Here is a 288,358-nt window from a genome sequence, read left to right as displayed (position 1 = left end):
TAATATTCTCCTGATCTGTACTTTTAATGTAGTAGTGAAGAGTGTGTGACAACTCATTTTTCTCTGGTGGGTCAACAATGGATAGAGAGGCCAATAAACAATACCAGTGTGTCCCTTGTGTGACAGCTGCCCAAAAGTTGACCCACTTTCTTCAGCTCATTAGAGCTGTCATGAGCGGTTATGCTCAGCTTCCAGCTTCACAGCAGATTGTATTCATTTTTACTAATTGCTTCTGATGGTTCATGTATTCGCTATTGTTATGCTGTCAAATCTGTACTAACAAAGGATTGAGACTAGTGTACTTTAACTTGTCTACCAATCATGTGATTATTTGGGGGTTAATCTTTCTGAAAATAATCAGCTATTATTTGCCAACAGATAAAGTTAGCTGTGGATGAAATGTTGAAATACTGTATATTTCACATATATTTACCAAAAGTATAAAGTATAGCTACTGACATAAATATAATGAATTAATTACTGATCAAATACTTTGCAGCATTCATGTATATACAGTGTCGAGATAGGTTCCATTCACACATCTGATTTCATGTATATATCATATCCATTATTTTTTTTAACACATTATAGTCTATGACTGATTTTACATGTCAGTTTGGTCTGATTTGGTAAGGAAAAAAATGGGAAGCACATAAATACCATCAAAATTGCATCCGTCTGCTGTATTTTTCTTATCAAATAGTAAATAGAAGCTTGAAAAATCTCCACCATATTTTTTCATACAAGACAAATGGACATCAAAAACGGAAGAAAATCGGATCCAGCACATTGAAGAAAATCAGTAAATTTTTCATATATAAGAGAAAAAAAATTAATTCTGCCATATTCATTATATCATTTATTTGTTTGCCTGTCCTCTCACAATGTAGGTTCTTGGCCAGGGTCATACAGCAGATTAGATATAAAGCACAGTAAAAATGAATGTGAATGGGGTTCAAGGATTTAATACATTGGCTATGAAAGATTTCAATTATTTTTATTCCATGGATAAAATCCATAGCAAAATCTGCATTTTTTTATTATTTTGGAGCCAAAACAGCAAATCCATAGCAAAATCTGCATTTACTTATTTTGGAGCCAAAACACCTCCTATTCAGAGGGAGGCTGCACTCAATCAGCAATTAAAACCTATGATATTTTCATGGCACTGCCATAATCCTGATTATTGCAGATATCTTCTAATGTACGTCATGTAACAACCATAATTTTAAAAATTGAAAGGCAGGTTACGAAACAAATTGACACATGTACAGCAAGCTTTAGGCTGTGTGCACACGTTCCAGATTTTTTGGTTTTTTTTCCGTGTTTTTTTCGCTATAAAAATGCGATAAAAATGCTTAAAATATGCATACATATGCATCCCATCATTTATAATGCATTCTGCAATTTTTGTGCATATGAACATGCTGCGTTTTTTTCCACGATGCATTTTTTTTTAGGAAAAAAACGCATCGCGGAAAAAAATGCAGCATGTTCATTAATTTTGCGGATTTTTTGCGGATTTCCCACTATATTATTGCATCCCAGAACCTCAGGAAAAAATGCAAAAGATCTGCAAAAAAAAGCGCAAAAAATGCGAGACATAGGCGAAAAAAACGCAAAAAATCCGCATGCGGATTTCTTGCAGAAAATGTCCAGTTTTGTTCAGGAAATTTCTGCAAGAAATCCTGACGTGTGCACATAGCCTAAAGGTACCTTCACACTAAACAACTTTGCAACGATAACGATAGCGATCTGTGACGTTGCAGCGTCCTGGATAGCGATATCGTTGTGTTTGACACGCAGCAGCGATCTGGATCCTGCTGTGATATCGCTGGTCATTGCTGAAAGTCCAGAACTTTATTTGGTCGTCAGATCGGCGTGTATTGTCGTGTTTGACAGCAAAAGCAACGATGCCAGCAATGTTTTACAATGGTAACCAGGGTAAATATCGGGTTACAAAGCGCAGGGCCGCGCTTAGTAACCCGATGTTTACCCTGGTTACCATTGTAAATGTAAAAAAAAAAAAACAGTACATACTCACCTTCTGATGTCCGTCAGGTCCCTGGCCGTCTGCTTCCCGCACTGACTGTGAGCGCTCACGGCCAGGGACCTGACGGACATCAGAAGGTGAGTATGTACTGTTTTTTTTTTTTACATTTACAATGGTAACCAGGGTAAACATCGCGTTACTAAGCGCGGCCCTGCGCTTAGTAACCCGATGTTTACCATGGTTACCCGGGGACTTCGGCATCGTTGGTCGCTGGAGAGCTGTCTGTGTGACAGCACTCCAGCGACCACACAGCGACGCTGCAGCGATCGGCATTGTTGTCGATATCGCTGCAGCGTCGCTTAATGTGACGGTACCTTAAGGATAAGTTCCCAAGATTTTCCTCATAGACTTGAATGAGATAAGGAGAATCTGTAGGTAAAAAACGCTTATGTGTTGTTATTGCGCCTCCGCAGCCATAATGCTCTAAAAATGCATGTAATATGCATATCTTTATTAATAACGTTTTATCAAAGCTAGGTAACATGAAGGAGAAAAAAACAAAGCAGTTTTCATTTAAAACATGACCTGCCAAAGAGGCGAAAACTGCAGTTGAACGCACTCAAAAACGCAATGAAAAATCACAAGTAACCTAATTTTGGTTTTGAAATCCTTTTTTTACCATGAGATTAAAGCAAGCTGTTTGGCTTTGCTGATCATCCTGTTAATAGGTTCTTATTTGTTTGTACTAATAAATAACTCATAAGTATAAAATAGTATGTATAAAGTGGAGAAAACAAGTATTTGATACACTGCCAATTTTGCAAGTTTTCCCACCTATAAACTATGTAGAGGTCTGTTTTTTCATAAGTGCACTTCACTTGTGAGACACAGAATCTAAAAATAAGAAACAAACAGAAAATCACATTCTATGATTTTTACATATTTAATTTGCATTTATTGCACCAAATAAGTATTTGAACGCCTACAAACCAGCAAGAATTCTGGCTCTCACAACTGTTAGTTTTTCTTCAAGAAGCCCTCCTACTCTGCACTCATTACCTGTATTAATTGCACCTGTTTGAACTCGTAACCTGTATAGAAGACACCTGTCCACGCACAATCAATCATACTCCAACCTGTCACGGGGTTACCACGACAGTGTGGAGCCAGAAGACCGCAGCATCTGATTGCTCCCACTCCGGCGCTGAGAAGAAGCACTTCTTCATTTTAAATGTGCTTATTCCTTCTGGCAGAACAGGGGTTAACCGCTCATGTTGGAAATCCCTATGCTCACAGCTGAGCTCGGTTAGCCACTCCTTTCCCATTTATAATCTGGGCTCTGATGCAAATCCACGTCAGAGCTAGCATTTTCTGCATGGCTAACGATGGGAGAGGAGTACATATGAGAAGGAGAGTTGGAGGAGTTATCTGTGACTGCTGTTTGGTTTGTATATGTGGTAATTCCTTATCCTTCTCTATTTTGGTTTATTCCCCTACATCCACTCCCCGATGTATTCCTCTGTTATATGTGAGTGAATATTTTGTATGCCTGGAGTTTTCTTGTTTGTGTTGCCTTGTTTGTCGGGTTGGTGTACTACAGCGCACAGTAACGCCCCTCTTCCCTGGGTGGGGGAAGAGAACAGACGGAGGGCTGCCTCAGGAGATAAGGCAAGGATGGAGGTATCTTCACCTTCAGAAGTATCCCGTGAAATAGGGCGAGATAGGGCACCCTAGTGTTAAGGACTGGGAAGGAGCCCCTGTTCCCGGGTCACCCGACATCTGTGTTGTTGTGACACAACCTCTCCACCACGGCCAAGACCAAAGAGCTGTCTAAGACACCAGGAAACAATTGTAGATCTGCACAAGGCTGAGATGTGCTACAGGAGAATAGGCAACCAGCCTGGTGAGAAGGCAACAACTGTGCAGTTATTAGAAAATGGAAGAAACACAAGATGACTGTCAATCTTCCTCGGTCTGGGGCTCCATGCTGGATATCGCCTTGTGGGTAAAGGATGATTCTGAGAAGGGTCAGGTATCATTTTTTTTTCTATTAACATTATTTTAACCCCTTCCCGACCTGTGACACAGAGTATGCGTCATGAAAGTCGGTGCCTTCCCGACCTGTGACGCATATGCTGTGTCACAGAATGATCGCGTCCCTGCAGATCGGGTGAAGGGGTTAACTCCGATTTCACCCGATCTGCAGAGACAGGGGGAGTGGTGCTTCAGCCCAGGGGGGGTGGCTTCACCCCCCCGTGGCTACGATCGCTCTGATTGGCTGTTGAAAGTGAAACTGCCAATCAGAGCGATTTGTAATATTTCACCCAAAAAAACGGTGAAATATTACAATCCAGCCATGGCCGATGCTGCAATATCATCGGCCATGGCTGGAAAACCTAATCTGCCCCCACCCCACCCCACCGATCGCCCCCCCAGTGCTCCGGTGCGCGGTCCGCCCCCCTAATAAGTTCTGTCCGCTCCTCCGTCCTCCTGTACGCTCCCCCCGTGCTCCGGTGCCCCCTCCCTGTGCTCCGGTCCCCCCCCCCTGTGCTCCGGTCCCCCCCCCGTGATCCGATCACCCCCCCTTCATACTTACCGGGCCTCCCGATGTCCGTCCGGCTTCTCCATGGGCGCCGCCATCCTCCAATATGGCGGGCGCCTGCGCACTGCGCCCGCAGAGTCTGCCGGCTGGCAGATTCATTTCAGAAGTATTTTGATCACTGCGATATAGCCTATCGCAGTGATCAAAATGAAAAAAAAGTAAATGACCCCCCTTTATCACCCCCATAGGGACAATAATAAAAATAAATAAAATATATATATTTTTTTTCTGCTAGGGTTAGGGTTAGAATTAGGGTTAGAATTAGGGGTAGGGTTAGGGTTAGGGGTAGGGTTAGGGCATGTGCACACAGTGCGGATTTGGCTGCGAATCCGCAGCGGATTGCCGCGGATCCGCAGCGGATCGGCCGCGGATCCGCAGCGGATCGGCCGCGGATCCGCAGCGGATTGGCCGCGGATCCGCAGCGGATTGGCCGCTGAGAATTCGTAGCAGTTTTCCATCAGGTTTACAGTACCATGTACACCTATGGAAAACCAAATCTGCTGTGCCCATGGTGCGGAAAATACCGTGCGGAAACGCTATGTATTTTCAGCAGCATGTCAATTTTGTGTGGATTCCGCAGCGTTTTACACCTGTTCCTCAATAGGAATCCGCAGGTGAAATCCGCACAAAAAAACACTGGAAATCCGCTGTAAATCCGTAGGTAAAACGCAGTGCCTTTTACCTGCGGATTTTTCAAAAATGGTGCGGAAAAATCTCACACGAATCCGCAAAGTGGGCACATAGCCTTAGGGTTAGGGTTGGAATTAGAGTTAGGGTACCGTCTCACAGTGGCACTTTGATCGCTACGACGGTACGATCTGTGACGTTCCAGGGATATCCATACGATATCGCTGTGTCTGACACGCAGCAGCGATCAGGGACCCTGCTGAGAATCGTACGTCGTAGCAGATCGTTTGGAACTTTCTTTCGTCGCTGGATCTCCCGCTGTCATCGCTGGATCGTTGTGTGTGACAGCTATCCAGCGATGCGTTCACTTGTAACCAGGGTAAACATCGGGTTACTAAGCGCAGGGCCGCGCTTAGTAACTCGATGTTTACCGTGGTTACCAGCATAAAAGTAAAAAAAAAAAAAAAACGTACATACTCACATTTCGGTGTCCTTCAGGTCCCTTGCCGTCTGCTTCCCGCTCTGACTGTCTGCCGGCCGGAAAGTGAGAGCACAGCACAGCAGTGACGTCACCGCTGCGCTCTGCTCTCACTGTACGGCGGCACTCAGTCAGAGTGGGAAGCAGACGGCAAGGGACCTGAAGGACACCAAAATGTGAGTATGTACGTTTTTTTTTTTACTTTTACGCTGGTAACCACGGTAAACATCGGGTTACTAAGCGCGGCCCTGCGCTTAGTAACCCGATGTTTACCCTGGTTACCCGGGACCTTGGCATCGTTGGTCGCTGGAGAGCGGTCTGTGTGACAGCTCCCCAGCGACCACACAATGACTTTCCAACGATCACGGCCAGGTCGTATCGCTGGTCGTGATCGTTGGTAAATCGTTATGTGAGACGGTACCTGTCATGATTCTCAATGGCGAGAGAACATAGCCCAGCATATATGAGAACTAGCTCTTGGAAGATGGAAACTATACTGACCATGAACTAAACCTGCCGCACAACTAGAAGTGGCCGGGTAGCATGCCTACGTTTTTTTATCCCTAGATGCCCAGCGCCAGCCGGAGAACTACCTAATCCTAGCAGAGGAAAAGACAGTCCTGGCTCACCTCTAGAGAAATTTTCCCAAAAGGCAGACAGAGGCCCCCACATATATTGGCGGTGATTTTAGATGAAATGACAAACGTAGTATGAAAATAGGTTTAGCAAAAATCGAGGTCCGCTTACTAGATAGAAAGAAGACAGAAAGGGCACTTTCATGGTCAGCAGAAAACCCTATCAAAACACCATCCAGAAATTACTTTAAGACTCTAGCATTAACTCATAACACCAGAGTGGCAATTTCCGCTCACAAGAGCTTTCCAGACACAGTAACGAAACAGCAGCTGTGAACAGGAACAAAATGCAAAAACACACAAGGACAAAAGTCCAACTTAGCTGGGAGTTGTCTAGTAGCAGGAACATGCACAGAAAGGCTTCTGATTACATTGTTGACCGGCATGAAACTGACAGAGGAGCAAGGTTATATAGCGACTCCCAATTCCTGATAGGAGCAGGTGAACAGAGGGGATGATGCACACAAGTACAATTCCACAAGTGGCCACCGGGGGAGCCCAGAATCCAATTTCACAACAGTACCCCCCCCTCAAGGAGGGGGCACCGAACCCTCACCAGAACCACCAGGGCGATCAGGATGAGCCCTATGAAAGGCACGGACAAGATCGGAGGCATGAACATCAGAGGCAGTGACCCAAGAATTATCCTCCTGACCGTATCCCTTCCATTTGACCAGATACTGGAGTTTCCGTCTGGAAACACGAGAGTCCAAGATCTTTTCCACAACGTACTCCAACTCACCCGCAACCAACACCGGAGCAGGAGGCTCAACGGAAGGCACAGCCGGTACCTCATACCTGCGCAACAATGACCGATGAAAAACATTATGAATCGAAAAGGATGCAGGGAGGTCCAAACGGAAGGACACAGGGTTAAGAATCTCCAATATCTTGTACGGGCCGATGAACCGAGGCTTAAACTTAGGAGAAGAAACCCTCATAGGGACAAAACGAGAAGACAACCACACCAAGTCCCCAACACAAAGCCGAGGACCAACACGACGACGGCGGTTGGCAAAAAGCTGAGTCTTCTCCTGGGACAACTTCAAATTGTCCACCACCTGCCCCCAAATCTGATGCAACCTCTCCACCACATCATCCACTCCAGGACAATCCGAAGATTCCACTTGACCGGAGGAAAATCGAGGATGAAACCCCGAATTACAGAAAAACGGGGACACCAAGGTGGCAGAGCTGGCCCGATTATTGAGGGCGAACTCCGCCAAAGGCAAAAAAGCAACCCAATCATCCTGATCCGCAGACACAAAACACCTCAAATATGTCTCCAAGGTCTGATTAGTCCGCTCGGTCTGGCCATTAGTCTGAGGATGGAAAGCAGACGAAAAAGACAAATCTATGCCCATCCTAGCACAGAATGCCCGCCAAAATCTAGACACGAATTGGGTCCCTCTGTCAGAAACGATATTCTCCGGAATACCATGCAAACGAACAACATTTTGAAAAAACAGAGGAACCAACTCGGAAGAAGAAGGCAACTTAGGCAAGGGAACCAGATGGACCATCTTAGAGAAACGGTCACACACCACCCAGATGACAGACATCTTATGAGAAACAGGCAGATCCGAAATAAAATCCATCGAGATGTGCGTCCAAGGCCTCTTCGGGATAGGCAAGGGCAACAACAATCCACTAGCCCGAGAACAACAAGGCTTGGCCCGAGCACAAACGTCACAAGACTGCACAAAGCCTCGCACATCTCGTGACAGGGAAGGCCACCAGAAGGACCTTGCCACCAAATCCCTGGTACCAAAGATTCCAGGATGACCTGCCAACGCAGAAGAATGAACCTCAGAGATGACTCTACTGGTCCAATCATCAGGAACAAACAGTCTACCAGGTGGGCAACGATCAGGTCTATCCGCCTGAAACTCCTGCAAGGCCCGCCGCAGGTCTGGAGAAACGGCAGACAATATCACTCCATCTTTAAGGATACCTGTGGGCTCAGAATTACCAGGGGAGTCAGGCTCAAAACTCCTAGAAAGGGCATCCGCCTTAACATTCTTAGAACCCGGTAGGTAAGACACCACAAAATTAAACCGAGAGAAAAACAACGACCAGCGCGCCTGTCTAGGATTCAGGCGCCTGGCAGACTCAAGGTAAATTAAATTTTTGTGGTCAGTCAATACCACCACCTGATGTCTGGCCCCCTCAAGCCAGTGACGCCACTCCTCAAAAGCCCACTTCATGGCCAAAAGCTCCCGATTCCCAATATCATAATTCCGCTCGGCGGGCGAAAATTTACGGGAAAAAAAAGCACAAGGTCTCATCACGGAGCAGTCGGAACTTCTCTGCGACAACACCGCCCCAGCTCCGATTTCAGAAGCGTCGACCTCAACCTGAAAAGGAAGAGCAACATCAGGCTGACGCAACACTGGGGCGGAAGAAAAGCGGCGCTTGAGCTCCCGAAAGGCCTCCACAGCATCAGGGGACCAATCAGCAACATCAGCACCCTTCTTAGTCAAATCAGTCAATGGTTTTACAACATCAGAAAAACCAGCAATAAATCGACGATAAAAGTTAGCAAAGCCCAAAAATTTCTGAAGACTCTTAAGAGAAGAGGGTTGCATCCAATCACCAATAGCCTGAACCTTGACAGGATCCATCTCGATGGAAGAGGGGGAAAAAATGTATCCCAAGAAGGAAATCTTTTGAACCCCAAAAACACACTTAGAACCCTTCACACACAAGGAATTAGACCGCAAAACCTGAAAAACCCTCCTGACCTGCTGGACATGAGAGTCCCAGTCATCCGAAAAAATCAGAATATCATCCAGATACACAATCATAAATTTGTCCAAATAATCGCGGAAAATGTCATGCATAAAGGACTGGAAGACTGAAGGGGCATTTGAAAGACCAAAAGGCATCACCAAATACTCAAAATGGCCCTCGGGCGTATTAAATGCGGTTTTCCACTCATCCCCCTGCTTGATTCGCACCAAATTATACGCCCCACGGAGATCAATCTTAGAGAACCACTTGGCCCCCTTTATACGAGCAAACAAATCAGTAAGCAATGGTAACGGATATTGATATTTAACCGTGATTTTATTCAAAAGTCGATAATCAATACACGGCCTCAAAGAGCCGTCTTTCTTAGACACAAAGAAAAAACCGGCTCCTAAGGGAGATGACGAAGGACGAATATGTCCCCTTTCCAAGGACTCCTTTATATATTCTCGCATAGCCGCGTGTTCAGGCACAGACAGATTAAATAAACGACCCTTAGGGTATTTACTACCCGGGATCAAGTCTATGGCACAATCGCACTCCCGGTGCGGAGGTAGTGAACCAACCTTGGGTTCTTCAAAAACGTCACGAAAGTCAGACAAGAATTCAGGAATCTCAGAGGGAATAGATGATGAAATGGAAACCAAAGGTACGTCCCCATGAGTTCCTTTACATCCCCAGCTTAACACAGACATAGCTCTCCAGTCGAGGACTGGGTTATGAGATTGCAGCCATGGCAATCCCAGCACCAAAACATCATGTAGATTATACAGCACCAGAAAGCGAATAACCTCCTGGTGATCCGGATTAACACGCATAGTCACTTGTGTCCAGTATTGTGGTTTATTACTAGCCAATGGGGTGGAGTCAATCCCTTTCAGAGGTATCGGAGCCTCCAATGGCTCCAAATCATACCCACAGCGTTTGGCAAAGGACCAATCCATAAGACTCAAAGCAGCGCCAGAGTCGACATAGGCGTCCGCGGTAATAGATGACAAAGAACAAATCAGGGTCACAGATAGAATAAACTTAGACTGTAAAGTGCTAATTGAAACAGACTTGTCAGGCTTCTTAGTACGCTTAAAGCATGCTGATATAACATGAGTTGAATCACCACAATAGAAGCACAACCCATTTTTTCGTCTAAAATTCTGCCGCTCGCTTCTGGACAGAATTCTATCACATTGCATATTTTCTGGCGTTTTCTCAGTAGACACCGCCAAATGGTGCACAGGTTTGCGCTCCCGCAAACGCCTATCGATCTGAATAGCCATCGTCATGGACTCATTCAGACTCGCAGGCACAGGGAACCCCACCATAACATCCTTAATGGCATCAGAGAGACCTTCTCTGAAAATCGCCGCCAGGGCGCACTCATTCCACTGAGTAAGCACAGACCATTTGCGGAATTTTTGGCAGTATATTTCAGCTTCATCTTGCCCCTGAGACAAGGACATCAAGGCCTTTTCCGCCTGAAGCTCTAAATGAGGTTCCTCATAAAGCAACCCCAAGGCCAGAAAAAACGCATCCACATTGAGCAACGCAGGATCCCCTGGTGCCAATGCAAAAACCCAGTCTTGAGGGTCGCCCCGGAGCAAGGAAATTACAATCCTGACCTGCTGTGCAGGGTCTCCGGCAGAGCGAGACTTCAGGGACAAAAACAATTTGCAATTATTTTTAAAATTTTGAAAGTGAGATCTATTCCCCGAGAAGAATTCAGGCAAAGGAATTCTAGGCTCAGACATAGGTGCATGAACAACGAAATCTTGCAAATTTTGTACCTTTGTGGCGAGATTATTCAAACCTGTAGCTACACTCTGAAGATCCATTTGAAACAGGTGAACACAGAGCCATTCAAGGATAAGAAGGAGAGAAAGAGAGGAAGGCTGCAGTATAGGCAGACTAGCAAGAGATTCAATTAAGAGCACACTCAGAACTAGAGGAAAAAAAAAAAAAAAAAAAATTGTAGCAGACTTCTTTTTTCTCTCCTTTCTCAGCCAGTAATTTAACCCTTTTTTTTGGTCCGGTCAAACTGTCATGATTCTCAATGGCGAGAGAACATAGCCCAGCATATATGAGAACTAGCTCTTGGAAGATGGAAACTATACTGACCATGAACTAAACCTGCCGCACAACTAGAAGTGGCCGGGTAGCATGCCTACGTTTTTTTATCCCTAGATGCCCAGCGCCAGCCGGAGAACTACCTAATCCTAGCAGAGGAAAAGACAGTCCTGGCTCACCTCTAGAGAAATTTTCCCAAAAGGCAGACAGAGGCCCCCACATATATTGGCGGTGATTTTAGATGAAATGACAAACGTAGTATGAAAATAGGTTTAGCAAAAATCGAGGTCCGCTTACTAGATAGAAAGAAGACAGAAAGGGCACTTTCATGGTCAGCAGAAAACCCTATCAAAACACCATCCAGAAATTACTTTAAGACTCTAGCATTAACTCATAACACCAGAGTGGCAATTTCCGCTCACAAGAGCTTTCCAGACACAGTAACGAAACAGCAGCTGTGAACAGGAACAAAATGCAAAAACACACAAGGACAAAAGTCCAACTTAGCTGGGAGTTGTCTAGTAGCAGGAACATGCACAGAAAGGCTTCTGATTACATTGTTGACCGGCATGAAACTGACAGAGGAGCAAGGTTATATAGCGACTCCCAATTCCTGATAGGAGCAGGTGAACAGAGGGGATGATGCACACAAGTACAATTCCACAAGTGGCCACCGGGGGAGCCCAGAATCCAATTTCACAACAGGTACCCTTAGGGTTGGAATTAGGGCTAGGGTTGGAAATAGGGTTAAGATTAGGCTTGTGGTTAGGGTTAAGGATAGGGTTAGGGTTGTGTTGGGGTTACAGTTGTGGGTAGGGTTGGGATTAGGGTTAGGATTAGGGTTGGATTTAGGGTTACGGGTGTGTTGGGGTTAGGGTTGTGGTTAGGGGTGTGTTGGGGTTAGGGTTGTGATTAGGGTTATGGCTACAGTTGGGATTAGGGTTAGGGGTGTGTTGGGGTTAGTGTTGAAGTTAGAATTGAGGGGTTTCCACTGTTTAGGCACATCAGGGGTCTCCAAACGCAACATGGCGCCACCAATGATTCCAGCCAATCTTGCGTTCAAAAAGTCAAATGGTGCGCCCTCCCTTCCAAGCCCCGACGTGCGCCCAAACAGTGGTTTACCCCCACATATGGGATACCAGCGTACTCAGGACAAACTGGGCAACAACTATTGGGGTCCAATTTCTCCTGTTACCCTTGCAAAAATTAAAAAATACTTGCTAAAACATAATTTTGAGGAAAGAACAATTATTTTTTATTTTCACGGCTCTACGTTATAAACTTATGTGAAACACTTGGGGGTTGAAAGTGCTCACCACACATCTAGATAAGATCCTTTTGGCGTCTAGTTTCCAAAATGGGGTCACTTGTGGGGTGTTTCTACTGTTTAGGCACATCAGGGGCTCTGCAAATGCAACGTGACGCCCGCAGACCATTCCATCAAAGTCTGCATTTCAAATGTCACTACTTCCCTTCCGAGCCCTGACGTGCGCCCAAACAGTGGTTTACCCCCACATATGGGGTACCAGCGTACTCACAACAAACTGGGCAACAAATATTGGGGTCCAATTTCTCCTGTTACCCTTGTGAAAATAAACAATTGCTTGCTAAAACATCTTTTTTGAGGAAAGAAAAATGATTTTTTATTTTCACGGCTCTGCGTTGTAAACTTCTGTGAAGCACTTGGGGGTTGAACGTGCTCACCACACATCTAGATAAGTTCCTTGGGGGGTCTAGTTTCCAAAATGGGGTCACTTGTGGGGGGTTTCTACTGTTTAGGCACATCAGGGGCTCTGCAAACATAACATGATTCCCGCAGACCATTCCATCAAAGTCTGCATTCCAAACCGTCACTACTTCCCTTCCGAGCCCCGCCATGTGCCCAAACAGTGGTTTACCCCCACATATGGGGTATCAGCGTACTCAGGAGAAACTGGACAACAACTTTTGGGGTCAAATTTTTCCTGTTACCCTTGGGAAAATTAAAAAATTCTGGGCTAAAAAAATATGTTTGAGGAAAGAAAACACATTTTTTATTTTCACGTCTCTGCGTTATAAACTTCTGTGAAGCACTTGGGGGTTCAAAGTGCTCACCACACATCTAGATAAGTTCCCTTGGGGGTCTAGTTTCCAAAGTGGGGTCAATTGTGGGGAGTTCCTACTGTTTAGGCACATCAGGGGCTCTGCAAACGCAACGTGACGCCCGCAGAGCATTCCATTAAAGTCTGCATTTCAAAACGTCACTACTTCCCTTCCGCTCCCCGATGTGTGCCAAAACAGTGGTTTACCCCCACATATGGGGTATCAGCGTACTCAGGAGAAACTGCACAACAACTTTTGGGGTCCAATTTCTCCTGTTACCCTTGGGAAAATAAAAAATTGTGGGTTAAAAAATCACTTTTGAGGAAAGAAAAATAATTTTATATTTTCATGGCTCTGCGTTATAAACTTCTGTGAAGCACTTGAGGGTTCAAAGTGCTCACCACACATCTAGATTAGTTCCTTGGGAGGTCTAGTTTCCAAAATGGGGTCACTTGTGTGGGAGCTCCAATGTTTAGGCACACAGGGGCTCTCCAAACGCGACATGGTGTCCGCTAATGATTGGAGCTAATTTTCCATTCAAAAAGCCAAATGGCGTGCCTTCCCTTCCGAGCCCTGCCGTGCGCCCAAACAGTGGTTTACCCCCACATATGGGGTATCATCGTACTCAGGACAAACTGGACAACAACATTTGGGGTCCAATTTCTCCTATTATCCTTGGAAAAATAAAAAACTCCGGGCTAAAAATCATTTTTGAGGAAAGAAAAATATTTTTTTATTTTCATGGCTCTGCGTTATAAACTTCTGTGAAGCACCTGGGGGTTTTAAGTGCTCACTATACATCTAGATTAGTTCCTTGGGGGGTCTAGTTTCCAAAATGGGGTCACTTGTAGGGGAGCTCTAATGTTTAGGCACACAGGGGCTCTCCGAACGCAACATGGTGTCCACTAACGATTGGAGCTAATTTTCCATTGAAAAAGTCAAATGGCGCGCCTTCCCTTCCAAGCCTTGCCGTGCACCCAAACAGTGGTTTACCCCCACATATGAGGTATCGGCGTACTCAAGAGAAATTGCCCAACAAATTTTAGGATCCATTTTATCCTGTTGCCCATGTGAAAATGAAAAAATTGAGGCTAAAAAATTTTTTTTGTGAAAAAAAAGTACTTTTTCATTTTTTACGGATCAATTTGTGAAGCACCTGAGAGTTTAAAGTGCTCACTATGCATCTAGATAAGTTCCTTGGGGGGTCTAGTTTCCAAAATGGGGTCACATGTGGGGGAGCTTCAATGTTTAGGCACACAGGGTCTCTCCAAACGCGACATGGTGTCCGCTAACGATGGAGATAATTTTTCATTCAAAAAGTCAAATGGCGCGCCTTCCCTTCCGAGCCTTGCCGTGCACCCAAACAGTGGTTTACCCCCACATGTGAGGTATCAGTGTACACAGGAGAAATTGCCCAATACATTTTAGGATCCATTTTATCCTGCTGCCCATGTGGAAATGAACAAATTGAGGCTAAAAGAAATTTTTTGTGAAAAAAAAGTACTTTTTCATTTTTACGGATCAATTTGTGAAGCACCTGGGGGATTAAAGTGCTCACTATGCATCTAGATAAGTTCCTTGGGGCGTCTAGTTTCCAAAATGGGGTCACTTGTGGGGGAGCTCCAATGTTTAGGCACACGGGGGGCTCTCCAAACGCGACATGGTGTCCGCTAAAGATTGGAGCCAATTTTTCATTGAAAAAGTCAAATGGCGCTCCTTCGCTTCCGAGCCCTGCCGTGCCCACAAACAGTGGTTTACCCCCACATATGAGGTATCAACGTACTCAGGACAAATTGGACAACAACTTTTTTGGTCCAGTTTCTCCTTTTACCCTTGGGAAAATAAAAAAATTGTTGCTAAAAGATCATTTTTGTGACTAAAAAGTTAAATGTTCACTTTTTCCTTCCATGTTGCTTCTGCTGTTGTGAAACACCTGAAGGGTTAATAAACTTCTTGAATGTGGTTTTGAGCACCTTGAGGGGTAGAGTTTTTAGAATGGTGTCACTTTTGGGTATTTTCAGCCATATAGAACCCTCAAACTGACTTCAAATGTGAGGTGGTCCCTAAAAAAAATGGTTTTGTAAATTTTGTTGTAAAAATGAGAAATCACTGGTCAAATTTTAACCCTTATAACTTCCTAGCAAAAAAAAAATTTCTTTCCAAAATTGTGCTGATGTAAAGTAGACATGTGGGAAATGTTATTTATTAACTATTTTGTGTCACATAACTCTCTGGTTTAACAGAATAAAAATTCAAAATGTGAAAATTGCGAAATTTTCAAAATTTTTGCCAAATTTCCGTTTTTTTCACAAATAAACTCAGAAATTATCGACCTAAATTTACCACTAACATGAAGCCCAATATGTCACGAAAAAACAATCTCAGAACCGCAAGGATCCGTTGAAGCGTTCCTGAGTTATTACCTCATAAAGGGACACTGGTCAGAATTGCAAAAAACGGCAAGGTCATTAAGGCCAAAATAGGCTGGGTCATGAAGGGGTTAATGTACGAATATCCCCTATTTTAAAAATATTTAATTCACTGTCAAATCCAACTGGAGTAATATATAATATATAACTTTTAATATTTATATATATTAAAACCAAAATACAAACAAACACTTACATATACCTATTTTCTCACAGGGCCAGTTAAGTATATACTACAGCAACCCTTATTTTTGATAATAATCCATATTAGCAACTATTTGTAACTGATTTAAATAATGCGTATTGACAAATTGCTAAAATTCAGCAACTGTTGTTGCTGGAAGTCCGTCACAGCAATTAAATTATTGCTAATTCAATAATATTTGGTTGATGGATTATTAAGTAACACCACTAATTAGGTATAATCATATTGAATACTGTTGGTGACCACTAAGTTTCGTGGTCACCTAAAGGTGTCACTAAATATTTCTCAAATCCTAGCACTTTACAAGATCCTGAGCATGGCCACCAATTTCAGTGGACACAAAACTCTCTACCTAAATGACCACTAGTTGTGGTGGACACTCCTCATGTTAAGATTTATTATAGAGAATTAAACATCAGCACCTTAGAGAACAAGCCCTACCCGTTTCCTCAACTATCTATCACTGTTTTGAGTCATCAGGGGCTAGCAGTAAATAAAGTGAACTCAGTGCAATCAATATCATGATGTGATATTGGTAATGTGTCAGCCTAGTTACTGGCTGCATTCGTCTGCCAAACCTCCATCTTTAAATAGGCTGGGACTCCCTGCATCAGCGAATTCCCATACACACCCCTTAACCAATCGTACAGAGGGGCCTTAAACACATCTGACCTGCCCCACGAATAAACTATTGAAATGTGCAGAGGGTCTGTTCGCATGACCCAATCAGACCCCTCTGCATCAGAACTATGTATTATAAGTGTCAAAGCCAAGTCACAGATAACTAGGCCAATCAAACGCTATCAAGTCTCAGCATCATCATGACGGGCATATCCAACCAATCAAATGACGGGAGTCCTCCACATCATCCCAATAGGCAGCGTAACCCTGATTATTCACCAATAAACAATTAAAACGTATAGAGGGTCTGTCCGCTTGATCCAATCAGACCCCTCTGTGCAGAGATGTATCAAGGTTTTCTGGCACCCGGGGCAAGAATTCAGTTTGGCACTCCACCACCCCACCAAGCACATATGGGATCTGTACACTTAGTCACGTGCCGACGAGCTGCTCTTCCTAGTTTTCTCAATGTTCAGTGAAAAACAGAGAAGCAGGAAAGGAAGCTTGTTGTCACATGACCAAATATGAAAATCTCATATGCGTAAAGTGACCATGAGATGACTGCTGGAACCAGCAATTAGAGCTGAATTCTGACAGTGAAGATATTACACTCTGTTAGGATTGGAATGCTACAATGCTTCACTTTATAATTAAAGGGTGCGTCCAGGTTTGAGATGAAAATTTGCAGTCATTTGCATGCACTGCACACTTTTAGGATTCTCCCTTGCACAAGTATAGGGGGAAAATGGGGGTGCATTTTATAATGCAGATATACCTTACCGGCTGCGGTGGAGCAGGGTCCCAGGGTCACAGCTGGAGGAGGAAAGAGTGGAAACGTTGCTGAAGGCAGCAGGGGGTGTTCGGATGTGCGGTGCCGCTGGCTGCTGCTGGTGTCTGGTGCTGCGAGTGGTCTCCAGTGCTGTGGGAGCTCTGATGACATTTTGTGAAAGGCCAGAGGCCCCACAGTTCCATGGTTTCCTATGAGGTGGACTCCGGGAAAATGGCTGCCGGAGGCGGTGCATATGCAGATGGAGATCTCCCGAGATCTTGATGCCGAAATCTCCATCTGCGCATGCGCCACCCCTGGCAGCCATTTTCCCGGAGTCCACCACATAGGAAACAATCGAACTGCGGGGGGGCTCTGGCCTTTCACAAAATGTTGTTAAAAAGCCCCCCCGCAGCACCTGACACCACCCGCAGCACCTGACACCACCTGCAGCACCGGACACCACCTGCAGCACTGGACAACCACAGTGGCGCACCGCGAATCTGAACACTCCCTCATCCCAGCCTGCGGCCTGCAGCAATGCTCCACTCTTGCCTCCTCCAGCAGCGACCCTTGGACCCCACTTTACCGCCTTCACCACCCCCGGTAAGCAATAAGATGCAAGGATTATAAGAAGCACCACTATTTTATTAAAAAAAGTTTTTTTTGCTCCTCAAAATTTGGGATGCGTCTTATAATCCGAAGCGTTTTATAATCCTAAAAATATGAGAATTAGGCAGGATCACAAAAAAACATTTACATCAAGGTTCCTTATAGATGACGTTGTCTCTGGAGTCGTTCTCTTTCTTTTCTTCTTCATCTTGTCCAGACGCCATGATGACGTTTCTCATCCACAGCTCGTCTCCTCACACATCTCCACATGATGCCCTTAAAGTGTCAGTGTCATTATAATACTCCTGATTAAAAATATCTGAATCCCTGAATAATTAATTGCCTCTCGCTATATTCCCTACACCAAATATGACCCTCCACACTGCCCTGTCCTTTCCATACTTCACGCTGTCCTCCCTATACTGGCCAGTCTCTATTCTATGCCCCCTCACCACGGTCTCGTTCCTTGGCTTACTTTCCCTTACACTGTTCCCCCATGCTACCCCCCAACCCCACACTCTTTATTCTGTGCACACTCACACTTTTCTCACCTTCACTATCTTTGCACAATTCCGCTCAATAGTCTCCTCATGCATTTACCTTATTTATTTTATTCACTTATTTAGCGCTATTAATTCCTCACACCTTACATACATTATCAGCACGGTCCCCATTGTGGCTCACAATCTACATTCCCTATCAGTATGTGTTTGGAGTGTGAGAAGAACCAGAGTACCCAGAGGAAACCCATGCAAACACGAGGAATACATACAAAGTCCTTGCAGATGTTGTCCTTGGTGGGATTTGAGGTGGGATTTGAACCCAGGACTCCAGCGCTGCAAGGGTAACCACTGAGCCACCGTGCTGCCACAGACGTGTATAAGGCAACATGTGGGTGTCCTCAAAATTATATCTGGAAAACCAATAAGGAGATTTGGAGGCGGATTCTTAAACATATTGGTTATATCAGAAGAAAAGAGGACACCACATCGTCACGACATACTGTATGTTGGAGTGGCACTCAACCAATCCCTTTGATCTTCAGTTTCAAGTTCTAGAAGTAATGTGTCCACCAATCAGGGGTGGATATTTGGGACAAAATACTGTTATGGCTCATACTCATTTATGAGGAAAACGGGTGAGTGCAATCCAATAAAAAAAATCAGATTGCACTCTGACCAATGTTAATTCATCATTCCTTGCTCATCTGCATTTTTGTTTTCTCAGCTGAAATCGGACTGAGAATAAAGTCTGTCCTCGTATCTTGGACGAGAGTCGCCAATGCATGTCACTGGGTGCAAAAAAAAAAATCACACTGCACTCGGACCATGTAAGTGCCTTCCTATCTTTACGCACCCAGATTCGCCTGTAGAATTTTCTGCACAGAATCTGCACCTCTTGGCAGAAAACACAGGTAAAAATCAGCGCATTTTTTATGCATTTTTGATGCGCATTTGATGCGTTTTTTTCATGCAGATTTGTATGAGTTTTTGTAACCTAAATAAAGATCTATTAATTAAAAAAAAAGAATTGTGATGTAATTTCTTTGTCCAACCTCTTATTTTACATACTCCATGGAAGAATAGTGTTTACACACAGACAGACAGATAGATAGATAGATAGATAGACAAATATAGATAGATAGACAGATATAGATAATAGATAAAATGGTACATAAATAGTTAAAGACACACACAAAATGTGCACGCAACATCTTTAATTTAAAAAAATTTTCTGCTCTAGAAAGGGAAAGCCGATGGCCGGGGGCCAATATTTCTAGCCTGGGAAGGGGTTAATACACATGGAGCTTCCCAGGCTATGAATATCAGCCTGCAGCTGTATAATTAGACTTTACTGGCTATTAAAATAGGGGGACCCTCCAAAAAATGACGTGGGGTCCCCCTATGATTAACCCCTTTCTGACCTTGGACGGTATAGTACGTCCAAGGTCAGAACCTCTGCTTTGATGCTCTGGCAATGAGTCCGCATCAAAGTCGGGACATGTCAGCTGTTTTGTACAGCTATAAACATAAGGGTGAATGACCTTGGGGAGATCAAAACATCCAACACCGCGGAGACACAATCACGTGTTTCTCAACGCAGTGATCCAGAACACGGTCCCCATCCCTAAAGGGAAATAAGCAAATGCATGTAGAAAAGCCGCGGAGACACCATCACGTGTTTCTCAATGCAAGCAATGAATAGCCAGGTCTTTCACCGGGAAGGAACAACCATGGGAAGGGCAGCATCCAATAAAGGAAAACCACCTATGCCAAAACATGGTATCCATCCACAGACAGCTGTTTTGGGGTATTTGCCCCTCATCAGTGTGGAGTAGGAAACTGGCTATTAGGAGCAGTGCCTGGTGAAAAGACTATAAACATAAGGGTGAATGACCTTGGGGAGATCAAAACATCCAACACCGCGGAGACACCATCACGTGTTTCTCAAAGCAGTGATACAGAACACTGCCCCCATCCCTAAAGGGAAATATGCAAATGCATGTAGAAAAGTCGCGGAGACACCATCACGTGTTTCTCAATGCAAGCAATGAATAGCCAGGTCTTTCACCGGGAAGGAACAACCATGGGAAGGGCAGCATCCAATAAAGGAAAACCACCTATGCCAAAACATGGTCATATAAGGTCATTCACCCTTATGTTTATAGTCTTTTCACCAGGCACTGCTCCTAATAGCCAGTTTCCTACTCCACACTGATGAGGGGCAAATACCCCGAAACAGCTGTCTGTGGATGGATACCATGTTTTGGCATAGGTAGTTTTCCTTTATTGGATGCTGCCCTTCCCGTGGTTGTTCCTTCCCGGTGAAAGACCTGGCTATTCATTGCTTGCGTTGAGAAACACGTGATGGTGTCTCCGCAGCTTTTCTACATGCATTTGCATATTTCCCATAAGGGATGGGGGCAGTGTTCTGGATCACTGCGTTGAGAAACACGTGATGGTGTCTCCGCGGTGTTGGATGTTTTGATCTCCCCGAGGTCATTCGTCCCTATGTTTATAGTCTTTTCACCAGGCACTGCTCCTAATAGCCAGTTTCCTACTCCACACTGATGAGGGGCAAATACACCGAAACAGCTGTCTGTGGATGGATACCATGTTTTGGCATAGGTGGTTTTCCTTTATTGGATGCTGCCCTTCCTGTGGTTGTTCCTTCCTGGTGAAAGACCTGGCTATTCATTGCTTGCGTTGGGAAACACGTGATGGCGTCTCTGCGGCTTTTCTACAAGTTTTGTACAGCTGACATGTGCCCGCAATAGCGGCGGGTGGAATCGCGATCCACCTGACGATATTAACTAGTTAAATGCTGTTGTCAAACGCTGACAGCGGCATTTATCTAGCGCTTCTGGCCATCGGGACAGAAATGAGCGCATGTAAGTCATGTGATCCGGGGTCAGCGATGCTTCGGCATGACAACCAGAGGTCTATTGAAGACCTCTATGGTTGTTGATGCCGGATTGCTGTGAGCGCCACCTGTTATGGTTTCCAATGGCAAGGAAACATCAGAAGCATAGAATAAACGGACAAGCTCTCGGGTGATGGAAACTAGAGCTGACCGCGATGCTAAACCTACACACCACACTAGAAGTAGCCAGGGGGCATTCCTGCGTTGTCTCTAGATGCCGCGCGCCAGCCGGAGAACTAACTACCCCTGGTAGAAGAAAACACAGTCCTGGCTTGCCTCCAGAGAATGTCCCCACAGGAGATAGCAGCCCCCCACATATAATAACGGTGAGAGCAGATGAAAAGACACACGTAGTATGAAAGCAGATTTAGCACAGAGAGGCCCGCTAACTAAATAGCAGAAAGATACAACAGAGGACTTCGCGGTCAGCTGCAAAACCCTTCAAAACACCATCCTGAAATTACCTTAACTCATGTGACAACTCATGCCACTGGAGTGGTAATTTCAGCCCAACAAGAGCTTCCAGCTGCAGAGATTCACATAAGTGCAAACTGGACAAAACATACAAAAATAGACTTAAGGACTAAAGTGTCCAACTTAGCTGAGCAGAAAACTGGGAGCAGGAACATGCAACAGAATCACTCTGGATACATTGATGGCCAGCATTAGAATGACTGAGGAGCAAGGTTAAATAGGATACTCCCACATCCTGATAGGAACAGGTGAACTGAGAAGGCAAAGCTTGCAGGACACCAGTACCACAAGAGACCACCGGGGGAGCCCACGAACCGAATCACAACAGTACCCCCCCCTTAAGGAGGGGGCACCGAACCCTCACAAGAACCACCAGGGCGATCTGGATGAGCCCTATGAAAGGCACGGACCAAATCAGAAGCATGAACATCAGAAGCTGTAACCCAAGAATTATCCTCTTGACCGTAGCCCTTCCATTTCACCAGATATTGAAGTCTCCGTCTGGAAACACGGGAGTCCAAGATTTTCTCCACCACGTACTCCAATTCACCCTCAACCAGCACAGGAGCAGGAGGCTCAACAGAAGGCACAAGTGGTACCTCATACCTCCGCAATAATGACCGATGGAAGACATTATGGATAGCAAAGGATGCTGGGAGGTCCAAACGAAAAGACACAGGGTTAAGAATTTCCAAAATCTTATAAGGACCGATGAACCGAGGCTTAAACTTAGGAGAAGAGACCCTCATAGGGACAAAACGGGAGGACAACCACACCAAGTCCCCAACACGAAGACGAGGACCAACACGACGATGGCGATTAGCAAAACGTTGAGTCCTCTCCTGGGACAACTCCAAATTGTCCACCACCTGCCCCCAAATACGATGCAACCTATCCACCATGGTATCCACTCCAGGACAATCCGAAGACTCCACCTGACCAGATGAAAAACGAGGATGGAACCCTGAATTGCAAAAGAAAGGGGAGACCAAAGTGGCAGAACTGGCCCGATTATTAAGGGCAAACTCAGCCAACGGCAAAAAGGAGACCCAGTCATCCTGATCAGCAGACACGAAACACCTCAAATAAGTCTCCAAGGTCTGATTAGTACGTTCCGTCTGGCCATTTGTCTGGGGATGAAATGCAGACGAAAAAGACAAATCAATGCCCATCCTGGCACAAAACGCCCGCCAAAATCTGGACACAAACTGGGATCCCCTGTCGGAAACGATATTCTCCGGAATACCATGCAGCCGAACCACATTCTGAAAAAACAGGGGCACCAACTCAGATGAGGAAGGCAGCTTGGGCAAGGGCACCAAATGAACCATCTTAGAAAAGCGGTCACACACCACCCAAATGACGGACATCTTCTGAGAAACAGGGAGATCAGAAATAAAATCCATAGAGATGTGTGTCCAAGGCCTCTTAGGAACAGGCAAGGGCAACAACAACCCACTAGCCCGAGAACAACAAGGCTTGGCCCGAGCACAAACATCGCAAGACTGCACAAAAGTACGCACGTCCCGAGACAGGGAAGGCCACCAGAAGGACCTAGCCACCAAATCTCTGGTACCAAAAATTCCCGGATGACCTGCCAACGCAGAAGAATGAACCTCCGAGATGACTCTATTGGTCCACTCATCCGGCACAAACAATCTACCAGGCGGACAACGATCAGGCCGATCCGCCTGAAACTCTTGTAAAGCACGTCGCAGGTCTGGGAAGACAGCAGACAATATCACCCCATCCTTAAGTATACCCGTAGGTTTAGAATCACCAGGGGAATCAGGTTCAAAACTCCTAGAAAGGGCATCCGCCTTCACATTCTTAGTACCTGGCAGATACGAAACCACAAAATTAAACCGGGAGAAAAACAACGACCAGCGCGCCTGTCTAGGATTCAGACGTCTGGCCGACTCAAGATAAATCAAATTTTTGTGATCAGTCAAGACCACCACCTGATGTTTAGCACCCTCAAGCCAATGACGCCACTCCTCGAATGCCCACTTCATCGCCAAAAGCTCCCGATTACCGACGTCATAATTTCGCTCGGCGGGCGAAAATTTTCGAGAAAAGAACGCACAAGGTCTCATCACTGAACAATCTGAACTTTTCTGCGACAAAACCGCCCCCGCTCCGATCTCGGAAGCATCAACTTCCACCTGAAAAGGAAGAGAAACATCAGGCTGGCACAACACCGGAGCAGAAGAAAAACGGCGCTTAAGCTCCCGAAAGGCCTCCACAGCAGCAGGAGACCAATCTGCAACATCAGCACCCTTTTTTTGTCAAATCAGTCAAAGGCCTGACAACGCTAGAAAAACCAGTTATGAATCGACGATAAAAGTTAGCAAAGCCCAAAAATTTCTGAAGACCCTTAAGAGAAGTCGGCTGCGTCCAGTCACAAATAGCCCGAACCTTCACAGGATCCATCTCAATAGAAGAGGGGGAAAAAATGTACCCCAAAAAAGAAATCTTCTGAACCCCAAAAACACACTTTGAACCTTTAACAAACAGAGAATTGGTCCGCAAAACCTGAAAAACCCTCCTAACTTGTTGAACATGAGATTCCCAGTCATCCGAAAAAATCAAGATATCGTCCAAATACACAATCATAAATTTATCCAGATATTCACGGAAAATATTGTGCATAAAAGACTGAAAGACCGAAGGGGCATTTGACAGACCAAAAGGCATCACCAAATACTCAAAATGGCCCTCGGGCGTATTAAATGCGGTTTTCCACTCATCCCCCTGCTTAATTCGCACCAAATTATACGCACCGCGAAGATCAATCTTAGAGAACCACTTCGCCCCCTCAATGCGAGCAAATAAATCTGTCAGCAATGGCAAAGGATACTGATACTTGACTGTGATCTTATTCAAGAGTCTATAATCAATACAAGGTCTCAAAGAACCATCGCTTTTAGCTACGAAAAAGAACCCCGCTCCAAGAGGAGACGAAGAAGGACGAATATGTCCCTTTTCCAAGGACTCCCTAATATACTCTCGCATGGCAGCATGTTCAGGTACAGACAGATTGAATAGACGACCCTTAGGAAATTTACTGCCAGGGATCAAATCTATGGCGCAATCGCAATCTCTGTGAGGAGGAAGAGAATTAAGAGTAGATTCCTCAAAAACCTCACGATAATCAGACAAAAACTCAGGAATTTCAGAGGGAATAGATGAAGCAATGGAGACCAAAGATGTGTCCCCATGATTTCCCTGACATCCCCAGCTTAGTACAGACATTGTTTTCCAGTCAAGGACTGGGTTATGAGTTTGCAACCATGGCAATCCCAGCACCAACACATCATGTAGATTATACAGTACAAGGAAGCGAATCACCTCTTGATGGTCTGGAGTCATACGCATAGTCACTTGTGTCCAGTATTGTGGTTTATTACTAGCCAATGGTGTAGAATCAATACCCTTTAAAGGTATAGGAATTTCCAGAGGCTCTAGATCAAACCCACAGCGCCTGGCAAAGGACCAATCCATAAGACTCAAAGCGGCGCCAGAATCCACATACGCAACAATAGAAGATAACGAACAAATTAGAGTTACAGACAAAATAAACTTGGACTGCAAAGTGCCAATAGCAGAGGATTTATCAACTTTCTTTGTTCGTTTAGAGCATGCTGATATAACATGAGTAGAATTTCCACAATAGAAGCACAAATGATTTTTGCGCCTATAAATCTGTCGTTCGCTTCTGGACAGAAAGCTATCACATTGCATACTCTGTGGTGCCTCTTCAGAAGATACCGCCAACTGGTGCACAGGTTTGCGTTCCCGTAAACGCCGATCAATCTGAATTGCCATTGTCATGGACTCATTCAGACCAGTAGGCGCCGGAAACCCCACCATGACGTCTTTTACAGCATCAGAGAGACCTTCTCTGAAAATTGCCGCCAGAGCGCACTCATTCCACTGAGTAAGCACAGACCATTTTCGAAATTTTTGGCAATATATTTCGGCTTCATCTTGCCCCTGAGAGAGGGCTATTAGGGCTTTCTCAGCCTGAATCTCCAAATTTGGTTCCTCATAAAGCAACCCCAAAGCCAGAAAAAACGCATCCACATTGAGCAACGCAGGATCCCCTGGTGCCAATGAAAATGCCCAATTTTGGGGGTCACCCCGCAGTAAAGAAATAACAATTTTTACTTGCTGGGCAGGATCTCCAGCAGAATGAGATCTCATTGAAAGAAACAATTTACAATTGTATTTAAAATTTAGAAAACAAGATCGATCTCCAGAAAAAAACTCCGGTATAGGAATTTTAGGTTCAGACCGAGGAGCATGTAACAAAAAATCTTGTATATTCTGAACTTTAGAGGCAAGATTATTCAAATTGGTAGCCAGACTCTGGGGATCCATATTTCAACAGATAAAGTCTGAGCCATTCAGGGGTTAAGAGGAGAGGAAAACAGGAGACTGCAATTAGAGCTGGAGTGCAACTTCAGAGGAAGGAAAAAAAAAAAAAAAAAAAAAAAAAAAAGGTTTCACACAGTTCCATTCCTCTCCTGCTTCAGCCTATAGATTAAACATTTGGGCTGGCCATACTGTTATGGTTTCCAATGGCAAGGAAACATCAGAAGCATAGAAGCATAAAATAAACGGACAAGCTCTCGGGTGATGGAAACTAGAGCTGACCGCGATGCTAAACCTACACACCACACTAGAAGTAGCCAGGGGGCATTCCTGCGTTGTCTCTAGATGCCGCGCGCCAGCCGGAGAACTAACTACCCCTGGTAGAAGAAAACACAGTCCTGGCTTGCCTCCAGAGAATGTCCCCACAGGAGATAGCAGCCCCCCACATATAATAACGGTGAGAGCAGATGAAAAGACACACGTAGTATGAAAGCAGATTTAGCACAGAGAGGCCCGCTAACTAAATAGCAGAAAGATACAACAGAGGACTTCGCGGTCAGCTGCAAAACCCTTCAAAACACCATCCTGAAATTACCTTAACTCATGTGACAACTCATGCCACTGGAGTGGTAATTTCAGCCCAACAAGAGCTTCCAGCTGCAGAGATTCACATAAGTGCAAACTGGACAAAACATACAAAAATAGACTTAAGGACTAAAGTGTCCAACTTAGCTGAGCAGAAAACTGGGAGCAGGAACATGCAACAGAATCACTCTGGATACATTGATGGCCAGCATTAGAATGACTGAGGAGCAAGGTTAAATAGGATACTCCCACATCCTGATAGGAACAGGTGAACTGAGAAGGCAAAGCTTGCAGGACACCAGTACCACAAGAGACCACCGGGGGAGCCCATGAACCGAATCACAACAGCCACCCTGTGGTCAGCGCTCATGGCAATGCTGTAATTCAGCTATATAGGAGCAATCTGAGCATCGCTCCTATGTAGCAGAGCCGATCAAGTTGTGCCAGCTTCTAGCCTCCCATGGAGGCTATTGAAGCATGGCAAAAGTAAAAAAAATGTTTTCAAAAATATGAAAAAAATCAAAAATATATAAAAGTTTAAATCACCCCCTTTCGCCCCATTCAAAATAAAACAATGAAAAATCAAATATACACATATTTGGTATCGCCAGGTTCAGAATCGCCCAATCTATCAATAAAAAAGGATTAACCTGATCGCTAAACGGCGTAGCAAGAATAAAATTCGAAACGCCAGAATTACGTTTTTATGGTCGCTGTGACATTGCATTAAAATGCAATAACGAGCGATCAAAAGAACGTATCTGCACCAAAATGGTATCATTAAAAACGTGAGCTCGGCACGCAAAAAATAAGCCCTCATCCATCTCCAGATCACAAAAAATTGAGATGCTACGGGTATCAGAAAATTGCGCATTTTTTTTTTTTTTTAGCAAAATTTTTAATTTTTTTCACCACTTAGATAAAATGGAACCTAGACATGTTTGGTGTCTATGAACTCGTAATTACCTGGAGAATCATAGTGGTTGGTCAACTTTAGCATTTAGTGAACCTAGCAAAAAAGGCAAACAAAAAAGAAGTGCGGGATTGCACTTATTTTGCAATTTCATCGCACTTGGATTTTTTTTTTCTAATACATGACATGCAAAAACCAATGATGTTGTTCAAAAGTACAATTTGTCCTGCAAAAAATAAGCCCTCACATGGGCATATTGACGGGAATAAAAAAGTTATGGCTCTGGGAAGGAGGGGAGTAAAAAAACGAAAAAAAAAAAAAGCTGGGATCATGAAGGGGTTAATAGCCAGAAAGGCTATGCAGACAGCTGTGGGCTGATATTCATAGCCTAGAGAGGGGCCATGGATATTGGCCACCCACAGCTAAAAATACCAGCAACCAGCCACCCCAGAATTGGCGCATCTCTATGATGCGCCAATTCTGGCACTTAGCCTCTCTCTTCCCACTGCCCTGTAGCGATGGCATATGGGGTAATAAGGGGTTAATGTCCCCGTTGATTGTAAGGTGACATTAAGCCTGGTTATTAATGGAGAGTCAATAAGATGCCTATCCATTATTAATCCTATAGTTATAAATGGGTTAAAAAAAAGACAGCCAGAAAAAGTATTTTAATGAAATAAAACACTACACATTTTTTCATAATTTTTATTCCATGCCTAATCCAATCGAAGCCATCGATCGCCTGCAAAAAATAAAAAAACAAGCAGACACAACTACTCCCTGTTCCGACACAGTCCCTCTTTAATAACGAGTGTCCCACGACGATCTCCCCTATAGAGTGGTCACATCAGCAGACGTGACCGCTCTATAGGGCCTCCGATGACAAACTGACCGGAGATAACTCTCCCGCAGTGTATCATCGGAGTTCACTTTACAGCACTACAGCTGTGAGAAAATTCTCACGCTTTAGTGCCGCAAGTGACATGTGAACTCAGGTGACCTGTCGGCGGCAGAGTGATACAGTGTGGAGGATTATCTCTGTCATTGTATTACCGGAGCCCCTGGAGAGCGGTCGCATCTGCTGATGTGACAGCTCTCCATGGGAGATCGTTGTGGGACAATCGTTATTAATTGGATTATGTCGGACATAGGGAGTATATTATTTGTTTATTATTTTATTTGCAGACGATCAATGGCTTCGGGGATTAGGTGTACATGGTAAGTATGTACTATATGTGTACTGTATGTGTATATGTGTACTGTATGTGTTTTTTTTGAACATTCAACACATTAGCCGGATGATGGGCTACTTTCCTTTCACTGGCTAATGGTGTCACTGTAGCAGGCATAGCCAGATGGGAGCAGTAGTCCCATCGGACGATGCCTGCCTACACACAGACACACACAGCCCCGCACACACCTGCACACAGACACAGATTCACGCAGACACCGGCACACACACATAGACGCACATAGCTCCGCCCACACTCCACCCTCACACTTCCCTCCTCCCAATCTGCAGCATTTCTAGCACAAAGAAAATGCGCAGATCTTTTTTACGTCTGCGGTTTTGCTGCAGATTTGCCTGTCTCAATGGAAGTCAATGGGAGCAGAAACGCTGCAGATCCGCAAAAGAATTGACATGCTGTGAAAAAAAACGCTGCGTTTCTGTGCGGATTTTTCCACAGCACTGCGGATTTGATGCGGATCCGTGTCACCAAAAAAGCTGCGGATCCGCATCTAAATCTGCAACGTGTGCACATAGCCTTCACCTGTCGCGTACAGTAAAATCACAGCAAGACCTGAGAGAATAGAACAGATAGGATACATATATATACTCATAGAATAGATAGATAGAAAGATGTCAGTGACATATATAATTTTGGGAAGGGTGTAATACCCATATAGCTTTCCAGGCTATTAATATCAGCTCATCAACTTGCTAAAATGGGGGATCCCCCTAAAAAATTACATAGGGTCCCCTTATAATTAATAACCAGCAAAGGCTATGCAGACAGCTGCAGGCTGATATTAATAGCCAAGGAAGGGGCCATTGATATTGGCCCTGTCCCAGAAACATCAGCTATCAGCTTCCCCAAAAATGGCACAGCCACAAGATGCGCCAAATCTGGTACTTAGCCTCTATCTTCCCACTTGCCCTGGTGCAGTGGCATGTGTGGTTATACTATTTGGGTTGATGTCACATTTGTATTGTCAGGTGACATCAAGCCCAGGTTTTAGTAATGGAGAGGCATCTATAAGACACCCCCACTACTAACCCCATTGTCAAGTCATGAAAAAAATAACATCCAGAATAAAATTCTTTATTTGAACAAATGACACAGACTCTTTTATTGACTCTAAATTAACCAAAAACAGTTATCCACTGAAGCCGATAAGAAGATAATAATCTAAATGTCCAGCAACATGTCTAGCTCTGCTACATCTAGATGGCAGGCTGCATTGCTGCATGATGTTTTTAATCTGGAATGGGGTCAATATCCATGGCCCCTTCCTAGGCTATTATTATCAGCCTGCAGCTGTCTGCCTAGCCTTTGATGGTTATTAATTATAGGGGACCCTATGTAATTTTTTGGAGGGGTCCTCCATTTTATTAACTAGTAAAGGATTAGTATACAGCTGTGAGCTGATATTAATAGCCTGGGAAGTTACATGGGTATTACCCCCTTTCCATGCTATAAACATCAGCCCAAGCTGTCCGCTTTCACTCTGGTGGTTAATAAAATTTTCGAGGACCACACATAAATTTTTTTTTTCAGAAAATAATTTATTTATTAATAAAATACATGTACAGTAAGCTACACAGGCAACACACTCAATATATACCTCACTCACATATCTGTATCTATCTGTATATCTATATACAGTATATGAATAAAAACAAAGGTATGAACTGGGATATAAACTGGTGTGCATGCAGTATGTAAGCGCATGTTCACATTAGCCAATGAGCAGATAAAAACAAAGACAAAGACATAATGATTAAATACCCTGCAGTAAATAAACAGCATAGTGCATGAAAATAATATACGATACTTAGTAACATGTTTTTTGATTTAAAAAAATGTGAAAACCATCCTGCCTCGTCACGGCGACCATAATTGGGACAGTCCTAACGCTAATATTGAAAAATTTTAATGTTTGTCAAGTAACATGCATGTGGATAAGGGCTGAGAAGGACTGGGCCCAACTAGTGGGCACACAGCCATTATCCACATGCATGTCACTTGACAAATGGTAAGGTTTTTAATATTAGAGCTAGGTCTGTCTCAATTACAGTCACTGTGGAGTGGTAGGTTGACTTGTTAAGCAACAAAGGTATTGAAGATTAAGTATTATTGTATTTTCACGCTGTTATTGTGGGTATTAATTCCTGTCCAGATGCTGAGCCTATTGAATAATGGGTATTGCCCATGTTATTTTAGATGTGTACATCTGCCCCCGTATGTTAATGATTGAGGTTATCCCCTTTTTTTGGGGATGAAGTCCACGTATATGTCTATCATCGGGGTTACCCAGCCTACTGGCATGACAGAGGAATTCCGTTGTGTGATTTGTTCGATATGCCTGTCATGATGATATTGACGCATGGTATCGTCTGACGGACCCGGTTATCTGTGACGTGATTGTAAAGCTGATATCTTCAATTGGTAAACACATTCCAGACGTAGAAGGGTCTGATTTGGTCAAGCGGACAGGCCCTCTACACATTTTAATTGTTTATTGGTGAATGATCAAGGTTACCCTGCCTATTGGGATGACATGGAGGACTACAGTCGTTTGCTTGGCTGGATATGCTCGTTATGATGGTGCTGAGACTTGGTAGCGTTTGATTGGCCCAGTTATCTGTGATGTGGCTTTGACACTTATAATTTTGATTGGCCAACATAGTTCTGATGTAGAGGGGTCTGATTGGGTAAATGGAACAGGCCCTCTGCACATTTGAATGGTTTATTGGTGGGGTGGGTCGAATGTGATCGAGCCCCCACTGTAAGATTGGCTAAGGGGTGTGTATGGGAATTGGGTGAGGCGGGGAGTCCCGGCCTATTTAAAGATGGTGGTTTGGCCGCCGAATGCGACCAGCAACTATGCTGACACATTACCAATATTACATCATGATATTGATTGCACTGAGTTCACTTTATTTACTGCTAGCCCCTGATGACTCAAAGCAGTGATAGAGAGTTGATGAAATGGGTAGGGCTTGTTCTCTAAGGTGCTGATGTTTAATTCTCTATAATAAATCTTAGCGCTAGGAGTATCCACCACAACTAGTGAGTGGTCACTAAGGCTACTTTCACACTAGCGTCGTGCACTGCACGTTGCTATGCGTCGTTTTGTAGAAAAAACGCATCCTGCAAAAGTGCTTGCAGGATGCGTTTTTCTCAATTGACTTGCATTAGCTACGCAGTGCGACGCATTGCCACACGTCGCAACCGTCGTGCGACGGTTGCGTCGTGTTGCATCGGACCGTCGCCACCAAAAAACGTTGCTTGTAACGTTTTTTGGTGCGTCGTGCCCATCTTTTCCGACCGCGCATGCGCAGCCGGAACTCCGCCCCCGCCTCCCAGCACCTCACAATGGGGCTGCGGATGCGTTGAAAAACAGCATCCGCTGCCCCCGTTGTGCGGCGCTTCCATAGTATGAATCGGTGTGCCGCAACGTCGCATTGCGACGTGCAGTGCACGACGCTAATGTGAAAGTAGCCTAAGGTAGAGAGAATTGTGACCACTGAAATTGGTCGCCATGCTCAGGATCTGAGCTTGTTTTTTAAGGTGCTGATTTCTAATAATTCTTAACACCATTAGTGCCCACTACAATTAGAGGTCACTTCAGTAGAGAGCTTTGTGACTACTGAAATTGGTGGCTTCTGCTCAGGATCTTGTAGAGTGCTATCATTTAAGAATTATTTAGTGACACCTTTAGGTGCCCACGAAACCTAGTGGTCACCACCAGTATTCAATATGATTATACCTAATTTGTGGTGTTACATAATAATCCGTCAACCAGATATTTTTGAATTCGTAGTAATTTTGTTGCTGTGACGGACTTTTAGCAATCTGTCAGTAGGCATTGTTTCAAACAATTATAAATAGTTGCTAATACAGATTATTATCAAAAATAAGGGTTGCTGTAGTACACTACCGTTCAAAAGCTTAGGGTCACTTAGAAATTTCCTTATTTTTGGAAGAAAAACACAGTTTTTACCAATGAAGCTAACACTAAATGATTCAGAAATACACTCTATACATTGTTAATGTGGTAAATGACTATTTTAGCTGCAAACGTCTGATTTGTAATGCAATATCTTCATAGGTGTATAGAGGCCCATTTCCAACAACCATCACTCCAGTGTTCTTATGGTACTTTGTGTTTGCTAACTGTGTAAGAAAGCTAATGAAAACCCTTGTGCAAGTATGTTAGCACAGCTGAAAACAGTTTGGCTGATTAGAGAACCTATAAACCTGACCTTCCTTTGAGCTAGTTGAGAATCTGGAGCATTACATTGGTTGGTTCCATTAAACTCTCAAAATGGCCAGAAAAAAAGAACTTTCATGTGAAACTCGACAGTCTATTCTTGTTCTTAGAAATTAAGGCTATTCCATGCCAGAAATTGTCAAGAAACTGAAGATTTGGCTCTGACCAGAGTAGAAAGAGAAGCGGGAGGCCCCGCTGCACAACTGAGCAACAAAGTACATTAGAGTCTGTAGTTTGAGAAATCGACGCCTCACAGGTCCTCAACTGGCAGCTTCATTAAATAGTACACGCAAAACGCCAGTGTCAACGTCTACAGTGAAGAGGCGACTCCGGGATGCTGTCTTTCAGGGCAGAGTGGCAAAGAAAAAGCCATATCTGAAACTGGCTAATAAAAGGAAAAGATTAATATCAGCAAAAGAACACAGACATTGGACAGAGGAAGATTGGAAAAAAGTGTTATGGATAGACGAATCCAAGTTTGAGGTGTTTGGATCACACAGAAGAACACTTGTGAGATGCAACACAACTAAAAAGATGCTGGAATAGTGTCTAACGCCATCTGTCAAGCATGGTGGAGGTAATGTGATGGTCTGGGATTGCTTTGGTGCTGGTAAAGAGGGAGATTTGTACAAGGTAAAAGGGATATTGAATAAGGAAGGCTATCACTCCATTTTGCAGCGCCATGCCATACCCTGTGGACAGCGCTTGATTGGAGCCAATTTCATCCTACAACAGGACAATGACCCAAAGCACACCTCCAAATTATGCAAGAACTATTTACGAAAAAAGCAGGCAGCTGGTACTCTATCTGTAATGGAGTGGCCAGCGCAGTCACCAGATCTCAACCCCATTGAGCTGTTGTGGGAGCAGCTTGACCGTATGGTATGCAAAAAGTGCCCATCAAGTCAAACCAACTTGTGGGAGGGGCTTCAGGAAGCATGGGGTGAAATTTCTCCAGATGACCTCAGCAAATTAACTGCTAGAATGCCAAAGGTCTGCAATGCTGTAATTGCTGCAAAGGGAGCATTCTTTGACTAAAGCAAAGTTTGAAGGAGAAAATTATTATTTCAAGTAAAAATCTTTTTTTTCGAACCTTGTCAATGTCTGTGCTAGATTTGCAATTCATTTGGCAACTCAATTGATTAATAAAAGAATGAGTTTTCACGGAAAGCAAAAAATTGTCTGGGTGACCCTAAACTTTTGAACAGTAGTGTATATACTTATCTGGCCCTGTGAGAAAATAGGTAGTTGTTAGTGTTTGTTTGTGTTTTGGTTTTAATATACATAAATATTATAAGTGATATTTGTTATATTACTCCAAGTTGATTTGACAGTGAATTAAGGGTCAGGAATCAGCCCAAAACTACGTAGGAGGACCTGGTCAATGACCTGAAGAGAGCTAGGACCAAAGTCTTAAACATTGCCATTAATAACACACAACAACATCATGGATAAAAATCCTACAGGGCACGCAAGATGTCCCTGCTCACGCACATGTCCAGGCCGATTTGAAATTTGCCAGTGACCATCTGGATGATCCAGAGGAGGCATGTGAAGGTCATGTGGCCAGATGAGACCAAAATAGAAATTTTTAGTATTAACTCTACTCGCCGTGTTTGGAGGAAGAAGGATGAGTACAACCCCAAGAACACTGTCCCAACCTTGAAGATGGTGGGGGAAACATCATACTTTGGGGGTGAGTTTCTGCAAAACTGACAGGACGACTGCACCATATTGAAGGGAGGATGGATGGGGACATGTATTAGGAGATTTTGACCAACAACCTCCTTCCCTCAGTAAGAGCATTGAAGATGTCTGGGTACTTCAACATGACAATGACCCGAAACAGCCAGGGCAACTAAGCAGTGGCTCCATAAGAGGCATTTCAAGGTGCTGGAGTGGCCTAGCCAGTCTCCTGACCTGAAACAAATAGAAAATCTCTGGAGTGAGTTGGAACTCTGTGTTGCCCAGAGATAGCCCCAAAACCTGAAAGATCTGTATGGAGGAGTGGGCGTAAATCCCTGCTGCAGTGTGTGAAAACTTGGTCAAGAACTACAGGAAACGTCTGACCTCTGTAATTGCAAACAAAGGTTTCTGTACTAAATATTAAGTTCTGTTTTTCTATTTTATCAAATACTTATTTCTTGCAATAAAATGCCAATTAATTATGTAAAAATCACAGAATGAAGATTCTGTCTCTCATAGTTGAAGTGTACCTACGATAAACATTACAGACCTCTCCATTCTTTGCAGAAGTGAAAACTTGCAAAATCGGTAGTGTATCAAATACCGTGCTTATTTTCCTCACTGTACATAATGAATCAATTACATAGTGTGAGAAATACTAAATAACAAATGTTCCCAGATAACAGTTCTGTTACATTATGCTCAAAAGGAAACTGCATTGCTATAATATTTCTGTGCCAAGAAGAGGAAAGTTCCAACATGGAAATTTTGCTTTCCTAGGTATTAGCCAGTTCGCATACAGAATGCAATAGGAAGGGCAGTAATAACAAAAAAGCATTGCATGGAAATGTGAGTCATTATATAAACGTGAAAAAATTGGAGTCCGGCTCAACAGGACTGGATTTTCCTTTTCTTTTTCAAAAGAAATTATAGTGCATACAAAAGAAAAATGTACATGGTCGACATGACCCAGTCGACGTGTTTCGACTGCACTAGGCAGTCTTAAGGTACCTTCACACTAAGTGACTTTGCAACGATAACGATAGCGATCCGTGACGTTGCAGCATCCTGGATAGCGATATCGTTGTGTTTGACACGCAGCAGCGATCTGGATCCTGCTGTGATATCGCTGGTCGTTGCTGAAAGTCCAGAACTTTATTTGGTCGTCAGATTGGCGTGTATCGTTGTGTTTGACAGCAAAAGCAACGATGCCAGCGATGTTTTACAATGGTAACCAGGGTAAATATCGGGTTACTAAGCGCAGGGCCGAGCTTAGTAACCCGATGTTTACCCTGGTTACCATTGTAAATGTAAAAAAACCCAAACAGTACATACTCACCTTCTGCTGTCTGTCACACGTCCCTCGCCGTCTGCTTCCCGCACTGACTGTGAGCCCCGGCCGTAAAGTAAAAGCAGAGCACAGCGATGATGTCACCGCTGTGCTGTGCTTTACGGCCGGCACTCACAGTCAGTGCGGGAAGCAGACGGTGAGGGACGTGTGACAGACAGCAGAAGGTGAGTATGTACTGGTTTTTTTTTTTTTTACATTTACAATGGTAACCAGGGTAAACATCGGGTTACTAAGCGCGGCCCTGCGCTTAGTAACCCGATGTTTACCCTGGTTACCCGGGGACCTCGGCATCGTTGGTCGCTGGAGAGCTGTCTGTGTGACAGCTCCCCAGCGACCACACAATGACTTACCAACGATCACGGCCAGGTCGTATCGCTGGTCGTGATTGCTGGTAAATCGTTTAGTGTGAAGGTACCTTTACTCATGAGTAAGACAGAAAAGGAAAATCCAGTCCTGTTGAGCCGGACTCCAATTTTTTCTATTTTCCTTGATGTGAGGCCAGGGCGAGGCCGGAGTCTGTCTCCAGGTGGATGGGCATGGAGCGGCTGGGTAAGCTGGAGTCAAGTTTCTATAATTATATAAAGTTACTATTTCACAAACATAGATGTTGTGTCGAGATCATAAGCTGACATTCTAGTTATCAAATATTTACCCTGCTGACAGGCCTAGCAGGATATCTAGAACGGGGCGCGGCCAGAAATATTGAATCATGCAGGAAAATTAGAAGAAAAGTAATATAACTATAGGGCGTATAAACTTTGACTGGCTAGTCTACAGGGGCAGCAAATGTATAGTACAAGTCACTTTAATAAACTTGTTGCATGTTAGACTGTGTAGCCTAATTTCACAGTATTTGGAGTTCTTATGAGGGTATTTTATAAAGTCAATTTTGTTTGTGGCTTTACGTGATTTGAATTACGTTTATGAAAGTATCAATATCAATATTTGATAAATTTGGTGCATCTTACAATATTACACTTCTTTCTAAAAATGTTACTGCAGTTTTTACATTACCCATTTGCTGGAGAGTTTTTGCAACTATTTTTACTACTGTTTAAAAAACTTGTAATTCTTAAATCTGGCTAAAACATTTGCATAGCTACCTACATCCTCTTTGGAAAAAAGGTAAGTTATAAAATTGCAACAAAAAATGAAAATTTTGTAGCAAAAAGTGTCATATTTGTGCTTTTTATGAAAGAAAACTGATGGAAAAGACTTAAAGGGTTTGTGTCACCACAGAATGATTGTTCAAACCAAGTACAGATGCTCGGTGCTTCATGGCAGGGCCAAGCATTTAAGTTCATCTTCCCACCAGCTTGTTTTCCATCTATCTTTACCCTTCTCTAGCTCTATGAAGCCAGAACTGTCAATCAAAGAGAAGGGGTGGTGAGGTGGAAATAGAGGGAAAACAACCAGGTGTGAAGGTGCACTTAAATGTTTGGCCACACCATGATGCACCGAGGGTCTGTAGTTAGTTTTAACAGTCATTCTGTGCCAACAGAGTCCCTTTAATACATGCGCATTTATAACTTAGTGCGGGGCAGAAGATGCAGGCTAGGCACTCGTCTTCAGCAACCTTGCGCATTACATGGAAGTGTGGGTACTGACTGGTTGTGTGGACCTGTGCTGTGAGGGCTTTACGCCCGTGCACACCACATTTAAGCGGGGTTGTGGGCTTGCCAGGAACATGTGTTTTACAGTTCAATAAGAGAGTCTTCGGTTCCAAAATTAACTCTTTACTAAATAGTATCTAGATAAGGGCTATATAAAAGGGAACACAGTCTTATGGATGTTTCCTTTACATTATGAAGCATTTTCCACAGTATCCTTCCTCTGTAGTCTACTCCAGGGCTGTCTATGTCCACTGTTTCTCCTTACTTGACCACGGTGATCTGCTGTGAAGGCACTTAGCTTGAACTGCGGTGACCTTATCACTTGCATTTTCCCACAGTCCAGAGCTTACCACAGTTCAGCACGGCTGGGAGCACAGCCTCAGTGACATCACTGAGGCTGTGGTCGCAGCATCTCATTCACCAGTGGTTCTCTGCCTGGACGGTTGCATCTTGGCACTGTCCAGGTTGAAAACTAATTCTCCCCCAGACATGGATTATGGAGTGGGGCTGGACGACCAGCAGGTGTGGTATATTGTTGTTTTTTTTTATTTTAGTTTTATTACAGGAGGTCGAGGGCTTTGGTGGAATTAGGTGAGGTCGTAATTATGGTTTAATTGAGATTTTTAAAGGAGTCTGTGTCTTTCTTTCAACTAAATGACTTTTTTCTGTGTGTCTGTGTTTTCTTACAATGTGACTATGGGGTTAGTAATGGGGGCGTCTTATTGACGCCTCTCCATTACTAACATTGGGGCTTCATGTCACCAGACAATACAAAGGTGACATCAATCCCCCAACTATTACCCCTCTTGCCACCACTACAGGGCAAGTGGGAAGAGCGAGGTTAAGAGCCAGAATTGGCACATCTTAGAGATGCTACTTTTCTGGGGCAGCTGAGAGTTGATGTTTTAAGCTGGGGGGGCAGTATCAATGGCATGTTCCTAGGCTATAAATATCAGCCTGCAGCTGCCTGCATAGCCTTTGCTGGTTATTAATTATAGGGGGACCCCACGTCATTTTTTTAGGGGGTCATTGTGCATACCGTGCAAAGACTAGCCCTGCCCTGAAATAAGCAGCACTGATGATGCTTCGTTTCAGGGAGGGCCCCCTGATGTCGCTTTATTTGAGTATCCCAGCAGGCACTGGATTCTCAAGTGTCATCAGAAAGGAAGAAGGGAAAAAAGTAGAAAGCAGTTAGATGGTGTAGCTAGGGAATTTTTAATGTAAGTATATTAGAAATTAGTTTAAATTATGGAACTAGTTAGGGGTTTAGAATTAAATTTACTTTTTCAGGTCACCCCTTTAATTATTTGCTGCAGACATTTCTGCACCACAAAACATGTCTCTTGGCAGAAAAAAACGCTCTGTGAAATGTGAGTGTTTTTACCATGCTTTTTCCTATACATTTGAATGGGTTAAAAACACTGTAAAAATGCTAAATGAATTGACATGCTGTGGATTTGATTTGAAAGTGCTTCAAATCTGCAAGGAAAAAAAAACCAAGAAGCATGTGCATGAAACTTCAGAAATCTCAATCACTTTGCTGGTACGGTAAAAAGCTGCAGGGTTTTTTATTTGAAGGCAAAAATTCCACTTATGAACTAACCCTTACATCGTTTTTCGACCATTTAAATAAATGGGAAGAAAACACACATAAAAACGCATTGATTTTACTCAGCGTTTATCCTGCCAACACACTGGTTTTTGTGTAAGGAGGTAAAACACAAGAAGAGTCTGGGGGCGGTTACCTTCTCGGCTCTGTGCCTGGAACCATTGAGCTGTGCTGCAGGTTCCCCAAGGGGCAGACTTAGAGACTGGGACAGGAAGGAAGCGGGCAGAGAGCGGGAAAGGCACAGGGGACAGAGCAGCGTGAGCAGCGGTCAGAGCAGGGTGCAGCTGCGCCCTGGGAGAGAGAGAGCTCCCGGTCCGAGGACAAATAGAGGGAGACTGCCCAGAAAGACTGCATCTTGTGAGTACATGAAAGGGTACTCTGCTGTGACTGGAGAGGGGAGCTTTGAGACCCGTGTAAAGAGACTTCGACCCCCTGGTCCCCGCGGTATCAGTACAGAGACTGTGATTCCTGGTACAGTGACTTAACAGTGCAGAGCCCCTGATTCCTGGCTGTGCTGTAAAAGCTAAAGACTCAGAGCCTGTGCATACCACATTAACTCCCGAAACCCCAGGCAGCAGGCTCCTAGAGACTACTCAGCCCACGGACAACAGAGGGACGACAAGTGCCGCTGTTTCTCGGCGCCTACGTTGGAGAAGACGACCCTTCAAGCAAGTCCTCATCAGACTCATGTGTTCTTTTCTCAAGAAATCTTGCTTACTTCGGTTACATTGTTTCACTCCCATATTTTTGCACTGTTTTATTGCTAGTTATTTTCCATTGCTTCCTCCCTGCGAGGAGAACCTGATTCTTGTTATTAAACCCCTCAACTGTTGGTCTGTCTGTTCCGTGGTGACATATTCAGTACCTGCATACTATTACATTTGGCGTAGTTGGCAAGATGTCACACGGTAGCGCGGACAGGGCAAACCCAGCAGCTGGGGAAGTTCCCAGGTCTAGCATTTCCCTGGGAGCCATGTTGAATAATTTGCCAAGGTTCACTGGGAACAATGTAATGCTGTGGGGTTGGACGGAGCGTATCCGGGTAATGATGCGGATGCATCCCATGACACCAGCCCTGGAGGCAGAAATTGCATTGATGGCCCTGGAGGGGGAGGCGCGGGATTCTGTCATGCATAGGTCCCCCCGGGAGAGAGATACCCTGGACAAAGTGCTGCGCATACTTGAGGAGACGCATGGGGACCCCACTGACATAGGGGAACTTTGCATGCGACTGTTTCACCGGGTACAACGGGAAGGGGAGACTGTGACCCAATTCATGAACGCCCTACAAGAGCTTCACACTGCTATCAGACGAAAGGACGGTGTAGGGGTTGGGTCAGTTGATGTGGTGCTCAGATATCAGCTGGTGATGAGACTGGGTGACGCAATGATGAAACAGGCACTGCGAGAGCGCATGCGAGTAAAGCCAGACATGACTTTCTCTGAGGTTGGCAGTGAGGCGCGTGTGCGAGAACAAGAACAGGGAGTGACGGGGCTGGTGGGAAGGGTGCAGAGCGGGGAGGTAACCACCACCGCAGGCAATATCCCCCAGTGGGTGGAGGACATGAGAATGGAGATTAGACAGGTCCGTGAAGAAATGGCGGCCTCCCGAAGAACTCTGGCAGAAGGGCCCGGCCCTCTGGTGCGAGACAGAGAAGCTGCCCCCGAAGGGAGGGTGAAACTACCAGGAGGAGAAGCCCTCTTACATGCTACTCTTGTGGAGAATCCGGCCACATTGCTCGATGGTGTCCCCAGCAGAGCCGACCATCCCCGCGCCCTCCTTTAAACTAGGTGGCTCTGAGCTTGAGTGGCACCGCTCAGAGCGTGAAGAACAGAGGAGGAGGAGTAAAAGTCCCCACAGCCTTGTTTCCACGTGCCCTCTGGTCTGGGCATAAATCAATGGAAGAGCAGTGCGATGCTTGATAGACACCGGCTCACAAGTGACCACCATGCCTGAGAGATATTTCCGCCGTCACTTCACAGAGGCACTACGGCCCGAATGGGGCCCTGTGATCAAACTTATGGCGGCCAATCTCTTGCCCATCCCGGTCGCAGGGGTGGTATGGATGAACATAGAGGTCTGCGGAAAAGTCCTCGGGAGAAGAGGAGTGGTACTGGTGGATGGAGAGGTAGCTAAAGACCATACCGTGACCCTGGGCATAAATGTGTTAAAAGACCTCGGAAGCCTCGGAAGTTTTCAATGAGTCCCCGGAACAGTTCCTGCAACAATGGAGCGACCAAACCCCCAGAGAAGGGTCTTTCAACAACTGATATGGACCGCCCAGGTCCAGGAAGCATACAGCGACGGAAAGGAACTCGGCAAAGTTGTCGCCCCTGCCTCAGTCAATCGAGTGTTTCCCCCTGGGCAGACGGTGCTTCCCCTGCCTGTACGAGCTGGCATCCCGCTGGAAGGGGTCGAAATCCAAATTGAGCCCAGCAGAGCCGACCAGCTGCTGTCAGGAATATTGGTAGCACGGACCCTGGCTACAGTGCGGGGTGGAACTGTCCTTGTGCGCTGCATCAATTTGGGGGAGACAGATACAACTTTGTCCCCTAGAAGCGAAGTCGCTCAAGTCCTGGGCCTCCCAGACGAGTTGGTCCCCACTGAGGCGGTACAGCTGACAGCAAGGCCAGAAGATCCGTGGCTGGTGACCGTCAAAGCGGAGGCAGCTCCGGACCCCAGATTACTGCAAGAAGGGCGCCAGATACTGGAACGCATGAGGGCGGAGCTCTCAGACCTTACTCCGCAGCAGGTACCTCAGGTGGAAGCCGTATTGGGGAAATTTCAGGATGCGTTCGCCAAAGATGAAGATGACTTTGGACGTACCACGGCCATCACCCACGAGATACCCACCGGGAATGTGGCCCCAATCCGGGAAAGGTACCGCCAAATACCCCCACAGATGTACCAGGAGGTGAAAGGAATGCTGTCACACATGCTGAAAAAGGGAGTTATACACGAGAGTCAGAGCCCGTGGGCTGCCCCTATAGTCTTGGTGAGAAAGAAAGACGGGTCCCTGCGGTTCTGTGTGGACTATCGCCGGCTCAACACTTGCACAGTGCGGGACTCGTACCCACTGCCCAGGATAGAGGAGTCCCTGACGGCACTAGGGAATGCTAGATATTTCTCCACATTAGACTTGGCCAGCGGCTACTGGCAGGTGCCCATGTCTGAGCAAGACCGAGCCAAGACGGCTTTCATCCTTCCAATGGGACTGTATGAGTTCGACCGGATGCCCTTCGGCCTAGCAAACGCCCCAGGAACATTTCAGCGACTCATGGAGAGATGTCTGGGAGACCTGAACTTTGAGGCCACTTTGATCTACATGGATGATATCATCGTCTTTGCCCCCACCTTTGAGGAGCATCTGCAGAGACTAGAGCAAGTTCTGAGTCGGCTACAGAAGTATGGCTTGAAAGTGAAACCCCAGAAATGTCACCTCTTCCGTACCGAGATTAAATACTTGGGACACGTTGTCTCCGCTGAGGGGGTGAGGCCTTTCCAGGAGAAGATCACTGTGGTACAAGAGTGGCCAACTCCAAAAACTGTGAAAGATGTGCGTGCATTCCTGGGACTCACAGGATACTTCAGCCGCTTTGTAAAAGACTTTACCCGCCTTGCTAATCCACTCCAGGAGTTGTTGAGGGGAGTGCCCTCTTGCGCCAAAAACAGGAACATACAGTGGGGGAAGCATCAGGAGGAGGCATTCTTGGCTTTGAAGACGGCTTTGACGGAGGCCCCCGTGCTGACCTACGCTGACTTCACACAACCGTTCATCTTGCACACTGATGCCGTACTATCGCAGATGCAGGACGGGAAAGAGCGCGTCATTGCATACGCCAGTCGGTCTTTGCATGACTCGGAAAGGAATCCAGAAAACTACAGTTCATTTAAGCTGGAGTTGTTGGCGCTGGTGTGGGCAATGACTGAGAAGTTCGCGGAATATCTGGCTGGCTCAGAAGTTCATGTACGCACCGATAACAATCCTTTGGCCCATCTCGAGAATGCCAAGTTAGGTGCCCTAGAACAACATTGGGTAGCCCGAATGGCCAAGTTCCGATACAGAATTTCGTATAAAAGAGGAGCTGAGAATGTTCATGCGGATGCCCTCTCCCGAGTAAACTATCGCAAACCAGCACCCAGCTAGGATGAAGAACTGGAAGATGTGGAGGTTCCAGGTTTTGGAGAGACTGCCAGGACGGTGGCAGCGGTGCGGGAAATTGAACAGGAAGAGGCCTGTGTGAATTTGCTGGAGCAGCCCCGCGAAGAGTGGGTCCGAGTGCAGCAGGAGGATCCGGAGCTAGCTCAGTTGAGAAGGTGGGTTGTGTCTGAACAAATGCCCAATCGGCACGAGAGGAGGTCCATGTCACCTGAAGTACTGAAGATGCTACGTCAGTGGGAGAGGCTCCAGTTGCGGGATGTTATCCTGTACCGGAAGGTATTCCTGCAAACAGAACTCAGTCTTGTATGGCAGACGGTGATTCCCTTGTCCTTGATAGACAAGGTGGCTAAGGAAGCACATGAGAAAGGAGAACACTTTGGGCCAGAAAAAACGTTCCAGTGGTTACAGCGCCTATTTTATCACCCCCACTTAAGGAACATTGTGGAGAAATTATGTCAGCAATGCAGAAGTTGTGAGCTGGTCAAACCACCAGAACAACGAGCTCCCACAGAGACGATGAGGTCTTCTGGCCCCATGGACCTACTGGGAATAGATCACTTGACAATTGGACCAGCACACCAAGGCTATGAGCATTGTTTAGTGATGATAGACCACTTTACTAAATTTGCCGTAGTGACGCCCACACGGGACCAGACTGCCGAGTCTGCTGCTCACGCAATCTGCAAACACTTCATACAGGTGTACGGGTGTCCCAAGCGCATCCATTCTGATCAAGGGGCCTGCTTCCTTGGAAGAGTGATGGAGGAGCTGCACCAGCTGTACAAAATCGATAAGTTCCGGACCACACCCTATCATCCACAGGGGAATGGGGCTTGTGAAAGATTTAACCGCACTCTGATTCAAATGCTGAGGACCCTGGAAGAGGACCAGAAGGCGAAGTGGACTGAGTCTGTCCCTGAATTGGTGTGGGCGTATAACAATCGGAAACACAGCACCACCGGATTCACCCCCTACTCTCTGTTCTTTGGCCGACCCGGGAAGGGACTGGCAGAGCTGGCGCTGGAACCCGAGGAGGACTACCCACGGATGGGGGTGTACTCCTGGGTTCAAGAATATCGTCGTCGGCTGCGGACAATTCAATGTCTAGTGCAGAACCGGCTGCAAGAATTGGAGCATCCCCAGGTAGCTCCTCAAAAGGGGACAGCCCTGTGGCCTGGAGACCGCGTCTTAGTGAGGGAAAAGCGCCCACACAACAAACTAGAGTACCGGTGGGAGAAAAGGCCGTACCGAGTGAAGCGGCGGCTCGGCAACGGGGGTCCTGTTTATGAGGTCCAGCCCGAAATGGAAAAGGGGACTCCCACCTGCACACTGCACAGGAATATGTTGCGTCCATGTTTGTCTCGAGATCCTGAATCAGTCCAATTGGCTCCAGCGCCTCCACCAGCTGCGCCAGTGATCAATGTAGATGTGGAAGACGAGGAAGATTTCCAATCTCTCCCAGGGAACCCAGGAACAGGGCTGGTGCCTGAAACTACCAACGTATCGGAGGAAGCCTCGACTCCTCCCACAGCAGTTGACACCACCGCCCCTGCTGGTTTGAGACGCTCTGAACGTTCAACGGCTGGTGTACCCCCTGTTCGCTACAATCAGGATGAGTTCATCTGGCAGCAGATTGTGCAAGGACTGGAAGATTGCCAACAGGAACTCCTTAAGATCTCGCCCGTGGAATGGCAAGCAGAAAGAGGGGGGGAATGTAAGGAGGTAAAACACAAGAAGAGTCTGGGGGCGGTTACCTTCTCGGCTCTGTGCCTGGAACTATTGAGCTGTGCTGCAGGTTCCCCAAGGGGCAGACTTAGAGACTGGGACAGGAAGGAAGCGGGCAGAGAGCGGGAAAGGCACGCGTGCAGGGGACAGAGCAGCGTGAGCAGCGGTCAGAGCAGGGTGCAGCTGCGCTCCGGGAGAGAGAGAGCTCCCGGTCTGAGGACAAATACAGGGAGACGGCCCAGAAAGACTGCATCTTGTGAGCACATGAAAGCAGACTCTGCTGTGACTGGAGAGGGGAGCTTTGAGACCCGTGTAGAGACATTGGCCCGTGCAGAGACTTCGACCCCCTGGTCCCCGCGGTATCAGTACAGAGACTGTGATTCCTGGTACAGTGACTTAACAGTGCAGAGCCCCTGATTCCTGGTACAGAGACTTAACAGTGCAGAGCCCCTGATTCCTGGCTGTGCTGTAAAAGCTAAAGACTCAGAGCCTGTGCATACCACATTAACTCCCGAAACCCCAGGCAGCAGGCTCCTAGAGACTACTCAGCCCACGGACAACAGAGGGACGACAAGTGCCGCTGTTTCTCGGCGCCTACGTTGGAGAAGACGACCCTTCAAGCAAGTCCTCATCAGACTCATAAGTGTTCTTTTCTCAAGAAATCTTGCTTACTTCGGTTACATTGTTTCACTCCCATATTTTTGCACTGTTTTATTGCTAGTTATTTTCCATTGCTTCCTCCCTGCAAGGAGAACCTGATTCCTGTTATTAAACCCCTCAACTGTTGGTCTGTCTGTTCCGTAGTGACATACTCAGTACCTGCATACTATCACATTTGGTTCAAAGAAATCTGCTGCAAATACTCAAAGTGTGCACTTGCCCTTATCCTGTTTCTTAGATAAACCTGAAACTTGCGTAACAAAGAGCAACATGCAGCATGGCATTATTCTGTACTACAAGTGAAACTGGCCATCACATACCAACCCTAAGGTGTCAAACGGCGACTACACAGATCATCAGAGGGCTACGAACATTGGGCTACGAACAAGACATCCAGCTACAAGTAATGCATTGACCTCACGTCAACACTGCCAAAGGCTATCATAATGCAGAGCAAGACGGCAAGAAAGGCTGGATTAGAGGTGTACCTCTTCAGCCATGAGTCCCGTTATTGTCTTAGATGCAATGATAGACCATGTGGGCAATGCCATAAAGCAGCCTTCACGTGGGAACATCATACAGGTCTTCCTCTCAGGATTATGGTGCACTGTGGCATAATGTACATTAGCCAGACCCCCCTAACAGCTTGGAGTTACATTGATTTGGTCTTGGAACCAGCGATGCGGACATTTTGAAATGTCCAAGGAGCTGTTTTTAACGTGACAACGCCAGGCCAAATGTTGCTTGTACTACTGTGAATAACTACAACAAAATACTCATTATCATAATATTGGAAAAAGGCTAAAACTCTGTATTATAGCACACAAAAGGAGCAATAACAGCCCAAAGAGTATATGATGCCCAATAAAAACGCTTTTTATTTTAAACCAGAAATAAAAATAAATATAATTATGTGGAACGATGAATAATACCAAGGTGGCTGCTAACCAAAAGAGCAGGAACTGTATCAAACAATGCACGGAGTGATAACAGTTCACATTGTATAGAATAGATATAGAGCCTAACATTATTTGCACTTTCAATGGGATGCATTTTTCCATCTTTCTAGCAGTTTAGGCAGTAATATATTAAACCTTGACACTTACATGACTAATCACCTGTAAGCATCAAGCCCCCGCCGCCCCAACGCACGTTTCGCTTCTTCGTCGGGAGGTGCCTCCTTTATACCTGACCAGAGAAATATATAAAGTGTACCACATAATTACTTTTACTTTTGGTTTAAAATAAAAATAGTTTTTATTGGGCATCATATACTCTTTGGGATTTTCTTGCTCTTTTTGTGTGTTGTACTACTGTGAGCAGCCTGCTTGGCCTAAGCATGCTACCATGGCCTGCAGCATCTCCGGACTTGTCTTAGGCCGGTTTCACACGTCCTGATATTTCCGGTACCAGAAAAACCGGTACCGCAGATATCCGTGTCCGTTTGTCCGTGTGTGTATTACGTGTGGCACACGTGTGGCAACCGTGTTCCACCCGTGTGCCGCATCAGTACCACACGGACAGCCAAATGAATGGGTCTGGCAACATGTCAGTGTGTTTCCACGGACCGTGTATCCATGGGCAAAACACGCTGACATGTCCGTTTTTTGCCATCATCACGGACAGCAAAACGTCCCGCACACGTGCACACGGAGAACACACTTTCATGTCCTCCGTGCAACACGGACGGCCACCGGGGAAGAAGCGCTACTGTAAGCGCTGTTCCCCGGCGGCTGGTGCTGAAGCAGGCTGTCATCATTCTCCCCTGTTCTGCCGGTGAGCAGAGGAGAATGATGAGTGTTAAATTAAAGTCCGAACGACAGCAGGTGGTGGCATTTGGGACTACTACCCCCCATCATCCGACACCTACTGCTGCTAATAACAATGACAGTAGGTGCCGAGGGTGGGGGTATTCCACAGCCACCGGCTGCGATCGTTCGGAAATAAATGAATGAAAAACACGATGTGGGTTCCCCCTATTTTATTACCCAAATAGACAAAACTCACAGCTGGGGGCTGCAAACCCCAGCTGTCAGCTTCTACAAGGTTGGTTATCAAGAATGGAGGGGTCCCCACGCTGTTTTTTTAATTATTTTAATAAATAATTAAAAAAAAAAAAAAACGCTTGGGGTCCCCCCCATTTTTGACAACCAGCCTTGCTAAAGCTCACAGCTGGGGGCTGCTATTCTCAGACTGAAAAGGGGCCATTGATTTAGGCTCCCCCAGCCTAAAAACGGCAGCCCGCAGCTGCCCAGAAAAGGCGCATCTATTAGATGCGCCTTTTCTGGCACTTTGCTCGGCTCTTCCCACTTGCCCTGTAGCAGTAGCAAGTGGGGTTAATATTTGTGGGGTTTATGTCACCTGGGGGTGCAGCCCACAGCTGTGAGTTTTGTCTGGTTGGTTAATAAAATAGGGGGAAACCCATGTTGGGTTTTTCATTCATTTATTTCCAAACGATCTTAGCCGTGGCTGTGGAATACCCTCATCCTCGGCACCGTCACTGTTAGCAACAGCAGGTGTCGGATGATGATGGTAACAGTCCCAAAAGCCACCAACTGCTGTCGTTCGGACTTTAATTTAACGCTCATAACTGTCCTCTGCTTGCCGGCAGAGCAGGGGAGAATGATGACAGCCGGCTTCAGCACCAGCCGTCGGGGAACAGCGCTTACAGTAGCGCTTCTTCCCCGGTGGTTGGCCATGTCGCACGGAGGATATCAAAATGTGTTCTCCGTGTGCACATGTGCGGGACGTTTTGCTGTCCGTGATGACGGCAAAAAAACGGACATATCAGCGTGTTTTGCCCATGGATACATGATCCGTGGAAACATACTGACCTGTGCACAGAAATGAATGGGTCTATGTGTGTACTTGTCTCCGATACGTGTGAAAACTGTCACCAAACGTACCGGAGACACTGATGTGTGAAAGAGGCCTTAGATTGAACACATGTGGGACATTATGGGTTGGCAATTTAAAAGGGAGCTGCCAGCAGCAGATCTGGATGATTTATGTGAACAAATATATTAAGCGTAGCAAAATGCTCCTCAGACAACCATTAATAGCCTCATTAATGGCGGCCATAGTTAATACTAAATAAACTGAAATGTTTTGAGACAGAGATAATTTTTTTATTTTCTTAGCAGTTCGGGTATCCATTATTTTCAATGTGGCTCGGGTTCTTGTGGAAGTTCTGGTACCTGAACCGAACTTTCTAAAAAGTCAACCACTCCGCTCATTCCTATGTCAAAAAAAAAAAAAAAACAGTTTGAGAAAAAAGTGTTCCAAAAATCCAGGGGGCAAAAAAAAAAAGTGTTTCCGTTTGAAAAACGAATAAGTTTTGAAAGCATAAAAACACTTCATTTGAACATGGCCTTACTAAGCTAAATGCGCTACAATTCTGACTTCCACTTTCTTACATTTCTTGCACCACATTTATGATGTGGTTTAGACACTGGCAGACACATGAACTGGCAGAGGGTGAGGCCTAGTGGAAAGACCTGTGATCTAAAATGCTGAACTGGGTGGAAGATTTACTAATTTAAGGGAATCTCTCACAAGGTTCTTACCATTTAATTTGAGAGCAGCATAATTTAGAGACAAAGATCCTGACTCCAGTGATGTGTCATTTACTGGACTGCTTGCTGTAGTTTGGATGAAATGACTTTTTTATCAGCAGGAGATTATTGCTAGAGAACCTGCTGCCATATAGTTCTTCATATTCATGAGCTCGGTATAGCCCTGCCCCCAGTACCTGTTGACAACTGTTTTCTGCCTATGCACAGGAAGCTGAAAATCAGTGGTGGGGGTAGGGTTATATAGCGCTCAGCATTCAGAGAACTGGTATATATGCAGTAGATAAAACTGTGATTTTATCAAATATGCAGCTAGCTGCCCAGTAAATGATACATTACTGGAATCAAGGTCTCTGCCCCTACATCATGCCACTCTCAGATGGGGTAGCAAAAACGTGCTGGCAGATTCCCTTTAAGTGTCTTTTCCAACTGTATTTGGAAGTACTGTATGTTTATGACTCCGTCTAGGACTTATGGCTGAATCACCAAAATGGCTCTGTCAGGGGCACATCTGAATCCCGTTTTTCTGAGATGTTGGTGGAAGCCCTGGATGGAGACATGAACGCACTGAGGAACACTTCATAAACAAGCCACAAAATATGGCAGAAATCTGTCTCGACTTGAGCCAGAATTCTGGTGCACGTGCCATGTGCCACACTTACCAGTGATGTAGACACTTTTGTGGGAATGCACAATAAGAGGAATTGTTTAAAGGGAACCTGTCGCCCCCCCCCAGGCGTTTTTAACTAAAAGAGCCATCTTGTGCAGCACTAATGCTGCATTCTGTCAAGGTGGCTCTTGTATTTGGGGTCCCTTCAAACGCTGCAATATTCATTTTTTTAATTAGCCCGCCATACCAGTAGTCTGTCTGGGAGGGCATGTTTTTTTCCCACCGGACACAAACGCCTCCCAGACATTCTTCAGCCCCTCGGTGTGCCGGGCGCCGCCTCCTCTTCCTTCATTAATGTCCCCCGGCGCCTGCACTGTAAGTTCCTTTTTTGGGCATGCGCAGTTTGCGCTGCCCTTCGACTCCCCATCACATGATGGGAACTTACAGCGCAGGAGCCAGGGATGTTAATGAAGGCAGAGGAGGCGGCGCACGGAGGGGCTGAGTGATGGCTGGGAGGCGTTTGTGTCCAGGGGAAAAGACATGCCCCCCGAACAGACTACAGGTATGGCAGGCTAATTAAAAAAAACGAATATTGCAGCATTAGAAGGGACCCGAACTAAAAGAGCCACTTTCACAGAATGCAGCATTAGTGCTGCACAAGATAGCTCTTTTCGTTAAAAATGCCAAGGGGGGGGGGGGGGGGGGGGGTGACAGGTTCCCTTTTAGTTCCATACAAGTCATACAATGTTTGATACATTTGGCGCATCTACAGATGTAATGTTTCTAGCTAGAACCGATTTCCACGTTTTATGACCCCCACTGGAGGAGATTGCGACTACTTTTTGCACTGGCTTATACCCGTTCTGCAGAGCTGACTGCCACCAGGCTCTACACTGTGTTCCAAATTATTATGCAAATTGGATTTAAGTGTCATAAAGTTTAATTGTTTTGTTTTTCAAATAAACTCGTGGATGGTATTGTGTCTCAGGGCTCAATGTATCACTGAAATCAATCTTAAACACATGTGATAATTGGTTTTCCAGGTGATTCTAATTAAAAGAAAACTACTTAAAAATGATGTTCCACATTATTAGGCAGGCCACAGTTTTCAAGTAACATGGGAAAGAAAAAGGATCTCTCTGCTGCCGAAAAGCATCAAATAGTGCAATGCCTTGGTGAAGGGATGAAAACATTAGAAATTTCCCGAAAACTTAAGCGTGATCATCGTACTGTTAAGAGATTTGTGGCTGTATCTGAGCACAGATGTGTTTATGCTGATAAAGGCATAATGAGGAAGGCAAGTTCATCGGATTAAGAGAGCAGCTGCTAAAAAGCCATTACAAAGCAGCAAACAGATATTTGAAGCTGCTGGTGCCTCTGGAGTCCCTCGAACCTCAAGGTGTAGGCTCCTTCAAAGGCTTGCTGTGGTGCATAAACCTACTATTCGGCCACCCTTAAACAGTGTTCACAAGCAGAAATGGTTGCATTGGGCCCACACATACATGAAGACTAATTTCCAAACAGTCTTGTTTACTGATAAGCGTTGAGCAACCCTAGATGGTCCAAATGGATGGAGTAGTGGATGGTTGGTGTATGGCCACCATGTCCCAACAAGGCTGCAACAACAGCGAGGAGGTGGCGGAGTCATGTTTTTGGCTGGAATCATGGAGAAACAGCTGGTAGGGCCCTTTAAGGTTCCTGAAGGTGTGAAAATGACCTCTGCAAAGTATACTATATAGAGTTTCTGACTGACAACTTTCCTCCATGGTATAAAAAGCAGAAACGTGCCTTCAGGAGCAAAATCATCTTCATGCTGACAATGCCCCATCTCATGCTGCAAAGAATACCTCATTGGCTGCTATGGGCATAAAAGGAGATAAACTCATGGTGTGGCCACCATCTTCCCCTGACCACAACCCTATAGAGAACCTTTGGAGTATCATCAAGCAAAAGATCTATGAGGGTGGGAGGCAGTTCACATCAAAACAGCAGCTCTCGGAGGCTATTCCGACTTCATGCAAAGAAATACAAGCAGAAACTCTCCAAAAACTCACAAGTTCAATGGATGCAAGAATCGTGAAGGTGATATCAAAGAAGGGTTCCTATGTTAACATATAACTTGGCCTGTTAGGATGTTTTGGAGTTAAATAGCTTTTTTGTTCAGTTAATGTGACCTCCAAATGCTGCAAATTCCACAAATGAGCATTTTCAGTTCTTTAAAACATATCAAATGTTTAGAAATTCTACTGTGCCTAATAATTTGGAACAGTGCATTTTAAGTTTTTATTCATTTTGGAGATTATACTGTTATCATTGGGAGGTTTCTTCAATAAAATTCGATGTATACTCTAACGGGTGATGACTTTTATTAGACTGACTGTCATTTGCACCGATCATTTAGGAAAATCCGAGAAAAATGTCAGTTGCATAATAATTTGGAACATAGTGTATTGGCAAAAAGTCACAAATTTGCTCAGAGATGGCAGATGTCAAATTTACACTCTTTTTAATCTTAAAAATGGGCATAATTCTTCTGATAAATTCTCCCCTAGACTTGGCAGTCTAAAGATGCAACAAATTTATCAAACAGACTGAACCATATTGATACATTTGACTCAATTTTAGGATTTTCGCCTACATTGAAAGCCTTTTCCATGAAGTTACATCCCCTTATCGGATGAGGCATAAAAAGCGGATGAAACGCACAGTAAAGGCATGTACTGTACATTGTGTTTTTAGTGCAAAATGTATGTTTTGTAGATTTGAGGACAAATTACAATTTGCATCATTCCCCGACAAATGTAGGCGTCACAATATTTATGATCATCTTTCCTCATGATAATAAATGCCCATTTACCTACAGGTCCATAAGGATCTTCAGTTCTTTAACCAGTGGCAGCAGGGCACGGGTCCCAGACAAGGAGGTGTGGCATGCTGGGAAGACCCTGTCCTTGCGGACTTACATTCTATGGGATAGTGGGGAAGAGACAGAAGGTCAGAGGTGCTGCAGCTCTGGCGGTGGTGAGGGGGTTGCTCTGGCGATGGCGAGGCGGCAGAATGGTTATTGCAGGCTGTAGGCTTTCTTGAAGAGATGGGTTTTCAGGTTCCGTCTGAAGGATCCGAGGGTGGTGGATAGTCGGACGTGTTGAGGCATGGAATTCCAGAGGATGGGGGATATTCGGGAGAAATCTTGGAGGCGGTTGTGTGAGGACCGAATAAGTGTGGTGGAGAGTAGGAGGTCTTGGGAGGATCGGAGATTAGGTGAGGGAAGGTATTGGGAGATTAGTTCAGAGATATAGGGAGGGGACAGGTTGTGGATGGCTTTGTAGATCAGTGTTAGTAGTTTGAACTGGATTTGTTGGGCAATTGGGAGCCAGTGGAGGGATTTGCAAAGGGGAGAAGCAGGGGAGTAGCGAGGAGAGGGGTGGATTAGCCGGGCAGCAGAGTTGAGGACAGACTGGAGTGGTGCAAGAGAGTTAGCGGGGAGGCCACAGAGGAGGGTGTTGCAGTAGTCGAGGCGGGAGATGATAAGGGCATGCACAAGAGTCTTAGTAGATTGTGGGGTGAGGAAGGGACGGATTCTGGCAATATTTTTGAGTTGAAAGCGATAGGAGGTGGCAAGAGTTTGAATGTGCGGTTTGAAGGACAAGGCAGAGTCGAGAGTTACCCCTAGGCAGCGGATTTCAGGTGCGGGATAGAACGTGATGCCGTTTACCATAATAGATAGATCAGGTAGGGGGGATACGTGAGATGGGGGAAAGATGATGAGTTCGGTTTTGTCTACATTGAGTTTTAGGAAGCGAGAGGTGAAAAAGGAGGATATGGCTGACAGAAACTCCGGGATTCTGGACAGAAGAGAGGCGACATCTGAGCCATAGAGGTAGATCTGAGTGTCGTCCACATACAGGTGGTACTGGAAGCCATGGGACTTTATGAGTTGCCCTAGGCCAAGGGTATAGATGGAAAAAAGTAGGGGCCCTAGGACAGAGCCTTGAGGGACACCAACAGAGAGAGGGCGGGATGAGGAGGTAGTGTGGGAGTGGGAAACGCTAAATGTGCGGTCAAAAAGGTATGAGGCAATCCAGGACAGGGCAAGATCTTTGATGCCAAGGGAAGAAAGAATCTGTAGCAGTAGGCAGTGATTGGCTGTGTCAAAAGCAGAGGACAGGTCAAGAAGGAGGAGGATGGAGAACTGTCTGTTAGCTTTGGCTGTGAGTAAGTCATTAGTAATTTTTGTCAGGGCAGTTTCGGTGGAGTGGTTGGGGCGGAAGCCAGATTGGAGGTTGTCAAGGAGAGAGTTAGATGAGAGGTGGGAGGAAATTTGAGCATGGACATGCTGCTCAAGGAGTTTTGAAGCAAACGGGAGCAGTGATATGGGGCGGTAGCTGGGCATAGCAGTTGGGTCAAGGTTAGTTTTTTTGAGGATGGGTGTGATGGTGGCATGTTTGAAGGCAGAGGGGAAGGTACCAGAAGATAGCAATAGGTTGAAGAGATGGGTTAGGGCTGGAATGAGCATGTTAGTGAGGTTGGGGAGCAAGTGGGAGGGGATGGGGTCAAGTGCACAGGTGGTGAGGTGTGATTTGGAGAAGAGGCGAGTAAGCTCTCCTTCAGTGATGTTGGAGAGGGAGGTTATTAGGGAAGGGCAGAGGTCTGGTATATGGAGTGGTTGGGGACGTGGAACAGTTAGGGTTTGCCTTGTTTGGTCGATCTTGATTTGAAGTAGGTGGCAAAGTCTTCGGAAGAGATGAGGGGAGTTGGGGGTGGCAGTGGTGGGCGGAGGAGCGAGTTAAATGTGCTGAACAGTTGTTTTGGGTTGTAGGATAGTGAAGATACAAGGTTAGTGAAATAGGTCTGTTTAGCGGAGGTGAGGGCTAATTTGAAGTCAAATGTAGCTTGTTTGAAAGCAGTGAAGTCGACTGCCAGGCGTGTTTTCTTCCAATGTCGCTCTGCAACCCTGGATGCTTGTCTAAGTTTTTTGTGAGATTGTTATGCCAAGGTTGCCTATTGGTTCATCGCACTTTGCCATGCATGAGAGGGACGACTGAGTCTATGGCTGATGTGAGAGTGGAGTTATAGAACGCGGTGGCGCTGTCCGTGTTGTGGAGTGAAGATATGGAGGACAGGGGTAGGAGAGAGTCTGAGAGTCTGTGAATGTCTAGATGTGCGAGGTTTCTGCGTGGATGTGGTAATGGCTGGCCATGGGGGGCGGGTGAAGAGGACAAGGATGAGAAGGTGAGTAGATGGTGGTCAGATAGGGGGAAGGGAGAGGTTGCGAGATTAGATAAGGAACAGAGGCGGGTGAAGATGAGGTCCAGTGTATGTCCATCTGTGTAGGTGGCTGTGGAGGACCACTGGGTGAGTCCAAAGGATGAAGTAAGGGCCAGTAGCTTGGAGGCTGCTGGCTGGCGGGTGTCAGTAGAGATATTAAAGTCACCCATGATGATGGTGGGGATGTCAGCAGAGAGAAAGTGAAGGAGCAAGGTGGAGAATTGGTCGATGAAGGCAGTGGCTGAGCCCGGTGGTCAGTATATGATAGCTATTTGGAGATTGGAGGGAGCATAGATACGGACAGAGTGAACCTCAAAAGAAGGGAGGATAAGGGAGGGTGGGGTTTGGATAGGGTTGAAAAAACAGTTTTTAGAAAGAAGGATACCCACTCCTCCACCATGTCTGTTGCCAGAGCGAGGAGTGTGGGTAAATTGGAGGCCACCGTAACTCAGTGCTGCAATGGAGGCCGTGTCATCGGGCGTCAGCCAGGTCTCAGTGAGGGCCAGGAAGGAAAGGTTGTGGGAAGTAAAGAGATCATGGATCACGTGGAGCTTGTTGCATATAGAGCGGGCATTCCAAAGTGCCCCAGGGAGAGGAAGCAGGGGGGTGGGGGTCAGTGGCACAGATTTTAAGTGTGAGGGGTTGCGATAGTTTCTCATAGTGTGAGAAGGATAGGGGGAGGATTAGTGATGAATGAGGCGGGGGGGGGGTTAAGAGAGAGGGGAGATAGTTATGTGGTTTGAGGGTGCGAGGGTATGGGGTTACATAGTTACATAGTTACATAGTTATTAAGGTTGAAGGAAGACTGTAAGTCCATCTAGTTCAACCCATAGCCTAACCTAACATGCCCTAACATGTTGATCCAGGGGAAGGCAAAAAAAACCCATGTGGCAAAGAGTAACTCCACCATGGGGAAAAAAATTCCTTCCCGACTCCACATACGGCAGTCAGACTAGTTCCCTGGATCAACGCCTTATCAAGGAATCTAGTGTATATACCCTGTAACATTATACTTTTCCAGAAAGGTATCCAGTCCCCTCTTAAATTTAATTAATGAATCACTCATTACAACATCATACGGCAGAGAGTTCCATAGTCTCACTGCTCTTACAGTAAAGAATCCGCGTCTGTTATTATGCTTAAACCTTCTTTCCTCCAGACGTAGAGGATGCCCCCTTGTCCCTGTCTCAGGTCTATGATTAAAAAGATCATCAGAAAGGTCTTTGTACTGTCCCCTCATATATTTATACATTAACATAAGATCACCCCTTAGTCTTCGTTTTTCCAAACTAAATAGCCCCAAGTGTAATAACCTATCTTGGTATTGCAGACCCCTCAGTCCTCTAATAACCTTGGTCGCTCTTCTCTGCACCCGCTCCAGTTCAGCTATGTCTTTCTTATACACCGGAGACCAGAACTGTGCACAGTATTCTAAGTGTGGTCGAACTAGTGACTTGTATAGAGGTAAAATTATGTTCTCCTCATGAGCATCTATGCCTCTTTTAATACATCCCATTATTTTATTTGCCTTTGTAGCAGCTGCCTGACACTGGCCACTGAATATGAGTTTGTCATCCACCCATACACCCAGGTCTTTTTCATTGACGGTTTTGCCCAGAGTTTTAGAATTAAGCACATAGTTATACATCTTATTACTTCTACCCAAGTGCATGACCTTACATTTATCCCCATTAAAGCTCATTTGCCATTTATCAGCCCAAGCTTCTAGTTTACATAAATCATCCTGTAATATAAAATTGTCCTCCCCTGTATTGATTACCCTGCAGAGTTTAGTGTCATCTGCAAATATTGAAATTCTACTCTGAATGCCCCCTACAAGGTCATTAATAAATATGTTAAAAAGAAGAGGGCCCAATACTGACCCCTGTGGTACCCCACTGCTAACCGTGACCCAGTCCGAGTGTGCTCCATTAATAACCACCCTTTGTTTCCTATCCCTGAGCCAGCTCTCAACCCACTTACACATATTTTCCCCTATCCCCATTACTCTCATTTTATGTAACAACCTTTTGTGTGGCACCGTATCAAAAGCTTTGGAAAAGTCCATATATACTACGTCCACTGGGTTCCCTTGGTCCAGTCCGGAACTTACCTCTTCATAGAAGCTGATCAAATTAGTCTGACATGAACGGTCCCTAGTAAACCCGTGCTGATACTGGGTCATGAGGTTATTCCTCTTCAGATACTCCAGCATAGCATCTCTTAGAATGCCCTCCAGGATTTTACCCACAGTAGAGGTTAAACTTACTGGCCTATAATTACCGAGTTCAGTTTTTGCCCCTTTTTTGAATATTGGCACCACATTTGCTATACGCCAGTCCTGTGGTACAGACCCTGTTATTATGGAGTCTTTAAAGATTAAAAATAATGGTCTATCAATGACTGTACTTAGTTCCTGCAGTACTCGGGGGTGTATCCCATCCGGGCCCGGAGATTTGTCAATTTTAGTTATTTTTAGACGCCGCTGTACTTCCTGCTGGGTTAAGCAGGTGACATTTAATGGGGAATTATTATCACTAGTCATATTGGCTGCCATGGGATTTTCTTTTGTAAATACTGATGAAAAAAAGTCATTTAGCATATTGGCTTTTTCCTCATCCTCATCCACCATTTCACCCAGACTATTTTTAAGGGGGCCAACACTGTCATTTTTTAGTTTCTTACTATTTATATAGTTAAAGAATATTTTGGGATTATTTTTACTCTCTCTGGCAATGAGTCTCTCTGTCTCAATCTTTGCTGCCTTGATTTGCTTTTTACAGAATGTATTTAATTTTCTGTATTTATTTAATGCCTCCTCACTACCTACTTCCTTTAATTCTCTAAATGCTTTCTTTTTGTCCCTTATTGCGCCCCTTACAGCTCTATTTAGCCATATTGGTTTCCTCCTATTTCTAGTATGTTTATTCCCATACGGTATATACTGTGCACAGGTCCTGTCCAGGATGCTAATAAATGTCTCCCATTTTCTTTGTGTATTTTTGTGTCTCAGGATATCGTCCCAGTTAATTGCACCAAGATCTGTAATGATTCTCAATGGCAAGAGAACGTAGTAAAGCATGCAAAAGGACTAGCTCTTGGAAGATGGGAACTCGAGCTGACCGTGAGCTAAACCTACCGCACAACTAACAGTGGCCGGGTAGCGTGCCTACGTTTTATCCCTAGACGCCCAGCGCCAGCCGGAGGACTGACTGACCCTAGCAGAGGAAAATACAGACCTGGCTTACCTCTAGAGAAATTTTCCCCAAAAGGCAGACAGTAGCCCCCACATATATTGGCGGTGATTTGAGAGGAAATTAACATACGAAGTATGAAGATAGGTTTAGCAAATTGAGGTCCGCTTACTAGATAGTAGGAAGACAGAAAAGGAAACTGCACGGTCAGCTGAAAACCCTTTCAAAATACCATCCTGAAATTACTTTAAGACTCTAATATCAACTCATGACACCAGAGTGGCAATTTCAGCTCACAAGAGCTTCCAGCCTCAGAAATATTCAATAACAGAGAACTGGAACAAAAATGCAAAACAAACTTAGGACTACAAGTCCAACTTAGCTGATAGTAGTCTAGGAGCAGGAACATGCAACAGAAAGGCTTCTGGTAACATTGTTGGCCGGCATAGAAATGACTGAGGAGCAAGGCTAAATAGAAACTCCCACATCCTGATGGAAACAGGTGAACAGAGGAGATGAAGCACCCAAGTGCAGTACCACCAGAAACCACCGGGGGAGCCCAGAAACCAAATTCACAACAGTACCCCCCCCCTCAAGGAGGGGGCACCGAACCCTCACCAGAACCACCAGGGCGATCAGGATGAGCCCTATGAAAGGCACGGACCAAATCGGAGGCATGAACATCAGAGGCAGTCACCCAAGAGTTATCCTCCTGACCGTAGCCCTTCCACTTGACCAGATACTGAAGTCTCCGTCTGGAAACACGGGAGTCCAAGATCTTCTCGACAACGTACTCCAACTCACCCTCAACCAACACCGGAGCAGGAGGCTCAACGGAAGGCACAACCAGTACCTCATACCTGCGCAACAATGACCGATGGAAGACATTATGAATAGAAAAAGATGCAGGGAGGTCCAAACGAAAGGACACAGGGTTAAGAATCTCCAATATCTTGTACGGGCCGATGAACCGAGGCTTAAACTTAGGAGAAGAAACCTTCATAGGGACAAAACGAGAAGACAACCACACCAAGTCCCCAACACAAAGACGAGGACCAACACGACGACGGCGGTTGGCAAAATGCTGAGTCTTCTCCTGGGACAACCTCAAATTGTCCACCACATGCCCCCAAATCTGATGCAACCTCTCCACCACAGCATCCACTCCAGGACAATCCGAAGACTCCATCTGACCGGAAGAGAAACGAGGATGAAACCCCGAATTACAGAAAAAAGGAGAAACCAAGGTGGCAGAACTAGCCCGATTATTGAGGGCAAACTCCGCCAAGGGCAAAAAGGCAACCCAATCATCCTGATCCGCAGACACAAAACACCTCAAATAAGTCTCCAAGGTCTGATTAGTTCGCTCGGTCTGGCCATTAGTCTGAGGATGGAAAGCAGACGAAAAAGACAAATCAATGCCCATCCTAGCACAGAACGCTCGCCAAAATCTAGACACGAATTGGGTTCCCCTGTCAGAAACGATATTCTCCGGAATACCATGCAAGCGCACCACATTTTGAAAAAACAGAGGAACCAGCTCGGATGAGGAAGGCAATTTGGGCAAGGGAACCAAATGGACCATCTTAGAGAAACGGTCACACACCACCCAGATGACAGACATCTTCTGAGAAACAGGGAGATCAGAAATAAAATCCATGGAGATGTGAGTCCAAGGCCTCTTCGGAATAGGCAAGGATAACAACAATCCACTAGCCCGAGAACAACAAGGCTTGGCCCGAGCACAAACATCACAAGACTGCACAAAACCTCGCACATCTCGCGACAGGGAAGGCCACCAGAAGGACCTAGCCACCAAATCCCTGGTACCAAAGATTCCAGGATGACCTGCTAACGCAGAAGAATGGACCTCCGAGATGACTCTACTGGTCCAATCATCAGGAACAAACATTCTACCAGGCGGGCAACGATCAGGTCTATTCGCCTGAAACTCCTGCAAGACCCGTCGCAAGTCTGGGGAAACAGCAGATAATATCACTCCATCCTTAAGGATACCTGTAGGTTCAGAATTACCAGGGGAATCAGGCTCAAAACTCCTAGAAAGGGCATCCGCCTTCACATTTTTAGAACCTGGTAGGTAAGAAACCACAAAATTAAACCGAGAGAAAAATAACGACCAGCGCGCCTGTCTAGGATTCAGGCGCCTGGCAGACTCAAGATAAATCAAATTCTTGTGGTCGGTCAATACCACCACCTGATGTCTAGCCCCCTCAAGCCAATGACGCCACTCCTCAAAAGCCCACTTCATAGCCAAGAGCTCCCGATTACCAATATCATAATTTCGCTCAGCGGGCGAAAATTTACGAGAAAAGAACGCACAAGGTCTCATCACGGAGCAGTCGGAACTTTTCTGCGACAACACCACCCCAGCTCCGATTTCTGAAGCGTCAACCTCAACCTGAAAAGGAAGAGTAACATCAGGCTGACGCAATACAGGGGCGGAAGAAAAGCGGCGCTTAAGCTCCCGAAAGGCCTCCACAGCAGCAGGGGACCAATCAGCAACATCAGCACCCTTCTTAGTCAAATCAGTCAATGGTTTAGCAACATCAGAAAAACCAGTTATAAATCGACGATAAAAATTAGCAAAGCCCAAAAACTTCTGAAGGCTCTTAAGAGAAGAGGGTTGCGTCCAATCACAAATAGCCTGAACCTTGACAGGGTCCATCTCAATGGAAGAGGGGGAAAAAATGTACCCCAAAAACGAAATCTTTTGAACCCCAAAAACGCACTTAGAACCCTTTACACACAAGGAATTAGAGCGCAAAACCTGAAAAACCCTCCTGACCTGTTGGACATGAGAGTCCCAGTCATCCGAAAATATCAAAATATCATCAAGATACACAATCAAAAATTTATCCAAATAATCATGGAAAATGTCATGCATAAAGGACTGAAAGACTGAAGGGGCATTTGAAAGACCAAAAGGCATTACTAAATACTCAAAATGGCCCTCAGGCGTACTAAATGCGGTTTTCCACTCATCCCCCTGCTTAATTCGCACCAAATTATACGCCCCACGAAGATCAATCTTAGAGAACCACTTGGCCCCCTTTATACGAGCAAACAAATCAGTAAGCAGTGGCAAAGGATACTGATATTTAACCGTGATTTTATTCAAAAGCCGATAATCAATACACGGCCTCAAAGAGCCATCTTTTTTAGATACAAAGAAAAAACCGGCTCCTAAGGGAGATGACGAAGGACGAATATGTCCCTTTTCCAAGGACTCCTTAATATATTCCCGCATAGCAGCATGTTCAGGCACAGATAGATTAAATAAACGACCCTTTGGAAACTTACTGCCCGGAATCAGATCTATAGTACAATCGCAATCTCTGTGCGGAGGTAGTGAACCAAGTTTAGGCTTCTCAAAAACGTCACGATAATCAGATAAAAATTCCGGAATCTCAGAGGGAATAGATGACGAAATGGAAACCAAAGGTACGTCCCCATGAGTCCCCTGACATCCCCAGCTTAACACAGACATTGCTTTCCAGTCGAGGACTGGGTTATGAGATTGCAGCCATGGCAATCCAAGCACCAACACATCATGTAGATTATACAACACAAGGAAGCGAATAATCTCCTGGTGATCCGGATTAATACGCATAGTTACTTGTGTCCAGTATTGTGGTTTGTTACTAGCCAATGGCGTGGAGTCAATACCCTTCAGAGGTATAGGAACTTCCAGAGGCTCTAAATCAAACCCACAGCGTTTGGCAAAGGACCAATCCATAAGACTCAAAGCGGCGCCAGAGTCGACATAGGCGTCCGCGGTAATAGACGATAAAGAGCAAATCAGGGTCACAGATAGAATAAACTTAGACTGTAAAGTGCCAATTGAAACAGACTTATCAACCTTCTTAGTACGTTTAGAGCATGCTGATATAACATGAGTTGAATCACCACAATAGAAGCATAACCCATTTTTTCGCCTAAAATTCTGTCGTTCGCTTCTGGACAGAATTCTATCACATTGCATAATCTCTGGCGCCTTCTCAGTAGACACCGCCAAATGGTGCACAGGTTTGCGCTCCCGCAAACGCCGATCAATCTGAATAGCCATTGTCATGGACTCATTCAGACCTGTAGGCACAGGGAACCCCACCATAACATCTTTAATGGCATCAGAGAGACCCTCTCTGAATTTCGCCGCCAGGGCGCACTCATTCCACTGAGTAAGCACAGACCACTTACGAAATTTTTGGCAGTATATTTCAGCCTCATCTTGCCCTTGAGACAGGGCCATTAAGGCTTTTTCAGCCTGAATCTCTAAATGAGGTTCCTCATAAAGCAACCCCAAAGCCAGGAAAAACGCATCCACATTGAGCAACGCAGGATCCCCTGGTGCCAAAGCAAATGCCCAATCCTGAGGGTCGCCCCGGAGCAAGGAAATTACAATCCTGACCTGCTGTGCAGGATCTCCAGCGGAGCGAAATCTCAGAGACAAAAATAATTTACAATTATGTTTGAAATTCTGGAAGCGAGATCTATCCCCAGAGAAAAATTCAGGTAAAGGAATTCTAGGTTCAGATGTAGGAGCATGAATAACGAAATCCTGTAAGCTTTGAACCTTCATAGCGAGATTATTCAAACCTGTAGCTAAACTCTGAGGATCCATTTTGATCAGGTGAAATCAGAACCATTCAAGGATGAGAAGGAGAGAGAGACGAAGGCTGCAGTAAGCAGAGATGCTAATGAATCAACTAATGAGCAAACTCAGGAAAAAAAAAAAAAATTCTCTGCAGACTTCTTTTCTCTCCTTTCTTCTGCCAATTATTTTAACCCTTGGCCGGCCAAACTGTAATGATTCTCAATGGCAAGAGAACGTAGTAAAGCATGCAAAAGGACTAGCTCTTGGAAGATGGGAACTCGAGCTGACCGTGAGCTAAACCTACCGCACAACTAACAGTGGCCGGGTAGCGTGCCTACGTTTTATCCCTAGACGCCCAGCGCCAGCCGGAGGACTGACTGACCCTAGCAGAGGAAAATACAGACCTGGCTTACCTCTAGAGAAATTTTCCCCAAAAGGCAGACAGTAGCCCCCACATATATTGACGGTGATTTGAGAGGAAATTAACATACGAAGTATGAAGATAGGTTTAGCAAATTGAGGTCCGCTTACTAGATAGTAGGAAGACAGAAAAGGAAACTGCACGGTCAGCTGAAAACCCTTTCAAAATACCATCCTGAAATTACTTTAAGACTCTAATATCAACTCATGACACCAGAGTGGCAATTTCAGCTCACAAGAGCTTCCAGCCTCAGAAATATTCAATAACAGAGAACTGGAACAAAAATGCAAAACAAACTTAGGACTACAAGTCCAACTTAGCTGATAGTAGTCTAGGAGCAGGAACATGCAACAGAAAGGCTTCTGGTAACATTGTTGGCCGGCATAGAAATGACTGAGGAGCAAGGCTAAATAGAAACTCCCACATCCTGATGGAAACAGGTGAACAGAGGAGATGAAGCACCCAAGTGCAGTACCACCAGAAACCACCGGGGGAGCCCAGAAACCAAATTCACAACAAAGATCCTCTCTCATCCGTTGGAAATTTGCCCTCCTGAAGTTTAGTGTCCTTGTCACCCCCCTTCTACCCATCTTATTAAAGGTTACATGAAAACTTATTATTTTGTGATCACTATTCCCCAAGTGACCCCCAACCCTTATATTTGATATGCGGTCTGGCCTGTTGGTTAATATTAGGTCTAGCAGTGCCCCCCTTCTTGTTGGGTACTGAACCAGTTGTGAAAGGTAATCGTCTCTCATAGTTGTCAAAAACCGATTACCTTTGCTGGAACTGCAGGTTTCTGTTCCCCAATCTATTTCAGGATAGTTGAAGTCCCCCATAATAATGACTTCTCCTTGAGTCGCAGCTTCATCTATTTGCTTTACGAGGATATTCTCCATTGCTTCCATTAGTTTTGGAGATTTATAACAAACCCCTATCAGTAATTTATTATTTTTTCCCCCTCCCCTTATCTCCACCCACAGAGACTCTACATTTTCATTAGATTCACCTATATTATCACGCAGGATGGGTTTTAAGGTCGATTTTACATACAGACACACCCCACCCCCTCGCTTATCTGTACGGTCATTTCTGAAAAGGCTATAGCCCTGCAAGTTAACAGCCCAGTCATGGCTCTCATCCAGCCACGTCTCAGATATCCCCACCATGTCATAATTATGCTCCAACAACATTAGTTCTAATTCATCCATTTTGTTGGCGAGGCTTCTGGCATTAGTATACATGCACTTGATGTTACTCTCTGTACCTCTATTCTTTCTTAAATTACTAACTGTTCTAACCCCACCCCCCATGCCACCGCCACCCCCAACTTCCTTATTTGTGCCCAGGTCTCTATCTGCACTATCTTCCCCTCCTATAAAATGAATACCTTCCCCCCCAATCCCTAGTTTAAACACTCCTCCAACCTTCTAACCATTTTCTCCCCCAGCACAGCTGCACCTTCCCCATTGAGGTGCAGCCCGTCCCTAGCGTAGAGCCTGTAGCCAACTGAGAAGTCGGCCCAGTTCTGCAGGAACCCAAACCCCTCCTTCCTACACCAATTCTTGAGCCACTTATTAACAGTGGGGGAAATGTGAGCATGGTTAAAGAGCAGGGGAGAAAAAGAAAGGCAAGTAAAGTTAGAATACAGTGATTAGTCTTACCGTCTGGCCGATTTCTGGACTATTTCTGGTATATTTCAGATCATACACTTAAAATATGTCACTTGAAATTATGTCACATCTGACTAAAGTCAGCTCTGACCCGCTCCATGCAACTCCATTACTGGAGGAGCATCCTGGAGGCATTTTTACTGGAGGAGCATCCTGGAGGCATTATTACAGGAGGGGCACCCTGGAGGCATTATTACTGGAGAGGCACCCTGGAGGCATTATTACTGGAGGGGCATCCAGGAGGCATTATTATTGGAGGGGCATCCTGAAGGCATTATTACTGGAAGGGCACCCTGGAGGCATTATTACTGGAGGCGCACCCTGGAGGCATTATTACTGGAGGGGCACCGTGGAGGCATTATTACTGGAGGGGCACCGTGGAGGCATTATTACTGGAGGGGCATCCTGGAGGCATTATTATTGAAGGGGCATCCTGAAGGCATTACTACTGGAGGGGCATCCTGAAGGCATTATTACTGGAGGGGCACCCTGGAGGCATTATTACTGGAGGCGCACCCTGGAGGCATTATTACTGGAGGGGCATCCTGGAGGCATTTTTACTGGAGGAGCATCCTGGAGGCATTATTACAGGAGGGGCACCCTGGAGGCATTATTACTGGAGAGGCACCCTGGAGGCATTATTACTGGAGGGGCATCCAGGAGGCATTATTATTGGAGGGGCATCCTGAAGGCATTATTACTGGAAGGGCACCCTGGAGGCATTATTACTGGAGGCGCACCCTGGAGGCATTATTACTGGAGGGGCACCGTGGAGGCATTATTACTGGAGGGGCACCGTGGAGGCATTATTACTGGAGGGGCATCCTGGAGGCATTATTATTGAAGGGGCATCCTGAAGGCATTACTACTGGAGGGGCATCCTGAAGGCATTATTACTGGAGGGGCACCCTGGAGGCATTATTACTGGAGGCGCACCCTGGAGGCATTATTACTGGAGGCGCACCCTGGAGGCATTATTACTGGAGGCGCACCCTGGAGGCATTATTACTGGAGGGGCATCCTGGAGGCATTATTACTGGAGGGGCACCCTGGAGGCATTATTACTGGAGGGGCATCCTGGAGGCATTATTACTGGAGAGGCATCCTGAAGACATTATTACTGGAGGGGCACCTGGGACGCATTATTACTGGAGGCGCACCCTGGAGGCATTATTACTGGAGGGGCACCCTGGAGGCATTATTACTGGAGGGGCACCGTGGAGGCATTATTACTGGAGGGGCATCCTGGAGGCATTATTACTGGAGGGGCACCCTGGAGGCATTATTACTGGAGGGGCACCCTGGAGGCATTATTACTGGAGGGGCACCCTGGAGGCATTATTACTGGAGGGGCATCCTGGAAGCATTATTACTGGAGGGGCACCCTTGAGGCATTATTACTGGAGGAGCATCCTGGAGGCATTATTACTGGAGGGGCACCCTGGAGGCATTATTACTGGAGGAGCATCCTGGAGGCATTATTACTGGAGGGGCACCCTGGAGGCATTATTACTGGAGGAGCATCCTGGAGGCATTATTACTGGAGGAGCATCCTGGAGGCATTTTTACTGGAGGAGCATCCTGGAGGCATTATTACTGGAGGGGCACCCTGGAGGCATTATTACTGGAGAGGCAGCCTGGAGGCATTATTACTGGAGGGGCATCCAGGAGGCATTATTATTGGAGGGGCATCCTGAAGGCATTATTACTGGAGGGGCATCCTGGAGGCATTATTACTGGAGGGGCATCTTGAAGGCATTATTACTGGAGGGGCACCCTGGAGGCATTATTACTGGAGGCGCACCCTGGAGGCATTATTACTGGAGGGGCACCGTGGAGGCATTATTACTGGAGGGGCATCCTGGAGGCATTATTACTGGAGGGGCATCCTGAAGGCATTATTACTGGAGGGGCACCCTGGAGGCATTATTACTAGAGGGGCATCCTGAAAGCATTATTACTGGAGGGGCACCCTGGAGGCATTATGTTATGATCTGGTGGCCTTGGAGCCGCATGAGACCTTCTCTGGAGAAGGTGGTACCTGTACAGACCGCAACCCTAAACTGACACCGCAACTAGAAGTAGCCGTGGGGTGTACCTAACACATCCTAGACACCTCGACACAGCCGGAGGACTAAATAACCCTATAGATGGAAATGGGAATTCTATCTTGCCTCAGAGCAGAAACCCCAAAGGATAGGCAGCCCCCCACAAATATTGACGGTGAATATAAGAGTAAAGAAACACACAGGCTGAAAACAGGATTTAGCAAAAGAGGCACTTCTAGCTAAATAGTAAAGGATAGGACAGAGTACTAAGCGGTCAGTATTAAAATTCTGAAAATATCCACAGCAGAAAATACAAAAATTCCACATCTAACTAAAGACATAGAATGTATATCTGCATCTCCAGAGAATCCAGCATGACTGAAAAAATCCAAACAAGTCTAAGCTGGACAAGACAAAACAACAATTTGTTCTGAACTGAAAAGCATACTACATGTGTGCTGCAGGAAAATAAACAAGACACTTATCTTGGCTGAATTGGCAGCAGAGCAGAAGGAACCAGACAGGGATGTAAACCCTCCAAGAACAATGGGCAACTGGCACTGACTAATGAATCCAGCACACCTAAATACCGAATAGAGCTGCAATCAGCAGAAACACCTGCCCAGATTACAACCCAGAGACAACTGCACTATCACAAACAACCACCGGAGGGAGCCCAAGAACAGAATTCACAACACATTATTACTGGAGGAGCACCCTGGAGGCATTATTACTGGAGGGGCATCCTGGAGGCATTATTACTGGAGGGGCACCCTGGAGGCATTATTACTGGAGGCGCACCCTGGAGGCAATATTACTGGAGGCGCACCCTGGAGGCATTATTACTGGAGGGGCATCCTGGAGGCATTATTACTAGAGGAGCACCGTGGAGGCATTATTACTGGAGGGGCATCCTGGAGGCATTATTACTGGAGGGGCACCCTGGAGACATTATTACTGGAGGGGCACCCTGGAGGCATTATTACTGGAGGGGCACCCTGGAGGCATTATTACTGGAGGGGCACCCTGGAGGCATTATTACTGGAGGCGCACCCTGGAGGCATTATTACTGGAGGGGCATCCTGGAGGCATTATTACTGGAGGGGCACCCTGGAGGCATTATTACTGGAGGCGCACCCTGGAGGCATTATTACTGGAGGCGCACCCTGGAGGCATTATTACTGGAGGCGCACCCTGGAGGCATTATTACTGGAGGGGCATCCTGGAGGCATTATTATTGGAGGGGCACCCTGGAGGCATTATTACTGGAGGGGCATCCTGGAGGCATTATTACTGGAGAGGCATCCTGAAGACATTATTACTGGAGGGGCACCTGGGACGCATTATTACTGGATTTGCACCCTGGAGGCATTATTACTGGAGGGGCACCGTGGAGGCATTATTACTGGAGGGGCACCGTGGAGGCATTATTACTGGAGGGGCATCCTGGAGGCATTATTACTGGAGGGGCACCCTGGAGGCATTATTACTGGAGGGGCACCCTGGAGGCATTATTACTGGAGGGGCACCCTGGAGGCATTATTACTGGAGGGGCATCCTGGATGCATTATTACTGGAGGGGCACCCTTGAGGCATTATTACTGGAGGAGCATCCTGGAGGCATTATTACTGGAGGGGCACCGTGGAGGCATTATTACTGGAGGGGCATCCTGGAGGCATTATTACTGGAGAGGCAGCCTGGAGGCATTATTACTGGAGGGGCATCCAGGAGGCATTATTATTGGAGGGGCATCCTGAAGGCATTATTACTGGAGGGGCATCCTGGAGGCATTATTACTGGAGGGGCATCTTGAAGGCATTATTACTGGAGGGGCACCCTGGAGGCATTATTACTGGAGGCGCACCCTGGAGGCATTATTACTGGAGGGGCACCGTGGAGGCATTATTACTGGAGGGGCATCCTGGAGGCATTATTACTGGAGGGGCATCCTGGAGGCATTATTATTGGAGGGGCATCCTGAAGGCATTATTACTGGAGGGGCACCCTGGAGGCATTATTACTGGAGGGGCATCCTGAAAGCATTATTACTGGAGGGGCACCCTGGAGGCATTATGTTATGATCTGGTGGCCTTGGAGCCGCATGAGACCTTCTCTGGAGAAGGTGGTACCTGTACAGACCGCAACCCTAAACTGACACCGCAACTAGAAGTAGCCGTGGGGTGTACCTAACACATCCTAGACACCTCGATACAGCCGGAGGACTAAATAACCCTATAGATGGAAATGGGAATTCTATCTTGCCTCAGAGCAGAAACCCCAAAGGATAGGCAGCCCCCCACAAATATTGACGGTGAATATAAGAGTAAAGAAACACACAGGCTGAAAGCAGGATTTAGCAAAAGAGGCACTTCTAGCTAAATAGTAAAGGATAGGACAGAGTACTAAGCGGTCAGTATTAAAACTCTGAAAATATCCACAGCAGAAAATACAAAAATTCCACATCTAACTAAAGACATAGAATGTATATCTGCATCTCCAGAGAATCCAGCATGACTGAAAAAATCCAAACAAGTCTAAGCTGGACAAGACAAAACAATAAATTGTTCTGAACTGAAAAGCACACTACATGTGTGCTGCAGGAAAATAAACAAGACACTTATCTTGGCTGAATTGGCAGCAGAGCAGAAGGAACCAGACAGGGATGTAAACCCTCCAAGAACAATGGGCAACTGGCACTGACTAATGAATCCAGCACACCTAAATACCGAATAGAGCTGCAATCAGCAGAAACACCTGCCCAGATTACAACCCAGAGACAACTGCACTATCACAAACAACCACCGGAGGGAGCCCAAGAACAGAATTCACAACACATTATTACTGGAGGAGCACTCTGGAGGCATTATTACTGGAGGGGCATCCTGGAGGCATTATTACTGGAGGGGCACCCTGGAGGCATTATTACTGGAGGGGCACCCTGGAGGCATTATTACTGGAGACGCACCCTGGAGGCATTATTACTGGAGGCGCACCCTGGAGGCATTATTACTGGAGGGGCATCCTGGAGGCATTATTACTGCAGGAGCACCGTGGAGGCATTATTACTGGAGGGGCATCCTGGAGGCATTATTACTGGAGGGGCACCCTGGAGACATTATTACTGGAGGGGCACCCTGGAGGCATTATTACTGGAGGGGCACCCTGGAGGCATTATTACTGGAGGGGCATCCTGGAGGCATTATTACTGGAGGGGCATCCTGGAGGCATTATTACTGGAGGGGCACCCTGGAGGCATTATTACTGGAGGAGCATTCTGGAGGCATTATTACTGGAGGGGCACCCTGGAGGCATTATTACTGGAGGGGCATCCTGGAGGCATTATTACTGGAGGGGCACCCTGGAGGCATTATTACTGGAGGGGCATCCTGGAGGCATTATTACTGGAGGGGCATCCTGGAGGCATTATTACTGGAGGGGCACCCTGGAGGCATTATTACTGGAGGGGCATCCTGGAGGCATTATTACTGGAGGGGCATCCTGGAGGCATTATTACTGGAGGGGCACCCTGGAGGCATTATTACTGGAGGGGCATCCTGGAGGCATTATTACTGGAGGGGCACCCTGGAGGCATTATTACTGGAGGGGCACCCTGGAGGCATTATTACTGGAGGGGCATCCTGGAGGCATTATTACTGGAGGGGCACCCTGGAGGCATTATTACTGGAGGGGCACCCTGGAGGCATTATTACTGGAGGAGCATTCTGGAGGCATTATTACTGGAGGGGCATCCTGGAAGCATTATTACTGGAGGGGCATCCTGGAGGCATTATTACTGGAGGGGCACCCTGGAGGCATTATTACTGGAGGGGCACCCTGGAGGCATTATTACTGGAGGAGCATTCTGGAGGCATTATTACTGGAGGGGCATCCTGGAGGCATTATTACTGGAGGGGCATCCTGGAGGCATTATTACTGGAGGGGCATCCTGGAGGCATTATTACTGGAGGGGCACCCTGGAGGCATTATTACTGGAGGAGCATTCTGGAGGCATTATTACTGGAGGGGCACCCTGGAGGCATTATTACTGGAGGGGCATCCTGGAGGCATTATTACTGGAGGGGCACCCTGGAGGCATTATTACTGGAGGGGCATCCTGGAGGCATTATTACTGGAGGGGCATCCTGGAGGCATTATTACTGGAGGGGCACCCTGGAGGCATTATTACTGGAGGGGCATCCTGGAGGCATTATTACTGGAGGGGCACCCTGGAGGCATTATTACTGGAGGGGCACCCTGGAGGCATTATTACTGGAGGGGCATCCTGGAGGCATTATTACTGGAGGGGCACCCTGGAGGCATTATTACTGGAGGGGCACCCTGGAGGCATTATTACTGGAGGGGCATCCTGGAGGCATTATTACTGGAGGGGCACCCTGGAGGCATTATTACTGGAGGGGCACCCTGGAGGCATTATTACTGGAGGAGCATTCTGGAGGCATTATTACTGGAGGGGCATCCTGGAAGCATTATTACTGGAGGGGCACCCTTGAGGCATTATTATTTTTAGAGGACACTCAGGGTGGCATTATTTCTTGTGATTGGTGAGAAGCAAAATGCAACTGTGCTACACACTGATACACAGTAAGTTGTCAAGAAGTCACCATGGTGGCCCAGGCCAGAAGGAAAAGATGGGAAAGGAGAACAACTACCATAATAAAAGACTTCAACTGTAAGTCATCATATAATATTGGCTGACAGGACTGGTGCTTATCTCTATATGGTCACTAAACTATTTTTATTTATTTTTTGTAAGTATCAGTTTTGCAGTGCAGTTGTGTTACTCTGTATTGGTATATACTGTGGAGGTGAATAGTGGAATTATTGTCAATATTGGTCTTTGTACTGTGTGTAGAAGTATTATATACTCACTATTTAGATTGTGAGCCCCATTGGGGACAGTGATGTCTGTAAAGCGCTGTGGAATAAGATGGTTTGAGTTTGTGCCTAAATACAGGGGCGGACATATCATTGGTGCAATCGTCCGCACAAGGGCCCAAGAGGTAAGGGGGTCCATTTCTACCCCCAAAGCAGGTGGAATTTTGCATTTCTAGGAGCTGTTGGGCTCCAAAGGGCCCATATATTGTTCTCTCTGTGCCCCCAGTCCCTAAAGAGCTTGTCTTTTTGTTTTATTGTCTGCAGCCTGAGCAGTCACTAGACCATTATGGTAACTGCAGGGTAAACCCAGAGGACACATGACATATACAGGCCAGACAGTTCTGACACAGAGGAACGACACCTCCTCCCCTCGCAGCTGTCAGACCGGAAGTGTGCAGGGGGTGAGGGGGAGAAGCGCTGCCTCACGTGACCTGTGCTCATCTCCAGCCTTTGATCTTTCCTCCAAAACCATGGCGCCTGTGAGGGGACAGAGAGGGACAGCTCCGGGGGCACAGCTGGTGCTGCTGCTGCTGGCGTGTAGCGTCCTGCAGAGCTGCTGCTCCCTGCACACCAAGGGCTCCTTATCCCTGGACCAGATCTCCTTCTATAAGGTAGTGGCTCCTGGGCACCAGCTCTCCTCCACATGGGCTGCTGCTTGTCACTGGGTGCCCACAGGGTGGTCATCACACCAGTCCTAGAGGTGTCCGCCTCCCCATCCTAGAATTCTGCGCCCAGCCCAGAGATGGTCACTGTCCGGGTACATAATAATAATAATCTTTATTTTTATAGATAGATTTAGCCAGTAGATCCCATCAGTGATGATTTCTGCAGCATTTAGATCCATTCTGCTTCTCCGTATTTAGGGTCGGTGCCCACGGTCAGTGATCGCCAGCGCCCAGATGTTACAGCATCCGGCACGTACTGATATCACAGCATAGTCACATCCTGCCAAAAGCTGGGCAGCTGGACTAATAACAGCTGGTATTTCAGCGATTTCGTTCCTAATAAAAATCTATCCGAGCCACATGTTAGCCCCAGGAGCGGGATTAAGGGATGGGCTGCGATCGCTTTACGTAGCGTTTGATGACAACACTGTCTTATAAAAGGATTAACCCCCAAGTGGAAGTTCTGCTTACAATTAGGGGATGTGCACACGTGACAGAAGGTTTGGTGACTGGCCAGAAATGTGCTTACTGCAGACAATCCTATTTACATACAGGGGTGAAGTAAGTATTGAACACGTCACCAATTTTCTAAGTAAGTATATTTCTGAGGGTATGTGCACACGTAGATGGAACCTCTGCAGATTTTTCCGCAACTGTTTTGAGAAATCCGCAGGTAAAAAGCACTGCATTTTACCTGCGGATTTACCTTGGATTTTATGCGTTTTTTGTGCGGATTCCACCTGCGGTTTTACACCTGCGGATTCCTATTATGGAGCAGGTGTAAACCGCTGCAGAATCCGCACAAAGAATTGACATGCTGCGGAATAAACAACACTAAGTTTCCGTGCGGTTTTCACCGCAGCATGTGCACTGCGGATTTTGTTTTCCATAGGTTTACATGACACTGTACACTCATGGAAAGCAGCTGCGAATCCGCAACGTCAAAACAGCTGCGGATCCGCAGCAAAATCCGCAACGTGTGCACATACCCTAAAGGTGCTCTCCACATGAAATTCTCATCAGATGTTAGTAACAACCCATCCAATCCACACAGGCAAAGAAATCCAGCCATAGATGTCCATAAATTAAGTTATGTGTAATGAAAAATAACACGGAAAAAGTATTGAACACGTCTACTGAAATGTAATTAATAGTCCATACAAAAGCCTTTGTTGGTGATGACAGCTTCAAGACTCCTCCTGTATGGAGCAACTAGTTGCAGACAATGCTCAGGTGTGATTTTGGCCCATTCTTTCACACAAACTCTGTCCAAATCCTGAAGGCTACGTGGGCTCCTTCTATGAACTCTGAATTTGAGTTCCTTCAACACATTTTCTATTAGATTTAGGTCAGGTGATTGGCTGGGCCTTTCCAGCAGCTTTACTTTCTCTGAAACCATCTGAGAGTTTCCTTGGCTTTTTGTTTGGGAATATTGTCTTGCTGAAATGTCCACCCTTGTTTCATCTTCAGATGGCTACAAATTTTGAAGAATGTCTCAGTACATTTGTCCATTCATTCTTCCTTCAATTACCGTATTTTTCAATTATAAGACGCACTTTTTTTCCCCCAAAATTTGGGGGGCATCTTATAATGCAGATATACCTTACCGGCTGCAATGGAGCAGGGTCCCAGGGTCGCTGCTGGAGGAGGCAAGAGGGGAGCGTTGCTGCAGGCCGCAGGGGGTGTTTGGATGTGCGGGTGTTCAGTGGTGCAGGGGCTCCTCCGACATTTTGTGAAAGCCCAGAGCCCCCGCACTTACAATGGTTTACTATGCCGTGGACTTGGGGAAAATGGCTGCCGGGGTGGCGCAGATGGAGATCTCGGCACTGAGATCTTGGGAGATGAGATCTCCAGCAGCGACCCCGGGGGCTCTGCTCCAAGCAGCCACCATCCCCGGTAAGTATAAGAGGCATTGATTATAAGAAGCACCACCATTTTATTAAAAGTTTTTTCTTATTTTTCTCCTCAAAATTTGGGGTGCGTCTCATAATCCTCAAAATACGCTACATAAAGTTTGCCAGTGCGGTATGCTGAAAAACAGCCCCCACACCATCATATTCCCACCTCCAAACTTCAATTTTGGTATGGTGTTTTTGGGGTGATATGCAGTGCCTTTTGGCCTCTAAACGTGGTGCGTATTATGGCATCCAAAGAGGTCAATTTTTGCCACATCTGACCACATATTCTTACAGCATTTATCATGCTTTTCTAAATGTTGTTGAGCAAACTGTAAATGCACTTGAACATGCTTTTTGTTTAGCAATTGAGTCTTGCTTGGTGAGCGTGCATACAAGCCATGAAGGTTAAATGCATTACTTATAATTTTCTTTGAAAAAATTCCAGGTCTTGGACAACTCTTCTGATTATTCTTTTTACGCCTCTGTCTGAAATCTTGCAGGTAGCACCTAGTCGTGGACTATTCATGGTGGAATCATGGTTTTTTTCACTTCTGAATTATGGCCCTAACAGTGCTTACTGGAATATTCAGTCGTTTAAAAATTCTTCTGTAACCAATACCATGAGTATGTTTTGCAACAATAAGGTTGCAAAGGTCTTGAGACAGCTCACTGGTTTTACTCATCATGAGAGGTTTCTTGTATGGTACCTGAGTAATGAGACTCCTTTTTATAGGCTAGCTGATATTTCTCACTGAGTGGCAAGATTGCTTTCTGATTACTGATAGATTTCAGCTTGTGACATGAGTTTCCATCACTTTTTGTGTCTCGTTCTTCTTGTGTTCAATACTTTTTCCATGGGTCATTTCTCACTATTGCACTTAATTTATGGACAGATTTCTTTGTGTGGATTGGATGGGTTGTCACATCTGGTGAGAATTTAATGTCAATATACAAATATATTTACTTAGAAAATTGGTGGCGTGTTCAATACTTATTTCACACGCTGTAAATGGAACTGATTTTTAGTCACAAGATTCTGCCCTCTGTGAATATTGGAAAAAAATGCAACCTCACAATTGACATGTTACATGCATCTCCTAGGACACATTTGTCAAACTCTAGCGGCCAAATCTGTAACGCAGGGTGAGTATATTTGCCCAAGACACCGGGCGAGTCCCCCAATTATATTTGGTCCGCGAAGCCAGGCAGGTCCCCTCTGTGTATTTGTATTATATTTTGTATCCAGTCCTGGCATCGCACTTTCAACTATATTGGCATCTAATGCCAATACAGTAGAAAGCAATGATTGAAAAAGGAACGTCAGCTGACGACCCCTCTGTGTCTGACGTCTCAGCACAGTGCACACGATGACGTCATTACAACGCGCCCACTGTGCCGAGGATCTGAAAACACGATGAAAAGACCAGAACAGAGGGGGAACAGACAGAGGTGAGTATTTTTTAAAATGTGGGGCCTATTATACCATACTATATGGAGCACTATATGGGGTGCATTATACTGTATAGAGCACTATGTGTGGCCATTATACTGTATGGAGCACTATGTGGGGCCATTATAGTGTATGGAGCACTATGTGGGGTCATTATACTGTATGGAGTTCTACGTAAGGCCCATTATAACTTATGGAGCATTGTGTGGGCCAGTTATACTGTATGGAAGGCAATGCAAGGCCCATTATACTTTTTGGAGCACTTTGTGGGGGTCATTATACTGTATGAAAGGCAAGGCCCCATCATACTGTATGGAGGACTATGGGGGGCCCATCATACTGTATGGAGCATTTTGTGCACATTATACTGTATAGAGGGCTGTGTGGGCATTATAGTTGGAGAATCATACTGTGATGGGGTTCACCATTCTTTGTCGAGGGCATTGAGGGAGTGGTAGTACAGTAGGGTCATCATAGCGTGCATGTGGAGGAATTTACTGTAGGGGTATCTTACTGTGTTTATGGGCACTTTTTTTCTCATCATACTTTATTATCTGTATTATTCAAGGTTTTTTATCCTTTGTTATTATATATTTAAATTAGACCATATGCTTTTTACTGCTCTTAGATTTTATATTATTCCTATATTTTATTCTAAATCTATTACGGTAATTAAAATGTGCTTTGTTCTTGGGACAACCCCATTAAGTTTTTCCATATGAAAAAGTTAATCGTTATACTTGATAGGGAAAAACTTCCTCAATTGTAGATATTTTTTTTTTAATAAATATCGAGTTTGGCCCACAACTTTGTCCAGGCTTTTAATTTGGACCCTTTGTGTATTAGAGTTTGACGTCCCTGATCTAGGACCTCCTATTCTATCACCCTCAGGTCCCACCTGCCTTCTGACCTTGGTAGAGTTATCTGTACTGATATGTTTTCAATGTTGTGATCCCTGATGCTGGAGAAAAGTTGGGTCTGGAGCTGGGGATATATAGATATTACAATATTGATTTTGTATTTATTTAGATATTACAGTGTTTATTTATGGTTTTATATTGAATTGAGGTGTCCTGTATGTGTTGAATATACAAGAGTGTACACCATGAATCCATAAAGTATCTTTCTGTATTTGATTTGTTGTATACTCTTCAGCTGGCAGTTCAATAAAACAAGATAAAAAAAAAAGTATTAGGAATTTTTTATGTTATTGTTTGCTGCCCATAGTCTATTAACGATGGTGGTTTCCTAGGCAAGGAGCGCAGTGTTTACAAGCTCTTATACATTCAGCTTGTAAGCACTACTCTGAAGCTGACCAAAAACCTGGATACTGTTAGCTCCTAATCCCGGCCATCTTTAGTGCAATTATGCTCCTACCATGCTGCAGAGGCAAAGCTCACTTTTGCTTTTAGCATCAGGGAGCACAGAATTTAGGTCCGCAGAGCAACTATACTGGCCAGCTACAACGTCACTACACTCCTCCTATCCGGAGAGACAAAGCTGCAGCTCAGGGCTGGACTGGCCATCTGGCAATTCTGGCAAATGCCAGAAGGGCCTGTCTGGTCATGGGCCGCCTTTTCTGCTACATTATTATCGGAATCTGCATCCTGAAAACGCCCATACTGTTTGTTAACAGTTGTGATGGAGCACAAATTTGCAGGTGTCCCTGGGGGCTGTGATGTGGACCATCTAACTATATACGGGACTGTGTGGGAGGTCATCATACAGTATTGGGGCTTTGGGGGATCTTCATAGTGTATGGGGGATCTATCATATTATGTCGGGTGGCTATCTTACTGTGTGGTGTGGCTGTGGTGGACATTATACTGTCGGGAGGTCTATGGGTTATGTTATACTATGTTGGGGGTTGTTGGTGACTATCATACTGTATGGGATGGTTATGGAGGACATCATATTGTATGGAGGTTGTGGGGTCCTCATATAATATATGGGGCTTTGGTGGACATCACAATTTATATAGAGGCCTGTGGTGGACATCATACTGTGTGTGGGTCTGTGGTGCCTCTCATACTGTATATTGGGGGCTGTGGTGGATGCCATACCATATGGGAGGCTGTGGTGACAATCTTACTGTGTGGGGTGCTGTGGGGTCATCATACTTTGTAGGGGCATAATACTCTATGGAGAGTGGTATCATAGTGAGGGGTTTCATTAGCTGCAAAATTATTGTCTTAGTGCTACAATACATTTCGTTCTCCATTTCCTAAAATGTTGGGAGATCTGCTCTTTGACTGTGATGTGATAGGACTTTTTCTATGGGGCGTTTGTTATTTCCATGTATGCTTCTGCTCAGGAGCATTATAACAATAAAGAGCCATTATTATAAGGAGGCACAATGGGGGGATCATTATTATGGGGAAGCTAGAAATCATTATTATTATTGTCATGTCCCACGACTTGGGAAATCATTCAATGTTTGCATTGCTTGTGTTCTATCCTTCTTTCTAGGCAGAAGTTTGCTTTTCCCTGTATTTTGTCCCAACTCTCTCACTGTAGTCCTGTGATGTATGTTTGTTCACGCCCTTATTCTCCATTTTGTCATCATCCCCATATCTGTATGCATCTTCTACATGTCCTCTGTTGAATATTCCTTTTTACCTGCTACTTTCATCATAATACAAGAATTTCAGTTAAAGCAACCCTCTTTTCCTGGAGTCTTCTTACATGAGAACGTGGCTGAGTTAAGCTATCTGATAAATCGGTATGAACGTGAGTACAGGTCAATACGGAAGCGCCCAAAAGAATAGGTCTATCCAGGCACCACTGCGTTCTACATACCCATGAGTCAGAATAGTAAAAAGGAATATCCTGCCTTCAGAGACAGTAACTCAAGGTCTGTGCTGAACCTCAGTGGAAAAGGACATTTCCCAGATACACAGTAACCCAGTTCCCAGCCAGACCCCAGCGTGCATAGAAGCACACACTGCAGATAAACAGTGAGAAGTATAACCCTCATCATCCACTCTTCCTGCCTGCAAACAAATCATGTCTGAAGCGAGGTATACAATGTCCCTACCAGACTTACAAACACAGGAAAGAGACCCAGATCCTCATCCACCAGCTAGTGAAAGGGGAAAACGTACAGTCAAACCTACATGGAAAGTCATGGAGAATTTAGAGACTGCAAAACGTGTTGTATATAGTGATGTGTCTTCACTATGGGAGAAAGTGCTGAGTCACATAGACACTGTATCAAGGCCTGCTTCTCATGAGTTACCACTTGAGGGAGCCCTAGAACAATTATGCACAGCATACCAAAGGTATATGGAGAAGACTGACCAATACATTATTCTCCTGAAGAAACTGAATCTGCCAGAGACTTTAAAAGAATTGCAAAGTTTCCAGCAGCTTAATTCTGAAAGAGACTACACCGTACGCGACATTAAGACAAAGATAGAAGCTAAAATTGCACGGACACCAGATGCATCATCTCGCTCATCCAAATCGTCTAAGCACTCAAAACGCTCATCTAGGTCAAGTTCATCAAAATATTCCACTCTCAGCCAGCAGCTTATAAGGGCACGTGCTAAAGCAGAAACGTCTAAGATACAAGCAGCCTTTGCGCAAAGGAGAGCAGATATGGACGCAGCCACAGCACAAAAGAGAGCAGAAATGGATGCAGCCACAGCACAAAAGAGAGCAGAAATGGATGCGGAAGCAGCACGCAAGGAAGCTCTGGAGAAGGAATGTGAGCACGCAACAGCCATGGCGGAGTTAAGGATCCTGGAGCGAGCTATCAGTGGGAGTCAAAGAGACAGCATCAGTTTGTGTGAAGTGGAGGCGGAGGACCCTATTGAACGCACAAGAGACTACGTGCTAAGCCAAAATGGCGAACCGCAGATCATCACTAACACTCCTGATGGCGTTCATGCTTCTCCAGGACACCAGGATGCCGATCCACTTACAGAACCCTACACTCAAGGTCAGTACAATGCTCCCAAACTTGAACTTCCTTCGTATTCCAGTATGCGCCAAGACCATGCATCTCATCAAACTCCACAGGCTATTATCTACACGCAACCCAATATACCGGCAGGTCATTATACTCTCGACAACCGCACAGTGCCAGCTCCGCATGTAGCAGAGACTATACCCACCAAACCGGTTGCTGGACTAAATGCATATGCCACTCCATACTTACCCACGTTTCAAGGCCAAGACGTCTCCACTCCTATGTACAACACCGCTCAGCCCACATTCGTGCATCCTAAGTCAGAAAGAACAGACATGTCCGACTTCGCAAGGTACATGATTCGCCGCGAACTTACTAAAACCGGTCTCACAAGGTTTGACGACCAACCTGAAAATTACAGAAAAGAAAAAGTTGAGGAGCCAGCCCACTGATCCTGGAGAGAAGCACGGAAGCAGTCCCAATGGAGCGTAGATAAATAGAAAAAAACGAAAATTTTCCAGCTTGCTCTTGATAAAATGCAAAATTTAATCCAATAAATTAAAATGACAGTACAGGCTCCATGGACCCACCATAACCCCCAAAGGGTGAGCGACGCGTTTCGACTGACAAGCAGTCTTTATCCAAGCTAATTTTCCCTATACAGACACCGTTATTTAAGGACCTGACAACCAATGAGGATGCCGTGTGAAAATCACATGGCAAGATCAATCAACAGGTCCTAAGGAAATATGTGTCATAGAAGCACAACTACAACAATTTAAAATACAAAAATTGCAAAAAATTTGACATATATGTGCAAAAATAAACATAAGAAATAATATACAAATATACAAAACGAAACATAATCCAAACTATATGATATATATACAAAATTAGAAAAAGACGGACATCAATAATGGAACATAATCTCATTTCTGCGGTTGAGTCCGTCAGGGAATCTTGTGCCCAGCATGAAGATCCAATACGCCTCCCGGGTGAGTAACGTTCTATGTAAGTCACCTCCGCGATGAGATCTATTCACTCTTTCAATGCCAGAGACTCTAAAGGATGAAATATCCCGTGAATGATGATCTATAAAATGCTTAGCTGCAGAAGAGATATTACGAGTAAAATTTCTTTCATTAGAGATATCGTGCAAATGCTCTGAAATCCGATTTTTTAGCTTGCGAATAGTACAACCAACATAAGACTTATTACAAGCAACACAATCAATTTTATATATTACATACCGGGTATTACAGTTGATAAATTTATTTATATGAAAAACGCTAGAACCCGTATGATCAGTAAAGGATTTGGTAGTGATTACATGTTTGCAGGTGGAACAATTGCGGACATTGCATTTATAGCTACCCTTACAATTTAACCATGTAGGTTGCGGTTTCTCAGAAATAAACAAACTAGGTGATAAAATGTTCCCAAGGGTGGGTGCTCTCCTAGCTACAACATTGCATCCACCTTGTAAAATTTTAAATAAAATTGGATCTTCATATAGAATTGGAATGAATTTGTTAATAAGAGCTTTAATGTTGTAAAATTGTGGACTATATTGTAAACAAACAAATGGTTTATCACTCCTTTGATTATTGACCAATTTAGAACTAGATGAAATATTTTTATTTGAATTAGTATTTTTTGTTTTTCCCGAGCTATCAATGCTATCAGAATTCGAATGAATAATGGGAGATGCAATGTTGAAAGCTCTGTTGAGCATCCAATTGGGATAACCTCTTTTGTTGAATTTAGCGCAAGACCTGGCAATGTCCTGTTTGAAAAAACTGTTATTGTTACTATTCCTCTTTAATCTGATGAACTCACCAACCGGAACCGATCGAACAGTATGTTTGGGATGGCTACTTTTGGCGTGCAATATAGAATTCCCTGCCAATGGTTTGAAATAAGTCTGGGTAGAAATCAATTCATTCGCCACTCCCGTGAGTTCTAGATCAAGAAATGAAATTTTAAATAAATCATGAACAAAAGTAAATTTAATATTGAACTCATTATTATTGATATATGAGATAAATTCTGGTATGACAGATACATCGCCCCTCCAAATTATGAGTGTATCGTCGATGTATCTGCCATACCAGAATATATGGGAAGAAAAATGATTAGAATGGGAAAATAAAAAATGATGTTCCCAATACGCCATAACCAAATTTGCCAAAGAAGGTGAAAACTTAGCCCCCATTGCGACTCCGGCACACTGCAAATAATAAACAGAATTAAACGAAAAAAAGTTGTGAGTTAACAGAAAAAATGTCACCTGCAACATATATTGAATTAAATCCTGTGAATAATAACTGTATGAATTTAAATGAAATTCCAACGCTTGAAGTGCTAAATTATGTGGGATGCACGTATATAAAGAAACTACGTCGCAGCTAAGCCATGAAAAATCAGATAGCCAAGTTTTATGAGACATGATGTCAATTATGTCACCGGTATCTCTGATGTGCCCTGGTAGTCTTAGAACTAGTGGTTGTAGTAGAGAATCTAACCACTGACCCATGCGTTCATTTATGGATCCTATACTGGAAATTATCGGACGCATTGGGGGAAAATCTTGATGTTTATGAATTTTGGGCAAACCGTGCATTATTGGAGTTACAGGGCATAAAATTGTTAAAAAATCCGCCTGTTTTCTAGATATAACACCAAGAGATAAACCATCCTGTATTATGTCATCCATTTTCTTTTTAAAATTAATTGTGGGATCAGATTTTAATTTACTATAGGTGGTAGTGTCTGATAGTAAGTCCATAATGGCACGTTCATATTCAGAAGAGTCCATAATAACTACCACTCCTCCTTTATCACTCATTTTTATGGTAATGTCTTTCATGTCCTGTATCTGTTTAATGATACATCTTTGTTTTGATGTCAGATTGGATGTACTAAATGCCGGTTCTCCATGTTTCAGTTGTTTAAGTTCCCGTTCAAGAACCTCTTGAAAGCGATTCATGCAATCAGCCCTAGATTGAATCGGGTAAAAAAAGGGATTTTTTAGTTTCAAATGATTGGATTGATTAATAAGAGGATTGGAGCTGATATCACGATCCTGCAATTCCTGCAATGTTAATAAAGTCCGTTGTTCCTGAAAATCAAGAGAATGAAATTCATTTTTTACAATACAATCCTGGTTATCACAAATATCTGGATTGTCAGCCCAAAAGTGTTTTTTTACCGTAAGATTCCGGACGAATTTATTGATGTCTAATAAAGTTGAAAATAAATTAAAATTATGATCTGGAACAAAATTAAGTCCGTAAGACAACAATTTTAACTGCTCATCCGAAAAATCACGGGAAGAAAGATTTAGTACATTCAAGGAATTTACTTCGGTGTGAATTTCTTTTGGCGTGTTTGCATGCCAGAACTGCCTTCTATGTTTCCGGCCGCCACGCCTTTTGCGTTTTTTGTAATGATCTTATTTTTAGTGGCATTGCATACAGCAGAATCATTTAGAGACACATCTGACACATTAAAACCATTATCGCCAGAATCTCCTTCATGGGAACTGAAACTGACATTTCTCCTAGAATACCTCCTTTTATAATTGCTTTGTCTCAAAATAGATTTAGGAGTTCTGGAAAAGGAATCCCATTCATAGACTTTATTCAATGTATAATCTTCCAAATCCCGTTGAAATTTTCGCTTTTTTCTAAGCATGATATCGTCTTCAAGTTTGACTAATTCATCTTGGATTTTTTTGAAACAAATGTTTTCATCCAATACAATATTAAATGAGTTAAGTTCCATTTTAGCACTATCAATGTCTTTTTGTATATCAGATAACTTCAACTCTTCATGCTTGATAATCAAACGCATTAAGTTGAGTGAACATGTGCTTAGAATTAGATTCCAATCACTTGAAAAAGTTTCACTAAAGTTTGTGGTGGATTTTTTCTTTATTCGTAAGCCTCTAGGAATCATGTCCTTTGAGACATAATTTTGCAACGTAGTTAAATCCCACCAAACCTTAGTTTCTTGAATCATGGATTTTTGTAACCGAGTAAAAATGTCTGTAACATCAGCAGAGTCATTATTGGAGTGTGGCACATCAGAAAATACTTGTGCAGCCTTTTGAGCACGATTCCTTATATTTTCCGTCATATTACAGAGATTTGAAAAAATAATGATTATAAAAATGATGAGAAAAACAAAACAACGGTGAATGAAGTTCAAGGATGTACGTTACCCTCGTAGAATTGTGGGGTGGTGAGTCCAACAATGGAAAGCCAAATAGTCTGGATCAGGTGCACGGCAATTGGCATCACATGAAAAGAAAAAGTTGAGGAGCCAGCCCACTGATCCTGGAGAGAAGCACGGAAGCAGTCCCAATGGAGCGTAGATAAATAGAAAAAAACGAAAATTTTCCAGCTTGCTCTTGATAAAATGCAAAATTTAATCCAATAAATTAAAATGACAGTACAGGCTCCAAAAAAACAAAAAATACTAATTCAAATAAAAATATTTCATCTAGTTCTAAATTGGTCAATAATCAAAGGAGTGATAAACCATTTGTTTGTTTACAATATAGTCCACAATTTTACAACATTAAAGCTCTTATTAACAAATTCATTCCAATTCTATATGAAGATCCAATTTTATTTAAAATTTTACAAGGTGGATGCAATGTTGTAGCTAGGAGAGCACCCACCCTTGGGAACATTTTATCACCTAGTTTGTTTATTTCTGAGAAACCGCAACCTACATGGTTAAATTGTAAGGGTAGCTATAAATGCAATGTCCGCAATTGTTCCACCTGCAAACATGTAATCACTACCAAATCCTTTACTGATCATACGGGTTCTAGCGTTTTTCATATAAATAAATTTATCAACTGTAATACCCGGTATGTAATATATAAAATTGATTGTGTTGCTTGTAATAAGTCTTATGTTGGTTGTACTATTCGCAAGCTAAAAAATCGGATTTCAGAGCATTTGCACGATATCTCTAATGAAAGAAATTTTACTCGTAATATCTCTTCTGCAGCTAAGCATTTTATAGATCATCATTCACGGGATATTTCATCCTTTAGAGTCTCTGGCATTGAAAGAGTGAATAGATCTCATCGCGGAGGTGACTTACATAGAACGTTACTCACCCGGGAGGCGTATTGGATCTTCATGCTGGGCACAAGATTCCCTGACGGACTCAACCGCAGAAATGAGATTATGTTCCATTATTGATGTCCGTCTTTTTCTAATTTTGTATATATATCATATAGTTTGGATTATGTTTCGTTTTGTATATTTGTATATTATTTCTTATGTTTATTTTTGCACATATATGTCAAATTTTTTGCAATTTTTGTATTTTAAATTGTTGTAGTTGTGCTTCTATGACACATATTTCCTTAGGACCTGTTGATTGATCTTGCCATGTGATTTTCACACGGCATCCTCATTGGTTGTCAGGTCCTTAAATAACGGTGTCTGTATAGGGAAAATTAGCTTGGATAAAGACTGCTTGTCAGTCGAAACGCGTCGCTCACCCTTTGGGGGTTATGGTGGGTCCATGGAGCCTGTACTGTCATTTTAATTTATTGGATTAAATTTTGCATTTTATCAAGAGCAAGCTGGAAAATTTTCGTTTTTTTCTGAAAATTACAGAGGTTGGAAAAATGCCTTTAGAACTGTAACTAGTGACCTTGGCATCACTGCTGCCGAAGAGCTGGACCTGCTAATCAGATGGCTAGGACCACAATCCACAGAGCGTGTCAAGAGACTCAGGTCTGTACATACCAGTAATCCAATGGCTGGTCTCATGGCTGCATGGGAAAGACTAGAGAAAAACTTTGGCAGTCCAGAAGCCACAGAGGATGCACTGTTCAAGCGTCTACAGAGTTTTCCAAAGATGTCAAGCAAGGACAGTTCAAAGTTCCTAGAGCTCAGTGACTTGCTGTTAGAGCTCCAGCTGGCCAAGGCAGACACCCACCTACCTGGCCTCAGCTACCTGGACACTGCTCGTGGAGTAAATCCCATTATCTCCAAGCTACCGTACAACGTGCAAGAAAAGTGGACTACACTAGGGTCAAAATACAAGAAAGACCATCAAGTGTCATTTCCTCCATTCTCCTACTTCTGTGAGTTTATAAAAGACGTGGCAGAGCGCAAGAACGACCCAAGCTTTTCCTACCAGGAATCCAGTGGCCCAGCTTCACCTCCTTCTAAATATGTCAGCGCACGCTCGAACGACAGAAACCGCAGGGGTCCAGTGTCAGTGAAGAAGACGGATATTCTTCCCTTACCAACATCAGCCCCAGGCAAGAGTAACAAGGGTGAAAAGATAGAGAACCCAAATCGTGAATGTCCCATCCACAAGAAGCCACATCCCTTAAAAAAGTGCATCGGCTTCAGGAAGAAACCGCTCCAAGAACGCAAGGAGCTTCTAAAGAAGTTCGGGGTATGCTACAGATGTTGTGCTTCTACTGAACACCTTGCTAAAGACTGTAAAGCTACAATTAAGTGCATGGAGTGTGACAGTGAGGACCACGTACAAGCGCTCCACCCATTCCGTCCTGAATCTACACTTACTCCTTCCCCCACCATGAGCCATGGCGGGGAGGACGCAGCTCAAACTGCAAGCCATACCACAATATCTTCTTCATGCACAGAAGTCTGCGGAGAAGACCTCTGGGACAAGTCCTGTGCGAAGATTTGCCTGGTGAACGTGTATCCCAACGGTCACCCAGAGAAAGCCGTGAAGGTGTACGTCCTTCTGGATGATCAGAGCAACCGATCACTTGCAAGGTCAGAACTCTTTGATATGTTTAACTTAAAGGGAAATGCTTACCCTTACACCTTAGGTACCTGCAGTGGTGTTACAGAGGTTTATGGGAGAAGGGCCAGTGGTCTTACAGCGACATCTCTCGAGAACACCGTCGAGATACCGTTACCTACACTGGTCGAGTGCAACCAGATTCCATCCAATCGAGAAGAGATCCCAACGCCAGAGGCTGCTCTTCATCACCAACATCTCAAGGGGATAGCAAACAAGATACCAGCCCTCAACAACAGTGCAGATATCCTGATTCTACTTGGCAGAGACATTCTCCGGCTGCACAAGGTGCGTCAGCAAATTAACGGACCACACGATGCACCATTTGCCCAACGCTTAGATCTAGGCTGGGTAATCATAGGCAATGTTTGCATACATAAGATGAAGAGACCTAACAACATCTCCTCTTACAAAACACACATCTTGTCAAATGGTCGCAGCACTCATTTCCAACCATGCCCACATCACTACTGGGTGAAAGAGAAAGTGAGCAACACCAAGTGGCAACAGGAATCCTTCAACAACATGAACACACTCCAGTCCTGGGAAGAAAGCCTCAGGTCATCAGTGTTTGATTCCACAAGTAATGACAACAAGTTGGCACCCACAAGGGAAGATAAAGAATTCATAAAGGTTATGGATAAAGAATTTGCTCAAGATGACTCCAACAGTTGGGTAGCTCCTTTACCCTTTCGTTTCCCAAGAGTGAGGTTACCGAACAACCTGCAGCAAGCAACTGCAAGGTTCTCATCCTTAAAGCGTACCCTAAAGAGGAAACCAGAGATGGAGAAGCATTTCATTGACTTTATGCAGAACATCTTTGATAGAGATCATGCTGAACCTGCACCGCCACTGAGGGAGGGAGAAGAATGTTGGTATCTTCCATCCTTTGGTGTCTATCACCCTCGCAAGCCTAATCAGATCAGAGTGGTGTTTGACTCCAGTGCTCAGTTTGAAGGTCTCTCTCTCAATAACCTGCTCCTAACTGGGCCCAACCTGAACAACAGCCTCCTTGGAGTATTGATCCGCTTCAGACAAGAACCTGTTGCCATAATGGCTGACATTCAGCAGATGTTTCATTGCTTCATTGTGAAAGAAGACAACATAAACTATCTTAGGTTCCTATGGCACAAAGACAACAATGTCAACAATCAGGTCCTAGACTACCGGATGAAGGTCCATGTCTTCGGCAACAGTCCCTCACCTGCTGTGGCGATCTATGGACTGAGACGGACAGCCCAGGAAGGTGAGAGAGAGTACGGTTCCGATGCTCGGCAATTTGTAGAGAAGAACTTCTACGTGGACGATGGGCTCAAGTCCTTGCCCACAAGCGAAGATGCAATTGACCTACTCTCCAGGACACAGGAAATGCTATCCACATCAAACCTCAGACTCCACAAGATTATCTCTAACAGTCAAGAGGTAATGAATGCGTTTCCATCTGAGGACCATGCCACAAACCTAAAGGACCTCAACTTGGGTTCTGATGTTTCTCCAGCCACACTTCTCACACAGAAGATTGGAGCTGCTACAGTTCCGCCTGGGAACTTCGATAACAAGGACATTTACAGACGTCAGTGGAGGCAAGTACAACACCTGGCTAACGTGTTTTGGCATCGATGGAAGACCAAATATTTACACTTGTTTCAAAATCGTCACAAATGGCAGACGCCCAGTCCCAATCTCCAAGAAGGAGACCTTGTTCTCTTAAAGGACAAAGAGGCTCATCGTAATGACTGGCCAATGGGACTTATTACCAAGGTCTTACCCAGTGAGGACGGAAAGACTCGTAAGGTAGAAGTTAAGGTGACAAAAGGGGGCTCTACCCGAACCTTCTTCCGCCCGGTCACTGAACTCGTGCTGCTTCAACGAAAGGAGGACATCACATGAACTGAACATGCTCCTGGACGTTGCTCACGGCGGGGAGCATCCCTCTTCATTCTCCAGTTTATTGAACTGTTAACATTCCCATTGGATTCTGGGTTGGTGGAAGAGTTGGCATGTTGCGGCTTCCCCAATCTGAAGATGGGTTTAATATATTTGAACTTATCTTTCGGTGTGATCTACGGGTCAACAACAACGAGTTGGACTTAAAAATGTTTGTTTATTATTGCATGCATGTTTTCTTTCTTCTTGTTTTTCAGGTTCGAACGACTTCGAAGAATTTCGGACATCGTGAAATCCAAGGATTTCAGACGGGGAGTGTCATGTCCCACGACTTGGGAAATCATTCAATGTTTGCATTGCTTGTGTTCTATCCTTCTTTCTAGGCAGAAGTTTGCTTTTCCCTGTATTTTGTCCCAACTCTCTCACTGTAGTCCTGTGATGTATGTTTGTTCACGCCCTTATTCTCCATTTTGTCATCATCCCCATATCTGTATGCATCTTCTACATGTCCTCTGTTGAATATTCCTTTTTACCTGCTACTTTCATCATAATACAAGAATTTCAGTTAAAGCAACCCTCTTTTCCTGGAGTCTTCTTACATGAGAACGTGGCTGAGTTAAGCTATCTGATAAATCGGTATGAACGTGAGTACAGGTCAATACGGAAGCGCCCAAAAGAATAGGTCTATCCAGGCACCACTGCGTTCTACATACCCATGAGTCAGAATAATTATTAACCCCTTAACGACCAGGGGTATTTTTGGTTTTGCATTTTCATTTTTTGCTCCCCTTCTTCCCAGAGCCATAACTTTTAGATTTTTTGGTCAAAATGGACATGTGAGGGCTTGTTTGTTTGCAGGACGAGTTGTACTTTTGAACGACACCATTGGTTTTACCATGTCATGTAACAGAAAATGGGAAATAAATTCCAACTGCAGTGAAATTGCAAAAAAAGTGCAATCCCACACTTGTTTTTTGTTAGGCTTTCTTGCTAGGTTCACTAAATGCTAAAACTGACCTGCCATTATGATTCTCCAGGTCAGTACGAGTTCATAGACACAAAACATGTCTAGGTTTTTTTTTTTTTTTATCTAAGTGGTGAAAAAAAATTTCAATTTTTGTAAAAAAAAAAAAAAAAGGTTGCCATTTTCCGACACCCGTAGCATCTCCATTTTTGGGGGGATCTGGGGCCGGGTGAGGGCTTATTTTTTGCGCACCGATCTGACGTTTTTATTGATACCATTTTGGTGTGAATACGTTCTTTTGGTCACCAGTTATTGCATTTTATTGCAATGTTGCAGCAACCCAAAAAATGTAATTCTAGTGTTTTGATTTTTTTTCTCGCTACGCCGTTTGCCGATTGGATTAATTATTGGTTTATATTGATAGATGGGACGATTCTAAACGCAGCGATGCCAAATATGTGTATACTTGATTTTTTTTTTTTTAGTGTTTTATTTTGAATGGGGCAAAAGGGGGGTGATTTGAACTTTTATATATTTTTTATTTTTTAAATATTTTTAAAAACATATCGCGATTCCACCCGCGGCTGTTCTGGGCACATGTCAGCTGATCAGATCAGCTGTCATGCGCCGGAAAAGGTGCGGGCTCTTCGCCGGTGCCCGCACTAAACAGGAGGAGACGTCCAATGATGAACTGTGTCCATCATTGGACGTTAAGGGGTTAATATAAGAAAGCACAGGAGATATTATTATTATTATTATTATTATATGGAAGCACATGGTCATTATTAAAGGAGGCACAGAATGCGGAGGGTCCTGGCAAATCAGTAAAGTAAAGATGTTTGGTGTGTTACATTTTGCAGGGACATGAATCAGTTATGAATGGAAGAAGAGGTCATGGTGGGCTGGAACAAATGCAAAGGAAAGGGGAAAATGTATAACAATCAGCGAGGACCTCACTAATGAGAACCTGCACAATATGCACATACAGTATATGGTCTGCAGAGCACTGGTGTAAAAACTGAGGTCACCATTATATGGTCACTGTATGATGGTAGTATTAGGCTTAGTACAGTGGATTTGGTTAAAGCAGTTGTCCACGCCTGACGTTACAGTTTGCAGTGACCCTATGTGACCGAGGACTTCGGAGTCATCACAGACCTCGCTGTAAGGATTCTCTGGCTTCGGAGTCGGGAACTGGTGTGGTGTAAGCTCTAATAGAGCCCCCAATTGTTGCAAGACTTTAATAGCATTGGTCTTTTTATATAAGCCAAAGGGACTTTTTGGGCCCCCTAGGCTCCAGGGCCGGGTGCAGTTACAACCCTCTCACCTACTGCAGTTGCGCGCTTGGTCATGTGACTGCAAGTATGAGATTTTCATCTCACTAGACGTGCTCGGACTCAGAAGTCTGAAGTTACATAGACTTTAACCTCAACACCTTTAATGATCAGTATGGTGGTGGTATTATTAACACTGTAAATGCTGGTGATATTGGTTGTGGTTTGTTGGTATTTGTCTGTAATATTGCAATGTTATTATTTTGATATTATAATTATTGAATCTTATACAGCGATATTATAGGTAATATTAGAAATATTGGTAGTAAATCTTTCTTTCCTCCAGGCAGGGTAATATTAGTAATATATCCTCATCTGGTGCTCGGGGGCGAGGACAACATGGGCCTGCGTGATCTCAGATGCCAGGGCTGAATTTCAGTCCCAGTCCGTCCCTGCTGGCGCTACTTGTATCACTGGAGAGCGCACAGTTTGGAGCAGCAGTGTGACAACGCCACTGATCTGAACTGTCAATCAAGCAGGAAACCAGGATCCTTACAGAGAACTTGCCACCACCCCTGGCATGCCTGTTTTACTAAGTTCTAATATTTTCCTAGAATTCTGCATTATGCGCTCCTCTGGTATTCCTTATAGAAAGTTACGCGGCTGCACATGTTCCAATGAGGCCCGGGAGCAGCACAATAACGAGATAGAAGAAAACATTCTCAAATATGTTGTTTCATGGGCAACACAAATAGTTACTAAGACTGAAATGTAAAGATTGGTGACATCTTTAAAGGGAAACCGTCACCACTAAAATGGAGACCAATCTGCAGGCACCGTATTATAGAGCAGGGGGAGCTGAATTGATTAATATATAGTTTTGTGAGAAGGGATTCAGTATAATCAGTGTTTTTCATCATTTATTTCAAAATTTATATCAAATTTGGTATATTTTTGCTCTGTGCATCAGGAAATGGAACTCCTTCAGCTATGAGGTGGCAAAGGTTTGTGATTTAAGTTACGCCAGCTTTCTGCCGTACAGTTTAGTACATTTTTGTGCAGTGGTTGATCTGTCCTCTTGTAGAAAAGTGTCAGAGTCGGATCAAAAGGTAAAAAGTTTTTGAGCAGATACCCCTTGTGCTAAAATGGTGCTTTGTCCTAGGAAAAAAATATAATCTTGGGCTCTGTTCTCACGGCAGTATTTGGTCAGTATTTCACATCAGTATCTGTAAGTCTAAACCAGGAGAGGGTGATAAATGCAGAAGTGGTGCATATGTTTCTATTATACTTTTCCTCTAATTGTTCCACTCCTGATTTTGACTTACAAATACTGAGGTAAAATACTGACCAAATACTGACAGTGTGCACATGGCCTTAGACAAATCTTTTCAGTTATAAAAATTAGGTCTCTGATGATCTCTGACCTCAGGTTGCTATAAGCATACAATATATATATATATAGGGGTCATTTAATTTATTATATGGCTATATTCATTTATAGAGACCCTATTTTTTTAAAATCTCACTCCCATCCCCCCATTGAGTTGAAACGTTTCCTATGAAGTACTAAGGGTTATGCCTCCTCTACGGTCCCCCTAAAATGGTCCTGGCATCAGGCCTAGTTAGTAAATTATTGTATCCACGTGATTTTGGAGTTTAAAGTGCATGCTGTAAAAAGCAATAAGCTGTTATGACCTCTGTATAAATTGGCAGACTTCTTTTGGTTGATGTTTAAACCAGTGTGTGTTGTAGTCCTGCTACTAAAAAGTATATAGACATATTGTTAATGTAAGTGCACCTGGAAGATGGAGACAAAGGGGAATATTTATCCAGCTAAATCCACCAGAATTGTGGTGTAATTTGCACCAAAAACTGTCTTTCATGACGTTCACCATTTATGATGGTGCTTTAGGCGTAACACAATAGCCCTGATTCATCAAAGTGTTTACACAAGAAATCTGGCCTAACACATGCCAAATGTTTGCGTAACGCGAGGTGGGGGTAGGACACCCCCTTGTCTCCTTCATGACCAGCTGTGGTGTACAGGGGTGCATTAAGAGTAGCCAGGGAATTTAGAAGGTGTGTGTTCCCCAGGAACCCGATGTATGACGTGACATGTCACATGCCCCCCTGATAGATCGTGTGATAGGTCATGTGAGTAACACACCGGTGCTCTGTGGCACATCCGTACGCAGAAAACAACAGAGATAGGGCTACACAAAATAGAGTGGGGGTGAGAGTGGCCACATGACAGACTGTGACTATTGTGTAGGCCAAAATTAATTCTCAATCTAATATATAAAGCTGAATGTGTGTGTGTGTGTATGTATGTATGTATGTATGTATGTCCGGGATTGGCATCTGAACCGTAGCAGCTACAGCCACAAAATTTTGCACAGTCACACGTCTGGACCCCGAGAGCGTCATAGGCTATGTTGTGAGGTGAAATTTTAACCCCGCGCTTTCCAATTCACCAAACAATTTTGCCCCTATCTACATAATGGGGAAAAAGTGAAAGGAAAAGTGTTGGAGGCGTCGCAGCTACAGGCACAAAATTTTGCACAGTCACACGTCTGGACCCTGAGAGCGTCAAAGCTATATTGTGAGGTGAAATTTTAACCCCGCGCTTTCCAAGTCACCAAACAATTTTGCCCCTATCTACATAATGGGGAAAAAATGAAAGGAAAAGTGTTGGAGGCAAATTAACAGCTGCCAGATGTGAACAAGGGGGACTTAAAGAATGACAGCGATGGCACCAAAGAGTATATACTGTACAGTTGCTAAGGTGGGGCCCCAACATGGGATAATCACACCACCACGGGGATATGAACACACACACAAAATGCGCCACACACTACCACGTGCTCGAACACATATACCACCCTCAGTGCACATTTCACCACACATACACCAACCTCGCCACATAAAAGTAGAAACACAAAAGTCGCCGCTCAAAACTCGCCACGCGCAAAACTCTCCACATGCAAAACTCGCCACACGTGCAAAACTCGCCACACGCAAAACTTGCACACGCAGAAAAATTGCCACACGCAGAAAAATTGCCACATGCACAAAAGTTGCAACACATGCAAAAGTTGCCTCACACAAAACTTGCACATACTCAAAAGGCACCACACATAAAACTCGCCACGCGCAAAACTCGCCATGCGCAAAACTTGCTGCACACAACTTGCTACACTAACCTGTCACATGCAACTCGACACACAAAAAGTTGCTACACGCATGTCGCCACACAAAACTCATCTCACAAAAGTCCCTACATGCATGTCGCCACACGCAACTCAACACACACAACTTGACACACGAAACTCGCCCTAAAACACACACAAGTCTGGTATCCTTCAAAAATAAAAATCTGATTAATAAGCAGACAAACTACAAGAGCAACAAATGTACCATATAGGAATCCGGCAGCTGTCAGTCACATGACCAGTCTATTATGTGTATGTGTGAGCTAATATATACTGCCAGGGGGTGGGCTTACTGTTGGCTGGGGATTTATCAGGCTGCCATTTTAGCTTACAAATACTGAGGTAAAAATACTGACCAAATAACGTGTGAACGAGGGCTAATACAGGAGGAGATGACATACAGCTATATACTATATACAGGAGATGACACACAGGTATATACTATTTACAGGGGAGATGACACACAGGTATATACTATATACAGGAGGAGATGACACACAGATATATACTATATACAGGAGAGATGACACACAGGTATATACTATATAGAGGAGGAGATGACATACAGGTACATACTACATACAGGAGGAGATGACATACAGGTATATACTATATACAGGAGGAGATGACACACAGGTATATACTATATACAGGAGCAGATTACCTACAGGTATATAGTATATACAGGAGGAGATGACACAGGTATATGCTATGTATAGGAGGAGATGACATACAGGTATATACTATATACAGGAGATTACATACAGGTATATCTAATATATAAAGCTGAATGTGTGTATGTATGTATGTGTGTATGTCCGGGATTGGCATCTGTACCGTCGCAGCTACAGCCACAAAATTTTGCACAGTCACACGTCTGGACCCCGAGAGCGTCATAGGCTATGTTGTGAGGTGAAATTTTAACCCCGCGCGTTCCAATTCACCAAACAATTTTGCTCCTATCTACATAATGGGGAAAAAGTGAAGGGAAAAGTGTTGGAGGAAAATTGACAGCTGCCAGATGTGAACAATGAGGACTTAAAGAATGAGAGCGATGGCGACAAAGAGTATATACCGTACAGTTGCTAAGGTGGGGCCCCGACATGGGATACTCACCACACACGGGGATATGAACACAAACACAAAATGCGCCACACACTACCACGTGCTTGAACACATATACCACCCTCAGCACACATTTCACCACACACACACACCAACCTCGCCACATAAAAGTCGAAACACAAAAGTCACCACTCAAAACTCGCTACATTCAAAACTCGCTACATGCAAAACTCGCCATATGCAAAACTAGGCTCACGCAAAACTCGCCACACGTGCAAAACTCACCTCATGGAAAACTCACCTCATGCAAAACTTGCACACACAGAAAAATTGCCACATGTACAAAAGTTGCACCACATGCAAAAGTTGCCTCACACAAAACTTGCACATACTCAAAATGCACCACACATAAAACTCGCCATGCGCAAAACTCGCCATGCACAAATCTTGCTGCACACAACTTGCTACACTAACCTGTCACATGCAACTCAACACACAAAATGTTGCTACACGCATGTCGCCACACAAAACTCATCTCACAAAAGTCGCTACATGCATGTCGCCACACGCAACTCAACACACACAACTTGACACATGAAACTCGCCCTAAAACACACACAAGTCTGGTATTATCCTTCAAAAATAAAAATCTGATTAATAAGCAAACTACAAGAGCAACAAATGTACCATATAGGAAATACGGCAGCTGTCAGTCACATGACCTGTCTATTATGTGTATGTGTGAGCTAATATATACTGCCAGGGGGGAGGGCTTCCTGTTGGCTGGGGATTTATCAGGCTGCCAATAGCAACCAATCACAGCTCAGCTTCTATTTTGCTACAGTTAATTAACCTGAGCTCTGATTGGTTAATATAGGCAACAAAGACATTCTCAGTATAACAAAGCTAATATATGTTGTGAAATGCTTCTATTTGCTTAGTTTTTGCCTTTTAATAATTACATTTCTATCTATTTGTTTTGTGGTTTTTGTGTGCAGAATAAATTTTTGTTAACACATTCTATTTTGCTAACAGCAGTCATTAACCCGGGCGAAGCCGGGTAGTACAGCTAGTATTAACATAAAAAAATACTATTAATAATTGTATGACTTAATATTGGGCAGAATTACGTTTGCTGACACCCCTATATACATTATGACCCACCACATAGCTCCATACATACAATATGATCCCCCACATAACCCCTTCAATCAGCAACCTATGGGCACCTTATACATGTAAACCATATAAAAAAAAAAATCTTAGAAAATTCTCTAGTGAGTTACTTTAAAAATCTAATACATAAAGACATACATGCTCACACATCTGTACAGAAAAACAGCGATAAAAAAAAACAGAAATGAAGGGAGATCGGAACAAGTTTTTTCCTTCACGCTTCACTTCTAGTGATGAGTGAATATACTTGTTGCTCGGGTTTTAATGAGCACGCTCGGGTGATCTCCGAGTATTTGTTAGAGCTGGGAGTTTTCGTAGCCTCAGCTGCATGATTTACGGCTGCTGGACAGCCTGAATACATGTAAGGATTCCCTAGCAACCTGGCAACCCCCATATGTATTCAGGCTGGCTAGCAGCCATAAATCATGCAGCTGAGGCTACGAAAACGAAATCTCCAATCACTAACAAATACTCGGAGACCACCCGAGCGTGCTCATTAAAACCCGAGCAACGAGTATACTGGCTCATCACTATTCCCTTCCTGACAGCGGAAGTTGGCACCCTAAGATGTAATGGTATGGCACCTCGTCGACTGCCCCTCTGTAGCCCTACCACTTCTCTGATTGACCTGGCATCCTCTATAGGTGATCAGATAATATGTAATGAACATATATAAATACATACAATATAGATACTAGTGGGCTGAGGGGTATCTATATATATAAGAAGCATCGTGATTACTCGCTAATCCTGCCCCCTGCACAGTAGCTCCGCCCCCACACATCACCACACATAATCCCGCCCCCCACCCCATTACCACACACAATCCCGCCCCCCACCACATTACCACACACAATCCCGCCCCCCCAACCACATTACCACACACAGTCCCGCCCCTCAACCACATTACCACACAATCCCACCCCCCCACCACATTACCACACATAATCCCGCCCCCCCACATCATCACCACACATAATCCGGCCCCCCACCACATTACCACACACAATCCTGCCCCCTCACCACATTACCACACATAATCCCACCCCCCACCACATCACCACACATAATCCCGCCCCCCCACCACATCACCACACACAATCCCGCCCCCCCACCACATTACCACACATAATCCCGCCCCCACCACATTACCACACATAATCCTGCCCACCACATCACCACAGATAATCCCGCCCCCCCACCACATTACCACACACAATCCCGCCCCCCACCACATTACCACACATAATCCCGCCCCCCCACCACATTACCACACACAATCCCGCCCCCCACCACATTACCACACACAATCCCGCCCCCCACCGCATTACCACAAATAATCCCGCCCCCCACCACATTACCACACACAATCCCGCCCCCCACCACATTACCACACATAATCCCGCCCCCCACCACATTACCACACATAATCCCGCCCCCCCCACCACATTACCACACATAATCACAAAGTAAATAGCACACAGTATCCTCTGGATCGCAGCCGGGAATCAAGACAGTCCATATCTGAGACCGCTTGCTGTGGGTGACTGCGACACCGTGCTACGCTGAGGGGAGCCAGGCCTTTTGGCTTTGCTTGGCGCCGTGTTACTCCTCACCGGCTGAGCCTTGCAGAGCCACCTGTTCTGCAGTTTTCAAACAGAGACTGACACACCCAACACTTTGTAATGTCAGATTCCATTTAAAAATCATACAGCAAACAGAGTGAACTATTTCAAGGGTTTACTTCTGTTAATGTTGATGATTATGGCTTACAGCCAATGAAAACCAAAAAGTCATTACCCCAGTAAATTAGAATAATTAACAAAAACACCTGCAAAGGCTTCCTAAGCATTTAAAAAGGTCCCTTAGTCTGTTTCAGTAGGCTTCATAATCATGGGGAAGACTGCTGACTTGACAGATGTCCAGAAGGCAGTCATTGACATACTCCACAAGGAGGGTATGCCACAAAAGGTCATTGCTAAAGAAGCTGGCTGTTCACAGAATGCTGTATCCAAGCATATTAATGGAAAGTTGAGTGGAAGGAAAAAGTGTGGTAGAAAAAGGTGCACAAGCAACCGGGAGAACCGCAGCCTTGAAAGGATTGTTAAGAAAAGAGCATTCAAAAATTTGTGGGAGATTCACAAGGAGTGGACTGCTGCTGGAGTCATGGCTTCAAGAGCCACCACACACAGATTTATCCAGGACATGATCTACAAGTGTCATATTCCTTGTATCAAGCCACTCATGAGCAATAGACAATGCCAGAAGTGTAAATTTTGCTTTTCATTTGGAAATCAAGGTCCCAGAGTCTGGAGTGGAGAGGCACACAATCCAAGCTGCTTGAAGTCTAGTGCGAACTTTCCACAATCAGTGATGGTTTAGGGAGCCATGTCATCTGCTAGTGTAGGTCCGCTGTGTTTTATCAAGACCAAAGTCAGCGCAGCCGTCTACCAGGAAATGTTAGAGCACTGCATGCTTCCCTCTGCCGACAAGCTTTTTGGAGATGGAAATTTAATTCTCCAGCAAGACTTGGCACCTGTCCACACTGCCAAAAGTACCAATACCTGGTTTACCAACAATAGTATCACTGTGCTTGATTGGCCCGCGAACTCACCTGACCTTAACCAAATAGAGTATCTATGGGGTATTGTCAAGAGGAAGATGAGACACCAGACCCAACAATGCAGACGAGCTGAAGGCTGTTATCAAAGCAACCTGGGTTTCCATAACACCTCGGCAGTGCCACAGGCTGATCGCCTCAATGGCACGCTGTATTGATGCAGTAATTGATGCAAAGGGAGCCCTGACCAAGTATTCACTGCATTTACTGAACATACATTTCAGTAGGCCAACATTTCGGATTTTAACCCCTTACTGACATCGGACGTATTAGTACGTCGATGTCAGTATCCCCTGCTTTGATGTGGGCTCCGGCGGTGAGCCCACATCTTTCCGGGGACATGTCAGCTGTTTAAAACATGTGCCCGCAATAGCTGATCTGAACATTGCCTCTATGTAGCAGAGGCGATTGAGTTGTGCCAGTTTCTAGTCTCCTATGGAGACTATTGAAGCATGGCAAAAGTAAAAAAAAAAAAGTTTTTACAAATATATAAAAAAAAATATATAAAAGTTAAACTCAATATATAGTGTGAGCCCTCGCATAGCCTCCTGTACACAGTATGAGCCCTCACATAGCCTACTATATGCTGTATGAGCCTGCACATAGCCTCCTGTATACAGTGTAAGTCCCCATATAGCCTCGTATATACAGTATGAGTCCGCACATCCCATACACATATTAAAAAAATAAGATATACTCACCTCGCTCATGTTTCTCTGGCGCACTGCTCTGGTCCCTGAGGCTTCACTTCTACTGGCCAGCGTGTACATGCTAGCGCAATAACGTCGTCTCGCTGGTACATTACAGCAGAGGTAATAGGATCTCCCCTAGAGCTCGCTGCCATTCTGCATCGTCGGCAAAGCCAGGAAAGCTCCCTACCTGCATTATAATGAGGGCAATCTGGCGATAATCCACCCGGAGGTTCAGGCCCTGGGCGGTACTCCAGATTGCCCTCATTCTAATCCGCCTATGGTGGTGTACCTTACACCAGTCCATCCAGTTTTTCAAGTGAAAAAGGAGTTGAAGACAGGAAAAAAGCCATTTTTTTTAATTTGCTCCAAATTCAAGAATTTCATTCTCTTATTTTGATTAACTTAGTGCCAAAAATGGCAACTAATACCAGAAGAATAAAAAGGAAAATTACTTAAAAAAACCTCTCAAATGATGAATCGAGGCTTATGTGTTTAATATGACGGTTCTCTTTAACCTGCTTAGATCAGCAAAATTAACTGGACATTAATATTATGTCGATAAGTTATGCTAATTCATGTTCTGGCTTGTATGGTTTCCTGAGTGCCATTAACATGTTTTGCTTTTCAGGAACTATGCCTTTTAGTGATAGCAGTGATGATTGCTTTGTCTACATTTGGTTGAAGCTGAACTGGTTGGAGCACTTGTCCCCTATTATCGGCTAATTTAAACACGATGACAATCACCAGTCGAACCAGTATAATTCTTGTTTGTTGATATTTATTGCGTCTTAAAAATCATTCTTCTCAGCAGATCATTGTCCAGTGTAAACAATAGATGTGCTACTTGATAACATGGTAATCTATGGGCACAGAACAATCGTATTAGCAATCATTCTGTGGACATAAAATTCTGGTCAGCCTGTCTAGACAGGTCAGTAAGTCACCACCAATTGTCATAGAAGTAATTGATCTGAGATTGTCTAAGGGACTGGATCAGCTGGTGTACATGCACCATAAGTAAGGGTCTCTGGTAATGTGTGTAGTGTTGTGCTATTACACATGCTTCATACTAGGGTATTGAAGTGTTTAATGTGCTGAGAGAGGAGTGTAGTGTGATGTGTATCAGCAAAATTGTGATCTGTGGAGAATTCTTGGAGTCTACTAGGGCTCACCACTGCTGAGGTGGAGTCCTTGGGTGACTTACTTTGTGGTTCTGGACCACTTCCAGGTTCCATCCTAGTTCTCGGCTTCACTGGCCACTGACCAGCTCCAACACAACAGGTGTGTTCTGTTCGAAAGGCATGGACCACTTTGGGAGTGCTTACCAACAGAGGTTAGAGGCATTATTATCTCAACAGCAATGATGACCAAAGTCAGTGTCTGAGCCAAGCCTTGCGGGTAAGTTATCGTGAGTTGCTGTATAATCACCAAGCTTTCATTCCAGCAGGCTATAACTGCTAAGCATCTTGACCATGCACTGTAACCTCCAAGCTAAGTGCTTCTGTTTTTAAATATTACACTCTGTGCTCGCTTGGAATAAAGTTTCAGTGGCATACTTTAGAACTATGCCTGCCACATTTGTAGGCTCCAGTGGGTCACCATCATAGGGTCAATGGCTACATGCCCCAAACTCATCCTCTTGCATAATGTCAAGTGTTCCTTTTTCTTGCTAACCCTGAAAATGAATGGAATCAAGGAGTAGAAATAACGGATTGAATGGGCTGCAAAACCTGAATTCCCAGGCATAACGTATTTTTTTTCTCCACAGAGGTACTTAAAGGGAACCTGTCAGCAGGATTGTGCTCAGTAAACTACACACTGTGTCAGGTTGGTGCTGTTATACTGATTAAAATGATACCTTTCTTGATGAAATTCATCTTGTGGTTGTTGTTTAACCTTTATTTGTAGTTTGCAGTTAATGAGATTCTTGTGCTGCGGGGCGGCCTGTGGAGGGGTCTTCATGTGGTGCTCTGCTTGCATATTCATCTGTATGGCTTATGACAGATCACTGATCCCTCACTGACCTGCCCCCTATTTTATATAATGCATATCATTTTGTGGGCTAAGAAAAAAAAATTTACTTCAGCAAAATGGCGATAGATGGTACTGTGCAAGCGCCGCTGGTGGCGCCATTTTGTTACAGGGAAAATTTTTGGGCTGCAGCAAAATGGTGGCGGCACTTGCGCAGTAACATCTATCAGCAAGCGATAGATGCTGCTGTGCATGCACCCCCGGCGCCATTTTGCTGAAGTTACTTTTTTCTTCTAAGCCCACAAGATTCTATGCATTATGTAAAATAGGGGGCAGGTCAGTAAGGGATCAGTGACCTGTCAGAAGCCATACAAGTGAATATGTAAGCAGAGCACCTCATAAAGACCCCCACAGGCCGCCAAGGAGCACGAGCATATCATTAGCTGCAAATACAGATTAAACAACAACCACAAGATGGATTTTATCAACCAAGGTGTCATTTTAATCAGTATAACGGCACCGACCTGACACTTGTCTGTAGTTTACTCAGCACAATCCTGCTGACAGGTTCACTTTAAAGAAGCACTTAATTTTTTTTTTCACTAAACGTGTATATGTAGTGTGTTAGTATAGTCACCTATCACCTCCATCTCCTGTATACAACGCTGGTCTGCTTCTTTTCTGAATGCCGTCACCAGTGTTCACACTCTCCAGAATTTCCGGATCACTCTGTGCTCCTTGTGTGACCCTGAAGTCTCTTTTGCAATGTAAGCCTATAAAGCCTCATTCTGACACTCCAAAGACTTACATTGTAAATGTCACTTTTAGGCCATGCAGAGCTCAGCGTCACCCAGAGAGTCTGAAGAGTCGATATGTCCATAGGTGGATTATAGTGAGAGCAATCTGGGCTACCACCTGAGGCCCTGGGGGGCCCATGGCCAGATTGCCCTCATTATGTCTTGTGCGCTGCCATCAGTGGTGCACATATCCTGGCAGGAAGCTTTATTGTCGCAAAATGGCAGCGCAGCTCAAAGGGAGCTCCCATCGCCTATGCTGTGACCTGCCAGCGAGATGAAGTCATCAGCTGGCGCCGGAAGCACCAGCATGTACTTGTCACCAGCAAGTACGACTGGAGCCTTGGGGATCGAAACAGAGCGCCGGGGGAACAGGAGTGAGGTGAGTATGTGTTTTTTTTTGTGAGATGTGTGGCTATGTGTTTACTGTAGATAAGTTGCTATGTGGAGGGTCATCTTGCATATAGAGCGTTATGTGGGGCTCATACTGTGTACATAGGGGCTCATACTGCATATATGAGGCTATATGGGACTCATACTGTATCTAAGCCCACAACAGCTATTTGTGGGCTCATACTGTATATAGGGGGTTGTGTGGGGGCTCATACTGTATATGGAGAGCTATGTAAGGGCTTATGTGGGAGCTTATTCTGCATATAGGGAGCTATGTGGGGGCACATTGTACATAGGACGATATGAGAGGGCTCATACTGTATATAAGGGCTATGTGGGTGCTCATACTGTATATAGGGAGTTATGTATGTGCTCATACTGTATATTGGGGCTATCTGATGGCTCAGGCTGTATGTAGGGGCTGTGTGTGAACTCATACTGTATGTACGGGCTATGTGGAGGCTCATTCTGTATATAGGGAGGCTATGTAGGGGATAATGTTCAAACCCATATGTGTGGCACCGGCTGTAAAGGAGACATGGACCCACGCGTACCGACCACCACTGTGTCTTTCTCAAGGTAAGTGTGTCTTTGAATTGAAAAGCTCATCTATAAATATTCCCAACAATCAAGTTAATAATACTTAAATCCATACCAGGTGGTCAGCAGCAAGGAGAGACAAAGCATCCATAAGATCGGCGTCCTACACACGGCGCATGCGCAATACATCACATTCGGTTATCCATGTAAGCTTTACCAATTCAGCTTTCCCCTTGCGCATGCACTTCCCACACTATGTGCGCATATAACGTGAGTTGCTGTTGAGAATTCACCCTCGTAGATATAGTACTCTGGCGTTTTGAAAAAAGTCAAAGTTTGTTCAATGCGCACAAGCCCCAAAAATTACGGGACATACATCTGGAATGACTAGGTCAGCTAGGCCGCATGCGCCCCACATATCACGGCACATATTCCAATCATAGACAACACAGTAGAAAGCGGTTTCAAGAAAGTCCCTAATAAATATATGTATATCACACATCATACTGTGCAAATTAATACAAAAAAGTACACCGTACATATATTAAATTATAAGAGATTCCCTCTACTACATTTGTGCATGCGCTAGACATAATGGATTCTCTCATTGTACTTTATCTGCCATGTTATGAGTTAACATCATGTCACAAGAACATGAAAAAAGTTTTAGCCCCTCATGCATTTTAAACTATTGTCAAAATTGTTCCTCAATCAATTCTTAAAATATGCTTATAAACCCGTGCCGTAGATAACATGATATTATTTCACATACTTTTTGTTTTAATCAATGAAGTACAGTATATCCATATTACAAAATACTGTATTTACCCAAGAGAGTCAGCTTGGAAAAAATATATAAAATAGAGGATAAAAATCCAAACAGGTCGTATGAAGCAAGACCAAATAAGGGTAAGGGAATTAAATACAGCATATGGTGATATAAGATGCCCAACACAGGAAGCTCTTTTCAAGAAGAGCAAATATAGCTGACCTAGTCATTCCTGATGAATGTCCCGTAGTTTGTGGGGCGCGTGCGCATTGAACCAGCGTACTATATGTATGAGGGTGAATTCTCAACAGCAACTTACGTTATATGCGCACATAGTGTGGGAAGTGCATGCGCTAGGGGAAAGCTGAATTGGTGAAGCTTATATGGATAACTGGATGTGATGTCTTGCGCATGCGCCGTGTGCAGGACAGCGATCTTTTGGACGTTTCCTCTCTCCTTGCTGCCGACCACCTGGTATGGATTTAAGTATTATTACAGGTCCTTCTCAAAAAATTAGCATATAGTGTTAAATTTCATTATTTACCATAATGTAATGATTACAATTAAACTTTCATATATTATAGATTCATTATCCACCAACTGAAATTTGTCAGGTCTTTTATTGTTTTAATACTGATGATTTTGGCCTACAACTCCTGATAACCCAAAAAACCTGTCTCAATAAATTAGCATACCAAGAAAAGGTTCTCTAAACGACCTATTACCCTAATCTTCTGAATCAACTAATTAACTCTAAACACATGCAAAAGATACCTGAGGCTTTTAAAAACTCCCTGCCTGGTTCATTACTCAAAACCCCCATCATGGGTAAGACTAGCGACCTGACAGATGTCAAGAAGGCCATCATTGACACCCTCAAGCAAGAGGGTAAGACCCAGAAAGAAATTTCTCAACAAATAGGCTGTTCCCAGAGTGCTGTATCAAGGCACCTCAATGGTAAGTCTGTTGGAAGGAAACAATGTGGCAGAAAACGCTGTACAACGAGAAGAGGTGACCGGACCCTGAGGAAGATTGTGGAGAAGGACCGATTCCAGACCTTGGGGAACCTGAGGAAGCAGTGGACTGAGTCTGGTGTGGAAACATCCAGAGCCACCGTGCACAGGCGTGTGCAGGAAATGGGCTACAGGTGCCGCATTCCCCAGGTAAAGCCACTTTTGAACCATAAACAGCGGCAGAACCGCCTGACCTGGGCTACAGAGAAGCAGCACTGGACTGTTGCTAAGTGGTCCCAAGTACTTTTTTCTGATGAAAGGAAATTTTGCATGTCATTCGGAAATCAAGGTGCCAGAGTCTGGAGGAAGACTGGGGAGAAGGAAATGCCAAAATGCCTGAAGTCCAGTGTCAAGTACCCAGTCAGTGATGGTGTGGGGTGCCATGTCAGCTGCTGGTGTTGGTCCACTGTGTTTCATCAAGGGCAGGGTCAATGCAGCTAGCTATCAGGAGATTTTGGAGCACTTCATGCTTCCTGGCACCTGCTCACAGTGCCAAAACCACTGGTAAATGGTTTACTGACCATGGTATTACTGTGCTCAATTGGCCTGCCAACTCTCCTGACCTGAACCCCATAGAGAATCTGTGGGATATTGTGAAGAGAAAGTTGAGAGACGCAAGACCCAACACTCTGGATGAGCTTAAGGCCGCTATTGAAGCATCCTGGGCCTCCATAACATCTCAGCAGTGTCACAGGCTGATTGCCTCCATGCCACGCCGCATTGAAGCAGTCATTTCTGCCAAAGGATTCCCGACCAAGTATTGAGTGCATAACTGAACATTATTATTTGATGTTTTTTTTGTTTGTTATTAAAAAACACTTTTATTTGATTGGACGGTTGAAATATGCTAATTTATTGACACAGGTTTTTTGGGTTATCAGGAGTTGTAGGCCAAAATCATCAGTATTAAAACAATAAAAGACCTGACAAATTTCAGTTGGTGGATAATGAATCTATAATATATGAAAGTTTAATTGTAATCATTACATTATGGTAAATAATGAAATTTAACACTATATGCTAATTTTTTGAGAAGGACCTGTATATGGGAATATTTATAGATGAGCTTTTCAATTCAAAGACACACTTACCTTAAGAAAGACATGGTAGTTGATACACGTGGGTCTCCTTTACAGCCGGTGCCATACGAGTTTGAACATTATCATTTAAACTGCTCATTCCCTGAAATTTTTCCCATGATGTGCCTTATTTTGCCCTTTTGTGACCTCCTTTTTTCTTGAAACTGTTTGAGGTCATTTTTATCTCATTGTGCTGACAGCATATATTTTGATCATTTGGCTTTACCTTTTGGTCATGTATATATCTGCCTTCTATGTGATCATGACACAATAGATAATTATCAGCACTATTAAGGCTTTGGAGTTATAGCCATGATTGAGATCATGTATGGTTAATCATATTTATTTATGTATGATTTTTTATTATTGATCTTGTTATTGTTGTTATCAGGCTGTTAGGGACATTTATTATTGAGCATATGTATTTTTTGGATCAATTTGGGAAATCCTTGTTTGGATGCTTTTTAAGTGTTTTTAATTTTTTTGTTAGCGCTCTAATTCAAATTTGTTAATATTTGGTGATCCCTTGGCTGTGTGCATATATTCCTTTTCTTTCTATGTATGTAATTTAATAGATATGCACTTAGGTGATCCCGTTTCAAGTATTGTTTTTTGATGGTGCCCACCTATATTTACTTTTGAGGCTATGTAGGGGCTCATACTGTATATAGAGGTATGTCAGCATACTTAAAACAAACCTCTTAGGAACCTTGAATACTGCAGTAATTCTTTTGTAACCTTGGCCAGATCTGTGCCTTGCCACAATTCCGTCTCTGAGCTCCTTAGCCAGTTCCTTTGACCTCATGATTCTCATTTGGTCTGACGTGCACTGTGAGTGGTGAGGTCTTATATACACTGTGTGCAGAATTGTTAGGAAAGTTGTATTTTGATCACATGATACTTTTTATGCATGTTGTCCTACTCCAAGCTGTTCAGGCTTGAGAGCCAACTGCCAATTAAGTAAATCCGGTGATGTACATCTCTGTAATGAGGAGGGGTGTTGTCTAATGACATCAAAACCCTATATAAGGTGTGCTTAATTATTAGGCAATTTCCTTTCCTTTGGCAAAATGGGTCAGAAGAGAGATTTGACGGGCTCTGAAAAGTCTAAAATTGTGAGATGTCTTGCAGAGGGATGCAGCAGTCTTGAAATTGTTCAGTGATCATCACGCTTCAAAAGTTTGGCAAGCAAGCGTTTCATGGAAAATAGCCAACAGGGTCGCAAGAAGCATGTTGGGCAAAAAAGGAGCAAAATAACTGCCCATGAATTGAGGAAAATCAAGCGTGAAGCTGCCAAGCTGCCATTTGCCACCAGTTTTGCCATATTTCAGAGCTGCAACATTACTGGAGTAATAAAAAGCACAAGGTGTGCGATACTCAGGGACATGGCCAAGGTAAGGAAGGCTGAAAACGACCACCTTTGAACAAGAAACATAAGATGAAACGTCAAGACTGGGCCAAGAAATATCGTAAGACTGACTTTTCAAAGGTTTTATGGACTGATGAAATGAGAGTGACTCTTGATGGGCCAGATGGATGGGCCAGAGGCTGGATCAGTAAAGGGCAGAGAGCTCCACTCCGACTCAGAAGCCAGCAAGGTGGAGGTGGGGTACTGGTATGGGCTGGTATCATCAAAGATGAACTTGTGGGACCTTTCCTGGTTGAGGATGGAGTGAAGCTCAACTCCCAGACCTACTGCCAGTTTCTGGAAGACAACTTCTTCAAGCAGTGGTACAGGAAGAAGTCGGTATCGTTCAAGAAAAAGGTCTCAAAGAAGAAAAAATAATGACATGGCCCCCTTGTTCACGTCATCTGAACCCCATAGAGAACCTGTGGTCCCTCATAAAATGTGAGATCTACAGGGAGAGAAAACAGTACACCTCTGGGAACAGTGTCTGGGAGGCTGTGGTGGCTGCTGCACGCAATGTTGATCGTAAACAAAACAAGCAACTGACAGAATCTATGGATGGAAGGCTGTTGAGTGTCATCATAAAGAAAGGTGGCTACATTGGTCACTAATTTTGGGGGGTTATGTTTTTGCATGTCAGAAATGTTTATTTCTAAATTTTGTGCAGTTATATTGGTTTACCTGGTGAAAATAAACAAGTGAGATGGGAATATATTTGGTTTTTATTAAGTTGCCTAATAATTCTGCACAGTAATAGTTACCTGCACAAACAGATATCCTCCTAAGATAGCCAAATCTAAAAAAAAAAAACGAAAAAAAAAAAACACTCCAACTTCCAAAAATATTAAGCTTTGATATTTATGAGTCTTTTGGGTTGATTGAGTACATGGTTGTTGATGAATAATAAAAATAATCCTCTAAAATACAACTTGCCTAATAATTCTGCACACAGTGTAGACAGGTGTGTGCCTTTCCAAATCAAGTCCTATCAGTTTAATTAAACACAGCTGGACTCCAATGAAGGAATAGAACCATCTCAAGGAGGATCACAAGGAAATGGACAGCATGTGACTTAAATATGAGTACATGGTCTGAATACTTATGACCATATGATATTTCAGTTTTTCTTTTTAATACATTTTCAAAAATTTCTACATTTCTGTTTGATCAGTCAAGATGGGGAGCAGAGTGTACATGAATGAGAAAAAAATGAACTTTTTTGAAGTTACCAAATGGCTGCAATGAAACAGAGTGAAAAATTTAAAGGGGTCTGAATACTTTCCATACCCACTGTATAGTGCTGTACATAAGGGAAAAATTCTCTGTCATTCTCCCATTCTCCATCTACAGATGAGCACCAGAGCACCTGTGTGTTACTCACATCATCTATCAAAGGGTGCCATGTCACGTGATACATAGGGTACCTTGGGTGGAGGGGGGGGCACGCCTTCAAACTGCCTGGGGCCCTGGCTACTCTTATCCACCCTGGTGATGTCATGCAGAAGAGAAGCAGGATGAAGCCGTATACCGGAGAAGGCGGTGGTAGGTTGGTATATTAACACTGACAATACACTACATTCACATATACACAGCTTTAATTGGAGGGCTTCATTAAGAATACATAAGAAGTGTAGAAAGAAAACAAAGGCTAATTACAAATTTATTTTTAGTTGCTTTGGAGATATAGTTGCTTGTATAGTTGGGAATAATCTTTAATACTTGATGACTTGTTTTAAGAAGAAAATTCTGATTTTAACGTATGTATAAAAGTTCAATTTAAAAATGTAATTATATATTTTTCCAAGTAAAGCAAGCAAGTATTGACGTATTGACACAATAAGTATTTCCATAAAGTATGCCATTTTATCTTCCACTACAGGTCATTCCAAAGATGAAGTTTGTGTTGGTAAAGTTTGATACTCAGTATCCATATGGAGAAAAGCAGGACGAGTTCAAACAATTGGCAGAAAGTTCATCTTCTAGTAAAGAGCTTCTGGTGGCTGACGTTGGGATCTCAGGTAGCTCGAGCATTGCTGATGGTTCTAATTTTTGTTCTGTAGTTTAAAATTACATTCAAAAATTGAAAGGAACGGATGGCACGTGTGACCAGTAGAAGCGCCACTGCAGCGCGAAACGGCTGTCGTCCATTCCACTCCTGCTCCCATCCTTCCGACGCCGATGTTTTAAAGTGTTGGAATAAAGAAGTTTTTTAACCGGTGAGTGCCATCCGTTCCTTTCAATTTTTGTATCCATTGTGGCTATTTTCTTTGATGTGGCACCCCGGCTCACAGAGCACTTACTGCTGTATACATGCTTGCAGCATCAGTTCATGCAGTTAGGGTACCGTCACACATTGAAATTTCCATCGCTACGACGTTACGATTCGTGACGTTCTAGCGATATCGTTACGATATCGCTGTGTCTGACACGCTACTGCGATCAGACACCCTGCTGAGAATCGTACGTCGTAGCAGATCGTTTGGAACTTTCTTTCGTCGCTTGATCACCCGCTGACATCGCTGGATCGTTGTGTGTGACAGCGATCCAGCGATGTCTTCGCTTGTAACCAGGGTAAACATCGGGTAACTAAGCGCAGGGCCGCGCTTAGTAACCCGATGTTTACCCTGGTTACAAGCGTAAACGTAAAAAAACAAACCGTACATACTCACCCGTCGGTGTCCTTCAGGTCCCTTGCCGTCTGCTTCCTGCTCTGAGTGCAGCCGTACAGTGAGAGCAGAGCGCAGCACCGGTTACTAAGCGCTTAGTTACCCGATGTTTACCCTGGTTACCCGGGGACTGCGGCATCGCTCCAGCGCCGTGATTGCAACGTGTGACCGCAGTCTACGACGCTGGAGCGATGATTATACGACGCTGCGACGTCACGAATCGTGCCGTCGCAGCGATGAAAATTTCAATGTGTGACGGTACCCTTACCTGTGCACTGAGTGGGCTTCCCCGCTGTGCGGATTAACACTTTGTTGGAGTTAAAATTACATTCACTTGATATCTGGTTTCAGTTATGTATGCATTTATGTTGCAGTAAAGAAAATACATCTACTACTGAAGCAGCCAGCATAGTAAATGATCTCACAGAATTGCTGACCAGTGTTCAGCATCTTTGAAAGAAAAATTAATACAGAAAGCATCTAGTACAGAATTTTGAGCCTCCAGTATCTTTTCTTACAACTCCACATGGTGTGTCTCCTCTGTTAATCCTCACAGAAATGTATGAATACATTGAGATCTGATTTTTTTATTTCCTTGGTCAAGAGTCTTTGCCACAATATTGCAGTTATTGTCTGCACTCATATCTTATCCTCTTGTTTAACGTGTAACTGTGTTTTTAAGTAACTTTTCTACGTAAGGTGTGCCGAAGAATAAACATTTCTCGCCATTATGTGACCTATATCCTGCATTCTCACCAGTTTTCCCCTATGTATACTCTATCTGTAATTTGCAATCCACTGGTAGCTGAGAGGAGGAGACGTACTGCAGTGATTTCTCCCATACACAACACAGATAGGGATTGCCTGCTCTTCATTCAGTTTGTATCTCACTGGGACAAGCTGCAGCAACATGCAGGACATTTTATAGCAGAGCTGAGCTGTCTTGATCTGAATGAGCTCTTATGTGAGGTAAAAGACTTGTTGCAGAGCTCTGCACAATATTTTTTTATCTGTTCCGTCTCTATAGAGGATAACGGGCTGTGTCACATGACACCTGCAGTCATCTTTTCTGAGCAAAACGGACTTGGAATGCTTTTTCACAGTGGATGACAAGTTCAGGATGCTGGGGTGAGGAAGAAGGGTCTGATAAGTGGGTGAGCAAGTTGATTTCTCTGATAAGTTTCTTATAATCTCCTTTACTATTGATTTATGCAAAATTTCTTGAAATACGCCGGGGGACAGACACCGGAATGTGAGTATGTACTGTTTGTTTTTTTTTACTTTTACGCTGGTAACCACGGTAAACATCGGGTTACTAAGCGCGGCCCTGCGCTTAGTAACCCGATGTTTACCCTGGTTACCCGGGGACTTCGGCATCGTTGGTCGCTGGAGAGCGGTCTGTGTGACAGCTCTCCAGCGACCACACAACGACTTACCAACGATCACGGCCAGGTCGTATCGCTGGTCGTGATCGTTGGTAAATCGTTTAGTGTGACAGTACCCTAAGGAATGAAATCTACGTTCCTTATCATTGGAAGGATTAGAGCAAAACGAAGGTAGGACTACCTCTTGTAATCTATGGAATTTTGAAGCAACTTTTGGAAGATAGAGGGGATCAGGTTTCATGATTACTCTGTCCTCCCTAAACTGCATGTATGGTGGATTAGGGTTGAGCGACTTTCATTTTTTTAAGATCGAGTCTGGTTTTGTGAAACCCGATTTAGTCCAGAGTCGAGTCGAGTGAAGTCGGCCGATTATCGCTAAAAGTCGGGGATCGACCGAAACACGAAACCCAATGCAAGTCAATGGGGAAGCATAGCCGGCAGTGAGTGGAGGCCAGGAAAACACCTACAGTGCACATTTTACTGCCAAAAACATCCATTCTTGTTTTCTGAAGCTTGTCAATCTTAATTAACTTTATAATAATAGTTGGGCACTGGAAATTGGGGGTCATTTGGCAAAAGTTGTGGGGGTAGGGCTGGTTCAAGGTTTTAGTGGGCCCAGGAAACATGGACTACGTCATGGCGGTGGAGCAGGGAGAGGTAAGTATTTCAACGTTGCAAGTGCTGTGATCCTGAGCAAGCAGGGGGGGCCCACTCGTTCGCATTGGCACTGGCACAGGGCCCCTCAAAGTACGGCGGTGTGTTTGCATGGCGGGGGCGCCTCCCACCAGCAGCGACACTTTTGCGTACTCTGAGTGGCCCTGTGCCAGTGACGTCGCCAACGAGTATGCCCCCCCACCTGATGAAGGAACCTGCACTTTCATCTGCACCTTCCTCTTTGTCCCTGTGTAAGGTGGTATAATATGCGGGAAGGGGAACCTTACTTTCAGCAGGGTCAGATTCTGGCTGTGTAGAGTACAAGGGGAATGTAGTGGTCTAGGTCAATGTACCAGCAGACTCATCTAGCAGTGGCTGGGCAATGGGCAGGATGATGAGGAAACAGATATAGGGCCAAAGAATAAAGTAGGCTAAATGCAGATCAAAATTGGTAACAGGACTAAACAGGCGGCATTGCTTTGTTCAGTGGAGTAGCAAACCCAAGAGCAGCAGACACTGTTTCAAGGGCCTAACCACACTAGTAGGCCAAATGCAGTTTAATATCTGATAGTATAGGCCGAAAGCCAGAATGTGGAAGCTCAGCTTTGTTCAGTTGAGGACAACACCAGGGAGGGGCAGACACCGTTAGTAGGCCCTAACCACCATTTTGTTTTTTAAAAAACACTTAATGAGAGCCAGAAGGTTGAAGCTCAGCTTTATTCAGTTGAGGGCAACACCAGGGAGGGGCAGACACCGTTAGTAGGCCCTAAACACCATTTTGTTTTTTAAAAAACACTTAATGAGAGCCAGAAGGTTGAAGCTCAGCTTTATTCAGTTGAGGGCAACACCAGGCAGGGGCAGACACCGTTAGTAGGCCGGAACCACCATTTTGTTTTTTAAAAAACACTTAATGAGAGCCAGAAGGTTGAAGCTCAGCTTTATTCAGTTGAGGGCAACACCAGGCAGGGGCAGACACCGTTAGTAGGCCGGAACCAGCAATGTGTTTAAAAACAGCAGTTAATCAGAGCCGGAAGGTAGAAGCTCAGCTTTATTCAGTTGAGGGCAACACCAGGGAGGGGCAGAAGCCGTTAGTAGGCCCTAACCACCATTTTGTTTTTTAAAAAACACTTAATGAGAGCCAGAAGGTTGAAGCTCAGCTTTATTCAGTTGAGGGCAACACCAGGGAGGGGCAGACACCGTTAGTAGGCCCTAACCACCATTTTGTTTTTTAAAAAACACTTAATGAGAGCCAGAAGGTTGAAGCTCAGCTTTATTCAGTTGAGGGCAACACCAGGGAGGGGCAGACACCGTTAGTAGGCCCTAAACACCATTTTGTTTTTTAAAAAACACTTAATGAGAGCCAGAAGGTTGAAGCTCAGCTTTATTCAGTTGAGGGCAACACCAGGCAGGGGCAGACACCGTTAGTAGGCCGGAACCACCATTTTGTTTTTTAAAAAACACTTAATGAGAGCCAGAAGGTAGAAGCTCAGCTTTATTCAGTTGAGGACAACTTGAATTAGGGACTGCATACAGACTTAGCAGGCTGTCCCCTGTGTGGACCATGCATCCAATACATTAACCCATTGAGCCACAAAGGACACGTAACCTTCCGTGGCCATGCCTACAGGTCCATGTGTCTGTTGTCAGGTGTACCTTTGTCAGTGTAGGCCTATTGGAAGGAGGGACCGCAGACAGGCTTCGAAGGCCTAACACAATAAAATGGGCTGGCTGTAGGCACTTTAAAATTGGTTCCAGGGGTACACGGGCAGCAGTGGTCTGGTCAGTGGAGGCCTAGTGGAAGGAGGGACCGCAGACAGGCTTCGAAGGCCTAACACAATAAAATGGGCTGGCTGTAGGCACTTTAAAGTTGGTTCCAGGGGTACACGGGCAGCAGTGGTCTGGTCAGTGGAGGCCTAGTGGAAGGAGGGACCGCAGACAGGCTTCGAAGGCCTAAAATAACAAACAATAGGCTCATGGCAGTTTTACAGCGGTTACATGGATACACGGGCAGGCAGCTTGGTGGTCAGTGGAGGAGTATTTAAAGTAGGGACCGCAGACAGGCTATCAAAGGCCTAAAATAACAAACAATAGGCTCATGGCAGTTTTACAGCGGTTACATGGATACACAGGCAGCTTGGTGGTGAGTGGAGGAGTATTTAAAGTAGGGACCGCAGACAGGCTATCAAAGGCCTAAAATAACAAACAATAGGCTCATGGCAGTTTTACAGCGGTTACATGGATACACGGGCAGGCAGCTGGTGATGAGTGGAGGAGTATTTAAAGTAGGGACCGCAGACAGGCTATCAAAGGCCTAAAATAACAAACAATAGGCTCATGGCAGTTTTACAGCGGTTACATGGATACACGGGCAGGCAGCTGGTGATGAGTGGAGGAGTATTTAAAGTAGGGACAGCAGACAGGCTATCAAAGGCCTAAAATAACAAACAATAGGCTCATGGCAGTTTTACAGCGGTTACATGGATACACGGGCAGGCAGCTGGTGATGAGTGGAGGAGTATTTAAAGTAGGGACCGCAGACAGGCTATCAAAGGCCTAAAATAACAAACAATAGGCTCATGGCAGTTTTACAGCGGTTACATGGATACACAGGCAGCTTGGTGGTGAGTGGAGGAGTAGTGCAAGGAGTGTCTGTCCCAGTACTCCCAAAATATAAATAGATGTTAATGTCTCGCAAAACAACCAAAACAAAAAAAAAGGTGGCATACTTAGGTACAGGGGTGGGCTCATCTACTGAGTTTCTGACATAGTAATTTGGCAGTAACTATTTAATGGTGCCAATATAGGACACAGACACAGACTACTTTAAGTTGCATCATAGATGTCTACAAATTTGTATTGTCAGTGCCAGACATTGAATGATGTCAGCGAATAGACTAAAGATTGGTGGAGCTGTGCGACATAATTTTGCACGTGGTAGAGCACATTTTGAGCTGGGGTAGGGGGGAACTCTCTTGAGGCCGGCGGGACCGCCCCAGGGCCCCTCATGTTACAACGGTGTGTCTGACGTTGGGTGCGCACCGCCACCGCCAGAGACACTACATTGTACTATGAGGGACCCAGTAGCAATGCCGTCAACCAAAAGTGAGCACACCCACCTCTTCAGACAAACAGCAGTCTCACGGGTGCTTGCGCCAAGTCGCGATACCACGGCCCCGTGTGGGGAGTTTTGCCATTTAGGGAGGTGTAAACATGTCGTATGCTGTACAATCAGCTGCAGCAAATTAGACATTAGAAAAGTAATTCACAGGCAAGAGCTTTTCATAGGAAAGCTAGGTGTCGGCCGGGCAAGGTGGGGCAAAAGATTTCGAAATCCAGTTGTGGTTCATTTTAATGAATGTTAGATCGTCAACATTTTGGGTAGCCAGACGAGTCCTTTTTTCGGTTAATATTGAACCTGCAGCACTGAATACTCTTTCTGATAGGACACTTGCTGCCGGGCAAGCAAGCTCCTGCAATGCATATTCTGCCAATTCTGGCCAGGTGTCTAATTTGGAGGCCCAGTAATCAAATGGGAATGACGGTTGAGGGAGAACATCGATAAGGGATGAAAAATAGTTAGTAACCATACTGGACAAATGTTGTCTCCTGTCACTTTCAATTGATGCAGCAGTACCTGTCCTGTCTGCGGTCATAGCAAAATCACTCCACAACCTGGTCAGAAAACCCCTCTGTCCAACGCCACTTCTGATGTGTGCACCCCTAACACTCCTAGTCTGCTGCCCCCTGGAGCTCGTGTGAGAACGATCACGTGCGCTGTGTGCTGGGAATGCCTGAAGCAAACGGTCAACAAGAGTTGATTGTTTGGTTGCTAATATTAGTTCCAAGTTCTCATGTGGCATAATATTTTGCAATTTGCCTTTATAGCGTGGATCAAGGAGGCAGGCCAACCAGTAATCGTCATCGTTCATCATTTTCGTAATGCGTGTGTCGCTTTTTAGGATACGTAAGGCATAATCCGCCATGTGGGCCAAAGTTCCAGTTGTCAAATCTCCGGTTGTGATTGGTTGAGGGGCAGTTGCAGGCAAATCTACGTCACTTGTGTCCCTCAAAAAACCAGAACCCGGCCGTGACACGCAACCAATTTCCTGTGCCCCCGGGAAAGGTTCGGCATTAAAAATATACTCATCCCCATCATCCTCCTCGTCCTCCACCTCCTCTTCGCCCGCTACCTCGTCCTATACACTGCCCTGACCAGACAATGGCTGACTGTCATCAAGGCTTTCCTCTTCCTCTGGTGCAGACGCCTGCTCCTTTATGTGCGTCAAACTTTGCATCAGCAGACGCATTAGGGGGATGCTCATGCTTATTACGGCGTTGTCTGCACTAACCAGCCGTGTGCATTCCTCAAAACACTGAAGGACTTGACACATGTCTTGTATCTTAGACCACTGCACACCTGACAACTCCATGTCTGCCATCCTACTGCCTGCCCGTGTATCCTCCCACAAATAAATAACAGCACGCCTCTGTTCGCACAGTCTCTGAAGCATGTGCAGTGTTGAGTTCCACCTTGTTGCAACGTCTATGATGAGGCGATGCTGGGGAAGGTTCAAAGACCGCTGATAGGTCTGCATACGGCTGGCGTGTACAGGCGAACGTCGGATATGTGAGCAAAGTGCACGCACTTTGAGGAGCAGGTCGGAGAACCCAGGATAAGTTTTCAATAAGCACTGCACCACCAGGTTTAAGGTGTGAGCCAGGCAAGGAATGTGTTTCAGTTGGGAAAGGGAGATGGCAGCCATGAAATTCCTTCCGTTATCACTCACTACCTTGCCTGCCTCAAGATCTACTGTGCCCAGCCACGACTGCGTTTCTTGTTGCAAGAACTCGGACAGAACTTCCGCGGTGTGTCTGTTGTCGCCCAAACACTTCATAGCCAATACAGCCTGCTGACGCTTGGCAGTAGCTGGCCCATAATGGGACAACTGGTGTGCAACAGTGTCATCTGCCGATGGAGTGGTTGGCAGACTGCGTTCTGTGGAAGAGCTGTAGCTTCTGCAGGAGGAGGAGGAGGAGGAGGGGGTGCGAACGCCTACAGCCAACTGTTTCCTAGACCGTGGGCTAGGCACAACTGTCCCTAAATTGATGTCGCCTGTGGACCCTGCATCCACCACATTCACCCAGTGTGCCGTGATGGACACATAACGTCCCTGGCCATGCCTACTGGTCCATGCATCTGTAGTCCGGTGCACCTTTGTACTCACAGATTGCCTGAGTGCATGGACGATGCGCTGTTTAACATGCTGGTGCAGGGCTGGGATGGCTTTTCTGGAAAAAAAGTGTCGACTGGGTAGCTCGTATCGTGGTTCAGCGTACTCCATCAGGGCTTTGAAAGCTTCGCTTTCAACTAACCGGTAGGGCATCATCTCTAACGAGATTAGTCTAGCTATGTGGGCGTTAAAACCCTGTGTACGCGGATGCGAGGATAAGTACTTCCTTTTTCTAACCAGAGTCTCATGTAGGGTGAGCTGGACTGGAGAGCTGGAGATCGTGGAACTTTCGGGTGTGCCGGTGTACATGGCAGACTGAGAGACGGTTGGAGACGGTATTGTTTCCGCCGGTGCCCTAGATGCAATATTTCCTCCTACAAAACTGGTGGTTCCCTGACCCTGACTGCTTTTGGCTGGCAAAGAAACCTGCACAGATACTGCCGGTGGTGCGGAAAATGGTGGCCTTACAGTGACGGAAGGGATGTTGCGTTGCTGACTAGCTTCATTGGCCGAGGGTGCTACAACCTTAAGGGACGTTTGGTAGTTAGTCCAGGCTTGAAAATGCATGGTGGTTAAGTGTCTATGCATGCAACTAGTATTTAGACTTTTCAGATTCTGACCTCTGCTTAAGCTAGTTGAACATTTTTGACAGATGACTTTGCGCTGATCAGTTGGATGTTGTTTAAAAAAATGCCAGACTGCACTCTTCCTAGACTCGGATCCCTTTTCAGGGATTGCAGACTGAGCTTTAACCGGATGGCCACGCTGTCCTCCAACAGGTTTTGGCTTTGACACGCGTTTTGGGCCAGATACGGGCCCGGCAGATGGAACCTGTTGCGATGTTGATGCCTGCTGCGGCCCCTCCTCCACCTCCGCTTCTGAACTACTGCCGCCTGCACCCTGTTCCCCCAATGGCTGCCAATCGGGGTCAATAACTGGGTCATCTATTACCTCCTCTTCGAGCTCGTGTGCAACTTCGTCTGTGTCACTGTGTCGGTCGGTGGTATAGCGTTCGTGGCGGGGCAACATAGTCTCATCAGGGTCTGATTGTGGATCTGTACCCTGAGAGGGCAATGTGGTGGTCTGAGTCAAAGGAGCAGCATAGTACTCTGGCTGTGGCTGTGCATCAGTGCACTCCATGTCAGAATCTACTTGTAATGGGCATGGCCTGTTAAATGTTTCACTTTCTAAGCCAGGGACGGTATGTGTAAAGAGCTCCATGGAGTGACCCGTTGTGTCGCCTGCTGCATCCTTCTCTCTTGTTGTAGTTTTTGCTGAGGAGGACAAGGAAGCGACTTGTCCCTGACCGTGAACATCCACAAGCGACGCGCTGCTTTTACATTTACCAGTTTCGGAAGAGGAGGCAAAAGAGCTAGAGGCTGAGTCTGCAATGTAAGCCAAAACTTGCTGTTGCTGCTCCGCCTTTAAAAGCGGTTTTCCTACTCCCAGAAAAGAGAGCGTTCGAGGCCTTGTGTAGCCTGACGACGAAACTGGCTCCACAGCTCCAGACTTAGGTGGAATATTTTTATCCCCACGACCACCTGATGCTCCACTACCACTACCATCATTACCAGCTGACAATGAACGCCCACGACGACCTCTTGCACCAGACTTCCTCATTGTTTTAAAATCTTAACCAAAGTAACTTTATTTGTTGCTGTCAAACAACTTACACGGTGAGCTATAACTTCAGTATGATTTCAATATCCCTTAACAGGTTGGTGAGACCACAAGGAAAATCAGGCACAATGTTACACACTCTGTTTTCTGTGGCACAAAATCACAGAGATGACACACACGCAGGACTGTCACTCAAGCACTAATGTCAATATTAATCTCCCACCTAATTTATTTATTTTTTTTTCTCAGGGAGACTTTAGAAACCAAATAATATTAAAAAAAACAAAAAAAAATAAATAGCCTTTCTATGGCCCACTGAATGAGAGAGAGAGGTGGCACACCCAGGAGTCAAGACTGGCACACAAGCTGAAAGGGCAATATTACTCTCCCACTGTTTTATGTATTTTTTGTTTTTTAAGGGAGACTTTAGAAACCCAATAATATTTAAAAAAACAAAAAAAAAAGGCTTTCTATGGCCCACAATTAGAGAGAGAGAGGTGGCACACCCAGGAGTCAAGACTGGCGCACAAGCTGAAAGGGCAATATTACTCTCCCACTGTTTTTTTACGTTTTTTTTTTATTTTCAGGGAGACTTTAGAAACCAAATAATATTAAAAAAACCAAAAAAATAAATAGCCTTTCTATGGCCCACTGAATGAGAGAGAGAGAGGTGGCACACCCAGGAGTCAAGACTGGCACACAAGCTGAAAGGGCAATATTACTCTCCCACTGTTTTTTTATGTATTTTTTGTTTTTTAAGGGAGACTTTAGAAACCCAATAATATTTAAAAAAACAAACAAAAAAAGGCTTTCTATGGCCCACAATTAGAGAGAGAGAGGTGGCACACCCAGGAGTCAAGACTGGCGCACAAGCTGAAAGGGCAATATTACTCTCCCACTGTTTTTTTAAGTTTTTTTTTTTTTATTTTCAGGGAGACTTTAGAAACCAAATAATATTAAAAAAACCAAAAAAATAAATAGCCTTTCTATGGCCCACTGAATGAGAGAGAGAGGTGGCACACCCAGGAGTCAAGACTGGCACACAAGCTGAAAGGGCAATATTACTCTCCCACTGTTTTTTTATGTATTTTTTGTTTTTTAAGGGAGACTTTAGAAACCAAATAATATAAAAAAAAAAACAAAAAAAAAAAGGCTTTCTATGGCCCACAATTAGAGAGAGAGAGGTGGCACACCCAGGAGTCAAGACTGGCGCACAAGCTGAAAGGGCAATATTACTCTCCCACTGTTTTTTTAAGTTTTTTTTTTATTTTCAGGGAGACTTTAGAAACCAAATAATATTAAAAAAACCAAAAAAATAAATAGCCTTTCTATGGCCCACTGAATGAGAGAGAGAGGTGGCACACCCAGGAGTCAAGACTGGCACACAAGCTGAAAGGGCAATATTACTCTCCCACTGTTTTTTTATGTATTTTTTTTTTTTAAGGGAGACTTTAGAAACCCAATAATATTTAAAAAAAAAAAAAAAAAGGCTTTCTATGGCCCACTGAATGAGAGAGAGAGGTGGCACACCTAGGAGTCAAGACTGGCACACAAGCTGAAAGGGCAATATTACTCTCCCACTGTTTTTTTATTTATTTTTTTTTTTTTCAGGGAGACTTTAGAAACCAAATAATAAGAAAAAAAATAAATAAATAAATAGGCTTTCTATAGCCCACTGAATAAGAGATAGCACACACAGCAGTGGCACACAAGCCCTGACTGAGGCCAATATTTTTCTACCACTGATTGATGTAGTGTTTTTGTGTTGAGGTAGAATTTAGAACACAAATCACGGAAAAAATAAATAGGCTTTCTATGGCCCACTCAGTGAGAGATGGCACACACAGGGATGGCACTGTAGCAGAAATGCCAATCTTAATCTCCCACAAAAAAAAAACAAAAAAAAAAAAAACAGGGACTGTCCTACAATTACTATCTCCCTGCAGTAATCTAAGCCAGGTATGGCAGGCAGCAATAGGAGTGGACTGATGCACAAATTAAATAAAAAGTGTGGACAAACAAAAAAGATAGCTGTGCAGAAAGGAACAAGAGGATATGTGCTTTGAAAAAAGCAGTTGGTTTCCACAGTGGCGTACACACAGCAATACAGCTATCACGGAGCCTTCTAGGGCAGCCCAATGAGCTACAGCGCTGAGGAAAAAAAAAAAATAGCTTCCACTGTTCCTGCACACCGAAGGTGGTGTTGGACAGTGGAAATCGCTACAGCACAAGCGGTTTGGTGGTTAGTGGACCCTGCCTAACGCTCTCCCTGCTTCTGACGAAGCGGCAGCAACCTCTCCCTAAGCTCAGATCAGCAGCAGTAAGATGGCGGTCGGCGGGAACGCCCCTTTATAGCCCCTGTGACGCCGCAGACAGCAAGCCAATCACTGCAATGCCCTTCTCTAAGATGGTGGGGACCAGGATCTATGTCATCACGCTGCCCACACTCTGCGTTCACCTTCATTGGCTGAGAAATGGCGCTTTTCGCGTCATTGAAACGCGACTTTGGCGCGAAAGTCGCGTACCGCATGGCCGACAAGCACAGGGGTCGGATCGGGTTTCATGAGACGCCGACTTAGCCAAAAGTCGGCGACTTTTGAAAATGATCGACCCGTTTCGCTCAACCCTATGGTGGATGTCTGGAAAGTGCCTGCAGATCACTAACCCTTCTTGCAGATGTGAGTGCGACCAAAAGGGCTGTCTTGATAGAAAGGATTTTTACAGGGATGGTATCGATAGGCTCGAATGGAGCGTGCGTTAAGGCTGAGAGTACCAGATTTAGGTCCCATGGGACTAACTTTTGTTTTATGATTGGTCTGGACCTAGTCACTGCTTTGAAAAACCTAGAAACCCAGTGATTGCTGGCTAAGTTAAAATTGTATAGCGCCCCCAGAGCCGATACTTGAACTCTGAGAGTACTTGTGGCCAGGCCCATTTCTAGACCTTTCTGTAAAAATTCAAGAATCTGATTTACACATGGTTTTTGGTCAATCTGAGCCCCTGTACTTGATAGAAATTTTCTCCACACTCTAACATAGATGTTTGTTGTAGTGGGTTTTCTACTCTTAAGGAGTGTATTTATTAGATCCTGAGAGAATCCCTTCCCCCTTAGTAACAACCTCTCAAACTCCACGCCGCTAGGTGTAAGTTGGCTACTCGCGGATGAAGGATTGGGCCTTGGGAGAGCAGATCTGGCAATTCTGGAAGAATCCACGGTTGGCAGACAGACATCTTCCTCAGCCAAGGGAACCATGCTCTTTTGGGCCAAAATGGGGCTATTAAGATTACCCGGGCTCTGTCCCCCCGAATCTTCCTCAGAACTAATGGGATTAGGTGTAGAGGGGGGAAGGCATAAGCGAGACTGAAGTGCCATATCATCAGAAAAGCGTCTACTGCGTATGAGTTGTCTCTTGGATCTAGGGAGCAGAATTGTTGTAATTTTTTGTTCTCCCTGCTGGCAAAAAGGTCTATTTCTGGACAACCCCACATCTGTATGATCCGCTCGAAGATAGCTGGAGTCAGCGACCACTCTCCCTGTTTGAGCTTGTTGCGGCTTAGATAGTCGGCTTTGGTATTGAGACTTCCTTTTATATGAAGAGCCGTTAGAGAGAGATGTTCTTCGGCCATCTGAAAAATATGATTTGCGACCTTCATTAATGAACTGGATCGCGTACCTCCTTGACGATTAATGTAGGCCACGGTTACCCGGTTGTCCGATAACAGCCTGACGTGACGACCCTGTAGGGGTATAAGGAACCTTTTTAAGGCGTTTTGTACGGCCAATAGCTCTTTCAGATTGGAGGATGAGTTCTGCTCCGACCGAGACCATAGCCCCTGAACGCAATCCTCCCCTAAGTGAGCCCCCCAACCCTTAGGGCTAGCATCCGTAGTTAATACTCTAGATATATGATTTGTCCAAGGGACCCCCCTACAAAGATTCGACGCGTGTGTCCACCAAACAAGTGAATGTGTAGTTTCCGCAGGAAGTGAAAATTTACTGTCGAGGTGAGCTTCTAGACGACAGGAATTGTGTAAGACGTCCCACTGTAGTGTCCTGGTGTGGAACTGCGCCCAGAGAACCGCCGGGATACAAGAAGTGAGGGAACCCAAGAGCGACATTGCACTTCTCAAAGACACTAAGGGATTGCCGATTGCCCTGGTGACTAGTCGTTGAATCTTAGCTATTTTTGCATCCGGCAGGCGACATTCCTGCCGACCAGAGTCTATAATAAACCCCAGAAACTCTTGTGATGTTAGGGGCTGTAGACGTGATTTTTTAAGGTTGATAATCCAGCCTAGCCTGTGCAATGCTCCCATCACCTTCTCTAGCTGATCCTTGCAATGTGATTCTGAATGACCTACAATCAGTAAATCATCCAAGTATGGGATTATTAATATGTCCTGTTCATGCAGGTGTGCCATAACCTCCACCATGATTTTTGTGAACACCCGGGGTGCGACAGCGACTCCGAAGGGAAGTGCCTGATATTGGAAATGCTCTACCGTGCCGGCAAGTGAAACCGCCACCCTAAGGAATTTTTGGTGATCTACATGTATTGGAACATGGTAGTAGGCATCTTTGAGGTCTAAGACGACCATAAAACAACGGTTGAAAAGTAACTTTATTGCCGTTTTAACTGATTCCATCTTGAAGACGTCACTGCTGTGATCTGCTCTCACTTTCCGGCCGGCAGTCAGTCAGAGCAGGAAGCAGACGGCAAGGGACCTGACGGACATCAGATGGTGAGTATGTACTGTTTGGTTTTTTTTACATTTACGCTGGTAACCACGGTAAACATCGGGTTACTAAGCGCGGCCCTGCGCTTAGTAACCCGATGTTTACCCTGGTTACCCGGGTGCTGCAGGGGGACTTCGGCATCGTTGAAGACAGTTTCAACGATGCCGAAGTCGTTCCCCTGATCGTTGGTCGCTGGAGAGAGCTGTCTGTGTGACAGCTCCCCAGCGACCACACAGCGACTTACCAACGATCACGGCCAGGTCGTATCGCTGGTCGTGATCGTTGGTAAATCGCTATGTGAGACGGGGCCTTAAGATCCAACACATCAATGATAGGTCATCAATATCTAGAGGCCGAGTAACCCATTAAAAGGATATTGAGTGACCACAGAAGAATAAATATGGATATGTTGATTTTTAGTTGTCACCAGTGCGTTTCTGAATACTGTGCCATGGCACGGGTATATTTTACTTACTACGTTACTGAAAAACCCAGAAAATCTGTGCTGTTCACACTACACAGTAGTGTTCAAAATAGCAGTGTGTTCAAAAACATGAGATAATCACAAAATCTTTATACTAGTTTTTATTTCCATGCATTGGGGACATTGCACACTGTTTTCTAATTCAAAACATGAAGAGAAATGTACCGTATTTTCTGGTGTATAAGACGACTGGGCGTATAAGACGACCCCCAACTTTTCCATATAAAATATGGAATTTGGGATATGCCCGCCGTATAAGACGGGGGTCATCTTATACGCCCAGTCATCTTATATGGCGTGTGGTTCCCAGGGTCTGGAGGAGAGGAGACTCTCCTTCAGGCCCTGGGATCCATATTCATGTAAAAAATAAAGAATAAAAATAAAAAATATGGATATACTCACCCCTCCGACGGCCCCTGGACCTCACCATTGCAAGCGTCTGCCTCCGTTCCTAAGAATGCAGAGTGAAGGACCTTCGATGACGTCGCGGCTTGTGATTGGTCGCGTGACCGCTCATGTGACCGCTCACACGACCAATCACAAGCCGCGACGTCATCGCAGGTCCTACACTCACTGCATTCTTAGGAATGGAGGCAGAGGCAGCGGTGACAGCAGGGTTCGTCTGAGGGGTGAGTATATCCATATTTTTTATTTTTATTCTTTTCTTTTTTTTTTTTACATGAATATGGATCTCAGGGCCTGAAGGAGAGTCTCCTCTCCTTCAGACCCTGGGAACATCCAGGATTGCTCCCTGCACACGCCGTACCCGGCGTATAAGACGACCCCCGACTTTTGGGACAATTTTTAGGGGTTAAAAAGTCATCTTATACGCCGGAAAATACCGTATATAGTTTTAACTACTTTACTGAAAATAACAAAAAATGAACATTGGACTGTTATAAAAAATAGCAGTGTCTGCATTCGTCTTTACAAATTCACAATATGTACTTTTTTGTGGATTTAGCATTCCTGTGAATCACTAACCTAATATTTAGTTGTTACCCACAGTTTTTTAGAACTGCTTCACATCTATGTTGCATAGAGTCAACCAACTTCTGTCACCTGTTATTCCAGCCCAAGAATGCTTGGACTACATCCCACAAGTTCTTGGCATTTGTTGGCTTTGCCTCAGAAACGGCATTTGTAATGTCACCCCTCAAGTGTTCTATTGGATTGGGCTGGCCACTCCATAGCCTCAATTTTGTTGGACTGGAACCAAGATTTAGCTTTTTTACTGGTGTGTTTAGAGTCGTTGTCTTGTTGAAACACCAATTTCAAGGGCATATCCTCTTCAGCATAAGGCAACATGACCTCTTCAAGTATTTTAATACATGCTAACTGGTCCATGTCCCCTGGTATGCGGTAAATAGGTCCGGCACCATAGTAAGAGGAACATGCCCATATCATGATGCTTGCACCACCATGCTTTACTGTCTTCAGAGTGTACTGTGGCTTGAATGCAGAGTTTGGGGGTCGTTTGAGGAACTGTCTGCTGCCCCTGGACCCAAAAAGAACATTTTTACTTTCATCAGTCCACTAAATTTTTCTCCATTTCTCTTTAGGCCAGTTGACGTGTTCTTTGGCAAATTGTATCCGCTTCAGTGCATGTCATTTTTTTAACAGTGGGACTTTGTGAGGACTTCTTGCTAAGAGATTAGCTTCACATAAGCGCCTTCTGTCTCAGTACTCACAGGTAACTTGAGACTGTCTTTGATCATCCTGGAGCTGATCGTTGGCTGAGCCTTTGCCATTCTGGCTATTCCATCCATTCGAATGGTAGTCTTCCGTTGTCTTCCACATCTCTCTGATTTGGCTTTCCATTTTAAAGCATTGGAGATCATTTTAGCTTAACAGCCTGTCATTGTCTGCTCTTCTTTATAAGTTTACCCCCTTCAATCAGCTTTTTAATCTTAAGTTCTCGGTTCTTCTGAACAATGTCTTGAATAACCCGTATTTCTCAGGCTTTCAAGGAGAAATGCATGTACAACATGTCCTAACTTCACTCTTAAATAAGGTGTCCACCTGATTCACACCCGTTTGACCTCACTAATTGAACTCCACACTGCTATTATTTTGAGCACCCCTTTCAATTATTCTAATACACAGACTCAAATACATGCAGATCATGAATGCTGAGTCTGTTGGTTTTCTTAGAATCTACGGCACCAACTGGTAAATTGTTTGACATGTGGTAATATAATTTATACCAAAACCAGTGATTAATCTGGGTAGTCATATTGGACTGCTATTATTTTGAACACTACTGTAACTCTGAGTCATGCCATATTATTGATGGGTGTCCAAATGCTTGGACTTACAAGATCTTGAGAATGAGTAGACTGCCAGCCTTACCGAAAAGAGCAGAAGTTTTGACATTAATCAGTGTGAACTGAAAGTCTGTTTGTTAATAGGATTGTTACTGTGACTGGAGATTTTATGCTGAGATTAACAAACACAATGTTCTCGACCCTTTGTCCCTGCTGAGTAAGTCTTCTCCATTGTTGGACATAGCATTAGTGATATATATTGTAAGCATAACATAATCGGACACATTACTTAGAAGAAGACATCTCTCTCTATGAGAAATTATATGTAGTGTTGTTATTCTGATCATACAAATCTCAGCAGGTACAGTATTACACAGTTAGGAGCCCTTTGTCCAAACTAATTACTCACATCCCGTATTTGTAGGAGACATTAACACCTCTGAAGAAGTTTGACCTTGTCTAACCTTGCACCATGGCAGGCTCTTCAGCATCACGCTTTAATTTTTAGACCGTTTTTTAAATGGCTCTAATTTAAATGTCCTTCTTTCTTTTCTGCTGGGTAGAATAATGACTACAATAAGAATAATATGCTATTTGGCCTGTAAAGTAATGGAAAACCACATAGCACTTGGACATACAAAGAATTCAGAATGATTACACTGGTCAACAGCATTTTTGGTGCCAAAGATATTTCATCGAATTTAGGGTATTTTTGGGGTGCTGATTCTGAATATGTCATCAGTTTTGCCAGATTGGCTCAAGTTTTTGAGATTTTTGGTATCTTATTTATAACACTTGTTGGTAAATGCGACGCATCATCTCATTAATTTCTTTGGATTAGTACTTGAACTGAGCAGTTCTCAATATAGTTTTGTGTTAATTAGTGTTCTAAAAGTTTGTTCATAGCTTGATTTTTGCACTAACTTTATGTTGTTGTCTGTTTTCCAGTGAAAAGCATGAACTCATCAAGAAGAAGTTGTCTTAACGATCCAGACTCATTCTGTTACATTTGTGGTGAATACACACTGCCAAAACATAGAAGAAACATAACAGACTTCGTAAAAAAAGTGTATTTTGCCTATTTTGGGGTTATGCTTGGGGACCAAGACAAGTTTTGGGCACCACACATAGTGTGCAAAGCATGTATCGAATTATTACGAAAATGGAGCAAAGGACAAAGAAAAAGCTTCAAATTTGGTGTTCCAATGGTGTGGAGAGAGCCAAAAAATCATCATGATGACTGTTATTTCTGTGCAGTGCAAGTGCAAGGATTCAATAAGCATAAGAAATGAAAATGGGAGTAACATGGAATCTGCAAGAAGGCCTGTCCCTCATTGTGAAGATGTGCCTGTACCTGTGTTTACCATAAATAACAGTCATCATGATGATTTTTTGGCTCTCTCCACACCATTGGAACACCAAATTTGAAGCTTTTTCTTTGTCCTTTGCTCCATTTTCGTAATAATTCGATACATGCTTTGCACACTATGTGTGGTGCCCAAAACTTGTCTTGGTCCCCAAGCATAACCCCAAAATAGGCAAAATACACTTTTTTTACGAAGTCTGTTATGTTTCTTCTATGTTTTGGCAGTGTGTATTCACCACAAATGTAACAGAATGAGTCTGGATCGTTAAGACAACTTCTTCTTGATGAGTTCATGCTTTTCACTGGAAAACAGACAACAACATAAAGTTAGTGCAAAAATCAAGCTATGAACAAACTTTTAGAACACTAATTAACACAAAACTATATTGAGAACTGCTCAGTTCAAGTACTAATCCAAAGAAATTAATGAGATGATGCGTCGCATTTACCAACAAGTGCTATAAATAAGATACCAAAAATGTCAAAAACTTGAGCCATTCTGGCAAAACTGATGACATATTCAGAATCAGCACCCCAAAAATACCCCAAATTCATTAAAATATTTTGGACACCAGAAAAATTTTTTTTTTTTGTTGACCTGTATTATCATCAATGGGTATGACTGCAACATCGGTTTGCCTGATACTTACAGGGAAATATGTGGACTCAACCATCCTGATTATTTCTACATTTAGTCAATATTTGTTTTAAATTCTTCCTTTAAATTGCAATCTTTTTGCGAAATTTTACTTTTGGCAAAGAGTTTCCATCAACGATGGAGCGACGATCCATCCTGCCACTAGTATCATTGTGTATAACCCATTTTTCTGTCGATGAATCTGAAGGAGCTATAATGGCAGCCATATTGTTGGTTGCAAAGAAATAGGTCACTAGAGGTGTTAGCAACTTAAAAAAAAAGTTACTAGGAGAAATCTTAACACAAATTTATTACTGCCTGTATTATTGCAAAAAAGTTGCAAAGTTTAGTGCAAGCCTGAAACTCCACTCCTTATAATTGTAATTTTTACCAAGCCCTATATAATGTTCTGTACCGAGCATACGTTATTCTGTTTAATGGGTTAATCTTGAGCATTTTTGGCATATCCACAGAGTAAGTATTTAATGGGTACAGATTTTTCTCAGTCAGGACTCATCTTTCCTTCTCAAAATTGTCATTTCATCAACAAAAGACATTATTTCAAGAATCTCCCTACATAGATCCCACGAGTTCCACTTCGCAATTACAAACAATCAGTGCTCAAAATTCGCAAAAAAATGGTCCAGATGGGATCAGCAATTTCCTACACCTATCACCTGAATACCAGACATGTTCATGCTCCATTCGCTACTCATAAAAAGTACTCCTGCTCCTAGTACTTTCATTGACTCATAAAAGAGTCAAACACTGTGACATCTAATGTTATCACTGTTCTTACAAATGACTTTGATTTGATTAGAAATGTACATAATTCCTGCATTATTATATACCATGCATATCAAATGTGAAAACAGATTTGTTTTCCCCCTAATGTTAGGGGGCTTATCTCTCCCCTCTTTTTTAACCTTTCCCTCCCCCCCTCCCCTCCTTCCCCTCCCAGCTCTCCCCTCCCCCCGTTATTGATGAAAATCTAATAAAATATTTTGAAAGCAAAATTGTCATTTCATGGGTAAATTCTGTATTCAGTGAATACAGATTTTTACATTACCGAGATAGGAGATGGCAGCCGCTACTGAAGAGATTCTATGATGAGGAGACAGGAGTTAAAGGTAGAACTTGCTCTTCCTCCCCTTCTCCCCTATCTACATGGAATCTTATCAGTAGCTACTACCATCCCCTATCTCAGGCTACTTTCACACTAGCGTCATACGACGCACGACGAATTGCATCGTTGCGACGTACCGACGCAAGCAGTGAAAGCGCCGCACAACGGGGGCAGCGGATGCTGTTTTTCAACGCAGGGGGTGGAGTTCCGGCCGCGCATGCGCGTTCGGAAAAGACGGTCACGACGCACCAAAAAACGTTACATGTAACGTTTTTTGGTGGCGACGGTCCGACGCAACACAACCGTCGCATGACGGTTGCGACGTGTGGCAATGCGTCGCACTGCGTCGCTAATGCAAGTCTATGGAGAAAAAACGCATCCTGCAAGCACTTTTGCAGGATGCATTTTTTCAACAAAACGACGCATAGCGACGTGCAGTGCATGACGCTAGTGTGAAAGTAGCCTTATGCAACAATTTGTCTCCACAAAATACAGATTTGACCCCTGAATTGAGAAAAGAAGAACACTTCCTTGATTAGATATATTACAAAGTTGCTTATTTTCATGTGAACTTTTGAGTTATGAGAAAAGTTATGATGACAGTTACTCTTGAGGACACTGGCTTTTCCTAAATGCTTTCAGTGCTTATTCTGTACTGTTCCTTTTTTCTTTTACAGATTATGGAGATAAATTTAACATGGAGTTGGGTGAGCGGTACAAACTGGATAAAGAAAACTTCCCATATTTTTATCTGTTTGTAAATGGAGATGTCGAAAATCCAATCCCTTACACTGGAGTGATTAGAACCAGTGCTATCCAGCATTGGTTGAAAACCCATGGAGTATATTTGGGCATGCCTGGGTGCCTGGAAGACTATGATATGCTGGCTGGAGAATTCAGAAAGTCCACTAATAAAGAGGAGAGGAGCGAGCTCCTTAAGAAAGCTCAAACCATGTCTGTCAATGTTAGAGAGCTGGAGAAACAGTCTGCAGAGCAATATATGAAGATCATGAGCAAAATCCTGGAGCAAGGGGAGAACTTTGCTATCAGTGAGTTTGAGCGCATTACTAAACTGATTGAAAAAAATAAGATGAGTGAATCCAAGAAAGAAGATCTACAGAAGAGGCTCAATATTCTCAGCAGTTTCCAGAGCCAAACTCAAGACAGACAGGAGCTTTGAATATCGATATACATTTTTTTTTCCAACAGTATATATCCAGAGGTCATATACACTGTACCAGAAACATTCTGATGTGTCCCATCACACTTCATGAACATCTGTTCCTACCTTATAAGAAGTCTTTCATCCCTCCCAGTTTTGCTAAAAAAAACCCAAATATGTGTTTTCGTTTATTTCACACCAAGAGAGGTGACTATTTTCTTATATTTCACCATTATAGCATCTCATAAAAATAGTATTTTTGGTTATTTTTGTATTGTGACTTACTACTTTGATGCAATAGGTGTCTCATTTTTAGGGTTCCCAAAATTAAAGAGATAATCACCCCTGCCTTGATGATAGCTTGTGGAATTTATACATGGTGCCTTAAAAGAAGGTTATTCATAAATCCATGTGAAAACTTGGTGTGGATTACTCATTTACCTACAATTATATACCTTTAACCGGTTCAGGACAATGCCATCACCTGGCTCCCCTCCGGCATCCCCTCTTCCTGACCATGCAAAAAAATATATATATATTTTTGCTCTTTTGATGGTTCAAAAAAATGTTCTTGTTTGGATATTCAAATACTTTATGTATTTTTTTTTCGTCACACATGGGGCTTAATTTTTAGGTAATTTCTATATTCCTATTTATTCTGATATCAGAGGAAAGTGTAAAGAAATATAGGGAATAGGTGTCAATTTTTCACTTTCTATTTACTTTTTTTTTTTACAACCACCAAGGGCCACTATAAACATTTTAATTGTGTTCACCTTTCTACAGATATTATTTTTATATATTGGACATATTTATTTTTTTCAATGGGCGTGGGGATAGCAACCAGGTTGCAAACTTGCAGATTCTGCCAGTTTCTTTTTATTTATTTAATTTTACACCTCCCCCCCTCGATAATGTCTTAAAAGATCCTTAGAACATTTTTTTTGTATTGCTGATTTATGCTGTAACTAGGGCTGGTATATTAGACCCAGTTACAAGGGAATTTCAGCCTCCTGGCTGCAAAACAGAGGTGACTGGGTATCTTAAGACCCAGCATCTACTTCTCCCTTCCTACACCCATTGATGACATTTTCATTGGTCCAGAGACGTAAGTGCTACTGCTTTCTAACTTGTATATACCAACATTGGTTCAGTGCTGTGTATAAAGGATGGAGGAGGTAAACATGGTAACATATCATGTTTAACAGCCAGCTTCCAGCTTCATGATATTGTGCATGCTGGTTAAACTGCATGGGCATTATAGCACATCAGCGTAGTGAAAAGTGTGCACTGCCAGACTTTTATAGTCTATGGGGAGTCCAGAAGTCGTTAAAGAGGACATTCAGTCTGAGCACGTTAAACTGGCCACATAGTGGAACATTGACTGCAAAGCTGAGTAAAATATAGTTTTACATTTCTAATTTCTGTTGGGAGATATTAGCTTCTAAAGTTTAGATTATAATCCATGATAAGCCCAACTGGCAATTACCAGATATTATTCTCTGGGATCATGTACTTTGTCTCCTGTATGACATTGACCAATCATAAACAGGAGGCTTCATGCAATAGAAAAAAAAAGAACACTGATCCCTGCAGCCACTGTATATTATAAATCAAATTAGAGAGGATAAAGTAAGAAAAACAATATAGAGTATATGCACCCATAGATATCAGTCACATTGATAAGTTACTGGGACACAAGGTGCCATACGTATACGTAGGATGTATAATATATAATAGGTGTGCATATGATGGACTGATGCAAAGAAGACTAATCGGTGATAGAACAAAACACCAAAGGGGGGGGGGGGGAACAGGAAATCTATAAAAAAAAATAGTCAATAAAGGAAAGTTGAAAGTGTTATTGAAGAAGCAAAATGGCGTGTAATGGACAAAAAGAGAAAAGGAGGCGCAAATCAAATGAAGACTATGATACAAAAAAATCCTAAGCATGGATAATCCAAACACAATAAAATGCAGAGGGGAGAACTCTGCACGGAGGCAACACGCAAGAGGCTAAATCAAGTGGTGTAATGTGCTGTAATAGCACCGATAAGACCAAGCGTGCTCATATCAATGTGGTGAGTGCCTGTTGCAGAAGTCAGTAGTATGCAAACCAGGTGGAAGAAACTAGTGCGTAAACATGGGAAGTGTCAGGTCTGCAGTCACAGATGATAGGTCTGCTGATATACAGGCTACGTAATAGAAAAATGGCTACAAAAGAATGTTGCCTAGGTAGATACCAGCAAAGACTCCCTAGAGATGTGCCCACCCAGACGCATGCTTTGGTGTTGCCCTCATCAGGGGGTTGTTGTCCACTACACACAATTTTGCTTGTTCAATAAAGTTTTCTACTTTCCATTATGAGATTTATTGACTTTTTTTTTAATTGGTTTTCTATTCTATAAATCAGCACTGACTGTGTTTACAAACACTTCCAGATCTCCTCTCAGGGCAGTTAGTGTGGTGTAAGATCGAATACAGCAGAACAGAGTGTGATCAGAGTGAAATCAGTCTTGTGGTTGTTTAAGCTTTAGTTTCAGTTTTGAGTTAATGATATGCAGGCGGCCTGTGTGTGGGGTCTTCATGTGGTGCTCTGATTAGCTATTCATACTGATGGCTTCTGACAGGTCACTGATCCCTCACTGACCTGCCCCCTAGTTTACATAATGAATATTAACTCAAAACTCAACAACCACAAGACGGATTTCATCAACCCAGGTATCATTTTAATCAGTGTAACAGTGTCGACTTGACACTGTGTGTAGGTTACTGTGCATAATCCTGCTGACAGGTTCCCTTTAATGTACTTATAGGCCTTCCACAGTATCTTTTTGGTCTATCTTGTAGATTTATGAACAATTCCATATGGAGATAACTAATGAAAAAAAAACCAATCACCATGGAGCAAACATGTTTGTTACTTTACTTTTTTACAAAGTATCATATGAGTGACAAATGTGTAGTGTTATCCCTCATAGCTATTCGTTTAAATGGTTTGTATTAAGTTATCCCATATTGATAAATTAGGGCATGCTTATTGATCACTGGCGGTCTGACTGCTGGGACCTCATAGATCCCAAAAATGGGGCTCTTACAGGGTCTCTTTCTGCATAGAATGATTGTTGAAACTAAGTCCCACCACTCGGTGCTTCACGTTGGGGACAATCATTTAAGCACACCTTCCCACCTGCTAGTTTTCCCTCAATCACCACCACACCCCTTATTTGATGGACAGCTCTGGCTTTATAGAGCCAGAGAAGGGCAGAGTCTCTTTAAGGCCGGGGTCAGACTAGCGTATGGCATCCGATGCGATATACTAATGACCCTCGGCTCCTGCTCTGCTGCGAGTGGGAGCCGAGTGTCATGCGTCTGTGCTCCGAGCCTCTCACGCAGGGAGGATCGGAGCACAGCTGTGGAGGTGGCAGATAAATGAATTTCTCCATCTCCTCCATTGCCGGGGGCAGCGTATATCGCACCTCACTCGGATGATATCTGAGTGATGTGCGTTGTCTCACTCGCACCTATAGGCTTATATGGGTGTGAGTGAGACTAGACTTGGCCGAGTGCCGGTGACAATCGCAGTATGATGTGATTTCACTCGCACGTTAAAAACAGCCGAGAAAAAAAAACGCTGTTGTGAGCTGCCCCATAGATAAAACATCGCATAGCACTCGTCCGTATTCATTGCATGTGTGACCCCGGCCTTAGAGTCCCATCTGAATGAATATATGCATTGGCACTCCATGCATTGTGAGAATAAGGCCACGGTCACACTGTCAGTATTTGGTCAGTATTTTACATCAGTATTTGTAAGCCAAAACCAGGAGTGGAACAAATAGAGGAAAGTATAATAGAAACAGGTCACCACTTGCATTTATCACCCACTCCTGGTTTTGGCTTGGAAATACTGATGTCAAATACTGACCAAATACTGATAGTGTGACGGCAGCTTTATGCTCAGTTGTTTGCTACCTGTCCCCTAGAGAATGAATGGAGTGGCGGTATACATGATCTGCCTCTGCTCTATTCAGGTGGGAGCTTTCCAAGCCCTGTTCTTAGGATTGGTGGGAGTCTCAGCAGTCAGACCCCAGCACTCAGTAAATTATCCCATATTCTATTGAAAAAGAATAATTATTTAATTAAATTCCCTTTAAAGTATATTTTTTGAGCTTTTCATGATGTATGCATTAAAAGTGTATTGTTACTGCACTGTTAAAGGCGCCTAGGAATGACAGCAGAAGCTGGGAAATGCATACAGCAACTATTTCAAAGAAGAATGCAAGAATTTGAATCAAAAGTGCATCACTAAACATCCCTCAGTAGTTTTCTTCTGCATTGTTTAAATGGGATTTTTTGTTTTAAATCCCATTCACTGTTGTGTAACTTCTGCAATGAAAATCTACTTAAAAAGAAACAAAAGGATAGAGGAGAGGGCCCTGCTGGTTACAGCTTAGGTGTTGTAGGAATTGATTACTGTGACAAAAATTGCAGATGTCACTCCAAGTCCCTGTAATCTCTCTGGTCTCCCAGACATATGGCACATACTGCATTCACACAGATTAATAGACTGAAATTGTCAATAAAACCCTTCAAAATAATAAGTGCGTTAAGTAATATAGCCAACTAATAGGAACAAATATGAAATCACTTTGGCAAGCCTTAAAGGGAACCGGTCATGTAAAATAAAACTATGAACCTGCAGAAGTTAATTTCCTCCAGGCAGCGGGGCTCTCGGTGTAGGTGCACACAATATCAGAACGTTATTAACCTGCAGATTAAACCAATCTCTGCAAATTAATGGCATTACTTTACTTGACAGGTTCCCTTTAGGACACTCGTGACTAGATTTCTAAACGGATTTATTATGTAATGTACTGTACCTTGATATAAAAGGGCTTGGAAGTTAAAGGTAACCATGGATCATTATTAGATTCTATTTACTATAAGCAGAATATAAAGATTTATGTTAGACCTGTGATGGTTCCAATTTACTCACCTGCTCCTTTCATTGTCTATGTGACTGCAGAGTACAGTGCCATAAGCAGTGAATGTATCAGAGGCCAAGCACAGGCACATCTGCTTCATTCAATGCCGGGAGGCATCACACACATGGCTGTAGCAGGATCTGCAAGGGAAATAGCTAATAAAATAATTAAATATCAATTCAATATGCAATATTCATCCAGTTTGTATGCACAATCCCAAATAGATAAACCTTTACACAAACACAAGAAAACATCCAGCTAGCTGCATCATTCTTGTCACTCATCCATTAAGGACTGTTAGAACTTGTCACATGTAGGAAATGCTACTTGTCTGTGACTTCCTTCAGAATTGTTGGCGCCTCTGTTGTTAATCAGTTAATCCCTTTCACTCCCAAAGGGTATGTGACCTTTAAAGTTTATACAAGTAGACTTCTGACACTGTATACCTAGACGTGTCAAATACTATTCATCTGTTGTAAGCATGTTACTCTTGGTACCATGTATTCTAGTGGGAGATTGTTCATTCATTGCAGTTGTATTTTTGTGCTCCTGACATGTAAATCAGTTCAATAAAAGAAGTAACCTATCAATGACATGGACAGCAGCGTGGTATTTTGATTAGGATTCCCTAGATTACAGGTACACAGATGAAATTATTATGGGATGGCCAGGGGCGTAACGATCGTGGTCGCAGAGGTCGTGACCTTGCTCATACGGGTGCACGGCCTGCTGATCCCAGTACAAACTTAAACAGATGCACATTCAGCTGAAGTGTATTGCGGCGCAGCGCTGCAATACACACTGCCATCCAATCAGAAGCCAGCAGCTGATGTCGGCGTGCACTTGACTGGAGCTGCATGGCAGTGCAAGCTGAAGTCAACTGCCGGCTTTAGAAGAGGATAACAACAAAGAGCAATATATCTGAAACGTTCAAACTATTCTACTTTGTAAAGCCTCCTTTTGCGGCAATTACACTGAAAGTCGCTTTGGGCAAGTCTCTATGAGCTTTCCTCATCTTGCCACTGTGATTGTTGCCCATTCCTCAAGGCAAAACTGCTCCAGCTACATCAAGTTAGATGGTTCCCTCTGGTGAACAGCAATCTTCAAATTGGATTAAGTCTGGGCTTTGACTAGACTACTCCAAAACATTTACACTTTTGCCATTAAATCACTCAATTGTTGCTTTAGCAGTATTGCTTTGGGTAATTGTCTTGTTGGAAGGTGACACTCCGTCCCAGCCTCAAATCACTGACAGACTGAAAAAGGATTTGCTCCAGAATATCCCTGTATTTTGCACCATCCATTTTCCATGTCCCTGCTGCCTAAAAACATCCCCACAGCATGCTGCTGCCATGATGTTTCACTGTGGGGATGGTGTTTTTGGGGTGATAAGCAGTGTTGGTTTGGCACAAGACATTCCATTTACCTTGGTGGCCAAAAAGTATTTCGGTTTTATCTGACCACAGCACCTTCCTTTGGGGAGTCTCCCACGTCTTTTGGCAAACTCAAACTAGCATTATCATGTAAGTAAAGGCTTTTCTGCCCACTCTTCCAGAAAGGCCATCTTTATTGAGTTTACGATTTATTGTGGTGGTATAGACAGATAATCCAGTCTCTGCTTGGTAACTCTGCAGCTCATTCAAGGTTCCCCTTGGTCTCTGTGCTGCCTCTCTGATTAATGCCCTCCTTGCCCGGGCTGAGAGTTCTCATGGGTGGCCGTTTGTTGTGGTACCGTGTTCTTTCCATTTGATGGTGCTCTGGGGGACCAGAGATTGGGATATTGTTTTTATACCCTTACCATGACTTGTACTTCTCAACAACTTTGCCCCTGACTTGTTTGGAGATTTCCTTGGTCTTCATGGTGTTGTTTGGTTAGGCTACGTTCACATTTGCGTTGTGCGCCGCAGCGTCGGCGCCACAACGCACAACGCAAACAAAAACGCAGCAAAACGCATGCACAACGCTGCGTTTTGCGCCACATGCGTCCTTTTTTTGATTTTGGACGCAGCAAAAATGCAACTTGCTGCGTCCAATGCGCCCGGACGCGGGCGCCGCAGGGACGCATGCGGCGCAAAACGCATGTCCATGCGCCCCCATGTTAAATATAGGGGCGCATGACGCATGCGGCGACGCTGCGGCGCCGACCGCAAATGTGAACGTAGACTTAGTGGTGCCTCTTGTTAATGGTGTTGCAGCCTCTGTGGCCTTTCAGAAAAGGTGTGTGTATATTGACAGACAGGTGACATTTAGATTGCACACAGGTAGACTTCCGTGTACTAAGCATCTGAATAATGAAGGTAATTGCTTGCTCCATTAATTTTTAGGGGTTTCATAGCAAAAGGGGCGAATACAAATGCCCAATTGTTAGTTTTCTGCCGTCATCAACTTTAGAATATTTAGTGCTGATGCACCACATACGAATCAGATTACACAAATAATTAAACACAGGTTGGAATGTAACAAAATAGGCAAAAGGCCAAAGGGGGTGAATACTTTATATACACCAGGAAGGAGCCCATGATGGGGGAGGAGGTGCAACTTGTGTGCCCTTTAAGGATTTAGACTGCTACAAGAGCCCATTCATCTGACCAACATGCGGATGGGAGGACCAGGTCCAAATCTTGCACCAGGGCCCATTGGACTCTATAAAAAAAACAAGATGCACAGGTATCGGATACAATTCTGACTAACATAAACTAATACCTAAAATGTATAAACTTTATTAAATTAGCGTGACAAACAAACACTTAAAAGGCACCAGGCCTGAAATGACCCGTGGCTGTGTTACTGAATAAATGGGTACCTATAAACCCTAAAAGACCCTCACATACCCTTCCTAACAGCGGAGGTTGGCACCCTAGCTTGAACGCAAATTGGCGCCCCCGCTCACCGTCGGCTTACCCTAGGTGCACCCTGTTATGCCCTATATGGGTGCAGAGTATGGCTGGTAAACCTTCTTGATAAATAGGCCAGCTAAGCCGTGGTGAAAGAAAAAAAGAGGGGGGGGGGGGGGGGGAAGTGAACCCGAATAAAAAACTAGATAAACACCTGCTTGTAATCAGGAACACTTACTAAACAGTAACACTCAAATCACAGCACAAACAACGATTAAACCAACAAAAACCAAAAAACCGGATAACACTGAGCATGATTCAGTGATAGAGGATGGCATGATAAAGCCTAATGTACTCCTCCCTACACTCACCCTAATCAGGTCGTCCCTACCTGACAGCGGAGGTTGGCACCCTAGATGAATACGTGATGTGGCGCCCCCGCTCCCGTCGGCTGACCCTCACTTCCCCTTAACAGTTGATCCTCACTGCTCTAAACCAGAGAAAAAAATAGAATCATGAGAGGGAAAAACCAAAAAGTGAGGGAAAGCGCTATTCATGAGTGAGAGAGAGGGATCAAAAACCCAAGAAGGAGGAGCGAATGTGCATTGGAGTATTAATAAATCTATTATAGCCAAGATGGATAATATAGCATTTTTACCAAAAATAATAAACCATTAGGATCAGCTATATTGCACCAATTTCATTACTGCACTCTCCCCACTACAACACGCTACAGCGATAACACTAAGATCCCAATAGTATATATATGCTTCTTAATAAAGGCTAGGCAGATATATGCTGCACTCGAAAGGTAAAAGTCCAAAAAAATAATTTCATCCAACAAAGTGAATACACTGATCACTTAATGAAGTGATCACCGAGATAGTAAAGATACAGTAAAAGTCTGGCCTATCTCGGTGATCACTTCATTAAGTGATCAGTGTATTCACTTTGTTGGATGAAATTATTTTTTTGGACTTTTACCTTTCGAGTGCAGCATATATCTGCCTAGCCTTTATTCAGAAGCATATATATACTATTGGGATCTTAGTGTTATCGCTGTAGCGTGTTGTAGTGGGGAGAGTGCAGTAATGAAATTGGTGCAATATAGCTGATCCTAATGGTTTATTATTTTTGGTAAAAATGCTACATTATCCATCTTGGCTATAATAGATTTATTAAAACTCCAATGCACATTCGCTCCTCCTTCTTGGGTTTTTGATCCCTCTCTCTCACTCATGAATAGCGCTTTCCCTCACTTTTTGGTTTTTCCCTCTCATGATTCTATTTTTTTCTCTGGTTTAGAGCAGTGAGGATCAACTGTTAAGGGGAAGTGAGGGTCAGCCGACGGGAGCGGGGGCGCCACATCACGTATTCATCTAGGGTGCCAACCTCCGCTGTCAGGTAGGGACGACCTGATTAGGGTGAGTGTAGGGAGGAGTACATTAGGCTTTATCGTGCCATCCTCTATCACTGAATCATGCTCAGTGTTATCCGGTTTTTTGGTTTTTGTTGGTTTAATCGTTGTTTGTGCTGTGATTTGAGTGTTACTGTTTAGTAAGTGTTCCTGATTACAAGCAGGTGTTTATCTAGTTTTTTATTCGGGTTCACTTCCCTCTCCCCCTTTTTTCTTTCCCCACGGCTTAGCTGGCCTATTTCTCAAGAAGGTTTACCAGCCATACTCTGCACCCATATAGGGCATAACAGGGTGCACCTAGGGTAAGCCGACGGTGAGCGGGGGCGCCAATTTGCGTTCAAGCTAGGGTGCCAACCTCCGCTGTTAGGAAGGGTATATGAGGGTCTTTTAGGGTTTATAGGTACCCATTTATTCAGTAACACACAGCCACGGGTCATTTCAGGCCTGGTGCCTTTTAAGTGTTTGTTTGTCACGCTAATTTAATAAAGTTTATACATTTTAGGTATTAGCCCACTGGACTCTAGTTACGCCACTGGTGATGGCATCAGCTGTACTTCCTTAGTGTAATTTTTACTGGCAAGGTTACAAATTCCCAGCTACTCTTATACAACTAATCAGCAAACCTTTTGAGCCAGTTTGCATGCTGCGCTCCATAAGCAAACTATGGGCTTGAGACTGCTAAGGCCTTATTCAGACGTATGTGTTATATACAGTACATTTTTTTTTCACAAATACCCATTAAAACCTGTGATGCTATGTACATGTCAACGGCCAATAAGTCTAAGGGACAATGAAGAACATGGATGATGCAATTGCGCTGTCAGTGTTTAACATAGCAAAGAATAAGAGCTTCGTAATGTATTTATCCATCCATGACAAACACCGATTGTAAAAATGTACACACTGGTCCAAGACCTCGATTACACCGCTACCATTTTTTCACGTATGAGTTTAAACACAGACAAGTGAATGAGGCCTAAAATAAAGTCGCAATCTTGCCATGTCCTGTAAATACCAGTGTGTTTATGGAGATGGCCAGGACTGGCGTAAAAAGAACAAAAGTTGCAACATTTTTGTGCAATGACAAGTTTCGCAAAAATAGTTGTGAAATTTTGGATAAATTGGGGCTCTAGTATGAGAGAATTAGGCTATGTGCACATTAAGTATTTGGTGCAAACATTTCTCCACCATTTCTGCATCTCTTGGGAGGATAAAAGCAGTGGAAAAAAAAAAGTTTATGCTGCGTTCTTGACATTCAGTTTTGGTGCAGATTATTCCCCACTGGGTGAAATCTGCAGCAAAAACTGAAAGAATCGACATGCTGCAGATTTAAATCTGTACAGAATCGGCAAGTCACAAATAAGCAACATGTGCATCAGGCTTCAGGAATCTCATTTACTTTGCTGAAATCAGGAAACCCTTAAAGTTTTATGACAATTCTGCGGTAAAAAAAAAGCAACAAATCTGCAATGTGTGCACAGGCCCTTATAAGGGAATTCCTCTAGTAGGAAGATGATTAGTTAACGGCTTATAGCATGTTTACGAGTTTAGCTGACAAATCACAGCTGACGTCAACCCCAACTACCATTACCTCGATTAGACTGGGAAAGGCCCGATAATCATGGACCTTCCCAGTTTGAGAACGTAAGCCCGCAGCTGTCTGCTTTACCTTGGCTGGAATATCAAAATAGGGGCAACCCAACATCATTTTTTAAATTTATTAGGTTAAACCTGGCTAAAAACACCAGTGCAAGAGCATTAACAACGCATACGCATTTTTTAAACTGTGGATTTACTACATCTAATGCAAGTCTATGGGGAAATTCTGCACAAAAAACTGAGCGTTCCCACAAGGGAAAATGACATGCTGCTGCTCAGAAACCCACACCGCAGGTATATTTCCACAGCGTAAAAAAGCACAGTGGGCATGAGATTTCTATCAAATCCACTGTGCTTGTACTGTATAACGCAGCATTTTGTACACTACGAAAATATGCTGCATCCAGAACGCTAGTAATGTTCTGCATGAGTATTTCAAAGCCAAAACAAAGTATGGAGAGAATGAAAAGATTTCTGTATCTTATTTTTTTATTCCCCCATACACATTAGAAGGCTGTCAGCCAAACAAAGCTTCGTTCGATTGCTCATTCGAGGACCATCTCTCCAACACACAAGCGCTCAGTTGGCCGAGTACTCATGTGTTCTCTGTGGGAAAACCGCCAAAAGACATCTCTTCCAGCAACATCACCTGAACATTGCGATCGTCAGTCCGAAATCGAGCTTACTCAATCGACATCTCTAACGACAGTCACTTGGATGGCACCTCCATTCACATTAGTGTCAGCAGACCTCATCAATATTCTCGGGTGCGGCAGACATTCGTTTAATGTGTATGAGGGGCTTTAGTTTATAAACCACAATACAAAAGTGGCCATAATACTGCCATATTCCATACCGCTATCAGGAGGGGCGTGTAGATGACATAAAAATCCCATCTGAGAATATCCTATGTAATACAGTATTAGCTGATGTCACGGTCTTGTCGATGACTTTGAGGTTACAGGTTCACGCTAAGGACTTTGTGACCTGAAAATACCATTACAATCCTAAGAGCTACTGCGCTATTTCAATTTTGTCCGATTACCTGAGGTCAGATATGAAAACCTTCAACTACCTGCAGCTTCCATAACAAATACAGGAGACTATTTAGCTTTCACAGACTAAATCACAGTTGGTTTAACTGAAGTTATTTCCCTCCAGCTAAAGTAGCACAGGACAAGACACTGAAATACTAAGCGAGAAGCTATACGCAAAAAAGAAACGTATGACATGACCCATGCAACATGAAGACATCTTCAGCTTGAAGAAGGACTAATTCACACATCAGTGTTTCGGGTATTAGTGCGCTCCATGTTATATACAGATAGCACTTGCATGTGTGATGGTCTATGGGGCTGTTTATGCATCATTGATTTTTATTTTTTTTGCAGACCGATGTTGATCTGAGTATTGGACCACACTTGTCAATGCAAGTCTAGTAGACCATGAAAAAAAATGGACGATGCCATCCGACTGCTGTCCATTTTTCACTGGACTGTTAAAGGGAACCTGTCACCCCAAAAATGGCTGGTGAGGTAAGCTCACCGGCATCAGGGACTTATCTACAGCATTCTGTAATGCTGTAGATAAGCCCCCGATGTTACCTGAAAGAGGAGAAAAAGACGTTAGATTATACTCACCCAGGGGCGGTCAGGTCGGATGGGTGTCTCCGGTCCGCTCCGGCGCCTCCCATCTTCATTCCATGACGTCCTCTTCGGGTCTTTACGCCGCGGCTCCGGCGCAGGCGTACTTTGTCTGCCCTGTTGAGGGCAGAGCAAAGTACTGCAGTGCGCAGGCGCCGGAAAGGTCAGACAGGCCCTTTTCTCCTCTTTCAGGTAACATCGGGGGCTTATCTACAGCATTCCAGAATGCTGTAGATAAGCCCCTGATGCCGGTGAGCTTACCTCACCAGCCATTTTGGGGGTGACAGGTTCCCTTAAAGTAGAAGTTCAAGACTGTTTTTTCTCATATGTGGGGAAAAAACAATGATGAAAACCGTACCAAACTGATGGAGCTTGTTCAGTTTTTCTCCTATGAGGAAAAACAACCCCTGATGTATGAATAAGGCTTAAAGGGAACCCGTCACCCCAAAATCGAAGAAGAGCTAAGCCCACCAGCATCAGGGGCTTATCTACAGCATTCTATAATGCTGTAGATAAGCCCCCGATGTAACCTGAAAGATGAGAAAAAGACATTAGATTATACTCACCCAGGGGCGATCCCACTGCGGTCCGATCCGATGGGTGTCGCGGTCGGGTGCCTCTCATCTTCTTACGATGACGTCCTCTTCTTGTCTTCACGCTGCGGCTCCTGCGCAGGCGTACTTTATCTGCCCTGTTGAGGCCTCTCTGACCTTTCCCGATGCCTGCGCACTGCAGTTTGAAAGCCACAACACATGCAGGGATTGCCTGTTTGTTAGGCAATTCCTTCATGTGTTGCGGCTGTCGAACAGCAGTGAGATGTGCAGCCGCAGGGCATATTTTACAAGCGTGCGTGCTTGGGTATGCACCGAGTATTGCAGGTGCTCAAGTGACATGTTCAAGTCCCCGGAGCCGCATGTTTGTTAGACAGCCACAAAACATGCGGGGGTTTGCCTGAAAAGCACAGGCAATCCCCATGGCTTGTGGCTATCTAAAAGCAGTGAAACATGCGGCCATGGGGACAAGAACTTGTCACCCGAGCACCCACGATACTCGGTGCATACCCGAGCACCCTTGAAAAAGTCGAGTAACGAGAACTTGCGCTCATCACTAATCGCAGAGCTTGTCAGCTAAAGGCACTGCACTACAAAGCATCGGCAGGACCCAGGCAGAGGAAGTGTGATCTGAGCATGCATGCTCAGACTGTGCTCATTCACACATAGTAACATAGTTATTAAGGTTGAAGGAAAACTTTAAGTCCATCTAGTTCAACCCATAGCCTAACATGCCCTAACATGTTGATCCAGGGGAAGGCAAAAAAAAACCCCATGTGGTAAGAGTAAGCTCCACCTTGGGGAAAAAAATTCCTTCCCGACCCCACATACGGCAATCAGACTAGTTCCCTGGATCAACGCCCTATCAAAGAATCTAATATATATACCCTGTAACATTATACTTTTCCAGAAAGGCATCCAGTCCCCTCTTAAATTTAAGTAATGACTCACTCACTACAACATCATACGGCAGAGAGTTCCATAGTCTCACTGCTCTTACAGTAAAGAATCCGCGTCTTATTATGCTTAAACCTTTTTTCCTCCAGACGTAGAGGATGCCCCCTTGTCCCCGTCACCGGTCTATGATTAAAAAGATCATCAGAAAGGTCTTTGTACTGTCCCCTCATATATTTATACATTAACATAAGATCACCCCTTAGCCTTCGTTTTTCCAAACTAAATAGCCCCAAGTGTAATAACCTATCTTGGTATTGCAGACCCCCCAGTCCTCTAATAACCTTGGTCGCTCTTCTCTGCACCCGCTCCAGTTCAGCGACGTCTTTCTTATACACCGGAGACCAGAACTGTGCACAGTATTCGAAGTGTGGTCGAACTAGTGACTTGTATAGAGGTAAAATTATGTTCTCCTCATGAGCATCTATGCCTCTTTTAATGCATCCCATTATTATATTTGTCTTTGTAGCAGCTGCCTGACACTGACCACTGAATATGAGTTTGTCATCCACCCATACACCCAGGTCTTTCATTGACTGTTTTGCCCAGAGTTTTAGAATTAAGCACATAGTTATACATCTTATTACTTCTACCCAAGTGCATGACCTTACATTTATCCCCATTAAAGCTCATTTGCCATTTATCAGCCCAAGCTTCTAGTTTACATAAATCATCCTGTAATATAAAATTGTCCTCCTCTGTATTGATTACCCTGCAGAGTTTAGTGTCATCTGCAAATATTGAAATTCTACTCTGAATGCCCCCTACAAGGTCATTAATAAATATGTTAAAAAGAAGAGGGCCTAATACTGACCCCTGTGGTACCCCACTGCTAACCGCGACCCAGTCCGAATGTGCTCCATTAATAACCACCCTTTGTTTCCTATCCCTGAGCCAGCTCTCAATCCACTTACACAAATTTTCCCCTATCCCCATTATTCTCATTTTATGTAACAACCTTTTGTGTGGCACCGTATCAAAAGCTTTTGAAAAGTCCATATACACTACATCCACTGGGCTCCCTTGGTCCAGTCCGGAACTTACCTCTTCATAGAAGCTGATCAAATTAGTCTGACATGAACGGTCCCTAGTAAACCCGTGCTGATACTGGGTCATGAGGTTATTCCTCTTCAGATACTCCAGTATAGCATCCCTTAGAATGCCCTCCAGGATTTTACCCACAGTAGAGGTTAAACTTACTGGCCTATAATTTCCGAGTTCAGTTTTTGTCCCCTTTTTGAATATTGGCACCACATTTGCTATACGCCAGTCGTTTGGTACAGACCCTGTTATTATGGACTCTTTAAAGATTAAAAATAATGGTCTATCAATGACTGTACTTAATTCCTGCAGTACTCGGGGGTGTATCCCATCCGGGCCCGGAGATTTGTCAATTTTAGTGATTTTCCGACGCCGCCGTACTTCCTGCTGGGTTAAGCAGGTAACCTTTAATTGAGAATTTTTATCACTAGTCATATTGGCTGCCATGGGATTTTCTTTTGTAAATACTGATGAAAAAAATCATTTAGCATATTGGCTTTTTCCTCATCCTCATCCACCATTTCACCCAGACTATTTTTAAGGGGGCCAACACTATCATTTTTTAGTTACTTACTATTTATGTAGTTAAAGAATATTTTGGGATTATTTTTGCTCTCTCTGGCAATGAGTCTCTCTGTCTCAATCTTTGCTGCCTTGATTTGCTTTTTACAGAATTTATTTAATTTTCTGTATTTATTTAATGCCTCCTCACTACCTACTTCCTTTAATTCTCTAAATGCTTTCTTTTGTCCCTTATTGCGCCCCTTACAGCTCTATTTAGCCATATTGGTTTCCTCCTATTTCTAGTATGTTTATTCCCATACGGTATATACTGTGCACAGGTCCTATCCAGGATGCTAATAAACGTCTCCTATTTTCTTTGTGTATTTTTGTGTCTCAGGATATCGTCCCAGTTAATTGCACCAAGATCCTCTCTCATCCGTTGGAAATTTGCCCTCCTGAAGTTTAGTGTCCTTGTCACCCCTCTACTACACATCTTATTAAAGGAGACATGAAAACTTATTATTTTGTGATCACTATTCCCCAAGTGACCCCCAACCCTTATATTTGATATGCGGTCTGGCCTGTTGGTTAATATTAGGTCTAGCAGTGCCCCCCTTCTTGTTGGGTCCTGAACCAGTTGTGAAAGGTAATTGTCTCTCATAGTTGTCAAAAACCGATTACCTTTACTGGAACTGCAGGTTTCTGTTCCCCAATCTATTTCAGGGTAGTTGAAGACCCCCATAATAATGACTTCTCCTTGAGTCGCAGCTTCATCTATTTGCTTTACGAGGATAATCTCCATTGCTTTCATTATTTTTGGAGATTTATAACAAACCCCTATCAGTAATTTATTATTTTTTCCCCCTCCCCTTATCTCCACCCACAGGGACTCTACATTTTCATTAGATTCACCTATATTATCACGCAGGATGGGTTTTAAGGACGATTTTACATACAGACACACCCCACCCCCTCGCTTATCTGTACGGTCATTTCTGAAAAGGCTATAGCCCTGCAAGTTAACAGCCCAGTCATGGCTCTCATCCAGCCATGTTTCAGATATCCCCACCATGTCATAATTATGCTCCAACAACATTAATTCTAATTCGTCCATTTTGTTGGCGAGGCTTCTGGCATTAGTATACATGCACTTGATGTTCCTCTCTGTACCTCTATTCTTTCTTAAATTACTAACTGTTCTAACCCCACCCCCCATGCCACCGCCACCCCCAACTTCCTTATTTGTGCCCAGGTCTCTATCTGCACTATCTTCCCCTCCTATAAAATGAATACCCTCCCCCCATTACCTAGTTTAAACACTCCTCCAACCTTCTAGCCATTTTCTCCCCCAGCACAGCTGCACCTTCCCCATTGAGGTGCAGCCCGTCCCTAGAGTAGAGCCTGTAGCCAACTGAGAAGTCGGCCCAGTTCTGCAGGAACCCAAACCCCTCCTTCCTACACCAATTCTTGAGCCACTTATTAACCTCCCTAATCTCCCGTTGCCTCTCTGGCATGGCACGTGGTACAGGCAGTATTTCGGAAAATACCACTTTGGAGGTCATTGCTTTCAGCTTGCAACCTAATTCCCTGAAATCATCCTGATCCCACCAATGGCATGCGCTACTCGGTTTGACCGATTTCGTTTTCTAGATTGGAAATAGAGTCAGAATCACAACAGAAGCATTTATCACGCACCTAGAGATCACCTTACAGGGCAGGTAATAAAAGTATATTAGAAAAATGATTATTAGTAAGAGTTAGGGCATATGAAAGGGTATGAAATTACTAGTCGGAAAACATCTTTAACCTGTTCACAAATTTGGACATATAGATACATCCAAGTTCGCATCCCTGTATTTGATGCGGGCTCCGGTGCTGAGCCCACATCTTTCCCTGCACATGACAGCTAATTTGATCAACGGTCATGTGCCTTTAACAGCCGCGGGTGGATTCGCGAACCACCCGTGCCTGTTAAGTTAAATGCCGCTATCAATCTCTTGGCAGTGGCATTAAATATGCGTGATTAGCAGAGTCACAAGACACACCCCTATCATGACACCCATTGTAAATCTATGAACATTGGAGAGTGAAACGCTGCTATGTGTAACACAAGCAATCGAATGATCACAGCTTCAAGCCTTCTACGGAAACTATTGAAGCAAGTAAAATAAAAAAAATAAAAATTAAAACAAAAACAAATAGTTCAAATCACCCCCCTTCTTGCAACATTAAAAATAAAACAATAAAAGAATTATACATATTTGGTATCACTGCGCTCCGAAATGTCGTATCAAAATGTAAAGTAAGTTAATCAGATCGGTAAACAGAGTAACAAGAAAAAAAAAATCAAACTGCCAGAATTTATGTTTTTATATTTGCACAATAAAGATCAGGAGAAATGGAGACGCTAAGGGTCTCGGGAAAATGGTGTCATTTTTTTTACTTTGGATCCTATTCATGTTTGGTATCTACGTACTCGTACTGACCTGGGGAATCGTGGTTATTTCAGCATTTAGTTAACATGGTAAAAAAAAATATATATTAATTGAACCTTTTTTTTTGCCATTTCACAGCACTTTTTCCCCCCCATTTTACAGTAGACTGTATGGTAAAATCAATGATGTCATTCAAAAGTACAATTCGTCCCGCAAAAAAACGAGCCCTCATACGGCTATTTTGATGGAAAAATAAAAACGATATGGCTCTGGAAAGAAAGGGAGCAAAAAAATAAAAGCGCAAAAATTGAAAATCACAAGGTGGTGAAGGGGTTAATATTCACTAGTGTGAGTGTATTTTTCTTTCTTTATTCGGTGTTTTTTTGGGGGGGGTTGAAAAATGTCAAGATTCAGGAAATGCCCTTTTTAGGCTACTTTCACACTAGCGTCGTACTCGGCCCGTCGCAGAGCGTCGGCCCGACGTACCGACGCTAGCAGTGAATGCGCCGCACAACGGGGGGCAGCGGATGCTGTTTTCCCACGCATCCGCTGCCCCATTGTGAGGTGCGGGGAGGTGGGGGCGGAGTTCCGGCCGCGCATGCGCGGTCGGAAATGGCGGTCCGTCGGCGGCAAAAAATGTTACATGGAACGTTTTTTGCAGCCGACGGTCCGCCACAACACGGCGCAACCGTCGCACGACGGTTGCGACGTGTGGCAATGCGTCGCTAATGTTAGTCAATGGTGAAAAACGCATCCTGCAAGCACTTTTGCAGGATGCATTTTTTCGCCAAAACGACGCATTGCGACTAGTGTTGAGCGATACCGTCCGATACTTGAAAGTATCGGTATCGGAAAGTATCGGCCGATACCGGCAAAGTATCGGATCTAATCCGATACCGATACCAATACAAGTCAATGGGACTCAAGTATCGGACGGTATCCCTGATGGTTCCCAGGGTCTGAAGGAGAGGAAACTCTCCTTCAGGCCCTGGGAACCATATTAATGTGTAAAATAAAGAATTAAAATAAAAAATATTGCTATACTCACCTCTCCGACGCAGCCTGGACCTCACCGAGGGAACCGGCAGCGTTCTTTGCTTAAAATGCGCGCTTTTCCTTCCTTCCGTGACGTCACGGCTTGTGATTGGTCGCGTGCCGCCCATGTGACCGCAACGCGACCAATCACAGCAAGCCGTGACGTAATTTCAGGTCCTCAATGCAGAAATAGGCATCAGGACCTGAAATTACGTCACGGCTTGCTGTGATTGGTCGCGTCGCGGTCACATGGGCGGCACGCAACCAATCACAAGCCGTGACGTAATTTTAAAAATGCGCGCGTCTCCTGTCTCCCGTGACGTCACGGCTTGTGATTGGTCGCGTCGCCCATGTGACCGCGACGCGACCAATCACAAAGCCGGAACGTAATTTTAAAATACTGAATGCCTAGAAGGACCTGAAAATTACGTCACGGCTTGCTGTGATTGGTCGCGTCGCGGCCACATGGGCGGCACGCGACCAATCACAAGCCGTGAAGTCACGGAAGGAAGGAAAAGCGCGCATTTTAAGCAAAGAACGCTGCCGGTTCCCTCGGTGAGGTCCAGGCTGCGTCGGAGAGGTGAGTATAGCAATATTTTTTATTTTAATTCTTAATTTTACACATTAATGTTGTTTCGATACCGATACCCAATACCACAAAAGTATCGGATCTCGGTATCGGAATGCTCAACACTAATTGCGACGTATTGCAAAAAACGCTAGTGTGAAAGTAGCCTAAGAGGGATTTTGAGTATGTGCTCCAAAATCTTTTTGTGAACAGTAAACAGGCTAAAGGCTTTCTCCTTCACATAGTTTTTTGTTTTCCTGCATATTTTTGGTTTAAAGAAGCAATTCCGTGGAATTTGTTATACCTTAAACCTGTGCAAATCTGTATGTAATGTGCATGAATATATTTACAGATCTCCATCTTCCCCGATTTCCAGCGCTACTCTGGTCTTCTCACTGAAATTTTGACTTGGTGGATCACACAGACGAGTCTACAAATCGCTGTCACGTGAACAAGAGGAGGAACGGAATGGAGCCGGAAACCAATGTGTTTATTAACACACTTACCCTACATCATATACACATTTACACAGGTTTATGGCATAAAATATTTTATGGGAGTACCTCTTTAAAGTCAATGGGGGTGGAACAAACAAAGAAAACCCTATAGCAAAAGCAAAGCAGCCGTTAACCTAGATTTCCCCTATACATACAACAGAAAATGCACAGCATTAAAACCATTGTCTATGTGGATTCTTTCGAAATGCTTCCCTTGTAGAGATGAGGGAATACATTTGCAAGACCCTGAGGTCCAGCGGCCATGTCAGTAATCTGTGGCCGTCGTATTAGAGCCCTGAAACCTCCTTCTATCTGCTGGACCTCCCTGATTTGTAGCCCAGGCGTGACGCATGTGTAACGTTGTGACGGGGAAGCCGGTAAGTGGTTGTGCTCTCATCTGGTGGGCACAGACTAAGGGCGGCTGGACCAAGTCCTGCAGTTTGATTTGTTAACCTCTACTTACAAGTTTCATGCATGTAGGAATTTCCCCATTAGTTAAAAGCACATTTTTGACAGATGAGTCTTTGGTCTGCCAAACACTTAAATTGTTTGATTCTATAACATGCCAAGCTTGTTTTATAAGTGCGCTCTAACATGGCTTCCAATGTTATTCATGAAAATGAATTAAGGGGTTGTCCGGTTTAAATAGCCATATTAAAAAAAACAAAAAACTTTTTTTTAGGATTTCTGGGATAAGAGATGTTCTATTAGGCCGGGGTCACACTTGCGAGTGCAATGCGAGAAACTTGCGCGAGTCTCTCGCATCAATACCCGGCACTCGGGACCGGAGTGTGCGGCTGTGTGTATTTCTATGCAGCCAAAACCAGTTACAGAGACCAAATCTGTTTCAGGAAGAATTAGTACTTGCTGCAATAAAAAAAAACCCAAAACATATGGATGACAAATAGGTGAAAAAAATTGGCAAGAGTTTCCTGGATGAAGCTGCAATGTATTATACAGTCATGTGAACGTGGCCTTAAGGGTCAGAGTGTCATACCCCTACCTTTCATTAGGTTTACATTTCACATAACTCCATTTCCATCTAATTGAGAAAAATTTCTTTTTTTTTTATTAAATATTTTATTCAGGTCACCCATCAAGCTCTCATAATAAGGGTATTGCAACAGTGGCATAATTTTGGTCCAACTGACGGGCGGTTGTGAACTTGTGTCTATTGATTGAGAAACAGTATTTAGTAATCGGAAGGGAAAAGAATTATGGGGTTTGGAAAATGGGCCAAGTTAATCTATGGACAATGTTATAACATCCCCCATTTTCCCTGAAGACAAGCATACCTGTAATTTTCTTTTAAAAGTCATGTACTTATGCAGAAGAGTTACTAAAAGCTTTAAATATTTGTAAATGCCCTTAACCATGCTCTCAAACTAAGAAAATAAATGGATGTCCTGCATTGTAAAGACTCACTTAACACTGACAACCTATTACTGCCCCCATTAGGCTGTGTGCACACGTAGCAGATTTTTTGCGTTTTTTTCGCTATAAAAACGCTATAAAACCGCGAAAAAAACGCTAACATTAAGCATCCTATGTAACAGAATGCAATCCGTATTTTTTGTGCACAGGCTGCACAGCTGCATAGGCTGCATCTATAGTAAAAAGTTGGTCACACTTGTTAAACACTATGTTTGACAAGTGTGACCAACCTGTCAAACAGTTTTCCAAGCGATGCTACAGATCGCTTGGAAAACGCTAGCATTCTGCAAGCTAATTATGCTTGCAAAACGCTAGTTTTCTGCGGGTATATGCATGCTAATTCTGCATGCGATATACCCGCGGCAGGAGGCGCAGAATTGCCGCGGAAAGTTCCGCGGCAGTTCTGCAACGTGTGAACTCAGCCTTACAGAGTCCAATTACAGCCCTCACACTAATGTCTTGTGGATGGAGCCTTGTACTTCGTATGAGGGCAGTAATTGACTAGGTACAATGCGCTACACAATCTGTTAGTATGAGGCTGTAAATATTCTTTTGAAGTCTCAGGATATTAGAGCCAAAAGTGACAGCGGTAGCAAGTTTGCAATATGTCTAATTGCAATACCATGTTGAAGCATAAAATTGCATTTTCAGAATACAAATTCAGGTCAGATTTACCATATTGAGGTCATATGATTGGCAAGCATTCTTTAGAGACAGCACCAATCTATACCTAAAGTTATGCGTCATCAATACTTGGAAGGTTTTAGCGCTGCACAATATTTTTCTTCCTCGTTTACAAGCTAAAAAGACATGCTGCGAACAATCAAGTGCAGAGGAAGGGCATCAGGCAAAGGCATTATATACTTATATAGCTTCCCATACTTGGGTGTCCATAGTTGGACCCCGGTCCTGCTCGGCCCTTATTCACATTAAGGTCCATTTTGACACATTGTGAGGTTTTAATACTAGAAATTAGGACTGTCATGACTAAGTCCACCTTGTCGCAGTAGGATGGCTTTCACACTTTTTTCTTTATAGCAAAAACAGTATTTACTAAGTACCCCAACTTATTTATATGTACTATTGCTAGTACAGCAGGGTATATGTTCATATTGTTCCTCTCTTAGGTTTTGACAGTACCTATCTATAAAGTTATAGGTCATCAATACCTGCAAGATTTTATCATTGTACAATATTTTTCTTCCTCGTTTACAAGCTAAAAAAACACGCTCCAAACAAAAGTAAAAGGACGGACGAAAAACAATTCAATTTAACAAGTTGTAACTCCAGTTCTGACTCCACAAATGCTTACACTTTAATTTCTTACAATCTGCATTTTGATGATTTTTTCCCCCCCACATCGTTGGCAATTTTCAAACCCATAAAATTATACTGAACATTTGAAAAGCAAATATTTAGTCAGTCAGACACAGTGCGTAATACATAGGGATTTATTTTAAAAATACTCTTGTCAACCACCTAGCATCACTAACAAAATGTGTCTGTAATATAGGGCAAAATCCCAATTGCCAGGCTCTCTGAACCCTTACATACAGTTTGTGAAAACAGTCAGGTAAAAGATTAGCAAAAGTCTGTAACTCACCCGGCAACCCAAATCAAAACCTATTCCTTTCATGCTGGTTGTTTCATCTGCACGTAGGGCTGAGATTGGCATTTTATTACATACGTTTGTCTGTATGCATATGTGTATGTACATAATTATATACTATACAAATATACATACCCACATATAGATTTATATAAATATACACCAGCACTCGGATAGTGACAGGGTTGCATAAATAAGCATACAAAATGATGTAATCTCTTTAGCAAAATGGAGAAAGCCACTTCAGATCCTGAAGATTGGTGAAAATGTCTTCTGCCATAAAAAGCAAAGGAACACAGGTTTGACATTTCAAAGCACCTGAACGACTGGGAAAAATGGCTGAAACTAGACCTGGCTTAAAGCTCTTAATAATTTAGGACTTACTAATTAGATGTAGTATTGTAACAATGGGGTAGACAGCTCTTCTGGTCTTTACATGGTTAACAATATGTTTGAAGTTCCCCATACACATTAGATAGCCATCGACTGAACAACTATTCTGCTGACAGCCATCTCCTTAGGAGTCACCCATATACAAAGGCGCTTGGCAGAGCTCTACTGAGAGCTCCTATGCTCACTCTTGAGAAAGTCGCCGCCAGTCTTCTTTGGCGGCAGCTTAACACCCAGAGAACAAAATTATTGGCCACTGGAAATTTGAAAGATCCCGTCAATAACTGGTAGGTTCCCTTGACTTTGTTTCTGGGGGTCTTTAGATTCAATATGTGGCTTATTGAGAGTTACTTGTCTCAATCTCGTAGTTGGCAGCCATTTTCAAGCCCATGTTCCAGATGATGTGTATATCAGCTTTTCAGTGGTCTGGCCAGTGACAAAAACAAAAAAAAATCTAAATTTTTCAAGCTCTTGAAACACATCATGTCATATAATTTAAAACACCTACTAGGAAGGGGGAAAGAAGGCCATTTGCAAACCATTCCGTTCATGTTTAGGTGAAGAAACTGATGTAATAAAAGATAAATAGAAACAAGGAATTTCATAAAGCGCCCCCTCCCCCCCCCCAAAAAAATAAATAAAATTTATCGAGCGATGGGGAATAACGATTGGGATTCAGCCAATTACTATTGCTGCATGTACAGAGTTTCCATGTTCGCATGAAGGGGGAAGAAAAAGGTATGAAAAATTAATTGCTGAAAGATCATGAGCATGTATAAAAAGTGGTCAGGTGCAGGCCACGGCTGCTGCGTTATGTACAATAATTTAAACCAAATTGTATAAATTTCATTCACGACTTAAAAAAAAAAAAAAGAAAATCAGATTGTTGAAGTCCTTCATGCATGTTCTTGGGAAGTTCTGGATTAGGATGACCGCCAGAACCTCAACAATGTTTCGAAAGACCGTTCTTATTCACATTCTAGAGTTTTAGTTTCTTAATTGTTTCGAGTCTCTTCCGCAAGAGATCGCCCACCTCTTGCAATGAGTGCACGTAGCTGTTCTGAACCTTGTCTGATGACAGCTTTGTAAACTTCTTTTCTTCCTGAATAAGAAAACATTAAAAATTACATTTTTTTTAAGGAAAAAAAGTTAATGGTAATTGACACAAAAGGTGATGATTATTGTGCAGCTTAGGCTACAAACGTACAGTAGCCGTTACTAGTTTAGACATTCACACATTTTAGGGCATTTCATCTTTAACCCCTTCATGACCCAGCCTATTTTGGCCTTAATGACCTTGCCGTTTTTTGCAATTCTGACAAGTGTCCCTTTATGAGGTAATAACTCAGGAACACTTCAACGGATCCTAGCGATTCTGAGATTGTTTTTTCGTGACATATTGGGCTTCATGTTAGTGGTAAATTTAGGTCGATAATTTCTGCGTTTATTTGTGAAAAAAACGGAAATTTGGCGAAAATTTTGAAAATTTAGCAATTTTAATATTTTTAATTTTTATTCTGTTAAACCAGAGAGTTATGTGACACAAAATAGTTAATAAATAACATTTCCCACATGTCTACTTTACATCAGCACAATTTTGGAAACCAATTTTTTTTTTTTCTAGGAAGTTATAAGGGTTAAAATTTGACCAGTGATTTCTAATTTTTACAACAAAATTTACAAAACCATTTTTTTTAGGGACCACCTCACATTTGAAGTCATTTTGAGGGTTCTATATGGCTGAAAATACCCAAAAGTGACACCATTCTAAAAACTGCACCCCTCAAGGTGCTCAAAACCACATTCAAGAAGTTTATTAACCCTTCAGGTGTTTCACAGCAGCAGAAGCAACATGGAAGTAAAAAATGAACATTTAACTTTTTAGTCACAAAAATGATCTTTTAGCAACAATTTTTTTTATTTTCCCAAGGGTAAAAGGAGAAACTGGACCACGAACGTTGTTGTCCAATTTGTCCTGAGTACGCTGATACCTCATATGTGGGGGTAAACCACTGTTTGGGCGCACGGCAGGGCTCAGAAGGGAAAGAGCGCCATTTGACTTTTTGAATGAAAAATTAGCTCCAATCGTTAGCGGACACCATGTCGCGTTTTGAGAGCCCCTGTGTGCCTAAACATTGGAGCTCCCCCACAAGTGACCCCATTTTGGAAACTAGACCCCCCAAGGAACTTATCTAGATGCATAGTGAGCACTTAAAACCCCCAGGTGCTTCACAGAAGTTTATAACGCAGAGCCGTGAAAATAAAAAATAATTTTTCTTTCCTCAAAAATGATTTTTAGCCCGGAATTTTTTATTTTCCCAAGGGTAATAAGAGAAATTGGACCCCAAATGTTGTTGTCCAGTTTGTCCTGAGTACGATGATACCCCATATGTGGGGGTAAACCACTGTTTGGGCGCACGGCAGGGCTCGGAAGGGAAGGCACGCCATTTGGCTTTTTGAATGGAAAATTAGCTCCAATCATTAGCGGACACCATGTCGCGTTTGGAGAGCCCCTGTGTGCCTAAACATTGGAGCTCCCCCACAAGTGACCCCATTTTGGAAACTAGACCTCCCAAGGAACTAATCTAGATGTGTGGTGAGCACTTTGAACCCCCAAGTGCTTCACAGAACTTTATAACGCAGAGCCATGAAAATAAAAAATCATTTTTCTTTCCTCAAAAAAGATGTTTTAGCAAGCAATTTTTTATTTTCACAAGGGTAACAGGAGAAATTGGACCCCAATATTTGTTGCCCAGTTTGTTGTGAGTACGCTGATACCCTATATGTGGGGGTAAACCACTGTTTGGGCGCACGTCAGGGCTCGGAAGGGAAGTAGTGACATTTGAAATGCAGACTTTAATGGAATGGTCTGCGGGCGTCACGTTGCATTTGCAGAGCCCCTGATGTGCCTAAACAGTAGAAACACCCCACAAGTGACCCCATTTTGGAAACTAGACCCCCCAAGGAACTTATCTAGATGTGTGGTGAGCACTTTCAACCCCCAAGTGCTTCACAGAAGTTTATAACGCAGAGCCGTGAAAATAAAAAATAATTGTTCTTTCCTCAAAAATTATGTTTTAGCAAGTAATTTTTTATTTTTGCAAGGGTATCAGGAGAAATTGGACCCCAACAGTTGTTGCCCAGTTTGTCCTGAGTACGCTGGTACCCCATATGTGGGGATAAACCACTGTTTGGGCGCACGTCGGGGCTTGGAAGGGAGGGAGCACCATTTTACTTTTTGAACGCAAGATTGGCTGGAATCAATGGTGGCGCCATGTTGCGTTTGGAGACCCCTGATGTGCCTAAACAATGGAAACCCCTCAATTCTAACTTCATCACTAACTCCAACACACCCCTAACCCTAATCCCAACTGTAGCCATAACCCTAATCACAACCCTAACCCCAACACACCCCTAACCACAACCCTAACCCCAACACACCCGTAACCCTAATCCTAACCCTAATCCCAACCTTAACCCTAATCCCAACCCTAACCACAACTGTAACCCCAATACACCCCTAACTCTATCTGTAACCCTAACCACAAGCCTAATCTTAACCCTATTTCCAACCCTAGCCCTAATTCCAACCCTAACCCTAAGGCTATGTGCCCACGTTGCGGATTCGTGTGAGATTTTTCTGCACGATTTTTGAAAAATCTGCAGGTAAAAGGCACTGCGTTTTACCTGTGGACTTACAGCGGATTTCCAGTGTTTTTTTGTGCGGATTTCACCTGCGGATTCCTATTGAGGAACAGGTGTAAAACGCTGCGGAATCCGCACAAAGAAATGACATGCTGCGGAAAATACAATGCAGTGTTTCCGCACGGAATTTTCCGCACCATGGGCACAGCGGATTTGGTTTTCCATAGGTTTACATGGCAATGTAAACCTGATGGAAAACTGCTACGAATTCGCAGCGGCCAATCCGCTGCGGATCCGCGGCCAAATCCGCACTGTGTGCACATGCCATAACCCTAACCCTAACCCTACCCCTAGTTTTAACCCTAGTTCTAACCCTAACCCTAGTGAAAAAAGAAAAAAAAATATTTTCTTTATTTTTATTATTGTCCCTACCTATGGGGGTGATAAAGGGGGGGGGGGGTCATTTACTATTTTATTTATTTTGATCACTGTGATAGGTTATATTACAGTGATCAAAATATACCTGGAACTCATCTGCCGGCCGGCAGATTCGGCGGGCGTACTGCGCCCGCCATTTTGGAAGATGGCGGCGCCCATGAAGAAGACGGACGGGCATCGGGAGGCCCGGTAAGTATGAGGGGGGGAGATCTGAGTATGGGGGGTGGATCGGAGGACAGGGGGGGAGCCATCGGAGTACGGGGGGAGCGGGCAGGAGGACGGGGGAGCCGACAGGAGGACGGAGGGGAGCGGAGAGGAGGACGGGGCAGAAAGGACAACTGGGGGGGCGATCGATGGCAGTGGGGGGGGGGGTCAGATCGGGGTCTCCAGCCATGGCAGATGCTATTGCAGCATCGGCCATGGCTGGATTGTAATATTTCACCATTTTTATAGGTGAAATATTACAAATCGCTCTGATTGGCAGTTTCACTTTCAACAGCCAATCAGAGCGATCGTAGCCACGGGGGGGTGAAGCCACCCCCCCTGGGCTGAAGCACCACTCCCCCTGTCCCTGCAGATCGGGTGAAATCGGAGTTAACCCTTTCACCCGCTCTGCAGGGACGCGATCATTCCATGACGCCACATAGGCGTCATGGGTCGGATTGGCACGGGTTTTCATGACGCCTACGTGGCGTCAAAGGTCGGGAGGGGTTTAACAACCCCAGTGTCAGATCTCGAGCATCTTGTGGTTCTAGGTCACTGTTGAACGGTCCTGTGCATAACGCCCGTGAGACAACTATTGGCCATACTCTAAATAAGCCAACGTAACGGCAGGACGAGTGTACTGCTGGAAAAGGGGATGAGTTTTATTTTATTTTTACTAGATGACTGATCATAAGCAACATCCAATCAAAATGGAAGACAAATGCTTCTAGAGCCATCAGATGCTTATAATTTATGCCAAGCATAAAATTATACCAACAGGAGAGTTATACATCAACATGAGGTTAGACAAATGAATAACATATCCTTAAATTACACTTTCATGGATTATTACTTTTCAGTTGATCACTAATCCTTCAAACCTGCACCAAACCACATAAAAATCACGCCTAAGCACATATTCACATGACAGCATTTATTGTCTGTGTGATATTCTTTTTAAAAATGGACAGGACCCAGACCCATACTATTTAATCAAACCATTTTACACTTTTTTCGTTTTTTTTTTGTTTGTTTTTTTTAAACAGATACGCGAGTCAGAAACAAGATGTAACTCATCTGACTTCCGGAATTCTAACAAAACACATGGTAACTGCAAACCCAACTTTGTAATAAAAGGATCGAAGGCTGCTTATTAAAGAATGTTCACATCCATGCTAGGGTTCTCAAATAGGGGCGTCTCATACTTTTTGACAGCAAATATAGGACAGCCTAACACTGATCATCAGAAACCTTGACAGATCTAACATCGTGCCTTGAGCTGTTATAAATGGAAGCCATATTGTCATTTAAAAATCAAAGCCTAAAACAAGCACCATTCAAATGGTATACGGATCGCCTTGTACTATGCTCCTAGTGACAAATGAGTACAGTGTGACTAACAAGAGGTAATAGCGGAATCATTTCCTGCTATATGGTTCATTTTATACAACCAGTCAGCAATCGATGTGACAAAAAGGACCAGCACAATTGTATTTCTGTTAAATATTCTGAGGCACATATAGCTCCACTGGTATAAGTCCTACCAATGAGAAGCTAAGGCCATGTTCCCACATCCAAAAAACGGATTTTCTTTTATTGCTGCATTTTTTTCTGCACCAAAATAAGCAATAGCAATTTGCTCTGATTATTGCATGGTAATGAGTTTTCCACTGTTTATGATTTTTGGTGCAGATTGGAGGAAATGTTTGGATTCTGCACTTAAAAACACAACTGCTTTTTTTTTTTTTTACATACGTTTTTCAAACGGAAAAAAAAACTCCACCAAAATGCACAGCATCTTAGAACAGACAGTGGGGGCAGGAGTTTTCATTAAATCACATCCACTTTGCGTGAAATGTTAAATTCAATGGATTTTTAGCACAAAAAGCAGTGGAAACTTTGTAGAGTCTAGGGTATGTGAGAACATAGCCTAAGCATTGGTGGAAAAAAAATGCTAACTCCACCCAATGGCCTTATACCCAAAAAAGTAACCAGACCTGACCTGGGAAAGGAAAACAGAAAAAAAAAAAAAAAAGTGAAAGAAGAATGAGGGCAGGATGTGTGTCTCCCAATGTATTAAAAAAGATAAGAGTTTTAAAAGGGAACCTGTCACCCCTCCCCAGGCATTTGTAACTAAATGAGCCATCTTGTGCAGCACTAATGCTGCATTCTGACAAGGTGGCTCTTTTAGTTATTATTCGTTGCACTGCAGAAATAATCGCTTTTGAATTTGGTCCCTCATACCTGTGAAATCGCCAAGGAGGCAGGTCTTTTCCCCCCTCATCCAGACGCCTCCCAGCCGCCTCGGCATTATTCAGTTGTCCAGGCGCCTGCGCGGTCATATTCTGCCTTGGGCATGCGCAGTTCGCACTGCCCGACAACTGACATCACTTGATGTCTTGTTTACTGCGCCTGCATGCACACGCGGCCCGAGATCCCGCGGGGAACTGCGCATGCCCAAGGCAGAATATGACCGCGCAGGGGCCTGGACAACTAAATAATGCCGAGGAGGCGGCGCCCTTCTCGCAGAGTGACGGCTGGGAGGCGTCTGGATGAGGGGGGGAAAGACCTGCCTCCCTGGCGATTTCACAGGTATGAGGGACCAAATTCAAAAGCGATTACTTCTGCAGTGCAACGAATAATAACTAAAAGAGCCACCTTGTCAGAATGCAGCATTAGTGCTGCACAAGATGGCTCATTTAGTTACAAAAGCCTGGGGGGGGAGGGGGTGACAGGTTCCCTTTAAAGTCAAGTGCAAAACTTTTCAGGGACACAGCACCATAGGATGATCTAAAGACATTCCAGAAGGTGACAGAATCTGGGGCTGGCATAGCCACATGTAAATCTTATAGAATAAGGAGCAGGTGACAGCCTTGCAAACTAAGAAAGAGGCAATAGACACCCACTTGCCGAATAGACAGCAAATGCTCCAGTGGAATGAGCAGTTACCTGAAAGGTAGAAGCTTTTCCCTTGGATTTTGGCCACCATCATGAAAGGTTACCGATCTATCAACTTGAAAAATGCTAGATCCTTGTGCAGCATGTCAGTTCAAAAACAGCAAATCAAAAACCTAAAGACTTTCAGAACACAGACACAAACTGAACTGAACAAATCCAGTCAATGTAAGGTGCACACCCTGGGATGGGAAAGGCAAAATGTAGGCTGCACAACAGCTTCATTATATAGAAGGTCAACAAGACCTTTGGCAGGAATGATGGCAGCCAACCCAAGATAACCTTATGCTGGTAATGCACTAGAAAGGAAGATAACGCAGAAAGCTCTGAAACCCTACAAAAGTTTCTAAGAGGTAGAAGTGAGTGCTATAAGGGAGAAGTCGGTAACATATCTAGAAAAGGTTAAGGTTCCAAGGCTTCACGAGTCTTGTGGGGGAAGATTCAATGATGGACTTCTTGAAAAAGGGTCTTGCTCTGTCTAAAGAGAGTCCGGATATAATATAAAATAATAGACGTGACCCTTAAAAGAAGAAAGGCTGAATAGCGACCTTTGGAGTACTGGACTTTGAGAAAAGTATGTCAGGATAAAGGTGAAGAGGTCTAAAGAGCTTCCGAGACCACATTGCCACAAAAGGCTTAGTCAATCTAGGGCTAAGGGACAGCTCAGAATACAATACCATCCTGCTCTAAACCCTCATGCAGAAGCAAACAGAATCTAGGTCAAAACAGGAGACACCCAGGATTAATTGACGCGTATGCACTAAGGCAGCCAGTGTCCAATTTATGCTGCCTGTGTTACGGACAGCATGAATCATTTGTCAAGTTTGCTTTAAAATGTCAAAGGCTTAGAGGCCTTGGACCAAGCGTGCCAGGACGGCTCGAAGAATATTCTTCTGGAATCCAAGTTACAGAATGAATGAATGAAACCTCCGAGTGTGCCTAAATGGCTAGAAGAGTCAGAAATTCTGAGGAAGGAAGTTCCTCTTTTGAGAACCTGAGAAGCAACAGAAATCACCCTGGCAACCCACCATGTTGACTCAAGAAATCTGAAAGTATGACAGCTGTGCGGAATTATTCAGAATGTTCTCCTGGTGGGCTGGTGATAGACTAACATAGCATTCTGCTCGGACTCAGAGGATTTCCCTGAGGATCCAGACTGAACACATGGGAAAGGCAGTGTAGACAATAATGGCTCCATCATATATAGGAGGTCTTCTCGATTCAGCTGATTTGGTAAAGGTATATGCATGGACACAAAAGGCATACGTGACATGTATCAACTATGCACGTTATACTGTGGTTGGTTTTTTACAGAATGAAAATTAGCCTTAGAAGCCAAAAACTTGTCTTAGCCCCCAATATAAATTATTACATCGGTTATATATTAATATAGGGGGCATGATATATTTTACACTTTTAACATATATATTTGTTAAAAATCATCCAAAAAAAAAAACTTGCTGGCAGTGAAGATTATAAAACAATGAATCATATTTAAAGGGGTTTTCTAACAAAGTACATTTTAATTAATAGATCTTGGAATAAAAATAAATTCCACAATTGGATGCAATAAAAGAAAAAAAATTCCTGTGCCGAGATAATCTTGTAAATGTGCCCCTGCTGTGTACTGTGTAACGGCTGTGTCTGACCGTACAGGAACATGGTCTGATCATAGCACAGCTCCTGGGCAGGGGGAAAGAAAAAGAGTATACAGACAGGACAGCATGGGATCACTGCTGATTATTTGAGGTAAAACATGGATTAAAAACAGGCAGGGGAATGTTTTACCTCACCAAAATAATCAGCTGTGACCCCCTGCTGTCCTGGCTGCATACTCTTTGGTTCCTCCACTGCCCAGGAGCTGTGGTATGACCAGACCATGTCCCTGTACGGTCAGACACAGTCAGTACACAATACACAGCAGGGGCACATTGATAAGATTATCTCAGCACAGGAACATTAATTTTATTCTTTAACCCCTCTGTGACCTTAGACGTACTATCCCGTCGAGGTGACCTGGGCCTATCTGACCCTCGATGGGATAGTACGTCATAGCCGATCGGCCGCGCTCACGGGGGGAGCGCGGCCGATCGCGGCCGGGTGTCAGCTGACTATCGCAGCTGACATCCGGCACTATGTGCCAGGAGCGGTCACGGACCGCCCCCGGCACATTAACCCCCGGCACACCGCGATCAAACATGATCGCGGTGTACCGGCGGTATAGGGAAGCATCGCGCAGGGAGGGGGCTCCCTGCGGGCTTCCCTGAGACCCCCGGAGCAACGCAATGTGATCGCGTTGCTCCGAGGGTCTCCTACCTCCCTCCTCGCCGCAGGTCCCGGATCCAAGATGGCCGCGGCATCCGGGTCCTGCAGGGAGGGAGGTGGCTTACCGAGTGCCTGCTCAGAGGAGACACTTGGTAAGCATGCAGCCCTGCACAGCAGATCGTCGATCTGACAGAGTGCTGTGCACTCTGTCAGATCAATGATCTGTAATGTCCCCCCCTGGGACAAAGTAAAAAAGTTAAAAAAAAATTCCCCACATGTGTGTAAAAAAAAAATAAAAAAAAATATCCTAAATAAAGAAAAAAAATAAATTATTCCCATAAATACATTTCTTTAGCTAAATAAAATAAAAAAAACAATAAAAGTACACATATTTAGTATCGCCGCGTCCGTAACGACCCAACCTATAAAACTGCCCCACTAGTTAACCCCTTCAGTAAACACCGTAAGAAAAAAAAAAAAAAAGAGGCAAAAAACAACGCTTTATTATCATACTGCCGAACAAAAAGTGGAATAACACGCGATCAAAAAGACTGATATAAATAACCATGGTACCGCTGAAAACGTCATCTTGTCCCGCAAAAAACGAGACGCCATACAGCATCATCAGCAAAAAAATAAAAAAGTTATAGTCCTGAGAATAAAGCGATACCAAAATAATTATTTTTTCTATAAAATAGTTTTTATCGTATAAAAGCGCCAAAACATAAAAAAAAATGATATAAATGAGATATCGTTGTAATCGTACTGACCCGACGAATAAAACTGCTTTATCAATTTTACCAAACGCGGAACGGTATAAATGCCTCCCCCAAAAGAAATTCATGAATAGCTGGTTTTTGATCACTCTACCTCACAAAAATCGGAATAAAAAGCGATCAAAAAATGTCACGTGTCCGAAAATGTAACCAATAAAAACGTCAACTCGTCCCGCAAAAAACAAGATCTCACATGACTCTGTGGACTCAAATATGGAAAAATTACAGCTCTCAAAATGTGGTAACGCAAAAAATATTTTTTGCAATGAAAAGCGTCTTTCAGTGTGTGACGGCTGCCAATCATAAAAATCCGCTAAAAAACCCGCTATAAAAGTAAATCAAACCCCCCTTCATCACCCCCTTAGTTAGGGAAAAATAAAAAAATTTAAAAATGTATTTATTTCCATTTTCCCATTAGGGTTAGGGTTAGGGCTAGAGTTAGGGTTGGGGCTAGGGTTGGGGCTAGGGTTGGGGCTAGGGTTGGGGCTAGGGTTGGGGCTAGGGTTGGGGCTAGGGTTGGGGCTAGGGTTGGGGCTAGGGTTGGGGCTAGGGTTGGGGCTAGGGTTGGGGCTAGGGTTGGGGCTAGGGTTGGGGCTAGGGTTGGGGCTAGGGTTGGGGCTAGGGTTGGGGCTAGGGTTGGGGCTAGGGTTGGGGCTAGGGTTAGGGCTAGGGTTAGGGCTAGGGTTACGGCTAGTGATAGGGCTAGTGATAGGGCTAGTGATAGGGCTAGGGTTATTGCTAGGGTTAGGGCTAGGGTTGGGGCTAGGGTTGGGGCTACAGTTAGGGATGGGGCTAAAGATAGGGTTAGGATTTGGATTACATTTATGGTTGGGAATAGGGTTGGTGTGTCTGGGTTAGAGGAGTGGTTAGGGTTACTGTTGGGATTAGGGTAAGGGGTGTGTTTGGATTAGGGTTTCAGTTATAATTGGGGGGTTTCCACTGTTTAGGCACATCAGGGGCTCTCCAAACGGGACATGGCATCCGATCTGAATTCCAGCCAATTCTGCGTTGAAAAAGGAAAACAGTGCTCTTTCCCTTCAGAGCTCTCCCGTGTGCCCAAACAGGGGTTTACCCCAACATATGGGGTATCAGCGTACTCAGGACAAATTGGACATCATCTTTTGGGGTCCAATTTCTCCTGATACCCTTGTGAAAATACAAAACTGGGGGCTTAAAAATCATTTTTGTGAAAAAAAAAGAATTTTTATTTTCACGGCTCTGCGTTATAAACTGTAGTGAAACACTTGGGGGTTCAAAGTTCTCACAACACATCTAGATAAGCTCCTTGGGGGTATAGTTTCCAATATGGGGTCACTTGTGGGGGGTTTGTACTGTTTGGGTACATCAGGGGCTCTGCAAATGCAACGTGACGCCTGCAGACCAATCCATTTAAGTCTGCGTTCCAAATGGCGCTCCTTCCCTTCCGAGCTCTGTCATGCGCCCAAACAGTGGTTCCCCCCCACATATGGGGTATCAGCGTACTCAGGACAAATTGGACAACAACTTTTGGGGTCCAATTTATCCTGATACCCTTGTGAAAATACAAAACTGGGGGCTAAAAAATCATTTCTGTGAAAAAAAAAAAAGAATTTTTATTTTCATGGCTCTGCGTTATAAACTGTAGTGAAACACTTGGGGGTTCAAAGTTCTCACAACACATCTAGATAAGTTCCTTGGGGGGTCTAGTTTCCAATATGGGGTCACTTGTGGGGGGTTTGTACTGTTTGGGCACATCAGGGGCTCTGCAAATGCAACGTGACGCCTGCAGACCAATCCATTTAAGTCTGCATTCCAAATGGCGCTCCTTCCCTTCCGAGCTCTGTCATGCGCCCAAACAGTGGTTCCCCCCCACATATGGGGTATCAGCGTACTCAGGACAAATTGGACAACAACTTTTGCGGTCCAATTTATCCTGATACCCTTGTGAAAATACAAAACTGGGGGCTAAAAATCATTTTTGTGAAAAAAAAAAAAGAATTTTTATTTTCACGGCTCTGCGTTATAAACTGTAGTGAAACACTTGGGGGTTCAAAGTTCTCACAACACATCTAGATAAGTTCCTTGGGGGGTCTAGTTTCCAATATGGTGTCACTTGTGGGGGTTTTTAATGTTTAGGCACATCAGGGGCTCTCCAAACGCAACATGGCATCCCATCTTAATTCCAGTCAATTTTGCATTGAAAAGTCAAATGGCGCTCCTTCCCTTCCGAGCTCTGCCCTGCGCCCAAACAATGGTTTACACCCACATATGGGGTATCAGCGTACTCAGGACAAATTGCACAATTTTTGGGGTCCAATTTCTTCTCTTACCTTTGGGAAAATAAAAAATTGGGGGCGAAAAGATCATTTTTGTGAAAAAATATGATTTTTTATTTTTACGGCTCTGCATTATAAACTTCTGTGAAGCACTTGTTGGGTCAAAGTGCTCACCACACATCTAGATAAGATCCTTAGGGGATCTACTTTCCACAATGGTGTCACTTGTGGGGGGTTTCAATGTTTAGGCACATCAGGGGCTCTCCAAATGCAACATGGCGTCCCATCTCAATTCCGGTCAATTTTGCATTGAAAAGTCAAATGGCGCTCCTTTCCTTCCAAGCTCTGCCATGCGCCCAAACAGTGGTTTACCCCCACATATGGGGTATCAGCGTACTCAGGACAAATTGTACAACAAATTTTGGGGTCTATTTTCTCCTGTTACCCTTGGTAAAATAAAACAAATTGGAGCTGAAATAATTTTTTTCTGAAAAAAAGTTAAATGTTCATTTTTATTTAAACATTCCAAAAATTTCTGTGAAACACCTGAAGGGTTAATAAACTTCTTGAAAGTGGTTTTGAGTACCTTGAGGGGTGCAGTTTTTAGAATGGTGTCACACTTGGGTATTTTCTATCATATAGACCCCTCAAAATGACTTCAAATGAGATGTGGTCCCTAAAAAAAAAATGGTGGTGTAAAAATGAGAAATTGCTGGTCAACTTTTAACCCTTATAACTCTGTCACAAAAAAAAATTTTGGTTCCAAAATTGTGCTGATGTAAAGTAGACATGTGGGAAATGTTACTTATTAAGTATTTTGCGTGACATATGTCTGTGATTTAAGGGCATAAAAATTCAAAGTTGGAAAATTGCGAAATTTTCAAAATTATCGCCAAATATTCGTTTTTTTCACAAATAAACGCAAATTATATCGAATAAATTTTATCACTATCATGAAGTACAATATGTCACGAGAAAACAATGTCAGAATCGCCAAGATCCGTTGAAGCGTTCCAGAGTTATAACCTCATAAAGGGACAGTGGTCAGAATTGTAAAAATTGGCCTGGTCATTAACGTGCCAACCCCCTTTGGGGGTGAAGGGGTTAAACCATCCAATTGTGGATTTTTTTTATTATTCAAAGATCTATTGATTAAAATTTTGTTTGTGGGAAAACTCCTTTAATGGTATCAATATTTTTTTTCTTTACTTTTTGTTTGCTTCACTATCTAAACAATGAGAATGTACAACCCACCTCTGTAAAATTGACATTATTAAGGGAGAGATCTTCAACTTTCAGTGCTATCAGAGAGGTCTCCACCTCCCGTATATAGTCTGTCACATTTGTTAGCAACGTTTGCAGCCCAGAAACATAATCCTGGAAGCTAATGAATACTGGAGGCTGTAAAGACAAAAATTTGCACAAAAAAAAGTTTCCGAAGTTGATGCGTAGTTATTAAATAATAAATGGTTTATAGGTTGCTCATATCACGATGTACTGAAAACAGCACTTTAAGGATATGTGTAGACTATCAGTAAACGCTGCGGGTTGGATGCTGTGTTCTTGTGTAGCCTCCAAACCGCAGCGTCCAGATGTTACAGACGCCCGTGGCTTACCTGCGGAGACTGACATGGGGCGCGTCACTCCAGACAGCAGCATGTCTATTTCTCATGCGGAGACGTTGTGTCTCCGCAAGAGAAATTTCACCAGTACAATGCACTGGATACGGTGAATCCACACAGTTCAGCGATTCACCTGCATTCAATAGACGGCAGTGCCTTGGATGCAGCGAACATGCGCTGCCAGATCCTGATCGTCTGCACATACCACAATACCTGCGGAATTGTTTTCTGAATTTATAAATTAATTATAAAGCGTGCAGTGTTAACTGTTCTAGACAGATTGGCTATTTCGGCTTGTTAAATATTGTATGTTGAGGACATCTAGATACCAATTATTTTCTGATTGTAAACATGTTGATAGTGAACATACAACCAATACTAGCTTTGGTATAATCCCTCTATTTATTAACGTGCCACCAGTCTTTGGGAAAATCTTCATTTGGACAAAATAACTGTTTGGCATGGAATACCTTGGCAGGTATAGGACTATATAGAGGGTGAAACTGGTTTGTAAAGTTTATTGTGTTTGTACTATAATGTATATAACTGTTGATAAAAATCAAAATCAATAAAAAGGATTGGATTTTTTAAAAAAAGCATGCAGTGTATGCCAATTCCAGCACCACTTGCATTCCTGTGGCCACTGGGCACCACAAGGTCTGGCCAGGAGACACCCTAATTAGTATATGGTGGTAGTTTCCAGTCACTATAGGACTGCAGACTTGTGAATCATCACATCGCGCTCGCTGTGGGCTGTAAGGATTCTCCGCTGCCGGCAGTCATGTGACTGCGAGTATGTGACATGCATACTTCGGGCCACATTTCGACCTCACTAAATGCAAGTGCAGTGAATGAGGTCGGAAACAGCCTAGTAGGAATGTGGCCGGGAGTATTCATGTCACATACTTTTGGTCATATGACTGCCGTTTCCAGTGCGCGTGATGTGAGGCTTCACAAGTTTGCAGTCACATAGAGTGACTGGAGACTTCTAGTTTTAGACCTAACAAAGCAACCGCAGACTTAGTTTTTAGACCGGACAACTCCTTTAAAAGGGTCGGTCTGATAACAGATTATGTTTAAAGGAAACCTGTCAGCAGGATTTTCTACCTCACCTGACAGCAGCGTAATGTAAGCAAAGAGAAGCTGATTCCAACCATGTGTCACTTAGATTACTGGGTGCAGCAGTTCAGACAGGTAGATGTAGCAAATGCAGCAGAGCTGAGGAAGCTGCCCTCGCCCACACCAAGCTCTACATGCACAAAGTCCATAAAAAGTGAGCTGCCCATCACAGGAGGGGGCGTGTCAGACCAGAGCCCACTGACCAGTCAGTCACAGCAATGATAAGCTACTGGTGCTAATAAAGCCTGTGTCTTAACCCTTACCTCATGCTCTGTTCAGAATACATAGCAAAAACCTGCTGACAGTTTCCCTTTAATCAGACACTATAGCTAAAATTATTTTTTACAATTGTTACTTAAAGAAAAATAAAGCACAATGGCTGCAAAATGAAGATCGAAAAATTAAATCCTCTTAATTCATAACATCACTATAGATAAACTGGTAAAGACGGGGTCTGATTATCTATTAATATGTATTTGCACAGTAATCACTAGCACGGTCACCGGGAAGTCATGCACACTTACGGTGGCACAGCTGTCCTTTTTCTTCTTTTTCTTTTTTTGAAGATTTGATTTAAATGGCCTGAGGACACCAGCAAAATATCCGGATACCCAGAGAATAACTGAAATGGCCTAATAGAAAAAAAAGCAAGACCTTTAAGTGCTATAAGCCTGTGTAGATTAAGAAGGTCAATGGAAATTGAAAATACGGAATCTGTATTTAATAAGCCTCAAGTAAAAAAAACAAACGACAATTTCCACAAAAATAATCAGAGTGAAATTTAAAGGATAACTAACATTAACTAGATTTTTAAAATATTTTAAAGGGTTGAGGGTCTAGAGATCTCCATTGAGTGGTGGGAACACTACTCTGAAGTGCATAGCTCCTGCATGAACCATTAGTATAGAGTGGAGTAAGGGCCCAAAAGTAAGTAAATGTATGGCCAAAGTGTAGACTCCTTTAAATTATTGGATTAGCTGATAAAATGGATAAGCTAATTTTCAATAACTTTACACAAATTATGAATAATGTTTAAGTCAAACATTAAGGAACTAACCTCAACAAAGAAGCCCAAGTTCTCGATGATATGGGGCGAGACCTTACAGTGACCCTCCTGCATGCTTAATAGGTCGCCTTTACATTGGTGAAAAACTTCTAAAAATAAAAATACAATGTGGCACTTAAAAGTTAGAAGCTTCTACTCCGAGCAACAATACTGAGTGTACTTGTAAATACCTTGCAAATGGCCAAGAGCAGATTTTAATCTGTTCCCAATTTTTTCTTGGACTTCGCAACTATCATCTGTAAATGGAAAAAATAATAGTTGCTTCAAAAGGACCACACATAGAAACAAAGAACAAAAAAAAGTTTCCATAGTAATAAGGGTCAGATGCTATGGTGCCGCCTGCAGCCTCAAGGAACATCTAAAGCGGTTAATGGAGCTGAATTGTGATGGAACTGTAAAAATCAGCGTTTAGCAAGCTTTCCAAAGTGGTAGATGCAGGCCACAATTTTAGTACCTAAAGGGAATCTATCATAAGGTTTCTGCTGGCCAGTCAAAGGGCAGCATGTAGAGCCAGAGACTCAGATTTCAGTGATGTGCCATACACTGGGCTGCTTGCTGTACTTTTGATAAATCGCTGTGTTCTCTGCTGTAGCTCTAGCAGTTCTCTGAACACTAAGCTGTGTATAACCCGCCCACACCCGATTATTATTATCATTTATTTATATAGCACCACTGAGATTCCATGGTGCTGTACATAAGAAGGGATTACATACAAATTGCTTATCAAAATGACAGCAAGCAGCCCAGTAAGTGACATTTGCTGGAATCAGGGTCTAAGCCTCTACATTACGCTGCTCTCAAATTAGATGGCAAAATCCTGGAGAGAAATTCCCTTTAAAGGGAACCTGTCACCTGAATTTGGCGGGTCCTTTTTTGGGTCATATGGGCGGTGTTTTCGGGTCTTTTATTAACCCCTTTTTTTCCCGCTGGCCGCACGCTGGTCGCGAAATTGACTTGCTGTTGATTCGCTTTCCTCCCTAGTTAATGCGTGCGCAAAGCAATCTTGCCTTGCGCACGTGCAGTATGATTTGCCCAACTGCGGGCAAAGCCGAAAACCATTAGTGCGCATGCGCCGGAGCACGATGTCCCGGAACACAGCGAAATACTTCCGGGACATAGGGCGCCAGCGCACTAATGGTTTTCGGCTTTGCCCGCAGTTGGGCAAAGCATACTGCGCGTGCGCAAGGCAAGATTGCTTTGCGCACGCATTAACTAGGGAGGAAAGCGAATCAACAGCAAGTCAATTTCGCGACCAGCGTGTGGCCAGCAGGAAAAAAAGGGGTTAATAAAAGACCCGAAAACACTGCTACAATTAACTGTATCCACGTCCATTTTAGATTCCCAGGTAGATTCGCAGTGAAATTACAAAACCATGTATCATTTCTTTTACTCTTCACAAATACTTGCTACTTTGCATTGGGATATCACATAAAATCCCCATAAAATACATTTAAGTTTGTGAATGTAACAATAAAAAGTTCATAGGGTATGAATACTTTTTCAAGGCACTTTAAGGGTATGTTCCCACCCGCAGCGGCCAGATGTTACATCTTAGTGGATGGGATTTCAAGAAATCCCATCTCCACTATGCATACAGGGATGCCTCCGGCTTCCCTGCGTATACGCACATGCGGCGCGTCTTTCGAGACCGCAGCATGTTGTATCTTGCGGAGACTAAGTGTCTCCGCAAGATATTTCCTGTCCAATGTATAGGACTCGGTGATTCCGCATGGTTCAATGAACACATGCGGAATCATCGGCGTTCAAAAGCCGGCAGCATTTTGGAAGGAGCGGGTATCTGCTGCACCCAAAGCGCTGCATATCCTGACAGTGGAAACATACCCTAAGTCACATGAACACAAGTGAGTGAATTTCTCTTTCAGAAGATTTCATTACAATGTTACCTTCTCATCCAGCACTACACTGCGATGTAAAAAGTTTTTATCGACAAGGGGGTTTATTCTGATCTTCTACATTTATGTCAAATCTACAGGACTGTGGAGGTGGCCACGGCCATGCATGTGTGGCTCTCTCCATTCACTTCCATGGGAGACAGGCTCCACAGTGTACGACTTTCCTCCACAATGACACTGGTGCACGGTAGGCCCTCATCCTCGATAGTGGGAGACTCATCTATTATACATTTATATGCTTTACAGCAGCTAGCAGCTCACAAATATCAAAGACTCTTAGACCAAGTTCACACTAGGTGGTTTTTTTACAGCTTTTTTTGTGCAAAGTTTCAGCTGTATTTCACAGTACCAGCAAAGTCTGAGTTTTCAGAACTCATAAACACCGCTTTTTTTTGTCATCCGGATTTCTTTATTGCTTCATTGGGGGACACAGGTAACCATGGTGTATGCTGCTGTCGCTAGGAGGCTGACACTATGCAAAAAAGGAAAATAGCTCCTCCTCCACAGTATACACCCACCAACATTTACAAAGTATCTCAGATTAAGTGTCTGTAGGAGGCGGACCTGGATCTGATCCCAGATCCGTCTTTTCCTTTTCAGGTCACCTGTTGTGTTTTATTAATCTTTTTCCTTTGTCTTTCAGGTTCCTCAGCTTCAGGGTAACAGGGTGTAATGTCTCACCCTGTTTTCCCACACTTATGCGACCGAGAGAGCAGTGTGGTGTCACCCACATTGCCCACTCTCGGACCCGCAGGCAGGACTTTATCCCCTGTCCCCTTTACTGGTGTTTCAGGGTGATTACTGGTGGACAGTCCTTGCCTTTTCCCCTCCTCACCCCTCTCCTCGGAGAGGGCTGAGAGGAAGACTGTGGTCACCAGCGGTGACCTCCCCTCTTCTTGTAAGGGGTTAATGCTGTCTTCTGCTCCGTCCGGAGATGATGCGGGAAGGAGGATCCCGGTTTCCAGTGACCCTCACCCACCTGGGGGCTCCTGATGTGATCCTCGCCAGTGAAGAGGGATTCGGGACTCACCTTTTACAGGTATGTCCGTTTCTATGTCCCCGGCAGCTACCCGCCTGCCTCACTGTTTACCCGAGACAGAACTGTGCGCAGAATATGGCGTCTCTGAACGACAGCGGCCATCTTTTTCTTCATGCTAGTGCTTCGTTAATGCCCCCAGCATTAAGCGTGCGTAATTATCGCACACTTTTTTTCCCCTATCAAGGGGCCTCCTCTTCCTGCCCGGTGCAGTCCTCCGGTGGCACAGCCAATAGGAAGGGCCCCTACTCCCTGATACCGTCAGACGTGGCCAATTTTCATGCCGGACTAGGACCTTAATTAACGCCATTTTCCGGTCCGGTCATTGCAGGTGACGAGGCTTCGAATAATTGCATGTCCTTTGTTAATTTAGCCCCCGGCTTTGGGCCTTCTACCGGACTCTGTGTAGCCACGCCCGCTTACCCCCTGCAGAGGGGACATAGTGTATCTCAGCCTGCAAAGTGTGAAGATTCGAAAGCGTATGAAGAATCGTGCAGTCACCATCTTCTAAAGGGCACAACAGGTGTCCATCACTAACCGGCACTGGATCTGGGGGACACGGCAGCCTGAGCAGTGACATTGCCGTCTCTGTTATCAGGTAGGACCAGCCCAGACAGGCTAATTTCTCTCTTCACAAGGGCTTAGCTCTCCCCAGCTGTAGCCCTAGTCTATCACTTATGTCCAATCTCAGTGAGGCCCATTCCTGTCCCTATAATCCTGATGCCTGTGCCATCTGTAGAAGAAAAGTGGCATTCAGAGAAACCCTCTAACGCCCAGGATAAGAGCACTACCCTCTCTCCGGAGTAGGCTGTTGCCATGTCACAGTCGGTCTCACATCTGACTAAAGTCTCACAGTCCCTGGTCCAGGTCCTGGAGCAACCTCCACTTTTTTCTGCCACCAGTGCTCCGAAAACCTCTCTCGGTGATTCGCACGCACCTGACCGCAACCTTCACAGGGACAAATCGGATACAAAGCAAAGGAAGCTGCGGGTTCCTCTTTCTCCTGGATGCATTCCTCATCCCATGCCCCCTCTCGGAGGCGGTTTTTGGGGTCGGATATGGATTCCCAGTCTGAGTCAGATACGGACCAGACCTGAAAGACGCAAGATATGCTCAATAGCATCATCTTGGCAAATAACCAAAATTCTGAACCTAAGGAAGGATGAGGCACCTGCTCAGGAGCACTCCGCTGCTTTCTAAGGGGTAAATTTCCTTCCCGGAGTTTTCCCTAATCTCAGGCAAGTTGTCATGATTATTTCTAAACACTGAGAACTCCCTGAAAAGCGCTTCCCAGGTCGGATGAGGCTACACATCCTCTACTCCTTTAGCCCAGACCTTCTTGATAAATGGGCAGAATCCCTAATGTGGATCCGCTGGCTTCTCGCCTGTCTTCCAAGACAGCCTTGTCTCTACCGATCAGTGCATCGCTTAAGGATTCTACAGCTAGACAGATTGAATCCTTTGCCAAGTCAGCCTTTGAAGCAGCTGGCACCTCTCTCTTTCCCATATTTGCTTACACCTGGGTGTCAAAATCCATGTCTGCCGGGGCAAGAATGATTACTCAGGGTATTCTAGCGGCAGCTTCTCCGGATATAATGCCATATCTGGCATATCAGATTGCCCGAGCCTGCAAATATCTCGTGACCTCTCCCTTTTGATGCGGCTGGTTGTTCCGCCACGGCTACCAGCAACATCGTCGCAAACCACTCCAAAGCTCTAGACCTTTTGGATCCAAGCTTTATCAGGTAATTTCAGATGCCAACGGTGAGAAAAGCACCCCGCTTTCCCGGTCCAAGTCGAAATGTCCTTTTAATAGGAAAAGGTTGTTTCTCAAGAGAGATGGCAACTTCCGGCTACAAAACCGACTTTTCTTCTCCCCCAGGAAGAAGTTTCCTTCTGTTTCGCCCGTCAAGACATACGTCGCAGGCCCCAGGAGTTCTTCACCTTTCCCTACTATGCCCAGGAGTTATCGCACTTGTCCCCAGAAATGTACAGTTTTCGGGGTTCTACTCTGTTCTTTTCATAGTCACAAAGAAAGACGGACCTCTCCCTCCGTTTTTGGACCTCGAGCTTTTTTTCTGTCATGTTCGGTTCTGTCTTTTTAGGACCGAGTCCCTATGTTCGGTAATCACTTCCATGGACTGGGGAGAATTCTTCACATTCCTGTTTGTGTTTAGTATCAGAGGTTCCTATGGTGTGCGATCCAGGAGGGTCTTTATCAGTTCACAGCCCTTCCTTTCGACCTGGCATCGGCTCCCAGACTAGTCACGTCATGGCAGCTGTCATGGACATCCTTCTGTCCAGGGGTTTTTTATATTTCCCTACTTGGACGATCTTCTGATCAAGGAGTGGTCCAGCCGAGACTGCAACCAGAGTCTTCAGTTTACTCTGGATACTCTGGTCCATCTCGGCTAGATTATAACAGAGAGAAGTTCTCCCTCACCTTTGCTCAGCATCTGGTGTTTCTAGGTATAAGGTTCGACACGACCCAAGCCCGTGTTTTCTTTCCAAAGGAGAGGTTTTTCATCCCTCTGCCTGGGGATCTCTACTCTAAAGCGTCCAGCTTCTCTCCTCCTACGGTCCTGCATGGGAGTTCTAGGGGAAAGGGATTGTCGCCATGCAAGCTGTTCCTTTTGTCTAGTTCCATGCCCGTCGTCTCCCTGGATGATCTCGTGCCTCTACCTCTCAGGGTGACGCTGTCGGCATGAGTCCTATGAATGAAGTCCTCCATCCTCTCTGGTGGCAGGTCATCACCACCTACGCCAGTCTCCTCATTTGGGGAGCCTCTTATCTTCGTCACACAGCGCAGGGCCACTGGAACGCCTAAGAGGCCTCTCTCCCCGTCGATTTCCTGGAGATCAGGGCAATTTTTTCTTTGCTCCGCACCACTGGCATTCTCTCTTGCCAAGCCAGCCGGTCTGCATACAGTCAGACAACGCCACGGCCGAGGCTTACATAAACAAGTTATCATAGAGGTAACAAGGGTTCTGCAATGGGGGTGATTGCTCAGCCCTGCCATCTTCATCCAGAGATATGGGGCTCCTCGGACGTCGTCCTCATGGCGTCTCCGATATACCACGAGGTTGCTTGGTTCGTAGCCAGGTCCTGGGATCCGTTAGCCACCTCTTGAGATGCTCTAGTAATATCATGGTTACAATTCCAACTGCCTTATCTTTTTCTGTCTCTCTCCTTGTCCGAGTGTCGTGAAAAGGATAAAGGAAGAAGGGATCCCTATAATCCTGATAGCTCTGGACTGGCCAAGAAGGGCCTGGTGAACATGTTCATGGACGCCCCTTGGAAGCTTCCAGGCCGTCCAGATTCTCTCAATGTTCCCTCTTCCACCAGAGTTTATAGTCTCAGAGTTTAACAGCATGAACGTTGAGAGCATAGTCCTGAGGGTCATTCAGACCATTATTAGGGCCAGGAAATCAGCATCCTTGCATATCCACTACAAATACTAAAGGGCCTTCTTCCGGTGGAGTGTGGATAAGGGTTTGGTCCCTGTGTCCTTTTTTTCTCTTCCTTCCATTCTTGGTTTTCTACAAGCGGGTCTCGACTTGGCTCTATCATTTGTGTCAATTCTTTTGCAACGAAGTCTGGCTTCTCGTTCCCAGGTAAAGGACCTTTCTTCAAGGAGCTGCCCACCTGGGACCTCCTTATCTTCCTATAGATCCATGGGTTTTTAACCTTGTCTTTGGCGCACTGCAGCGCGCTCCTGTAGAGCCCATTCAAGACATCATTTTTTTTTCCCCCCTGTCTTGGAAAGTTGTCATCTTGGTTAAATTACGTCCATCAGGAGAGCTTCTGAGTTAGCAGCATTGTTCTGCTGTTCCTCACTCCTGATTCTATATCAGGACAAGGTAGTTTTCAAACCTGTTTCCTTCCTTTCTACCAAGGTGGTCTTGTCATTGCTCATTAAAGAAGACATTGTCCTTCATTCTGTGTCTCTCCGGTCCATCTCCTGCAGAAGTCTACTTTTCAAGCACTGCTCCCTTTCGTCAATCTGATGCCCTGTTCGTCATCTCTGAGGGTTTTCTTAATGGACTCCTAGCTTCTAAGTTCACTATTGCCGTGGAGCCATTCTGCGTTCAGGAGCCTCTTCCGGAGGTGAAGGCTCTTCCGGAAGTGAAGGCTCACTCTGCTCTGCGGTGGGGGCCTCCTGGGCTGTTCGTTACCAGGATTTGGCTTTCCAGATTGTAAGGTCGCAACCTGATCATCTTTGCACTCCTTTGCGAGTTTTTACGGGGTTCATACCCATGCCTCGTCTAATGCAGGCCTGGGAAGGAAGGTGCTGCAGGCGGCGGTTTTGCAGTGGCCGACCTGAGTCCATTTATTCCTTGAATCTCCCTGTTTCCCACCCTAGAAACTGCTTTGGGACATCCCATGGTTACCTGTGTGCCCCAATGAAGCGATAAAGAGGGATTTTTGGTACTCACCGTAAAATCTTTTTCTTGGAGCTTTCATTGGGGGACACAGCACCCTCCTTAACTGTTTGTACCATTATTTGGTTTAAGTGCCTTCGTTGTTGGATTGGTACATAGGTTGTACCATTATTTGGTCTGTGTGTCTTTGTTGTTGGATTGGTACATAGGTTGTACCATTATTTGGTCTGTGTGTCTTCGTTGTTGGATTGGTACATATGTTGAGTTTTTTTGGCTGCTTCTCCTACTGATCTAACACGGAGGTACTTTGTGCCTGTCGGTGGGTGTATAGCAGTGTCAGCCTCCTAGCGACAGCAGCATACACCCCCATGGTTACCTGTGTCCCCCAATGAAGGCTCCAAGAAAGAGATTTTACGGTGAGTACCAAAAATCCCTCTTTTATGCTTTGCATGGTTTTTTGCACAATGGAGCATGTCACTTTCAGCATGTTTCATCCATTGAAATGAACGTGTGGTAAAAAAATAGCAGCCATCAGGTTTTGCTGCATTTTTTGTGCTAAAACATTCCTAATTCTATGGAATAGGAATTTTTTCCCCCCAACACTGAACAATCAGCATGCACAAGAGAAATTTAGCATGCCAAAACTGCAGGAAAAAAAATAGACAAAAAACCATCAAATACCCCAAGGAAAACATGCTTTTTTTTAACTGCAGCTTCTTTCCTGGCAAGAGATCAGGTTTTGCTGCATAAAAAGACGTGCTGAAAAAACGACTAGTGTGAACTTACCCTTAAAGTCTCCAGAAAGTGATGGAATACAGCACAAGAGTGCGGTAGGGGGAATATACACCGGGCCTCATCCGTGTGTATGGTGTAAGGGTAGCCATACATCTCAGATAACTGACAGTCAAAACTTTTGGCAGATAGGTATTCCCCACAGTGCACCCTATATATTACACACTCAGCTAAGCCAAAAGCATCATCATTAAAAAGGTGGGAATAACATCTCAGGGAATGCAGAAATCCAAAATGCTGGTTCACCCTAGCCCCTCAACTACTATTAGATAAAAAAAATATGTGACCCTCTATAAATGAAATAATTGACAGGTTTTGATAGCATTTATCTAGTGTGTGTGGCCATCTTTACTGTCCTGCCCTTTCTTACCCTCCAGCAGTAGAACAGTCATTATCCTCTAACAAGGAGATCACTCAGACGGCAAAGCAGGCTAGTGAGCCCCAGAAAGCGGGAGGCATCAGCCTAGTGTGACTACTGCAGCAGCCAGTCTGGAAACTGCTACATTTCATTAAAGCAAAACAAACAAAAAATCTCAAAAAAATATTATAATGTCATTTTCTGGTCCCTTTAAATTATGCACATCATGCAATCATCACCTGATCTTTGAGAAATGATTAACGTGAAAGTTTTAAAGGGAAGTTTTTTCTGACAGGTAAAAAGAATAACACTAAAGTATGCAAGTAATTCCAGAGTGAAGCTGGGTATAATTAACCTTAAGTGGCTTTGAGAGGAAAAGGAGGGACGCATTATAAAGCAAACAGAAACTGCCGTCACAGGAACGCAGCTTGTTTCCAATACGAGACTACCATGTGATGGTAAAACAGGACACACCCAAAGGTGAAACCTACTCGAAAACCCAGGGCAATGAAAGGGACTTCCAGGCAATAGAATTTACATTGAATGGGTCAAACGTATCAGTGGAGAGAGCCGCAACTTCTTAATCTCTTGTATGGTATACGAGTATGCAGGTTAAAGCTTGCGAAAAATAAGCAGCATACGTCACCCACAGATTACTAAGAAAATAGTTTCACGCCTCAAAGAAAATCTATCAGCGGGATTTCACGCTCTCTAAACTATATGCACATGTAGTTCTTTCAAAGACAAGTCCCGCAATATCTTTACATGGCCAGTGAATTCCTCCATTATTGAGAAATCAGTAGTTGAATTGATATAGAAATTAGGCTGAAAAGCTACTGTAGATCTGAAGCCTCTGCCACTCCAGCTCTATTCCCCGCCCAACGCGAAATTTTGCTGCTGCTCATTGGTGGTGGTCTCAGGCCCCACGTATTTGTGAAACTAATGCCATACAGCGGCATCCATCACCTATAGACTTTTTTTTTTTTTTATTTAGATCTACATCATGATGGATGTCAAATTAACTGGTGGCTTTTTAAAAGATGTGAAGTACATTTGTGCAGCTCCTTCTGTTCATGTATCACAAGAGGGGCATATAAAAGGAGATGTTTCACTTTAAAATAAATACAAACAAAGGTATCAAAGTGTTCTTACCTATTCCACAAGTGTCCAGCTCATAAATATCATTCACTAGCTGAAAAGCCCCTTTTTGACACTGACAGCTGCCACTCCCCAAGAACCCAGCAAGCCGAGATGATGGAGGTCCCAGAAAAGGATACTATATATAAAAAAAATCCATATATACATATGCATTAGTATTTCAATATGACAGAAGGTATTTAATGTTTTGTATTCTAATTTCAGCTCAATCAAATCTATACCGTAATCATCTTCTCATTAAATTGTTTTGCTGACTCCAATGCCTCTTCATACTCTCGTAACAAAGCTCGGACAGTGTCAATCTTGGACGAGACTCCATTTTCCGTAGCTTTCTCTGAATTCTTCTTTTCATTTGTATGGTTTAGAGTAGTCAGTCCACTAACCAATCTTAAGGTTAGCGATCGGATGAGCAGCCAAATCCGCTCTTCCTCCAGTGACAGCGTCCTATGCTCTTCCGACACATCTCTATAAAAAAAAAAAAAAAAAGAAATAAGGTTGGTAAAAACAATTACAAGGGGGTTGTCCAAATTATGCAACTTATTCAGTAGATGACAATCTGTATACTCCAAGTGACCTCTGCAGGCAATCACTAGCCTTAGCGAGATATGACCAAGCGACCGCTGCGGTCAGTGACTGGCTGCAGATGTCACATGGGTATACGAGCTGTGATGTAAAACAGTCCACTCATGGGGGGCAGCAGCGGCAGAATGGAGTGTACATATGTATTTGTTTTAGCAGTGCATACATAACCTGGAAAACCCACTAGTTTTTTGTCATACAACATTCAAACATGGCAAATTATATATTACCGATATCTCTAAGTTTAAGGAAATTTGTTTAATGGCTGTTTCTTTGCAGAAATTTCAAGAAATCCAAGATAGTTTTCGACTAGGATTGGATTCTATAGAATACGCCTGAATGAATGAGACAATTGCAGAAATTTTTGTAAAAGAGTCTACCATGTGTGAGTATACCCAAAATATTTTAACTTCGAGTGCCAAAGTGTAAAGCCAATATCAATCATCACAGCACCTCTCCAGAGTTTCTTCTTATTGCAGCCGGATCGCTCCAGTGTTTGTCTGGTCACAACTCAATGTAAGTCTATGATGACCAGAACAAGGCTGTCAGACTTATACTGAGCACTTGTGACCGTTACCTCTGACTACAGGTCAATCAGAAGTTGCCGTCACAAGATGGCAGCCTGGGACCAGAGCGGCGCCGGGAAGAACTGAAGACAGAGGCTGGTAAGTATAACACTAGGGTGAGGGACCTTAGATTAGTAGCACCACTCAAGCTCTAAAATAAAAAACAAATGCTGGAGTGGTGCCTTAGGATAAAATTTACTTTGGGTGCAACTTATATTTTTTATAGTTACTTTTTTGTCATTGATATTCTACCATTTTGCATGTATGCACACTTGATATATTCACTTATTTGGAGGCCACTACTTTGTATGCATAATCAGTAGAATCATATGTACCGGTCCTTTGAGTCCCAGTTAAAAAGAACAGTCAGGTCCCTGTTGTCTCGGAGTTCTTTCCATGGAATGTCATCTTCCTCTGGGTTCAGACACATGGACTTTATATTTTCTTCTAGGCTAGTGGATCTGAGTAATGTACAGCAAGTAATAAAGCGGTTAATTGCAGAAAAACTAATGCAAAGGACACAGAAAAACTGACGGAATCAGTATTGTACATGTCAATGTGGCGGTTTCTGCAGCATGTGCAGAGAAATCAGACTTCAGCTGAAAGGTCTGCCCGGGTGAATGTACCAGCAATGCAACAGTGCAAAATTAAAGACACCTACACTTCACATATGTAGTACTAAAGTAAACCTTCTGAAAACCAGCAACTTCGGGATGGACATGACCTTTGTATCTAAAGGTGATCCCTGTCGGCCAGACTGGGCACGCTGCACTTTTCTGGCATGGCACATATTTGGCATTGACAACCCCGATCAGAACTGTGATAATTGCATACAGCAGGATGATGCTGGAACCAGAGGCTTAAGACATTGAAAACCAAAAGCTTCTATTTCAAAACTTTGGTCATTGAAGGATAACCTCTGGTTAACAGCACATAACACCGCTAAAGGGAATGTCTAGAGTCTTGTCGTAAACCGTTTCTTATCTTTCAGTTTGTGGCCATAAAACTTTCTAGGACCACAAATACACCAATCCTTACATATTAGCATCAAGTAAGAGATCCAGTAACATTCGTTCCGTGCGAACTTGTGCAAAATGAAGAGAGTTGTTCAACCGGTTCCTAAACGCAATGAATTCGGGGATTTTTTCAAAAGCTCCATATTTGTAGGCTTGTATTATATATTCTGAGGTCTGAAGTAAAAGCAAAACAAGAAATACGTCAGACGTGAACGGCCGAAAAATGTATCCAATGTACACTTCAGAGATAACTACAGATAATAAAAAGGTACAGTCTTACCAGATGCATGTGTCAAGTATGTGCCCATGACAACACTTCCCGTCATAAGCTCTATGCAGGTAAACTTGTAGGAAGGGACATTTACTGGAAGCCCCAAATCACTGTCCTAATGATCTAGGCTTCTTTCACACTTCCGTCGTTAGTCACCCGTCAGAATGCGTCGTCGTGACGTATTGACGGATGTCTTAACCCCTTAATGACAGCCAATACGTCTTTTAACTGACCTGAGATATAAGAGAATAGCGTCCCCATACAGGTGACAATCCAGTAGCTGTCGGCTGTACAATATAGCTGACAAACTGCTGCATCAGCCACAATCAGTGTTTGCCCCATCCAACTCTGTTTAACCCCTTAGATGCTGCTGTCAATAGTGACATCATATAAATTGTTAACAGAGTGTGGGGACTTCCTCTTTATCCAAATTGGTGCCCTCAGATCATGATTTTGTGGTCCTGATGTTTGTGATGGCAATTCATGACCAAATAGTGGCCTTAGAGTCTGATGGCTGTTGTAACCTGTTCAGACGTTAGAGGCATTTAGGTGGTAAAAATACACATTTTCATTTCTGTTATGCCACTTTGCACTAATTCCTGAAAATCACCTGAAAGGTTAATGAACTACCTGACAGCATTTCTCAATATGTCAGGGGGTGCTTATTTTAAAATGGTATAACTTTTGCGGTTTTCCCAATATATGGGACCCCTAAAGTCACTTCAAACATGGATAGGTCCCTAAAAAATAAATTACCTTGAAAAAATTAAAAATTACTGCTACATTTTTAAACCTCCTAAAATGCTAACAAAATAAAATAACATTTTACAAATGGTGCTGATGTAAAGCAGACATGAGGGAAATGTTATTTATTAATGGTTTGCTGTGCTATGACTATCTGGATTAAAGAGATAATCACTCAAAGTTTGAAAACTGCTAATTTTTTTAAATTTTTCTCAAATTTCTGATATTTTTTATAAACAAAACATATCAACCTAAATTTACCATTTTCATAAAGTATAATGTGTCACGAAAAAACAATCTCAAAATCACTGGGATTTGTTGAAGCGTTCCAGAGTTATTATCACAAAGTGACATTGGTCAGATTTTAAAAATTTGGTTCCGTCACTAGGGGGTTAAAAAGTGAAAAACGGATGTAACGCATTCTGTGTCCTGACAGATGCGTCGAACTAGGCGCTGCCTGAATTTTAATGTATAAAATTCGAGATCGAGGGAGAGAGACTAGAAAATCGTTTCAGGCATGCTCAGAATAGAAAAACGAGATATGTCGCTGGATTCCTGTGTTTGACGGTCAGTGACGGATCCTGCGTCCACAGGCTTCGATTATAGCCAACGACGGACAGCGCAGGACCCATCTCTGACAGATTTTCCGACGTGCAGAAAAAACGTTCCTCTGAATGTTTTCTCCGCCCGATGGACAGCAATTTTTCGACAGATCCAGTGCACGACGGATGAAACGGATGGCCATCCATCACGATCCATCGCTAATACAAGGCTATGGGGAAAAACAGGATCCTGCAGAAAAATTTGCAGGATCCTGTTTTCTCAAAAATTGACGGATTTCGACGGGAGCTAAATGACGGAAGTGTGAAAGAGGCCTTAACTACGAGCTAATGCTGATCAATATGAGATGTGTGTCCAAATATAGCCCCTACCACAAATCGGAACTGACAGATCCAAGGGCAGAAAGTGTTGTCATGAGGTTAAGAGCAGAGATACTTCACGCTCGAGGCTTGTTTCTACAGTCAAAATCTTAGAGGAGATCAGGAGCAGATGATGAAGACATCACATTAGCTCATCCGGCAGGCACAAGATACTTACATCTTTCTGGTTAGAATGGAAAAATCTAAGAGCGGCGTTGCAAGATTGTGATGCAGCAGTGTAGTGACCCAAGGGTGCTGCAAAACGAGTCAGCAAATAGCTGTAAAGCAAGAGCACGTGTTAGATTTCCATTACTGAGGGGCACACCATAACCCTCCATCAGAGCAGAACATTGCATTACTAAAGACATCAAAGATCTCCATAGAAAATAGGTAGGAAAACAGATAAAACTAATTGTCACTACTGTATAAGGGTACCGTCACACAGTGCCATTTTCATCGCTACGACGGCACGATTCGTGACGTTGCAGCGTCGTATGATTATCGCTCCAGCGTCGTAGACTGCGGTCACACGTTGCAATACACGGCGCTGGAGCGATAATTTCATGACGTATTTGCGATGTAGAAGCCGTTGGTTACTGTGCGCACATTGTATACAACCTGTGTCACACGATGCAATCATGCCGCCACAGCCGGACACTAGACGACGAAAGAAAGTTTCAAACGATCTGCTACGACGTACGATTCTCAGCGGGGATCCGGATCGCAGTAGCGTGTCAGACACAACGATATCGTAACGATATCGCTAGAACGTCACGAATCGTGCCGTCGTAGCGATGAAAATGGCACTGTGTGACGGTACCCTAAGGCATGAGGTGGACAGAAGAAGTGGTCTACAGAGTATGTCTGGGCAAAAAGAAAGTTTCACTTAAAGAAGAGCAGCTGGATGAGTGGTCCACTTACTAGACAACTATTGCATTAAAGCACCACTCCAGCATTTTTTTTTTTTTATTTCTGTGCTGGAGTGGCGCAATTACAGGAAGTTCATAGTCCCTACTTACTAGCTGCCTTCTTCAGCTATTCCCGGCGCTACTCCGGTCCTGATTTGCTTCCTGATCGGAAGTCAAAGATAACAGTCAAAAGCTCCTAATGCATGTCAATGAGTCCCTCGTTCTGGCTCTCATAGACTTACATTGAGGAGTAAAGTTGGATCACCCAGCAAACACTGGAGCTATTTGGCAGGGCACATCCTACAGAAGATGACCGGATGTAGCTTAGTGACTACACTCCAGCGGTAAAATAAATGAAAATATATATATTCATTTATTTTACCGCTGGAGTGTTTACAGTAATCTACATCTGGTCATCTGCAGGTTGTATCTATCACAGGAAAAAATGCTGGAGTGGTCCTTTAATATAAGTGAAAAACTGAGAAATGCCACATTGCAAACCTTACCCAATGGTGTCGTGCTGTATGTGTTTAGCATCAAGGCTGCCGTACAGCTCTACTGACGGCTCGAATGCTCCCAATCTGCAGTAAATGCGAATAAGCAGCAGTTTAAACTGAGCATTTGAAGGGCTGTTACTCAAACCTTCTTCTAAAAGAGCAAGACATTGCCATACTGCCCAGTCCTCTCCTGAGAAAGAAACACAAATTGATTTAATGGTTCTGCTACAGTTAAAGGGGTTTTCCCACGAACAAAGTACATTTTAATTAATAGATCTTGGAATAAAAATAATTTTCACAATTGCATGTGTTAAAAAAAAAAAAAAAAAAAAAAAAAAAAAGGCCCTGTGCTGAGAATCTTATAAATGGGCCCCTGCTGTGTATTGTGTACTAGCGGTGTCTGTCAGGGGCCCATTTATAATATCTCAGCACAAAAAGAGGGATTTTTGGTTCTTACCGTAAAATCTCTTTCTTGGAGCCTTCACTGGGGGACACAGGTAACCATGGGTGTATGCTGCTGTTGCTAGGAGGCTGATACTATGCAAATAAAGATAGATAACTCCTCCCCGGCAGCATACACCCTCCGACAGGCACCAGGCAATTCAGTTGGTGCAAAAGCAGTAGTAGGAACAAGTATAAACAACTCAACCTATGTACCAACCCACAACAACAGAACAATTGCCAATACGGTACAACATAAAGGGAGGGTGCTGTGTCCCCCAATGAAGGCTCCAAGAAAGATTTTACGGTAAGAACCAAAAATCCCTCTTTCTTTCTCGCTTCATTGGGGGACACAGGTAACCATGGGACGTCCAAAAGAAGTTCCAAGGGCGGGATAATTAGAGTAGAGAACTAGGTGAGCCGGTTCGGGACCCGCCTGTAGTATCTTCCTACCCAGGCCTGCATCTACAGAAGCCTGAGTGTGCACCTTGTAGAACTTCACAAAGGTGTGGATGGACGACCATGTTGCGGCCTTGCAAATCTGCGAGGCCGTAGCTTGGTGACGAACTGCCCAAGAAGCTCCCACAGACCGGGTAGAGTGAGCCCTCACCCCCGGGGGAGGCTGAATGTCTTGGACACGGTATGCCTCCAGGACCGCCGAATGGATCCACCGAGCAATTGTGGACTTAAGAGGCGGGGGAGCCCCTTCCGACGACCTTCCGAGACGACAAACAGAGGGTCGGACTGATGAAAAGGAGCAGTTCTGGAAAGATAGAGTCGGATAGCCCTGACCACATCCAAATTGCGGAGAGATTTCTCCAAAGGATGAACTAGGGAAGGGCACAAAGAATGAAGAACAATGTCTTCATTGATGTGAAATGCCGAAACCACCTTGGGGAGAAAAGAAGGAACAGGTCGAAGGACAACTTTGTCCTGATGGAGGACCAGGAAGGGAGAACGACAGGACAACGCCGCCAACTCGGAAACTCTACTAATGGAGGTGATAGCGACCAAAAATCGGTATTAGTCTTACCGGTAATTATGTTTCCAGGAGTCCATACTGACAGCACCATGGAGGACGTCTTCCCTCCTCCTTGCTGGGACAGGAAACACACGAGAGTTTAAATATCCGGTTCCACCCCTCACTCCTCAGTGTTGTAACAAGAACCAACTCATGGAATGATGCAAATAAAACATTTTAATGAATGAATCATATAACAAATAGTATATAGGCACACAAACTGATTATACCAAAAATTACAGATAGAATGGGGGGGAAAGTACCGGTGCTGTCAGTATGGACTCCTGGAAACATAATTACCGGTAAGACTAATACCGATTTTCCAGGAAGTCCCTCCTGACAGCACCATGGAGAGTACCAAAGACCCTCCTTAGGGTGGGATTACCACTTGGAGGACCTTCCTCCCAAAAGCCGTGTGCTGGCTGGACATAACATCAAGCTTATAATGTCTACAGAAGGTGTCAGCCCTGGCCCATGTAGCCGCCTTACAGATCTGTTCTACTGAGGCTCCTGCATGCTCCGCCCAGGAGGCAGATACTCCCCGAGTAGAATGGACTTTTAAACCTACTGGAGGGGACATGCCTTCTGACTGATAAGCATCTGAGATCACGGCTGTGATCCAACGTGCAATTGAGGTCTTAGAGGCCTTCTTACCTTTGTTCTTACCCCAAAAAGAATAAAAAGATTTGGATCTATACGCCAAGAGTCCGTAGCTTTAAGATAGTCCAGGACCCCCTGTCTGACATCCAGGGAATGGAGGACTCGCTCTTTCTCATTAGAAAGGTTATTACAAAAGGAAGGAAGTATTATTGCCTGGTTCCTATTTTTGATAGAAGCTACCTTCGGGATAAATGACGGATCTAATTTTAGAATTAGACTATCATCCCTGATCTGCAGGTAGGGATCCCTTGTACATAAGGCCTGAATTTCTCCAACCCTCCTGGCCGTAGTGACTGCTACTAAGAAAGCCGTTTTCCGGGTGCGAATAGAAATGGGCATATCATCCCCCATAGCGTAAGCGCCCTTACACAGGGCTCTAAGGACTAAGTTAAGGTCCCATGATGGTAATAGCTGCCTAATGGTAGGACGCATTCGTTGGGTGGCCCGAATGAACCTTATTATCCATGGGTCCAATCGACGCTCGGCCTCTTTCCACTCCTCCAGGATCATAGCTTTGATATGATCACTTATAGGAAATACAGTCTGATTCCGAGCCACTAGTCCCCCAAACATCAAGTCCTGTCTGGACTGTGGTTTGGAAGTGTCCTCGATCTGCATCGTATTTCGTACTGCCTGTACGAGTTCGTCCGTTTCTTCAGACTGGAAGAGGTACTTCCTGTTCCGATCCTGGCTTTCTACTGGAATTTCTCCCTCCTCTTCTGATGGCGAATCCCTGAGCTCGGAACCTTCATCAGACACTAAGCAAAAACAGAACTGCCTGGTGCCTGTCGGAGGGTGTATACTGCCGGGGAGGAGTCATTTCTTCTTTATTTGCATAGTGTCAGCCTCCTAGCGACAGCAGCATACACCCATGGTTACCTGTGTCCCCCAATGTAGCGAGAAATAGGGATTTTTGTGTACTCACCGTAAAATCCTTTTCGCCGAGCCACTCACTGGGGGACACAGGACCGTGGGTCTATGCTGATGCAACTAGGAGGCTGACACTAAGTAAATACAAAAAAGGTTAGCTCCTCCTCTGCAGTATACACCGCCCACTGGCTCCGGATAATACCAGTTCATAGCCAAGCAGTAGGAGATTAACAAGATTTAACCGTAGTAACAACATGTCAAAGACTAAAACACTCATCATAGGCAACAAGCCAAAAACAAGGGTGGGTGCTGTGTCCCCCAATGTGTGGCTCGGAGAAAAGGATTTTACGGTGAGTACACAAAAATCCCTATTTCTCCATCGCCACATTGGGGAACACAGGACCTTGGGACGTCCAAAAGCAGTCCCTGGGTGGGGAATAACAACCTAGCAGTGTAAACTTATGGCACCTGCTGTCTACAGGTGCACAACCGCTGCCTGCAGAATATGCCTGCCCAGGCTTTCATCTGAGGATGCCTGAGTATGGACATTGTAATGCTTTGAAAAGGTGTGCAGGCTAGACCAGGTTGCAGCTTTGCAATCCTGCTCTGCAGAAGCTTGATTTAGAATGGCCCAGGAAGCACCCACCGACCGAGTGGAGTGTGCCCTGAGGCCCGCAGGGATAGGCTTGCCTCTGACGCGGTAAGCCTCTTGAATGGTCGACCGAATCCATCTGGCCATTGTCGAATTAGAAGCGGCCAGTCCCTTCCGGTGTCCCGCCGGGAGCACGAACAGAGCATCCGTCTGATGAAAGGATGCCGTCCTGGACACGTACTTCCTGAGAGCACTGACAAGATCCAAGGAGTGAAGAGCCTTCTCCACGCTGTTCGTTGAAGTAGGGCAAAGTGACGGAAGTACGATATCTTGATTGAGGTGGAAGGAAGACTCCACCTTCGGGAGGAAAGTAGGGGACGGTCTGAGGACCACCTTGTCTCGGTGGAACGTAAGGAACTGCGTCCGACAGGAAAGAGCAGCTAACTCCGAGACTCGTCTGATCGAGGTAATAGCGACGAGGAAGGTCACTTTCCACGAAAGAAGAGATAGAGGGATGTCCCGTAACGGTTCGAAGGGAGATTCCTACAGGACACCTAGGACCAGATTAAGGTCCCGAGCCTCTAGAGGCGCTCTGTAGGGAGGCACCACGTGAGAGACTCCCTGAAAAAAAGTTCTGACCTGAGTCTTGGATGCGATTTTCTGTTGAAAAAGGACTGACAAGGCCGAGACCTGACCTTTAAGGGAACTCGGCGAAAGCCCCAAGTCCAGACCTGTTTGGAGGAAATCCAGGATGGTAGGGATGTTGAAAACTATAAGAGGGCGACCTCTGCTTCTGCACCAATCGAAGAAGATCCTCCAGATCCGATGGTAGATGCGCGATGACACCGGCTTTCGGGCATTGAACAAGGTGGAAACTACCTCACGGGAAAAACCCACTTGAGTCAGAACCCAGAATTCAACAGCCATGCCGTCAAACACAGGGCCCCTGAGTTCTGGTGGTAAATCGGGCCCTGAGAAAGTAGATCTGGAAGGCGCCAAGGAACGTCTGCGAGGAGCTGGATCAGCTCTGCACATCACGCCCTGCGAGGCCAATCCGGGTCGATGAGAATCACCGGGACACCCTCTGCCTTGACCTTCCTGATTACTCTGGGAAGCAGGGGCAGGGGAGGAAACAGGTAAGGGAGGCGAAACTGACTCCAAGGATGGACTTGCGCCTCCGCCCCGATTGCTCTGGGGTCCCGGACCGCCCAGAAGCCATCAAGTCTACGTCCGGAGTACCCCAATGATGGCAAATCTGTTGGAATATGTCCTGATGGAGAGACCAGTCTCCTGAGGAGAGACCTTGCCGGCTGAGGAAATCCAGGGCCCAATTCTCCACACCTAGAATGTGAACTGCCGATATGACCGAGAAGTTGTTTTCGGCCCAGCGAAGGATGTGCTCTACCTCGCACATTGCAGCTCTGCTGCGGGTTCCCCCTTAATGGTTTATATAAGCCACAGCCATGGCATTGTCCGACTGGATATGGATGGGGCGGCCTGCTAGGAGATGATGGAACCGCTTCAGGGATAGCCGGATCGCAAGTATCTCCAGTATATTGATGGGAAGGCGTGATGAGTCCAAGTTCCCTGCGCAGTGTAATGGCGAAAAACCGCACCCCAGCCTAGGAGGCTGGCGTCGGTAGTGACTACCAGCCAATGGACTGGGAGGAAAGACTTCCCTTGGAGGAGAGAGGTTCGGAGCATCCACCATTGGAGTGACTGCTTGACCCGAGAAGAGAGGACACAGTCGGTCGAAGGAAAAGGGACTCCCGTCCCATGCGTCCAGCAGAGCATGCTGTAGGGGACGGAGGTGCAGTTGCACAAATGGAATTGCCTCCATTGCGGCCACCATCTTCCCGAGAATCCTCATGCCGAAACGGATGGAACAAGGGGACGGCTGAAGAAGCTTCCAGACCCCCTGTTGAAGAGCCAGGACCTTGTCCCGAGGAAGAAGCACCAACCCTAGGGAGGTGTCCAGGGTCATGCCCAGAAAGGAGATCTGTTGAGCTGGAACAGGAGGTGACTTTTTTAGGTTGCTCAACCAGCCCAACCGAGAAAGAGCATCCAAGGAAATGCGGACGCACTCCTCGCAGGCTCGGAAAGATGGGCCTTTGACTAGTAAGTCATCTAGGTAAGGAAGCACGACTAGACCCCGAGAATGCAGAATGGCCATGACAGCCGCCATGACCTTTGTGAAAACTCTGGGGGCAGTGGCAAGGCCGTGACCTGAAAATATTCTTCTCCGACGGAGAAGCGAAGGAACCTTTGATGAGGTGGGAAGATTGGGATGTGGAGGTATGCATCCCGGATGTCGATGGATGCTAAAAAATCGCGTAGTTCCATCGAGGCAATGACGGAACGGGGAGATACCATCCTGAAATAACGGACTTTGACAAATCTGTTCAAGAGCTTTAGGTCCAGGATGGGCCTTACCGTTCCATCCTTTTTGGGGACCATAAATAGATTTGAATAAAAACCGCGGAACCTTTCGTCCTCTGGGACAGGGACAATCACTCCGTCTTGTCGGAGCGACTGAATGGCCTTGGAAAAAGCCCGCGCGCGCGTTCCCACTTTCGGGAGGGTGGGAAGCGAAAAACCGGGTTGGAGGTGGGAAGGAAAAAAATAAAAAAATAAATCGATTTTGTAACCAGATCCCTGACCCACTCGTCATGAACGACTGAGAAGCAGACATGACGAAACAAGAGAAGGCGTCCGCCTACTTTGCTGGTGTCGTCCAGAAGAGATTGCGAGTCATTTAGAGGAAGACGATTGGGGTCTGGATCCCCTGGACCTAGACTGTGTGGAGCAGCCCCTCCAGGAATGGTTGGGCCTGTATGGAGCCTGAGGGCTTTTGTCTCTGTCTGCCGGCGCGGCGCCCTGAGCCAGGGGAATAGGCTGAGGAATGCCATGCGTAAGATCCATGAAAGGGCAGAAAAACGAGCCTGCGGCTGTCGTCGGAACGGTTGTCTGAACCTCTGCTGGAGAAGGGAAGTACTTTCCCCCCCCCCCCCCGTAGTGTCTGAAATCAGTTTGTCCAGCTTTTCCCCAAATAGACGGCCCCCGATATATGGCAGAGATGTGAGGGAATTTTTAGAGACTGAGTCCGCTCGCCAATTCCTCAGGCATAGCGCTCTTCTAATCGCCACAGCGTTTGAAGCCGTAAGTGCAGAGCAGTTCGCCGCGTCCAGGGAAGCGTTTACTAAGTAATCGCCCGCCAGGGAAATTTGATTTGCTAGCTCCGCTAAGTCAGAAGGAAGATCACTGCTCTGTAAGGCCTTGTGTAGGGAATCTGCCCAAGAAGTCACGGCTTTGGCTACCCAGGTAGCAGCGGAGGGAAAGAGTGCCGAGCCTGAAGCCTCGAAAGCTGAACGGGCGAGACTGTCAACTAGGCGGTCTGTGGGATCTTTGATAGAAGATCCGTCCGGCACTGATAGGACAGTTTTAGAGGACAAACGTGAGACAGGAGGATCCACAGGAGGGGATTCTGTCCATTGTTTGCGGAGATCAGGAGAAAAAGGATATTTGGACTCCAGAGATCTTTGGCCCTGAAAGCGTTTGTCTGGACGCTCCCTATGCCGCTGGACTATGTCCTGGAACTCCGGGTGATTGGCAAACACCCTGTGAGTACGTTTGGTCCTTTTAAAAGATACCGAATTGTCCGTACTGGAGGTCGCTGGTTCCTCATCAACCTGAAGGGACTGGTTGACGGCCTCGATGAGACTATCTATAGTGCTCTGATAACCTGGAAACTCCATCAGACTCAGGATCAGAGTCCTGGTCGGAAGAGGTGCCTGGGGAGCGAGAGTGGGAAGCGGAGCTAACGGACGCCGAGGCACCAGAGGGCCTGGGGAACGAGCTATGGACGCGCTTCCTAGAAGGCCGCTTGAGCCTAGAGTGAGAGCAGCCCCTGCAGGCTGAAGATTACGCAGATGTAGGGGAAGCTTCCTGAATAGGCGGATTAGTGGTCCTGCTCCTGGTTGGATCCTGGAGGGACTCGATAGCTTTAGTCAAAAAAGCCATAGATTGCGAAAGTGACAAAGCCCACTCAGGGGGACTGGTCACCGCGGGCTAGTTTGTGGGGGGGGGGAGGGGGGGAGCACCTGAGCGCATTTAGGGTCACAAGCATTACAGAGCGGAGCAGTATGCCCGCTTGGTAGTGCAGCCTGACAGGACGTGCAAGAAGTGAAGAACACTGTTTTTGCCGACTTTTTGGGTTTATGCAGAGACATGTTGTCAGCTAACCTCTGTGCAGGGCTGTGGGGCACCTAAGCAGCTAGTGAGCGGAGCACTGTGTGCAGGAGTAGGAGGGCCTGTGTCAGTGTGCAGTGCACCTACCCAGGTCCTGTGTCCGGATGCCGCAATGAGACTGGAGAGGGACGCAAGACACCGGGAGCTCTCTCTTCCATCCAAGATGGCCGCCGAGAGTTGAGAGGCGCTTCTCGCAATGTTCGAGAAGCGCTGGGCGGGGCCTCGCGCGTGACACGTGCAGTGGGCGGAACTTCGCCTAGCTAAGGTCAAAGCCGGGGACTAAATTAGCGGTGCCCGGCCGTGACATGCGGCCGAGCCCGCGGTGCGCTTGGGAGCCACCCCCCTACCCTATCAGACTCACCGCTTGTGGTCCTCTTCAGGTGAGGTACGAGGGGAGGTGCAGTTAACCTCAATCCACCGCCCTCTTGATTTCACAGGGCTAGGTCACGGCCAAACATCCCATGTCGCAGGAAAGGATACGGGGAGTAAACTCGCCGTGCTCGCCTGTTGGTGTTTCGAGGGAGATCGGCCCCCTTAAAAGGGTCCGTCACCCCCTTCGTCCTCTTGCGCAAAGTTAAAAAATTTAAAATAAAAATAAAAAAATAAAAAAAGAAACGTCTGGAAAACTTCAGACGCAGTGTGCCTCCTACGGACACTAAGCAAGAACTGGTATTATCCCGAGCCAGTGGGTGGTGTATACTGCAGAGGAGGAGCTAACTTTTTTTGTATTTACTTAGTGTCAGCAGCATACACCCACGGTCCTGTGTCCCCCAATGTGGCGATGGAGAAAAACATTTTTTTTTTTTTTTTTTAACAAAACCAATTGTGGAAATTATTATTTAAAGAAATATTAAAGTGCTGATTAAAATTAACTGTGTTAGCGGGGAAACCCCTTTAAAGCAAATATACATTTAGTATCTCCTTTAGTTACCAAATGGAAATCATCTATGACTTGAGTGAAATGGAGACGTTACATGACATGAATAATACACTTGCCATCATTCCACAGGTCCAGCAGCATATGAGCACCGATTAAACAGTAGTAGTCAGAGAACTGCAGCTCTGTCTTCAGGCATGAGCTTCCTGTGGATAAAAGAGTACACCAATAACATGTCAGCAGTAGTGTTGAGCATTCCGATACCGCAAGTATCGGGTATCGGCCGATACTTGCGGTATCGGAATTCCGATACCGAGATCCGATACTTTTGTGGTATCGGGAATCGGAATTTCTCAGTGTATGGTTCCCATTGTCTGAAGGAGAGGAAACTCTCCCTCAGGCCCTGGGATCCATATCCATGTAAAAAATAAAGAATTAAAATAAAAAATAGGGATATACTCACCCTCTGACGCGCCCTGGTAGTAACCGGCAGCCTGCTTTGCTTAAAATGAGCGCGTTCAGCACCTTCCAAGACGTCACGGCTTCTGATTGGTCGCGTGCCGCTCATGTGACCGCCACGCGACCAATCACAAGCCGTGACGTCATTCTCAGGTCCTAAATTCCTAGAATTAGGAATTTAGGACCTGAGAATGACGTCACGGCTTGTGATTGGTCGCGTGGCGTAGGAATTTAGGACCGGAGAATGATGTCACGGCTTGTGATTGGTCGCGTGGCGGTCACATGAGCGGCACGCGACCAATCAGAAGCCGTGACGTCATGGAAGGTGCTGAACGCGCTCATTTTAAGCAACGGAAGCTGCCGGTTAACAGCGGTAAGGTGCAGGGGCCTCCGGACAGGTGAGTATATCAATATTTTTTATTTTAATTCTTTATTTTACACATTCATATAGATCCCAGGGCCTGAAGGAGAGTTTCCTCTCCTTCAGACCCTGGGAACCATCAGGATACCGTCCGATACTTGGTGTCCCATTGACTTGCATGGGTATCGGGTATCGGAATCGGCGAGATCCGATACTTTGCCGGTATCGGCCGATACTATCCGATACCGATACTTTCAAGTATCGGACGGTATCGCTCAACACTAGTCAGCAGGGCTCGGCACATAACCCTTCTACCAGTTCTAAGCTTTTATTTATGTCCTATGGATTTAAGCAGCAGAAAAGACGGTAGCGTACCCAGAAGAAAACACAGTATAAAGGCTAACAGCGTGTGACCGATACTTACCAAACTGTAGACCGTGTCTGTACCTCCCAATAACCTCTCTGATGGCATCCTGCTTCTGCATCTTTTCCATCTTGTAACTGAGGCCAAGCAGCCTGGTGAGCTGAACCACGCACAGATGTCTCTGCATAGCCTTGATGTCTGCCGGCAGAGCGACGTCGCCTTCTGCTGGAGGAGTCAGAGGCAGTGATCCAAGCAACCTGTTTATAAACTACATTATATGGATGTTGTTAGCAAGGTTTGGTGCCTTAATTAGTGCGTGTACTTCCCCATTACCCCATGTACTACTTGGGGGCTATTAGGCCACATACCATTACTTAGTAATGGTCAATAGAATGAAGTCTGGAGAATGTACTGTGTGAAATAATCAAAGGGAACCCCTCAGCAAGAACTACTTACAACTGAATGCTGACTGGAAGAAAGGAGATCCACAAACACCTTAATATCAGTGAAACAACAAGGCTTGTCCCCGAACTTCAGGAAAAACTGAAACATCAGATCCTCTGGCTCTCCTGAACAGAGACAAAAACCAAATGAACACTCCGCTCCCCCTGTTCCATAATACACAACTGGCCAATTGAGCAGCATGTAAAATGTGACCAGGAGCACCCTAAGGGTCTATGCACAGGGTGCAATCAATAACAGGGTACTGTAAAATTAGTGCAAAATTAGTTTGTTTTTTTTTATTGCTTTGTGAAATTGTGGCAAAACTGGTTATTCAACTGCACCACGAGAACAGACCTTAAAGTGGTTGTCCAGTAGGTTATATTGATGGCCTACCCTTAGGATAGGTCATCAGTAACAGATCGAGGGGTGCAAAACCTCAGATGTGCTCGGTGCCAGTCGGAAGTGATCAGCTGTAGAAGAGTATAGCTCCCACAGGAGCAAGGTGCTGCAGATCCACTCCTACACTGTGTTCCAAATTATTATGCAAATAATATTTCCTCATTTTCTCTAAATTACCTCTCTGAATTGCAGTCATTGTTATTTTCCAGTCATCTACTATTCTAGTATAATTGCAATGTTTTGGAACAAACTGCCTATGAAAACAGTATCTTTTAAAAAAAAAATAAACACTCAAAATGCATGTTCCAAATTATTATGCACAGCAGAGTTTTCAACCTATTTTAATTTGAACAAAAAAATGGTCAATTGTGAAGTTATAAGCATTATCAGCTTATTACAAAATGAAATCAAACAGTTTTCAAGTGAAAACTTTATTCTAGGTGATGTTACATTTGCACTTAGGACCCCTTGTTCGAAAGAAGCTTCTGAACTCTCTCGTCCATTTAATGTCAGTTTTTGGATGGTTTCTGCTTCAATTGTTTTGCATGAGGACAGAATACCCTCCCAGAGCTGTTGCTTAGATGTGAACTGCCTCCCGCCATCATAGACACTCCTTTTGATGATGCTTCAGAGGTTCTCAATGGGGTTGAGGTCAGGGGAAGATGGTGGCCACAACATAAGTTTGTCCTCTTTTATGCCCATAGCAGCCAGAGATGCAGATGTGTTTTCTGCAGCATGAGACGGTGCATTATCATGCATGAAAATGATCTTGCTGCGGAAAGCACGGTTCTTCCTCTTGAACCATGGCAGGAAGTGTTGTTTTAGAAACTCCACATAGATTATGGAGTTCATCTTTACCCCTTCAGGGATCATAAAGGGGCCGACAATCTCTCTCCCCATGATTCCAGCCCAAAACATTACTCCACCTCCTCCTTGTTGGCGCCTTAGCCGTGTTTTATGGGGTGTCCATCAACCAGCCATCCTCCACTCCATCCATCTGGACCATCGAGCGTTGCACGGCACTCATCGGTGAACCAAACAGTTTGGAAGGCAGTCTTCATGTATCGTTTGGCCACTGGAGCCGTTTCTGCTTGTGTGCAGTGGATAGAGGTGGTCGACAGAATGGCTTACGCACAGCTGAAAACCTCTGAAGGACCCTGCATCTTGTTGTTCTGGGGACGTTGGAGGCACCAGCAGCTTCAAAAACTTGTCTGCTGCTATGACAAGGCATTTTTGCAGCTGCTCTTTTAACCTTACGCAATTTCCTGTTGGAAAGAGTCCTCAATTTTTCCTTATCAGCACGCACAAGTGTGTGCTGGGAATCAGCTACATACTTCTTGATTGTGCGATAATCACGATGAAGTGTCTTGGCAATGTTGATTGTAGTCATGCCTTGACCTAAATACTCCACAATTTGTTGCTTCTCAACAGCCGACATCCTTTTTCTTTCCCATTCTGGCCAAAAATATAGGCTGCTTAATAATGTGGAACAGCCTTCTTAAGTAGTCTTACCTTTATTTGGACACACCTACCAAACTAATTCGCACAGGTATCTGCAATTGCTTTCAGTGATATAAAGAGCCCTGACACATCACCATCAATGAGTTTAAATGACAAACAAAAAAATTCCAACCTTATCACTCCTAAACTCTTTGTGCATAGTAATTTGGAACACAGTGTATTCAAGTAAAGGCCAGGCCACAATACAGTTGACTGCCATGCGCTGTTCCACTACGCAACTGATGGCTGCTGCTGGCATCGCAAACACCTGATCATTGCAGCTGCTGGGTGTTGCACCCCACAATATGATACTGATGACCTATCCTAAGGATAGGTCATCTATATAAAAGTGTTGGACAACCTCTAATGATAGATATGCAAGGAGCAGAGGGCAATTTAAATAGCCTAACATCACCCTGCAAATTAATCACCGAAGTGTACAGATATTTAGACAAGATTCAATGGGGTTGTCCAGATTTATGAAATAAAGTAGACTTTTTTTTCTAATCAGCAACACCCACCATTGGTTGTATATGGTATTGCAGCTCAGCTCCATTCACTTCAATGGGTCAGAGCTGTAACAAGGCACAACCAATGGTCGGGGTGGAACTGTTCTTGAAATACAGCAGCCACGTTTTTCGCTCCCCTCCTTCCCAGAGCCATAAGGCCATGTGAGGGCTTATTTTTTTGCAAAACAAGTTGTACTTTTGAACGACATCATTGGTTTTAGCATGTCGTGTACTAGAAAACGGGAAAAAAATTCCAAGTGTGGTGAAATTGCAAAAAAAGTGCAATACCACACTTGTTTTTTGTTTGGCTCTTTTGCTAGGTTCACTAAATGCTAAAACTGACCTGCCATTATGATTCTCCAGGTCATTACGAGTTCATAGACACCTAACATGACTAGATTATTTTTTATCTAAGTAGTGAAAAAAATTTCCAAACTTTGCTAAAAAAAAAAAAAAAAAAAAAAAAAAATTGCGCCATTTTCCGATACCCATAGCATCTCCATTTTTCATGACCTGGGGTCGGTTGAGGGCTTATTTTTTTGTGTGCCAAGCTGGCATTTTTAATGATACCATTTTGGTGCAGATACATTCTTTTGATCACCCGTTATTGCATTTTAATGCAATGTCACTGCGACCAAAAAAACTTAATTCTGGCGTTTCAAATTTTTTTCTCGCTACGCTGTTTAGCGATCAGGTTAATGCTTTTTTTTTTATTGATAGATCGGGCGATTCTGAACGCGGCGATATCAAATATGTGTAGGTTTGATTTTTTTTTATTGATTTATTTTGAATGGGGCGAAAGGGGGGTGATTTAAACTTTTATATATTTTTTTTTTACTTTTGCCATGCTTCAATAGCCTCCATGGGAGGCTAGAAGCTGGCACAACTTGATCGCCTCTGCTACATAGCAGCGATCATCAGATCGCTGCTATGCAGCAGAAATGCAGGTGTGCTATGAGCGCCTTCCACAGGGTGGCGCTCACAGCTACCGGCGATCAGTAACCATAGAGGTCTCAAGGACCTCTATGGTTACTCTGCCGAAGCATCGCTGACCCCCGATCATGTGACGGGGGTCAGCGATGCGCTCATTTTCGCCCGGCCGGAAGCACCGGTTAAATGCCGCTGTCAGCGTTTGACAGCAGCATTTATCTAGTTAATAGCAGCGGGTGAATTGCGATTTCACCCGCTGCTATTGCGGGCACATGTCAGCTGCTCAAAACAGCTGACATGTCCCGGCTTTGATGCGGGCTCACTGCCGGAGCCCGCATCAAAGAGGGGGATCTGACCTCGGACGTACTATCCCGTCCGAGGTCAGAAAGGGGTTAACAAGCAAGACCATATACTGTAAATGGAAATCAACAAAACTCTGTTAGGACACTTACCAAGCTTATACTCATCATTACATCCCCTCAGTCTTAGTCGACGAATCAGCTCGAGTTTGGCTAAGTGTGGCCCCCGAAGTGGGCGAGGGTTCTGTGAGTCTGACTCTATTTGTTCTTCTATAAATGTAACTACTTGTTCAATAGTGTAATCGAGATTTCCTTCCAATGACCTGGAGGAAAGACAAAGGTGGTGACTCGCTGGCCATCGCTAATTAAACTTTAAAGAAGCAATACGGTTTGTTTGTTTTGTTTTTTTAACATCAGTGAAGTTGATCCCGTATTGGAAAGGCAATGCCCACGGATCAATCAGTCCTATGTAATGCTTTCATGGGCTAACTTAACTGGACTAAGAAAGGAATCAGTCACGCGACACCCAACTGGTACTCAACACCATGCTGATCCTTCTCACAGAACATGTTGGGGCCCCCCTATAGACATCAGATGGTTGGGAGTCACACCAACTTTAACCCCTTCCTGCCGTGCCCAATTTCCGTTTTTCCTCCCCTTCTCCCAAGAGCCATAAAATTTTTATTTTTCTGGCCACATAGCCGTATGAGTATGTGCACACGTTGCAGATTTCTTGCGGATCCGCAGCGTTTTTTTCCGAGCAGAAACGCTGCAGATCCGCAAGTGATTTACAGTACAATATAAATGAATGGGGAAAAAAATGCTGTGCTAATGGTGCGGAAAATTCCGCACTGGAAACGCAGCAGATTCAAAAAAGGACCCATTGACTTCCGGATCTGCGGTTTTGCTGCGGAGTTGCGTGCGAGAAACGCTGCAGATCGGGATAGGGAAGTGTGTCTGCGGTGGCCGGCGGGGCTGCGTGTGTCTGCGGTGGCCGGCGGGGCTGCGTGTGTCTGCGGTGGCCGGCGGGGCTGCGTGTGTCTGCGGTGGCCGGCGGGGCTGCGTGTGTCTGCGGTGGCCGGCGGGGCTGCGTGTGTCTGCGGTGGCCGGCGGGGCTGCGTGTGTCTGCGGTGGCCGGCGGGGCTGCGTGTGTCTGCGGTGGCCGGCGGGGCTGCGTGTGTCTGCGGTGGCCGGCGGGGCTGCGTGTGTCTGCGGTGGCCGGCGGGGCTGCGTGTGTCTGCGGTGGCCGGCGGGGCTGCGTGTGTCTGCGGTGGCCGGCGGGGCTGCGTGTGTCTGCGGTGGCCGGCGGGGCTGCGTGTGTCTGCGGTGGCCGGCGGGGCTGCGTGTGTCTGCGGTGGCCGGCGGGGCTGCGTGTGTCTGCGGTGGCCGGCGGGGCTGCGTGTGTCTGCGGTGGCCGGCGGGGCTGCGTGTGTCTGCGGTGGCCGGCGGGGCTGCGTGTGTCTGCGGTGGCCGGCGGGGCTGCGTGTGTCTGCGGTGGCCGGCGGGGCTGCGTGTGTCTGTGGTGGCCGGCGGGGCTGCGTGTGTCTGCGGTGGCCGGCGGGGCTGCGTGTGTCTGCGGTGGCCGGCGGGGCTGCGTGTGTCTGCGGTGGCCGGCGGGGCTGCGTGTGTCTGCGGTGGCCGGCGGGGCTGCGTGTGTCTGCGGTGGCCGGCGGGGCTGCGTGTGTCTGCGGTGGCCGGCGGGGCTGCGTGTGTCTGCGGTGGCCGGCGGGGCTGCGTGTGTCTGCGGTGGCCGGCGGGGCTGCGTGTGTCTGCGGTGGCCGGCGGGGCTGCGTGTGTCTGCGGTGGCCTGCGTGTGTCTGCGGTGGCCTGCGTGTCTGCGGTGGCCTGCGTGTCTGCGGTGGCCTGCGGGGCTGCGTGTGTCTGCGGTGGCCGGCGGGGCTGCGTGTGTCTGCGGTGGCCTGCGTGTGTCTGCGGTGGCCGGCGGGGCTACGTGTGTCTGCGGTGGCCTGCGTGTGTCTGCGGGGCTGTGTTCAAGTGTATAAAACAAACAAAAAACCACACACATACAATACAGACAGTACATACAACATACAGTCATGGCCAAAAGTTTTGAGAATGACACCAAAATTATATTTTCACATGATCTGCTGCCCTCTGGTTTTTATTAGTGTTTGTCTGATGTTTATATCACATACAGAAATATAATTGCAATCATATTATGAGTACCAATAGGTTATATTGACAGTTAGAATGAGTTAATGCAGCAAGTCAATATTTGCAGTGTTGACCCTTCTTCAAGACCTTTGCAATTCTCCTTAGCATGCTCTCAATCAACTTCTGGACCAAACCCTGACTGATAGCAGTCCATTCTTGCATAATCAATGCTTGCATTTTGCCAGAATTTGTTGGTTTTTGTTTGTCCACTCGTCTCTTGATGATTGACCACAAGTTCTCAATGGGATTAAGATCTGGGGAGTTTCCAGGCCATGGACCCAAAATCTCTATGTTTTGTTCCATGAGCCATTTAGTTATCACCTTTGCTTTATGGCAAGGTGCTCCATCATGCTGGAAAAGGCATTGTTGGGCGCCAAACTGCTCTTGGACGGTTGGGAGAAGTTGGTCTCCTGTCAGTGTGTCACTGAAGGCCTATAGAGCGGTCACATCTCCTGATGTCACGGTTCTATAGGGGAGATCGTCATGGGACATGTTCATAATTGGACTACGTCGGAACAGGGAGTATACTGTTGGTTTATTATTTTTTTGCAGGTGATCGATGGCTTCGGGGAATTAGGCGTGGTTGTAAGTATGGTGAAAGTAAGAATATTAAAATTCTTCTTTCTGGCTGAGTTTTTTTTTTTTTTTTTAACTCTTTCACTACTATAGGTTTAGTAATGGATAGGTGTTTTATTGACGCCTCTCCATTACTAACCGGGCTTGATGTCACCTTACAATACAAAGGTGACATTAACCTCTTATTACCCCATATGCCACCGCTACAGGGCAGTGGGAAGAGAGAAGCAAAGTGCTGGAATTGGGGCATCTTACAGATGCGCCATTTCTGGGGCGGCTGGGTGCATGGCCCTTCTCCATGGCCCGTCTCTAGGCTATGAATATCAGCCCGCAGCTGTCTGCGTAGCCTTTCTGGCTATAAATTATAAGGGGACCCAACTTCATTTTTTGGGGGGGTCCCCCCATTTTAATAGCTGGTAAAGGCTACGTAGACAGCTGTGGGCTGATATTCATAGCCTGGGAAGATCCATAGGTATTACCCACTTCCCAGGCTATAAACAGGCTAAGAAAAAAACGCATTAAAAAACTCATCAAATCCGCACCTGCGTTTTCTGGCAAGAGAGGATAGAATCTGCACAGAAAATTGAACAGGCAAATCTGCAACGTGTGCATAAAGCCTGATGGCTTGTTTTTTTTTTTACAGGACAAGTTTATTGGCACCATTCATTTTATCATGACGTACTGAAAAAGCAGGGGGAAAAAATTGTAAGTTTGTCAAAACTTCAATTCCACAATTCGTTTTTATTTACCGTGTGCACTATACAGTCAAACTGACCTGGCAACAGGATTCTCCAGGTCAGTACGATTATGCAGATACCAAAACATGTATATCGTTTGTGTTTGGTTTTCTATTTAAGTGGTGAAAAATTCGGAAATTTGTTAAAATTTTGCTTGTGTCCTCATTTTCCAAGACCCGTAATTGTTTTAAATTTTTGGTCCACAGGGCTGTGTGAGGGCTAATTGTTTTTGCACACTGAGCTGATGTTTTTAATTATACCATTTTGGGGTAGAATGCCCATTATTGCAATGTTGCGGAGACCAAAAAACAATTCTGGCATTTTGATTTTTTTTTTTATCATGCAGTTTACTAATTTTATAATTTTGATAGATCTGACTTTTTGAACGTAGGGGTAAAAGAGGAGTGATTTGAACATTTATGTTTTATTAAAACTTTTCTTTTTTTTCTTTGCTAGTCCTTTTAGAGGACTTGAACCTGCAATCAACTGATTGCTTGTGCTATAGAAAGCAGTGCTACAGTACTGCTGTGTACTTCGAAAATCACAGTCTCCTGTGAATGTCTGGTAGAGGCTTACTTGTACAAGAGATCAGTCATGACAAGCACGGAGGTTTTCAGCAGCCCCTATCTATCATGGGAACCCATTGGGGCCTCATCAAGGGGGTATAGTCACATGTCCCCCTGGCGCATTTAATGCTGCTATCGGAGATTACCTACTTTCTCCCAAATTGTTCTCATGTTTTAACTAAACCTCTTCATAAACACATGCAGAGACTTACATTGGGCCTTCTGCTGGTGGTGTCCAAGACTCATCAATGAGGTGAAACACAGAATCAAAGTAGGACATATAGAACTGCCAGTCATCTGAGCTGAAGAAAAGAATTAAAGGTAGTGGGACAAACCATATTAATCTACTAATATACTACAAGATGCATTGTACAAAATCTTCGACATATGAAAGATGTTGTCACCCAACAGGTTACATTGCCAACATCCTCGCAAACCAGTAATTTTGCATGTGGACAGAATGGACAGAAGTTTCCACCAGACGACCCTGTCATGTGTGTTTTTAATGCTTTGCCAGAAAAACTAAAGTGGAGAAACCAGACGTTTAAAAACTCTCCAGCCCACTCATCCCCACCTCCAAAACCCCCCAAAAAGACTGAAGCATCATAAACAACCGCTGCAGGCCTGGTGCTCAGTGGTAAGGACAAGCAGGTAATCCATGGACTCACTTTAGTAACAGAAGTCTTTTGGAGAGTGCATTGCATTCAGGCCACCTGCTCAGCTTCTTGTACATCGCCATACATTTGTTTTCTCGGCTCTGCAGCTCGCTGGTCAGCTTTTCTACATATCGATCATACAAGACATAACTTGTCAAAGACATATGAGCTTTTTTTTTTCCATTTTACAACAAGGATTAAAACATTGAGGGTAGGTGCACACGGTCATTAAACGCTGCGGGTTGGACGTTGCGTACTTGTGCTGAATCCAACCCACAGCGTCCAGATGTTACAGCATAGAGCAGTGTTCCCCAATTCCGGTCCTCAAGAGCCACCAACAGGTTATGTTTTCAGGATTTCCTTAGTATTACACAGGTGATAATTGCATCACCTGCACAGGCAAGCATTCACTGACCTGTGTAATACTAGGGAAATCCTCAAAACATGACCTGTTGCAGAGGTGTTAAACTGCATTCCTCGAGGGCTGCCAACAGGTCATGTTTTCAGGATCTCCTTGTATTGCACAGTTGATAATTTAATCACCTGCACAGAATGATTCCAGCACCTTGTGGAATGCTAAGGAAATCCTGAAAACATGACCTGTTGGCAGCCCTCGAGGAATGCAGTGACACCTCTGACCTGTTGGTGGCTCTTGAGGACCGGAGTTGGGGAACACTGCCATAGAGGATGGGATTTCAAGAAATCCCATGCCCACTATGCGTCCAGAGACGCCCGTTGAGACGGACATGTGGCGCATCTCTCCAGACCGCAGCATGTCAATTTCTCTTATGGAGACACTAGTCTCCGCAAGAGAAATTTCACCAACCGAATGTATTAGACGTGGTGAGTCCGCACGGTTCAGTGATCACATGCAAATTCACCTGCGTTCAATAGACGGCAGCGCTTTGGACGCGGCGAACATGCCCTGCATCCAAAGCGCTGCCACTTCCAGATCGTGTACACATACCCTAGGCAGTAAATGGGGACATGGGTACAATACTATTCTTGGGCCACAATATATAGAAAAAATATTATACACAATAACTTCAGATAGATGTCACAATGAAAAGCAAAGCAGTTTAGGAACGGCTAGAAGATACATACCACCGAGCTTTCCTCTTATAACCTCTAGGGCTTCCTCATGTTTTCCCAGAAGCTCCAAAATCATATAGTACAGTTCAACCTATAAAGACACGTTGGCTTTCATTAACATTCTAGTGATGACAAAAATAGGACATAAAATCATGCAACTACCTTACATACTTTGTTTCTCTAAATTCTTGCAATTTCTGCTTCATTCAGAGATGCTTGTAGCCCATACAGACAAAAGAGGGATTTTTGGTTCTTACCGTAAAATCTCTTTCTTGGAGCCTTCATTGGGGGACACAGGTAACCATGGGTGTATGCTGCTGTCACTAGGAGGCTGACACTATGCAAATAAAGAAGTAACTCCTCCCCGGCAGTATACACCCTCCGACAGGCACCAGGCAACTCAGTTGGTGCAAAAGCAGTAGTAGGAACAGGTAATATAAAACTCAACCTATGTACCAACCCACAACAACGGCACGTTAGCCAACACGGTACAACTTCAAGGGAGGGTGCTGTGTCCCCCAATGAAGGCTCCAAGAAAGAGATTTTACGGTAAGAACCAAAAATCCCTCTTTCTTTCTCGCTTCATTGGGGGACACAGGTAACCATGGGACGTCCCAAAGCAGTCCCTAGTACGGGATATTCTGCAGAAAAAGAGGAGTCAGGTTGGCCGGTGAGAAACCGCCGCCTGCAGTATCCTCCTACCCAGGCTCGCGTCCACGGAAGCCTGAGTATGCACCCCGTAGAATTTGACAAAGGTGTGCATGGAAGACCACGTAGCGGCCTTGCAAACCTGCGAGGCCGAAGCTTGGTGACGAACTGCCCAGGAAGCTCCCACTGCCCGGGTAGAGTGAGCCTTCACCCCCGAAGGAGGCTGTTTGTCTTGGACGCGGTATGCCTCCAAAACCGCTGAACGGATCCAACGAGCAATCGTGGATTTGGAGGCAGGAAGACCCTTTCGACGCCCATCCGAGACGACGAACAGAGGATCGGCCTGACGAAAAGAGGCAGTTCTGGCGATGTAAATCCGGATAGCCCTGACCACATCCAGCTTGTGAAGGGATTTCTCCAATGGATGAACCGGGGAAGGGCAAAAGGACGGGAGGACAATGTCCTCGTTGATATGAAAAGATGAAACAACTTTCGGTAAGAAGGAAGGAACCGGACGAAGAACCACCTTGTCTTGATGCAGGACCAGAAAGGGAGAACGACAGGATAAAGCCGCCAGCTCTGAAACCCTTCTAATGGAGGTGATGGCGATCAAAAAGGCTACCTTCCAGGATAGAAGCGAGAAGGAAACATCCTGAAGCGGTTCAAAGGGCGGCCGCTGCAGGGCATCTAAGACGAGGTTGAGATACCAAGGCTCAACAGGAGACCGGTAAGGGGGAGCTATATGAGCGACCCCCTGGATGAAGGTCCTCACCTGAGGCAGGGAAGCCAGGTCTCTTTGAAAAAGAATTGATAGAGCGGAGATCTGACCCTTCAAGGTGCTAAGGGAAAGACCCGAATCTAGGCCCGTTTGAAGAAAGCTGAGAAGGGAAGGAAGGGAAAAGGTCATAGGAAACAGATTGTTATCCTGACACCACCGGAAAAATGCCTTCCAACATCTGTGGTAGACACGCGATGAGGCCGGTTTTCTCGCTCTTATCATAGTCTGGATGACGCTATGAGAAAAACCCGCATTCTTCAGGACCGCGGCCTCAACGGCCATACCGTTAAATTCAGCGACCGAGAATTCGGGTGGGAGAGAGGCCCCTGTGAAAGAAGGTCCGGAAGATCCGGAAGTCTCCACGGAACATCCGATAACATGTTTATCAGCTCTGCGTACCAGGCTCTGCGAGGCCAATCTGGAGCTACCAAGAGTACGGGGACCCCTTCCGACTTGATCTTCTTTACGACCCTTGGGATCAGAGGGAGAGGCGGGAACAGATAGGGCATCCGGAACTGGGCCCAAGAGATCACGAGAGCGTCGCATCCGACGGCCATCGCGTCCCGAGACCTGGCGACGTACTGGGGAACTTTGTGGTTTGCCCGGGAGGCCATCAAGTCGACGTCCGGAACGCCCCACCGCTGGCAAATCTGGCTGAAGATAGCTGGAAGAAGAGACCACTCGCCCGCCACGATACCCTGGCGACTTAGAAAGTCGGCCTCCCAATTGTCCACTCCTGGGATGTGGACGGCTGACAGAGAGGGAACATGACCCTCCGCCCAGCGGAAAATTTTAGCTACTTCCGCCATGACTTGACTGCTGCGAGTCCCCCCTTGGTGATTTATGTATGCCACGGCCGTGGCGTTGTCCGACTGAATGCGGACCGGCTTTCCCGAAAGGAGAGACTCCCAGCGGATGAGGGCTAGGAAGATGGCTCTGATTTCCAAGAGGTTGATCGAGAGGCACGCCTCTTGAGCAGTCCAGCGGCCCTGGGCTGTGAGGTGGAGAAAGACCGCTCCCCAACCTTGGAGACTGGCGTCGGTGGTAATCACCTGCCAGTGGGGGGGGGTAAAAATGACCTCCCGCGCAGAATGGAGGTGGACAGCGTCCACCAAGAGAGAGACTGTCTCGCCCTGGGGGAGAGGCGAAACGGACGGTCCAGGGAAAGCGGGTTCCTGTCCCAGGCAGACAGAAGAGCCAGCTGGAGGGGACGAGAGTGGAACTGAGCATAGGGGACCGCTTCCATAGAAGCGACCATTCTCCCCAGAACTCTCATGGCTAGACGAAGGGACAGAGGACTCGGACCCTTTAGCGCTGACACCCCGACGAAGAGAAAGAAACTTCTCCTTGGGAAGGAAGACCTGAGCCCGAAAGGTATCGAATTCCATGCCTAGGAACTCCAGCCGTTGGGTTGGAATCAAGGAAGACTTCTGGTAGTTGATCAACCAGCCTAGGCGAACTAAGGTGTCCAGAGTAAGATGGAGGCTCTGGCTGCAATCCCCCTGGGATGGGCCCTTGATCAATAGGTCGTCGAGGTATGGGATTACCAGAATCCCTTTTGAACGCAGGATGGCCATGACAGCTGCCATGACCTTCGTAAAGACCCTGGGAGCAGATGCCAGCCCGAAGGGGAGGGCAGTGAACTGGTAATGATGCTCCCTGATCGCGAATCGGAGGAACCTCTGATGCTGCACGCAAATAGGAATGTGAAGGTACGCATCCCGAATGTCCACTGAGCACAGAAACTCTCCCGGCTCCATGGACGCTATCACCGAGCGCAGAGATTCCATTTTGAAGTGTTGAATCCGAAGGTGGCGGTTCAATCGTTTGAGATCCAGAATCGGACGGAGAGAGCCGTCCTTTTTTGGAACCACGAACAGGTTTGAATAAAACCCGGAAAACCGCTGACGAAAAGGCACCGGCACTACGACTCCCGAGGCGAGGAGCGAATCGACGGCTTGGAGAAGCCCTGGGAGATGAGAGGGCTTTTTGGGAGGACGAGAGAGCATGAAACGTCTTCCTGGGGGCGAAGAAAACTCTATTTTGTAGCCTGACGTGACGATCTCCCTGACCCAGGCGTCGTCGACTACTGAAAGCCAAACCTCTGAGAATAGAAGAAGGCGGCCTCCCACCCTGGAAGGAGTTCCAGGTGGGGGCGACCCGTCATTTATTAGAAAACCTGCGGCCCCGAGATCCCGATGGTTTTGCGGGGTGGCTCTTGGCTCTCCAGCGTGGCGGAGGCCTGAAAGAAGGTTTTCTACGGTCCCCTTGTGAGGAGGAACGGTCCTGGACGGGGTTTCCCGAAGAGGCAAAAGACCGAAAGGGACGAAAGGACTGGGGACCCCTCCTGTTGAAGGGACGTTTAGGCTTGGACTGGGGTAAGGAGGTACTCTTACCGCCAGTAGCGTCCGAGATCATTTGATCTAGCTGCGAGCCGAAGAGTCTGGAGCCCTGGAAGGGCAGACCCGTGAGCGATTTCTTAGATGCGGGGTCAGCGTTCCACGCCTTTAACCAAAGAATCCGGCGAATGGCGACAATGTTGCCATTAGCCCTGGTAGAGCAGGCCGCTGCATCAAGGGAGGCATTCATCAGGTATTTTCCTGCCAGTGAAATCTGATCCGCTAATTCAGACAGTTCTTCAGCAGGAGCAGAGGCCGAAATGTCCCTGCGCAGGGTCTTGGCCCAGGCTGAAACAGCCTTGGCTACCCATGACGAGGCGAAACTAGGGCAAAGGGAGGCTCCGGAGGCCTCAAATGCTGATTTTGCTAGCGCCTCGATTTGTCTGTCCGAGGGGTCCTTAAGGGAAGCCGCGTCCGGAATAGACAGAACTGTCTGTGAGGATAGCCTGGACACAGGCGGGTCGACCTTAGGAGACTTGGGCCACTTGGAGACCAGGTCGGAGTGAAAAGGGTATAACACATCAAGCAGTTTCCTGCCTGGGAAACGCTTGCCAGGGTTTTCCCAGTGAGTGGCGGTAGTGTTGTCAAACTCCTTGTGATTAGGGAAAACCCTAGAGGGACGTTTAATCCGTTTAAAAGCAACGGAGACATCCTGAGAGCTTGCCTCATCCTCCTTAAGATCAAGCGTTGAATGATAGCTGAGATAAGGCTATCAACCATATCTTGTGTTCCGGAAGTCTGATCTGCATCCGAGTCAGATTCCGACTGAGAGGTGACATCAGACCCGAGGTCCGCCTGTGAGGAAGGGGAACGGGCAGATAGGGGAATCCCGATGTGGTCCGGTGAACTGGAGAAGGATCTAGATAAGGTCCGTTTTCTGTCTCTTTTGTCCGGTCTGCCTCTGTGAGAGTCTAGGACAGGTGCGGGCGAATCGCCGTGAGAGGCGTTCGTGGCACTGGTGGCATTAGAGAGAAGCGGGATGCGTTCAAGTGCCTGGACCAGGGACTGAGAAACCTTAGTCAGGTCGGACACAGATTGAGACATAGCAACAGCCCACTCCGGGGGAGGGGGGGGGTGCACTCATCCCGGGACCCTGAAGCTTCCAGGGGAACTGACATGGTGGGAGGAACGCAGGACGGGCAGAAAGGAGATGGCTGACCTGAAACCCACTTTTTCTTAGGCTACGTTCACATTTGCGGTCCTCGCCGCAGCGTCGGGCGCCGCAGCGGCGCCGCATGCGTCATGCGCCCCTATATTTAACATGGGGGCGCATGGACATGCGGCGCACTTGCGTTTTGCGCCGCATGCGTCGCTGCGGCGCCCGCGTCGGTGCGCAGAGGACGCAGCAAGTTGCATTTTTGCTGCGTCCAAATTCAATGAAAAAAACGACGCATGCGGCGCAAAACGCAGCGTTGTGCATGCGTTTTGCTGCGTTTTTATTTGCGTTGTGCGTTGCGGCGCCGACGCTGCGGCGCACAACGCAAATGTGAACGTAGCCTTACAGTGAGCGCAGACGTAATGGATGGCCGTAGGGGCAAAGGCCGGGGTGGGGTCGGACATAGGTGGATATTACCTTGTCCCCAGAGAATACTGCCAGGTGGAGTAGGAGGTAGTGCTGAGCCTGGTGAAAGACAGCGGTAACCGCAGGTGCCTGTGTTCCCCCGAGAAATCCTGTGTCCCACGCGATGAGCAGACGCTGACAGGGAGCAGGAAGCAGGAGAAAAGAGCGCGGAGAAAGTGCGACGCTGTGGGCGTGCACAGGACCGAAGGGGGGAAAGAAAGGAACGCCCCCTGTAAAACTGAAAGCAATCCGGCCGCTATACCGTCGACCGCCACAAGAGGGCGCTCAAGCGGCAAGAAAGGGAAAAGCAGGGAGACGCTGCACATCCCGGCCGCACTAATTCCGGCCACCACCAGAGGGCGCTCAAGCGCTAAGAAAGGGAACATGAGGCAGAGAGAAATGGCGGGCCAACGAGCCTGCAAGTTTGAATAAGGAGGGGGAAAAGATGCCAGCCTTCCTGCTTTCATTCCTACGTGGTCTCAACGCCTGAATATGCAGCCCACTTCCCTGTCAGATGCTCCCCTATGGTAAGAGGAGATCGCTGCTGGGCAGGGTATTGGTGGGGATGGGGGGTTTGTTGATTGAAGATTCCCTACCTGCAGATGAGGAATCATCAGGATCCCTGGTAGATAGAGGGTCCTGGAAGTAGTCCTCCTTCCCACGCCACGACTCTCCGGCGCAGAAGACGGCGTCGACCCCTGAACAGGGGGAGAGGGTCACTGGATGTGACCGCCGTCTTCCTCTCAGCCCGCTCCGAGGAGAGGGATGAGGAGGGGAAACGGGCAGGACTGGCCACCGAAGAAAGGGTCACCCTGAACACCCGAATGGGTGACAGGGGACAAAGTCCTGCCCAGCGGGTCCGAGAGGGTGCGATGTGGGCGATACCACACTGCTCTCTCGGTCGCTCAAAGTGGGGAAGACAGGGTGAGAAAACTGCACCCTGTTACCCTGAAGAAAGAGTCTGAAAAAGAAAGGGGAAATGATTAAAAACACACAACAAATCCCTGTAAAAGAAATGCGGATCTGGTGTTAGATCCAGGTCCGCCTCCTACAGACACTAAGCAAAAACTGAGTTGCCTGGTGCCTGGCGGAGGGTGTATACTGCCGGGGAGGAGTTACTTCTTTATTTGCATAGTGTCAGCCTCCTAGTGACGGCAGCATACACCCATGGTTACCTGTGTCCCCCAATGAAGCGAGAAAGAAAAACACTGCAGCCCCCAGCCGGGAGTTTTGCCTGGCTGGTTATCAACAATACAGGGGAGCCCATGCCGGGCATTGTTTTAATTATTTATTTACAGCACAGGAGTCAGCTTAAGAATACACCCATCCGCTGCTACTACTATCGCTGTTATTAGAGCAGCAGGTGTCGAATGATGGGAGCAGTAGTCCCACCCGCTGACACCAGTGACCGGAGGTAAACTTTATACCTCTGATCACTGCTGAGCGCTCTCACTGTGTTTTGACAGCGTGGGAGACGTGGCTGTCTGACCGACGGGGATGCTTTCACCGCCGATCAGAAGCGGTGCTTGCCACGGTGCCATGCATATGACAGTGTGACAAACACCCGGTGTTCGGGCAGCCAAAACCGAACAGTAACACGGACTGATGAAGACCGTGCCCGAACAAATTCCCTTAATTTTTTTTTTTCATCATTTCTTACAGTTGTAGGTCCAAATTCTGTTTTGCTGACACCATACTAACAATTCTTGCTTAGGGTGGGTCTACAGATGTAATATGGTCATAAAAAAACGACATGGTCCAAATCTATATGCAAAAAGTACAATGATTCAGAATGATCCTAGATTGGCCATTTTGGGAACCAGGTAATGCTTCCTTTCCCCCTATGGTGGAGCTGCAAGGAATTTATACACTTGCTCTGGGGGGGGGGGGGGGGGGCACATATTATAGCCATTTGCTGGGGTCCTAAAAACAGGATATTGTGTGATCATCTTATCACAGGATCCTTCTATAAGTAAAAGTCTACAGCAGACATCCCCTAGTGAAGACAAGTATCTGTCTAGTCTGAACAACCATATATAACATCATTGTTTTTCATTGCTGAGGGAAACGGAATATTGCTTTATGATCTTCATATGCAACCTATCCTTACTTCAGCCTCTGCTTCGATCTTGTCCTCCTTAACCATTTTTTCAACCATTCTTTCAGCCAGAGGTAAAAACATGGTTTTAGAAAGTTTTTCATCTTGTGCTGAAATAGACTGGAAATATATCTTGGGTTAAATGATGGTATAAATATTTTCACTAATATACTGGAAGAACTTGTCAATTTTTAACCACGAGAGTTCCATGCAGATTAGTGCATGGAGATATAACAGAAGCCCCCTTAGAACTATGTAATGGTCAAGAGTCACACCGCACATATGCACAGCTTACTTTAGGGTTAGGGGAATTTACTGGGAGCACTGCACTATTCTCATTCAATACAAAAGGGCATAAAAAACAAGGAAATCTCAATGAGACAGATTCCATTTTACTTAGGCTATGTTCACATGTTACATTTTTTCTGCGTTTTATTCTGCAGGCAAAACAACAAATCGAAGCCGCCACACTTGACCATTTCATTTGTGTTCAGTGCCTACCTGCATAATTAAACTCATCACAGACCAGAAATAATACGGGTTTTTCGGAACAATTTTGTAAAGTGCCATCCCAGCCTGTAAAACAAGATATGGCAGTACTTAAGTGATCTTTAGGTATACCATAGTTACAAGGCATTATTTTGCTCAAAAGAGGCATCAATTTGACTATTCCAGTAGAATAGTATAACACTTAAAGCAACACTCCAGCGTTTTGATTTTTATTCAGAGCTGGAGTGGTGTTTTGAAATCTAAGTCACTTGCCCCCAGTCATATACTCACCCTCTGACATCTTCACAGTTTTTTCGGTGCCGCTCCGGTCCCACTGCGCCATCTTGTGAGCACAGCCTATGACTGACCGGAAGTCAGAAGTTACGTCACAAGAAAGCAATGCAAGTCTGAGGGCCAGAACGATAGACTCTGTATTGTGAAGTGACCTCCGCACAGTTCCCTTTTTGCTGGAGACCGACAGGGAGCGGCGGCGAAAACTATGATAACACCAGAAGGCAAGTATCAGACAGGGGGCAGAGGACTTGCATTTAGAGCACCACTCCAGAGGTCCAATATAAAAAACAAAACAAAAAAAAAAACCTGCTCTGGAGTGGTGCTCTAAAGGGAACCAGTCACTACATTCATGCTGCCCAAACCACGGACACCATGAATCCGAGAGTAGCTGCATGTTTGCAGCCAGACAGTAAATGAAACTGAAAACAGGACGATGCCAAGAAAAGGTCTGTAAATCACATAGACCCAGATTCATCAAAGCTTTTACATCAGAATTCAATTTTTAAACAACCTGAGATTACGCAATTTATTGTTTTGTGACTTCGAGTTTTCTTGTCCCCCCAAAACAAAATTACCAATCTGCAAGAAAATCGGAAATGCCAGGGCGTGACAACCTTACACAAGTCCCTGACTGAAGATAGATATGTGGGGAGGTGCACAGATGCATGAAACTTCAAGCCTCGCTTGAATTAATTAGCGCGTGCCTATAAAAGGGAACCTGTCACCCCCACCAAAATCGAAGGTGAGCTAAGCCCACCGGCATCAGGGGCTTATTCTACAGCATTCTGGAATGCTGTAGATAAGCCCCCGATGTATCCTGAAAAATGAGAAAAAGAGGTTACATTATACTCACCCAGGGGCGGTCCCGCTGCAGTCCGGTCCGATGGGTGTCGTGGTCCGGGGCCTCCCATCTTCATGCGATGACGTCCTCTTCTGGTCTTCAGGCTGCGGCTCCAGCGCAGGCGTACTTTGTCTGCCCTGTTGAGGGCAGCGTAAAGTACTGCAGCGCGTAGGCGTTGGGCCTCTCTGACCTTTCCCGGTGCCTGCACCCTGCAGTACTTTGCTCTGCCCTCAACAGGGCAGACAAAGTACGCCTGTGCCAGAGCCGCAGCGTGAAGACAAGAAGAGGACGTCATCGTAAGAAGATAGGAGGCCCCAGACTGGACTGCGATGCCCATTGGATCGGACCGCCCCTGGGTGAGTATAATCTAAACTCTTTTTCTCATCTTTCAGGTTACATCGGGGGCTTATCTACAGCATTACAGAATGCTGTAGATAAGCCCCTGATGCCGGTGGGCTTAGCTCACCTTCAATTTTGGGGGTGACAGGTTCCCTTTAATGAATCAGGTGTCTCACACCACGTTGAGCCGGCATCATGACCGGTGGGAAAAATGGCGTTCTTGATGAATAGGGGTCAAAAGACAAATAACAGTAACACCAAGAAGGGCCAAAAAGACACCACTAGAGGGCAATAAAATATAATACAGGACCGTGAATAGATTTCAAGGTATCCAGGAGGATTAATGCATAAGACACTTGTTAAAGAGTGCTAATCCAAGATACAGCCAACAATAAGTTGCAGAGAAAATCTCACCATGGAATCCCAGTAATAATTACAGACAGTAAAAACCTACATAGTGTAAACGGATGCCTAGCTAGAGTGTAAGCCCAGGCCCCACGCGTTTCATCCAGCTTCGTAAGGGGGCATGTTTACCTCTGAAACGCTCCGGCGGGGACTATAGGGAAAGATGGGACTAGCTTGGCAAAGCTCCTCTACTCCAGGTGATTGACGAGTCTCTCCCAATGTACACACGGAAGAGACCTGTCAATCAACTGGAGCGGTGCGGGGGGCAGACAACCAGGGGCCGGACTAGACTAGTCCCCCTTTAATTCTATACCCTGTGGACTCCTCTCCAAACTACGTTTTCTCTGAAATACTGGAGCATTTCAGTGAAAAATTCATGTTACCTGTAAATTAGGCATGAAGCATCGCCTGATCATTAGGGCAGCCTTCCTTACAGAATGTTACTGAAGGATCCTGTGACCGGACCTGTATATCAGCCTCCTCCAATTGGAATCCAGCTTTCTCATGAACAGCGCTTTAATTGAGGCGACTGATGGGATGGTCTGGTCACATGCACCTCCACCCACTGCCATAATGCAAAATGGAGCGCTGTGCCATCAGGGAGGAAGGCTGTACTAACAGGAGAATGATCTGTAATACTTCTATATTATTGAGTGCTACCAAATCATGCAAAAGAAAAAAAAAAGAGAAGCCAGCACTGCTAATGGTCAGAACGCAATACAAATGGTGCACATGCACCTACTGAATTCTAACTGTAGTTCAAATATGAGACATTTAGCAAATTGATCAATTTTTTGAGCTACCCCGCCACTTCACGGCAATCTCATAATGGGGCAGTCCTACGCTACGTTTTTTTATTAACGTTGTGCCATTACGGCCTCCTACATGTATAAAAAGAGCATAAAAAGAAAGACACCATTACTATACTATGACATGCAAGCTGTACCTGGAGACATTTTCAGAATCACCCCCTTGGTGCCAGGAAGGACAAGCGTAGGTGAAGGCCGATCAGGTCCAGTGCGGACATGTCAGATCTGGCCTCCACGCCTCCAAGCCAGCACCAAGGTTAAAGAGTGAGACAGGTTCAGACACAGTAATGCCGTAATGGCACAATGTAAATAAAAAACGTAGAGTTAGGACTGCCCCATTATGAGATTGCCGTGAAGTGGCGGGGTAGCTCAAAGAATTGATCAATTATTTGCTAAATATCTCATATTTGAAATACAGTCAGAATTTATTATGTGCATGTGCACTTTAGATATTGCGTTTTGACCTTCAGCAGTGCTGGCTTCTCCCCTCTTTTTGCTTCTACCAAATCATGGCCACAACACACGCTTTATACAGTTCATTCCTAATTAGGCTACTGACTGGATGATGCACAGTCAGTAAGAGTTGATGCAACGGCAGTGAATGTCATTAGAAGAAATAGCAATGGACTGATTACAGGAAAATCTCCCATACCTGCTGCATCTTCTTGTATTCCCCTACTCTGGCATAAGCCATGAAGAGGTGGGAGTGATATTCTTCACTGCTTGGGACTTTTCTTACAGCCGCCTCATACAACTTAGTAACCAGTTCCGCTAAAATACAAGTAAATATTGTCAATTAAGCATTTAATCTCATGTTGCAAAAAACAAGCAAATATAATCAAGTTTATATTAATTAACAGGACGACGCCTTGCGCTATAAGACACCTGGACTGATGAGCAGACAATAACCCCAAAGGAAGAGACACTGAGCAGAGGTTTATTGTCCCAGGAGTAAGGAACATGGCAGGAGAGGAGCAGAACGCCATCCGTCTATGTACAAGGTATGGTAGACTTGCAGTGTGAAAGCTGGGCTTCTAAGGATCTCCATGATGACAGGCGTGTCTTCAGCAGTCTCCTAGATGACTGCCACCCATCGGCACTCAGTGATGGCACCATGGGAACAGCAATGGGTGCACAGAATGACGCTTCCCATGCTGTTTGAGAGTTTGACAGCAGTATTTAACAAGTAAACATTTAAACACATTCTTTAATTTATTATTTTAACAATCTTTACTAGTCCCACAAAGTAATCTCGCCTACGGAGGGTTTTCACCGGGTGAAATTAATAGCAGATATGGAGGACATTGTTAGGACTCCTTCTTGCCATATCACACAGTTACATCAATTTGTGAGAAGGAGTTACAGACTCTAGTCTCTGCCAGGAGGAGGTAAATGGAGTGTCAGTGTATATGCCCATGTGCTCCATTCAGGTCTAGGACAAGGATAACCGAGCAGGACTTGGATTCTGTGGTCAGACTATATGGCACGTGCATAGGAAGGTTTTTACTTTGAACCCACTTGACTCTTCCTATTCTTATTTTTGTAATATCACCATGCCTATATTTATTTTTTCTTGTTACAATTTTGTAAAAACACCAGAAAGTTCATGTCACTTCTTCAAAGAGGCTCCTAATGGAATCTGTGCAAAATTAGGCAATGTCCATTCCAGAGCCAGCAAAATATTAAACACTTTAGAAGAAAAACAACACTTCGAAACTGCTTCAGGAAATTAAAAAAACTAAACTAAAAAAAAAACAACAAAAATAAGACCAAACCTCCCCCAAAAAAGTAGTGTTTCTTTAAGCAGTTTCCACTAGAACACACATATGGGGAAAAAAAAAAGTGTGTGTAGTTTGCGGCACAAAAAACTGGATAAAAACTAAGTTTATAAAATCAACTAAAAGTCAAAAACCTGAACACATTACGTGATCCAGGCGTAATAAGTCGCCCTTAATACCAGAGTGAACAGCTCCAACTTTCCTCCTCACCGCTACCTCCTAGAAAACACCAAGGAGTATAAACACTGTGTCCATACTGCAACAGTTATGACCACTCAACGGAGGATGGAAAAACTTCATCGGAAACCCCAGTAAGCAACAGAACAAGTACAATCGTGTCTCAATACATAGAAGTAGAATAATGGCTTATTCCTCTTAATATAATCGGGACAGCATGAAGTTTGACTTCATGAAATGTAATAGTGAACAAAGCTCTGGAGTCTGACACCATTACTTTTATTTGAAAAGTGGCTTGTAAAGGTGTTCTCCGCTATTAGGACAAGCCTTCTCACTTTGTGTTTGCCCCCTATTAAAGGCAACACCTATACTCACCTCCCGTGTCGTTCCAGCAGTGTCGGCACTCGTTCTTGGGGGTAACGCGAGATTGTTACGTCACGCGACTCCCGCGCACAATCAGCGCTGGCGTCACTGTTCCCGCCTTGGGACGTATAAGTAATCAGGAGGAAGTGAGCGGTCAGCCGCAGTTCTCACCGACTCTTGATTAAGGGGACAGTGACGCCAGCACTGATTGGGTGATGGAGTCATGTGACATAACCTCACGTGAGCCCTGGGAACGCGAGTGCTGACAACTCCGCTGGAACAGCGCCAGCACGCGGGGAGAATTGGTGTTTTTAGTTTAAACGGGAGCAAATATTCAGACAGAGAAGGGGTTGTCCTAGTAGTGGAAGACCCAGAAAAAGCCCTTTAAATATTTGGTTGCGGTAATAGCCATGAATAAAATAATATATATATATATATTTTTTTTTTTTTGTCTTAAAAGGGAATATGCCACCATTTTTTTTTCACCTAATCGGAGACCAGCATGATGTAGAGGCAGAGACCCTGATGTGTCACGCACTGGGCTGCTTGCTGTAGTTTTCATAAATCACTGTTTTATTAGGAGATCACTAGAGGAGAACCTTATATCAAACCGGATAATAATAGATAAAATTAATTTTATTAATCATTTATTAAAAACCTTTAACCACACAGCAAAAATACATACAACCGTGCTCACTGCAACTGTCCCTCACACTGTAACCACTAATTTTCCCTGCCTACACAGCGGAGGTTGGCACCCTAGTTTTATACGAGAGAGGCGCCCCCGCTCCTCAACGGCTGATCCTGTTACTCCTACACAATTTTCTGGGAAAAGTGATCCAGCTATACCCCAATCTCACGCGGCAGGAAAGCTGAAAAGGACAGTAGATGCCTGATGAAGCATTAACAAGACAGTGTGAGGTAGAGTGATGCCGTTACCTAAAGTGCAGACATATAGTGCATAAACACAGAAACAATCTGACTATAACTGTTCCCTGTTCTGTCACAGCCTACCTGACTGTGGGGGTTGGCACCCTACTGTACAGCGGAATTGGCGCCCCCACTCAACGAAGGCTCACCCTCACGGTGACCCTATCACTGCAAACCCTGGCTAATTAGATGTATAGCCTAGTAAAGGTCATTCATAGGGGTAGGCTTAAATTATAATTCAATCTGATATGCACAAAAACGCCACATACCTAGCACATGATATACTAATCATTAGGCTCTTAGATGTATACCCATGCTGCATGCATCGTTTATCCAGACCTCCTGATGATCCAGATTGGTGAAACGCGTTGAGGCATTAGGCATGGATCCTCAAGAACATCGTCTATGATGAGTATCTTATGACTATAACTGGCACTGTTCTATATCTTGTCTTGGGTGTGCGGCTTTGTATTGGTACTGCATTTCAACCCTAAATCCAGCCTACCTTCACTAATGATTGTCATTCTGTTGGTGTCCATTTGGGTATACATCTAAGAGCCTAATGATTAGTATATCATGTGCTAGGTATGTGGCGTTTTTGTGCATATCAGATTGAATTATAATTTAAGCCTACCCCTATGAATGACCTTTACTAGGCTATACATCTAATTAGCCAGGGTTTGCAGTGATAGGGTCACCGTGAGGGTGAGCCTTCGTTGAGTGGGGGCGCCAATTCCGCTGTACAGTAGGGTGCCAACCCCCACAGTCAGGTAGGCTGTGACAGAACAGGGAACAGTTATAGTCAGATTGTTTCTGTGTTTATGCACTATATGTCTGCACTTTAGGTAACGGCATCACTCTACCTCACACTGTCTTGTTAATGCTTCATCTGGCATCTACTGTCCTTTTCAGCTTTCCTGCCGCGTGAGATTGGGGTATAGCTGGATCACTTTTCCCAGAAAATTGTGTAGGAGTAACAGGATCAGCCGTCGAGGAGCGGGGGCGCCTCTCTCGTATAAAACTAGGGTGCCAACCTCCGCTGTGTAGGCAGGGAAAATTAGTGGTTACAGTGTGAGGGACAATTGCAGTGAGCACGGTTGTATGTATTTTTGCTGTGTGGTTAAAGGTTTTTAATAAATGATTAATAAAATTAATTTTATCTATTATCCGGTTTGATATAAGGTTCTTGCGAGTACTGGTTCTTGGATTACTATAACCTTATTGAGCTATCCAATTTTTCTAGTTTGAGATCACTAGAGGACCAGTAAACCTGCCGCCAGGCAGTCCTTCATATGCATGATGTCTGTATAATGATGTCATGGCTGAAAGCTGCCAATCAGAGGTGTGGACACTGTTATACAAGGCTCAGCATTCGCAGACCTGCTAGATCTACAGCAGATAATTAAGTGATTATATAAAAAACACAGCAAGCAGTCTATCAAGTGCCATCACAGCAATCAGGATCTCTGGCCCTACATCTTTCTGCGCTCATATGGGGTAGCAAAAACCTGGAAACAGATTCCCTTTAATAGAATAACATTAACAAAAAATATTACAAGAAAAATTCCCCAAAACTCAGGAGAACGAGCTTTACCACCCTTACCCCAACTGCAGAAAGATGACAAAACCACACAATATATTGTTCTTACGTCTGTGCATTTCCCTGTACAAGATTGTTAGTGCCTGCAAGGAGTTGTCATCCGTGGGCTCCAGAGCTGCTACCTCTTGTGCAAGTACAAACGCTTCATCCTGCTTCCCGGTTCGTTGTAATCCAATTGCTTTGAGGACCTGAGAGAAAGAGAACATTGGAGCTAAAAACATTATCTTCCAATAATCCCCAAGACATATTATTATGAAAAGAAACCTATCAGCAGATTTTTGCTATTTAATCTGAGTGCAACATAATATAGAGCAAAAGAGCCTGACTCCAGGGATGTGTCACTTATTAGTCTGGGTGCTGTAGTAATACAATCAGTATTTTATCAGCAGCATATTATCACTGACTGACTACATCTCAAATGCCAGGCAGTCAGGCTAATCTGTGTAACACTGCCACTGATTAGCAGCTTGCTGACAATTCATAGTGTACAAGGAAGCTGCCAGAGAGTGGTACAAGTGTTCGCTCTACATCACACAAACTAAGATTCTATCAAAACTACACCAAGCAGCTCAGCGAGTCATACATCACTGGAATCAGGCTTTCTTGCCCTATATTAAGCTGTGCTTAGATTATATAGCAAACAAGGCTAACAGAATCCCTTTAAATACTGTTCAGATCTGTCAGCAGTAACAGTGGTGACAGCATACAAAACTGCTCCTACCTTGGCGCAGTGCAGGTCTTTATGTTTCTTAAGCAGCTTTTCAGCCTGCTGGATCGCCATCTTGTTGTTCCCATTGTCCAGGTAATCTATAATAGGAAAGCGGCTTTATTCATTTACTGTAGAGTATTAAATAGGTTTTACAGGAAGCCTTACAAATCATTGGAGCAGAGGACCGCTGATGGCAGGCGGCTCTGCTGCTTGGACCCTCCACAATCTGGTGACAATCACAAGCAGCTTTTTGGTCCTCACACGTTATAAGTTCCTGCTGCTGAGGTGCTTTCCATCTGTACCTCCAGCACACCGGGGCTGATGATCGCTCGAGTAGCACGCTGCCTATTCAAACCGCCTGGAGCAATTAATGAAATACAAAGATGCTCCAGAATTGCTATATCATGCTTTCCAGTCTCTTCCTTGGTGCTGAGGAAGGGACACACCTACCTGGATGACATTTTTGGTTCAGGAACTTCAGCCCGCTACTGTGACAAGCAGGTTTTTGCTATATAAAATCGGAGGACACCATAGTGTAGAAGTGGACACATTTCAGGGTTGTGTTACTTATTAGGCTGTGTGCTGTTTACATACAATGAAAGTTTTATCACCAGGAGAGTGTTAATGCCAAAACAGGTGCTCACACTAGCCCTAGTCCATGTCCACCCTCTCCTCTGATAAGCAGCTCACTGTCAATATACAATGTACATAGAAAGCTGTGGTCTGGGAGGGATCAGCTTTCTGAGCTCTGCTAAATGCTATATCTAATAACTCACACCCTGTAACCTAAGTGATACATCCTTGGAATCAGCGCTTTCCCTCACTATGCCGCTCTCAGAGGAGGTAGCTTAAACATGGTGACAGATTCCCTTTTATGGTCTGGGTAGTGCTTGTTCTATACTGCTACTATATTTGTACATAGAAATAAGAGGATCTTTGAACAAGCACATGGCTCTGGAAAAAGGGCCAGGGGCTAGTGATTTTGCGGGACTCCTAACAGGATTGGAGCTAACAGAGGTGGTAAGCAGCTACGGTAATTGCTGTATAGAAATCTATGGACAGGAGAGAACCGACTGATATCTCACAGGTTACTTAGGTAACGCCTCAGCCTGTAATTTAACTATTCTGTACACTACTGAGAGAGATTCTGGAGGCTGGTCTCCTTGGCAACAAGCTGTACACCATGTAAAATAAGTGGTCTCATAGAGGAGAATGATGGCAGATAGAAAAAGCAAGCCAATTGTCTCATGCTTTCTAACCATGACAAACTAAAAGGGGGTATACAAATGTTATTAATTTATCACAGTAGCAAGCAGAAACTCAGCAGCCCAGCAAAGCTACTGGACCAGAAATGTCACACAGAGGAGTGCTGCATCCCAAGCAATAAGTTAAGGTGGCTGGAGACATGTCAAGACTAACCCTTTAAGGATGAAGTAGTTGGCATTCTCCTGAAATACAGCTGCCAAGAGGCTACTTCATAGTCAGCGGGGCTTTCCACTATCATTAGAAATTTATTTCACATAGCCTGCTTATTGTTAATGGCTACACATTAAGCAATCGTGTATTTCTAAGGATACAATGGAAAGCCGCTGCTTGAAAGCACGCCCCGACACCTCGCAGTGTGCAGGACACTGAGGCTGGATGTCTAGGCATTCATCGACAGATTCACAGGTCTCTCCCTATACTAGATAGCAAGTCAGGGAGAAGCTGGCGGAGAGCCACCACCAAGACTTCTCCCCGTGCCCAGCTGCCCCTTATATAGCTTTCTCTGGAACGCTGCATCTTAGAGGAAAACGCTGCACATTTCTTGCTTCCCATAGTTTAACATCAATTAGAAAAACTAAAGCAGCTTTTTAGGTCTTCATTCTTATACAATCCGCCAATGCATCCTATGAACCCAGCCCACTAATCTGCAGTAATAAGCGTGGCTACGTGAGCTCGCTGCTGACCTACTTGACAGCTCACTAGTGCTGAAGATTTTATGTGCTTAAACAGAATTATTCTAAAAGCTGGTAATTAGATAAATGGATTAAGACGTTGACACCTACGATTGCTTTCCTAGGCTTTTACACAGCACGCACTGGGCTACAAAAAAAAAAAAGCCCAATTATTCTTACCATGCAGAGTATGGCAGCAGTTAGGCTAGGTACACTGCTCCTTTGCCACCGTCCGATGCATCGACTCAGGACATGTGCGTCTGACAGTGGCTACAGGATACGGTAAGTTTCTTTGTAGGAAAGCTCGGTCTGCTGCGCTTCACTATACAGCAAAACAAACGGACTACAGTTCCGGCAGTAAGAAACAGATCCGTTACAAATGAACGAAAGAAGGAGGGCTAATTAACAGATCTGTTTTCCGTAGACTCCAGTGTTATCAAAAACGGATCCAGCAGAGATCAGCTGTTTAAAAATGGACCGAAAAGTAGCCAACGGATTGCTGCGGGATCCACTGTAACTGATCACAACAGCGCCCAAGTCTGTAACACACTGGAGTGTGAAGTATAATAAATAGGAAGGTAACAAAACAACAAATGTCAAAATCACTGTACACACTGCACTTGGGCTACATTTGGTGTAAGTGTCACTACATGTACAGTGGCTTGCAAAAGTATTCCCCCCCTAGCATTTTCATGTTTTTCATATTTTGCTACCTCACAACCTGGACTTACAGTTATGTTTGCAAATGCTCATCACTACTGAACAGCAATCTTCAAGTCTGACCACTGATTCTCAATTTGATTAAGGTCTGGGCTTTGACTAGGCCACTCCAAAACATTTAAACGCTTCCCCTTATACCACTCGAGTGTTGCTTTATCAGTATGCTTCGGGTCATTGTCTTGTTGGAAGGTGAACCTCTGTCCCAGTATCCCTGTATTCAACACATTCCATCTTACCCTCGACTCGGACCATTTTCCCTGTCCCTGCTACAAACAAACATCCCCTCAGCATGATGCGGCCACCACGTTTCACTGTGAGGATGGTGTTTTTTGTAATGAGCTGTGTTGGTTTGGTGCCAAATATAGCATTTACCTTAGTGGCCAAAAAGTTCAATTTTGGTCTCAGCTGACCACAGCACCTTCCTCAATAGATTTGGGGAGCCTCACACATGTCTTTTGTCAAAATCAAAACGAGCCTTACAATTTTTGTGTGTAAGTAAAGGCTTTTTTCTGATCACTCTTCCATAAAGGCCACCGCTATGTAGTGTACAGGTTATTCTGGTAGTATGGACAGATAATCATGTCTCTGCTTGGGACTCTGCAGCTCCTTCATTATTACCTTTGGTCTCTGTGCTTCCTCTCTGATTAATGCCTTCCTTGCCCAGGCTGAGAGTTTTGGTAGACGGCCCTCTCTTGGTAGGTTTGTTGTTTTGAACAGCTGACATGTGCCCACAACAGCTGCAGGTGGAATCGGAATCTTCCAGCTGCTGTTAACCAGTTAAATGCCGCTGTCAATCTCTGACATAGGCATTTAAAGTGATTGCGCCGTAAGCACGTCACTAATCCTGCCCATCGGCACCCGTGTCACATGACCGCGGGTCAACAATTGGTTAGCATGACAACCCGGGGTCTGCGGTCAGCGCTCACAGCAAGTGACCATTTCTGCTACACACAGGCGATCTGATCATCACATGTGTGTAGCAGAACTGCAGCTTCTAGTCTCCCATGGAGACTATTGAAGCATGCAAAAAATATAAAAAGTTCAAATGACCCCCCATTCAAAAAAATAAAAAATGTACACATTTGGTATCTCAGCGTTCAGAATAGCCCTATTAATATATAAAATTAATCCGATCAGTAAACTGTGTAGCGAAAAAAAAAGGCAAAACACCAAAATTATGTTTTTTTGGTTGCCTCAGCATTGCATTAAAACGTATTAACGGGCGATCAAAAGAACGTATCTACGCCAAAATGGTATCATTAAAAAAGTCATCTTGGCAATCAAAAAAAAAAGCTCTCACCCAGCTCCAGATCACAAAAAAAAAAAAAAATGGAGACGCTACAGGTCTCGGAAAATGACACCTTTTTTTTTTTTTTTTAACCCCTTAAGCCCCGAGGGTGGTTTGCACGTTAATGACCGGGCCAATTTTTACAATTCTGACCACTGTCCCTTTATGAGGCTATAACTCTGGAACGCTTTGACGGATCTTGGTGATTCTGACATTGTTTTCTCATGACATATTGTACTTCATGTTAGTGGTAAAATTTATTCAATTATAACTTGCGTTTATTTGTGAAAAAAATGGAAATTTGGCGAAAATTTTGAAAATTTCGCAATTTTCCAACTTTGAATTTTTATGCCCTTAAATCACAGAGATATGTCACGCAAAATACTTAATAAGTAACATTTCCCACGTCTACTTTACATCAGCACAATTTTGGAACCAAAATTTTTTTTTGTGACGGAGTTATAAGGGTTAAAAGTTGACCAGCAATTTCTCATTTTTACAACACCATTTTTTTTTTAGGGACCACATCTCATTTGAAGTCATTTTGAGGGGTCTATATGATAGAAAATACCCAAGTGTGACACCATTCTAAACACTGCACCCCTCAAGGTGCTCAAAACCACATTCAAGAAGTTTATTAACCCTTCAGGTGTTTCACAGGAATTTTTGGAATGTTTAAATAAAAATGAACATTTAACTTTTTTTCACACAAAATTTATTTCAGCTCCAATTTGTTTTATTTTACCAAGGGTAACAGGAGAAAATGGACCCCCAAGGTTGTTGTACAATTTGTCCTGAGTACGCCGATACCCCATATGTGGGGGTAAACCACTGTTTGGGCGCATGGCAGAGCTCGGAAGGGAAGGAGCGCCATTTGACTTTTCAATGCAAAATTGACTGGAATTGAGATGGGACGCCATGTTGCGTTTGGAGAGCCCCTGATGTGCCTAAACACTGAAACCCCCTACAAGTGACACCATTTTAGAAAGTAGACCCCCTAAGGAACTTATCTAGATGTGTGGTGAGCACTTTGACCCACCAAGTGCTTCACAGAAGTTTATAATGCAGAGCCGTAAAAATAAAAAATCATATTTTTTCACAAAAATTATCTTTTCGCCCCCAATTTTTTATTTTCCCAAGGGTAAGAGAAGAAATTGGACCCCCAAAAATGTTGTGCAATTTGTCCTGAGTACGCTGATACCCCATATGTGGGTGTAAACCATTGTTTGGGCGCATGGCAGAGCTTGGAAGGGAAGGAGCGCCATTTGACTTTTCAATGCAAAATTGACTGGAATTGAGATGGGACGCCATGTTGCGTTTGGAGAGCCCCTGATGTGCCTAAACATTGAAACCCCCCACAAGTGACACCATTTTGGAAAGTAGACCCCCTAAGGAACTTATCTAGATGTGTTTTGAGAGCTTTGAACCCCCAAGTGTTTCACAACAGATTATAACGCAGAGCCGTGAAAATATATATATTTTTTTTTCCACAAAAATGATTTTTTAGCCCCCAGCTTTGTATTTTTACAAGGGTAACAGAATAAATTGGACCCCAAAATTTGTTGTCCAATTTGTCCTGAGAACGCTGATACCCCATATGTGGGGGGGAACCACTGTTTGGGCGCATGACAGAGCTCGGAAGGGAAGGAGCGCCATTTGGAATGCAGACTTAAAGGGAACCTATCACCCCGTTTTTTAAAGATTAGATAAAAATAGTGTGAAATAGGGGCAGAGCTGGGCTTTACATTAGTGCCTCTTTGGTGCCTTTACACCCCCGTTAGGCTGCCGAAATACCTTAGTGAAGTGTCCGTTTTGACCTGTCACTCAAGCTGGTCAGGTCGGATGGGCGTGGTCACAGCGCTGTTTGTCCCCCAGGATCCTGCTCATCATTACGTTGGTGGCGTAGTGGTGTGCGCATGTCCAGCAGATGAATCCACTGCCCAGGAGATGAATAGCAGCGCGGTCTTCGCTATTCAGCCGTTTACCGGTGGGCGCGGCCATCATTCCTGTGGCCGCGCCTGCGCAGATGGAGCGCTCTGCTGCCAGGGGCTTCAGGAAAATGGCCGCGGGATTCCGCGTGTGCGCAGATGGAGATCGCGGCGGCCATTTTCCTGAAGCCCCTGGCAGCAGAGCGCTCCATCTGCGCAGGCGCGGCCACAGGAAAGATGGCCGCGCCCACCGGTAAACGGCTGAATAGCGAAGACCGCGCCGCTATTCATCTCCTGAGCAGTGGATTCATCTGCTGGACATGCGCACACCACTACGCCACCAACGTAATGATGAGCAGGATCCTGGGGGACAAACAGCGCTGTGACCACGCCCATCCGACCTGACCAGCTTGAGTGACAGGTCAAAACGGACACTTCACTAAGGTATTTCGGCAGCCTAACGGGGGTGTAAAGGCACCAAAGAGGCACTAATGTAAAGCCCAGCTCTGCCCCTATTTCACACTATTTTTATCTAATCTTTAAAAAACGGGGTGATAGGTTCCCTTTAAATGGATTGGTCTGCAGCCGTCACGTTGCATTTGCAGAGCCCCTGATGTACCCAAACAGTACAAACCCCCCACAAGTGACCCCATATTGGAAACTAGTCCTCCCAAGGAACTTATCTAGATGTGTTGTGAGAACTTTGAACCCCCAAGTGTTTCACTACAGTTTATAACGCAGAGCCGTGAAAATAAAACATCTTTTTTTTTCTCACAAAAACGATTTTTAGCCCCCCAAATTTTTAATTTTCCCAAGGATAACAAGAGAACTTGGACCCCAGAAGTTGTTGTTCAATTTGTCCCGAGTACGCTGATAACCCATATGTTGGGTTAAACCCCTTTTTGGGCGCACGGGAGAGCTCGGAAGGGAAGGAGCACTGTTTTACTTTTTCAACGCAGAATTGGCTGGAATTGAGATTGGACGCCATGTCGCGTTTGGAGAGCCCCTGATGTGCCTGGACAGTGGAAACTCCCCAAATTCTACCTGAAACCCTAACCCAAACACACCCCTAACCCTAATCCCAATGGTAACCCTAACCACACCCCTAGCCCTGACACACCCATAATTCTAATCCCAACCCTAATCCAAACCGTAAATGTAATTCAAACCCTAACCCTAACTTTAGCCCCAACCCTAACCCTAACTTTACCTCCAACCCTAGCCCTAACCCTAACTTTAGCCCCAACCCGAACCCTAGCCCTAACCCTAGCCCTAGCGGGAAAATGGAAATAAATACATTTTTTTAATTTTATTATTTTTCCCTAACTAAGGGGGTGATGAAGGAGGGTTTGATTTACTTTTATAGCGTTTTTTATATCGGATTTTTATGATTGGCAGCTGTCACACACTAAAAGACGCTTTTTATAGCAAAAAAGTTTTTGCGTCTCCACATTTTGAGACCTATAATTTTTCCACATTTTGCTCCACAGAGTCGTGTGAGGTCTTGTTTTTTGTGGGACGAGTTGACGTTTTTATTGGTAACATTGTCGGACACGTGACCGTTTTTGATCACTTTTTATTCCGATTTTTGTGAGGCAGAATGACCAAAAACCTGCTATTCATGAATTTCTTTTGGGAGGCGTTTATACCGTTCCGTGTTTGGTAAAATTGATAAAGCAGTTTTATTCGACGGGTCAGTACGATTACAGCGATATCTCATTTATATAATTTTTTTATGTTTTGGCGCTTTTATACGATAAAAACTATTTTATAGAAAAAATTATTATTTTAGTATCGCTTTATTCTCAGGACTATAACTTTTTTATTTTTTCTGCTAATGATGCTGTATGGCGGCTTGTTTTTTGCGGGACAAGATGACGTTTTCAGCGGTACCATGATTATTTATATCAGTCTTTTTGATCGCGTGTTATTCCACTTTTTGTTCGGCGGTATGGTAATAAAGCGTTGTTTTTTGCCTCGTTTTTTTAAATATTTTTACGGTGTTTACTGAAGGGGTTAACTAGTGGGGCAGTTTTATAGGTTGGGTCGTTACGGACGCGGCGATACTAAATATGTGTACTTTTATTTTGTTTTTTTTATTTAGATAAAGAAATGTATTTATGGGAATAATATCTATATTTTTTTTTATTATTTATTTAGGAATTTTTTTTTTAATTTTTTTTTACACATGTGGAAAAATTTTTTTTTTACTTTTTTACTTTGTCCCAGGGGGGGACATCACAGATCGATGATCTGATAGTGTGCACAGCACTCTGTCAGATCACCGATCTCACTTACATCGGTGCAGGCTTACCAGCGTCTGCTCTGAGCAGGCGCTCGGTAAGCCACCTTTCTCCCTGCAGGACCCGGATGCCGCGGCCATCTTGGATCCGGGACCTGCAGGGAGGAAGGAGGTAGGAGACCCTCGGAGCAACGCGATCACATCGCGTTGCTCCTGGGGTCTCAGGGAAGCCCGCAGGGAGCCCCCTCCCTGCGCGATGCTTCCCTATACCGCCGGTACACTGCGATCATGTTTGATCGCGGTGTGCCGGGGGTTAATGTGCCGGGGGCAGTCCGTGACCGCTCCTGTCACATAGTGCCGGATGTCAGCTGCGATAGGCAGCTGACACCCGGCCGCGATCGGCCGCGCTCCCCCCGTGAGCGCGGCCGATCGCGTATGACGTACTATCCCGTCACCCAGAATTAAGTCCCAGGTCACCTTGACGGGATAGTACGTCATACGGGATTAAGGGGTTAAACAAACTTTTTTTTTTTTTTTTTTAAGGTGAAAAAAAATCCAAACTGTACATTTTTGGTATCTATGAACTTGTAATGACCTGGAGAATCATAATGGTCAGTTTTAGCAACTGGTGAACATAGTAAAAAAAAAAAATATCCAAAACACAGTTGTGGAATTGCACTTTTTTGCAATTTCACCGCACTTGGAATTTTTTTTCCTATTTTTGAGTACACAATATGGTAAAACCAATGGTGTGATTCAAAAGTACAACTCGTCCCGCAAAAAAACAAGCCCTCACATGGCCATATTGACGGAAAAATAAAGTTATGGCTCTGGAAAGAAGGGAAGTGCAAAACAAAAACGAAACAGGGCTGAGGCGTGAAAGGGTTAAACACGGGTTGTAAAGTAACAAAATTGGTGAAAAGCTAAGGGTGTGAATACTTTCACAAGTCACTGAGTGTAGATGCTAGAGCCATAATGTCATGATAAAATGTCTCTTTTTGGAGCAGGCATATATAAAACATTTAGGTCATGTTTATAGCAAAATGTTCCCCTAGTACTGAACAGTGGACATAACCTGATCACACAGCAATGGGAAATGGAGACCAAAATAGTATATATTGGCATATAATAGCCAAGACAGTAGTAACAAGGGAGGGAATGTAGCTCAGAAACCCAACTAGGGGACAAAAAGGACAGTCCCCATAATAAGAACGAGGCCAGACCCAGCAGAATTTATGGCCAGGGTAACAACGAACTAACGCTATTGTTTCCACTGCTCCCCTGCGTATTTATTCCACTTTTTTAAATCCTCAATACAATTCCAGAGATATGGGCCTTTTTATGGTATTTACCAAGGGAGTGTGCCTCACAGGGTAATGAGCCAGCACAAAGAAAAAAAAAATATCCTGTAACCAAATTCCTCAAATGGAAAACAAAAAAAAGATTAAAAAGAAAAAAAAGAAAAAAAACACTCAGGGAAGCAGCAGAAAGTAATCACTTGACAGGTCCTCTAAACTGATTGCAAGGCCTCCTTCATGACATCTGTTTCATGGACAGGTTCTGCGATTACCCATTATGATCTAGATTTGTTCACGTGTCCACATTTCTGGCAGAGTCAAAAAGAGAAGCAGACCAGTTCTGATCCAAATTACAGATCAAAATCAAATCTGTGGGCTGGTAAACTCGGGCAGCACACGACACTCAGTGTTTCTTTGCACATGAGAAAATGTCACACAGTGCGTTTTTGATGCTTTTCATAGCGTTTTTTCCACAAGGAAATGGGCCAAAACCGCTATGGAATCCTTATGCAAGCGCAAATATTTATGCAAATATTTGGGGGTCCATTTGGATAGCAAACTGGACTGGAGATGCCACTCAGTTTGTCTACAAGAAGGGGATGAGCAGATTGTATTTCCTAAGGAAACTGAGGTCTTTTAATGTGTGCAGCAAAATGTTAGAAATGTTCTACCAGTCTGTAGTGGCAAGTGCCATCTTTTTTGCAATCATATGCTGGGGTAATAGTGTGTGGGCCTCTGATGCTAATAAGCTGAATAAGATTATCAAGAAGGCAAGTTCTGCTGTGGGCTGCAATCTGGACTCTTTTGAGGAGGTAGTGGAGAGAAGAACTCTGAAAAAGTGTATGGCAATTATGAACAATAATGCACATCCACTATATGAGCTATTCATGAGACAGAAGAGCACCTTCAGTAACCGGCTAATACTTCTGAGGTGTAAGAAGGAAAAATATAGGAAATAGTTTGTGCCAACTGCTATGGGAATGTACAACAATAACATTAGGGTTAAATCATCAAGGTGAATGTCTACTTTATTTCTCTACATTTCAGTTCACTCGCTGTGTATGTTCTATTCTAATGTATAATGTTCTTCTGTCAACTCCACTGTCATGTCAATTAAGTAATTAATTTTATGATTTTTATGATTTAAGTTGTGCTGCTGTGATACCATAATTTCCCACGGGATCAATAAAGTGTATCGTATCGTATCGTAATTCAATAATTCAATGACAATCCTGAAGTGTTTCGCACGTGATCAGTAAATTTCCCCAAGTAATACAGTGCATTTTTTTTCTGCAGCATGTCAATTCTTTGTGCGTTTCTGCAGCATTTTTGACCAATTGACTTCAATTGAGCAGGTATAAAAATGTTTGCGGATTTGCTGAGTTTTTGTTGGCATTTTTATGGGCTTCCTATGGTGTTTATCACGCTGCCATTTGTGTGACAGCGTGGGAAACACCGGTGCGGTGGTTCTTATCGGCAGTAACGCTACAGCTGGTAAGACAGCCAGTAAGAGCGCTGCTGGGGTTATGCTGTCAGATGTCAGCGTGACCCCGCAGCTGTGACTGACCCGCAGCTGTGACCACAGGTCAGCAGGTATAGGCTGATGAGACTACTGCTCCCATCGGGCTACGTCTGCTGTTGCTAATAACAGTGATGGCAGACAGACTCATCAGCTGGCGCCTGTGCCCACAGTATAAAAAAAAAAAAAAGTAAAATAATTATATATTCAAATAAAAATAAAGAACTAGTAATGAGCGAATATACTCGTTACTCAAGATTTCCCAAGCTCGCTCGGGGTGGGGATTCCCTAGCAACATGGCAACCCCCACATGTACTTATGCTGGCTAATAGCTGTAAATCATTCAGCTGAGGCGATGAAAACTAAATCTCCGGGCACTAAAAAAAATACACGGAGGACAACCGAGCGTGCTTGGGAAATCTCGAGTAACGAGTATATTCGCTCATCACTATAAAGAACCCATTATACTCACCTAACACCAAATCCCCGATGCCCTCGTCTCCTAAAAAAAAATGTAACATAATAAACCACCATTTACTCACCTGTCTGCTGAAGTCCACGTAATCCTGAGTGTCCCACGGCGATCTCACGGGAGATGTGACTGCTCTACCCGGCCGCCGCAAATATGCTCCCGCAGCGTATCACTGAGCGGTTGTGAGAGGGGTCACCGGAATTCATCAGTTGATCAGCTCCATTGCTCTCACTTACAGAACCACTGTGTGAGAACTTTCTCACGGCAGCTCATAGATACACTGAGGGAACGATTACCTCCTGTCAGTGTATCCCCGGCTGTCTTTGAGAGCAGTCACATCAGTGACTGTTATCGGACAGGTGAGGAATTTTGTGGTTTATTATTTTATTTTTGTTGCAGGAGAAATTGGCGTCAGTGGATATTTAGGCCACGTTCACACTTTGCGGCCTGCTCTGCGGGTTAATCCCGCAGCGGAATTGATAAATCTGCAGGGCAAAACCGCTGCGGTTATCCCTGCAGATTTATCGCGGTTTGTTCCGCGGTTTCCGCTGCGGGTTTCCGCCTATACTATTGATGCTGCATATGCAGCAATATGCAGCATCAATAGTAATGTAAAAAATAATAAAAATTTGTTATACTCACCCTCTGATGTCCGGATCTCCTCGGTGCTGCAGGCGGCTGTGCCGACAAGGACCTTCGTGACGTCACGGTCATGTGACCGCGGCGTCATCACGGTCATGTGACCGCGACGTCACCACAGGTCCTGCTCGCACAGCAACTGAGACCGGACGCCGCGGGCAGCGCTGAGAGGTGAGTATAGCATCATTTTTTATTTTAATTCTTTTTTTTTTTACACCAAAATATGGTTCCCAGGGCCTGGAGGAGAGTCTCCTCTCCTCCACCCCGGGTACCATCTGCACATTATCCGCTTAACTTCCCGCAACGTGGGCACAGCCCCATGCGGAAAGTGAGCGGATCAATGCATTTCTATGGGTGCAGAATTGCTGCGATTCTGCATCAAGAAGTGACACGCTCCTTTTTTTCCGCAGAAAAGCCACGCGGCTTTTTCCGCGGAAATCCGCAGCGTGGGCACAGCGGGTTTTGTTTTCCATAGGGTAACATTGTACTGTACCCTGCATGGAAAACTGCTGCGGATCCGCAGTGTCAAATCCGCTGCGGATCCGCGGCAAAACCCGCAAAGTGTGAACGTAGCCTAAGACTCATTAAAGGAGTCTGTGCCATTATTTCAAATAAAAGGACTTTATTCTGGGTGTCTGTGTTTTTATACAATATCACTATGGGGTTACTAACGGATAGGTGTCTTATAGATGTCACCTGACAATACAAAGGTGACAAACGCCACAAATATGAACCCCAATTGCCACTGCTACAGGGCAAGTGGGAAGAGCGAGGCAAAGCGCCAGATTTGGCACATCTTATAGAAGCGCCTTTTCTGGGGTGGCTGAGAGCTGTGTTTTTAACCTGGGGGGGCAATATCCATGGTCCATTCCTAGGCTACTAATATCAGCCCACAGCTTTCTGCCTAGCCTTTGCTGGTTAGATTTTATAGGGGGGACCCTATGTAAATTTTTTTCTGGGGTCCCCCTTTAAACTAGACACTACAGTCTAAGCAAACAGCTGTGAGCTGATAATAGCCTGCAAACCTTTATGGCTACTGGCTCCTTCCCATAATATTAACATCAGCTCTCAGCCGTCGTCCGTTGGCTTTCCCTCTGCTGGTTATGAAAATTACGTGGGAGCCCACGCAATTTTTTTTCTTTAACATTAACAGTTGCTGTCTGGTTACAGCCTAAGTACATTCGTTCTGTTAACACTCCTACATAGGCTGGTGACAATGTGTGTATTCACTTATCAGCGGTGGTGTTGGACCAAGAAATTACATCACAAAACTTTTTTTATATATCTATCTTTATTTAGCTAAAAAAAAAAAAAAAAAAGCCTTCATTGCTGTACAAAAGCGCATGCAAAAAATGCATACAAAAACGTGCGGTTTTTGCCGCAGGGGTTTTTCTGCCAAGAGATGCAGAAACCTTGCAGAAATTTCTGCAAGCAAATACTCAATGTGCGCATATAGCCCAACACACACATTTTGGTTTGGAATAAATATTTTTAGTTTTTCTTGGCATTCGTGCAGCATTTTATTTCCACAGGAAAAAGCTGACAAACATTGCATGTGAACAATCGAAAGACTTGCATGGATTGCAATAAAGGGTTGCTACTGAGTTGGGTCGAGGAGAAAGCCAATCTCATAGCGTAACTGCACTTTAGAAAAAAAAGAAGTTAATAGATCTGGGTGCCGAGACCCCCACCAAACAATAAAACAGCCAGCCTATCGCTTCTCTCCAATACTGAAGATAGGCTTAATAGAAATTCTGTAAGCCCATCACCAATCTCTGAAGAAAAAAAGTGCATTGATGACCGATTCTGCCACTTTTGTTTTATCAATTCTCACTAAGAGCACCGCTGGTCAAAAGTACTGACATGACTGAGCGCTTGTTCCCAACTATTGACCTGAATAAAAGGTGGATGTGCAGCTGATAACATGATATATCAGCAGGGCTGTGGAGCCAGAGCCCATTTTGGTGGAGTCGGAGTCATGGAAATTGAGGAGTCGGAGGTTTTGCTTACCGACTCCACAGCCCTGTATAAGGACAGAACATTCATGTTAACAATATATTCTCATCGGTATTGTGGATGCAGGCCAGTAGACCAGCGCAGATCAATTTGTACACATTCGATCAGTGCATGTGAATGGGTCCAGATGGCTAGTCTTAGTGTGACATTGCATCTAATGATTTCCTACGATCTCGGAATACGACCTGTGACACAGTCACAAATAATTTGGATTTTCTGCTGCAAACAAAACACTCGTCATAGGTCTCAGTGAAAGTGGCGAGCACAATGCGACTGTCGCAACCAGGCCATTCCATTCATACATCAGTGCAAGTGTTCCCATTCGAGAGGAATGGACTTTTTTTTTTCCCCACAGGAGTCACCTTAGTTGCTTCTGGTTTTTTACCTTCACTGAAGAAGGCAGACAACTTTTTTTTCTATTGACTCTCAATGGATGAAACTAGAAAGTAACTGATGTACAGTCTGTCTTTCCCAGGTTCATCAGTTTTTTCGTATCCCCATAGACAGTTATGACCGAGCCTGATCCACAAAAGGGATGAGAACAGGACATGCTCCGATTCTCACGGACCAGAAACACGAATCAAGTGTAAAACTGATGCGTGTACGGCTGAAAGAAACTATGGCTCAGTGAGGACAATACTAGGAAGTACCACGCGGATGTGTGAACGCAGCCCTGCACACATTAATAAGCTGACGGAAAGCATGGACATCAGTTTTTCTGTGCAACTGGAGCAGAGGTCAGGCACATTTTGGTTAGTAAATTTCTCGGTGGGCCAAAATCAACGAATAGCAGCTCTCATGGGCCGAAATTCCTTCAGAGGAATCTCATGAGATAGTTATCACTGCTTGCATTTCCCCAGTTCATCCTTCATTAAAATGTACAACCCAGATACCATGAGTAATGTGCGCTATCAAGCTGGGAACATTGCTGGCTCCTAGCCATTGATTAGCCAAGAACTGCGCCTACTGCACACAGTCACCCGTGGCACTAAGCCAACAGCAGAGAGAAGGGTGGGCACATATCGGGCACTACCACTTCATAGGCGCACACTGTCTACCTGCAGGTTTATATCTAATGAGGAAGAGACATCAGCGAGGGAGCGTTTCCATGCAAGGCCCATTTAGAAGGAGATATAATAGTACAGTATTTATCCGCCCAAGGCTGCGTTTATTATACCTCTAAAGATATCTTAATCTGTGAAATATACACGACCGCAGCCTTCTGTCAGAGGGGACCTGTCAGCATGGAAGTGTCAGGAAAGGATAGTTAGATATAGGTTTATGGGACACAATTCAGTATAACTTATATCCAGTAAAATCTCTGCTCATCCTGAGCACAGCAGTCACGATAGTGGGTTTAATCACTGCCTGACCGCCGTCTGAGTATAGGCAGGCATCACACATCTGTGTCCGGGTACAGACCTCAAACTCATCACAAGCATATGGCTATGAGGCTGCTGTTGGATTCTGATCAGGAGGCCCACGACCAGTATGTATATTTTGGTCTGTACCCAGATGTGTGAAGCCAGCAAAAAGCCAGCCCATAAACAATAGATTGCTGTCGGTCAATCGTCAAAGGTGTACCTCGTTTGTAAAATTTCATTTGGAAGTTTTAGAGAAATCCAGCATTTACCTTCTAGCCACAAGGCACTGCACTAACAGCTCTCCTGCCTCCTCTATTCCCCGTCAGCAGACGGCCTCCAGCCTTTCACCAACAGGTCACTTGTCTCTGATCGGTCTCCTCTTGTTTGGGACTTTGTGCAGGCACAGCCATTGCTTGGAATTGCCTCCTCAAACAAGGTGGCGCATGCACATGTTGATAGTCTGGCTCTTGCCCCGAGGAGACACCAGCGGGCACTGACTGTGCTTGCACTAAGTCTCAGGCAGGGGAGGCAGATCACCGAGACAGAGAGAGACCCATCAGTGAAAGACTGGAGGCCGTTGGCAGGCAGGGAGTAGAAGAGCAGTGTTCACAGCTACAACGTAAATGCTGGATTTCTCCAAAACTTCCACATGAAATTATATAAGCAAAGTAAACATTCAATAAGCATTAAATGGCCTTCATACATATGGTATTAGTTAGGGGAAGGGGTGTGAAGTTCTGACAGGTTCCCTTTAAACAACAGAGGCATGGAAGTTGGAACAGTTATCACAAGGATAAACGATGGGAGGAAGAGTCCGATCACAGGTCGTGACTGAACACGATACCATCTGATACTCACCTGTTCTAGTCACTCGATCGCTGCAGCCAACAACAGAACTATGGTGGTCAGACGACCAAAAAACAATGTTACCTGAGACCATCGGGGAAACAAAAAAAAGGAGTGACAGAGCCAAAGATTTTAAGTGTGGCCTTTAATTATTTTAAAATATATATATATATATATATATATATATATATATATATATATATATATATATATATATATATATATATATATATATATATATATTTTTTTTTTTTTTTTTTTTTTTAAGACAGAAAATCCCTTTAAGGCCCATGTACAGAAGCAGATAATTGATCAAATTCAACTGCAAACTAGAGAGTTCATGACAGTTGTGTGATGTAAATAGCCGAGAGAAGACGAAACGACTAGCAATAAAATGGGAGCCTAAAAATAATCAGTGGTCGTTCCTCCATTAGGGCATGTAACAAGACAAGGGACAGCAATAAATAGGTGAGCAAACATTGAATTTTACACAATCTGTGTGTGAAAATGGATCTTCGTAATGTGCAGCATTAGTGTTATAGTGTTAGATAAACAAGTGGAAGAGCGGCAATGTGGCTGCCTGTCTGCTCAGCAACTACTATGTATGGAGAGCTGAACACTTGCCATAAGTGGCTGCACAGCAACACCTGTTCTGCAAGAGAGGATGAGCCTTGTTGTTCTCAATATAGAACATGCTGGTAACAAATGTTGGCAAATCCCCCATCATACGGCCATTAGTCTACTCAATGACACCAGCTTCAAACAAGGTGGAAGCACAGGCCGACAGTAATTCTATCATGGGTGTAAATGATCAAACTGTAAAAAGGAAACAGAAAAATGCTACATGAGTAAGAGGGCAACTGGGAACACAAATTAGCTACATTCTGCAGCACCTACCACTATAAACGCCTTTTCTTTACATTGTGACGTTCGTAAGAGTTCTAGTAAAGCCTCAATGACATGGACAATGTATTATCTTATACACGAAAAACAGACTGATTGTCAGCAGTATCTTGGATCAGATTTTCAGCAGTATTTGGTCAGAGTCGGAGTCATGGAAACTGAGGAGTCGGAGGTTTGGCTTACCAACTCCACAGCCCTGGTCAGAGTATCAATTTTACCATCAGCATTTTATCACGTCCTTGAAAAAAATAAGTAAAAAATAAGAACTGATTGGAGGTTTATCAAGCTTCTTCCAGCAGTCAGGAAAAACAGACTGCACAACAATGCCCCCCGAGAGCGCTCCCAAATGTCCACAGACCCATAGCCTTGCATTGGCAAGAGGGATCCAGGAATGGGATCAAAATTGGACAGTTTTTGCGTTTTGTTTTTGCAGACTCTTGGTCCGAAAAAGTAAACCTACAACAGAACAGGTATCTATCCTAAAAACATAAGGGTTGTGTCGGTGTGCTGCCAATGACGCCGGGGAGGATACGGTAGCAAAAAATAAATATCTTATTTCGGATTCAAATTCACAGACTGGTTTTTGGCTCCGGACCGAGGTCTTAATCAGGTGCGGAGTGGTGGGCTGCTGTAGTGACACCGGCGCTCAATCAGAGCTGGCATCACTGTCTCCACCTTCGGAGAAATCGAACATGAAGGGGGACGTCTGAGGGCTGCAGCTGATCTTGGATTTCCTTGTCATGCTCAATTCGAAAGGAGGAGAGGACAGAGACGCCAGAGTCACGTGTCACAACAACCACACGGGACCCGCTAACACAGGCGGGAATGGCACCAGCACGGGAGGCGAGTACAGGCTTCATTATTTTATGTCGGCCAAGTGAGGAGTTTGAGAAGGAATTACCCAGTAGAGGACAGCTTCTCTAAATACACATGTAGGTGGGAATGACGGAGTGGACATTTGATTTATGGCTATAATTATGTGTGGAGCTTACCTAGTGATATTTCTACCATCACTCTGCACTTTTCATATGGGAAAAATAAGTAAGAGCCCCGAAAACTACAAGTCCCACTGGCACTGGTTGCATTTAGAGCCTACAATGCTGAGGGGGGCTCTATACAGGCCACCCTCGTATCACCGGACGCCGTCATACTGCCGGGGTCTTTGTAATCGGAAAAAAAGCGCAACGTTCTCCTCAGATTCCATGGATGGGAGACTGGTGATACTCACACTGCTGCCTCACAGCCCGATATATCCGCCAGTCCTGGGAACAGGTGGCAACGTCACAGTCTGCACTGACCAGCCAGAAAAAGGAGAGGGCGGCTAATGGCACCAGCGCCCACCGGGGGTATATCAGCCCATGTAATAATGTGCTACAATACAGCGCCCACCGGGGGTATATCAGCCCACGTAATAATGTGCTAGAACACAGCGCCCACCGGGGGTATATCAGCCCACGTAATAATGTGCTAGAATACAGCGCCCACCGGGGGTATATCAGCCCACGTAATAATGTGCTAGAACACAGCGCCCACCGGGGGTATATCAGCCCACGTAATAATGTGCCAGAATACAGCGCCCACCGGGGGTATATCAGCCCACGTAATAATGTGCTAGAATACAGTGCCCACCGGGGGTACATCAGCCCACGTAATAATGTGCTACAATACAGCGCCCACCGGGGGTACATCAGCCCACGTAATAATGTGCCAGAATACAGCGCCCACCGGGGGTATATCAGCCCACGTAATAATGTGCTAGAATACAGCGCCCACCGGGGGTATATCAGCCCACGTAATAATGTGCCAGAATACAGCGCCCACCGGGGGTATATCAGCCCACGTAATAATGTGCTAGAATACAGTGCCCACCGGGGGTACATCAGCCCACGTAATAATGTGCTACAATACAGCGCCCACCGGGGGTACATCAGCCCACGTAATAATGTGCCAGAATACAGCGCCCACCGGGGGTATATCAGCCCACGTAATAAGGTGCTAGAACACAGCGCCCACCGGGGGTATATCAGCCCACGTAATAATGTGCTAGAATACAGCGCCCACAGGGGGTATATCAGCCCACGTAATAATGTGCCAGAATACAGCGCCCACCGGGGGTATATCAGCCCACGTAATAATGTGCTACAATAAAGCACCCACCGGGGGTATATCAGCCCACGTAATAATGTGCCAGAATACAGCGCCCACCGGGGGTATATCAGCCCACGTAATAATGTGCCAGAATACAGCGCCCACCGGGGGTATATCAGCCCACGTAATAATGTGCTACAATACAGTGCCCACCGGGGGTATATCAGCCCACGTAATAATGTGCTACAATACAGCGCCCACCGGGGGTATATCAGCCCACGTAATAATGTGCCAGAATACAGTGCCCACCGGGGGTATATCAGCCCACATAATAATGTGCTAGAATACAGTGCCCACCGGGGGTACATCAGCCCACGTAATAATGTGCTACAATACAGCGCCCACCGGGGGTATATCAGCCCACGTAATAATGTGCCACAATACAGCGCCCACCGGGGGTATATCAGCCCACGTAATAATGTGCTAGAATACAGCGCCCACCGGGGGTATATCAGCCCACGTAATAATGTGCTAGAACACAGCGCCCACCGGGGGTATATCAGCCCACGTAATAATGTGCTAGAATACAGCGCCCACAGGGGGTATATCAGCCCACGTAATAATGTGCCAGAATACAGCGCCCACCGGGGGTATATCAGCCCACGTAATAATGTGCTACAATAAAGCACCCACCGGGGGTATATCAGCCCACGTAATAATGTGCCAGAATACAGCGCCCACCGGGGGTATATCAGCCCACGTAATAATGTGCCAGAATACAGCGCCCACCGGGGGTATATCAGCCCACGTAATAATGTGCTAGAACACAGCGCCCACCGGGGGTATATCAGCCCACGTAATAATGTGCCACAATACAGCGCCCACCGGGGGTATATCAGCCCACGTAATAATGTGCCACAATACAGCGCCCACCGGGGGTATATCAGCCCACGTAATAATGTGCTAGAACACAGCGCCCACCGGGGGTATATCAGCCCACGTAATAATGTGCTAGAACACAGCGCCCACCGGGGGTATATCAGCCCACGTAATAATGTGCCAGAATACAGCGCCCACCGGGGGTATATCAGCCCACGTAATAAGGTGCTAGAACACAGCGCCCACCGGGGGTATATCAGCCCACGTAATAATGTGCTAGAATACAGCGCCCACAGGGGGTATATCAGCCCACGTAATAATGTGCCAGAATACAGCGCCCACCGGGGGTATATCAGCCCACGTAATAATGTGCTACAATACAGTGCCGACCGGGGGTATATCAGCCCACGTAATAATGTGCTACAATACAGCGCCCACCGGGGGTATATCAGCCCACGTAATAATGTGCCAGAATACAGCGCCCACCGGGGGTATATCAGCCCACGTAATAATGTGCCAGAATACAGCGCCCACCGGGGGTATATCAGCCCACGTAATAATGTGCTAGAACACAGCGCCCACCGGGGGTATATCAGCCCACGTAATAATGTGCCACAATACAGCGCCCACCGGGGGTATATCAGCCCACGTAATAATGTGCCACAATACAGCGCCCACCGGGGGTATATCAGCCCACGTAATAATGTGCTAGAACACAGCGCCCACCGGGGGTATATCAGCCCACGTAATAATGTGCTAGAACACAGCGCCCACCGGGGGTATATCAGCCCACGTAATAATGTGCCACAATACAGCGCCCACCGGGGGTATATCAGCCCACGTAATAATGTGCCAGAATACAGCGCCCACCGGGGGTATATCAGCCCACGTAATAATGTGCCAGAATACAGCGCCCACCGGGGGTATATCAGCCCACGTAATAATGTGCCAGAATACAGCGCCCACCGGGGGTATATCAGCCCACGTAATAATGTGCTAGAACACAGCGCCCACCGGGGGTATATCAGCCCACGTAATAATGTGCCACAATACAGCGCCCACCGGGGGTATATCAGCCCACGTAATAATGTGCCACAATACAGCGCCCACCGGGGGTATATCAGCCCACGTAATAATGTGCTAGAACACAGCGCCCACCGGGGGTATATCAGCCCACGTAATAATGTGCTAGAACACAGCGCCCACCGGGGGTATATCAGCCCACGTAATAATGTGCCACAATACAGCGCCCACCGGGGGTATATCAGCCCACGTAATAATGTGCCAGAATACAGCGCCCACCGGGGGTATATCAGCCCACGTAATAATGTGCCAGAATACAGCGCCCACCGGGGGTATATCAGCCCACGTAATAATGTGCCACAATACAGCGCCACCTGCCATATTGGCGCCACATCACGGCTGCCGTGCCAGTGCCGGGGGCTTGTGCCACCAAATCACTCATGAGCCCCTATATGAGGTATTACCACAGCCGGCACCTCCCTGGGAAGAGGCCAATAATACACATTATATATATATATATATATATATATATATATATATATATATATATATATATATATATACACACAGTACAGGGCGGCACACTGGGACTACACCGCCTAGTGTTCACTCCTGGCCCCGGTTACCGGGGCGCTCTCCGCCGTCCTAGCAGCCATTCATCCCGGTGCCAGGCCCAGCTCTCACATGAGCTCCCGGTTTCCCTCTGCTTCTATCACCAGGCCGACCTGTAGTTTTGCCTCACATTACGTTAGCGCCCGGCACCCCGCCTCACGAGCCCCGGACACTCACCGTAAATCGGTCTCAGCCGTCTGTCGTTAGGGTCCTGCACATGGCCCCGCGCCGCCATGATGACAAGCGCAGAACCTAAGGGCGCATGCGCGGCAGGAAGCGTACGGCGGCGTTAAAGGGACAGTGCAGCGCTGTGATGGCTGCTGCTCACCTCCGCCGGGGTCACTGCCTCCTGTGGTGGGGATTGGGGTCAGAGCTCCGCACCGCGTCCACCCACAGACACAGGCCCGGGGAAATAACGCGAGTGGGCTGCTAGCACCGAGTACGAGATGTGCAAAGAAGTGGAGGGCACTGTCAGCCAGTATCCCCAACAAAGGGGTCTACCTGAGAGAAACATGCTGTATGGCAGGGACCACCACTCTCTGGGATAGAACACATTAGATTTTATTCTAGAAATCGACCTAAAAAACACCACAAATATAAAAACATTAAGGAACATGACCACAATACGTGTATGCAAACCCGAGGTCCTGGGGGCATGAAGAGCCCAATGCGTATCGCCACAAAAGTGGCTTTGTCAGGGGCAGATGCAGCAGTGCAGGCTGACTCCAAACATACAATAACCTATATACCAGGCCAGCACCCAAAAACCATAGTGCAAAAGATGGAGAAATATCGAGGGGTGCAAGGATGTATAGGAAAAGGTTCAGTGCAGAGCCATGAAAAGCATACCAAGAAAGACGCACCAATTGAACCAAAAATACTAAAAATATTAAATGTTATTATTACACAACAAGTTATAATCATATGTATTGAAAATTCTACAGGGAAAACGACAATGGTAAGCATCCCATAGGGCACCTGAATATGTTTAAAGCCACGGCACATTTGATACATGTGTGCCTAATATTGCATCTAGGAGTACTATTTATGAACAATACCGTAATAGCGCTTGTGCAGGCCTCCCGCATTAAAGATAAATCGAGGTACATTAAGACCCCCAATATGGTGTTTTTTGGGGTTGATTTCTAGAATCAAATCTAATTTGTTCTATACCAGAAAGTGGTGGTCCCTGCCATATAGCAGGTTTCTGTTATGTTCTTTGGTGCACAGAGTACGAGATGTATTTCATGCTCTTGTTTCTATAGTGAATGTTTTCGTGCCTCAGATTCGGGAATGTGTGTGTTATAGTATTATACCGATCCAGCCTAAATAGCAAGGTTATACAGTGTTGCCAAACACTACCCCATGTAACTACCGCCATACACTGCCCCATGTGTGCAGAGCGTCACTATTTGTTACTAGCACCAGACACTACAACATAACATACTGCACAGCGTACAGGCTTGGACTGGCCCACTGGAGAATCCTCTGGTGGGCCCCTGTGCAATACTGGGCCACCACCCTCTTATTTGAGCAGTACTTGGCACAATATCACTATGTAGAGACAAAGGCAGCATCTTAAATGTGTAACAATAGGACCATAACTATGAAAGTCCCAAAGGTGTAAAGTGGCCATGAGATGACTGCTGGAACCTGCAGAGTTGAATCCTGAGGGCTGATGTTGATATGACTTGCGCTTATTTGTAAAAAAAAACAACTGAAATTTGGCGAAAATTTCAACAATTTCACAATTTTCGAACTTTTAGTTTTTATGCCCTTAAAATAGAGAGTCATATCACACAAAATAGTTAATAAATAAAATTTCCCACATGTCTGCTTTATATCAGCACAATTTTGGAAACATAATTGTTGACCAGTGATTTCTCATTTTTACAATAAAATTTGCAAAACCATTTTTTTAAGAACCACCTCACACTTGAAGTGACTTTGAGGGGCCTATATGACAGAAAATGCCCAAAAGTGACCCCATTCTAAAAACCGCACCCCTCAAGGTACTCAAAACCACATTCAAGGAGTTTATTAAGCCTTCAGGTGCTTCACAGGAATTTTTGGAATGTTTAAAAAAAATGAATATTTAACTTTTCTTCACAAAAGAATTACTTCAGATCCAATTTGTTTTAATTTACTAAGGGTAATAGGAAAAATTGGGCCCCAAAAGTTGTACAATTTGTCCCGAGTGCGCTGATACCCCATTTGTGGGGGTAAACCACTGTTTGGGCGCACGGCAATGCTCACAAGGGAAGGAGCGCCGTTTGACTTTTCAATGCAAAATTGGCTGGAATTAACATAGGACGCCATGTTGCGTTTGAAGAGCCCCTGATGTGCCTAAACAGTGGAAACCCCCCACAAGTGACACCATTTTGTAAAGTAGACCCCTTAAGGAACTTATCTAGATGTGTGGTGAGCATTTTGAACCCCCAATTGCTTCACAGAAGTTTTATAATGTAGATCCATTACAATAAAAAAATCATATTTTTTTTCACAAAAATGATCTTTTCGCCACCAATTTTTTATTTTCCCAAGAGTAACAGGAGAAATTGGACACCAAACGTTGTTGTGCAATTTGTCCTGAGTATGCTGATACCCCACATGTGGGGGTAACTGTTATGATCCCAATGGCAGGGGACCTCAAAGATTACAGCAAAGTCTGCAAAACATAAATACCAGCTCATAGGGAAGTGGTAACTAGGCTGACCATATACCTGATCCTAGCGCAAACACTAACAGCAGCCGGGGAACGTGCCTACGTTGATTCTAGACGTCTCGCGCCAGCCGGAGAACTAACTACCCCTATCAGGGAAAATAAGACCTCTCTTGCCTCCAGAGAAAAGACCCCAAAGTAATACAAGCCCCCAACAAATAATAACGGTGAGGTAAGAAGAAAGGACAAACGTAAGAATGAACTAGATTTAGCAAAGAGAGGCCCACTGACTAATAGCAGAATATAGTAAGAAGACTTATATGGTCAGCAAAAAACCCTGCAAAATATCCACGCTGAATATCCAAGAACCCCCAAACCGACTGACGGTGTGGGGGGAGAATATCAGCCCCCCTAGAGCTTCCAGCAATAACAGGAATCACATATTGTACAAGCTGGACAAAAATTATGAACAATGCAAATGATCAAGAGTACGAAAGCAGGACTTAGCTTATCTTGCAAAGAACCAGGACCTGAAGACAGGAGCAAACAGAAGTGAACTGATTACAATGAAGCCAGGCACTGGACTGAGAATCCAGGAAGATTAAATAGCAACACCCCAGACCTAACGAAGCAGGTGAACACAAACCTGGTAAAAGACAATCCAAGTGCCAAATCACTAGTGACCACAAGAGGGAGCCAAAAAGTATAGTTCACAACAGGTAACCCACTGTTTGGGCGCATAGCAGAGCTCGGAAGGGATGGAGCGCCGTTTGACTTTTCAGTGCAAAATTGGCTGGAATTGAGATGGGACGCCATGTCGGGTTTGGAGAGCCCCTGATGTGCCTAAACAGTGCAAATCCCCCAATTCTAACTCCAAAACTAACCCCAACACAACCCTAACCCTAATCCCAACCCTAATTCCAACCCTGTTGTGAATTTGCTTTTTGCTCCCTCTAGTGGTTACTAGTTTTTTGACTCTGGTTTTTCTGTCATTCCTTTTATCCGCACCTGGGTCGTTAGTTAGGGGTGTTGCTATATAAGCTCCCTGGACCTTCAGTTCAATGCCTGGCAACGTAGTTATCAGAGCTAGTCTGCTGTGCTCTTGTCTACTGATCCTGGTTCCAGTTATATCAGCTAAGTCTGCCTTTTGCTTTTTGCTATTTGTTTTGGTTTTGTATTTTTGTCCAGCTTGTTCCAAATCTATATCCTGACCTTTGCTGGAAGCTCTAGGGGGCTGGTGTTCTCCCCCCGGACCATTAGACGGTTCGGGGGTTCTTGAATTTCCAGTGTGGATTTTGATAGGGTTTTTGTTGACCATATAAGTTACCTTTCTTTATTCTGCTATCAGTAAGCGGGCCTCTCTGTGCTAAACCTGGTTCATTTCTGTGTTTGTCATTTCCTCTTACCTCACCGTCATTATTTGTGGGGGGCTTCTATCCAGCTTTGGGGTCCCCTTCTCTGGAGGCAAGAAAGGTCTTTGTTTTCCTCTACTAGGGGTAGCTAGATTCTCCGGCTGGCGCGTGTCATCTAGAATCAACGTAGGAATGATCCCCGGCTACTTCTAGTGTTGGCGTTAGGAGTAGTTATATGGTCAACCCAGTTACCACTGCCCTATGAGCTGGATTTTTATATTCTGCAGACTTCCACGTTCCTCTGAGACCCTCGCCATTGGGGTCATAACAGTTTGCCAGGCCATTATTAAATGTTTAATGCATTGCAGAAGAGGGATTATAAGAAAGAAGATTCTGAGTTTTTTTTTTTTTCTTCTTCCCCTTTACCTCAGAGTGGCTATGCTTGCTGCAGACATGAATGTCCAGACCTTGATTACAAGTGTGGACCAGCTGGCTACTCGTGTGCAGGGCATACAAGACTATGTTATCAGAAATCCTAGGTCAGAACCTAAAATACCGATTCCTGAACTGTTTTCCGGAGACAGGTTTAAGTTTAGGAATTTCGTGAATAATTGTAAATTGTTTTTGTCCCTGAGACCCTGTTCATCTGGAGATTCTGCTCAGCAAGTAAAAATTGTTATTTCGTTCTTACGGGGCGACCCTCAGGATTGGGCTTTTTCGCTGGCGCCAGGAGATCCGGCATTGGCTGATCTTGATGCGTTTTTTCTGGCGCTCGGTTTACTTTATGAGGAACCCAATCTTGAGATTCAGGCAGAAAAGGCCTTGCTGGCTATGTCTCAGGGGCAGGACGAGGCTGAAGTGTATTGCCAAAAATTTCGGAAATGGTCCGTGCTGACACATTGGAACGAGTGTGCACTGGCCGCTAATTTTAGAAATGGCCTTTCTGAAGCCATTAAGAATGTTATGGTGGGTTTTCCCATTCCCACAGGTCTGAATGATACTATGGCACTGGCTATTCAAATTGACCGGCGGTTGCGGGAGCGCAAAACCGCAAATTCCCTCATGGTGTTGTCTGAACAGACACCTAATTCGCTGCAATGTGATAGAAAAACCGCAAATTCCCTCATGGTGTTGTCTGAACAGACACCTGATTTAATGCAATGTGATAGAATCCTGACTAGAAATGAGCGGAAAATTCATAGACGCCGGAATGGCTTGTGCTACTACTGTGGTGATTCTACACATGTTATCTCAGCATGCTCTAAACGTATAGCTAAGGTTGTTAGTCCTGTCACCGTTGGTAATTTGCAACCTAAATTTATTCTGTCTGTAACTTTGATTTGCTCACTGTCATCTTATCCTGTCATGGCGTTTGTAGATTCAGGTGCTGCCCTGAGTCTCATGGATCTCTCATTTGCTAAGCGCTGTGGTTTTAATCTTGAACCATTAGAAAATCCTATTCCTCTTAGGGGTATTGATGCTACACCATTGGCAGCAAATAAACCGCAGTATTGGACACAGGTTACCATGTGCATGACTCCTGAACACCGCGAGGTGATACGTTTCCTGGTTTTACATAAAATGCATGATTTGGTTGTTTTAGGGCTGCCATGGTTACAGACCCATAATCCAGTCCTGGACTGGAAGGCTATGTCAGTCTCAAGTTGGGGCTGTCGTGGTATTCATGGGGATTCCCTGCCTGTGTCTATTGCTTCTTCTACGCCTTCGGAAGTTCCGGAGTATTTGTCTGATTATCAGGATGTCTTCAGTGAGTCTGAGTCCAGTGCACTGCCTCCTCATAGGGACTGTGACTGTGCTATAGATTTGATCCCAGGCAGTAAATTTCCTAAGGGAAGACTGTTTAATCTGTCGGTACCTGAACATACCGCTATGCGTTCATATATCAAGGAGTCTCTGGAGAAGGGACATATTCGTCCGTCTTCTTCCCCTCTTGGTGCGGGATTCTTTTTTGTGGCAAAAAAGGACGGATCTTTGAGACCTTGTATTGATTATCGGCTTTTAAATAAGATCACTGTCAAATTTCAGTATCCTTTACCGCTGTTGTCTGACTTGTTTGCCCGGATTAAGGGTGCCAAGTGGTTCACCAAGATAGACCTTCGTGGTGCGTACAACCTTGTGCGCATTAAGCAAGGTGATGAATGGAAAACCGCATTTAATACGCCCGAAGGTCATTTTGAGTACTTGGTGATGCCTTTTGGGCTCTCCAATGCGCCTTCAGTTTTTCAGTCCTTTATGCATGACATTTTCCGGAAGTATCTGGATAAATTTTTGATTGTTTATCTGGATGATATTTTGGTTTTTTCTGATAATTGGGATTCGCATGTGGAGCAGGTCAGGTTGGTCTTTAAAATTTTGCGTGAAAATTCTTTGTTTGTCAAGGGCTCAAAGTGTCTCTTTGGTGTGCAGAAGGTTCCCTTTTTGGGGTTCATTTTTTCCCCTTCTGCTGTGGAGATGGACCCAGTCAAGGTCCGAGCTATTCTTGATTGGACTCAGCCCTCGTCAGTTAAGAGTCTTCAGAAGTTCTTGGGCTTCGCTAACTTCTACCGTCGTTTTATCGCTAATTTTTCTAGCATTGTGAAACCTTTGACGGATATGACCAAGAAGGGCTCCGATGTAGCTAACTGGGCTCCTGCTGCCGTGGAGGCTTTCCAGGAGTTGAAACGCCGGTTTACTTCGGCGCCTGTTTTGTGCCAGCCTGACGTCTCACTTCCCTTTCAGGTTGAGGTGGATGCTTCGGAGATTGGGGCAGGGGCCGTTTTGTCGCAGAGAGGCCCTGGTTGCTCTGTTATGAAACCTTGTGCCTTTTTCTCTAGGAAGTTTTCGCCTGCCGAGCGAAATTATGATGTGGGCAATCGGGAGTTGTTGGCCATGAAATGGGCATTTGAGGAGTGGCGTCATTGGCTCGAGGGTGCTAAGCATCGTGTGGTGGTCTTGACTGATCACAAAAATCTGATGTATCTCGAGTCTGCTAAACGCCTTAATCCGAGACAGGCCCGCTGGTCATTGTTTTTCTCCCGCTTTGATTTTGTTGTCTCGTATTTACCAGGTTCAAAGAATGTGAAGGCCGATGCTCTTTCTAGGAGCTTTGTGCCTGATGCTCCTGGAGTCGCTGATCCTGTTGGTATTCTTAAAGATGGAGTTATCTTGTCAGCTATTTCTCCGGATCTGCGACGTGTGTTGCAGAGATTTCAGGCTGATAGGCCTGAGTCTTGTCCACCTGACAGACTGTTTGTTCCGGATAAGTGGACCAGCAGAGTCATTTCCGAGGTTCATTCCTCGGTGTTGGCAGGTCACCCGGGAATTTTTGGCACCAGAGATCTGGTGGCCAGGTCCTTTTGGTGGCCTTCCTTGTCAAGGGATGTGCGGTCATTTGTGCAGTCCTGTGGGACTTGTGCTCGAGCTAAGCCTTGCTGTTCTCGTGCCAGCGGTTTGCTCTTGCCCTTGCCTGTCCCGAAGAGACCTTGGACACATATCTCCATGGATTTCATTTCTGATCTTCCGCTATCTCAGGGCATGTCCGTTATCTGGGTGATATGTGATCACTTCTCCAAGATGGTCCATTTGGTTCCCTTGCCTAAGCTGCCTTCCTCTTCCGATCTGGTTCCTGTGTTTTTCCAGAACGTGGTTCGTTTGCACGGCATCCCTGAGAATATTGTGTCAGACAGAGGATCCCAGTTCGTTTCCAGGTTCTGGCGATCCTTTTGTAGTAGGATGGGCATTGATTTGTCGTTTTCGTCTGCTTTCCATCCTCAGACTAATGGACAGACGGAGCGAACCAATCAGACTTTGGAGGCTTATTTGAGGTGTTTTGTCTCTGCTGATCAGGATGATTGGGTGACATTCTTGCCGTTGGCTGAGTTTGCCCTTAATAATCGGGCCAGTTCCGCCACCTTGGTTTCGCCTTTTTTCTGCAACTCTGGTTTCCATCCTCGCTTTTCTTCGGGTCATGTGGAGCCTTCTGACTGTCCTGGGGTGGATTCTGTGGTGGATAGGTTGCAGCAGATCTGGAATCATGTGGTGGACAACTTGAAGTTGTCACAGGAGAAGGCTCAGCGCTTTGCCAACCGCCGCCGCGGTGTGGGTCCCCGACTACGCGTTGGGGATTTGGTATGGCTTTCTTCCCGCTTTGTTCCTATGAAGGTCTCCTCTCCCAAATTTAAACCTCGTTTTATTGGGCCTTACAAGATATTGGAAATCCTTAATCCTGTATCTTTTCGTCTGGATCTTCCTGTGTCGTTTGCTATTCACAATGTATTTCATAGGTCCTTGTTGCGGCGGTACATTGTGCCTGTAGTTCCTTCTGCTGAGCCTCCTGCTCCGGTGTTGGTTGAGGGCGAGTTGGAGTACGTGGTGGAGAAGATCTTGGATTCTCGCCTCTCCAGGCGGAGGCTTCAGTACCTGGTCAAGTGGAAGGGCTATGGTCAGGAGGATAATTCCTGGGTGGTCGCCTCTGATGTTCATGCGGCCGATTTAGTTCGTGCCTTTCATGCCGCTCATCCTGATCGCCCTGGTGGTCGTGGTGAGGGTTCGGTGACCCCTCACTAAGGGGGGGGTACTGTTGTGAATTTGCTTTTTGCTCCCTCTAGTGGTTACTAGTTTTTTGACTCTGGTTTTTCTGTCATTCCTTTTATCCGCACCTGGGTCGTTAGTTAGGGGTGTTGCTATATAAGCTCCCTGGACCTTCAGTTCAATGCCTGGCAACGTAGTTATCAGAGCTAGTCTGCTGTGCTCTTGTCTACTGATCCTGGTTCCAGTTATATCAGCTAAGTCTGCCTTTTGCTTTTTGCTATTTGTTTTGGTTTTGTATTTTTGTCCAGCTTGTTCCAAATCTATATCCTGACCTTTGCTGGAAGCTCTAGGGGGCTGGTGTTCTCCCCCCGGACCATTAGACGGTTCGGGGGTTCTTGAATTTCCAGTGTGGATTTTGATAGGGTTTTTGTTGACCATATAAGTTACCTTTCTTTATTCTGCTATCAGTAAGCGGGCCTCTCTGTGCTAAACCTGGTTCATTTCTGTGTTTGTCATTTCCTCTTACCTCACCGTCATTATTTGTGGGGGGCTTCTATCCAGCTTTGGGGTCCCCTTCTCTGGAGGCAAGAAAGGTCTTTGTTTTCCTCTACTAGGGGTAGCTAGATTCTCCGGCTGGCGCGTGTCATCTAGAATCAACGTAGGAATGATCCCCGGCTACTTCTAGTGTTGGCGTTAGGAGTAGTTATATGGTCAACCCAGTTACCACTGCCCTATGAGCTGGATTTTTGTATTCTGCAGACTTCCACGTTCCTCTGAGACCCTCGCCATTGGGGTCATAACACAACCCTAACCCTAATTCCAACCCTAACATTGTAGATTGTAAGCTCTATTGTAGATTGTAAGCTCTCACGAGCAGGGTCGTCTTATTTTGCTTTATTGCTGTATTGTTAACATTGTTACCTATGATTGTTGTTTGAAACTGTTAAACTGTAAAGCGCTGCGGAATATGTTGGCGCTATATAAATAAAGATTATTATTATTATTATTATTAACTCGAATTCCAACCCTAGCCCTAATCCCAACCCAAACACCAATCTCAACCCTAACCCTAATCCCAACCTCAACTTTAGCCCCAACCCTAACTTTAGCCCCAACCCTAACCCTAACCCTAATGGGAAAATGGAAATAAATACATTTTTTTTATTTTATTATTTTTCCCTAACTAAGGGGGTGATAAACGGGGGTTTGATTTACTATTTATAGCGGGTTTTTATGGTTGGCAGCTGTCACACACTAAAAGACACTTTTTATTGCAAAAAATAGTTTTTTCATCACCACATTTTGAGAGCTATAATTAATTTTTCCATATTTTGGCCCACTGAGTCTTGTGAGATCTTGTTTTTTGCAGGACGAGTTGATGTTTTTATTGGTACCAGTTTCGGGTACCTGACTTTTTTTTATCGCTTTTTATTCTGATTTTTGGGAGGTAGAATGAACAAAAATCAGCAAATCCTGAATTTCTTTTTTTGGGGGGGAGTGTCATGGTTAGGACATGGTTAATGTCCTGTTCTCTCAGGGTTAATTTTGCTGGCCTCCCTTTGGATCTGGGAGGAGTATTTATACTCACTCCAGACTAGGATTCCCTGTCAGCTATACTTTCCTCTTGTCTGTGTGCCTTACCCCTGGAGTGTGTGCCCGGTTTGCAATTGTGTTCCTTGCTCTTCATGCGTTACTCTGCTTGTTTGTTCTTTTGGATTTCTGACCTCTGGCTTCCCTTTTGACAATCCCCTGTCTCTCCCCTTTGGTACCTCGTGATCTCCTGGTTCTGATCTAAGCTTGTTTTACTACTCTCCTGTGTATATCGTCTCCTCTGCACCCTAGCATCTGGCTCCATGCCCCTGACCTCCTCCCACTCTGTCACATGGTTCAGGTCCTGTTTGTTGTTTGTTACCTGGTTAGAAACCCGGCGCTTTTCTCAGCTCCCTGAAGGGCAGAGGGTGGGGATCGTAATGTCCTTGTTAAGGGGGGCTCTGTCATGAATCCCCAATGGCTAGGGATAGCACAGGACAAGCAAAGTATAATAAATATCGGACGAGCTCTAGGGTGATGGAACCTGGGCTGACCGCTGCCCTACGCCTGACAAACGCAACTAGAGATAGCCAGGGAGCGTGCCTACGTTGGTTCTAGACGCCACGCACCAGCCTAAGAGCTAACTAGTACTGCAGAGAAAACAAAGACCTCACTTGCCTCCAGAGGAATTAACCCCAAAGATATAGTTGCCCCCCACATGTATTGACGGTGAAATGAGAGGAAGGCACACACATAGAGATGATGTATATAGCTTTAGCAAATAGAGGCCCGCTGAAAACTAGAAAGCAGAATGACACAAAAGGGGACTGAGCGGTCAGCAAAAAACCCTAATCAAAAAAACCATCCTGAGATTACAAGAACCCATGTGCCAACTCATGGCACATGGGGAGAACCTCAGTCCACTAGAGCAACCAGCTAACAAAGAGACATTCTAAGCAAGCTGGACAAAAAAACAAACAACTGAAAATCAGCACTTAGCTTATCCTGAAAGATCTGGGAGCAGGTAGGCAGGAACCAAACAGAGCACATCTGAACACATTGATAGCCGGCAAGGGAAATGACAGAAAGGCCAGGTAAAATAGGAAACACCCAGCCTCTGATGGACAGATGGAAACCAAAGGCCGCAACCCACCAAAGTCACCCAGTACCAGCAGTAACCACCAGAGGGAGCCCGCAAACAGAATCCACAACAGTACCCCCCCCTTGAGGAGGGGTCACCGAACCCTCACGAGAACCCCCAGGGCGATCAGGGTGAGCTCTATGGAAGGCGCGGACCAAATCAGTCGCATGAACATCGGAGGCGACCACCCAGGAATTGTCCTCCTGACCATAACCCTTCCACTTAACCAAATACTGGAGTTTGCGTCTGGAAACACGAGAATCCAAGATCTTTTCAACAACATACTCCAATTCTCCCTCCACCAGCACCGGAGCAGGAGGCTCGACCGAAGGAACAACAGGCACCTCATACCTCCGCAACAACGACCGATGGAACACATTATGAATAGTGAACGATGCTGGGAGATCCAAACGGAAAGATACAGGGTTAAGAATCTCCGAGATCCTATAAGGACCGATGAACCGAGGCTTGAACTTAGGAGAAGAGACCTTCATAGGGACAAAACGAGAAGACAACCACACCAAGTCCCCAACAAGAAGTCGGGGACCCACGCGGCGACGGCGATTAGCAAACTGCTGAGTCTTCTCCTGAGATACAGTGGGGCAAAAAAGTATTTAGTCAGTCAGCAATAGTGCAAGTTCCACCACTTAAAAAGATGAGAGGCGTCTGTAATTTACATCATAGGTAGACCTCAACTATGGGAGACAAACTGAGAACAAAAAATCCAGAAAATCACATTTTCTGTTTTTTTTATCATTTTATTTGCATATTATGGTGGAAAATAAGTATTTGGTCAGAAACAAAATTTCATCTCAATACTTTGTAATATATCCTTTGTTGGCAATGACAGAGGTCAAACGTTTTCTGTAAGTCTTCACAAGGTTGCCACACACTGTTGTTGGTATGTTGGCCCATTCCTCCATGCAGATCTCCTCTAGAGCAGTGATGTTTTGGGCCTGTTGCTGGGCAACACGGACTTTCAACTCCCTCCAAAGGTTTTCTATAGGGTTGAGATCTGGAGACTGGCTAGGCCACTCCAGGACCTTGAAATGCTTCTTACGAAGCCACTCCTTCGTTGCCCTGGCGGTGTGCTTTGGATCATTGTCATGTTGAAAGACCCAGCCACGTTTCATCTCCAATGCCCTTGCTGATGGAAGGAGGTTTGCACTCAAAATCTCACGATACATGGCCCCATTCATTCTTTCATGTACCCGGATCAGTCGTCCTGGCCCCTTTGCAAAGAAACAGCCCCAAAGCATGATGTTTCCACCACCATGCTTTACAGTAGGTATGGTGTTTGATGGATGCAACTCAGTATTCTTTTTCCTCCAAACACGACAAGTTGTGTTTCTACCAAACAGTTCCAGTTTGGTTTCATCAGACCATAGGAAATTCTCCCAAAACTCCTCTGGATCATCCAAATGCTCTCTAGCAAACTTTAGACGGGCCCGGACATGTACTGGCTTAAGCAGTGGGACACGTATGGCACTGCAGGATCTGTGTCCATGGTGGCGTAGTGTGTTACTTATGGTAGGCCTTGTTACATTGGTCCCAGCTCTCTGCAGTTCATTCACTAGGTCCCCCCGCGTGGTTCTGGGATTTTTGCTCACCGTTCTTGTGATCATTCTGACCCCACGGGGTGGGATTTTGCGTGGAGCCCCAGATCGAGGGAGATTATCAGTGGTCTTGTATGTCTTCCATTTCCTAATTATTGCTCCCACTGTTGATTTCTTCACTCCAAGCTGGTTGGCTAGTGCAGATTCAGTCTTCCCAGCCTGGTGCAGGGCTACAATTTTGTTTCTGGTGTCCTTTGACAGCTCTTTGGTCTTCACCATAGTGGAGTTTGGAGTCAGACTGTTTTGAGGGTGTGCACAGGTGTCTTTTTATACTGATAACAAGTTTAAACAGGTGCCATTACTACAGGTAATGAGTGGAGGAAAGAGGAGACTCTTAAAGAAGAAGTTACAGGTCTGTGAGAGCCAGAAATCTTGATTGTTTGTTTCTGACCAAATACTTATTTTCCACCATAATATGCAAATAAAATGATAAAAAAACAGACAATGTGATTTTCTGGATTTTTTTTTCTCAGTTTGTCTCCCATAGTTGAGGTCTACCTATGATGTAAATTACAGACGCCTCTCATCTTTTTAAGTGGTGGAACTTGCACTATTGCTGACTGACTAAATACTTTTTTGCCTCACTGTAACTTCAAATTGTCCACCACCTGATTCCAAATGTGATGTAGCCTGTCCACCACCACGTCCACTCCAGGACAATCCGAAGACTCCACCTGACCAGAGGAAAAACGAGGATGAAACCCCGAATTACAAAAAAAAGGAGAGACCAACGTGGCCGAACTAGCCCGATTATTAAGAGCAAATTCGGCCAGTGGCAAAAAAGCAACCCAGTCATCCTGATCAGCAGAAACAAAACACCTCAAATAAGTTTCCAAGGTCTGATTAGTTCGCTCCGTCTGGCCATTCGTCTGAGGATGGAATGCAGACGAGAAAGACAAATCAATGCCCATCTTGGCACAAAACGTCCGCCAAAATCTAGACACAAACTGGGATCCCCTGTCAGAAACGATATTCTCCGGAATCCCATGCAAACGAACCACGTTCTGAAAAAAACAAAGGAACCAACTCAGAGAAGGAGGGCAACTTAGGCAAGGGCACCAAATGAACCATCTTAGAAAAGCGGTCACACACAACCCAGATAACGGACATTTTCTGTGAAACCGGGAGATCAGAAATAAAATCCATGGAAATGTGCGTCCAAGGCCTCTTCGGGATGGGCAAGGATAACAACAACCCACTAGCCCGTGAACAGCAAGGCTTAGCTCGAGCACACACTTCACAAGACTGCACAAAGGTACGCACATCCCTAGACAAGGAAGGCCACCAAAAAGACCTGGCCACCAAGTCTCTTGTACCAAATATTCCAGGATGACCAGCCAACACAGAAGAATGGACCTCGGAGATGACTCTACTGGTCCAATCATCCGGAACAAACAGTCTTTCTGGTGGACATCGATCCGGTTTATCCACCTGAAACTCCTGCAATGCGCGTCGCAAGTCTGGGGATACGGCGGACAATATTACCCCATCCCTAAGGATACCAGCAGGCCCAGTGTCTCCAGGAGAGTCAGGCACAAAACTCCTGGAAAGAGCATCTGCCTTCACATTCTTTGAACCTGGCAGGTATGAAACCACGAAATTGAAACGAGAAAAAAATAACGACCAACGAGCCTGTCTAGGATTCAAACGCTTGGCAGACTCAAGGTAAATGAGATTCTTGTGATCAGTCAAGACCACCACGCGATGTTTAGCACCCTCAAGCCAATGACGCCACTCCTCAAATGCCCACTTCATGGCCAAAAGCTCCCGATTACCCACATCATAATTGCGCTCGGCGGGCGAGAATTTTCTAGAGAAAAAAGCACATGGCTTCATCACCGAGCCATTAGAACTTCTCTGTGACAAAACCGCCCCCGCTCCAATCTCGGAAGCATCAACCTCCACCTGGAAAGGAAGTGAAACATCTGGTTGACACAACACAGGAGCAGAAGAAAACCGGCGCTTAAGTTCCCGAAAGGCCTCCACGGCCGCAGGAGACCAATCAGCAACATCAGCACCCTTTTTAGTCAAATCAGTCAAAGGTTTAACAATACTGGAAAAATTAGCAATGAACCGACGATAAAAATTAGCAAACCCCAAGAACTTCTGAAGGCTCTTAACAGATGTAGGCTGTGTCCAGTCACAAATAGCCTGAACCTTAACGGGATCCATCTCAATAGTAGAAGGAGAAAAAATGTACCCCAAAAAAGAAATCTTCTGGACTCCGAAGAGACACTTTGAGCCCTTCACAAACAGAGAATTGGCCCGCAAAACCTGAAACACCTTCCTGACCTGTAGAACATGAGACTCCCAGTCATCAGAAAACACCAAAATATCATCCAAATACACAATCATAAACTTATCCAGATATTCACGGAAAATATTGTGCATAAAGGACTGAAAGACTGACGGAGCATTGGAGAGTCCAAAAGGCATTACCAAATACTCAAAATGGCCCTCAGGCGTATTAAATGCGGTTTTCCACTCATCACCCTGTTTTATCCGCACCAGATTATACGCACCACGAAGATCTATTTTAGTGAACCACCTAGCCCCCTTAATGCGAGCAAACAAATCAGTAAATAATGGCAATGGATACTGGTATTTGACTGTAATCTTATTCAGAAGGCGATAATCTATACAAGGCCTCAGGGAACCATCTTTTTTTGCCACGAAAAAAAAACCTGCTCCCAGAGGGGACGAAGATGGACGAATATGTCCCTTTTCCAAGGACTCCTTAATATAATTCCGCATAGTAGTATGCTCTGGCAGTGACAGATTAAATAAACGACCCTTAGGGAACTTACTGCCAGGAATCAATTCTATAGCACAGTCACACTCTCTATGGGGAGGGAGCGAATTGAGCTTAGGCTCCTCAAAAACATCCCTATAATCCGACAAAAATGCAGGGATCTCCGAAGGCGTAGATGAAGCGATAGAAATCGGAGGTGCATCATCATGAACCCCCTGACATCCCCAGCTTAGCACAGACATTGTTTTCCAGTCCAGGACAGGATTATGAGTTTGTAACCATGGCAGACCAAGCACTAGTACATCATGTAAATTATACAGTACAAGGAAGCGAATCACCTCCTGATGAACGGGAGTCATGCGCATGGTCACTTGTGTCCAATACTGCGGTTTATTCATAGCCAATGGTGTAGAATCAATTCCTTTCAAAGGAATAGGAACTTCCAGAGGCTCTAGACTAAAACCGCAACGTTTAGCAAATGACCAATCCATAAGACTCAGGGCAGCGCCTGAATCCACATAGGCATCGACGGAAATGGAAGACAGTGAAAAAATCAGAGTCACAGACAAAATGAACTTAGACTGCAGAGTATCAATGGCAAAAGATTTATCAACCCTTTTTGTGCGTTTAGAGCATGCTGATATAACATGAGCTGAATCACCACAATAAAAACACAAACCATTTTTCCGCCTATAATTTTGCCGTTCACTTCTGGACTGAATTCTATCACATTGCATAGTCTCAGGTGCCTGTTCAGAAGACACCGCCAACTGGTGCACGGGTTTGCGCTCCCGTAAACGCCGATCAATCTGAATGGCCATAGCCATAGACTCATTCAGACCTGTAGGCGCAGGGAACCCCACCATAATATCCTTAATGGCCTCAGAAAGACCATTTCTGAAGTTTGCAGCCAGGGCGCACTCATTCCACTGAGTAAGCACCGACCATTTCCGAAATTTCTGACAATATATTTCCGCTTCATCATGCCCCTGAGAGAGGGCTAATAAAGCCTTTTCAGCCTGAATCTCTAGGTTAGGTTCCTCATAGAGCAATCCCAATGCCAGAAAAAACGCATCCACACTGAGCAATGCAGGATCCCCTGGTGCCAATGCAAATGCCCAATTCTGAGGGTCGCCCCGTAGGAACGATATAACAATCTTGACCTGTTGAGCAGGGTCTCCAGAGGAGCGAGATTTCAAAGAGAGAAACAATTTACAATTGTTCCTGAAATTCAGGAAGGTAGATCTATCTCCAGAAAAAAACTCTGGAATAGGAATTCTAGGTTCAGACATGGGAGTGTGAACAACGAAATCCTGTATGTTTTGAAACTTTGCCGCGAGATTACTCAGGCTGGAAGCCAAACTCTGGACATCCATGATAAACAGCTAAGATCAGAGCCATTCAAGGGTTAAGAGGAGGTAAGAAGCAGCTAGACAGCAATTAAGGGCTAGGCAGCAAAACTCTGAAGGAAAAAAAAAAAAAAAAAATTTCCCTTGAACACTTCTTTTTCTCCTGCTTCAGCCCAAACAATTAACACTTTGTGGGCCGGCTATACTGTCATGAATCCCCAATGGCTAGGGATAGCACAGGACAAGCAAAGTATAATAAATATCGGACGAGCTCTAGGGTGATGGAACCTGGGCTGACCGCTGCCCTACGCCTGACAAACGCAACTAGAGATAGCCAGGGAGCTTGCCTACGTTGGTTCTAGACGCCACGCACCAGCCTAAGAGCTAACTAGTACTGCAGAGAAAACAAAGACCTCACTTGCCTCCAGAGGAATTAACCCCAAAGATATAGTTGCCCCCCACATGTATTGACGGTGAAATGAGAGGAAGGCACACACATAGAGATGATGTATATAGCTTTAGCAAATAGAGGCCCGCTGAAAACTAGAAAGCAGAATGACACAAAAGGGGACTGAGCGGTCAGCAAAAAACCCTAATCAAAAAAACCATCCTGAGATTACAAGAACCCATGTGCCAACTCATGGCACATGGGGAGAACCTCAGTCCACTAGAGCAACCAGCTAACAAAGAGACATTCTAAGCAAGCTGGACAAAAACCAAACAACTGAAAATCAGCACTTAGCTTATCCTGAAAGATCTGGGAGCAGGTAGGCAGGAACCAAACAGAGCACATCTGAACACATTGATAGCCGGCAAGGGAAATGACAGAAAGGCCAGGTAAAATAGGAAACACCCAGCCTCTGATGGACAGATGGAAACCAAAGGCCGCAACCCACCAAAGTCACCCAGTACCAGCAGTAACCACCAGAGGGAGCCCGCAAACAGAATCCACAACAGGGCTCCACAGGCATGTGCTTTCTCTCTCTCTTCCTCTGCTCCTGAACATATGTTGGTGATCCTGTTCTTTGAGGCTCTGGGGCACATTTATGATGAGCCTGATAGAGTGCATCTAGCAGAGGATATGGTGATGAGTGTGACACAGGGGAGGCACTCCGCTGAATGGTTCTGCTCAGAATTTAGACGTTGGGCAGCCAAAGTTTCTTGGAGCAATGCCACCCTGAGGGGGTTGTTCCGCAAGGGCCTATCTGACCGTCTAAAGGACGCTCTGGCACTTCATCCTCCTCCTGATACCCTGGAGGACGCCATGATACAGGTGGTCCAGAAAGACCGGAGACTCCGTGCTAGAGGAGTGATGCAACAAGAGACTCCTTTGTACTCCAAGTTGTGTGACACTGCACCTGTATCTGAGCCCATGGAGATTGGGTCAGTCTCAGTTATGGAGAAAGAGAGAGGGCACCATAGAGACAACTTAGGCTACGTGCACATTTGCGTTGCGTCGGGCGCAGGTTCGGTGACGCATAGCGGCGCATGCGTCATGCGCCCCTTTATTTAACATGGGGGCGCATGGACATGCGTTGTCTTGCGTTTTGTGACGCATGCGTCATTTTTGGCGCAAGCATCAGGGCGCACAGGACGCTGCATGATGCAATTTTTTTGCGCCGAAAATCATGCCAAAATTGGACGCATGCGTTACAAAAAGCTGCGTTTTGCATGCGTTTTGCATGCGTTGTGCGTTGCGTTGCCGACGCTGCACCGCACAACGCAAATGTGAACGTAGCCTTACTATGCTTTTACTTGGAGCCTCTGGACATTGGAAAAGGAACTGCCCCTCCTGCCCTTCTTCAGTGAAACCGTCAGAGAAACGACTGAGTCTGGGCAACAATTGAGGAGGTTGTCCAGACTCCCAGGTACATTGCAAAAATTGTGCTCCAGGTGGAATAGGAACTTGCTGGCAGTCCTGTGGTGACCACCGCCTTTGTTGACTGTGGTTCTTCCATTAATTTTATTGATGCCCAAGTTGTGGCTCGTAATAAGATAGGGACAGTCAGGCTGAAAGACCCTGTTAAAATTGTGGCTGTTGATTCATCCTCTCTTACCTGGGATGCAATTTGTTTCAGGACTGATGTCTTTTCTCTGAAAGTGGGTTCCACTCACGTGGAAAAATTAAGTTGTTTTGTTATGAATAATCTGCCTGCAGGACTGGTATTGGGGATGCTCTGGCTGCAATGCCACAATCCTGTCATTGATTGGGTGGAGGTGGAGATCACTCAATGGGGATGTAAGGGTAATGGTCTGTGTTGTAACCTGGGACCTTTTGTTAACCCGTTAAAGTCTGTATCTGTGTCGTCTGGAGGATATTCCGGAGTACCTGAAGGACTTCCAAAACGTGTTTTCCGAAAGTGAGGCTGAGGCGCTTCCACCACATCGACCTTGTGATTGTGCTATTGATTTAGTTCCAGGAGCAAAATTACCCAAGGCTCATCTGTACAATTTGTCCTGGCCTGAGCGCCAAGCCATGTGTAATAATTATAGGGGATAATTCAGGAGACTCTTTGCGTGGAACAAGACAACAGGACACAGTTTTATAAGTGGTAAAGTTTATATTATCACACGGTGATTCAAGCAGGTGCAGAGAGAAACTCAAGTCCACAACACTTGGTGCAAATAATAAACGCAGCTTAGCAGTCAATAGGAAACTTCAGAGGTAGATGCAAACAAACAGAAAGTCTATGAAGCACAGTTATTCTTGAGGAAACTTGACACGAATAGATTCTTGACTTAGTCCAGACACAGATAGATATGCTATTAGGCAGTTCAAATCATATCTTAGCTCAACCAGGGAGGCCTGGTTAATAGTCTCAGGTTTTGCAGAGCAGAAACAGCTTACATGTCCAGAAAATGCAGATAGAAGTAACACGAGCAGCAGATGAAGGAGGATTACGGAACACTGGTGTATGCAGCAGGAACTCAGAGCAGAGTGGCAGGATCTCCAACACAGGTTCACAGGAGCAGGTGCAGGTGCAAGGCCAGGGAGTAATCAGGAGCTGGATGCAAAGCAGAATAATCTAGCACAGACTGAAGGCTGGGGTGGAGTTTTATAGCAGGAAGACAAGTGCACATGAGACCAAAGACGCCATGTTGGAAAAGGGCAGTAATGCACAAAAGGTAAAAAATGTTCAGAGTCCAGACATTACTCCCTCCTTAGAAGCGGCCTCAGGACGATCCTGGACCTGGTTTCTCAGGGAATCTCTGATGAAAACGAGAAATTTTCTGTTGGGCATTGATGTGTCACAGGGATACAAGGAGGGCGAGAGCTAATAACCCAGGCCCCTGCAATTTCCCTCAGACTAGGGTAACCCTGTCTGACCCTCTACCTGAAGTTTACACTGAAGGTGTGCATGTTCAGGCCTCCACCCTCACCCTGATTCCTGATTCAGCCCTAGACTGAACACCACCGCCCACCACCCAGTGAATGCAATAGACCAATACCCACGATTATAACAAACAAGGATAAAGGAAAACATACACCACGCCGCAGTCAATCAGGCATACACTATAAAGGTGCAGGGCAAAATAAATACAAATATAGGAAGGAGTAAATAAGACGAAGGAAAATACACCACCAGCAACGAATCTCCAACAACCAGCTCTCCACTCCGGACCGAGATAACTACGGATAAGACAGAAGCTATAATCGGCCACGCCCAAAGATCAGGAGAACCATTTAAAGGAAATGGGCATGGCCCAGCTTCCAATCCGAGGATCAGATAAATTAACCCCGGAGCAGCCAGACGAAAACTAGCCGACGCCAATGAGCAAACAGTGGTCAAACGCGGAATTACCGCTGTCTGTCAGACGACCTGGTCTGAACAGTGTCCGACATGACAGTACCCCGCCTTCTACGAGGGACCCCAGGGCCCTCACGGCTTATAGGACCCGGCTTGTCCGGATGGCGACGATGAAAACACCTGACCAGCCGATCCGTATGAATGTCCGAGGCTGGTACCCAGGACCTCTCCTCAGGCCCATAATCACGCCAGTGTACCAAATATTGTAAAGTGCAGCGCACCACACGAGAGTCAAATTCTAGGTTACCATCCACCAAGACTGGAGGTGGCATAGGCGCCGCGTCCACAGAACCCACCACCTTCTTAAGAAGAGACCTGTGGAACACGTTGTGTATTTTATACACCGTAGGGAGCTCCAGTCGGTACGCTACTGGGTTAATGACGGCGGTGACCCTAAATGGACCAATAAACCGTGGACCCAATTTAAGGGATGGTATCTTGAGTCTTATGTTTTTTGTGGATAACCACACCCAGTCATCCACACTCAGGTCCGGACCTGGCACACGCCTACTGTCAGCCACACGTTTGTACCTAGCACCCACACTCAACAGGCACTGTTTCACTCTCCTCCAGACTGATGACAATTGTGTTCCTAACTGGTCTTCCTCCGGAACGCCGGAAGAGCCTCTCTGACTCAACGTAAAAAACTGAGGATGTAGCCCGTAAACACAAAAAAACAGAGACTCCCCAGACGACTCCTGGTGGTGATTATTGATGGCAAACTCAGCCAATGGAAGAAAGGTAGACCACTCCTCCTGGTTATCAGAGACAAAGCAGCGCAAGTACTGCTCCAAATTTTGGTTCATACGCTCGGTCTGACCACTTGACTGGGGATGAAACGCAGACGAATGAGACAACTTGATCCCCAGCCGTGAGCAAAATGCTTTCCAAAATTTTGCTACAAACTGAGTACCCCTATCTGACACGATGTCAGACGGAACTCCATGAAGCCTGACCACCTCCTGCACAAACACCTGAGCAAGAGTCTTAGCGTTAGGTAAAGAAGGCAAAGACACAAAGTGCGACATTTTTGAAAACCGATCCACAATCACCAAAATGACCGTGTTCCCAGCTGAGGGAGGCAAATCCGTGATGAAATCCATGGAGATTTCCATCCATGGCTTACTAGGTACCTCCAGAGGAAGTAGTGTGCCAACAGGACGGGAGCGGGGCGTCTTCGCCCTAGCGCACGTGGTGCAAGCTGACACATATGAGACCACGTCCTGTCGGATTTTGGGCCACCAAAACCGACGTGACACCAACTCCAAAGTACCTCTAACCCCTGGGTGGCCAGCCAGGACAGTATCATGATGCTCCGCCAACACCTTTAGGCGGAGATGAAGCGGTACAAAAGATTTGTTGATGGGAAGCTCAGATGGTACCTCCTCCAGAGCCTCGGCAATCTCAGCCTCAACCTCGGTAGTGAGGGCTGAAACCACAACACCCTTTTGGAGAATGGGTACTGGGTCTTCCCGAGGTTCTCCCCCCGGAAAACACCTGGACAGAGCATCCGCCTTAGTGTTTTTAGACCCTGGTCTGTAAGTGACAACAAAGTTGAACTGCGTGAAAAACAATGCCCAGCGAGCCTGCCTGGGAGACAGACTCCAAATACAGCAGATTCTTATGGTCGGTAATAACAGTGACCTGATGTACTGACCCCTCCAAGAAGTGTCGCCATTCCTCAAAGGCCAACTTAATAGCCAACAACTCCCTGTTGCCGATATCGTAGTTACGTTCAGCGGACGACAGTTTTTTAGAGAAATAGGCGCACGGACGCAAACCACTCAAGGATGAGCCTTGAGATAGTACCGCCCCCACACCAACCTCAGACGCATTGACTTCCACGACAAAGGGTTTAGATACGTCTGGCTGCACAAGAATGGGGGCTGAAACAAAACTGTTCTTGAGAAATTCAAATGCGCGAACAGCCGCCTCAGGCCAAACGGAGAAATTGGTACCCTTTTTAGTCATGTCAGTTAGCGGTTTAGCAATGATAGAAAAATCCTTGATAAATTTCCTATAGTAGTTAGAAAACCCAAGGAACCGCTGAAGTGCTTTCAGGTTATCAGGACGTTCCCAATGCAGCACCGCTTGCACCTTAGCGGCGTCCATTTTAAAACCAGAAGCAGACACAATATAACCCAAGAACGGCAACTCTTGAGCAAAAAATACACATTTCTCAAGTTTAGCATACAGCTTATTCTCTCTGAGAAGCTGTAACACCTGCCTGACATGATCTAAATGAGCATCACGGTCGCAAGAAAATATGAGGATGTCATCTAGGTACACGATAACGAATTTCCCCAAAACATGCGAGAACACATCATTGATGAAATGTTGGAACACTGCAGGTGCGTTAGTTAACCCAAAAGGCATCACCAAATTTTCAAAATGACCCTCAGGGGTATTAAAAGCCGTCTTCCACTCATCACCTTGACGGACTCTTATGAGGTTGTACGCCCCCCTGAGGTCAAGCTTGGTAAACCACTTAGCACCTGCCACCTGGTTGATCAAGTCAGGTATCAGTGGCATAGGGTATGGATCACGAACCGTAATCTGGTTCAACTCCCTGAAATCCAAACACGGGCGTAATCCGCCATCTTTCTTCTTCACGAAGAAGAACCCTGCTGCCACCGGCGAGGATGACGGCCTGATGTGCCCTTTGCTCAAACTTTCAGAAATGTAATCCTTGAGCGCTTGTCTCTCCAGACCGGAGATGTTGAACATCCTTGCTTTAGGCAACTTGGCCCCTGGTTTAAACCTGATAGAACAGTCATAGGAGCGGTGTGGTGGCAACTCTGAACAACCCTTCTCAGAGAACACATCCGCATAATCCTGAAGTGACTCAGGAATGCTTGAAGTCACAGCGGACACACATGTGGCCAGGCAATTCTCCTGACAGAAATTACTCCACTGGTTATGTCCTGAGTTTTCCAGTCAATCACCGGGTTGTGTGTAGACAACCATGGAAAACCCAGAACCAATTGTGCCGGAAGACTCTTGAGCACCTTACATGTGACCTGCTCGAAATGAAGAACCCCAATGTGGAGTTTAACCTCAGCCACGAACTCAGTAATCTCCCCCTGTGGAAGAGGAGCAGAATTGATGGTGACCACACGGATAGGATGAGGCAGTTTTTCAATCTTAAAACCAGCAGTGCGCGCAAACTCCTCATCAATGAGATTTGTGGCGGAACCACTATCCACAAAAATAGTGATTGGTATCTCTCTGCCAGCGACAACAACTTTGGCAGGGAGCATGCACTGAGAAATCATCATGGAGGATATACATAAGCTCAGATTGGACTCCTCCACCCCCTCTGAGCTCAGAAGTTTTCCGCCGTTGCGTTTTTCTTTAACAGCAGAGGACAGATATTAATAAAATGACCAGTTTTACCGCAGAAAAAAACAGGCTCCCTGCTTCCTGAGTACAGGGGTACGATTCTTAACATGTGACACCCCTGCGATTTGCATAGATTCCGTGGGCTCACCTGCAGCAACCACACGTGAACCTAAACCTTCACCCACAGGCGGCGTCTCATGATTCCCCTGACGCAAACGGCGATCAATGCGGACAACAAGACTCATAGCGGAATCTAGTGAAGCAGGAGTCTCGTACATCAGGAGGGCTTTTTTAACCCTATTAGAAACTCCATGAATAAAGTGACTCCGCAATGCTGGCTCATTCCACTGAGTGTCAACCGCCCAGCGACGAAATTCAGAACAGTAATCCTCTGCAACACGCTCCCCCTGGCAAATAGTGCGTAACTTAGATTCTGCTAGAGCCATTCTGTCTGGATCGTCGTAAATGAGTCCTAGCACAGAAAAAAAAACCTCCACTGAGTTAAAAGCAGCAGAATCAGACGGCAACGAAAATGCCCATGCTTGGGGATCCCCGCTTAATAATGACAACACCAGGCCCACACGTTGAGCCTCATTACCAGAGGAGACCGGGCGCATATGGAAATACAGTTTGCAAGCTTCACGAAAAGAAACAAATTTACTGTGTTCCCCAGCAAATTTTTCAGGCAAAGGAAACTTGGGCTCATTAACTCCTCCTGTCGCTCCAGCCTGTATATTAGAAACTGCTAGTCCCTGTTGCTGCACTGCTCCCCTCAACTCAGTGACCTGTAGGGACAGCGCCTCCAACTGGTGGGTTATGGAAGTCATGGGATCCATGACAAAACACAGAGAAGAAAAAAAAATAGGAACCCCCTTTTTTTTTTTTTTTTTGTTAGGCCGATTATAATGTCACGGGGATACAAGGAGGCCGAGAGCTAATAACCCGGGCCCCTGCAATTTCCCTCAGACTAGGGTAACCCTGTCTGACCCTCTACCTGAAGTTTACACTGAAGGTGTGCATGTTCAGGCCTCCACCCTCACCCTGATTCCTGATTCAGCCCTAGACTGAACACCACCGCCCACCACCCAGTGAATGCAATAGACCAATACCCACGATTATAACAAACAAGGATAAAGGAAAACATACACCACGCCGCAGTCAATCAGGAATACACTATAAAGGTGCAGGGCAAAATAAATACAAATATAGGAAGGAGTAAATAAGACGAAGGAAAATACACCACCAGCAACGAATCTCCAACAACCAGCTCTCCACTCCGGACCGAGATAACTACGGATAAGACAGAAGCTATAATCGGCCACGCCCAAAGATCAGGAGAACCATTTAAAGGAAATGGGCATGGGCCAGCTTCCAATCCGAGGATCAGATAAATTAACCCCTGAGCATCCAGACGAAAACTAGCCGACGCCAATGAGCAAACAGTGCTCAAACGCGGAATTACCGCTGTCTGTCAGACGACCTGGTCTGAACAGTGTCCGACATGACATGATGTTTTCCACAGGTTCCCAAGAGTCTTCCTCAGGGGAATATCCCTGCCATCTTATCAGATATTGGAGCCGATTCCTGCGAATCCTGGAATCAATAATTTCCTCCACCACGAATTGTTCTTGCCCATCAATCACCACAGGCTGCGGAGGTGGCACAACACGTCCCTGGAAGGTATTAGGAGATACAGGCTTTAGTAAAGATACATGAAAAACTGGGTGTACCTTTGTAGTGAGCTGGCCGGCTGTGGCTGTTCCGTTATCATTGACATAGAATCTGTGACAGACACTGCCCCCGTGTGGCCAGAAGTTATACCTATGCCGAATGTGATTACAGAGAAACAAACTATTGGCTAAACTCCCCCCTGTTATGTCATGTGAACAGGAAGGGGAGGGAGAAGAGAAAGAGCCTGGGAAACCAGTCGGTGCAGAGAGAAGTCTGTATGTGCTGGCGTCCTCCTGTAGATGCGATATAAAAGATTGCCTGGATGACCTCTCTCTCTTGGAAGCTGACATCCAGATTGTTCCCAGCTTCCACACTGCGGAGCACTCAACGGTGACTGTTGTGAATTTGGATTCTGGGCTCCCCCGGTGGCTACTGGTGGAATTGAACTTGTGACATCATCTTCCCTGTTCACCTGTTCTGATTAGATCTGGGTGTCGCTATATAACCTGGCTTCTCTGTTAGATGCTTGCCGGTCAACAATGTTATCAGAAGCCTCTCTGTGCTTGTTCCTGCTCCCAGACATCTACTAGATAAGTTGGACATTCGTCCATGTTTTGTTTTTGTATTTTGGTTCCAGTTCACAGCTGCAGTTTCGTTACTGTGTCTGGAAAGCTCTTGTTGATCAGGAATTGCCACTCTGGTATTATGAGTTAATGCCAGAGTCCTAAAGTAATTTCTGGATGTGTTTTGTTAGGGTTTTCTACTGACCATGAAAGTATGCTTTCTGTCTTCTGCTATCTAGAAAGCGGACCTCAAATTTGCTAAAACTATTTTCCTGCTGCGTTTGTTGTTTCATCTCATATCACCGCCAATATATGTGGGGGGCTTCTGTCTCCTTTTTTTTTGGGCATTTCTCTAGAGGTGAGTCAGGTCTTATATTTCCCTCTGCTAGCATTATTTAGTTCTCCGGCCGGCGCTGGGCATATAGGGATAAAAAGTAGGACATGCTACCTGGCTACTTCTAGATGATGCGGTAGGTTTAGTTCATGGTCAGTATAGTTACATCTTCCAAGAGCTTGTTCCTATAGAGGCTTATGCTAGTTCTCTGGCCATGGAGATCATGACAGTTTGACCGGCCCACTAAAGGGTTAAAATCCTTGGCTGAGAAAGGAGAGAAATAAGAAGTCTGCTGAGAGTTTTTTTTTTTTTTTTTTTCTGTGCTCTTAATTGGATCACTTGCCAGTCTGTCTATGCTGCAGTCTTTCTTTTTTTTCTCTCTCCTTATAATCTTTGAATGGCTTTGTGTTCACCTGTTAATAATGGATCTTCAGAGTGTAACTGCAGGTTTGAATAATCTCACCACGAAAGTACAAAATTTGCAAGATTTTATTATTCATGCTCCGGTATCTGAGCCGAGAATTCCTTTGCCGGAATTCTTCTCAGGGAATAGATCTAGCTTTCAGAATTTTAGAAATAATTGTAAGCTATTTTTGTCCCTGAAATCTCGTTCTGCTGGAGACTCTGCACAGCAGGTTGGGATTGTGATTTCCTTGCTCCGCGGCGACCCTCAAGACTGGGCTTTTGCATTGGCACCAGGGGATCCTGCGTTGCGCAATGTGGATGCGTTTTTTTTGGCCTTGGGCTTGCTGTATGAGGAACCTCATTTGGAACTTCAGGCAGAAAAAACTTTGATGTCCCTATCGCAGGGGCAAGATGAAGCTGAAATTTACTGCCAAAGATTCCGTAAATGGTCTGTGCTTACTCAGTGGAATGAGTGTGCCTTGGCGGCTACTTTCAGAGAGGGTCTCTCTGATGCCATTAAGGATGTTATGGTGGGGTTCCCTGTGCCTGCGGGTCTGAATGAGTCCATGACAATGGCCATTCAGATCGATAGGCGTCTGCGGGAGCGCAAACCAGTGCACCATCTGGCGGTGTCCACTGAGAAGACGCCAGAAAGCATGCAGTGTGATAGAATTCTGTCCAGAAGCGAGCGGCAGAATTTTAGACGGAAAAATGGGTTGTGTTTCTATTGTGGGGATTCTACTCATGTTATATCAGCATGCTCTAAACGTACTAAAAAGCTTGATAAATCTGTTTCCATTGGCACTTTACAGTCTAAATTTATTTTGTCTGTGACCCTGATTTGCTCTTTGTCATCTATTACTACTGACGCCTATATCGACTCTGGCGCCGCTTTGAGTCTTATGGATTGGTCCTTTGCCAATCGTTGTGGGTATGATTTAGAGCCTTTGGAAACTCTTATTCCTCTGAAGGGGATTGACTCCACCCCATTGGCTAATAATAAACCACAATACTGGACACAAGTGACTATGTGTATTAATCCGGATCACCAGGAGACTATTCGTTTTCTAGTGCTGTATAATCTACATGAGGATTTGGTGCTGGGATTGCCATGGCTGCAGTCTCACAACCCAGTCCTTGACTGGAGAGCTATGTCTGTGTTGAGCTGGGGATGTAAGGGGACTCATGGGGACGTACCTTTGGTGTCCATTTCATCATCTATCCCCTCTGAAATCCCTGAGTTCCTGTCTGACTATCGTGACGTCTTTGAAGAACCCAAGCTTGGTTCACTACCTCCGCACCGTGAGTGCGATTGTGCTATAGATTTAATTCCGGGTAGTAAATACCCAAAGGGTCGTTTATTTAATCTGTCTGTGCCTGAACATACTGCTATGCGAGAATATATAAAGGAGTCCTTGGAAAAGGGACATATTCGTCCTTCGTCATCTCCCTTAGGAGCCGGTTTTTTCTTTGTGTCAAAAAAAGACGGCTCTTTGAGACCATGTATTGATTATCGGCTTTTGAATAAAATCACGGTTAAATATCAATACCCATTGCCGTTGCTGACTGATTTGTTTGCTCGCATAAAGGGGGCCAAGTGGTTCTCTAAGATTGATCTCCGTGGGGCGTATAATTTGGTGCGGATCAGGCAGGGGGATGAGTGGAAAACCGCATTTAATACGCCCGAGGGCCACTTTGAGTATTTGGTGATGCCTTTTGGTCTTTCTAATGCCCCTTCAGTCTTCCAGTCCTTTATGCATGATATTTTCCGCGATTTTTTGGATAGATTTATGATAGTGTATCTGGATGATATTCTGATTTTTTCGGATGACTGGGACTCTCATGTCCGGCAAGTTAAGAGGGTTTTTCAGGTTTTGCGGTCTAATTCTCTGTGTGTCAAGGGTTCTAAGTGCGTTTTTGGGGTTCAGAGAATTTCCTTTTTGGGATATATTTTTTCTCCCTCTTCCATTGAGATGGATCCTGTCAAGGTTCAAGCTATTTGTGATTGGACGCAGCCCTCTTCTCTTAAAAGTCTTCAGAAATTTTTGGGCTTTGCCAACTTTTATCGTCGATTTATTTCTGGTTTTTCGGATGTCGTTAAGCCATTGACCGATTTGACTAGACAGGGTGCTGATGTTGCTAATTGGTCCCCTGATGCTGTGGAGGCCTTTCAGGAGCTTAAGCGCTGTTTTTCTTCTGCCCCTGTGTTGCGTCAGCCTGATGTGACTCTTCCTTTTCAGGTTGAGGTCGACGCTTCTGAGATCGGAGCTGGGGCAGTGTTGTCGCAGAAAAGTTCTGACTGCGCCGTGATGAGGCCTTGTGCCTTCTTTTCCCGTAAATTTTCGCCCGCTGAGCGGAATTATGATGTTGGGAATCGGGAGCTTTTGGCCATGAAGTGGGCGTTTGAGGAGTGGCGCCATTGGCTCGAGGGGGCCAGACATCAGGTGGTGGTATTGACTGACCACAAAAATTTGATTTATCTTGAGACCGCCAGGCGCCTGAATCCTAGACAGGCGCGCTGGTCATTATTTTTTTCTCGGTTTAATTTTGTGGTATCGTACCTACCAGGTTCTAAGAATGTTAAGGCGGATGCCCTTTCTAGGAGTTTTGAGCCTGATTCACCTGGCAACTCTGACCCCACAGGTATTCTTAAGGAGGGAGTTATCTTGTCAGCCGTTTCTCCAGACCTGCGGCGGGCCTTGCAGGAGTTTCAGGCGGATAGACCGGATCGTTGTCCGCCTGATAGGCTGTTTGTTCCTGATGATTGGACCAGTAAAGTCATCTCTGAGGTGCATTCTTCTGCGTTGGCAGGTCATCCTGGAATTTTTGGTACCAGGGATTTGGTGGCAAGATCCTTCTGGTGGCCTTCCCTGTCACGAGATGTGCGAGGCTTTGTGCAGTCTTGTGACGTTTGTGCTCGGGCCAAGCCTTGTTGTTCTCGGGCTAGTGGATTATTGTTGCCCTTGCCTATTCCTAAGAGGCCTTGGACACACATCTCGATGGATTTTATTTCAGATCTGCCTGTTTCTCAGAAGATGTCTGTCATCTGGGTGGTGTGTGACCGTTTTTCTAAGATGGTTCATTTGGTTCCCCTGCCCAAATTGCCTTCTTCTTCCGAGTTGGTGCCCCTGTTTTTTCAAAATGTTGTTCGTTTGCATGGTATTCCTGAGAATATCGTTTCTGACAGAGGAACCCAATTTGTGTCTAGATTTTGGCGGGCATTTTGTGCTAGGATGGGCATAGATTTGTCTTTTTCGTCTGCTTTTCACCCTCAGACTAATGGCCAGACCGAGCGGACTAATCAGACCCTGGAGACATATCTGAGGTGTTTTGTGTCTGCTGACCAGGATGATTGGGTTGCTTTTTTGCCATTGGCGGAGTTCGCCCTCAATAATCGGGCCAGCTCTGCCACCTTGGTTTCCCCGTTTTTCTGTAATTCGGGGTTCCATCCTCGATTTTCCTCCGGTCAGATGGAATCCTCGGATTGTCCTGGAGTGGATGCGGTGGTGGAGAGATTGCATCATATCTGGGGGCAGGTGATGGACAATTTAAAGTTGTCCCAGGAGAAGACTCAGCTTTTTGCCAACCGTCACCGTCGTGTTGGTCCTCGGCTTTGTGTTGGAGATTTGGTGTGGTTGTCTTCTCGTTTTGTCCCTATGAGGGTCTCATCTCCTAAGTTTAAGCCTCGGTTCATCGGTCCGTATAAAATATTGGAGATTCTTAACCCTGTTTCCTTCCGTTTGGACCTCCCTGCATCCTTTTCTATTCATAACGTTTTTCATCGGTCGTTATTGCGCAGGTATGAGGCACCGGTTGTGCCTTCCGTTGAGCCTCCTGCTCCGGTGTTGGTTGAGGGTGAGTTGGAGTACGTTGTGGAAAAAATCCTAGACTCCCGTGTTTCCAGACGGAGACTCCAGTATCTGGTCAAGTGGAAGGGATATGGCCAGGAGGATAATTCTTGGGTCACTGCATCTGATGTTCATGCCTCTGATCTGGTTCGTGCCTTTCATAGGGCCCATCCTGATCGCCCTGGTGAGGGTTCGGTGCCCCCTCCTTGAGGGGGGGGTACTGTTGTGAATTTGGATTCTGGGCTCCCCCGGTGGCTACTGGTGGAATTGAACTTGTGACATCATCTTCCCTGTTCACCTGTTCTGATTAGATCTGGGTGTCGCTATATAACCTGGCTTCTCTGTTAGATGCTTGCCGGTCAACAATGTTATCAGAAGCCTCTCTGTGCTTGTTCCTGCTCCCAGACATCTACTAGATAAGTTGGACATTCGTCCATGTTTTGTTTTTGTATTTTGGTTCCAGTTCACAGCTGCAGTTTCGTTACTGTGTCTGGAAAGCTCTTGTTGATCAGGAATTGCCACTCTGGTATTATGAGTTAATGCCAGAGTCCTAAAGTAATTTCTGGATGTGTTTTGTTAGGGTTTTCTACTGACCATGAAAGTATGCTTTCTGTCTTCTGCTATCTAGAAAGCGGACCTCAAATTTGCTAAAACTATTTTCCTGCTGCGTTTGTTGTTTCATCTCATATCACCGCCAATATATGTGGGGGGCTTCTGTCTCCTTTTTTTTTGGGCATTTCTCTAGAGGTGAGTCAGGTCTTATATTTCCCTCTGCTAGCATTATTTAGTTCTCCGGCCGGCGCTGGGCATATAGGGATAAAAAGTAGGACATGCTACCTGGCTACTTCTAGATGATGCGGTAGGTTTAGTTCATGGTCAGTATAGTTACATCTTCCAAGAGCTTGTTCCTATAGAGGCTTATGCTAGTTCTCTGGCCATGGAGATCATGACAGGTGACATCTTCACAGATCCTGGAGCCCATGAACTGTAAGCGGGTCCTCTGTTGAGAGGCCGAATATTCCACCCTTACCTGCTGAACCCCAAGGACTACAGTCTGGACCTGAGAGACAGAGTTTTGTTTAATCCCTGTTGTTTCCTCTTTGGCTGGAGCGTCCCCCTGCAGTGACAGACAGGCCTGCGACGTGGGAAGATAACCTCCTGGAGCAAAGGAGCTGGTAACGTGTGGATAGGGACAGTGAGGGATAGTTTGTTATTACACGTTATTTCTGTGAATAAGTGTAGCGCCCCCACTGCCGCAGGGCCGAGGGGTACCCGGTACCGGGCCTCTGAGTCTCTGCTCTGGGGTTGTCACGGTGGCTAGGCCCGGTCCGTGACCCTGCTGAGGGGCGTACAGTGAATGACAGATGTGGATGGTGGTGGTGGTGCGGTGCAGTAAATAACAAGGACACCAGGTTGCTGTCTCTTTATCTCTTTACTGAAGGTCTCTGGGTCCTCGGTCCGGAATACGGTTCACCAGGCTGCGCAAGTCCGGCCGGTCCGATGGCACCTCCAGAGTTCCCTTTGCAGGTGGAAATTTGTGCCTTCCTGCTTGCGCTATGTGTTGTGGTCCTCCCCTGCTGTGCTTACGGGATAGTCCCCACAACTGTTGTGTCTGTTTCTCATGTTCCCTCACAACAACTCGATTAGATGATGTCCTGCTAATCCTCCGTCCCTCCCGGTGTTATGGTTGGGACGCACCCGTATGACGGGCAGGCTCGGAGCTCTTCCGGGACCCTAGAGTCGTCCCTCTCCACAGGTTGCCCCCCAAGTCTGCATAGGTGATTTAGGTGAGACAGCCCGCCTGTGACTGACTGTCCTGCCGTTAGTTTGAAGTATTGCCTGGAGCTAGATATATGAATACTTCCTCGGCGTTCCGGCCGCCGGTTGTGCGCCTCAGTAGGATTTTGCCTCGATCTTACAGCACGACTCCTACTGGTAATCTCCTTCTTGCTTTGATCTCGTTTCTCACTCAGCACAATATATCTCGCTTCTGATCCTTTCTTAGGGCACCGCCGCTATGCTGAGCAGGCACGGTCCCGTGACGTTCTTTCTTGTTGCCAGGCCTCTGTCAGGGTCCCAAACCTGACAGGGACCCTACCGAATCTTCCCCACAACACCCTCTGCCACAAGGTGTTGCCTGGTTCCAACCCAGTCAGCTTTCTGAACTAACTTCCTGCCTGACCCCCAGTTTACCCACACGGTGAGGAGTGGCCTAGTAAATAGCATCCTTAGCTCCCCCTGGAGGCCCGACTGTGAAATGTATTGGTGTATATGATACCTGGTCAGATGAACTCCTTCAGTGCCATCAGACGTACCATAGCCCCCCTTAGCGGCGGAGCCACAGTACTGCAACGACCAGGACTCTGGGGCGCTGCACTAGCATACTTTGTACTGTCTATTATTGTGTTCTGCTGTGTTAAGAAAAGTGTATAACAGTAAAGATACGTTTGTTAAAATGGAATCTGAGTGTGGAGGTTTTGCTGGGCCAGATCATGGATATGCATGGGCGGCCTTGCCCTCGGACACTTCATCTTCATTGTCCTAGGTAGCTTCAGCCGGCAGGCCACAGAGCTCACAATACCGTTGATCTTGAAAGGGCCAATGAATTTCTGTCCAAGCTTTTGTGAAGGAACATTTAACTTCAGAGTCTTAGTTGCTAACCACACGGAATCTCTTACCTTGAACATGGGTGCAGGTTTACGGAATCTATCAGCCGATCTCTTATAACGTTCTTGAGCCTTGGTCAGGGATTCCTTCAGAACCTCCAGATTTTGTCTCATCGCAGTCAGCCTTTCCTCCACTGCTGGAACCAGAGAATTAATTGGAGACCTAGGTAAAATACACAGATGATAACCCAGATTGGCAAAGAAAGGTGTAAATTTAGTGGAGGCGCTCTGAGAATTATTATATGAAAATTCGGCTAACGGCAACAACTCCAACCAATCATCCTGTAGATGGCTGACATAGCATCTTAGATATTGTTCCAGCGTCTGGTTGGTACGCTCAGTCTGACCATTTGTCTGGGGATGGTAAGCAGAAGAGAGACAGACATTAATATTGAGTGCAGAGCAAAACCCCTTCCAGAATCTTGAAGTGAACTGTACTCCACGGTCAGAGATGATCTCATTCGGCACCCCATGCAACCGAAAGACATTCTGTATAACCAAGTTCACTGTATCTGTAGCAGAGGGGAGGCCGGTGCACGGAAAAAAATGAGCAGCCTTAGTCAGGCGATCAACTAACACCATGATTGTATTCATGCCCCCCGATGTAGGCAGCTCCACAATAAAGTCCATTGATATAGACCCCCAAGGGCAGGATGGAACAGGTAATGGTTGTAGAAGACCCGTAGGTGCCACATGAGGAGTCTTGTAACGGGCACATACCTCGCAAGAGAGAACATAGTCCTTGGTATCCTTCAGGCAAGTTGGCCACCAGAAGAATCGGCTCAGGAACTCTTGTGTCTTCTGTAACCCCCTGTGACCAGCCAACTTGGAGTCATGTACCAACTTGAGGATCTGCAGACGGACGACCTCCAGGACGTAGATACGTCGATCTCTGAACCACATGCCACCCTTAAAGATAAGATTAATATCCACAGGTGGGTTGGCCAGAAATACATCACCTTCATAGGCCTCCCTGCACTCCTTCCACAAGTCCTGATCGTGGATAACTCCGATGAAATTGGCATCAGATAGAATGGTCTTGGACGGGGCTCCAGGTGCGGAATCCGCACCATGGATTCGGGATAAAGCATCAGCCTTCCCATTACGAGATGTTGCCCAAAAAAATATATTCAAAGCCAAAACTTCATAAAATGTAGATTTTATTTAAAATAATGAAACCAGACCACAGTTACACACATATATTATTTATCAGAGAATATGAAAAATATATATAAAATTAATGGACAAGAAAACCTATTTTTACATTTAATATATAAATAAAATCAAATAAAATCCAAATGTGGCAGGGGACAGAGAATAACAGACTGAAAGGCACTAGAATGTGTATACAAAAATCCTGTTATCAGGATGTGCACATGCACCGGCAGAAAAGTAATGCTATATCTGAATATAAATATTTCAAATGCATACACATATGTGTATATATACACCCATATACACACCTAAGTAAGTGTGCATAGTTAGCAATAAGTGAAAAAGCTAGTGCTTACAAGAAGTGAAAAAAACTGCTACAAAAATATAATTGCAATAATGAGCAAGTTGCTAATATTGGTGCCAAAACAAATCCCAAAACATAAATAATGTGCTAAATGTGCAATTAATCATACATAAATCTTCAAAATATATGTGCAAACAGATAACCAGTTAATAACACTGCTAAAATAGTGCACAAAATCAATCTGAAATAAAATTAACCATCTGAGGTGCACCAACGTGAATAAGAGATTTACTGCTGCCGTTTGTAATGAAAGTAACTTTGTACCAACCAGTCTGAGATTCAAGCTGTCCCCCGCACACACCACTCCTACGCGCGTTTCGCTTCCGCTTCGTCAGGGAGGACTCCCTGACGAAGCGGAAGCGAAACGCGCGTAGGAGTGGTGTGTGCGGGGGACAGCTTGAATCTCAGACTGGTTGGTACAAAGTTACTTTCATTACAAACGGCAGCAGTAAATCTCTTATTCACGTTGGTGCACCTCAGATGGTTAATTTTATTTCAGATTGATTTTTGTGCACTATTTTAGCAGTGTTATTAACTGGTTATCTGTTTGCACATATATTTTGAAGATTTATGTATGATTAATTGCACATTTAGCACATTATTTATGTTTTGGGATTTGTTTTGGCACCAATATTAGCAACTTGCTCATTATTGCAATTATATTTTTGTAGCAGTTTTTTTCACTTCTTGTAAGCACTAGCTTTTTCACTTATTGCTAACTATGCACACTTACTTAGGTGTGTATATGGGTGTATATATACACATATGTGTATGCATTTGAAATATTTATATTCAGATATAGCATTACTTTTCTGCCGGTGCATGTGCACATCCTGATAACAGGATTTTTGTATACACATTCTAGTGCCTTTCAGTCTGTTATTCTCTGTCCCCTGCCACATTTGGATTTTATTTGATTTTATTTATATATTAAATGTAAAAATAGGTTTTCTTGTCCATTAATTTTATATATATTTTTCATATTCTCTGATAAATAATATATGTGTGTAACTGTGGTCTGGTTTCATTATTTTAAATAAAATCTACATTTTATGAAGTTTTGGCTTTGAATATATTTTTTTGGGCAACATATGAATAATATGTATTCTTAGTCTTTTTTATTCTATATTATTGTGGTATTTCTTTTCTATATAGGTATTATTCCCATTACGAGAACCTGGACGGTACGAGATAACAAAGTTAAATTGATTTAAGAATAAGTTCCAACGAGCCTGACGAGGAGAAAGACATCTAGCGGATCTAAGGAACTCTAGATTGCGATGGTCAGTTAGCACTATGATCTGTTGTGCAGCTCCTTGCAGATGATGCTTCCAATCTTTGAAAGCCGCAATAATAGCCAGCAATTCCTTGTCTCCCACGTCGTAATTCTTCTCTGCTGAGGTTAGTCTACGGGAAAAGAAAGCACAAGGATGTAGCAGACCCTTCTCTCCAGTTCTTTGGGACAGAATAGCCCCCAAAGCATTATCAGAAGCGTCCACCTCCACAATGAAAGGATGTGTTGGATCTGGGTGTATCAACAGCGGTGCTGATGTGAAACAGATCTTCAGCCGATCAAAAGCTTCTTGCGCCTGTGATGACCACTTAAAGGGCTTTTCCTTCTTTGTCAAGGAAGTAATGGGACGGACAATATCAGAAAAATTTTGAATGAAGCGTCTGTAGAAATTTGCAAAACCAATAAAACGTTGGACCTCCTTAACGTTCTTGGGTGCTGGCCAGTCAAGGATAGCCTGAATCTTACCAGATTCCATGTTCAGCCCCTGGGGAGAGATGATATAACCCAAGAACTGTATCTCAGAACGATGGAACTCGCATTTCTCCGGCTTGATATACAGTTGGTTCTCTTTCAGACATCTTAAAACAGTTTTGACATGTTCTTCATGTTCCTGTAGAGAGTCAGAAAAGATTAGTATATCGTCCAAATAGCTCACCACAAACTGATCCAACAAATCTCTGAAGATGTCATTAACAAGGTGTTGAAATGCTGCAGGGGCGTTACAAAGCCCGAAGGGCATCACAAGAGATTCAAAGTGTCCATACCGGCATCTGAATGCTGTCTTCCACTCATCCCCTGGACGAATACGCACCAAATTATAAGCCCCACAAAGATCCAGCTTAGAGAACACCTTAGCATGGCAGACTCTTTCCAGTAATTCGGGAATCAGAGGCAAAGGGTAACGGTTTCATACGGTTACCTTATGAGTTCCCGATAGTCAACACAGGGTCTCAGGGTCCCATCCTTCTTCTTTACAAAAAAATGGGTGCCCCTGCTGGTGAGGAAGAAGGACGTATGAAGCCTTTGGCCAGATTTTCATCAATATACTCCTTTAAGGCTTGAAGCTCAGGTGCCGCCAAAGGGTATACGTGACCAAAAGGAATATCTGCCCCAGGAAGCGACTCAATGGAACAGTCATAATGCCTGTGTGGAGGAAGTTGATCTGCATTCTTCTTGTCACAGAGGTCAGAGAACTCTTTATATGCTGGAGGTAAAGAAGATACCTGTACATGTGGTTCCGTAGCCGTGGACTCAGGGACAGCTTCTGTTAACGCTGAGTTGCTCCTTGTTGGAAAGATAATCTCCTTTGTCTCCCAGTTGATAATTGGGTTCTGAGAATGCAACCAAGGAATGCCTAAAATCACAGGAAAATGAGGAGAATAAATTAGCAAGAAAGAAAGTTGCTCCTGATGATTAGGCTCCAACAAAATTTCAAGGGGTCCGGTCTCCTGATCCACAGGCCCAGAGATTAAAGGTGACCCATCCACTGTTTCCATGGTAATTGGAGAGGCTCTTTGCTGAATTTCAATACCATGTTCCTTGGCAAATGCGATATCCATGAAATTGCCACCTGCACCTGAGTCAATCATAGCTGAACTGGAAATCCACTTTCCTGAACACAGGATCTTAATAGGGAGAGAACAGTGAGAGTTCTTTTCCTTCAGCTCCTTGGGGGGTGAAGTCATAGAAAGTGAATGGAATACAGCGTTTAAAGGCAGGCTACATTCAGAGATGTCAGATTCATCATCACAGTTGTCATACTCCCCTATTGCTGCTAGCACCTTGTTAGGCCGTCTAGGACACTTAGGACAATTGTTCAAGAAGTGGTCAGACTGGCCGCAGTAGAAACATAGACTTTCACGAAGGCGATGCTCCCAGTGCTCATTGATCTCACGTCTCTGAATGGAATCAATTTGCATGGGCACCTCCTCCACTTCCCGAGATGTTTTACCTGCAGGCTCTTTGGAAGGAAGGGAAAAGTTAGAAATACGGTTATATGCAGCAAATTTCTCCTGCCTACGCTCAGTAAGGCGAATGTCTATGCGCACACAATGCTGTATAAATGTCTCTAGTTCTTGTGGTGACTCTGAGCGAGCTACTTCATCTTTTATAATACTAGACAGACCCCTTTTAAAAATAGGCAATTGTGCATAACTGTCCCAATTGGTATCTACCGCCAATCTCCTGAATTCAGTGGCATACTCAATAACAGAACGTTTAGCCTGGCGTAAAGACAACAAAGCAGATTCAGCGGTTGCACGGCGATTAGGGTAATCAAACATTAATGCCATAGCGGCCAAGAAATCATCCAAGTCATTTAACCGTGGGTCACGAGACTCAATCATCGGATTCGCCCAGGCGAGCGTTCGTGAGGTCCGTAGCATTATTACACACAATACTTTGGATCTATCAGTAGGAAAACGGTCAGCATGCACATCAAAATATAGCATACATTGATTCACAAAGCCACGAAATTTGTCGCGATCACCATTAAATCTGAATGGGGGCAACTTAAGTGGGCTAGCTGGTGGCGGTTGCCCAGAGGGTAAAGTCACTTGTGCAGCTATTTGCGTGCTTATGTCCTGAAAAGCCCGTCCATACTGGGACTCTATGCCAGCAAGTTTGTTTTCCTGGGCTGCCATGCGATTGCTTAAGTCCTGCAAAGTTTGTCCAAACACTTGTTGATTGTGTTCAAAGCTTCCAAACTTCTTTTGCAGACCTTCCACATCTTTCTGCAGTGATCTAATTATGGAAAACAACTGCTCTAGTCTGCTCTCCGCAGTCATTGTTCCAGCAGTCTCCTTTTTATTTTTATGGCTAGATTATCCTGTAATAATTATAGTGGATAATTCAGGAGACTCTTTGCGTGGAACAAGACAACAGGACACAGTTTTATAAGTGGTAAAGTTTATATTATCACACGGTGATTCAAGCAGGTGCAGAGAGAAACTCAAGTCCACAACACTTGGTGCAAATAATAAACGCAGCTTAGCAGTCAATAGGAAACTTCAGAGGTAGATGCAAACAAACAGAAAGTCTATGAAGCACAGTTATTCTTGAGGAAACTTGACACAAATAGATCCTTGACTTAGTCCAGACACAGATAGATATGCAATTAGGCAGTTCAAATCATATCTTAGCTCAACCAGGGAGGCCTGGTTAATAGTCTCAGGTTTTGCAGAGCAGAAACAGCTTGCATGTCCAGCAAATGCAGATGGAAGTAACACAAGCAGCAGATGAAGGAGGATTACTGAACACTGGTGTATGCAGCAGGAACTCAGAGCAGAGTGGCAGGATCTCCAACACAGGTTCACAGGAGCAGGTGCAGGTGCAACGCCAGGGAGTAATCAGGAGCTGGATGCAAAGCAGAATAATCTAGCACAGACTGAAGGCTGGGGTGGAGTTTTATAGCAGGAAGACAAGTGCACATGAGACCAAAGACGCCATGTTGGAAAAGGGCAGTAATGCACAAAAGGTAAAAAATGTTCAGAGTCCTGACAAACTGAAAATGTGTCTTATATTTTAGGTTCTTCAAAGTAGCCACCTTTTGCTTTGATGACTGCTTTGCACAATCTTGGCATTCTCTTGATGAGCTTCAAGAGGTAGTCACCGGAAATGGTCTTCCAACAATCTTGAAAGAGTTCCCAGAGATGCTTAGCACTTGTTGGCCCTTTTGCCTTCACTCTGCAGCCCAGCTCACCCCAAACCATCTTGATTGGGTTCAGGTCTGGCGTAGCACCCCATCACTCTCCTTCTTGGTCAAGTAGCCCTTACACAGCCTGGAGGTGTGCTGGGGTCATTGTCCTGTTGAAAAATAAATGATGGTCCAACTAAACGCAAACCGGATGGAATAGCATGCCGCTGCAAGATGCTGTGGTAGCCATGTTGGTTCAGTATGTCTTCAATTTTGAATAAATCCTCAACAGTGTCACCAGCAAAGCACCCCCACACCATCACACCTCCTCCTCCATGCTTCACGGTGGGAACCAGGCATGTAATCTCCATCCGTTCACCTTTTTATGCGTCACACAAAGACACGGTGATGGAACCAAAGATCTCAAATTTGAACTCATCAGGCCAAAGCACAGATTTCCACTGGTCTAATGTCCATTCCTTGTGTTCTTTATCCCAAACAAGTCTCTTCTGCTTGTTGCCTGTCCTTAGCAGTGGTTTCCTAGCAGCTATTTTACCATGAAGGCCTGCTGCACAAAATCTCCTCTTAACAGTTCTTGTAGAGATGTGTCTGCTGCTAGAACTCTGTGTGACTACTTCCAAAAGAACGATGAAATAACGGTCCGAAAAAGTAATATACAAAAATATAAACTTTATTAGTAATAAACATGGACAAAGTGAGAGGAGGGAAAATGACACTGCCAAGAAAAATGCTGAATAACAAGCAGGAAGCGCGTGCCCAGGAACCAGGTCCCTTAAGGGGATAATCATCTAATTATGCATGGCTTAGCCGTAGGAAAAAATTAGCAAAAATACAAAATCAAAGAATAAAAACTAAACATACATAACGCAAAGACCTAGATGGAAGATAATGCAGGTGCGGTGAAAAAATAAAACAGCAATCTGCAGCAATCCGCAAACAACCATCAGGGTTGTTTTCAGGGTGGAGATGTCGTCCACTGCCGCCGCCGCGTCAATGCCCAAAACATGCTCTCGGATGCGTGTTTTAAGATGGCGGGTGGTCATGCCCACATACATCTTAGCGCATGGGCACGTTACAACATAGATTACATTTTTACTTGTGCATGTGATTCTTTTCCTAATTTTAAATTCACGTGACCCATCATAATTATGGAACACGCCAATTCTCTCAATGTTAGGGCAAGCGACGCAGCGGCCACAGGGGACGCACCCCACCCTGACAGCCATAGAATCAAGAAATGTAGGAGCTCTCTCTCCAGTGTAGTGACTATGGACTAAAAAGTCTCTAAGATTCCTAGACCTTCTGACTGCAATGCCGGCCCTCTCCGGCAGATACCGTGCAATGACTGGATCCGCTCTCAATACATGCCAGGATTTTTGTAGGATATTTTTCATCCTTGGAAACTGGGAATGGTATTTTGTGATAAAACGGACTATCTCATGATTTGGTCTATTATTACTTTTGTACAATAGAGAATCTCTTGAAGAATGTTTCGCCCTGTTGAATGCCTTCTTGATACTGCGTTTACTATGGCCACGAACTAATAACCGATTTTTAAGATCCTCAGCCTGACAGAGAAAATCAGCCTCTGTAGAGCATAGTCTACGCAGGCGGAGGAATTGGCCAGTTGGTATAGCCTGGATAACGTGGCCCGGGTGTGAGGAGGAGGCGTGCAACAAAAGATTGGTGGAAGTGGGTTTCCTGTATATAACGGTCTGTAGGTCACCGCATACGTCACGTTTTAACATGACATCCAAAAATTTGATTGAATTACCGTCAAATTTGTATGTCAATGTTATATTGCTATCATTATTATTTAAAGATGTCATAAAGGTCTTCAGACCGTCAACCGAGCCCCGCCAGACAATCATGATGTCGTCAATGTACCGCGTCCAGAGGAGGACGCGGCACATTGATTCCGGATGGTCAGGCAGGGAGAGGTCCCTCTCCCACAGCCCCAAGAACAGGTTGGCGTAGGCAGGGGCAAAGGGAGCCCCCATCGCTGTCCCTTGGAGCTGTAGGAAGAAGGACCCCTTAAAAACAAAAAATTGTGTGTTAACGAAAATTCCAATAAATGACGAATTAAACCCTTCATTTCTTTTGAAAAGCTGGACGTATCTAGGAAAAATTCCACCGCTCTAAGACCATCCTGATGTCGAATACTGGTGTACAGTGATTCAACATCAGCTGTCACCAGTAATTCATCCTTCTCAAGGCGTACACCATCCATCAATCTCAGGAATTCACCCGTATCTTTAAGATATGATGGTAAACTTTCCACCAACGGTTGCAGTTTCGAGTCTATCCATTGATTTACCTTCTCTAAATAGTTACCTCTACCAGATATTATAGGACGGCCAGGGGGCGTCCTCATGTCCTTGTGGACCTTGGGGAGAAGGTAAAAGGTAGGGAATGTGGGCTCACTCACCAATAGCGCAGAGGCCAGTTCGCCAGTGATTGTCCCCACATCCCTAGCACCCTTAATGATATCAGTGAGCTGTTTGGAACAGGCGGACAAGGGGTTAAACGTAAGTCTTTTGTAACAGACTTGGTTGTTGAGCTGGCGAAAGGCCTCCCTTTCGTACATAGTATTAGGCCATACAACAACGTTACCCCCCTTGTCCGCCGGTTTAAACACAACATCACCAAGGTCCTGAAGGACACGAAGGCGCCCCCTCTCCTCCCTGGTCAAATTGTCCCTATAAATATGTCTGGGGATCTCAAGAAATTCCTTAGTCACCAGTTGTACAAAAAGGTCTACATTGGGACACGAGGAAAGAGGAGGGAACTTCTTAGATTTAGGACGAATGGAGGCCGGAATCATACCTCCTTCAGGGGTGTCATGTTCCACAGCCAATTCTTCCAATATATACGGAGGGCTATCTGTTCTTCTTCTGTGGGAAAAAGGGCAGCCAGATTACCATTAAAGAAATATTTTTTGAAGATCAAGGACCTGGCAAATAGATGAAGATCCTTGACAGCTTCAAAAACATCAAATGATGCTGCCGGCGAGAAGGATATACGCTATGGTTTCTATGGTACTGCATCGTCACTTCCGGTTTTTCGGCAACCTGCATTTCCAGTGCGGGTGCTTTTTAAACTCAGTGTGCACACGTTATCTCTGCCCCCTGACGAAGGTGTGTTCGCCGAAACGCGCGTTGGGGCGGAGGCGCGTTCCCAGGAATCCTTGTCCCTTGTGCGGTAAGTATTCGGCAACAACCACACTTTCGGTACCTCATATGAGGGGTAATATGGTTTGAAGTGCCGTATTCATGGCCATTCCTCTGGTCTGTTATTTCCATCGCCTATATGTGCTGTATTGATGGTTGTTTGCGGATTGCTGCAGATTGCTGTTTTATTTTTTCACCGCACCTGCATTATCTTCCATCTAGGTCTTTGCGTTATGTATGTTTAGTTTTTATTCTTTGATTTTGTATTTTTGCTAATTTTTTCCTACGGCTAAGCCATGCATAATTAGATGATTATCCCCTTAAGGGACCTGGTTCCTGGGCACGCGCTTCCTGCTTGTTATTCAGCATTTTTCTTGGCAGTGTCATTTTCTCTCCTCTCACTTTGTCCATGTTTATTACTAATAAAGTTTATATTTTTGTATATTACTTTTTCGGACCGTTATTTCATCGTTCTTTTGGAAGTAGTTATATTTATTAGATGATAGGCCCTGTGGGTCTTTGTCACTAGTGGTACGGATTGCTGCTATATTATGTGTTACCATGGTGACTAGTTCTATAAGCTGTTATTTAGAACTCTGTGTGGCATTGACCTGGTCTCTAATCTGAGCTGCTATTAACCTGCGATTTCTGAGGCTGGTGACTCGGATAAACATCCTCAGAAGCAGAGGTGACTCTTGGTCTTCCTTTCCTGGGGCGGTCCTCATGTGAGCCAGTTTCTTTGTAGCGCTTGATGGTTTTTGCAACTGCACTTGGGGACACTTTCAAAGTTTTCCCAATTTTTCGGACTGACTGACATTCATTTCTTAAAGTAATGATGGACACTCATTTTTCTTTCCTTAACTGATTTTTTCTTGCCATAATACAAATTCTAACACTCTATTCAGTAGGACTATCAGCTGTGTATCCACCAGACTTCTGCACAACACAATGGATGGTCCCAACCCCATTTATAAGGCAAAAAATCCCACTTATTAAACCTGACATGGCACACCTGTGAAGTGAAAACCATTTCTGGTGACTACCTCTTGAAGCTCATCAAGAGAATGCCAAGAGTGTGCAAAGCAGTCATCAAAGCAAAAGGTGGCTACTTTGAAGAACCTAGAATATAAGACATATTTTCGGTTGTTTCACACTTTTTTGTTAAGTATATAATTCCACATGTGTTAATTCATAGTTTTGATGCCTTCAGTGTGAATTTACAATTTTC

The 288,358-nt window shown here is 44.9% G+C and overlaps 2 protein-coding genes across 2 annotated transcripts; one reads left to right on the top strand and one right to left on the bottom strand.

The window, feature by feature from the left end:
- Nucleotides 1-72,570: 72,570 nt before the first annotated feature.
- Nucleotides 72,571-132,132, top strand: ERP29 (endoplasmic reticulum protein 29). The gene is made up of 3 exons (XM_077292515.1): nucleotides 72,571-72,849; nucleotides 109,714-109,852; nucleotides 130,686-132,132. The coding sequence occupies exons 1-3, from the start codon at nucleotides 72,709-72,711 to the stop codon at nucleotides 131,186-131,188; spliced, it is 783 nt and encodes a 260-aa protein (XP_077148630.1). The 5' UTR covers nucleotides 72,571-72,708; the 3' UTR covers nucleotides 131,189-132,132.
- A 21,975-nt stretch (nucleotides 132,133-154,107) lies between these two features.
- NAA25 (N-alpha-acetyltransferase 25, NatB auxiliary subunit) lies at nucleotides 154,108-244,310 on the bottom strand. Its single transcript, XM_077292506.1, has 24 exons — nucleotides 244,100-244,310; nucleotides 222,161-222,246; nucleotides 221,489-221,627; nucleotides 217,244-217,362; nucleotides 213,916-213,990; nucleotides 213,427-213,534; nucleotides 205,943-206,021; nucleotides 204,851-204,962; nucleotides 204,395-204,484; nucleotides 200,282-200,451; nucleotides 196,504-196,616; nucleotides 196,108-196,315; nucleotides 194,983-195,069; nucleotides 186,164-186,344; nucleotides 184,928-185,027; nucleotides 182,837-182,988; nucleotides 182,134-182,259; nucleotides 180,875-181,118; nucleotides 180,648-180,771; nucleotides 171,185-171,250; nucleotides 171,006-171,103; nucleotides 170,473-170,580; nucleotides 168,462-168,608; nucleotides 154,108-155,771 (listed from the first exon to the last, which is right to left on the bottom strand). Exons 1-24 carry the CDS (start codon nucleotides 244,155-244,157, stop codon nucleotides 155,649-155,651), a joined length of 2,913 nt encoding a protein of 970 aa, XP_077148621.1. The 5' UTR covers nucleotides 244,158-244,310; the 3' UTR covers nucleotides 154,108-155,648.
- Between the last annotated feature and the right edge of the window lie 44,048 nt (nucleotides 244,311-288,358).

Source organism: Ranitomeya variabilis, chromosome 1 (assembly GCF_051348905.1).
Source record: "Ranitomeya variabilis isolate aRanVar5 chromosome 1, aRanVar5.hap1, whole genome shotgun sequence".
NCBI lineage: Eukaryota > Metazoa > Chordata > Amphibia > Anura > Dendrobatidae > Ranitomeya > Ranitomeya variabilis.
The sequence above is the reverse complement of the archived record's forward strand: the minus strand, read 5'-3'. Positions and strand labels throughout refer to the sequence as shown.

Coding starts and splice junctions, on each gene's coding strand:
- ERP29 (XM_077292515.1), top strand. CDS start 72,709: ATGGCGCCTGTGAGGGGACAGAGAGGGACAGCTCCGGGGGCACAGCTG. Junction 72,850..109,713: donor ACCAGATCTCCTTCTATAAG/GTAGTGGCTCCT, acceptor CTTCCACTACAG/GTCATTCCAAAGATGAAGTT. Junction 109,853..130,685: donor GGCTGACGTTGGGATCTCAG/GTAGCTCGAGCA, acceptor TTTCTTTTACAG/ATTATGGAGATAAATTTAAC.
- NAA25 (XM_077292506.1), bottom strand. CDS start 244,157: ATGGCGGCGCGGGGCCATGTGCAGGACCCTAACGACAGACGGCTGAGA. Junction 217,363..221,488: donor GTACAGGGAAATGCACAGAC/GTAAGAACAATA, acceptor CTTGTATTTTAG/CGGAACTGGTTACTAAGTTG. Junction 195,070..196,107: donor CAGACACGGTCTACAGTTTG/GTAAGTATCGGT, acceptor TTTTATCCACAG/GAAGCTCATGCCTGAAGACA.